The sequence below is a fragment of the Bacillus rossius genome (genome assembly GCF_032445375.1).
Source record: "Bacillus rossius redtenbacheri isolate Brsri chromosome 9 unlocalized genomic scaffold, Brsri_v3 Brsri_v3_scf9_2, whole genome shotgun sequence".
NCBI classification, from domain to species: domain Eukaryota; kingdom Metazoa; phylum Arthropoda; class Insecta; order Phasmatodea; family Bacillidae; genus Bacillus; species Bacillus rossius.
In genome coordinates, this window is record NW_026962013.1 from 4,126,665 (window position 1) to 4,415,022 (window position 288,358).

At 41.2% G+C, this 288,358-nt stretch overlaps 10 protein-coding genes across 17 annotated transcripts; 7 read left to right on the plus strand and 3 right to left on the minus strand.

Moving 5' to 3' along the window:
• Positions 1-416: 416 nt before the first annotated feature.
• On the plus strand, positions 417-48,526 carry LOC134542798 (fatty-acid amide hydrolase 2-like). 2 transcript variants are annotated; one of them, XM_063387332.1, is made up of 11 exons: positions 417-463; positions 21,150-21,330; positions 21,888-22,107; positions 27,288-27,505; positions 28,061-28,172; positions 28,933-29,090; positions 31,259-31,402; positions 34,643-34,744; positions 36,456-36,623; positions 37,980-38,162; positions 40,833-48,526. In XM_063387332.1, the coding sequence occupies exons 2-11, from the start codon at positions 21,157-21,159 to the stop codon at positions 40,920-40,922; spliced, it is 1,569 nt and encodes a 522-aa protein (XP_063243402.1). In that variant the 5' UTR covers positions 417-463; positions 21,150-21,156; the 3' UTR covers positions 40,923-48,526. The 2 variants fall into 2 exon arrangements, with proteins under 2 accessions (XP_063243402.1, XP_063243401.1); XM_063387331.1 differs by lacking the exon at positions 417-463 and adding an exon at positions 13,107-13,432.
• A 4,894-nt stretch (positions 48,527-53,420) lies between these two features.
• LOC134542813 (NKAP family protein CG6066) lies at positions 53,421-67,910 on the plus strand. Its single transcript, XM_063387358.1, has 6 exons — positions 53,421-53,886; positions 56,538-56,746; positions 58,679-58,796; positions 61,782-61,911; positions 64,463-64,694; positions 66,052-67,910. The coding sequence occupies exons 1-6, from the start codon at positions 53,665-53,667 to the stop codon at positions 66,227-66,229; spliced, it is 1,089 nt and encodes a 362-aa protein (XP_063243428.1). The 5' UTR covers positions 53,421-53,664; the 3' UTR covers positions 66,230-67,910.
• On the minus strand, positions 65,269-76,043 carry LOC134542814 (rhodanese domain-containing protein CG4456-like). 3 transcript variants are annotated; one of them, XR_010076855.1, is made up of 6 exons: positions 75,919-76,043; positions 75,165-75,368; positions 72,540-72,702; positions 71,571-71,656; positions 71,455-71,491; positions 65,269-66,202 (listed from the first exon to the last, which is right to left on the minus strand). XR_010076855.1 is itself a non-coding variant. In XM_063387359.1 (5 exons), the coding sequence occupies exons 1-4, from the start codon at positions 76,007-76,009 to the stop codon at positions 71,602-71,604; spliced, it is 513 nt and encodes a 170-aa protein (XP_063243429.1). In that variant the 5' UTR covers positions 76,010-76,043; the 3' UTR covers positions 65,269-66,202; positions 71,571-71,601. The 3 variants fall into 3 exon arrangements, 2 of the variants coding, with proteins under 2 accessions (XP_063243429.1, XP_063243430.1); XM_063387359.1 differs by lacking the exon at positions 71,455-71,491; XM_063387360.1 differs by lacking the exon at positions 65,269-66,202 and having other exon boundaries at positions 71,397-71,491.
• Positions 76,044-80,265: 4,222 nt separating this feature from the next.
• On the minus strand, positions 80,266-94,482 carry LOC134542833 (MOB kinase activator 1B). The gene is made up of 5 exons (XM_063387396.1): positions 94,147-94,482; positions 89,904-90,070; positions 88,965-89,192; positions 87,622-87,785; positions 80,266-86,581 (listed from the first exon to the last, which is right to left on the minus strand). The coding sequence occupies exons 1-5, from the start codon at positions 94,158-94,160 to the stop codon at positions 86,501-86,503; spliced, it is 654 nt and encodes a 217-aa protein (XP_063243466.1). The 5' UTR covers positions 94,161-94,482; the 3' UTR covers positions 80,266-86,500.
• Positions 94,483-97,523: 3,041 nt separating this feature from the next.
• On the plus strand, positions 97,524-120,010 carry LOC134543308 (zinc finger-containing ubiquitin peptidase 1-like). Its single transcript, XM_063388237.1, is given in 11 exon segments — positions 97,524-98,525; positions 100,755-100,989; positions 100,991-101,313; positions 101,697-101,820; positions 102,505-102,620; positions 102,945-103,113; positions 103,864-103,987; positions 105,460-105,714; positions 108,316-108,443; positions 109,685-109,908; positions 111,729-120,010. Coding segments are annotated over 11 exon segments (1,884 nt in total). The 5' UTR covers positions 97,524-98,384; the 3' UTR covers positions 111,774-120,010.
• Positions 120,011-121,124: 1,114 nt separating this feature from the next.
• LOC134543306 (zinc finger-containing ubiquitin peptidase 1-like) lies at positions 121,125-140,368 on the plus strand. 4 transcript variants are annotated; one of them, XM_063388235.1, is made up of 8 exons: positions 121,125-121,261; positions 122,209-122,303; positions 123,030-123,183; positions 126,580-126,703; positions 127,153-127,398; positions 134,592-134,719; positions 135,445-135,665; positions 140,171-140,368. In XM_063388235.1, exons 2-8 carry the CDS (start codon positions 122,289-122,291, stop codon positions 140,216-140,218), a joined length of 936 nt encoding a protein of 311 aa, XP_063244305.1. In that variant the 5' UTR covers positions 121,125-121,261; positions 122,209-122,288; the 3' UTR covers positions 140,219-140,368. The 4 variants fall into 4 exon arrangements, 3 of the variants coding, with proteins under 3 accessions (XP_063244305.1, XP_063244306.1, XP_063244304.1); XM_063388236.1 differs by having other exon boundaries at positions 121,178-121,261; positions 122,213-122,303; XR_010076905.1 differs by lacking the exons at positions 121,125-121,261; positions 122,209-122,303; positions 123,030-123,183; positions 126,580-126,703; positions 127,153-127,398 and adding an exon at positions 130,302-131,119 and having other exon boundaries at positions 135,445-139,465; positions 140,171-140,312.
• An 877-nt stretch (positions 140,369-141,245) lies between these two features.
• LOC134543305 (rootletin) lies at positions 141,246-199,068 on the minus strand. 2 transcript variants are annotated; one of them, XM_063388233.1, is made up of 30 exons: positions 198,828-199,068; positions 194,734-194,907; positions 191,478-191,614; positions 189,160-189,325; positions 187,693-187,902; positions 187,007-187,159; positions 185,013-185,194; positions 182,597-182,708; positions 181,557-181,793; positions 179,297-179,433; positions 177,827-177,987; positions 176,126-176,256; positions 175,419-175,586; positions 171,497-171,691; positions 169,799-170,080; positions 168,474-168,744; positions 164,950-165,133; positions 163,647-163,822; positions 161,939-162,124; positions 161,016-161,260; positions 160,085-160,300; positions 158,619-158,820; positions 157,654-157,775; positions 154,935-155,111; positions 152,759-152,866; positions 150,479-150,658; positions 149,771-149,983; positions 149,228-149,536; positions 148,481-148,789; positions 141,246-147,559 (listed from the first exon to the last, which is right to left on the minus strand). In XM_063388233.1, the coding sequence occupies exons 1-30, from the start codon at positions 198,828-198,830 to the stop codon at positions 147,341-147,343; spliced, it is 5,565 nt and encodes a 1,854-aa protein (XP_063244303.1). In that variant the 5' UTR covers positions 198,831-199,068; the 3' UTR covers positions 141,246-147,340. The 2 variants fall into 2 exon arrangements, with proteins under 2 accessions (XP_063244303.1, XP_063244302.1); XM_063388232.1 differs by having other exon boundaries at positions 158,583-158,820.
• Positions 199,069-220,433: 21,365 nt separating this feature from the next.
• On the plus strand, positions 220,434-233,204 carry LOC134542844 (uncharacterized). Its single transcript, XM_063387409.1, has 5 exons — positions 220,434-220,562; positions 223,183-223,339; positions 227,974-228,122; positions 231,393-231,464; positions 232,311-233,204. The coding sequence occupies exons 1-5, from the start codon at positions 220,554-220,556 to the stop codon at positions 232,677-232,679; spliced, it is 756 nt and encodes a 251-aa protein (XP_063243479.1). The 5' UTR covers positions 220,434-220,553; the 3' UTR covers positions 232,680-233,204.
• An 8,041-nt stretch (positions 233,205-241,245) lies between these two features.
• LOC134542937 (uncharacterized) lies at positions 241,246-258,669 on the plus strand. Its single transcript, XM_063387547.1, has 12 exons — positions 241,246-241,321; positions 242,993-243,182; positions 244,349-244,532; positions 246,324-246,469; positions 246,553-246,750; positions 249,208-249,416; positions 250,521-250,673; positions 253,134-253,295; positions 253,841-254,104; positions 255,858-256,154; positions 257,679-257,970; positions 258,371-258,669. The coding sequence occupies exons 1-12, from the start codon at positions 241,280-241,282 to the stop codon at positions 258,667-258,669; spliced, it is 2,436 nt and encodes an 811-aa protein (XP_063243617.1). The 5' UTR covers positions 241,246-241,279.
• A 28-nt stretch (positions 258,670-258,697) lies between these two features.
• LOC134542936 (uncharacterized) lies at positions 258,698-273,798 on the plus strand. The gene is made up of 9 exons (XM_063387546.1): positions 258,698-259,535; positions 260,097-260,429; positions 263,043-263,489; positions 266,178-266,305; positions 266,811-267,020; positions 267,686-267,912; positions 268,623-268,874; positions 271,321-271,459; positions 273,170-273,798. Exons 1-9 carry the CDS (start codon positions 258,698-258,700, stop codon positions 273,719-273,721), a joined length of 3,126 nt encoding a protein of 1,041 aa, XP_063243616.1. The 3' UTR covers positions 273,722-273,798.
• The last annotated feature ends 14,560 nt before the right edge of the window (positions 273,799-288,358 follow it).

Sequence of the window (288,358 nt, forward strand, 5' to 3'; positions counted from 1 at the left end):
GTACGTACATATAATAAATAAAAAAAACCGTTCGAAAACTATTTAAAACCATACTTTAACATTATGCATTAATAAAATACGTATTTAAAATACATTTTTTCGTGCTTTAATTCACGCTGGTTGTTGGTATTATTACATTACATAGTGGTGGTTATTCGAGAAAAAAAAAAATAAGGAAAGAGGTTCAGCCTGGGAGTGAAATCTCTCTCTACTTCTATACTCCTTGGGTTAAAACGTGTATACACTTAGAGTTTCCTCGATGGAAAGGAAAACTTGTGGCTGGTGTGGGCGTGGCAGCGTGACGCCTGGGGAACAGCCGGAGGGGGGGGTCCTTGTAGTGTGGGAGGGGGGCAGGTGATAGTTGCCGGAGGGGGCAGGGGGGATCCTCGCCTTCCGAGCAACAGTCGCCATCTGTCCCCGCGACGAGCAGCAGAGCAGAGACCCGAGCCAGCACCTGCCCCCGGTGAGTACAGCTGGCGGGGTCGTCGGGACAACTCCTCCGTGATAGCACGGACCTGCTGCGCTGTCCTGTACGTGGGTCAAGTTGGCGACCACACTTTCGAATTTCAAGGTCAAAATTTGTCAAAAATTAGTGCTCAATTTGTGCTAAACTTGATGTAAGTTTTTGGACATACGCCATTGCTAAAAACTTTTTCTGTTGAAGAAAAAATAAAAAATAAAAATAAAGAAATATATGAATAAAATCCAAAAATGGCAAAAAACACAAAATTAAGCAAAAAATTGCTGTTGTCAACAAGGATATAAACACCAATTTGGAAAATATAATATCAATTTGTGCTAATTTGTGCCGTAAAAAAGAGAATTTGTGCTGCATTACATAAAAACTTACAGCCCTTGATATGTTTGAAGCAAATTGACAGTTGGCAACCACACATTGGAATTTCAAAGTCAAAATTTGTCAAAAATTAGTGCTCAATTTGTGCTAATTTGTGCTGTAGAAAACAGAATTTTTGCGGCATTACGTAAAAGGTTATAGCATATAGTAAGTTAGTCGCCAACTTGACGTCAAGTTGGCGACCAACCAAGGAAAATATCAATTTTTTTGAACTGAATTTCATGTCACGAATTAGTGCTCAATTTGTGCTGCCAGAAGCCAAAATTTCGAGATGATCGCAACGTGAACAAAAAAGTTATGTCCTCGCTGCTGTAGCGAGCCTTGCAGAGTCCTTAGTCTCTGTCCACCGGCAACCAGGGGCAAGCGTGTTAGGTATCTGCTGTGACAACAGTCCGATAATCAGCCGAAGAAAAGGCTTGCCGTGTGTTGTGTAAAGTACAGGTAAAGTGTGGGGGCAGGAAAGCTTGTAGTTGCACCTCGGTAAAACGTGGCTGTTAACCTCGCACCAGGCTGGGGGCTAGTATCTTTGAATATATATACTGTATAGAAGTCGCGAGTGGATAGGATTTACTCTACTTTTTCAGAAGCGTATGATGAGCAGCTTGGGAACTTCACCGCTGCAGTGCGCTGCCGTAACGCCCTGTATCGTCTTAGTTGTTATTTACACGTTAGAGCGCAGCGTTGTCGCCTGCTGTCATACCCCGCACCCCTCATCCATCATTCACTGCAGCTCAAGGTCGTTCAACCCGGGGGGGGGGGGGGGGAGAAGGGGCGTTAGAAGAGTTCGACACTTGTCTGCTAGGGATCACCACAAGTCGATGCCCTAGAGATGGTGGCGATTGCGGCGGTGAATTAACTAAATACCTCAAAACCGTATTAGAAATTTTAACCTGGGCTGGCGACTTCTATACAGTATATATATTCAAAGCTAGTATCCAACCAGCAGCCAGCATTTAAGGCCCCTCATGTCTCTCGCGCGAGTGCTTGTCGGGAGTGACAAGTCGACGCATTCCTGCGGGTTTGCTGACGGACCAAGTCCTGGCCCAGGACTCGCCGAAGCAGTGCCACGCCTTAAAATTCTGTCAGAGGAAATATCAATCAAACATGGTGGAATTCACTGCAGTCATTTCTAGTCTGTACTGAATATTTGGTGGATGATATTTCACTGATATAAACCAATCTTCCAGCCTGAAAAATTATCAGTTTTACATTTCTGGTATGATTGTTCTGTCGACCGTGCTAATTTCAGCATATTACATCTCCGGTGAGCTAGGAAATCATCATTAATGACTTAAAACCTAAACTGGAGAAACTCATCTCGACGCCGCGTCAGGAGAAGGTAGAGGCACCTTGTGACCCTTCAACCAGCTCTGACGCCGTCACAGGTCTGTTGCTTACGGATCAATTTTCACGTCTAACATTGAAGTATGCGAATATATCACGACTGTCCCATATATCTAACGTCGTGAAAGTAATAACTGAATATTGTTCTACAAGTTATCCTGTCTTAGCTAATGTATTAAATTTAATGAGCCCTTTTTTCATGTTCTGGTTCATCGAGTAGAAACACAGACGTAGCTGTCTGATACAATATTTCTGTTTTATAGCTAAGATACCAAACATTATGACAACGAACGTAGCTCTATATTCTCATGGAAAACTTTATTTCAACAATTATGCAGATTTTTGAAAGAAAAATTAACATATAGTGCTTCACATTTCATAAAATGAAGTTAGCCATGTCCAAGCAGTTCCGTATAATATGTAATCTTGTGCACGGCTCGAACCACGAGGCGACCGCAGGACAAGCTAGACTGGGCCGTGTAGCGCGAGGTGGTGGGGGCTGACGGACTTGACACGGGGCTTGACACGGGCTTGACAAGGGCTTGACAAGGGCTTGACACGGGCTTGACACTAGCTTGACACTGGCTTGACACTAGCTTGACGCGGGCTTGACATTGGCTTGACACTGGCTTGACAGGGCTGAAGGGCTGGTCGATTCCGCACGAGCGGTGACCAGAGCGGCCTTGCGACGTTGGAAGCGCGCCTTGCGGACAATCTGATAAACGTAATCTCAGTTTAACGACCTCTGATTCGCAGGCGTGCCTGATCGCAACGATTAACTCATTATTCGGTAGCTCATTCGCGAGTTCAGCGATTAGTGGGGGGGAAAATCATTGATAGTCTTTATACGTAGCAGAACAATTGAAAATTCAGAATTTTTTTTTAGTTTGAAAGGTTTTAAGGGGTACGTATACGAGAACTTTATTTTACATACCTAAAATAGGATAAATAGTGCCGATACAAATAGTTTTGCAGTAAAATAAATATAATGAAATGAATTCAGCGTTTTAAATTTCTTGTTTCTTCACAAAAATAATTGTTGAGTACCACATCATTGTTATAAATAGCCTATAGGGAAAGTCGTTGGTTAAATATAAAGAAAAAATCATTTCGACGTGGTTTGGAAGAAATAGAACTCAGGTGCAGCATTTCTGAGTCTCTTTGCAAGTTAAGTTTTGCTCAATTTACTGATCGTCACAGTTGTACAAAAATCTATGTGTCCAAGACACTGTAACACTGTCAGAAAGTTTTCGATAATACATTGGTTGCGAAGTGCTTTTCTTATGTTGTGAAATTGTATCTCGGTTATGAGTATACTAATTTTATTTGAATCATTATGTTTGACATACGCCATTGCTAGTACACACTGTGTGTCGTAGAGAAAAACTGAACAACGGACAATCAAAACATGTAAAATAGCAATGGCGTATGTCCAACACACAGTGATATAGGTTGTGACCATAAACCAAACGAAATTTTGATTATTTGCTTCAAATAATTATTACTGGATCACGCAAAATTTAACTTTTTTTGAAAAACTAACGTTTCTGGGATATCAAAAAGGTATATAGCACACGAATCTTTCTGTTTTGAGTACGCACGTGAAATGCTTTGTTTTGGTGGAAATTCATTTGTTTGGGTTCTGCATTCTCGCCACTTCAAATTTAACCGTCAAATGCGACGAAATTTTACGTCATTGTTATGCGCCAAACACACGCGAAGCTCCTAAAAGAAACGGAATGATCGTAATCTGTAAACGACGTTTTGAAAACGTGAGAGAATCACGAATGGTATTCAGTTATATAGGAAACTTCCGTTCAGCGCAAAGCTGAGCCCGGGGTGTATGGAATACTGGTGCAGTTAGTTCGCGATCTGCCATTAGTTTCGCTGAGCTTTGAAGGGCCACGCCCAGGAGCCAGACTTTACTACATGACGCTGGTCCAACATAACGTTTGGACTTGATGTAAGCTTTTGGACATACGCCATTGCTAAGCACATGTATGTCTGTAGAAGAAAACTACAAAGAACCCAAAAGACAAAAACACAAATTAAGCAAAAAATTGCTGTCGTCAACATGATATAAACACCTCATAATATTCCATAACGGGAATATGGTCAACAAACAAAGAAAAACAAAGAAAAATGGACTAAGAGAACGAAAAAAAACACAAATGATGACAGCACAAAAATATTGAACACAAAAAAAATCAGCACAACAGTTGAAACGAGACAAAAACACGACAAAACGAAAAGACGAACCAAAGATAATATAACGTTTGGAATCAATCTTCCCGATTTCGTCAAGAGGCGGATTTGAATGGCGCTTTGGTGAGACGCTGGTCTTCAATTCTGGAACACCTGGGTTCAAACTCTGGTCCGACCATCCCTTATTTGAGTTCACCGAGCTTACTCGAGTCACTCCAGGTAAGTCGTTGTGGCTGTAGGTCCGCCAAGTTCTTTCTCATATTTTCCTTAGTTGCGTTGTTCTGTGTTTCAATATGTATTTGTAGACTATTTTTTAAAAAAAAACTAAAACTGGCATCAAACTTTAAAGTAATTTGTTGACACGTAAGATTTTCAGCTGGCATTTTAGTCTAATATAACATGTGAATAATTTGGTAAAATATTTTTTTTCTGACATTCCGACAAGGAATAACAGTTCAAACTTGAGAGTGCGGTGTTGATTGATATGAGAAACTGATGCTTTGTCTAATATAATGGAGTTAATAGTCCAACTTTAAAACCTGTCACAATCGCTGATAGAGGGAGATAATATTGTAGACTTTATCTCGGAGGCGCCAATCAAAGCTGTGTTGTCTTGGCCGCTCGCGGCCCGAGGCGCTAGCGTGAGAGAGAGAGAGAGTGAGTGAGACAGTGAGAGAGTGAGAGAGTGAGACAATGAGTGGCTGTGGTTGCTGAGGCGCGCTTGGGCCGACGACGACCACACAGTTGCAACGAGAACTGTGAATGTAGACAAACAAATCACCGTGAACAAAGCTGCGACGAACAGAGATGATTTCCAACCGAACACGCAATCAGGACAACACAATGACAATAACAGTGGAGCACAAGAGAACACAGCAATAAAAATAAAAATAAATCGCAGACAAACATGTTAGGCTTCAAGCAATGGCCTGGATCCATAAATAAATAAAAAGTTTTTAAATCAAATCTTTTTTCACTGCAAGAACCTTTAACGAAAAAAAAGGGGGGGGGGTTGTCTGTAAAGTCGGTTTACGGACGACAATTTTACGTGATAACGTCATAAGAAAACATTGATGAAAAATTGCATACTTTTTTAATTTTCAAATATTATTTACAGTTTTTTTTTGCAAATTTAATTTAACTAATTTGTTTAAATATAATCACGAACAATAATTAGTTAAAATAAACCCTCCTTAACGTGTTTGATAGTATAGAAGATTTATTTCCTCGCACGGTGGTTGGCCGGTTCTTGCTCGCTCGGCTCAGGCGGAACGTGACAATTTTTTTCGTGCGTGCAGCCGGTGTTCGTCGATTTATAAGACGTTATCGCGTCAAAATAAATGTCTTAATTTAATTTAAATATTTTGTTTAAATATAATCACGAACAATTAGTTGAAAAGCCCGCCTTAACCGGTTTGATATTATAAAAAGATTTTCTGGCACGGTGGTTGGCCGGTTCTTGCACGCTCGGCTCAGGCGGAACGTGCCAATTTTTCATGCGTGCAGCCGGCGTTCGTCGATTTATAAGACGTTATCGCGTCAAAAAAAAACAAGTCTGAAATGTGTGTTTCATTTTGGCAGCAACACCCGGAGTGTAGTTAAAGAACTGTCGCCGGCCGTGCGGGAGCTCTCACGCGGTGCGACCCGGTGGTCACGTGACGCAACAGGGCGAGCTGCCGCCGGCGGTGACCTTGAGCCTCGTCCCCGGGAAGAACCACGCCGCGGTCACGACTGCCATTCCTCGCCGCGGGAACTCCTGCCTCTGTGTTTCCTCTCTCTGCGGCCATCGCGGAGGAGCTGCTGTGCGCTGGATGTGCGCTGGATGTGCACGCCACCTGTGTTCCCAGGTAGGCGGGGCACCTGCAGAAACCTTGCTGCGTGAGATGCAGACAATATCGCGCAAGCTGCTAGTCTGCCAGTCTGCCAGTCTGCCAGTCTGCCAGTCTGCCAGTCTGCTGTTGGCAGTTCCTCGCGTGCGCGCTCGTCACAGACCGTGACTTGCCCCGTCGCTCGGCCGCTGTGGCACGCCAACTTTCCCGGACGCTCCGCGCGCCCCTGGCGGGGAAACTCGGAGCTACCATCCCAGAGAGAGAGAGAGAGAGAGAGAGAGAGAGAGAGAGAGAGAGAGCTTTGTGTGGTCGCGGTGTTGTCCCCGCTGTCCGGGCGGGAGATCGGGGAAGGCGTACAGCAGTGCTGATAAAGTCTCAGGGCTCAGGACACAGCCAACTGTCTGGTCAGCTGAGCGCGGTAGAGGGGCTGAGGCGGCGACTATGCTGGGTTGGTGGCCCCAGCCGCTGGTCATTGCCGAAGCCCTAATACCCTCCCGATCAAACAACTGGGAGCGATCCCTCACAGTTCTGTTTACTAAAAGCTCTGGAATGTCTAATCATAGCGAACTGGAACGCTACTCCCACCCTACCCTGATAGGTCGCATATGTGGGAGGGGAACGTGAGAATGCCGGCCGTAAGGTCGGAATGATCTGTCCGGGCGAGAATCCATCTCGCATGTACAGTCCTGTGTGATTGAACACTGAAGGGGATATATAATTAGTTAATCATCCATGTCTACAATGTTCTACTGGGTGTAAAATTAAATAATAATTCTCATTAAACCATTAATGGCGTATGTCCAAAAGCTTACATCAAGTCATGCACTCCCATTACACAAATATTTCAAAGATAATATCAATGCCCGGTATGGACCCGGTACGCATATTTCTCTGAGGAAGTCGGAAAATAAAATGATTGATCTATCACAATGTTCCAATAACTTGACTTTTCTCTGTAAATGTCGCAGTAAGGGAGTCATTTCTGGGTGACTCACAGTCAAATCCCCGATCAACAGCAAACAGGCTCGACAGCTTGGCAATGGCGTATGTCCGAAAGCTTACATCAAGTCATGCACTCCCATTGCACAAATCTTTAAAAGATAAAACCATTAATGAAAAAATTTCCATTTGCATCGCAAGCGCAAGACTAGCAGTTATTTGTGCTGCAAGTTCCGCGCACTTTGTAGCGGCGCCCTGTGAGCTCCAATAAACTGTGAGAAATTGCACTATTACAATCGTCTAGAGTTAGATTTTTTGGGCGAACTCTTGCGTACTCCGTCTGTACTTAGTTTTATCTTCAATTATTTTTGGTGTTTAGCCTCGACGGAAACGAACCTAATTAACTGGCACTATTTTTTCCGAGTACACAGAGGACTGAAGGTCATCGTAAAGGTGAAATTTTCCAGTCCCTATTTATGGCAAACCAGTAAACAACATTAGGGTCTATCGGGCTGCGTACCTGGCAATCCTTCCCCTTTATGTTGATCGTGACATACTTTCCAGTTTTTCCAGTCATGCCAGTGGCGAGCAGTTAACGATCAGAAAGAAGTTGTGATACAATCTAACACGACACTTGCTCAATGTAGGTAATGAATTTTCAGTAATTACATTCCACTTCCTGCTCGCCTCTGCTCGGGTCGTGCTGACGTGAGACCGTGTTCTGAGTTGACTGGCGTGGCTACTGAACGGCCTGAACACGGGAGGGGCGAGCGAGGAAGTGGCTGGATGCCTGCTTGGCTACGAACCCCGCAGGACAGTTGCGAAACTACTTTCTCTCTCTCTTTCTCACTCTCTTTCTCTTGCTATTTCTTTTTCTCGCTTTCTCTCTTTCTCTTTCTATCTATTTTTCTCGCTTACTCTCTTTCTCTCTCACTTTCTTTCTATCTCTCTCGTTTTCTCTATTTTCCTCTTTTCCCCTCTTTCTCTCTCTTTCTTTTCTCTCTCTCTCTCTCTCTCTCTCGCAGCCGAGGTGCGGTCTCCACCCGACCTACGCACTATATCTTCCAGAGCCGGGGAGCTGTTGGTGAGATATAAGCTGTCGTCGCTGTCTGCCGGCATGACGTCACAGATGCCGAGAGATTCCCTTCGTCAGCAATCCTGCGTGGACATCCCTGCACTTGTTAGATGATCCTTCAGCATGATCAGACTTCGCCAACGCGCGCAGTTCATTCTAGAGATAAGCTTACTGCATTTCCTAATCACAATTGAAGGTTGTGTCTCGGAAACATTGTAGGTAGCAGCAGGAGACAGGAGTATAAAATGGCTCCCCTGAGCGATGGGGTCGAAGTGTGATAGACATCAGGGTTAGAGACCTTGAATGACGTCACGGCCAAACCGACTTCATGTCACGTCAATGTCATATTGACCGTCGACATCGGGAGCCACGCTCGGGTGCCTGAGACGAGTTCTCATTTCTCGTGTTGTGATGACGAACAGAGTTGAAGCATCCATCAGAACCCTGACATCGTGGATGTCAAAGAAGTCAAGGTGTTAGATATGCACATTCATCTTGGCTCTGAAGGTTTTTGTGCATTCGAGCCAAGGTCTCCGGGTCCAGCGATGATCGGCACACACAGTGTTTATTCCCCAGGCAAATATTAAACATTATAAAAATCGCAAAAAAAAAAATATTTTCTTCTCAACTTGACAAATATGACAGTTAAAAAATTTTAAGCTATTTACTCGTTTAGCATCTTTTAAGAAGGATGTCCACTGTAGACATTTGCCGTTTTTTTATTAACACGCGAATAGTAGTAATGTTTACACGTTCGTGTTTTCAAAATGTCTCCGTTTTTTTTTTATTGTTCACGTGGAAACTCACTCGTTGCTTCCAAGATCGTTCCAAATTGTTAGCCAATACGCGGTTCGCTCGCTGATATTCGTTTAGCTTGCTTAGATATCTGGTCACGTGAGTAGTGCATCGCGTCTGTCCCGATGTTTTATACATACGTAGTTGTATAACTTCGACTACATCGTTATTATTCGCGTTATTAAAATTAATTAATTAAGGGGAAACGTGGTTTGAATCTTTAAAAAAAAAAATTGGCAGTCTGTAAAGTCGGTTTACGGACGATAGTTTAACGTGACATCGTCATAACAAAATATTGATGAAATATTGATGAAATGATTGCATACTTTTATGAATAAAATTGAATCATTTTTATTGAATTATCACTATTTTGTATGGATACAAAGAAGGAGTGAAATGAAATCTACAATTTAATTGATAAATTTACTTTTATTTGCACTCATCAATTCAAATATGTTTCTTACTTTAACGAAGAGATTATTGTTGTATCTATAACTTTTTTTTACATGTTTGCTATTTAACTTCTTCCAATCTGTGTTATTCTGTTAAGGTTAGGACTATGATGGGAAAAGTAGGAAACGAATGGGAGTGTTTCAAGTTTAATGTGCCTCGAAAAAAGTCAAATCGATGGTTGTTCCAATCGAGTGGAAGAGAGATAGATGCGGCGCAAGCGTACAATGAGCGTAACGGGACACAGCGTAACGGGACAATGTGCGTAACGGGACACTTTTTCGTGCGTGCAGCCGGCGTTCGTCGATTTATTAAAAGTTGTCACGTAAAAAAAAAAATACACGTCCGGAGCATGTAGGCGACAGCCGCTCACTTCCACGGACCACGACGAGGCGCTAACGAGTCTGTCTGCGCAGACGAGAGCCGCGCAGACGGCACTGCGCATGTGCGAACCGGCGCCAACGGGCGTGCAAACACATCAGCCGGCCAGGGTGCCAATTGTCACACCTAGCCCGCTCGCGGAGACCACGCAACGCCTCACTCGGGTCGCCAAATATTACAACTGTCTTCTCTTCAGGGAGACCAAACACAATATTGATTTTTTTTTCTGATGAAAGAAATTCGGAATAAAAATTAACCAATGTTTGCCAGGTTTAATGACTGAACAAACATTTAGTATCACTTAACGATTTCGATAACCAGTGTTAACTAAGTTTAGCTGTATATCTTTCAATCTTCAGATTTTTTGTTTTGAGAAAAATGCCTGCCCCTTGTTAATACCGAGTGGTACAAACACACAAGAATATAACAGATGGTTATCTGCAACCCGGTAACATTAAAATTTAAAAACCCGCTTGAAAACAGATCCAAAATCTTTGCAATCCAGCGAGTTTGATCAGTTATCGCCCAGGCATCACAACCAACCGCCAAATGCGGACTAAATATTAACATCTTGCAAAACATCAGTTGCTTGTTTGTGTTTTCGGCCCACGGCAGTCGCCGCTCTAGGGCGAAACTGCCATACAATGACGTCACCGCAGTCACAGATGAATTCCCCGCCGAGTGAAGCGAGACGCCCGCTTTGGAGGCCGGTGTTCGACTCTCTGCGCCGACAGCTGCTCGTTCCGTCCACTCGCTCCTTCCACTCGCTCCGTCCACTCGCTCCTTCCACTCGCTCCGTCCACTCGCTCCGTCCACTCGCTCCTTCCACTCGCTCCTTCCACTCGCTCCGTCCACTCGCTCCTTCCACTCGCTCCGTCCACTCGCTCCTTCCACTCGCTCCTTCCACTCGCTCCGTCCACTCGCTCCGTCCACTCGCTCCGTCCACACATCTCCGGAAAAAAACAGAAGTCCGTGCTGCCTATGGCCGAGGCGTCTTAACATCCGAGATATTTTAGTAACCCGTACCATGAGCAAAATATTTCATGGAAACTCGAGTCATCCAACTTGTCAAAACGAACATGGCCGTCCTGCTTTACTCGACAAAGCACGTCGGCAGGTGTCGGAAGCAAAGAGCTGACGGACGGCGTGGCGGGAAGCAGCGGATGGGCGCGGGGTCCCCGCACTGCGAGCTGTGGTCGTGCACACAGGTAACTGTCTGGGCAGCTGAGCGGCGACCATGCCCTGGCATCTAGTCGGCGCCGAAGCCCTAATACTACCCTCCCGATCAACAACAAGGAGCGATCCCTCACAGTTCTGTATATTGGTTGTCTGTAAAGTCGGTTACGGACGATAGTTTAACGTGACAACGCCATAACAAAACATTGATGAAATTATTGCATACTTTTATGAATAAAATTGAATCATTTTTATTTTAATAATAAAAGAATAAATACTTGAAATTATACTAGTAATCAGATTTTTTAAAATGCAAGAATAATTAACATTTATTACCGAAATTTTTGTTGAAATAAGCAATGAAAACCATATTAACTTTTCACTTCACTTTATAAAAAATAGTCGACGAAACAGTTCACGTGTAGATATAAGTTGTGTGCTGCCGATGTCTTTCTTCTCCTCGGACGCATAGGCCAATCGAGTGGAAGAGAGATAGATGCGGCGCAATCGTACAATGAGCGTAACGTGACAATGTGCGTAGCGGGACCCTTTTTCGTGCGTGCAGCCCGCGTTCATCGATTTATTAGACGTTGTCACGTCAAAAAAAAACTCTGGAATGATTAAAAAACTGAACTGGAAGTTACTACCACACTACCCTTCAAGGGCGCATATTGGGAGGGGAACGTTGAGAAATGCCGGCCGCAAGGTCGGAGTATATCTGTGGTCGTCGCCTCGCAGGACTCTGCCCTCCGCAGTTCTTGGGGGGGGGGGGGGGGGGCGCGAGCTGTTTCTGTCTGCTGGTCGTGCGTCGCAGATAGTGGCGTCGTGTGTCGTCGAGCTATCGCCGCGCTGTCCACAACCGCGGAAATCACTCGCAACTAACTCCGCGTGCGTCATCAAGCACGACGTCGACTGCGCAGGTCCTGGCTTGTTCCTGCTCGTCGAGGTCTGGGGGATCTCACTTTCCAGTTGGCATCCCTGCTGTTGCTACGAGTGTGTGGCGTTGGTACTCATTTCTCGTGCACTTTCCAACGACAACTTTTTTTTTTCTGCTGTCGCCACAGAATATTTGTTAAAACAAAAACCTATCTGCCAGGTGATATGTGATGGTGACGATAATTATTTTTTTCGAAGTTGTTCTATAGGCGCGTTACGGAAAAATGATGAGAGTGAATTTTTAAGATGCGCGCGCACCATGCAACGAAATTTTCACAGGAAGATGGTGGAACTTACCTGTATGAACATAAACACACTTATATAATATAGTCACTTTCATAAAAAAATAGGGGGCATGCCAATTGTATTGTTGTGACAAATGGAACTTTAAGATAGTGAAACTGCCCTAGAAAATATTTGGTAAAATAAAAAAAGTTAAAGTAAAAAGTAATTTAAAATTGGGAAAACGTAAGGATAGTTTTATACAACAACTTATATATTAACTCGACTGTGGATTTTGTTTTAACTTTTTAAATTACGTATTACTGGATTACACAAATCGTGCTTTAAGAAAACAAATATATAAGCTGACAGTTTGAGTCACCACTGTTTGACATAAAGGCATAGAGCGTGTTCGCAACAATCGGGTGGTTTCCTTAAATCAATCTTTAAAAATTATTATAGAGCTTAAATTCCGGATGAGTATTCGTGTTTACTGTATAGTATAGAAACTAGTTTGTAAGATAAAGAATTTTAAAAACTTCTTAAATTATGGGTGACGTATTAAGGGAGTGAATTTTTCCTAAGTCGGCCACGGAAACTGTAATGATACTTGACGCAATATCTCCACATTCTGGAAAGTCAGGGAATTTACTTGAAATCACGGGAAAAAAAGTCTATGGAAATTCCACAATGCGGGAAAAAATTCGTCCTCGAGTCTACCACCATCCACACCGTGAACGTATTTTTTTAAAAGATAGTGTACTATGTATTGCATAGTCATACCCACTATCAAATGACATGCAAGATTCTGTTTGAATTTTTTTTTTTTTTTTTTTTTTTTTTTTTTTGCATTTACAATTCTAGGTCAGCTTTGGAGATGGGGTAGGCTGGTTTTTCTGTAATTCTTTTCGACTCAAGGACATTTTGAAATTCTGGTCGTGGAAAGTCCGGGATTCGTGTGGAAAACCTGTTTTTTCTAAGAGGATCTCAGCTTCGCGGTATCGAGACGTCACGTGGCCTGCCAGCGCTGACGTGTGTCGGCCAATGGGCGGCCAGCCAGGGCGTGACGCAAGCGCGCTGGTCGGCGAGTGGGCCAGTAGCACAGCTTCTCTCTCCCTGTGTGTCGCCAGTGCCGAGGCGGGAGTCGGTGAAGGCTGACCGAGTGTCAGCCTCTGTAGCGCCCGCGGCGTCTCAACTGCAAGCCCGCGCGTGTTGCTGACAGCCGTGAGTGTCCTTCCGCTCATTCCTGCGGGCAGCCTTCTTTTCACAGACGAGACAGCCGAAACCCGAAGTTCCCCGAAGTTCGTGCTTTTTTCCCGTATCTTTAACGTAGCTATCCTAACCAAATCAACCGTCCACAATGTTTTAAAGTATTTATAATGTAGCTAACCTAACTTAATTGACCATTACTATCCTTTTATCAACACCGCCATATTTATTTACAATGAAACAAAAAAAAACCGAAGATGCACGATCGGCCGTTTGGCTCTCTCGTCTGTGAAAAGAAGGCTTCCCCATTCTCGCGTTGGGGGACATTTGATTGGGAAAAGGCGTGTGTACTACTTATGTACGCGCGCAAGACGTTTACTTCGTTTTGATTTTAGATACTGAACTATTTTGAAAAAACAATTAATTAAATAAATACTCAGGATTCAATATTAATATATAAAATTAACTATTCAATTTTGTAAAATAATATATATAAATTTTAATCCATTTTAAAATAATGTAATGATTTATAAATTATACATACGGGAACCTATATAAATAACTTGTAAACAGTTTATAAACACACAATGCGTATAATAAATAATAATAAATAATAATAAAATATAAAATAAATAATACATATAAACAATGTTCATCACAAATATTCCCCATAAATAAAGGTTATCAATTACACGGACCAGTACTCAATAAAGATCACTAAGTTTCTGAACGCAACACACACATAGGTCCACACCCACCGCTAGAATTCGCTACCGGAGCAGCTACGTCGACTATCGAATCATTCGATTTGCAGAACGAAAGGTTAAACTATAAAATGAAACGTATTTTTATTAAAAACAAAAAAATGACTTGAAAAAAATAATCAAATCAGGATTGGACTTGATTATTTGACAAGGAGTATTCATTAAAATACTGCCTAACTTGTTAAAATTCATTAAAAATATAATAGGCCTACATTATAGTGTCCGCACACGTTATATGACTATAAATTATTTAGTTTTGAATGATAGCTTACTCTTACTGATAAAGAATTTACCTGTAGTGAAGCTAGTAGGGAATGCTACCAAGGACCTAAGCTCCATAAAATCTTAAGTTTTGGTGAAAGGTTTATTTGTAGACACAAAAGGCTGACTGGTCATGCACATTTAAAAACAAAACAACAGTCAATACTTTAACCCATAAAATTTTTATAAAAGCTATTTCATATATTTCTTTTTCGTAAATATATTATTATTCCTTAACCATGATAGCATTAAACAATATTTAACCTGCAGTAGCTTTGTTACAGAGTATTATAAATTCATTTCTTTGAGTCTAACATTTTTAAGAAAACCTTTAAAACTCATATTTTACTTGTTTATGATCATTTGGGACCCATAAAGTTAACCTTTACATTTAGTTGATAATTAATGCATTATCTGTAAATATAAAACTTTTTTTTATTTATCTAACTAACGTAAATAATTTCGAGGTTGCAGTCTGACGGTGAACAAAATAAAATTTAGGTCACATGACGAAAGATTCTTTTGCTGTGTTTTGCCGAAGTGAATTTCACATGACAGAAATATTAGAGAAGAAAGCTCTCTTGAAACGATGAGTTTACCCCCATGGCTGCTGGGAAGATGGGAAGTCTTCTTTTCACAGACGAGAGAGCCAAACGCCCAATCGTGCATCTTCGAGTTTTTTTTTGTTCATTGTAACTCATGATAACTAATGGTCAATTAGGTTAGGTTAGCTACATTATAAATACTTTAAAACATTGTGGACGGTTGATTTGGTTAGGATAGCTTCATTAAAGATACTGTGAAATCATGTAAACAGTTTCCTAGCCCAGGATAGCTACATATTAAAAAGTTATTTGCTAAGCAACCATAAAATGATTTTAGAGTATTTTTAATTTATCTATACTTACCTAATATGACCAACCATCCACAATGTTTTAAAGTATTTATAATGTAGCTAACCTATCCTAATTGACCGCAAAATTGAATGCCACGCCGGTCTATACATTGAGATAGAACGGGGGAAAAAAAGCGAGCACGAACTTCGGGGAACTTCGGGTGTGGCTTTCTCGTCTGTGAGATGAATACTTTCCTGGGAAGATGAGGAAACTCCTCATGCTCCAGACAGCTGACAGTTATTCACTTAGTGAACCACGTGGCCGGTAACAGAAACAGAATACAACCACACGGATAACATCCGGGTGGGGGGGGGGGGGGGGTTGTTGGTCTGTAAAGTCGGTTTACGGACGATAATTTATACGTGATAACGTCATAAGAAAACATTGATGAAAAATTGCATACTTTTTAATTTTCATATATTATTTACAGTTTTTGCAAAATATAATTTAAATAATTTGTTTAAATATAATCACGAACAATTAGTTAAAAAGCCCACCTTAACCTGTTTGATATTACAGAAGATTTTCTCGCACGGTGGTTGGCCGGCTCTTGCACGCTCGGCTCAGGCGGAACGTGACAATTTTCCGTGCGTGCAGCCGGCGTTCATCGATTTATAAGACGTTTATCACGTCAAAACAAAAAAATAAATACGTCGATAGCTTACCACTTGCGGCGGTAAAACAAAAGGAGGTGGTCGTTCTGACCTTTGGCATGAAGCCAACGTCATGGATAATAGCTCAGGAAGACTGTACCTACATCGCTAGACACTTCTGCACTTGGAGTAAAGAAACAATCATCTAGTTGTTTTCTTAACATTAGCACATTTTGTAAAGTTCTTTGTCCATAAGAGTTCCCGGGGGTATATTAAAATAATTCGAAGATAATATGCAAATAACAAAAATTAGCTACGCTGATGTTGCAGTGAAGTTACAATAACTGTATAGTTTCATCACACTGCTATTAAATACAAGGTTAAAACATGCAAATTTAAGACATAAAAATTGCAATAAATACATTTAACTAACATTTTAAATGTCGAGACCAGTTCGCAATAAAATAAATTTAAAAAGATAAACGAAGTCGAGAATATGCCACACAACAGCTGTACAGTTGCACACTATCAGTATTATAGATTTTTATTTTTATTACATATGCAAATTCTTGGAAAATAATTTCTTAACAAACGTAATAATTTAATATTACTTTATGTATAGAGGATCTAGGTCCATATATTATGAAATAATTATGTGGACAGAGCTATATAATTAATATTTTAACAATACTAAACACTAAAAAAAGTAGTCATATATTTGTGTAAGGGCTATTTGTATAATTTAGTAATAGTTAATTTAACAAAAGTTAAAAGAATTTCTACAGCTACGGTTTTAAACCACTTTCCTTTAGCTTATCAGCCGAACGCTATAATCATTACACTACTAACTACTAAGCCTACAAGGAAAGGTGTATAACGACGACAGCAGAGATGAACACAGCAGGGGAGTCAGGCACCAGTTAGCCGCGAGAATCGAGGGTTATGGCCCCAGTGAACATGAGAATAAAGAAAAAATTTGGAAAGTAAATTTCCAAATTTTTGACGTGACAACGTCTAATAAATCGATGAACGCCCGCTGCACGCACGAAAAAAGGATGACTCATTGTCCCGTTACGCACATTTTCCAGTTACGTTGTGTCCCGTTACGCTCATTGTACGCTTGCGCCGCATCTATCTCTCTTCCACTCGATTGGAACAACCAATCGATTTGACTTTTTCGAGGCACATTAAACTTGAAACACTCCCATTCGTGTCCTACTTTTCCTATCATCGTCCTATCCTTAACAGAATAACACATATTGGAAGAAGTTAAATAGCAAACATGTATAAAAGTTATAGTTAAAATAATCTCTTCGTTAAAGTAATAAACATATTTGAATTAATGAGTGTAAATAAATGTAAATTTATCAATAAAATTGTAGATTTCATTTCACTCCTTCTTTGTATCCATACAAAATAGTGATAATTCAATAAAAATGATTCAATTTTATTCATAAAAGTATGCAATCATTTCATCAATGTTTTGTTATGACGTCACGTTAAACTATCGTCCGTAAACCGACTTCACAGACAACCAATTTTTTTTTTAGACAATTCAAAATATCTTATCATCTTTAACACAGGGGAGGAGGCTTGGAAAAGGTAGTGGATGGTTGAGGGTGGGGGGGGGGGGGGTTGTTTTATCAATCGAATGAGAGCCATATTTACCTTGCCAGCGAGTCACTACAATGTTCCAGGCATGACTGTACTGTCCCTAAAGCCTTCTCTCGTCCCTCCTCAAACACAGCCTCCCCCTGTGTTGCCCGGGACTGAGGGACAAGCCAAACCGCAAAGCGAGAGGACAGAGAGCAGAGACAACAGAGCTCGTGATCACTACTTGCACAAGGAGTCAGCCTCGCATTGACGAGTCCACCGCAGATTCCGCGCAGGGCAGCCCCCTGATCGGACTTCATGTCATCAATGTACGAAATTCAAACGAACACCAAAAATACGTGGTTTTTTCCAAATGAAAATTATGTAAAAATTGTGAAACGACACTCCTTTACGCCGAAAAGGACCGTTGTCACAAGATGAGAAGTACTTTGATAACACTAAAGTGCACACATTTTTTCCAAAGAAAACTCTTTCTGTTCATAAGTTAACTAAAACAAAACACTATTAATTATAATTTACTATTTTCCTAAATACATGGCTGGGATAAATGGACACACAGTTCTTCACAGCATTTTTAAAAAAATCTTTCATTGCTCTAATTATTTATAAAACAAAAATCTCATCACTTTATGATAAGGCAGTTGCTTGTAAGTATTATTTTACTTTTGTAAAGTACTAGGCCTACTTTTGATAGCAGGGCCTAATGCTCATTTATTTATAGGAAAACCTAATCATTTTCTAATGTGGTTTTTACTTGCCGTTTTCTTGTGCTTCTAAAACATATATTTCATATTTTTATGCGACGTTTTATATCAGGTGTCATGCATTCTGACTAGAAAAACGTCACCTTTGCTAAAAAAATTGTTCAGCTTAAAAATTCTTAAGACGAAAACGTAATTGCTGATGTAGGCCACGAAATCGCAATTCTTCTTGGGACAATTATATATGACGATAGCGGCAAACGCGGAATCTATTTACATGTAAAAATAAGTAGGGGAAATAATGACGTCACACGAGTAGGCCACTGAGGTTGGAAACAAGTATTATTTCATGTGTTGGTAACAGTGGAGTCGACAATGTTGATGTGTGGTTATTTCTTTGTTAAGGAAGTAGTTATCTTCGTATTATAAGTGTATTTGAAACCTCATTACCGAGGTTGGGAGTTAATCATCACTGGCGAGTACTGGAAGTTTGTCTCATATTTTATATATTTGCGTGTTCGCTGTCGTTGGGGAAAATTACACGTCTTCCTTATTTGTAAGATATTTGAAGTTACATCCGCGCGTGATGTGTAATTTTAATAGGAAATGTCGGCAACGAATACGTGAAAATTGTTAATAAACTATTTTAGGATTGGTTGGAGGGAAAAAAAATGGGTAGTATCGTTACACTACTGTAGATTTTTTTTTTTTTGTGAAACGTCTTTTGCGGACCATCAGGTATAAATTAAGAGGAAAGAAATGAAACTACCTTTTTTATGAATGTATTTGTTTGTATTTTTTTTTCAGTTAATCTCAAAATAATATATTTTACATTTTCATCAAGTGTAAATAAATATTTACTTTGCATTCAGTACATTTAAAACGGGGTAGTGAAATGAGAAATGCGACACATTTTGCATATATTTATCACACTCTGCATTACTTTAAAGAATACTACTTTAAATTTCGTGACGAAGTTTCGTATTAAAAGTGTTTTTGCAAAATGAGAACACATGAATTTACTCGTTACCGAGATTAGATATTACACACCTGTAGCGTGTACTAAAAACACACGCTCACAGGCTTTTTTAAATTCCTAACGTAGGTACATGATTGCTTCGCAAATAAACTGCCAGAAGTAAGCACCTGTTAGTGACAGACTAGACTAGAGTAAATAGCCTTGGAGCTAAAAAGACTGCAGGTTGCCGTTCTACTTTTTGGCTCTGGAGAAGAGGGACTGACTTGTGACTTGTAGGACCCGGGTTCGCGCCCCGGCTCCTCCAAGGCGGATTGTCTCAGGCAGATTGGCGGCATTTGTCTGATAGGAATACAATCCCTGTAAGTCAGGCTACCAAAGAGGCGGTGGGTGGAAACCAAAATTTAAAAAAAATGGTTGTCTGTAAAGTCGGTTTACGGACGATAGTTTAACGTGACAACGTCATTACAAAACATTGATGAAATGATTGCATACTTTTTGAATAAAATTGAACCATTTTTATTGAATTATCACTATTTTGTATGGATACAAAGGAGGAGTGAAATGAAATCTACAATTTAATTGATAAATTTACTTTTATTTGCACTCATTCATTCAAATATGTTTATTACTTTAACGAAGAGATAATTTTAACTATAACTTTTATACATGTTTGCTATTTAACTTCTTCCAATCTGTGTTATTCTGTTAAGGATAGGACGATGATAGGAAAAGTAGGAAACGAATGGGAGTGTTTCAAGTTTAATGTGCCTCGGAAAAAGTCAAATCGATGGTTGTTCCAATCGAGTGGAAGAGAGATAGATGCGGCGCAAGCGTACAATGAGCGTAACGGGACACTTATTCGTGCGTGCAGCCGGCGTTCATCGATTTATTAGACGTTGCCACGTCAAAAATCCTTCTAAGATGGCTTCCAAATTGGGGAGCCCGTTTGTTTGCAACTCCTCGAGCGGATCAAGGGATGTCCGTGTTGTCTGAGGGGTCCCAGGGATGTGGTTGGTTCGGAAGGCATCCACTGGAGGGGACAGCCAGTGGTTGTTGAACGGTGGTGTCGACACTGAGACGGGTTTTTCTCGGCCCCTCGTCATGGCCAAACACCAAATACCTTTGAACCACGCAGAAGCGGCATGTCCATCTCGCCACATGAAGACCACGCCGAGTCAGTCCTGCCCATTCAGGCTGCACGTGCTGGTCCCGCAAGTGCAATAGATCGTGCACGTGATGGATAGAGACCGGAAAAATTCGCGGATTCATTTCGTGATAGGCTTAAATTCAAACATGTGTACAATTCTGCTTGGTTCTGCTATTGGCTCGCGGTTTAACTGGAGCTCTCTGGGCCAAAGAGAGACCATCGACCAAAGAAGCGTCGAATCACAAGCTACCCAGTGGAGACGACTCACAATTTAGTACCCAATGAACACGTGTGTTTACTTGAGAAGTGCAGAGGATAATGGAGGCTGTCCTAGAGCAGGGCCGGTGCAAGGTAAATTGGCGCCCTAGGCGACAAACCTTAATGCCCCCCCCCCCCTGGGCCAGTCACCCAAAAAAAAATGTCCTTGCCTCAAAATACATCACGTAAGCCTAAGATTTTGTCAACAATCAAATGTGAGCAGGCTTGTGTTTTTTTTACTTTTTTACTTATTACAAATCATAAAGAGGTCACCGTGGACTTTAAATAATTACTTATATCAATATAAACATTCAAAACTGTTACAAAAACCCATTTTCATCTAGTTTCAATAATCGTTAAACATATTATATGAGCTGTTATGTGTCGTGCTGCGCCGCCCCCAGCTACTTGGCGCCCTAGGCGGTTGCCTGGTTCGCCTGTATGGACGCGCCGGCCCTGTCCTAGAGGTCATTGAATCTGCGAATTTCCCCGGTCCCTAGTGCTGGATCCTTGTTGCAGCGCGGACATGGAGGTGGCGCTGAGGCTGTTCGGCGCCGTGCAGCTGCTGCTGTACTGGCTCACGCTGCCCGTGTACTGGCTGTGGCGGCGCTGGTACCCCGGCACCCGGGCTCCGCCCCCCACGGACCCCATGCTGCTCCTCAGCGCCTCCAGGCTCGCCGAGGGCATACGGTCGCAGCAGGTACGCCACATGTCGTCTGTGCAGGTCTTTACCGGTTACATTCACAGAAGAAACTTGGAAAACAACGGTGGAATAGTTGGATTTGTGTATTGGGGGTGTTAAGAAGCATGCCCCCCCCCCCCCCCGTATAAAAGCGGGGGGTACGGGATTCCTCCCCCGGGAAAATAAAATTTGGATTTTAAGGTGTAAAATAGTGCTATTTTGGCAGTTTTCGATTCTTAAATTTAAATATTGTAATGGTAAAAATTTTATTAATTTTAATATGAAATTTGTTTGAGTGATGAATAAGAAATTAATAAAAGATTTGGTGCTGAGGGGGGGGGGGGGTTGAACAACTAACCCCCCCCCCCCCTTGGCTACACCCCTGGCTGTAACACGCCTGCCAATCGCACACAACTAATCAGTCCCGAATGCACTGTTTGAGTTAGTACCGATCCAGTCCTGGCAGTGTAGTCTGGGCGGAGCTGTGAGGGAATAATGGCTGTAGACATCTTCTGTGATCTGATGACAACCCGAATGTGAGGAGTTGTGAGTGATTGTTGTCGCGGTTGTTGCAGCTGAGCAGCGAGCAGGTGGTGCGCGCCTACGTGTCACGTCTGAGGGAAGTGGACGCCGTGGTCCACGCAGTCACCGACCACCGCTTCCAGGAGGCCCTCGCCGAGGCCCGGGCCGTCGACCAGCTGGTGGCCTCGGGGGCCAGCACCCAGGAGGAGCTGCGGCGAGACTCCCCGCTGCTGGGCGTGCCCTTCACCGTCAAGGAGAGCTGCTCTCTGCAAGGTGGGCCTTCCTCCGCCTTCCTCCGCCTTCCGCCGCCTTCCGCCGCCTTCCTCCGCCTTCCTCCGCCTTCCTCCGCCTTCCGCCGCCTTCCTCCGCCTTCCTCCGCCTTCCTCCGCCTTCCGCCGCCTTCCTCCGCCTTCCTCCGCCTTCCTCCGCCCTTCCTCCGCCTTCCTCCGCCTTCCGCCGCCTTCCGCCGCCTTCCTCCGCCTTCCTCCGCCTTCCGCCGCCTTCCTCCGCCTTCCTCCGCCTTCCTCCGCCTTCCTCCGCCCTTCCTCCGCCCTTCCTCCGCCCTTCCTCCGCCTTCCTCCGCCTTCCTCCGCCTTCCTCCGCCCTTCCTCCGCCTTCCTCCGCCCTTCCGCCGCCTTCCGCCGCCTTCCGCCGCCTTCCTCCGCCTTCCTCCGCCTTCCTCCGCCTTCCTCCGCCTTCCTCCGCCTTCCTCCGCCTTCCTCCGCCTTCCTCCGCCTTCCTCCGCCCTTCCTCCGCCCTTCCTCCGCCTTCCTCCGCCTTCCTCCGCCCTTCCGCCGCCTTCCTCCGCCTTCCTCCGCCTTCCTCCGCCTTCCTCCGCCCTTCCTCCGCCCTTCCCTCCGTCCTTCCCTCCGCCTTCCCTCCTCCTTACCCCCTATAGTGTCACCCTCCATGTCTGACAGTTGTCGCGTCGGTAGAACAGGCATGCTGTGTACTAAGGTGCACCCTGTTTTGTGTTAATTGTAAGGTGTGCTGTAATTTTTTTAAAACCCCAACAAGTTTTCATAATTATTTAACGGGGTAACCAGTGGGGATGAATATGCTTTAGTATTCTTATGTGGAAGATTTCACTGGCTATTTGAGTTTTTTTAGTTTAAATCCTAGTTTTCTATTTGGTGTTTCAACTGGCACCAATATTTTTGTGTGGAGTTACATCCCACACACATGTTTATTTTCTTGGCAATGTCATAGAAAAATAATTAGTTTCGCAAAAAATAATAAACAGTATATTTTAAATCATCATGCTATAGGAAAAAATTGTAATTATATCCATGGTGGAAAAAAAACAGGTTTTGTTCAAAGTTTGAAAATTTAAATATTTGCTATATGCAAAAAAATACATTTGTTTAGTTAAGAGTGTTATCGGTTCTGAAATTTTTGTAAATGAGTATTATTGGATATCTCTAATTAAAAGGAGGCTTACATTCGCTTCAAAGTAATTCAGAGTGTTTAATGAAACCAAATAAAATTACTCTCTGACACAGACTAAACTGTCATCCAGATGTCCTGGCTTCCATCTTCGCTGAATTATAGTCCGGAATATCAATTTCTATATTATCATGGGTGTTGCCATCAGATGATGGAATTACGTGTATCTGTGTGTTGTTTCTCCTGTCATTCCTCCCTAGGATATAGTGTAATGTCACATTATGAATAGAGAGCGCCCATAAGAAAGTCCCACAGCATAAACCCTCCAATTGTATTCGTGTAATGAGCAGGTTAGGATAGTAGAATGCACTTAATACTCTATACGCTTCTGTTGTGCACCCTCTATGTAACCTGCACAGAAGCGAGCGTGCAGTCATTGTACACAGGTCGTTTCCTCGAACCGGTTTTAGAGATGTTTTCCGGGATAGCTTTTCCACGAAGTTGAGCTTGAAATATTTCCTTCTACCGGTTTATCCAAGTCTGAGAACTGTCGTTAAAATGTACGCTCGTAATGATACCTTCACTAACTTGTTTACAGAGACTGAACGATACATCGTAATGCATTGTTTCGTAACAACCTCAGTACCAACACACACTTCATAGACTATTATATACATGTACATATTACCTAAATGTTGCTTTATTACCTCAGAAAGCTGCATATAATGTTGATAAAAAAATTTGTACTAAAGCTCATTTCTTTTGGTTTAGGAAGACCATCTTTAGCATACGGTGTTAATCTTGATTGATACAATCACTTTAACTCTTTGTGATATTTTCTAATTGTTATAATACCGTATTTCTATAAAAGAATGCTCCAATTATAAATTTTAATAGTATCAACTGTAAGTTTTGTAGAGTTTTTTGTTCAAGATCACAATTAAAGAGTAACTCAAAACCGTTTTACATAAACGCACGCGCGAGTACTGCTTTGTTGTTTTCTCGCTTCCAGCGCCACCTGCGATAAATGGCGTGTTCTGAGCGTAAAGCGTTTTAGTTCTACAATTTTCACAATTTTTGTTCAACGTGTGTTTCGTTTATATTTTGTGATCCCCCATGTGGCAAAAAACATCCGCATATGGTACAGGCAATTTGAGACGACAAAAATAAATCTGTTCGGAAATCAAGCCTTGTAGTTCATTTGCTACAGTTGCTACATGTTTTAAAGCCAGATGACTTTGGTGTACGTTATAACTTCTCACTCCATGTTAGTTTAACTTCAATTTGATTTATGATTTGTTGTAAACTGGCACATTCTTTTATGGCCAAACAGGATAATAAAGTTATTCTGTTACAAAATTTACTACCTGGTAAAAGCCACAAATAAATGAAATGCAGTTGTTGTTTCCTGCTCAAGTCGGTCAAGGTGGATAGGACGGGTATAGACTAGTGTCAGTGTGATACACGGGCAGTGGAAGGAATGAGGGTGAATCAGCGATGAGGTAAAGATGAGGTGGAGGAGGAGGAAGTCTCCCACCACATTTCAGTGGAAGAACCCACCTTCAGTTTCCCCAGGCTGCTCGGGCCTTGTCTTCCGATTGGTCACGCTGTAAAGCCAGTTTTCCTTTTTTTCCGTGTGCTAATCGAACCTTGTATAATAAAACAAACTTTAAAATCCAATGTGCGTTACCTTAATATTGACATGAAGTATTTTTAACTTAATAAAACTCCCAAATTATCACTTTCAAACATGATAAATTAAATTTTATTTTCATGTATACACTTCTTGGAATGTTGCACACTTTCTGAATATCGGCTAAACGAAGAAGACAATAGTGATGTGTGATAGAAAATGTTATATCTGCTGCAAATAATCCCATTCGACGGTAGGAAATTTTGAGGAATATACCTTAATTTTATATGTAGTTTCTGAAGTCCAAACAACATTTAAATGCGTTTATTTAATCTTCCGTCGTTATATTAGGTGAATAGGATGTTACAAGACCCCAAAAATACATTAAGTTCTGCTACTCCACATGCTAATGGAAAAATTCTTTGCTTTCACATACATATTTGATACACTTAATTTATTTATTGCATACCTACAGATATAAAATTTACACATATTATTTGTTAATTGGCAAAACTGCTGTCATGTATGTCAAGTTTGCGATCTTGTAAGGCGACTACGAAAAAAGAAATTTGCAAATGTTCAATAACAATAAGTGTCAACTCTGTTCTGGCACTTTTATTTGCTGTATGCTTGGCAACTCCACGGTGGCAGGTAAGTGAGGATCAAGCTGTTAGAGTAGGCGGCAAGATTATCAAACAACCAATGAACCAACTTATCCGCCTTCCCAACAAGTATATTAACTTCATTTCCTCATATCGATTTCATCGACGAATGTTAGCATTCCAGTGTCTTTACTTTTATGGAGCGCGTTAGTCGGCCAAGTGATGGCTTGAGCCCGAGCTTCGGTATGACTCATGATTAGAGACCGGAAAAATTCATGAATTCATTTCGCGATACGCTAAAATACAAATAGTTATACCTCAGTGCTGCCTCTGCTATTGGCTAACAACTCACCTGGATGACTCTGGTCCAATGAGAAACACGCAACCAAAGTTTTATCGAATCACAGGCTGCTACGATGAGACGTCTCACAATACAACAGCCAATGAGTGGGTGACATTTAACCGAGTGTACGTAGAACTATGGAGTTCATCCTGCAGGTCATTGAACCCGCGAATTTTTCCGGTCCCTACTCATGATTTATAAGCACCAGGTCATTGCCCAAGTATTTTATAGCCAATTATTAAATGTTAACCTAACTTCACGTGGTCTATGTAGTATATTACGTGTCCGGGCTCAAATACCATAATCATTTTTAATCATGTAAGAAAGAACAGCAGCTGTAATTTTGGAGAAACCAATACTTAAAGCGTATAAGATTGTGTAGCTTCATGCGCCTCCTACACCACAGGTACGAAGGTATCTTAATAATAATTTGTTAACCCCCTGTTTCACTTTTATGAACTTAACTTATCAGTAGAGACCGGAAAAATTCGCGGGTTCATTTCGTGATAGGCTAGACTCCAAACTCGTACATCTTTATGCTGAGTCAGCGATCGGACCACCGTTTATCTGAAGGACTCTTAAGCCAATGAAAAACCTTCAACAAAAGACGTATCAAATCACAAGCATCCCAGTTGACGCGTGTCACGAGTCAGTATCCAATGAGCAGGTGCAATTTGTCCCAGAAAACATAGAGTATCATGGGAGTTTATCCTAGAGGTCATTGAAACCGCGAATTTTTCTGGTCTCTACTTATCAGTAGAGACCGGAAAAATTCGCGGATTCATTTCGTGATAGGCTGAAATTCAAACATGTGTACAATTCTGCTGGTTCTGCTATTGGCTCGCGGTTTAACTGGAGCTCTCTGGGCCAATGAGAGACTATCGACCAAAGAAGCGTCGAATCACAAGCTACCCAGTGGAGACGCCTCACAATTTAGTAACCAATGAACACGCGTGTTAACTTGAGAAATGCAGAGGATAATGGAGGCTATCCTAGAGGTCATTGAATCCGAGAATTTTTCCGGTCCCTAAGTATAATACACTTAATACTCGATACGCTTCGGTTATGCACGCTCTATGTAACCTGCACAGAAGCGAGCGATAGGCTAAAAATCAAATAGTTATACCTCAGTGCTGCCTCGGCTATTGGCTCACAACTCATCTGGATGACTCTGGGCCATTGAGAAACACGCAACCAAAGCTTTTTCAAATCACAGGATGCTACGTTGGGACGTCTCACAAGACAGCAGCCAATGAGTTGGTGACATTTGTCCGAGTGTACGTAGAACTATGGAGATCATCCTTAAGGTCATTGAACCCACGAATTTTTCCGGTCCCTAGGTCTCTACTATCAGCTCTGAGTTAAAGTGTTTAAGTGAGGTGTTGACTGCAAGTGTGTGTGGGTACTGGCGGCGAGGCGGAGCTGGGCTGGTGGTCCAGCGGGGAGGAGAAGTGCGACCAGGGGTCCACCAGGGGCTGGCGTGCCGCAGGGATGAGCTTCGCCGTGGGGTCGCTGCCCCGCGCGGGGGTGAAGGCCGCCGCGGACGGAGTGGCGGTCAGCTGCGTGCGGCGAGCCGGGGGCATCCCCCTGTGCGTGACCAACACCCCGGAGCTGTGCCTCAGCTTCGAGACCGACAACCTGGTGTCGGGCCGCACGCTCAACCCCTACGACACGCTGCGCACCCCGGGCGGCTCCTCCGGCGGCGAGGTGGGTCTCCCGTTCCCTTCTCTGTACTCGCATTCCCTTCTCTGTGCTCTCATTCCCTTCTCTGTGCTCTCATTCCCTTCTCTGTCCTCTCTGTATCGTCCTCTATCTCCACACCTCATCCCTTCTCACTTATTTCCTTCTCTTCTCTCTACTTATTTCCTTTCTTTCTCTCTCTTTTTCTCTCCACCTTTATCTCCTAGCTTTCCTCCTTATTCTCTCTCTCCCCAACTCCTCCCTTCTCTTGTCTCTCTCTCTCCACCTTTGTTAGCTCTCCTCTCTCTTGTGTCTCACCCTTATCTTATTTCCCTTCTCTCTCTTTGTTTCCATTACCTTTTCTTTCTCCAAACTCTCCTGTCTCTTTTTACTCTCCCCTCTCCTTTCTCTCGTCTCTCTCTTGGTTTTCTCCACTCTCATTTCCTCTCTCTTTTTTTACTCTTCCCTCCGCTCTCTCCTGTTCTCTTGCCAGTACCAGCACCCAGTCTGCTGTTGCACGGAGGTACTGGGAGAGGCGTGTGTGTGGTGAGGGTGGTCGTGCTTAAGGGCCAGTGCTTGCAGGCGGCGCTGGTGGGCGGCGGTGCCTCCGTGGTCGGCGTCGGCTCCGACATCGCCGGCTCCATCCGCCTGCCCGCCATGTTCTGCGGCGTGTTCGGCCACAAGCCCACCCCAGGTCAGCCACGAGCCCACCCCAGGTCAGCCACGAGCCCACCCCAGGTCAGCCACAAGCCCACCCCAGGTCAGCCACAAGCCCACCCCAGGTCAGCCACAAGCCCACCCCAGGTCAGCCACGAGCCCACCCCAGGTCAGCCACAAGCCCACCCCAGGTCAGCCACAAGCCCACCCCAGGTCAGCCACGAGCCCACCCCAGGTCAGCCACGAGCCCACCCCAGGTCAGCCACAAGCCCACCCCAGGTCAGCCACAAGCCCACCCCAGGTCAGCCACAAGCCCACCCCAGGTCAGCCACAAGCCCACCCCAGGTCAGTCACTAGCCCACCCCAGGTCAGCCCGCCCGTTACCCCCGCACGAAGTACGCTTCAATGTGACTTTAAAGTTGTCTACGTTAAATCGTGTGTTTGCTTAGGTGTTTCTGCATTACCTTCCAGTAGTTTGTTTGTTACCAGTGAAATGATACAAATTAAAACTGCCGGTAACCTTCGACAAGTATGACCTAACATCACTACTTCTCCCCTCCCTCATCTCCATCCCACAACGCGCGGTGGTCGATTGTGCTGGACGGGAGGGTGTGAGTTGGGTTACCCTCGGGTGGAGGATACTTGTGTAACTTGCTCCTGGACTCGGATAGACCATGGTTGGTAGATTGTTTTGCTTGCTTGGTGCAAAGACTGATGAGTATCTGGTAACTGGACGCCCCGTGCAAGGGCGCGAGACACTGGTCTGCTCGTCTGACGTGGACCTGGTTGTGCCCCAGGCTTCGTGTCCACGGAGGGCCACTTACCGCACTCGCCCGACCCCAACTTCAAGACGTTCCTGACGGTGGGCCCCATCACCAGGTACGCCGAGGACCTGCGGCCCATGCTGCGAGCCATGGCCGGGGACTCCGCCCCCCAGCTGCGCCTCGACGAGCCGGTCAGTGGCAGGTCCTTGCTCCACCTCCGCCTCCAGGTGGTCTCCTGCTCCGCTGTCCATCATATCACTCACTGCTCAACTCTTCTCCGCCTCCACCTATAGTTTGTATCCTCTGCTGTCCAACACCATTCTCTTCCATCAGATCACCTGCAGCTCAACTCTTCCAGTTGGCCTCCTGTACTGTCCCCCACCATTCTCCTCCATCAGATCACCTGCAGCTCAACTCTTCCAGTTGACCTCCTGTACTGACTTCCACCATTCTCCTCCATCAGATCACTTACAGCTCTACCTTTAGAGTTTAAAGCCATGATCTGCATCGTTTTTTTACCATCTGATTTTTTTTATGTTTAAGTGGACACTCAATGCTATTGTATCCCCATGTATTTTGTAATAATTGTGCAACAAATCAAATATGGTTTTGTCACTCTATTTTTTTAATTCACAAAAAAAACTGGTTACAAGACTATGAATGATGTGTGTTATTCCTAAACAATATATAAATGCTATCCTTCTACGTAGTTATTCAAGAAATGATCGAAATGTGTACAAAATTGGTAAGCGAAAACCAGGTACATTATTGTTAGCATGTGACGTAGTACCCCTGCATTTTTTTTCCTAGGGCTTTGTAACATTTTGTCTAGCTGATATAACAATTTTATATTGAAGGAAAGCATATCGATGTGATTTAGTCTTATATCTATCCTTGAAGCCCAGCACACACAGTACATATCAAATTCACGCATATTTCTCGATAATTCCCATCACCGGATGAGAACCCTTGGAGCTAGCACGCCGGTCACTTTTACCACGCCATGCTGTCTTCTTAGTTTTGCCAAATTCCACACGTGAGGTCAGTGGCGGATCCAAGGGGGGGGTGGGCACCATGGGCAAGTGCCGCCCCCCCCCCCCCCCCCCCGAAAAACCAGTTGTCTGTTACATTAATATTGCCGACAAAAATTCTGAAACCAATAAAATATTTTAATATAATTAATGAATTTCTTGTAGAATCATAAAATCTGGTGGTTGGATGTTATGTGTAGTGTGAGAAGATTAAATTCAAATTTAGTAATTTTAAGACATTCTTTTCTCTGGCTGCTCTGAAAACCTCTGGATCCGCCACTGCGTGTGGTCGGGATTCTTTCTTTCAGCCGGTTTTTTTTTTTCCGCACTGTTGACAGTAACTGCGGCTGTTCGTCCAAAGTTTGTTACTGAATAATGTTTGCAGGCTTTCACGGCCAATGTCTGGAGTAGCTCGGCTTCTGGGTTGTAGCCGCGAGTCCTTGGCGAGTAAAATCACCGACGTTTCGGTTGACGTTACAGTCGCCATCATCAGGGAGCAGTAGGTAACTGCTCCCTGATGATGGCGACTGCAACGTCGACCGAAACGTCGGTGAATTTATTCGCCAAGGACTCGCGGCTACAACCCAGAAGCCAAGTTACATGTGATACTGAATGTTTGTCCAGGTTGATCTCGGCAAGATGAGGCTGTTCTTCATGGAAGACGGCTACAATCCAGAAGCCAAGTTACTTGTGATACTGAATGTTTGTCCAGGTTGATCTCGGCAAGACGAGGCTGTTCTTCATAGAAGACGGCTACAATCCAGAAGCCAAGTTACTTGTGATACTGAATGTTTGTCCAGGTTGATCTCGGCAAGACGAGGCTGTTCTTCATGGAAGACGGCTACAATCCAGAAGCCAAGTTACTTGTGATACTGAATGTTTGCCCAGGTTGATCTCGGCAAGACGAGGCTGTTCTTCATGGAAGACGGCTACAATCCAGAAGCCAAGTTACTTGTGATACTGAATGTTTGTCCGGGTTGATCTCGGCAAGACGAGGCTGTTCTTCATGGAAGACGGCTACAATCCAGAAGCCAAGTTACTTGTGATACTGAATGTTTGTCCAGGTTGATCTCGGCAAGACGAGGCTGTTCTTCATGGAAGACGGCTACAATCCAGAAGCCAAGTTACTTGTGATACTGAATGTTTGTCCAGGTTGATCTCGGCAAGATGAGGCTGTTCTTCATGGAAGACGGCTACAATCCAAAAGCCAAGTTACTTGTGATACTGAATGTTTGTCCAGGTTGATCTCGGCAAGACGAGGCTGTTCTTCATGGAAGACGGCTACAATCCAGAAGCCAAGTTACTTGTGATACTGAATGTTTGTCCAGGTTGATCTCGGCAAGATGAGGCTTTTCTTCATGGAAGACGCCGGCTTCTCTCTCGTCGGCGTACCTGTGCAGAAGGAGATAAGAGCCTCGCTGCGCAAGGCCGTGGAATGTCTGCGCACGAAGTACGGAATGTCTGTGCAGACAGTAAGTTTTCTGAAGTGAAAACGTACCTTGGGAAGGTTTGGATAAGGGGGTAAATTCATGTAAGTCGTCAATCGACATGGTCACGTGACGTGTTACCGATAACACTATATCTGTTCAAATTGCGTTTTTGTTCAATTTTTATTTTAAATCTTAATTGTGCCATTACTGTGCAGTAAAAAAATGAGTATAAAATATATTAATATTCTCATATAGATATATAGTTTGAATAACGAAGAAAACGTAGTCTTTGTAGCAATGTAACCTAAAAATTAAGAACATCATTATATAATTTTTTAAATACCTCCAATTACTATGCAATGCGTATTTTATAGTAATTTAGGAATTATTTTACTAACGTGATAAAACAAATTTGTTGTGTGATAATATTTTTTCGTAAAAATTGCAAAGTCTCTGATTTTTATTAAAAAATATATTTATGTTACACAATTATATTTTTCAAAGTTAGTCTTTCTTATTTCAAATTATATTTGTATTTTTTTAATTATATTATTAATATTAATAGTAGTTACTTTGATTTAGAAGTTTTATTTAAGATCAAACAATTAATTTGGATTTCAAAAAATAACAACTGTTTGTTTATAGTTTTAAGTTTTCACTTTTGTCGACAGTCCTCATGACTGCTTTGAAATTTTGTTTTTTACTTTTACTATCACAAGTGTTTGAAAGGGATGTTTGTTTACATCGCCACATTGTGTCTAAGTGGGGGGGCATAGTGTGCGGCAGGACTCGAGCGAAACTAGTCCTGAGTTATGTCCCTGATCTGGTGAGGGGCTTCGACACAAGAGCAGTCGCAGATGAGTACCAGGTGGCACCACAGCTGGTAGGCGTGACCACAGCTCTGGCTGCCCACCCACTGTGACACACCTCACTTCAGCTGGCCAGAGGAGGGTAGATTTATGTCAGGGAGACACCCCTGTGAGGAGGGGCTTTTGGGTGGCAGGGATGTAGACAGGAGGAGCCTGTGCGGTCCAAATCCTCCCTTCCAGGTATTAAAAAAAAAGGTGGGGTTTGTCTGTAAAGTCGGTTTACGGACGATAACTTTACGTGATAACGTCATAAGAAAAAACTGATGAAAATTTGCATACTTTTTTAATTTTCAAATATTATTTACAGTTTTTTTGCAAATTTAATTTAAATAATTTGTTTAAATGTAATCACGAACAATTTGTTAAAAAGATCGCCTTAACCTGTTTGATATTATAAAAGATTTTCTCGCACGGTGGTTGGCCGGTTAATGCACGCTCGGCTCAGGCGGAACGTGACAATTTTTCGTGCGTGCAGCCGGCATTCATCATTTTATAAGACGTTATCACGTCAAAAAAAATCAAGCGAGGACAGAATAAAAAATTTACAGCAACTTATATACATAAGTTTACAGAGAGCTTTGTTCAGAAGAATTGTTGTAATCCTTATAGTGGGCTTTAATAAATGAATTTCCTTTCACGTCTTGCCTAACATGCGTCATAAACAGACGAGGCAGGAATTGTTAGCAAGTAGTCAATATTTAATGCCGGTTTTTAACATGTAATTTTTGTCTTTGATACAAACTTGACAATATTTTTTATGTATTAAATAACATTAATATATATACCTATGTTTATGATTTCTTTTAACTAAATATCAAACAATTGACTTAAGAAAAAAATATTTGAAACAATTAAGCAAAACCCTAAGTATAAAATATTCTGTCTTCTTTTCTCATGCAAAATAATAACTTAAATTTCTATGTGTGAACTTTGGATTTTTTTAAGTCTACTGTTCTCTGATATTTAAGCGTGACAATTTTCTTTTAGAACTTAATTAAAAAGAAACCTTACTCATAAAAAATATCCTGGCTACGGCCTGGGGGGGGGGGGATAATAGGCATCCCCCATATAAGCAAGCTCACACACTGTCCACTACGTTTCTCACTTTTCACAAATGGAAAATTATTCCCTAGGAATTCGAACCACTCTGACAGACACTTTCTGCCCTAACCCATAATACACAGGGTTATAAACACACCATAAATGAATTATTTTCGTCTGGCTGTTTAGTCTATTTGTCAGCCTCTTGTTTGATTGGTCAAATAGTTTTGACTCCTAGACTTATCGAGGATGTAAGATGGACATAAATATTTATTTTCAAAGGTAAATCGAACACTCTTGCATACCCAAGTTCCCCCAAATATTTTTTGTTAGTGTAGAAGACAGATACACAACATAAGAATGCTGAGATAAGTGCAAAGCTAATGTTTAATGTCCAGCACAGCATCAGAAGCAGACCTTCGATCGAAGTCCTAAATCGCCTTGCACCAGAACGTCTCTATTCGGGAGTCGCAAACCACCTGTCCTCTCGAGGCCTAGACAGTCAGTTGGCAGCGGGCGAATACTTCTCCCTCCAACAGTCAAGAGACTTTCAGGTGTAGCATGTTTGTTTCCAGCTAGACGTCGCGAAATTACCCAGAAGAATGCAACAACAGGATGCCATCTGCACACTCCCCTCCATAAAGTGTGCGGGTTGTGGCCGAGGAGATAAGTGTACCAACAGGATGTGTGTTTCCAACTTCATTAGGGGCGTTGTGGTCAGCAGAGTGTGAAAAGAATGTCAGGCGGGAACCCAGCAGAAAACGAGTGGGAACCACTTCCTGTGTATGATGAAGCGAGATAAGACTGGAGGTACACCTATGGCTGGACTTAGCACTACAATTTAATTTCCAGGTTCAGTTTAGTGATGTTATCCTTCGTCTCCATGGTCAGGGAAAGCAGTTGCAAACCATTGTATAGTCACACTCCCATGAGAACATCGGAGACATCACGTTGTCATGGTGCTCTGAACCAGGCAATCAGGACTCTCCCATCATTGGATATTTAATGGAAAAAGCGCGTGTGCTAATCAGACCTTAATGATGCGATGGAAAAAAAATTATGTTTAATATTCTATGGAGATGATAATACATATTATAAGAACATCACTAACAATTGAGATACTTTTTTATATCTGTCGCTCTGGTAGTCCTCATGGAACAGAGGTTTATATTTCATCTTACAGATACACAACATTTTATTTGGTCTTATTACATACAAATTTATTTATATAAAAATTATATGATTAACATTTATTACATAAACAGGCTTAAACACATCTCCAATGTGTGAGATTACAGTAGATTGTAGCTGTGGACATGTTTTTACAGTACATGAATATAAGTGACTGTTTTAACCGAAGCTATTCTTACAGCACAAGTTCAAAGAACTGGAAGAGTCGGTGGAGATAGGCTGCTCCACGCTGTTCTCTCTGAAGGGCATACCGCAGCTGCTGAGCGATGACGACAACCCCAAGGTAGTGAACTCACTCTCTTCCTGTCCAGTGACAGCTTGCACTACACCTTGCTGGCCTGCTAGCGTGTCGTCAGGGGTGTATGTGTGTCAGTGAGGCGGGATGATAAGCGCGACGCTCGCTGGTGCTTCTAGCGCGGTGTCTCCTCTGAATTGACACGCAGTCTTCTCGTCCTCACAGGTTAACTGTGAAATTTGAGCGGTGACCGTAACATTATATTGCGGAGAAATGAAGATAAAGGTGTAATGCAAGTCCCTTAAGTGCTTTCAAGAATCTGTACCGGTTTTTTTGCGCCTAAAAATTACTCTGGAAACATGCGTTTTAGGCATTTAAACTCTTCTAAAAATACCGTTTAAAAACTCAATCCAAAATCAAACGTACTTTTCGGCCCTCGGCGAACACTTAAATGCTTTTCGTAAGCAGACCCCACTCGGATATCTTGAGTAGTTTTGAAATCCCTTTCTTTTTCGTGAAGCTCTGCCCGGGTAGGCGGAACCCTTAAAAGCTCAACCTGAGTTAGGCATCTTGGAAAGATTTTTATTGCCTAGCAATTATCTTATTTTATAATATTGATTTTTAATAGGATCGTTAACTTCAATAATTTCTTCTTGATAGTGCATTGTTTGAGCTTGCGAGTATTTAAGAAAAATTATAAAGATCGCAATCTTTCTCGGCCATTGTGTGGAGTTGCTTGGCTTCCAGTGAGCGAGTTTTGAACTCCGTCCATCGAGGTTAACAAGCGCTCGCCCTCTCGCTGTGCTACCGAACCCATTGACATAATGCAAGACAAAAATATGTATTATAATCATTCTAATGCCAGAATTTTTAGGTATTCTAAAACTTGAGATTATTTTTAACTATGACTATTTTAGTTTACCAAATATATTTCGGGGTAGTTTCGCTATCATGAAGTTTCGTTCGTCACACCAATAAATTGGTTATGCACCCTAATTATCGCAAATGTGACTATATACGGGTTTATGTTGCTACACATAGGTCCACCATCTTTGTGCCATATTTCCGTTCATCGACTTCGTTCCTTTTTTACGAAATTACTCCTGTCAACTGCCGTGACCGAGAGATAAGATGTTTACACATCCAAAAAATTGTCATCACGTATATCATTCTGTGTGCATCATTAATTACTTAAAACAATAGTAACGAAAAAACCAAACGCAATAGTAAAAGAATTTGTTCAGTACACGTAGTTGCTTGAATTACTATGTTTCACTTGACTGATGCAATGTTACATCAAGCGCGGCTCCAGAATGGTGGGCGGTGGGGGCAATAGCCCCTCTCGAGACCAATTTTATTGATTAGTGTATATTTATCTTTACTTAAATATTTAATTTCATATGTTAAACTTTAATCTCATCAAAAGTTGCATGGAGCTACTAAGGTTCTGTATTTGAAACCTGTAATTTGTAAATAATATTATTCCAAGGCCAATATCTGACCACTTTCATTTTTTGCAACTACGACCTTTCTTTGTTCGATAGCCCCTCCCGAAAAGTCATCCTGAAGCCGCCATTGTGTTACATGTGCATAGGCTCAATGAATGCTTATTTCAAAGTGGTATATAAGAGTTTGCAATTTGTAAAAATATCATATTTTCAAGCCTCTTAATCGGTGAAGTCGAGATATTTATTTTGAATGCATGTCCATGTATCGCAATGACGAGTCGCGGCACTACTTCCTTCTCTCGTGCTTGCAGAAATCGAGGAACCTCGCGGTGGAGTTTTTCAAGTCGCTGTGCGGGTTCTCGACGATCTCGCTGCAGGCGCTGTGCTTCTACTTGCTCATGAAGGTCAACTCCTACACCTCGAGCAGCAGAGCGGCCAAGTACCAGGCCGACGGAGTCGCCCTCCGGAAGAAGTTCACGGTGAGTTCACGTCTCCAGGGAGGTGCACCCTGAGATAAGTCCACATTTCTCTTCGAGTTGTTTGTAAACTGTTCCGTGCATAGCTTTCCAGTATTGACTGCGCACATTAATAAACATAACGAAATAAAATAAAATAAAGTCCATTTATTGAATATTCAATTTATTATCTTTTCCGTTGTTTAAAAGAATCATGTTTGAATGAAAAGTCAATTAAAATATGAAATTGTGCCCCAATTTTCTTGAGAAATACTTGATATAAATTTTGAAAAACTTATTTCATATGTGCAATTTCTTTCTCTTGGTATTACAAACTATTTCTTGACAACCGGTTTCTAGAGGAATCTTTTTTTATCTGTATAACAGTGACATGTAGGAGTCCTCGGTGGTTGTGATGGTAGAGGCATATGATCATGTGTTAAGTCAAGGGTCTCTATCATGATAAGGTATGAATCCCCAAACCGCAATGTTCTTGCCTGCCCCATCACATGAATGCTCCAGTGCGTAATAGTGTGATGTTAACGACTAACTCTGACCTTACTGAATAGTCAAGCACAGCAAAGGAAGTTTACTCTGTGCATGATCACACACACACATCAATGGCATAGCCAGCAGGGAAGTAGGTCCGAAGACTCAGGACCTCTCTCTTCCCGGATTTAAAAACAAAATCGAAGACATAATAAAATTACAGCAATGTACAATGTACATACATAAGATTGCAGATATATTATTTTGGAAGAATATTATTCTAATCCTTGCAATAATGTATTTCCTAATCATTGTAGCCCGACGTGCCTCGTACACAGAAGCGGCAGGAATTGTTTTTCCATGTGGCCTATATTTAACTACGGTTTGCACACGTGATGTTGTAGTAAAGTATTAAAACAATTAAAAAAGGGGTTGTCTGTAAAATCGATTTACGGACGATAATTTTACGTGATAACGTCATACGAAAACATTGATGAAAAATTGCATACTTTTTAATTTTCAAATATTATTTACAGGTTTTTCAAATTTAATTTAAATAATTATGTTTAAATATAATCACGATCAATTAGTTAAAAAGCCTGCCTTAAACCTGTTTGATATTACAGAAGATTTTCTCGCATGGTAGTTGGCCCGGTTCTTGCACGCTCGGCTCAGGCGGAACATGACAATGAGTCATGACTTTTTCGTGCGTGCAGCCGGCGTTCATCGATTTATATAGACGTTATCACGTCAATAAAAGTCATAGTAAGAAATATTAAATTACCTTTTCACAAGTGAAATCATTTGTTAAGTTTCTGTGAGTAAGCGCTGGAGTTGGAAAGTCCGCTGAAGTCCTCGTAAAGAAAGCTTGGTGGCTGACGCTGGGTGCAGGAGATGCTGGGGGGTGACGCGGTGATGCTGTACCCCACGAGCCCCGTGCCGGCCTGCCACCACCTGCAGGTGTTCGTGCGCAGCGCCGCCGTGCTGTACGTGGTGCTGTTCAACGCGCTGGGGCTGCCCGCCACGCACGTCCCCACGGGGCTGGACTCCCGCCGGCTGCCCGTGGGACTGCAGGTGAGACCTCGCACCGGCACTGGTGTCCTTGCAGTCAGTCACAGTCACAGTCGGCGACCAGCTGCCTCGCAGACCTGCTGTTTGAGTAGGCACATGGGGGAAGACGTGGCTTGTGCCCCGGGCGCCGCGTCCCGGGGGGCCGCTGAACCGGCACAGTAATCATCACTGCGATACCGTAGTGAGGCCAGATGAACTGAATTATTTCTTTTGAAAGATACCTACATGTACATCGTCAAATATTTAAAAACTGGTAATTTTTTTTTCCGCGTACTGTTCAACTTGCGATGCATTATAAAATGAGATGACTGCAAATAAATCTAAGTTGAATAAAAAATAATTGTTGGAGTAGTGGAATTAATATTTGGTGGAAATACGAAGTAGAGTGGTTGATTTTAAAAAAAAAGTGGGACGGGGGGTGCCAAGATGTATTCTTGCCCCGGATGGAAACTTACCACGAGGGTTGTCTAAAAATTTAGAGACCGTTTTCGTTTAAAAATTTTGGAAGATTTTATTCCTACAAAATTTCTATATGGCATTATTCATGCATGTTTAAACTAATGTTCTATGTAATATCCGGAAAGTTTAACACACTTCTCAAGTCAGGGAACAAGATCCTTGATCCCATTTTCATACAAATCTCCCACTGTGGTCCACAACCAGCTTAATACCTACATCTTCCTGGACTTCCTCGTCGGTCGTGAAGCGTTTCCCAGCCAAAATGTTGCTTTAGATGAGGAAAGAGATGGACATCACTGGGCGCCAGGTCAAGGCTATAAGCCGGATGGCTAAGGACATCCCACTTAAAAGATTGCATGAGCGCGAGGGCTACAGCTGCTGTATGAAGGCGGACATTTTCATGCAACACACAAACGTCCTCCTTCTTCGCTTCTAAGTTTTTGTTTAGCATTTCAAATTAATGACCAACATTTTTTTGTGCTCCCTGATAGCAAAAATTCGACGAGAAGCACTCCTTTACGATCCCAAAACACACTTGCCATGTCTTTCTTGCCAGAGATTGCCTGACGAAATTTTCGGACACGAGGTGAACTGGGGTGGCACCATGTCATTGATGGCATTTTGGACTCGTATGATGGTAAGCCCATGTTTCCTCACCTGTGATTATTGAGTTCCAAAAATAATCTCCTTCCCTTTAAAAATGGTCCAAAAATTTCTGAGCAGTTTCCACACCTTTTTCCTTGTGAACATCTGTCAACATTTTCGGCACCCAACGAGCGCACACCTTCATATACCCCAATTTATCCATTAAAATGGTCTTCATCGTTGATTTTCTGATTTATGGAATAAAAATTGCGAGGTCTTGGACTGTCAGACAGCGGTCTTCGCGAAGTTTAGCCTGAATTTTCTCCAAAAATGCGTCATCAATCCAAGACCTCCTTCCTCTTCCTCTATTGTCAAGCACATTGGTTCTACCGCTCAAAAACTCAGCACACTATTTCCTTACATTACGCTGGTTAATCATATCGCCATAAATAGCTGTCAGACGCGTTAAGAAAGCGAATAACAGAGCACACTTCACATTTGGCAGGAGATGGCAGCAGAGCATCCATCTCTAAAAGCAGCCACAGTAACAGCCACACTGAATAAACTACCGACTACCGAGCTGAGCGGCCGCCTGTTGTGGAGGGGGAAGTACATGCTACAACGCTGTTGTTGCCAACTAGTGATATATTTCGTCTGTATCGCCGCAAATGACACAGTCTTTAATTCTGGAACAACCCTGGTAGTTACGTCCCTGGGTATGCATGGGAAATAAACCAAATACATATACCTACAATGGTTTGATATCCTATCATAATCGTACTATTACTTTCGCTACAGAACAAATAGCCCAGCTTGATAAACTATATTTTTAATAAAACTTCATCCGTGGCACGTATAAGGTTGACAAGGTAGACGGATTCTGCCAAAATATCTGTGTTTGCCTTCCATTATATGGTTGCTAAAATGTAACTTAATGGCCAGCTCTTAATTCTTGGAAGGGAATCCTCGGTCCCGAAATTAAACCCGGAATATTTTCCAATCAGTCGGATTCCTGTGCACTGGACCAAGAAAGAAATATATATTACAATTTTAAGCTAATTTAACTTAGGGTACCTATTTAAACATTATATTATACAATTGTAAAAGAAAATCGTTGAAATTCACTTAGTTCAAAGATTTAGTTTTATAGATGTGTTTCATAAATAGTTTAATGGTTTTACATCCCATCCTTTTTTTTTTTCGTGTTTTTTAATTTTTGGTATAAGCCCTTATTTTATAAAAAAAACTGTTTGAAATTTAAAAACAAGCTTGACACTATAATGAATATTTTGTACATTCAATTCTCCGTAATGAAAATATCTATCAGACAAAATAAACCCCATAAAATTCTGTCCAGTTGTTCAGATTCTATAATTGTTTAGATATTCTCATTATTTATGCATCATGCGACCTTCAACTTAAAGTACAATCTACAAACGCAATATATATTCTTGTAATTGGCACTAACTTAGTTTTAAATTAAAATAATTCCATTAATCTCGGCCATCAGCATTAGTAAGAACGAGGAGGATAAGGAGATATATCAGCATGAATTGAACAATGTTTGCTAGTAAGGGAGGTTTTAGATGCAGTTGGTGTGGAGTTGTCTATGAAAGGTCTCCTTCGCAGGTGATCGCAGGTCCAGGACAGGACAGGCTGTGTCTCGCCGTGGCTGAAGCCCTGGAGCGGGAATTTGGTGGCTGGGTGCCCCCATCGTAGTGCCTTGCCTTGGCTGAGGCAATCAGGCACCCAGGCACCCAGGCAGCCAGGCACCCAGGCACCAAGGCTGGAGTTCGGCATCTGGGTGCCTTCGCCATAGTACCTCGTCGTGGCTGAGGCAATCGGGCACTCGGGCACTAAGGCTGGAGTTCGGCATCTGGGTGCCTTCGCCATAGTACCTCGTCGTGGCTGAGGCAATTGGGCACTCGGGCACTAAGGCTGGAGTTCGGCATCTGGGTGCCTTCGCCATAGTACCTCGTCGTGGCTGAGGCAATCGGGCACTCGGGCACTAAGGCTGGAGTTCGGCATCTGGGTGCCTTCGCCATAGCGCCTCGCCGTGGCTGAGGCAATCGGGCACTCGGGCACTAAGGCTGGAGTTCGGCATCTGGGTGCCTTCGCCATAGTACCTCGTCGTGGCTGAGGCAATCGGGCACTCGGGCACTAAGGCTGGAGTTCGGCATCTGGGTGCCTTCGCCATAGCGCCTCGCCGTGGCTGAGGCAATCGGGCACTCGGGCACTAAGGCTGGAGTTCGGCATCTGGGTGCCTTCGCCATAGTACCTCGTCGTGGCTGAGGCAATCGGGCACTCGGGCACTAAGGCTGGAGTTCGGCATCTGGGTGCCTTCGCCATAGCGCCTCGCCGTGGCTGAGGCAATCGGGCACTCGGGCACTAAGGCTGGAGTTCGGCATCTGGGTGCCTTCGCCATAGTACCTCGTCGTGGCTGAGGCAATCGGGCACTCGGGCACTAAGGCTGGAGTTCGGCATCTGGGTGCCTTCGCCATAGCGCCTCGCCGTGGCTGAGGCAATCGGGCACTCGGGCACTAAGGCTGGAGTTCGGCATCTGGGTGCCTTCGCCATAGTACCTCGTCGTGGCTGAGGCAATCGGGCACTCGGGCACTAAGGCTGGAGTTCGGCATCTGGGTGCCTTCGCCATAGTACCTCGTCGTGGCTGAGGCAATCGGGCACTCGGGCACTAAGGCTGGAGTTCGGCATCTGGGTGCCTTCGCCATAGTACCTCGTCGTGGCTGAGGCAATCGGGCACTCGGGCACTAAGGCTGGAGTTCGGCATCTGGGTGTCTTCGCCATAGTACCTCGTCGTGGCTGAGGCAATCGGGCACTCGGGCACTAAGGCTGGAGTTCGGCATCTGGGTGCCTTCGCCATAGTACCTCGTCGTGGCTGAGGCAATTGGGCACTCGGGCACTAAGGCTGGAGTTCGGCATCTGGGTGCCTTCGCCATAGTACCTCGTCGTGGCTGAGGCAATTGGGCACTCGGGCACTAAGGCTGGAGTTCGGCATCTGGGTGCATTCGCCATAGCGCCTCGCCGTGGCTGAGACAATCGGGCACTCGAGCACTAAGCTGGAGTTCGGCATCTGGGTGTCTTCGCCATAGTGCCTCACTGTAGCTGAGGCAATAGCACTGAGACTGAAGTTAGGCCTCTCAGTACCTTTGTCGTGACTGAAGTAATGAGACTAGGAGACCACGGAGTTCAGCATCGGGTGCCTTCACCTTAGCACCTCGCGAAATATGCTCTCTAGTCCACGACAATAGTCACTGTTGCCCAAAAAGATCCAATAAATATCCATAGCAGCCTGTGAACTGCGTGCCAGGACTTGTGAAAGCTATGCTGCTGATTCTGCAGAGTTGCCTAGCCACGGCGCCATTTCCTCGCATTGACAAAAGTCATCCAAGGGATAAAAAGTTTAGTTTTACTACACAAAAATCTCAAAGAAGTTACAAGGCCACTAAGCGGTAAACTAAAAGAACAATTGTATATATTAAGTTTAATTTTCTCAAACTTTAACATAAGCCGATAATAGTTTTTTTTTAGTAGTGGACAGAACTTTAAAGCTAAAGGTATATGCTGATACTCATGAACATACATGACCTCTAGGGCAAGGGATTTACAGGATTGAGCGCAGCATACACAACAATGTAAGTTGTCCTCGGACATGAACAGTCTTCAGATTATGGACAGAAAATTAAACTATCGTGTTCATATTACATTGCACGCAACTAATCACGACAAAAGCCATAACGGCAGAAATATTAAAGAACAATGAAAGCTCTATAGTTTAAATTCTTTAAGGGAAAAGGGTAAACAATTTTAATAATAAATATGGCAAAAACGGGTAAACAGTTACGATGAAAGTTAAATGGGAGGAAAAAGTACATGAAAGATTATAATGATGCCCAATCACTCAAGGAATGTGTCAAAACAGGGCGGGGAAAAAAACTTAATCTATACAAAATTATACATCACAACATAACAAGGGCGCCCATATGATAATTTGTAGGGGGGGGCCAGACTTAGGGGTATGAAGTATTTTTAATATTTTGGAAGACTAACTGCGGCCTGTTACTAGCCATAAAATAGTTCCAGTTCTGACCCTGTTAAAATTTTTTGTCCTGTTACTAAAATAATAGACCACAGTACTCATTCGCCATAAAAAAAGCTTTATTGGCTACTTTATTAATTAAATAATAACTATTTTATTGTAACAAGTGAATTTTTAGCAACACAAATGCAGGAATACAGTCCTTATATTTTTGCAGCGTCTCGGGAACACGAATATCAAGAATACAGTCCTTCAACTCATTGCTCTCTTTACCCCTAAATAAATGTCGCGTACAAATTAAATTAAAATAATTATAAAGATTAAACGTGTTGGTCAAAAGATTTAACTTTGGGAGAGAAACGATTTAAATATGTTATCACAGTAGGAAAATAGTTGTTTTTAAATGTAACGCCTGAACTATGCTTATAATTATAGTCAATTTTTTTTCAACTGTTGTTTACCTTTACCACGGCGATATTGTATCACACAAAATATTCCCTCGTTCACAGTTAAATGAATATTAGTATGTTTTGATATAAATCATAATTGCTTATCATTTAGAATTAGCACAGATGGATTCAGTAGTCGAGGACTATAAGTTTATTTAGTGATAGTAAAGCTTCAAATTACAAATGTGAAATCTGTTTACAATATTCAAATAAGATATAAGTTACTAAAAAAGGAATTGTTTCAAATCATGTAACTTCAAACTCAATTTAATATTATCAGCTCAGATCATGTTATCAATGAGTGCCTTTAAACAGTGCTTACGGCTATTTTTGCTCAATGGTGTCAGCAAATTGGACCACTGGATATGAACTACACTTAAGGGACAAGGTAAATTCTCAAAAGTAAATTGCAAAGTTAAGTTATTAATCAAACAGCAACTTCTAATTCCATCTGATCAGACACAAAATCAACATTATAGTTAGAACAAATTAAAATTTAGTTCATACCAAAAATTATTCACAATAAAATTAAATTGAAGATGAACTTCTGGAAAATTAGTGTGATCTCAGATTATATGAAAATAAATTGATTTAGGTACTTGATAATCGATAGTTCAAGGGACTCCCGAAAATTGTTCAAATGCTATTCAATACGACGGCAACCAACCTCCGTCAGTACATGCGAAAGTATGACGACACAGATGACCCCTGGCTCTGAAACAGAGCTGTGCGTGGTCCGGGAAATATGGCTGCTCACTGCCGCTGCTTCCTTCCTCGCAGTGGGAAAGGTCTTGTTCGGTACGCACCAATGGTCGATTTCGAAGTTCTGTGTGAAACACAGCGCCCTCAACTGCTTCTATATCGCCACTGTCGGTCAATCGTTGGCCTTCCTTCCTTCCGGCTGGAGCGGTTTTGATATGAACTTGCAGAAATTATTCTCCTCAGCTCGATTCTCTTTAGCCAAAAATGTTGATCGCTGGCATTACAGCACGTTGAACAGCGTCAGGAATCAGTCTTGCAGGCTGTAAACTTAGTTGACTGGTTTCATTCGTTTCCGTCGTGAAAATTTGATAGTTCGTTTCAAAGCAAGCAATAGATCGTGAAGTAACCCTATCGTGGTTGCAGTTTATCGCCTACGATGATTAAAATTTGATGTCACAATAATTTAATTCATTAATACTACTTCTGCCACATAGCTTTATTAGTAAAAACTTGAATGTCAGTCGAAACTATAATAAAATCGTGCAAAATTGTTATGTCGTGGATAATCAAAAGTAGGTAATAACGATGTCTCTTCAAAACCGTGGTAGAACGAATACTCCTTTTTTCTAAAGAATGTACTTTTCCTTTGCTATTTAAACGACTTTCAGATGTCAAAACACAAAACATAAGCTGAATGTCCTAGCTATCGCTATTCGCTGGATATGCTAGCCAATCATTAACTTTCTTACAAGTTCATCTTCTTATAATAATTAAATTTATTGTTCAACACATGAATGTCAATGGGTTATTTATAAAATATGAACATTTTATGAAACAAGCAAAGATAAAAAAGAGGAATTTCATATCAGTGTCTAAACACAATCATAGAGGATTAACCTAATTTAAGTTAACAGAATTGTTAAGTATGAATAAAGTATAAGAATTTAAATTTCAGTATCTTATGCTTCTCTACCTTCATAATTTAATACAGAAAACAAATTAAAAATGCACACATCACACAATTTTTCACTAGTATTGACATAAAAAGCAAATTTTAAGATAAATTAATATGCATAAGTTTGATTACGGATTTGACTATAATATTTATCTGAAAAAGCAAACTGTAAATTTATTTTCTTTTTGCCGAACAAGTCAAGCACTTTGTCCTCGAAACCAGGGTTTTTCACTCTTTTCCTGTGGACACTTAGAAGGCACAAGCTGGACAGACGGTCCTCGCCAGTAGTACTTCTCAGCCACGTCTTCACTTTACGCAGTGTGCTGAAAGAACGCTCTATTGTGCAAGTTGTGGGGGTATGGTTTGGTAGAATATAAGCAGTCTCCTTAGGTACTGATGGGTAAAACATTGTTTCTGAAAGTATATCATGGAGCTTTGTTTTTTCCAAACATTCCGTATTCGTCCAGACGTCATACCATACTCTGGCTTCTGCTTCCAAGTTGTCGATTTGATAAAACTTTTGCAAACTTTTTATGTTTCTCATGAAATCTTTCGTCTCCTTTTTCATCAAATGTAGTTGAAGAATTCCACCTTTGAGAGGTATGCCTTTATCTCTTTCAAATCTTGTAGTAAGAGACATAATTATAGAATCCATGTACGGATTGTAAATTGCAACTTTGAAATAGTCTTCAGGTGATGAGCACTGGACATTCACGTTACATCTGTGGGTCTGTCTTCCAGCCAATATTGGGATTTTTATATCTATGTCAAGCTCATTACAGTCTTCTTTTACTGCCTCGAAAATGGTTTTGAATTCGTCATTGCTTTCTCTCTGCTTTTGAAATTTTTCTAGCAGGTCAGTATTGATGTATCTGTCACCACACAAAAGTTAACATGATGCAGTGCGTGGTGCAGCTGTGGTTAGTGGCTGTGAGGTCACTTTATATCACTCGTGCAATGAGGCAAGTTATGGAATGTTAAAAAAATAATAAATAAGGGGAACGCAGGGGAGGGCAGAGGGCGGACGGCAGTCATTGTTTTTACTATTTAATATTATATATATTCCGTTCAATAAATTATAACATGTATCTTCAGGGGGTGGGGTGTTTAAAATTTTATGAAGATAACGTTTTTACGAATGCAATCCAAGCGACCGTGAGCGTACGTAAAATCGGGATTCCAGTGTGAATTGCTTCCGAGTCTACTGAAGGTAGCGGAATCCTTATCCTTTTAAACACTTTTGAAGGAAAAAATAAAGTTTTCCTCTAAGTTCAAAATTCCAACATAAATTTTACGTTGTAAACTTTTCTGAACAATAATTCTTATTTGAGTAACTTTAATGGTGTAAGCTTACCTTAAAAATTATTGTGAATATTCTGAGCGGATGTGATGAATGAGGAAAACTAAGAAGCACTACATAATAACAATGGTTTTTATCTTTACACTTTTCACTTATTTATTTACAATTAAGTTATTTATACTGACTGAATACACTAAACTAAATCTAGACCAGATGCATAAAACTGTAGATCTAAAGACTATTGAAAAATCTCTGTTTTGAGATGTTATTTGTGAACATACACATTATTATGACGAAAAAGTAGCAAAACATTTCGCCGTCTGCAAGCACATGTCAATTGTCACGTCGTCTAACTCTGACTGGTCTAAATCTGTTGTGTTGTGTTATCGAGTGAGCTTGGGCAGGATTACGAAGGGGAATGACTCGCCACGGGCGTTGCGCTTGAACAGCGTTTTCTCCCTGTACACAACACCTTATATCGCAGCAGCAGAAACTAATGCTTGAACTAACAAAAAATGAAGTAGACATGTAAAAAACGATATAAAATAATAGATTCGTGTTGAACCACTTCTACATAATACCGAATTTAAATAATTTTCTTTAAAGTAAAACACCTGACTACACTATATATTTTTTCCTTCCCTGAAAGCTAGGGGGGGGCCACGGCCCCCCCCTGCCCCCGGGTATGGGCGCCCTTGCAACATAAGCCACAGCAAATAGCATTAAAGAAAATGTGTCTGTCGAAAGTTCAAGGATATCATTCCAAAAAGATCAAAGTTGTACAAATACATCCAGGAAAATCTTTGCTGAGAATCATGGCAATCATTCGCAACGGTGCATGGCCAAAAACATAAGTTATCCAAACATAATTTAGAACTGGCAACCAAAACAGATAATTTAGTATAAGAGATTAAGTTCAAACTAATATGCTCACGGTGTGGCCACTCCACACCGGCAGTGAAACACTAAGTAATTTTTTCATGACTCACCTGCAGAACCTTGCTGGGACACTCGTTGATGTGTTAAGCAAAACTAGTAGATGTCCATTGCGATTTTTTTCCTAACCTAAGTTTCAAACAAAATGTGTTTGGGAGGGGTCTAGGAAGGGAAGTCTATAAGTGTGTCTCAGGCAGAAGCCTATACACTCTAATCATTCAGGGTTTAAGCAATGTAGGAGTGATAACATGCATCATGTGCTAGAAGGGGATTGGTCAGCCATGGCAGCGATTGGCACCATGACTAACTCCCCTCACTCTTTACTCTAGACTAAAACTAGATAAGCTAGACCCAGGTAAAACCTGCATAGACACAGGGAAAACCCTGGGCTCTTTCATGCGGGGTGCAAAAATCATACGTTAAGTAAGCAGGTTAGAGGTATGGTTCTGGAAAAAGAGTTTGACAGAGTATAAAAAATCTACCATTCAGGGGTTGTCCGCATTAGTTTTGGGAGGCACTAGTTATTTCGGGTGCGGTATATCGTCGTTTTCCCACAGTTACGCCCTTATCTTTTCTACCCAATAGTCTCGCTTGAGCACACGCGCCCAACTCTGGAGAGGGGCGGTAGGAGAGGGAATAGAGGGTAAACAAGGTAAGTCGGAGTGGGGAAGAAGAGACGAAGACTGGCGTGCCACGATGTCTTCTTGGTATTGTGCATATCAATCCAAAGGAATAATAACTAGTTATTGTTAAAATATTGTGGGTAAAATACAAAGTGCCTATAAGTGCAGCATATCAATGGAAATTTTACACTAATTTTGTATTAGTAAATTACCATAGTTCACCAAATGTGCCTTCAGTATTTATGCATTCATTTAGATGTGCAAATTTGTATGATGGTTTAAATAAAATTGTTTTATTTTTTTCTGGAATTTATTTTATACTGTTACTAATAATATTTTTTATTTTCTCACGGTTTTAATTCAAACTGTGACACCAAAAGGATATAGAATGATTGTGAAATGTGTAATTTAAATTTGGGTTCTTGAAATATTGCCGAGAACATCCCAAAATGAGGCACGATTTCAGTGTGTATTTTTATATGAAATTTAAAGATTGTGTCAAATATTGCCGTCACCCGACCTCTGTAAAAGGTCCGGGGGGTACCTGACGCGCTACGGGCGTCGCGATGCTGCTGTTGTCCGGAGGGGCGCCAGGCTAGCGGGCTGCTAGGCCGTTGATGTTGGGTCGTGGGTACTCTGCTCCCGCGTGCCCCGCCAGGTACACGGCTTGAATATAACCTAAATGGTTCTCCCCTGACTGTGAAGGCCGCTCGGCCGTGTGGAGGATGGCAGACTACGGAAAATTATTGTACACGAGTTGGTGAGAATTACCTTTAATTTAGTCCGGCTACAAAAACTCTCACCAACACTTGGCGACGTCTAGCGGTTACACAATTAACACAAAAAAACACAACACTACGCGACACTAATGGTTACCGCGGCAGTCTCGCGAGACGTGGGTCGATGCTCGCTGGAGACGGCCAGCGCCGAAAGTTAACGGGTGCAGGGGGGGCTCGATGAGCGGGCTCCTAAGTTCGGAGAAACACTTACGTGAGTGCAGCCGGCAGGCATATGCACGGTGTCCTTAATTAAAAATACTTTCGCTGGAGTCGGCCAGTACCGTACGTTCCGTGATACGATATGTAGCGCGGTATCACACTGAAGACGGTCGGGATAGGCCCGGTTCCGCAAAATACGCGCCGAGTCGACGTGGGCAGCGGTGAATTAATAAAAGGATTTAAATTTGAAGATGTAGTACAAAATAAAAATAATCAATGAAACAAACTTGAATGCTGCCCACGGACACACGTCTGTTCCCGGCGCGGAGTGGTTGGAGACTGCCGAAAATGGCCGCCTCGCTAGGAAGAGAAACTTTCTCTTCTTTGCGAGTCGGCACCAAAAACTTATAATAATTTAATTGGTTATATGATGAGTAAAAAACATGCTCTAGGTGCTTGATTAAAACTTTGCATCTGGTAAATATTTACCTAAGGCTTAACAATTATTTTAATTGATTTATTAATTTAAAAAGCTGCACCAAGTTGGCGACTGTAAATTTAACTACAAATTGTCTCAATGTGCACTGTTTGGGTTTGAATTCCCCTAGTTTAGCTAGACCACTATAATAGGCCAATTAATCAAGGCCAGTAGCCGCTGTGGCTAGTAACGAGGGTTGTTTTCTGTTCCGTGCGAGCCGCGCACGCACGGAGTCTCTACGACGCACTTGCTCACTGCATGTGATTACTTAAGTTCGTCCTAATGCCTCGTTTGGGAATTGTTTTCTGTAGTCGAGCCCCCGGGGTTTCGTGTCCTATTAATTAATTCAGTTAATCGAGGTCACGCCTGGGGCACTCGCTTGACTCAATCCGGCTGGGCAAGGGGCGCGCTTTGAAAACGGGATACGATACTGGTGGTGCGGAGCACGGGCTTAACGGCCATGGTCGGTACGACGTCAATATATTATATAAAATATTTTTGCAGAGTGTTGTCAAATATCCACCTGCAAAACTCTGAGTAGTTTATTTGTCATTAATGTGTAGAAGTTGGATTAAACATCTTAGTTTAATACTCTTAAAACCAGCACATATAAATCATAATTCCAACAACACAGACCTGAGGAACCCAATAAGTTACGTAAAAATTTAAAGTAAAACAACAATATTATAATGAAATAAATGATACCTCTTTGACATAATTTATTTTATAGCCATGTAGTGATGTCTGTTCTTTAAGGTGAAGTCATACCGATCAACAATTGATTAACAAAACAAACAGTAGCTGTATAAAAGGTAATGCTCTAGATTTGATTAAAAAGCTTAAAAGAAATTTACTAGGAAGAATTGTGCAAATGCCATAATGACGAGAGTAGTGTTAACTAAATATGCTAACCAAACATCAGCAAGGAATTGGCATTAAACTTTCTTTTATATTCTACATAATTTAGATATTGCCTAGTCACAGGATGCAGCCCAGGCCTCAAGTAATCGACTCTAGTCGAATGGTGTTACAATTTTGCCCGCACAGGGCCAACTTGATTGGTGATCAGTGAGCCTCGAAAATTTCTCTCAATTAATACAGCCTAACTTTGCAGCCCACGTGGCAGTTAATTTACAGCTCATAGCCATTTACATCTTTACATGACCATGGATCTCATTGTGATGTTCTGCAACTACCTATGTGTTATTTAGGATTTGTTCGTTAAAGCATAATGATTCTGTGTGAGTGATAGCCACCATGCTCTAATATTTTTTTTTTTCTTCATGTATGTTCAACCAAGCCATGTATCATTGTTGTAGCCGATGTGCTGTATGGTTATCTGTGTTCCATGTTATAATGCAATGCAGCACATCGCGATGACTGTTCTTTTTTGCACCCAAACAAATAATAACCTAAGGGCATATGGTCCATAATCACATATCATCAATCCACACTATAAGTTCCGAAATTATTTGTCTTTGTCACCATCTCATGACATCACATACGTGCCAAGACTAGCCTAGGCTCCAGGACCAGGAAATACCATGTCCATGTAATATTTCCTTTAAAAAAAATTAAATTCAAAGCTCACATAATTCCAAAACTGTTTATAGACTGGTCAAAATTGTGTTGCCTAGAGTAATTAATTCATATTCTTAGCATAAAGTCTGTGGTATTTAAGCATGATTACATTGTACTAATGACATTTCTTTTAAATTAATAAAATTTCTGTTCAATTTACTAAAGAAGAGAGCCAACATAATTTATTTTTGTTAAGAATGAATTATTTTCATAACTATATATCCAGATCATAAAATTTAAAAAAAAGGAGTATTGCAATAAAGCTATAATGCATAATACTATATGTATAGTACAATTTATTATTGGATGGAGAATGTTCATGTTCTCTAACCTTAAAAAGGAAAACAACGCCTGCTTATGGTGCACAAAAATCACAACAGAAAACAAAGTACCTCAAAACCCTACAAGCATCACTGCTACAACAATTACACCCTAAATTCTACCAACCAAACTGTGAGCAATTCTTTCAGTGTAATATATTTTTCATGTGCAGTATGCCGTAAATGTAGGGGCATACTCATGTGCTCGAACCAGTTAGCAGTGTTCTCCATCTCCTGCCACCATTTTTGTGTGAAGACATTCTCCAGTGGCAGAATGGGCAGAACGATCTATGCGCCCGCCTCCACTAAATGGGTTTCTGTTTAACAAGACTGGTGCTGGGCAAGCTGAAAAGCGACTACCTTCCTACTGTTGACGTCCACCACGTCTCCACTAGAGTTAGAGATGTATCTAAGACAGCTAAATGCTGTGGTTATTGAATATTCTATGCTTTTAGGAAGACAAATACTTTCTGAAGATAAAAACTATTTTATGGTATAAAAATAATTGAAACCAATATGGTGCATTTTAGTAATGAATATTTTTCTTTTAAATTATGTACGAATTTTAGGCAACGACTGGCTATAATTGTAAATACATATTAACAAAATTACTTTATTCAAAATTTCATGAGATGTACATGGGATTATCATTGCCATTTGTAACCTGATACTTAAGTTACTCATTTTCCTAAAAATCAAAATACATTGAACATTAAATATCATAGAAGTAGATGACAACCAGCAGACGATTTGTCCTCGCAACTCTTTCTCAAGAGGAGGAGATGCGAGAGAAGAGTCTAGCGACAGCAATGCTACCTTACTGCAACTGCCGCACCGCTTACGCTCGTTCCGGGGCCGGCGGCACGACAATATATGTCATCTGAAACTTTCAATCATCAAATATGGCCTCGTGGCTGAGCGCTCAGCGGCACCAGCATTTAAACGTAAGGTTAACGGTTTGAATCCCGGCAGGTACGAACTTTTTTTTGTACTTGTAAAAATAAATACGATCACGTAACATTTCAAAAGTAATAAATATATTTGAATAATGAATGCAAATAAAAGTATATTTATTAATTAAATTGTAATTTTCAGGTAAGGACATGATAACTAATGGTCAATTAGGTTAGGTTAGCTACATTATAAATACTTTAAAACTTTGTGGACGGTTGATTTGGTTAGGATAGCTACATTAAAGATAGGTACTGTGAAATCATGTAAACTGTTTCCTAGCGCTGGATAGCTACATATTAAAAAGTTATTTGCTAAGCAACCATAAAATGATTTTACAGTAATTTTAATGTAGTTATACTTACCTAATATAACCAACCATCCACTAAACAGTCTATGTGGCATTTTTATACTGGAGAGAAAAAACGCGCGCTTAAAAATAAAAAACATCCAGGGGGTAGGCGCTCCCGATCGGCTAACTTCGGAAAGGATCGGCATTTGCGGCCATTTGCAGGAGGGTAGCATTGCTGTCGCTAGACTCTTGTAGATGCGAGGGCATGGCCTGAGAGCATCTTGCTCCCTCGAGTAAAACGGCCATCCGAAATACTGTTGCTGGTAAGTAAAACGTGCAAGGATGCTCCGAGAGTTTAAAAGTCAAAAAGAGACTTCGAGTAAAACAGACCTGGTATCTGGCTTCTATTTCCAAGAGGATGTGCGATTGTAATGGTTATCATAACAAAATTTTACCATCTGGTTGTTGTAGTAAGCCGGTTACTATACAAAACCTCCAGCAATCGATATCTCTCCATTAACTAGTTTCGGATAAATTGAGCATAAAAGAGGAGAAAGCTGAAAGAGGTATAATCGTCATTAGAATCTCTAGTATTGTAATCAGGCCTCTGGCTAACTGTTAGTAGTCAAAGCCATTAGAATTTACCATAATATGAGAAAAATCATATGGTTGTTGTGCTTTGTTTAATGTGTATTGTGATAGTGGTTTGACCTAGATAATCGTGGTTTATGTAATAATTAGTAATTATTTGTATATATTTTCTCGTTTTATCAAACTTCCGGCCTATGATCATAATTTTTGAAGCGATTGATCTCCCTGGGCACCGCGGCGAAGTGACATCGCTCAGGGAGGCATGACGCGTGGGTGGTGAGTCTCGCCATGGCCGCGGGGAGCAGGTCGGTGTCGCGCAGCCCCCGGAGGCGGCGCGACGCCTCGCCGCCGCCGGGCCACAAGGGGCGGCTCCGTTCGCCGGCGGGGGGCGGCAGGAGGGACGAGGCGCCGCGACGCCAGGCGTCCGTCCGCCGGACCGTGGACCGCGAGGCGCGGCAGTCGGCGGTGCGGGGGCGCCCGGACGACAAGCCCAGCCGCGCCCACTCGCAGGTACCGCACCCCTACAGTGTGTGTTAGTAGGGGGATGTGGTCGGGCCGGAACCACGGACAGAGGAGAACAGGTTTTCTCTCAAAAAGTTGGACAGACGGAGGGGGTTAGATTCATGAGGAAGAGGAAGGAAATTAGGGAAGTGAATGGCTCGAAGGAGGCTGATTCTGCAAAATAACCTGGGGGTAATATTCTCACAGCGAGGCTTTTCCATGAAGTAATAATAAAATTCTGAAAATACTTTTTTCCGAACTCTGGACACATTCCTATATTTAACATCGAAAACAGTGTTTCTGTTTTTCTACTGTTTTCTTAGAATTCACTGATGATAGATTACATTGCAATAACTGTGCACTGACGTGACCGCCGCCATTTATTCCTTTCCTGTTTGGGTCTGTGTGTGTGTATGTGATTTGGAGAATTTTAGTTAAATTGTGAAAATGGTCAGTTACGTTAAGTTAGCTAGGTTGGCTAGTAATTCTACATAAAAAATACTGTGATATAATGTGAACAGTTGGTTAGGTCAGGATGCTTACGTCTTTAATTGGTAATTCCTAAGCTACCATTAAAAATATATTGTACAGTATTTTTAATGTAGCTATTCTAATCCAACCAACCATCCTCAATGATTCAAAGAATTTGTAACGTAGCTTACCTAACGTAATCGACCATACTCACGATTTAACTCAAGTTCTCCAAATCATACGCGCACACAGATCCACACGGGAAAGCGAAAAATGGCGGCAGCCATGCCAGCGCACATGCATAGTAAGTTAAGTTATAAACTGTGTTTTCTCGGAAACCAGTAGGAATTCAGAAACGCTGTTTTCAGGGTAAATTGAGAAACATATTTAGTTGGATTTTTTTTCCTTCAGAATTTTATTATTACTTCACGGAAAAGCCTCGCTGTGAGAATATTGCCAATGATATGATCATGTGGAACAATGGACAGTCTCTGAATGTTGGAAAGACGAAGGTGGTTAGATTCACGGGGAAGAGGAAGGTTATGAGAGAAGCAGCAGGAGATAAAGGAGGCCACCAGAATCATCTGGGATGGGCAGAACAGGTTCAGCGGGTGGTGAGTAAGGGTAGGAGGGTGCTGGGGTCACTGGCAGGACCCTGCAGGGGGCAGGGAGGAGGGGAAGGGAGAAGGCATACTCCAAGTTTGTTGGGCCAATGAAGGATGAGATGCCCACCTAGCGACCGAGGCAAGGGAGCTGGAGAAGGTGCAGTGTAGAGCAGTGAGGGGGGGTCAAGGGAAGGTCAAGAGGGGGGAATGCATAGTCGATCTGTGATGATCAAAGAGTTGGCTGGGAGGCATTACAGGGGAGGAGAAAGGTGGAAATGCTAGTCAGACTGTATCCCTACTTAATACTATAAATATGAAAGTGTGTTTGTTTGTCCTTTTTTCACACAGCAACAGAGCAACGAATCAACATGATTTTTGACTTGATGTAAGTTGATTTTTTGCACATATATAACTTACTAGCTGCAGTACCCGGCGTTGCCCGGGCTAACCACGTGGAGCTTTATTGTCTGCGAGTTAAAGCAAACTGGATAGCACTATATGACAGTGTGTTGGACATAGAGAAATGTCACACAATTACTGTTTGTATGTTTATGACATGATTTTTTGTTTACCCATGGTCATCGGTTATTTATTATTTATTATTTATTATTAATTATTAAGACCATTAATTGAAATAAAAACTATCCTATCTCTCAAGTTGGAAAAAATTACACATAAATGCCAATTTTCATTGATATTGGTTGACTTGGTGAAGAGTTCGCTGGAAACAAACATCAGGACACTGGATTTATATATATTAAGTTGTGCCTGAGAGTGACATAGACTACATATATTTTTGAAATTCATTTCCTATGGGAGTGAAAAAAGGATGAATTTATTTTCATTCCTCTATGTCCGCCACACAGTCATATGGTAAGGTCTGGCAACTTCCTATCCTTCTCCTTCTTGAAACCCATCAGCTTAGAGAAGCTCGCGGCTGCTAGCGAACTATAGGCGCTAATAACAGTTTAGTTTAGAACTTTGTCAATAGATGGTGTTGCTTTGAATTTGTAATGCGCTATCGTTTGGTGCGTCCAACAAGTCTTGCCTAGAGGTTACCTGCCTTCCCACAAAAAAAGCTGAAGATTGACGTCCCAGTTTTGCTTATTCGTGGCCTTGTTGCACCGAGATTGTGCAATCAATGGGACTTTAAAATAAAAAATTTCCCGTTTTTCAAGTGTGTGTCGTACGGACTTGAAACTCGAAAGTTGTGTTATGTTCCTCACATTGTGATGTGTTCAGCCCGGGCAAGGCGGGGTGCTTCAGCTAGTGAGGGGCTGAAGAGACTGGGAACTGGGGTGCACGGGGCTAGTTAAAGAGGACGGTGAGATCACGAGTGGTAGCTCCAGAGGGGAATGGAAAGAGAAAGGCGTGCTTTCCTTGTTAGCACTGGGGGGGGAGTGGAATGGGCATGAGGAAGGAATGCTGGGAGTGAGAGTGGATGGGATCTGAAGAGATGCCTAAAGGGGATGGGGAATCCTACAGATGTGCGACCCTTGCCAACATTCCTTGACATTTCTGCCTCCTCAGTCTGTGGCATGCCAGGAGCCTGGAGTGTGCGAGGTGTCTGCCACCGTGCGGCAGGCGCGGTCGGTGCGGGGGGAGGACCCGGACCGCTGGCCCCACGACAGGTTCCTGGAGAGCCTGGGCGCCGGCCGCGGGGCGCCCCAGCACCACCGCCACCGCCGCCTGCCAGAGGATGACTTCATGGACCAGCGCCGCCAGGAGCGGGAGCGCATCGGGCTGCTGGGGGCGGCGCAGCTGTGGGGCAAGACCCCGCCCCGCTGCGACGAGTGAGAGTCCCTGCGCTTTCCCTACCTCTTCCCCCCGTTACCGCCCCGTCAGAACACATTCCTTACTAGTTACATATTACATGTTCACATATTCAACATAATGCATAAGTTCTTTTCAAACTGCCTGTTCCAATAACGTACCAATCGAATATATATTTATTCCTCTGTTGCATAGATGATTCAAATATCATTTTGAAATGTCTATGAATGTCAAGTACAAAGTGACAGAATTTATTTTTCACTAAAATACTTCGTTGCACATTTTTAAAATAATCAAATCAAGTCCTTTTCATTATGATTTCAAAAATAAATTATTAATTAATTTTTTTACATTCTATATCTGTGGGAGCATTAATAAACTTCATTTTCTGTACAAGCAGAATGAATCTGTTTTGTGTGCAGAAGCGTATGCAGTTATTTGTAGACAACTGTAACACAGTGTGGCTGACCTTCGCCACTGCCTCTTTAGTTCAAATTTTTTTAATGTATGTATCAAATATATAATCATAAAAATTGCACGTTTAGTTCAACAAACAATGAAATAACTTAGCAGAAGTGGAAATTTTTTTCTCTTTCGTGTGTAAATGTTATTATTTCATACAGTCTCCATTTGTTTCAAATTTGGGATTTTAAAAAATTAAAATTATCCACAGTAGTTGGTGAGGGATTTCTGTTTTGAGATAAACCATTATACTCTTAGATAATGGTGAATAGTTACAAAAAAATCAGAAAGAATGAATCACCTAAAAATAAATTTTTCATTGGGCACATTTTTAATGTCAACTGACTACAGTGAAATTTGTAACTTATGTAGAAGATAAAAAAAAAAAAAAAAACCTATTCCAGAATTTTTTTTTTTTTTCCCCCCGCCTATTTTTGCACATATTTTTAAGTACTGTTAAAATTGTCTCATGATTTTCCGAAGGGCATTATAGTTTGGTATTTTGGATTTAAAAGTTTTAAAGAAAGTACCAAAAGTTACCAAGTCTTAAATTAAAATTGAAAAAAAGCTAGATAATGTGGTTTTTTAGTCTGCGGTCTGGGTTAGCAGGCTTAGTTTACTTTGATATGAGAACTTCCAGTAGTTTGCTGTGTGTCTGAGTGGGAGAATCCATGAGTATTGCTAACTTGTGATTCATGTCTGAATTGCTAAGTACCTTTTTTTATTATGACCACTGAAAAACAATTTGTGTTTTTTTTTATGTACGTGTGGCCTTAATTATTATTATTATTAATATTTTTTAGTTTTTAGTTTTATTTATAAAAGTTACACTTTTTAGGCACGTTATGAAAAAAATATGAGAGTGAATATTTACGATGTGCACACACCATGCAACAAAATTTTCTCAGGATGGAAAAAAAAAAGGCTACTTACAAATAAAACTTATATAGGCAATGTGCTTTTAAATCTTATAATTAAGTGATTGATATTGAATATTGGGCCATGTAATTAAAAACATAATACTAAGTATTGTGAATATTAGTAACAGTGGTTGTGAACCTTTTCAAGTTTATTTATATAATTGAGGTTATATTCCAGTATGTAAAATTTATTTTCTTTGTAAATTATTACATTATTATTTAAATAAATAATTCAAATTAATAATTGGAATAAACAATAAGCATATTTTTTTTATATTAGTTAAAATTTATCTCATTTATTTTACTAAATTAAATAATTAATTTTATAAACAATATGTTAATATTGAATACTGAGTATTTATTTAATTTTTTTAAATTTGATTGAATTTATACTTTACCAACTGTAGTTATAATACCACTCCAGTCCTTGTATTATTTTATTTCTATTAATTATGTACATGCAAAATTAAAGTTTTTTTACTACACCAAGTAAGTAGAACTTATAACGCGCGTACTTAAGAATACGCATCCAATTTTTTTATTTGCACTTGCATGTCTGTATGTTTCCAGTTCGGATGAAATAGACGCGGCTGCCGGTGAGGCGTTGAAGAGACGAGATGCCGACGCCATGTCCGTGGAAACAGGCAAGAAGAAGAAGAAGAAGAAACTCAAGTCCCACAAGAAGAAGGTAGGTCTCTCTGTGTATTGCCGACTAGCTCGGTCGGTTTGCTTCCCGCCAGTGTTTCAGCGGCAGTGCCCTCCGAAGGAAACATGAAATTCAGCAAACCAGAGGTCATTTTTAAAAACCCACTCTCTTGCTTGAAGCTATTTTGCAACAGGTGTGGTGCAGATGTTGTGTGCTCACGATGCATTGTATGTATTTTCGCAGTGCCAGAAGCGCATGAAAAGGCCCGAAGACAGCATTTTTTGGTCATTATTGGTTGAGAGAGGGCGGAGGGGAAGGGGAGTGGAAGAGAGAGGGAGAGAGCATGCATCTGTGTGCATTTTAGTTCGTGCTTTATGACTTAGTGGATGGCATATCCATCTCACTAGACATAACATCCATGCCATTATCACCTATTGATGTGTAAACACCTTAGCTCTCTGTGTACAGCATTTGGCTGGAGTAATTTTTTTGAATGGAACAGAAATTTATAATCACGGTGCTGCCATTTGTGGCGGATGGAGAGAACCAGCATTCATAGAGAAAAAGGAAAACTTTCTAGTGTTAACTGTTCAATGAATTTTAACAAGATAAGACGTATTTTAATAAAATTTCTTGTCGAAAATCAGGTCCAAATTTAGTGTACAGTATTTTTTTTTGAGTGATTTTTGCTTTAATTTGAGCAGTTTTTTCATTATTTAGTTTAATGTTTTGCACTGCAAAACAAATTATTTGATAGTTGACGTAGCTGCCGTGGCAGCGAATTCTCGCGGTGGGTGCGGAAACTACGTGTGTTTCTAGTGATGGCCCGATATTTGATATTCAATATCAGAGATTGTAATATCGGCACATTTTTCAATATCGGACATCGGTAAATACTTGCGATATTTTGATAACCGATGTTCGCTCTCGCCAATAATACTTCTCACATAACCTTAACCGTAATTCCAATCTTATTTTCCGCGGGCGTAATTTATCTTTCTTCACGTCACCATATTACCTAGTAATTCGAAGCATATTTTCTACTGAAACAATTTCAAGCCTATTTCTTCTTTCTGATACTGCAATGCATCCCGACGGTACAATTCTTCCATGTGTAGACAAATCCCAGTCATTAGTGCATATTTATTCGTTTCAGATATTCGCAAAAGTTTTCGCTTGATGAATTTTCGAAGTTTACTAAGTGTACATAAATTGAAAACATAAACGAAAATAATTATGATATGAAATTTAATAAGAGGTGTAGCCGTAAGTAAACACAAAGAAGAATAAAGTTGTTGCTTGATATAACAGGCATTTTCTTTCCGTGTTGTTTCATGGTCGCCAACTACTGTTCTATACAAAGACGTTACGTAAGTTTTACAAAATCTAAAATATGAAACGTGTTTAAGTAGGGCAAGTTGCAGCAAAGGTATTGTGTTGGCTATATTGAGTGCATTGCCAACAACATAAATAAAGATGTGTGGTTTTATAAACTCTGCAGTACGTTTCAAAGTTGTATTGAAATTACTTTTCACGTATTTTTAACGTGTTTTCGCACCAATAAATTGAGTGATACATTTGAACAATGGTCACAAAATTTGCTAATTGAAGACCTTCCTTTCTAGTGTGTCGTTTACTGTGATGAAATTTTTCAAAGGGTACAAAAGTTTGATGTTTTTCGGACGGTATTTTTCGTAGATTACAGTTGAGACACTGGACTAAGTACATGCAGTGACTCGTGAATTTAAATTTAGAGAGCTTATTTGTAGGCCATTATGATAATTTCATTATTAGCATTCATTTAATGTGAATTTACAATATTTTACAAATAATAAAAATAATATACATTCACATAAGTATGTTTTATTAATATTTAACATTTTTCATTATTGTCTCTAACAATACTCCAGAACCACAATTTTATAGAATCAGTGTTAGAAATGAAATATGCCTATTATCAGAATATCGGGTATCGGATCGGTAAATTTGGAAATATCGGAATCAGTATCGTTATCAGGTTTTTGGATATCGGGCCATCACTACGTGATTCACAACAAGAAATGTAGTTGAAAACACAATTTTCATATATTTATCAAGCTCCACATTATTTTAAAGAATTCTATGTTAAATTTTGTGTTCAAGTTTCATCTTACAAGTTTATGTGCAACATGAGAACACAGGAATTTGCTCGTTACCGAGGTTAGATGTTCACACATCGCTGGCTACTCTACTACTGAAACACTCGCTCACATTTTTTTATGTAATATTGTTAATGTGTCAATTAAAGTTTGTGAAAAATCACAATTAATGATGAGTATTGAATTTTAATATTTCTACAAATTGCTTCTAACAGTTTATGAGTTAGAACTTAAATTTTTAATGTTTTAAAGAAGAAAATAAATTAGAATATATATTATGTTAAAAAGTTGTTTTTCAAGAAGCTTAGTTATTGTTTACGTAAGTAATAGCACAAGAATACTGTACATACATCTGTACCTGATCGGGAAATAATTAGTCACAATATATGTGTGTGTGATGCTGTGGCCTGCCACAGCTAGACACCGCTGTTTGTGTTTGTTCATGCACCAGTCGTAGCTTCAGTTTTTATTGCAGGCTTCCTTTTGTTGCAACAAAAATATAGGATTTTTTTTTGACTTGATAATGTCTTATAAATCGATGAACGCCGGCTGCACGCACGAAAAAGTGTCACGTTCCGCCTGAGCCGAGCGTGCAAGAACCGGCCAACCACCGTGCAAGAAAATCTTCTATAATATCAAACAGATTAAGGCGGGCTTTTTAACTAATTGTTGGTGATTATATTTAAACAAATTATTTAAATTAAATTTGCAAAAACTGTAAATAATATTTGAAAATTAAAAAGTATGCAATTTTTCATCAATGTTTTCGTATGACGTTATCACGTAAAATTATCGTCCGTAAACCGGCTTTACAGACAACCCCCCTTTATTTTTACTTTGTTTGGTTTCGAGTGGCCCTGATTGAATTGAATGTTTGAATGGTTTGCAGAAGAGCAAGAAACACAAGAAAGAGAAGAAGAAGAGAAAGAAGCGGAGGAAGAAGGAGTCGTCCTCCAGCAGCGACTCTGCGGACTCTGCCTCGGACGAGGAGAAGGTGGAGCTGTGGGTGGAGAAGAACCGTGAGTTGATCGCAGTTTGTTAAGTTGCCTGCCCTGCACAGTCCTGCTGTTGGTCTCGCTGCTGTACTTGCAGCGTTGAGCCCGCATGTTGCATCTGTTGCAGGCCCTGTGGGTCTTTGCTTGAGACATTCAATACTTTTAAAATTATCACACACTAGCAACCCGCCCCGACTTCGCACGGGTGCAATGCTGATACTCAATATACTACAGAATGTCTTTATATACCGGCACCCCGGCCGGTACCGCCACAACCGCTATGTCCCTGCATTTTAAATCTGTAATATCTTCGAAAATATTCATTTAAATTACATGCTGTAAAGGGCCATATTGATCTATATTAAAGGCACAATGTATTTAAGGTACTTAATTGGATAAGGATTAATGCTGTATTGCTTACAATCACTTCGTAAATAAGCCATTATTTCTCGTAAAAAGTAAAGGATAAAAACTGGTTATTGTGGGTTATCCCTAAGAGATAGACATATACCATCGACCTTTTTAAGGTGTTCAATACTGTAGTACATTATTTTTGATCTATCTCGTAGGGTTCAGCCAGCGTTTGCATCGTAAGCGCAAAAAAATGTATTTACGACTTCACATTAGAAACCTTTAAAATTATCAGTGTTTCTCTACTATATTATGCATGTATTATACATATAAACCTTCCTCTTTAATCACTCTATCTATAAAAAAAAACGCATCAAAATCTGTTGCGTAGTTTTAAAGATCTAAGTATACATAGGGACAGACAGACAGGGGGAAGCGACTTTGTTTTATACTATGTAAGGATTAAGAAAAAAGGGAAAATGTGACTACATTACGAATAAATTTTTCATTGAAACACTTATTGGTTGGTTTTGCATAGTAAAATACCGTCATAATTTGGAACAGCATACAGCTTTGCCTGAAAACTACTTCTGATAGGCCCAAGTCTTTAGCAGTTACGAAAATGGTAATCTTACTTCCCCGTCCCACTGCAGTTTTGCATTGATGATGTTCAGTCAATTCAAAGCATTTCAATGACAGGCTGGAAGAGACATGAGACAGTAGAAGTTCAGTTTAAACACTATTGAAAGAAGTTTTTTTTTTTTTAAATGAGAGTTTTGTAAATGAGAAGCACCAAAGCAGGTAAGTATTAGTAAGAAAAAATGGAATTAAAGTTATTCTGTATGTACACGATGCTTTTTTGTCGGCTTAAATTTACTGCTTAATGTGTTCACGTGTTCAAACTTCAAAGTAAAGTATTCATGAAGTGTTTTTTATTATTATGTTGCTTAAGGCTGGATTTATAAACTATGCAAGAACACAAGAAGCCAAGAGACAATAAGTTCAAAAACGACATTTTAAAATTCCCTGTTTGTTAAACTGCGCAAAACATTAAATTACTGTACCTGCATGTACCATTTTTCATCTCCTTGCATTTAGACTTGTATGTCTGACAATTTTTGAAGATAAGTGTTCCTAAATATTTTGAAAGATGCAGACTTTATGTAAACTTTCATACATCAAAAGAAAATGTATTTTTTAAATCAAACTATTGGATAATTATTTTGGGATGGTGCTGTCTTGTGCCTTGTGTGCTTTATAACAACCATTATCTTTTGTTGGTTCTTAGCATGGTTTATAAACTTAGCCTAAGTTTGCACTTAATCTCTAATTAAAGAAATCAATCCAATGTTTGTGATAATTTATTATGCCACTATTTAATGAAATATGTATATCACTTTAGTCTGACTCAACAATAACACTCTATTGATGGCCTTGCCCATGCATCACTGCCCCAAAAACTCTTTCACCAACTTCTCATTCGCATGGTGTGTCACTAATGCTGCCTCAGGTCTTCCTCTGTTCAGCTGCGAAGCCTCCGCAGTCTTCTCGTCATCTCCTTGGGAGGTGTTGGGGGGTTCATGCACTTGTAAAGCCCGCGGAACTGGCCGAGGAAGAATCTTGTTGCTTTCCGACTGTGCTGTAAGCATGTGTAAACGACCAGAGAATGTGTCCAAGGTCATTAGCGTTGTTCGGAGCGCCCAGGCGATAACAGAGATCTACGTGGAGAAAGGGCAGGGATTGACGTTTGTCAGTACATAGTTGCTTGCGTGACGAGCGTCATGATTTAGCAGGGTTTTTTTTTCTTTTTAATTGTTTGACTGTTTGCATTACCTGCCAACATTTTTTTTTTTTTATGAATGGGAGACCCACATGTGTTACTGTACATATGTCAATCAAAAGAATTTTTTTTCTTATAGTGTAGCTAGTTTTATAAAGGCCTACTGTGTGATACATTGTCATTTACAAGTACCTACTGGTACCTAGTCAAAGAGCATTCAAGTGTTATCTATGTCTCAACCTAAAACATTTTACCAATCTCTGCTGAAAACACACACACATGGAAACACACAGCGCTATCAGTCCGGCAGGAGAGAGAGGTATAAAGAATGGAAAACCCTGAGCGGAGTGACCGGCGAAGATGCAGGCACTGACGGACTGGAAGCAGTCGAGGATGAGGATGATGGTTGCGGAAGGAGTGCGGGAGAGGGGGGCGTGAGCGCAGGGGCGGAGGGCTCCGGCTCGGAGGACGAGGACGGCATGGTGGGGCCGGTGCAGAAGCAGCACGTCACGCTGTCCCAGAAGGACTTCGGCAAGGCGCTGCTCCCCGGGGAGGGCGCCGCCATGGCCGCCTACGTCGCGGAGGGCAAGAGGATCCCGCGCCGGGGGGAGATCGGCCTCACCTCCGACCAGATCGCTTCCTTCGAGTCGGTCGGCTACGTCATGAGCGGCAGCAGGTTCGTGCGTCACCGCGCGGCGCTGTCATCCCTCACATTTTCTCTTTCAAACTGTTTGGTTTTTCAGTGTACATATTTCGCACTGTCAAATAGAGCCATATCTCAAAAATTGTGAAATTGAGTTAAGATCGCCAATGGAAACAACATCTGCTAATCTTACCAATGTAATAAGGCCATGCCTGAATTTTGAAAAAATAACGGTCAAAACACGATGTTGCGATGGACGCAAGTCTGAAATTTAACCATGCTATTGCAATAATATAGCTTCTTGTTTAATTGTGTTAAAAGTTTCTACTTTTGACATGTGGCCGTGTTACTTTGACAGTACGATTAGTCCATTATTTTTGACCAGTCAAAACATTTTCTCAAAAAATTAATGTGAACAGTAAAAAAAAAATGTTTAATATATTAGGCACTTAGCTTTTTTTTAAAAAAAAAATGAAATTGTTGTATTATGTTTTTTGTTAGTGTCAACATCAGTTGTATAATTTTTAGAGTGAAAATGCCTGTATTTTTTTAATATTTACTTAGGATTAAATTATAAACTACACAAGTCACAATAATGCAACACAAGTATTGTTCAACTTCCAACTTTATTGTGTTTCGGCTTGTGTTTCCGACAGCCCATTTTTGAAGTTAAATGTTTCCGAAAACTTTTAAAGACCCATAAGTTATGCCCATGATGTTCTTTTTATCATCATCACTTAATAAACATTCACATACTTGAAGAAATTAACATATTAAACTCTATTTATCATGTATTTTGTTTTCATGATAAACTTGAATCATTAAAAGAAACCTGGGGTAGAAGTTTGGTTTCTACTGTTTTACAATTTTAAGTTAAAGGGTTTGGTGATGTCTTGTAACTTGCGTGCTTTATAAACAGCTATGAATTTCTTGCGTTGGTTACATATTGTGCTATAGATTTGTTTCGTTTCTTGTAGTTTATAAACCCAGCCTTAGTCAGCTAAATAAATTTGATTCACAAAAGTATATTTTGCTTCTTCATCTCATCATACTATGTGAACCACGCAGCTTAGACGATAAGATCTCCCATAGTTGAGCGGGCTCCAGACCACTGGGATATTGACTTGGTGCTGGGGGTTGGGATTGAACCAAGCAGAAGAGTGGTTCGAATCCCGGTGTAGCCATCCTGATTTCTCCCTCTCTCGTGCTGATGTGATTTCATGGTGCATTCCTTCTCCAGTAGATATCCCTGCACTCTCTCTCTCTGCGTGTATTGGCGTTGCAGTCGAGACGTTTTCGCCCAGACAAAATAAACAACTGACTGGTAGTAAATTCAGTGTACAACTGTTTGCTGTCGACAATCTCGTTGAGACGCTGTTGTGCGGCACAGGCACCGGCGAATGGAGGCGGTGCGTATCCGCAAGGAGAACCAGATCTACTCGGCGGACGAGAAGCGGGCGCTGGCCATGTTCAGCAAGGAAGAGCGGCAGAAGAGGGAGAACAGGATCCTCAGCCAGTTCAAGGAGATGGTCAAGAACAAGCTGTCGACAGAGAACGGCAGTGAGTAGTAGGGCTGCATCTGGCTCACCTGCTCCGGTGTAAGATTACCAACTTGTAGCTGTCCACCAATATCTTACCTGTCATCATTGGCATTTTTTTTTTTCTTTTTTGTTTGCAGTATTTTTTCCTTGTGATCAAAAATCTAGTATTTACAGACAAGATTTTATGGTTTTGTTTTTAGACCAATTTTGTTTCTAAAACATGATATTTCTGGGTTATTGTTATTATTATTTTATGAATCATGCTTATTCATAAAGATAACGCATTATTCCACAAATATGACACTTAAATTTTTATTGATACTTGTTTCAACAAACCCAGTCATTTTGACTGATGCTTGATGCACTTTTACATTAATTACAATATAATATAATAGTTTGTATAGAGCATGTTTAATTTATCGGAACAGTAAAAATAAATCTGCAAATATTTGTACCAATTTTGCAATGTAAAATTGAGTTTTAATGTAGCCATAGTAAATTTAAAAAAATCATCCATTCATGCAAAATGAATTACATTGAATTCAATAGACCGTATTTACTCGCAAATGAGTTGCGCCTTTGTATGGGTTGCACCCTTAATTTTGGGCCAAAAAATCTAACTTTTTCACGGTAAGAATTACCCTCGAATATGAGTTGTGCCATAAATGTCTCCAGTATAATACAAGTTAAGTCTTTATGGTCAGTGCCTCAGCTCACACATTCACGTACTTCCTTTCTCTCTTTTCAATAGGTGACAGACTTGGCTTAATGACATAGTTCATGATGCTTTACACTCACTGCTGAGATAGTTTAATTAAACAATTTATGTTTACTCGTGATACATTTATTAAAAACAAACACAGGCTAGTTATTTAAGCATATAGTCAACCATGACAGTGCAATGTTATTTCTTTTTACCCGAAATGGAAAATTTGCATATTGACGCAGTACATTTGTTAAAAAAATCGGCATAAAATCTGTGACCCATAAGCAGGTAAATACGGTACTAAAAGATGTTATTGCAATTTAAACTAGTGTTTTTATTTTCAAATGTTGATATTTTATGATTTTAGTTGCATTTCAGTGCTTTGTGATGTGTTACCTAACTTAAAATGTTTGTGGTATATGGTACAGTGATATTTCTTTTCGGTATTATTTTGGTTTTATCGCTATTCACCATATAATCTTGTCCATACTATTATTTATATATTTTCTCTCTTCAATTTAATTTAAAATAGAATTGAAATGATAACTGACCTGTCAGTAAAGAAAGGTATTGAGTGTGCTGTTCTGCTGTAAAATATTGTGTATAAAGTTCTATTGTCTCTTAGTTTTTGGTAAATGCTGATTATGTAACCCACCAACTGTTATAACCAAAGTAAAAATTAAGTGTTCTTATTTCATAGAATGCATTTATTTATAGGTTGAGGAGTACATGCAAGTATAAAGGTATTCATAAAAATGGTTTGTTATTGATAATACTATTCCTAAATCAAAAATTTCAACTCAGCATGTTGAATGCAAGTGTTTAAATATCAATAAGAAACTAAGAGGAATGGTTTCACTGCTCTATGAATGTTATAAGTTATTCTTATAAACTATCATAATTAGTAACTTTGTTTCATATATGTACATAATACTTAATTTTGGAAATATTGCTGGTTTTGTAATTGATGTTTTGATTAAAGTGCAGTTTGTTGTCAACTTACTTTCAAATGTTTTATTAAAATTTGTCAAGTAGAGTTTTAAAAAATGTTTGAATATGTCTTTATTTAATTCTATCAATAATTAGGTAATTTATTAAATATTCCATTATTCATTAGAAATACTGTTATTGAATTATATTAATTTACTTAGGTTACAGGTTATTTGTTCAATAATTAATGCATCATTCCTTCAGTAATTATGTACATTTTTGACTTCCATTTGGATTGAACTGTTTTTTAATCATGTCCATCTGTCCAGATTTATGTTCTTCATTAATATCTAAATTAATTACCTACTCCAAAAATAATGGCAAATCATCCTTCCCCCCCCCTCCCCAAATAACCACCAGTAATTGTTTAAAGGGATTACCTTATCAAAGCCCATGAACCTCTCTCTCCTCTCTGCCAGACACTATATCTGCCTCAATATCGAGCTGACCCCTACATACTGATCTCCCTCCACCGAAAAAACAAAATGTATGTTTCTTCTTCCTCTATGTCAGAATCATTTTCACCCACTTTGAAGCTCAACCATTCTTCTTGCAGAGCTTATAGGTGTTGTACCGTTTTTCAGCATTTAGCTGGGCGTACAATAGTTTTTGTTTAACTTAGTTTGTGTACTATTTTTTTTTTTTGTTTTGGCAAACTGAATGCTGGTTTATTTTTAATATTTTCTGTTATGGGGGTAATTTATTTGTAATTTTTGTCTTTAAGTGAAGGTATGTTTTGTTTAAACCATTTGTATTGTAATTTATTATCACATAATAATGATCTAATTTAAATGCATCAAGAATCAAAGAAAAGAACTCTAAACAACTTTTATTCTTTTAAAGTTTAATTAATTATATTTTGGTCAAGGCAGTATGCTATTCTGTTTTTGGAATTATTCTTTAATTGTGCATTTGTGACAATGTTTTGTTAACTGTGTAATGCCATCTATGGTGACTTCCTTCTTCTTGGCGACCATCATGTGAATAACAGTGGTGTTATTTTCTCTAATTTATCTACCGCATCCATGCGTTAATTTCAAGTTTGGTTAGCTGCCAATTGGGTGAGTTTTCGCAGATTTCTCTGGAAATCATGCTGAACATTTATTCTTAAATCTTTCATCATGTAATTAGTCTTTGAACTGTTTTTATAGCGGCCCATGAGTCATGGATCAGGAGAAATTTTCCTATGCCGGCCATGCTATGAACAGCTTGTAAGCCTTGTTCGGAATGGAGGATGTTCTGCTCCACCTTTTCTGGGGGCTACGGTAAGCACTCACTCATGAGTTCAGGAAAGTGATTCTTCATTTTTCATACTTCGCATAAAGCATGTTGTTTTCGTCTGAACATGTGGACAACCCACCAAAATTTATTTTATAATATTTTTTATTCATTTGATTTTATTTATTTTTTTTTGCTAACATATAAATTTATGAATTAAAGTACCATTTATTAATTTTAATGTTTTGGGGCCCCACCTTTGAAAATTAGGTAACAAATGTAACAAGTAACTCAAGATACTCTATTTATTTAATCTATATGGAGATTTATAAATAATTATGTAATACTGTAATACAAATTTTGTTTTTCATATTAAATATAAATGGTGGTCTGAAAATGTGTTATTTAAGTATAAAAAAAATAGAAACTATTACCCTCTAGTTAACCTTAAAATTTATTTCTTTTGTTTAATTTTGTGAGCTGGTTGTTCAGTCGGCCTACCTTTGTACCTAACTACTTTTCCACCTTAAGGTAGGACACCATTGAGCATAAGGTTCAGGGAAACTTACACTGCAGGCCTTTTTCGGAATGGTTTATCCTAACCAGGCTGGGAAAGGTTGGTAGAAAGTTCTGGTAGCATGCTGGGCCCATAAGCCAGAGGTCCGTTGATCGTAACCAAACTCTGCTACCAAACTTTCTACCAACCTTTCCCAGCCTGGTTAGGATAAACCATTCCGAGAAAGGCCTGCAGTGTAAGTTTCCCTGAATCTTAGGCTCAATGGTGTCCTACCTTAAGGTGGAAAAGTAGTTAGGTACAAAGGTAGGCCGACTAACAACCAGCTCACAAAATTAAACAAAATAAATAAATTTTAAGGTTAACTAGAAGGTAATAGTTTTTATTTTTCCTATACTTAAATAACACATTTTCAGACCACCATTTACATTTAATATGAAAAACAAAATTTGTATTACAGTATTACATAATTATTTATAAATCTCCATATACATTAAATAAATAGAGTATCTTGAGTTACTTGTTACATTTGTTACCTAATTTTAAAAGGTGGGGCCCCAAAACATTAAAATTAATAAACGATACTTTAATTCATAAATTTATATGTTAGCAAAAAAAATAATAAAAACAAACAATGAAAATATTATAAAATAAATTTTGGTGGGTTGTCCACATGTTCAGCCGAAAACAACATGATTTATGCGAAGTATGAAAAATGAAGAATCACTTTCCTGAACTCATGAGTGAGTGCTTACCGTAGCTTCCAGAAAAGGTGGAGCAAAACATCCTCCATTCCGAACAAGGCTTACAAGCTGTTCATAGCATGGCCGGCATAGGAAAATTTCTCCTGATCCATGACTCATGGGCCGCTATAAAAACAGTTCAAAGACTAATTACATGATTTAAGAATAAATGTTCAGCATGATTTCCAGAGAAATCTGCGAAAACTCACCCAATCTTTAAATTACTGCATGGATGCGGTAGATAAATTAGAGAAAATAACACCACTGTTATTCACATGATGGTCGCCAAAAAGAAGGAAATCACCATAGATGGCATTACACAGTTAACAAAACATTGTCACAAATGCACAATTAAAGAATAATTCCAAAAACAGAATAGCATACTGCCTTGACCAAAATATAATTAATTAAAATTACCCCCAAAACAGAAAATATTAAAAATAAACCAACGTTAATTTTGCCGTAACAAAAACTAGTGTACGCCCAGCTAAATGCTGAAAAACGGTACAGTGTTGTTGCACAGTTTTGCATCTGTTTGGCATAGTAATTACAGAAAGTTGTATACTATCATAAAAAGGGGTGGAGGCCCCTTGAAGGCAAGTTATAAATACGTGTGTGGGTCGCCCGCAGTACAATGGCTGTGTTTCACCTGTAAAGGTTTTGCTTTCCGTGGAGTCAGGTTTATATTCCCGGGTTCTAGTGCCGCAATATAATTGAGAACCGGGACCGACGTTGCTGTTTTAATTCGAGGCATGGCAGTGGCAGATCCACAAATTGCAATTGTGATGGACCAACGAGATGGATTGCAATCCAGCCTTCCCTGTACCTGTCTATACTATCACATGAATACCTTATTGGTTAAATAAATTAGAATTTTAAATTAAAAAATTACATAGATGGATCTTAAAATTAACTTGGATACCTTTCAGTAGGGCCTAGGGGAAAATAATTTTGTACGGTGGTTTACTTCGTACAGATTTCGGAAATAAAATGCTTGGGTAAGGGTAATTATATAAACACTGATAAAATTTAATAACTATAATTTGAAAAAAAAAAAAAAAAAAAAAGACTTCTTCCTTACACATTTTCACGAAACCATAGAAGTTGAATAAGGAGACCTGCAACAAAATGTGAATTACAAGCAGCTGGTATTTATCACGAGTATGATTTTCAACCGCCAACCACACTGATGTTCACCTGCTCTCTCCGGTTGGTTCCGGCAGTGACGCTACTTCCTGGACCGTTCTGCCCACTCAGTCCAGCTGCCCTTGTAGTTGAAGACACTGAGAACACGTGACGTGTGATGTTAGTCCCCCTCCCCTCATGCAAGGCAACTGAGGGGGGGAGCATTAGAGCACACACTAACACTTCGGGCCACTAGGGCAACTAAACAAGTAGGGAAAGGATTGTCAGGGAATATTTAATTATAATTGAAACACTAAGATTATGTTTATAACAAATTAAATTCTATTATTAAACTACATATCAACATTATTACACACATGTATTTGAATTCAAGAAGTTAATCTGACTGATGCGTTACTTATTTTACGTACTAAAATCCATATGAAATAAATTATTTACCAATCTTTCTGCATCTACTAGAGAGGTACAACTGTGTTCAAAAACTGTTCACATTTTTTTAATTGGCTCAGTATTTTAATATCCAATCATGAAACATGTTTATAATGCAACAATAAAGTTATTGTGGTAGTGTTCGCAGTGTGGTAGTGTTCGCAGACAAGAAACTAACACAAAAGAGAAGATTTAAAACTAAATAACAGCGAATAAGAGGAGACAAATTGTTTGATTATGTTATGTTTAATTTATTATTCATCAAAACACTAACAAGCATTGAAATAGCTATAAGTCTCCAAAAATGAACCACAAAATTGTAAGTGAATCACTACTAAATACAGAGAAAAGAGGAGAGAAGTCGGTATTAAAAAAAGAAATGAAGAGCATTATTATTTTGCCAAAGAATTTACAAAATCATAAGGGACAAAAATAAAACGGCAGTGAATTTCTCTCTCGCTTCTAATGGAAAAATATGATATTTTCTTGTTTCTAAGAGCCGCCTGGAGGTTAGGAAGGGCTAAGGAAAGTGGGCATGTCCGGGTGAACCCAGGACGGAAGACAGGAACGCGGTGCCGCGCCGGGACGTACTTGCAGTAGCCGAGCGCGGCGGCGGTCTGCGTGGCCTGGGCGGCTCGCCCGCCCAGGCGGCACGAGAACACCAGCTTGTCCGTGGGGCGCGGCTTGGCACGGCCGTACCGGGCCCGGAACTGCTCGTCCGTGAGGTCCCGCAGAGCGTGCTCCAGTTCGCCCACTGCCAGCAGACAAGTTCCCGTCACACTACCCGGCTCGCTGGCAGTCAAGTGTTTCAAACTCTCGCCTTGTGCAGGGCAGATAATCATAACAATTTCCAATTATCATCAACTTTACCATTTGTTGGTTTTTCTTAGACCATAAAAGTGTCTTTTGACAGTATACAAGCTTAAAAAAATCAATTCTAAACACCAATTTTTATTTCACAGAAGAAACTATTTGTAACAGCCAAAATTTTTAGTATTAAATGATAAAATTATGAAAAAAAAATTATTTTTGAAACCGAAATGGTGTCTTCCAGTTAAATTTTCTTAAAAATAAAAATTGGCTATGTATTATCAAATGATGCTCTTGATGAAACAAAATAAGAAAACGTGTGTCCAAAATTCTCGTCCCAAATTTCCCTTTTCAAAACTAAATTTTTTTTTCATGCATTTGAAAATTTTTACGTCATATTATGAAGTTGTCTAATACATACTTTCAAGCTCTTTTTTGTTCATCTGGCAACAGACCACGACGACAGTGCTAGCAGCAGATACTGTGCATTGGGGAGAGAGAGTGAACACCCACTAAAATGCACACTGCAGTCTAAGGAAGAGACACAGTAAAGCATGGCCCACTCCTGCACACAGTTCACCAAGCAATGCAATCCTACAACCTAACACCTAACTGAAACAGAAATGTTCAAATACTTTAACAGCTTAAATTTGTTTCCTTTATACACTTCACTGTCTCAGGAAGTAGCACACCTGTGACTCGGAGAGAACATGTCGCAGTAGCACAATGCTCGTAGGTGACACTAGGTGCATGACAGCATTTGACTTCGTGGCAGGCACGGGGGAGAAAAAAAATTTTTTCAAAAGTTATCATTAACTTTCAAGCAATAACCTAACATGGAAACAAGCACGAATAAAATCCTAAAAAATAGTGATTTTTTTTTATTTCGGTTATTTTTGTGGCCAAAATTAGTTAAATTAATAATGATGGGTTTATTAAATCATGCGAAAATATGATAAAAACCGAACTGTTTGTTAAAACATCACGTAACACAAATATGCTGCTTATTAATTAAATAAAATAAAATTTTAACAGAATTTTTTCAAATCAATTTAAGTGTATACATTAAAAATACAAAATTTAATTATTATTTTGTATATAATTAAAAACAAAATATAATTACTCAAACTACCCAACTGATAATGGGCCTCCTTTTACCTTATTTCTGTCTAAAAGTTTATATTATTTAATTTAAACAAAAATTCTTGCTAATTGATTTTTTTGTTCTGAGTAACATGTGGCTTTTACAGTGTCTCTCGCCTGCCAGACATTTTCTATGTTTTTTAGCAACAGCCTGTTTATACAATCCATAACATGTTCGTTTTATTAAATGCTCAAAGGCTCAACTTTTTTTGCTTCTTATAAAAAAGAATTAAATATTATCAAGTACAGTATATGTTTACGTGTTTAAATTTAAACAAAACTAGGTAAAAGGAAATTTTCAAAAGAAATCATTCTGTAGAAAAAACATCACAACTGACCCTAGAAACAATGTGTATGCCTAATTGCCTCTGAAACTGCATTTCATTTCATCAAGGTGTGGCTTCTGCAAGGAAGGCATTGTAACAAACTATACACCCCCTCCCAATTCCACTTCTTTTTCCCCCAAAATCCCCAAAAACCATATATATGTGATTAAAATTGTAGTTTTATATATATATATATATATATATATATATATATATATATAAACTACAATTTTAAACACATAAGTATGAATAAACACACTGGAAAGACAGTGTCACAGAAGAAGAGGGAAGACAGTGCAAGTCGGTTCCTTAAGGAGTCCAAACTGAGCCAATGGAACAGACGACCGCGGCTCACAGTAAACAAACAATTCAATAAAGGAAATAATATAAGTTATTAAACAAATTTAAAAAAAAAAATTCTTCAGATGTCTATGGCGTATCTTAACAGCATTTTCCAGGGTGATTTAAAGAAACGCTGGAAAACCTAAATCAAAATAGCTGGGGCCAATCATCCACACCTCTTTTGGTCCTAAATACATGAACGTTGGACAGCTGTGCACATAGTATTTGTAAAAAAAAATCAAATTGGCTATTTTAAACATTTACCATTCAAATAATTGAAGGTGCATCAGTGGCGTAGCTAAGGTGACTGGCGCCCCTGGCCAGACTTGAAAATGGTGCCCCCTCTTGGATTAAAACAGGGGGGGAGCGTTTAGTAACCGCGAAACCGTCGCGGCGGCGGCGGCGGTGGCGGCCCCCCCCCCCCCCCCCCCCCCCGGCTTCGGCGCCCCTGGCGTGGTACATCCCTGCCACCCACCTGCTACGCCACTGAGGTGCATTGGCTTTTTAAAGTCTTTTCATACCACTCCCTGTCAGAATTTGCCATGAAATTAATTAATCCATTGAACTCCCCCTGCTGCGTGCTGCCGAGACGTACGAGGGACGTTGACGCTGGTGGGGATGGCCCCCTCCCGCAGCTCCTCGGGGTTACGCACGTCCACGATGAGGGCGGACTTGTCCTCGATGAAGCCCCGGACCTGCTCGTACGTGACCACCCTCACCGCCCGCTCGGGGCACGCCGGGGTCGCCATCGAGCTGTACGGCTGCGCTGGCGGCGCTCTGGGGCTAGCTGTCCGCTGGGCTGCAAGGGGACACGTCAGTCACGAGCTCCTCACCCAGAGAACACTTAAGCTATTTACGTGTGTTTTGTCGCGAGACAACTTTGTAGGCAGGTAACAAAGTGTTCTGTAGTTCAGTTAACAAGCAGTTTGAATATATTTTTTTATATTTTCGATTTTTAAATTAAAAAAAATTTCACGTTGATGGTCAATTTGTTTCAATATGAAGAATATTACATAATTTATCCATAAATTATATGGATGAATTATGTAATATTCTTTATAAACCCACCATTAAGTCATAAAAAGTTTACTTCTGACTTGTTTCTAGACCACAGAGCAGGCTCTTATTATCTGCATACCATTGACTGAATTTTATACCCATTCTGGGAATTTTTAACTTAAAAGCTTTCTCCCTTGAAGCCTAGATATGTACCGGTACTGTATATTTGGCTGACGACAAAGTTACATGAAATTAATGCACACAAAATCATTACAAAATAAGAATTGAACATAACCTGCACAAAGTAACTGTATTTGCTACTATATTATCAAAACAATAATATACTATACTTTTCAACAGCAAGCATTCGGGTACTTTCTTCAAATCATACAAATTCCAACGAACTGATAACAAAATTAATTTATTGCAATTTCGCCACATTATTTCGTATTTCAGCTGTCAAACCCGCTCTCAGAACTCTTCCGAAACCATTAAAATACATACAATATTCCTGACCATATTACTGGCTATTTTTCAATTAGAGTCTATTTGTATAGTTTTTATTTTGGTAAGTCTGGCGGGCGTACTGACTGGCTCAGAAAAAAGCTTCTTGACGATAAACCAAAATTCCCAGGTTAGATTCTCCGCCAGGTCAGGGTTTTCTTATTTACATGGAATGATCAAACACAATTTTAACATTGTTTTGGGCGTAACAATATGACGACGGTGAGGTAAGAACTTCCACTACGTCAGAGCATTTCATCTTCTGACAATTTCTAACTCCATGGCTAAAGTCAAGCTTATTTTTAAATAAATTAGTTTTAAATCTAGTGCCATACCGCCCTGGGTAGTTTTAGAAGCTGGGGATCCAGCCTGGCCAGTAAGATAAAGTGCTGAGCACTGAGAAAGCCCGCCCACACCATGGCTACCACGCTGATTGTATTATTACAATATAAAAACTAAAAGTGATCGTTTGTTGCAGATTAGCATTAATTGGCCAGCACTCCTTCACTCTATAATACCGTTTTTTAAATGTTCTGTTTATTTTAAGGACATATGATTCTTTTTATTTTAAATGTGTACCACGATTTCACTTCCCATCGTTGAGCCTGGTGCGATAATCACGAGTTCCTGTTACAGCCATAGCAGTCCAATCACATGGAGAGCATTCAATTATTGTTCCAACTGATTTATACAGTACATTAATTTATGTTAAGAATGGTTTCTTCTCTACATCCACGAGCCTACTAGCTTTTTTTTTTAAATAGGCTATTTCTAGTTTCATTTTGGTTAGTTAAACTGTCTATGCTTTTGGCAGTGTCACCTACGTTTCGGACTGGCTTTGCCTGTAATCTAAATTTCCCAGCTTATTGTTTCACCTATTTCACACTATTGCAGTGTTACAGTTAAATTGCTGGAAGCTTGACATTCCACATATAACCCATTTATCCAAGAGGCTATCTTGCCAAATAACACAGTGGACGAGGCAGGGTTTTCTCAGGATATCCTTAAACAATTGCAAATAATGCCTACACCATTATCTACAATCACCACTTGGGCTGAACAGGCCACGACTATGCCCCCTCTATGAGGCGATGTTTAACACTGAGGTTGCCCCGGGCATCTATCAACTTAACCACCAGTTCCTTGATCGGCGACATCTGTGATGGAATCAGACTCAATGTGTTTATTAAAAAACATTACCTAGATTTTTAACAATTAAATGTATACATTAATCTACTAGGAAAAACTCATAGTCACAAATTGCACAAAATGTTGTACACCAGTAACCTTGACATCTACTGCCTACTATGGGGTTGTTTGGGTTGAGAGATCTTGCAGGTAATTTCAGGTAACAAGACATGTCGACCTCGGGGCATGATTGTCACCACGTCGCAGTGACCCACCCCAGGACAGCAGTCTTCCGGGACACTGCCCAAGTTATTCAAGAAAATGCGAGTATTGCTAACAAAAATGGTTCTATAGTACATACAATGGTTTGGGACAGTGGCATGTTCTAACACGGAACCATAGTTTGTCAGTACAAGTGTTATTTGCACGAGCAACTTTAGTGTTAGTATACGAGCGTGTTACATCAATCATACGTCGCTCTTCAAGGACTGACGTGACAATTGCGATCAGTGCACTGGAACTAAGGCATTTCTAAATTAGTCCGAGTTAAGATTACCGACATTGCAATTCAGTTGTGTTAAAATTTTTAATTTTTTCCACCATTCCTTAATTATAATTTAATTCATAATGTGCACACGTTTATTGTTGCAGCAAGGGAAGTGGAGCAAAGGTTTGATTCTCCCCAGTTCAGCTGCATTCTGACTTCTAGCATGAGCTGAAAAAGTGAAGCTAACAGAGCTCCAAGTCTTAACTTGAGAAACAGACAGATTATTTTCGCAATGTCCATTTAGCTATTGCCGACCACTAGATGGCACTGCAGCGCAAATTCTTAACCGTTCAACAACTCACCATGGGTATATCTACCACACTGTCATACAGTGCTATCCATTTCACTTTAACTTGAAAACAATATATCATCCTGTGTTCAGCCCGGGCAACACCAGGTACTGCAGCTAGTATATATACTCTTAATATTTGCTTTTGACGTCGTCCGACCGACGACCATCCCTAAGCCCGACCTGCAACCGCCAGTATACTCTCCCGCTAACGGAACGCACCCCTGGCCGTGGCCCACCCGAGTCGAGCGAGCCACCGAGCCGAACGGCCAAACCAGACATTATTATTATAAAGCACACTAAATCCGTGTGGACTAGAGACGAACCACACCCATTCCCCCTCAAACAATTAATTACGAATTTTGCGACCTTAAAGTCTCTTCCAGACGCAGTCATTTAGTTTTTAACGTAATGAGGTCAAGCTTGGCGCGGCAGGGGCCGACGCGCCACCGGACGCCATGCCAGTTCCGCAGTTCTACTCGACTCGCGGACCGGGACGGACCTACGTCCCACGGAGGGACCACAACCATTGTCTTCATCGCAAGTAACGTCCAGTAAATATAGTCATTTAGCATAAACCAAACCTTTTTCTATTCACCTCTCCGTGCGTGCCCGGTCCGTTTTTTACGGTTCAGGACCTAATCCGACCGCGTAAACGTAAAGACGCCCCGCACCACACCTGGTGCGCAGGGTCGCTCTTCAGCATACGGCACGGGCCGTCTCCCGCAAACCACAGAACTTTTCTTAAGGCCACGCGCCTTCGCGCTGACCACAAACCCGCAAGGAAAACTTCGCCAAGTTTAGTGGCGGTGCGTGTACCACCCCAGTGGGCACGGCACCAGCGTAGAAACAATCGCTTACGGGACTGGCCGACTCCAGTCACCCACAAACTCTGTGTGCCACGTCAATTGTGCGCGCCTAATTTTCATTAAGTGTACTTTGTTAACGTAACTTTGCGCCACGTCATTTGTGCGCACCTAATTTTCATTAAGTGTACTTGTTAACGTAACTTTGCGCCACGTCATTTGTGCGCGCCTAATTTTCATTAAGTGTACTTTGTTAACGTAACTTTGCGCCACGTCATTTGTGTGCGCCTAATTTTCATTAAGTGTACTTTGTTAACGTAACTTTGCGCAACGTCATTTGTGCGCGCCTAATTTTCATTAAGTGTACTTTGTTAATGTAACTTTGCGCCACGTCATCTGTGCGCGCCTCTCTTGCATCAAGTGTACTTGGCCTGCATACTGTTACCCGAGAAACCAGTGCCACGAAACATTGAACATGTACCGGCCTGCACCCCGCAACGGACAAGTAGCCCTCAGGGGCATGTCTGTACTCAGTAATTGTATGGTGTGACGTCAATCCCTTGAATAAAGGCACGTCGCTACTACGGCAATCCCACGCATTCTTCTTTAACGTAAATTCCCAGGCAAGACCGCCGACGGTTCTAGCGGACCACGCTGGGGCAACGAACCACGAACCCTCATTGGTTAGACACCGAGCTAGCCTGGCGCCCTCCCGGAACATAAAACGTTAGTCAGACCAGCCATCCCGCTAGAACTCGCGCCCGGACTCGAACACGAGACCGCGGACGACGGCACTTTCATATGTGCATGCATTAAAATTTTTTTAGAAAATTTTCTTTAGGCATTTATTTCTACAATGTCCTTCAAAATTAAAATACTGTAGCAATATTAAGCATAACATGTTAATCATCTAAAAATAGATTTGACACAAAATATATCCCATGCCAAACACACAATCTTAAACCTACCATAATTGAAATCGCAACTGTGTACAATGAGCTAGAGGGATAAAATAAAATAAAAACTTCTTTAGATAATTCATAAAATACTGTAAAAACACAATTTACTTTTCAATTTGGGCTCACTTCTGTAGTCTCACAACCATGTCTTTGACTTAGGCTCAAAACAAACTACTACCTCTTTAATGCTCAGACATTTCACAAACACGAAAGTAAGTTTTGAAGAACACGCTACAGTAGTAGCAAGAGGCTAGGTGATAAAACTAAGCATCCATAAACCCACACATTCATTTGGCTTGGGTTTCCATCCGTGATGTACTCGTACTCACCAAAACTGCTCAGCTGCCTTGTGAGAGTCGAAACTGACAAGCCACAGCAAGAGCTCAGAAGTGCATGAAAGCCGTCCAACACGATAAGGGACTTAACATGTGTTAGCAACGTCAAAAAAATAAAAACATAACATCTTGGTAATAAACTTTTTCTTTAAACTTTCAGTTACACAAATAATTTTTTCTGGTTACAGCAATTAAATAAGTAATACACAACACTAGCATGATAAACACTATCAGAAGAGCAACAAAAAGTTCTCGGTTTTCGACTAACTCGCCTGGCAGGAAGCGACCCACTGCACTCAAGGTCACGTTTTCCCCATCACTCAGTAAAACCAAGTGCAATAAGAACTGATCCAAGCTGCTTTGAATTTCTGTTTCTTCATTTAACATTTCATTACATCACTATGAATGTACCCAACATTTTATCACTTGAGGGCACAAAAAGCTGATACAGGAATAACTCTGCAATCCCAGGCAACAGCAGTGCAGGGATTGGAGATTATGCTAGATTATTGAGCTTTGATACAGCCTTAATGGAAACACAAAAGTAAAATAAATAAACAGTGCAATGAAATATAAAACATGTCTTAATTAGCTGCTCTGTAACAAGAAAATAGACACAAAAGCATTGGTGTTGGAAAAAAGTCTCACACTAATGTATAACATTATGTCTGTCAAAATATCATAAAATAAACAATTGAGCGAAATTCAAGAAGTCTGGCGGTCAAGGTCAACGATTGCCCGAATCCCCTCTACTAAAAACCTAAATGAGAACAGCATGATCGGTGCCGGATTAAAGAATGCGGAATGTTATACTTATTTAGCAGTAAAACAGCTCGAGTGTGAATTTGACAAACTTCGGCTCCGCATTCATAAGGACAAAATAAGTTTAAAACATAATACAACTTACGGTCTAAATTTCTTCACAAGGCTGGTATACATCTTGAAGACTGAGCTGAACAACATTTTTATTGTAAATAATGGAGAAAGTGTTTAAGATTGTGGATTATGTTTATTTGAACAAAGTTCTACAACCACCATGAATGTTGTGGCTGTCGAAAATTATTTCATTAAAATAACTGGGGGTAGCAACACATCACAAAATATTCCGAAAATAAAGGTGTGACTCCCAACTGTTTAAATGAAATAATTTATTTAGTCATACGTTTAGTTTTTTATTTTCATGATGAACACGCAGCTGAAGTTTGTCAGACGTATCCTGTACATTCATGGCCAAATCAATCCACAAACTCCCTACAGGTATGACGGTTCTTGCATTATGTGCATTATGTCACTCATATTAAGACTAAGCCAATATAAATTTTCCTCATTTAACTACATATTACGAGGCACATGTACATAACATTTTTTCCAACAAACATAGAGTGTAAAAACAGCATTTAGTAGCTGTATTAAGGAGTCAAATTTTAATTATGATAAACACTGAACAAGGCATTTGATAAAATGAACAATCTTTACTGTAAAATAGGTCCATTAAAAACCCTGCAACATGTGTTTCAAATTTAACCATGAATATTCCAAACTAATCAGAAAAATTTATTATTTTATCATGGAATAAGGAACCTAACTTAAATTTGTTTAAATAATTTAGTTCTATTGTTTACTATATATTATATTAAAATGTGGAAAACAGCACTTTACTAAAATAATTTCTCCCCCACCCTAAAATAAAGTTATAAAAAGCATGGGAGAGCTGTCTGTACCAACTTTGAGTAACCCACATGTTTTTTCAATGCCAGCCAATACGTATAGCTTATTTCATTTTTCACACATTGGATGACAACCGGCAATTTGAGTTAATACGTCAATAAATAAATTGTTCTTCAGGCTTTATCAAAAAATATGTCACTCCAAAACAGCAAGTAACAATTCACATCAGTACATCGCATATATAAAATGTGTCACCTAGTTACTACATATAACCTACACTTCTTCCAAACAGTGTTTGGCTCGTGAGTGATAAATACTTGTGTACAGTTGAGATTCTTTGGAATTGGAAAATACCCAAGTTTAGAGTAACCTGCACAATCGAAGGCCACACACAACACCCCAGGTGACTGAACGGTCAGGTGAAGAGTCTCCTGCTATAAATGAAAGCACATACTTCAAAGCAGTAACACCTCAACGCCTATGGAATATGTTAGCTAGTTTGCTTTTGAATATGGATTTAAAGTATATTACTCTGCAATTACTGTACACAATATACTGTCTTTTAACTCAAAATTATTTCTCACTAAAACAATCCAGTAGAGTCCTGCTAATCCAAAACTCACTAATCTGAAAATATGGCTAGTACAAACAAGTGGTGGAAAGTATTTTTTTTTAAATATTGAATATTTTCGTTGAAACCTTGACAGTAAACATGTTTAGTAAGTTTGTGCTTTTTATAGCGTTATAGACTGTGTTACATGATACATTTTTGTAGGGATGTATTTTACTACACACTGTTGTGTTACGGCAATTATTCGGCTGATCCGAAAACATGATAATCAGAGCTCAAATCAGCAGGACTCCACTGTCAGCAGCAAGATATGAGCTTGCATCATTCTCATTGAGATTCACAATCCCATCTACTTATGTACAAACAGCAACTGGATTCAAAAAGCAAGCAGAAACACGCATGAGCCGAGACAACGTTCACGCGGTTGAGTCGGACAGCTATGCTACTTCACCTGACCAATCCAGTGACTGATGGACTCCTTTAAGCCCCCATATGTGCTGCACAGTAAATACCCTGACTAGAACAGAAAAGAATACAATGCAGGCAAGTTAACCAATGATAACGAGACTTGTGGAAAAATCTCAAGTGATGAATTAAAAAAAGGGAAAGAAAAAACTAAATAACTTTCGACCTTCCGGATGGTTCACACACCAATCCTTCATACAGCCATGTCTGAATCTAGCGTAATATGGAATGATAAGCTCTAGAGATGGACGAGTTTGCAAATTTCACAGTTAAAATCTAATTCTGCATTACTGCTAAGTCGAGACTTTATATTTTTTCATTAGCATCCTTAAAAATGTATTTAGGCTTCAAAAGTTATAGATGATTTACTTTGGGGTGTAATATGTTTTTTAAATTCATTATTCAAAAAAATATTACAAAATTTTAATTTCAAAAAAATTCGAAAAAAACATTTTTAATGTTTTCATTAACTATTGAAATAACCCACTAAGATTTACTTTTAATGCCATTCAATAGACGTGTTAAAAATAACTGCTCATAAACTACAAAATAACCAAAATGAAAAATGTTTACAACCAGGAGAAATATTACCTCCACAATATTCCACTATTTCTGGTTAAAAACTATTTTCTCTACATCAAAAATCATGATACTTATGATTTGCCCTCAGAACTGTCAAAGTCATCTGACGTCAACGAAGTCATGTGAATTTAACATAAAGCTCTGTGCAGCAAAGGAGCACTGTCTGTATCCGTATTTAGTTAATGCTTAATGAGTCTTAAGGAACAAAAACCAAGCCGTGAATAGATAATTAAATTTGAATAATTAATTTGGACATATGCCATTGCTAGTTTCAACTGTATGTCATAGAGGAAACACACCAAAAAAAAACCGACATAGAAAAATGAATACACACACACAGAAAAGAACCAAAATTAGCCAATGACAAATGTTAACTGTAAAGACAGAAGAGAATATAGTGGAAGGAATTAGAGCAATATCACTGCACCGATGAGCACAGTGGACTGAGAACGATGAGGAAATTGCAGCACAAAAAACAGTAAAAACAAACAACAAAGCGAAAGACAGCAACCTAACGATGATAAACAGATATGAAATATGGAGGGGGGAAAAAAAACAGATATATCATCTATTTATTATCACTGTTTGGCTAGTCTGCCTGTTGCTTGTTGTCAAAAGTTGTTAGTCTGTTTTTATCCTACAGCTGTCTCATCATTAAGTCCAATTTGTCTGTGCTGTGATATTGATATTACTAATTCCAATCCTTCCACAGAATTGTACGTGCTGTCCTTACATTTAACATTTGATATTGGCCAATCTTTAAGCTTATTTTCTGTGTGTCTGTTTTACAGGCTTCCTCTATTGCATACAATTAAAACTATGGCGTGTGTTCAACATGATATTCAAATTAATCTTCCCCATTGGAAGTCATTCAAAGAGCGCAGATAATCAAAGATATGAAAACAAAAGATGTATCACTTTTGTGTTGCTACGCTTGTGCCAAACATAGATACTACCAACTGACACTATAATAGAAAAAAGGTATAATTTTCTTATTGAACTTTAAAATTTGTTTGCTTGATTTCAAATCCATGATGTAACACCAGCCTTTCATTCCAAAATAGTGTCCATTTACATTGTTTTGAAACGTAAATAAAAAGAACATATTTCAGAAAGTGTACGTAATTATGTATAATAAAAAGTACTTCTAAAAAAAGCTGTGCAAATTGCAGGAAAACGTAAGTATAAGGGAGGTTTCACTGTTAAGCATTTGCAAAATAGTGGGACGCGATGAACACAAGTGTGAAGCAAAATCGAGCTAAGTTACTAGCATGACTCGGCTCAAGTTGTCAACTCTCTGTCCATCTCTAGCAAACTGCAAATCACAGACATTAATGTACTAACTAGGAAATAAAAGAAAAAAAGGAATAATGAGATAAGGGCTAAAACAAGCAAAATTTTATAATGTTCTTTTGATTGAGAACCCTAAAATAAAGAACGATGCAGGCTGACAATGCACTAAGAGAGACATGCAAAATTTACATTACGTTACAATCTCGCATAGTTCTGCTATGCTTCTTTATTACATTACCAATCCTGAAGAAGTACAAGGGCACCAAGACAGAAGTCTATGAACTTTTTAAGGTGCTGCTCGAATTTTATGTATGTGTGAGATAATTCTTAAATACAAATTCTAAAAGCTATATCAAGACAAACTAATAATCAGCTATCAGAAACAGTAGTGATTTTAAAATCACTATTGAATGTTTAGTTTTTTAGTCGAGTGCCTTATACAAACCCTTGTTTTAACTGGATTGACATGTGAGACTCCCCAACTAAAACAAAGATTATATGTTATTGTTATTGGTCGCGCAGTCTCTCACCCCTGAGCCAATAACAACAATCTTCACAAGAATGTGACCAACTAAACAATGTCCCTAACTGCTCATACTCCAACAGCTACTAAAAATTGTGATAAGTTCAGCTCTAATTTGAAAAATAGCATAAACATTATTCTCAAATACTACCTAATCAATTCCACTCTACAATAACGGAGCTCGGAAAAATGTTTTAAGGGTGAAAATTGGAACTCACCCATAATCATTAGCATATTTTACCTGTCCCCTAACTCTAGATGACATTACCTACTTACACATGGTTAAACATGTCTAATTTCCATTTTAACCTGTAAAATAATTATGTTTGACTTTTATACTATGGATATACATTTTAGATGAAAATTCATTGTAAACATGTAAAATCTTTGTGCCTCTGCCTCTCCAAGAATTTACAGAACTATGAAGTCTAACTTAGTACCAGGTAATAACGTACATTTTGCACATCTCTATGCCTTAAGACAAATCAAAACAAGGATAACTTACAGAAGACATAGGCAAGAATAGTTAATGGAGATGCTTAATTCATCCACAACAAACTATTGGGCTTATTACAGTAAAACTATACATGTGTTTCAGTTACAGCATGAATGTTTCAATGATAGCGAGACGAGTACTAACAGACCACTTGCAGATGAGATATAAAACAACGTGAAACGGGACATTTGTAATGTGAATGCGTGCTGGGATATTCTCCAGCCTGCCAGCTTCTCTGGGGGACAGGAGCTGGTTACGTGCACAAACACAACAAAGTCGCAAGTGCACCTGCCAGCCGCGGACTGCAAGTACTTGGCTACCGGCTTCCTGGGTATTCCAGTCACATGTCACAATCACAATGGACTGCCCCCACCTCCCTGAACTCGTAACTCTCGACGGAGACGCGCTCGTCCCGACGGATGGTTGCACTCACGTCCACACGACGGTCGAGACGGCCCACGTGGCCAAGCGGCAGTCTGCATCGAGTGCGAGTGCTAAGTACACAACGCTGGTCGGAGGAGGGTGTAGAACGCTAAACACGCAGTGCCACCAACACAAATAGAAAATGCAAAGCTTAGGAAACTAAAAAAAAGAGGAACCACCAACACAACAACACACGCCGACAAGTCCCGTCTCTCGCACCGACTCTCCTCTCTCTTCGCAGGATCAACACCTCCGTGCCACAAAATAAATTGTTACATCTTCTGCATCAAAGTGTGTGTATAGGCGCGTAGATATCACAGCATCACGACGACGGCGGCAGTATTCATCGGCAGTCCTTGGCCGTCAGCTTCTCTATCAGCTCCTGCAGGGGTGCCAACTCACGCCGGTCTATCAGGTTGAACTCCTGCAATCACGCAGAGACAGTACTTCAGTGACCCGAAAATATGACAGGCTTTAGCTTGTTCACTAACTGAGAAGTTTTGAAGGCCCTGTTCTATTCTTTACTTTAGCTTTTCCATTCGATGCAATGCAAGTGTAGTAGAGCTGCGCTAATTATAATTATTCTATAATAATAATAATAATAATAATAATAATAATAATAATAATAATCACAATATTGGATAATGATGGATGATGATGGATGGATGATGAGGGATGATGATGGATGATGATGATGGATGATGATGATGGATGATGATGATGATGATGATGGATGATGAGGGATGATGAGGGATGATGATGGATGATGATGATGGATGATGATGGATGATGATGATGGATGATGAGGGATGATGATGATGGATGATGATGATGATGATGGATGATGATGATGGATGATGATGATGATGGATGATGAGGGATGATGAGGGATGATGATGGATGATGATGATGGATGATGATGGATGATGATGATGGATGATGAGGGATGATGATGATGGATGATGAGGGATGATGATGATGATGGATGAGGGATGATGAGGGATGATGATGATGGATGATGAGGGATGATGATGGATGATGAGGGATGATGATGGATGATGATGATGGATGATGATGGATGATGATGATGGATGATGATGATGATGATGGATGATGATGGATGATGATGGATGATGAGGGATGATGATGGATGATGATGATGGATGATGATGATGGATGATGATGATGGATGATGATGGATGATGATGATGATGATGGATGATGATGGATGATGATGATGGATGATGATGGATGATGATGGATGATGATGATGATGATGATGATGGATGATGACGGATGATGATGATGATGATGATGACGATAATAACCTGCTTATAAATGTAATCAAGATGTCAAATAACGAACTATAGAAGGTTCCTTGGTTCCTCCCACGCAACCTTGCCAAAGAGAGGAATGTATTTGAGAACGGTACGGTGAAAGGCAGGAGAGGTTGCAAGCACGTGCCTGCACGAAGAAGATGAAGTGCTTGAAGGAGGTGTTGAGGTGAGCCTCCTCGCCCAGGTGCACCACCTCCTGGAAGTGCTGGTGGTAGATGTGCGCGTACACCCGGAACAGTCGCTTCAGGATCGTCTTCGCTATCGACAGGAAGTTCTTCGGGAAGGGCACGCCTGCCGCACACACACACACATCACCCTCGTCACAACCTGCACCACGGCTCCTGAACAGCACACAAACATCTGCTGTTCCAAAACAAGCTTCCTTTATAAAGTTTTCCCGAGTTACCCCTGTTTATTCCTCTGTTTCATCAATCAATCTTGCAAGATAACATACACACAGTAATTTTCAGATTTTTTTGGAAATTAATTATATTAAACTAAAACAACCACTTTCGAACAATCGTTTGCATTTAGGAAATAAAAATTTACAAAAATTTTTGTTGAAATTCAGTGTTGCCAAACACCTTACCAAAACATTCCTACCGCAGTACAAACGAGCATCGTCATACACGGGCGAAGACGCCATCAATTTACAGGAATCAGTTATGTTAAAACATATCCAAACACAATTCGACTACACACGCCATGTCAAACTTACCATAGAAATCTTTTCCCCACAGTATGCAGTGTTATCATTTCCATAAATGTTATGCAACCAACACTGCAAAGTTGCAATATTAAACCACTAAATTTGATCCAACATTGAAACAAAACATTATTGATTGTGAGTACGTGAATGAATATCAACATTTTATCATGCTTAAAATCATTAAATCAATATACAATTGATTGACTGAAACAATTAAATTAATAATGAAAACAAATGGGTTTTCAACTACACATTAATTAAGTACAGACAGGTTTTAAATCATAAAAGTAACACACTAGCATTGAAACATTACTGATCCAGTTTGATACATAATTAAAATTTTGTCAATTTCACTGGTTTTTTTCCAGATTTTGATTATACCTTTTAAATTTCCCGAGTTTCCCGGTCTGCGGCATTGAGCTCCAACCAACATCTTAGCAAAAAAAAAATTATGGAAGTCACATTTTGCAAACAAAATTATCATCAAGTCCAAAAATTAAGAAATATAAGCAGTTTGAAGCATATTCTGCTAACCAGACACTTTATAACAAATCTTGGGACTGTAAGTTATACCTAATTATGGAATAAATTATTAAACTGACATTATTTTTAATGTAAAATGCATTCAAAATATGTTTGAAAAATCAGTTGCATCGCTCACAAACCTCGTACGGCCGTACGAGACACTATACGTAGGGGACAAAAGGCAGATTGCGCCGATGAAACACCGGCTGCCGCGACGCGGGCGGGCCGAGGCTCACCGATCTTGGACGGGAAGAGGGTCTCGTCGTCCAACTGGTCCTGCACCCAGGTCATGAGGTAGTCGATGTACTTGGGGGCAGAGCACTTGATGGGCTTCTTGACCGTGTGGCCGTCCGCCCAGTGGTACTCGTACTTGGGCCCCGCCGACATGATGGAGCACTTCTCCTCGGTGCAGAACTCCGTGATGGTGCCGTACAGCATGTTGATCTGGTTGAAGAAGTCCACCGCTGCACACGCAGCAAGCGCACGTCACTCCACCAATCAGCCTCAAGCACCAGTTAGCATTTCATTACATGCACGTGTTAGGAATATACTAACATCTGAATTCGGGTAAAATAGCACCAGCACAAAATGTGCATCGGTTAAATGATTACCAATTAGAAGATACAAGTTATAAAAATCACTATGAATCAGGGAACAGGAAAAAAAATATATATAAAGAAGTTCAAAATTTCCAGTAATTTTTAGACTAATTTTTGCATTATGCAACTAAACCCCATCCTCAAAAGGCTAGCTTGCAACTTGAAACCAATGTTCGAAGCAGGATCATCTATATAACCTAATAAAAACACAACACAATCTGATTTGTTTTTGAAGAGTAAATATCTGTGATGTAGTGAACAGATACCTAAATGATAACACACTAAAAAAAAAAACAATACAACAAACAGCAAAACAATTAAAACACTAATCTATACCATATGGTGGCCTTTTATCACAACTCAAAACTGCGGTAAGCTGTGTGTACAGTATCCTCTGTACACCTGAACTATTTCCCCGAGGTTTTTGTTTGCTTCAATTTTCCGCACGGCAGTATGCGGCCCAAGCTGCACTCTGTTGTAACAGTCACTATTACTAGTAATAACAAGGCATTATGTAAGTATTTCCAATGCTGAAAAAACTACAAACGACGGCATCGGACGAGGGTCTGCTCTTACTGTTGACGGCGACCCACTCGTTGAGGTCTTCTCCCTCCGGCAACATGACCGCCAGCCGCAGGTTGCCCGATCCGAGCGTGGCCGCGGCATGCTTCATCAGGTCATACTGGTGCGTGCCCTCCGGGATGTTCTTCTTCGGCTTGAAGGTCTTGGATGACCGGCTCCCACTGCAACCAACACGACACTCCCTTACTCACTTACTCACCACCGTGCCGGTTCACGTGTTGCCCCACCTGCTTTACATTCGGCAGGGTATTAGGTTTACAAAAAACATCTTGCCCACTTAAAACAAAATGTGACTCGTACTGGCTGCAATAAAGTCTATTTGACGCAGTTAATAATTTGGTTGAAGAATAGAGATGTTGAGAAGGTATTGCCAATTGTCACCGGCTGCACTAAAGCAATTGTGGGGGACAATTTAGTTTTGACAGGATTTTAAAGCCTACCAGAAATATTTAATCTGCCCACCCAACATAGGCACTATGTGTAAAAACCTTTACTTTGTATAATAACACGACTGGCATTGTCAAGGCTGCCAATCACACTCTATACACACTGTAAAGTATCTTCTTTTCAGAGGTACTGGATATGTTTAAGATTATTATTTTTAGCATAATATAGTATATAACAGCGAACCTACCAAAACCATAAAAAGAAGTAAATTAACTGTTAACTAACTGAAACGTTGAAATGCCACTTTACGGATCTGCTAAATATTGGGGACAGGTGCCGAAACAAAGGCAAACAAAATTTTGAAAATGTTTTTTTTTATAAACTTACCTTCTTACTAGCAACTATGAAATACAGCGCTGCAATACTCCAAGTATTTTAGCACAAATGACCATTTTAACGGTTGTGTTAGGTACAAGAAATTTCTAGGGGCATGGCTTTTCCATAAAAAAAAAAAGTAATCAAATTACGAAATTTGTGTTTTTCAATACTAGTATGACCTTTTAAACCGGATTCCGAGAAACTCACGGTTTATTGGCAAAGTTGTGCATTGACGTCAGTATAACATTACAGCCACGTGTGTAGGTATCTACTTGTGTGAACTATGAAATCAACATGTATTTGCCAGCCAGAGACAGGGTCTACATTGACTCTCGCAGGAGCCGCCCGCCCTGCCCGGAGAATGCGAGAAGGGGGACAGACGGGGTGCGAGGAAGCGACAGAATGAACTGATGGGAGAAATGAGAACACTCGAGCGAACACGCAGGACACGGCAACATCCACCAAATTTCCCACTTATGAAAATCAGAGTTCGCCAGTACCGGGAATCGAACCCCGGGTCACCTTGGTAGGAGGCGATTGTTCTAGCCACTTGGCCACCGCCCTCCACTCGTGTGGAGTGTGAACTTGTATTCATAAAGGAAATAGTCCTTACGTAATACTGTTTGGTACTATTTGTATCAAGGGTGGGTTTTTATCGAGAAGTAAAATAGTTTGTACATAATCTAACACTATAAAGACAAAGTAATTAAGGATACCATGTAGTAGAGTGGTCGCTGCCAATGCTTGCTATAGCGATATAAATTTATGTTGAGATATAATCACGCAGCCGAGACAGTTTTCCATGAGAGATTGCCCTAATCAACTGTCCACACTATATTAAAAGTATTTTTAATGTATATGACCTAACACAACCAACCGTTCTTATTATAATTACTATAGTAGGTATACAGGGACTAACCTAACAGCTTGTCAAAACTGTTAACTACTGGTAAACTACTGAAGTTACAAAAATGTTCCCTTTAAAAATTATTTGAAAACATGTGAACATAAAATCGTAGATATTTTTCTTGGAAAAATTGGCCTTCTTCAAAAATCAAAATTACTCTATATCCTGAATCCCCCAATCTTTTCTCACCACTCACTGCCTCATACATACACCCAACTAACTTAGATAAGCTAATGGTAGAGCCAAGATTTTATGGTGCTACAAAAAAAGACAATTTCATCATTAAAAATAAACTTTTATCACCATTAAAAATTAAAACACATGTAATAAGTACATAAGCACAATTACATTGATCGCTTCAACAATTTGTGGTAAGTCACTTAAAATATTAACATAATACTACATATACTGATGAGGAAAGTTCAACAAAAAACTGCAAATAAAACATGCAATAATCAAAAAAATCAGTATGCAATGTTAAAAGACCAAATTCATTATACTTATATTCATTAACTTATGTTTTCTCTACAGGCATTTACCCATGTCTGTATGGTATCAGCAATAGACTGCTCTCATTTACTTAAAAAAATATATATAAAATAATAAACTAAATAAGGTATTTATGAAATGAATTATATATTTTAATGATACAGAATGAGGTAATGAGGTGTTACTGACTTTCATTTCAGTGTTTGGAGGTGTATTGACTTTCATTTCGATATTTAGTGATGCATTGACTTAATTATGCTGAATTTTGATTTTATTTATATTCACCATGTAATCTTGCATCTAACTAATGGTACGGTTAAGGCCCATCTACAATAGCCCAAACCTGTGGGCTGTCTGTGTCCTTATCCCAATGTGAATGACATTTATTGTCGCATGGGAAAAGTGCCGTGTCTACATTTGCAATGTCTGAATCCACTGATTTCTAAAATAGTTACTAGAGTGCAGTAAATATAGAGCACCAAAATAATTGTTTTTCAATTGTTTTTGTCTATTTTTGCATGCATTGTAAATGAGTATGCAGCTTAGTTTTGAATATTAGGTTTGTTTGACTCGAGGTCTCTCGTGCTCCTCGGGAGTTGAAAGAGTTGGGAGCAAGTTGACCTGAGGGCAAAAAGAGTCGGTAACTTTTAATACACGAAGAAAACGCTATTTGTTGCAAAACAATGATGGCGGAAAATATAGCAGACATTGTGAGGAATTTGTTTGGAAATGAAGATTCATATGAAGATTTACCATATATTGGACTCAGGGGCGCAACATCAGGGGGGGGGGGGGCAAGGGTATTTTGCCACCCCCCCCCCCCCCTCTGAAACCTTGATGTGGGAGCAAACGGGGGCAAATAAAGTGCTGTGTAATCAATTTTTAGATAATAAAACTGCTTAAATAGCACCATTTTCCACCTTGAAATACAAATTTTCCCGGGGGAGGACCCCCGGACCCCCCGCTTCAATAGGGGGGATCGATGATTCTTTATAAAAAGGTATATTGCCTCCCTTTGGAAATTTAGTTGTTGCGCCCCTGATTGGACTACAAATTATGAGAGAGCTTGATGACGGTAAAAAATATAAATATTGGTTTTCGACTTTAAACCGTCTGTGGTATGCTTAAGCTAACCTGTACTAGGAAACGACAGCAAATCTTGTGATTGTTAAATAAAGGACGCCAAATAAGTTATATTGAAAAGTTTTTCCGCTTCAATGTCGTCATCTATTAAAATATTACCGTCATCACCAAATGTAGCTTGATAACATATTGACTCCATCGTCAAAGTCGCGCCAAAACAACCAGCAGACGACTTGCCCTCGCAACTCTTCCTCGAGAGGAGGAGCATATCGAGAGCATGACCTGAGTGACCTGAGAGCAACTTGCCCCCGCGAGTAAAACGACCATCCGCCATACTGCTTCCGGAAAAGGGCGCCCCGAGAGTTGACAGGTCAAAAAGAGACCTCGAGTCAAACAAACCTATTAATTTAACTTGTGGAATTTGTAAGATTTCCATAATATTTTGATTCGGTAAGGCAAAAGGAAATGCTAATGAATTAATTCTAATCACACTGCCTAAAAAAAATTTGTGTTTTCAGACTTTGAGATGTGCTTGTGCAAACAGACAGCACTAAGCAATATTTTGTCTTGTTCTTCTTGGCTTCTTGATCCTACCTCATCATTCATTATTAAGTTGACCAATGTATTCAGATCAGAGAGATCCAGACCATTCACCCATGACGTCAGAGGGTCACATGAGCCAATCAGCAATCAGTGTCCGTTGGACACAATTTAGGACATTGCAATTGTAGACGGGCCTTTAACCTCGCCTACTTATCTCTTACACAATGCTCTGATTCCCTCTATTGGTTGTTCTTCTAGCTATGAAAGTGTTTCTGATTCTGAACAAAATTTCTGAATCTGTGACTTAAACAAAAAAAAAAAAAATAGTACTTTTTATCGTACTAAAATATTAACTACAGAACTCACAACTGTCAGGTGTACATAATCGTGATTTTTAAAATTGTCCACTGTCAAACAGACCTAGACAACAAAAAAAGTAGTAACACTTACAACAGGAAGCTCATAGTAGTATCAGCTCCTCTTCAGGACGCTGTTATTCAAATCTATCCGTTAATAAAATGCAAAAGTAAGTTATTGACAAAATCTTTACATTACTTATAGGAAGCAAAGAACATGGCCGACTGATTCAAAAATTGACTTAACGAGCTTGATTTTATATAAAAACAAATTACACTTCGTATTTATTCATTTAATTAGACCAGTATTAATCCTAGTCTTCGTAACATAAAAGTTTATCCTAAAGCTGATGATTCACTATTCAAACACTGACAAGAAAAATAAAAAAAAAGTCCCGTTTTGTTTGTTTTTTTAACATTTCTCTTTTATGAATACTATGCATTTGTTCGGAAAATACAGCAACGGACAAACCAAATTTTAAAAACGTGCCACTAATATAAATATAATTAGAATTGGTCACAAATAAAACTTTATAAAAAAATGAACATAAACATATTAATGTATTAAAAACTGTTTTTTTAGTTCTGTAAAGCATGAGATAATCGAAAAAAATTCACTTATTACTTAAATATGTTCAAAAAAAGTTGTAATTTATTTTGATCAATTTCCATCCCAAATTATGTGTTCGTTAATATCCCGGCTAGCAATGTTCGCATAATTGTTAACTAATATGGAACATATCATCTACTTTCTAATAACCTTGTCATGTCACTACCATCAGAAATGAGAAAGTAGGGCAAAAAGAGAGAGAACGGTAATGATAAATATTAAGTGCCAGCTGATGTGAGAGGGAAAAGGTGACGGTGCATTAGCTCATGGTAGAACATGAGAGGAATAAAGGTCAGGGAGTGAGGCTTAAATGTGGCAGAGGGCTTTGTTGTGATGTACATATGCAAATTAGGTCAAAATCCCAGATGTCGGCCACCGGGAATGCCTGAAAGAAAATGACACTGGGGGATAGCTTGAATGTGGGCTGCCAAACACACCAGATTAATAAACCATCTGGTAAGACATGTTCTTATTTAATGCCGATAACAGTTCTTTACCAAAGGAGCCTGCGTCGCTACCCATGGTGGTACTCCTACATTCCTGCGAGACCAGGGAACACGAGAGATGTGAAACTGGCCGAACAACACATCTTTTCTTTAGCTCAACCAGCCTGTAACTAAGGAGCAAGGCCACCCTCTCCTTTGGATTCATACAGAGGGCGCGCCAAAACCTACTACCGACTTCGAAAGTGACACTTTTATACAAAACAACGGCACTAGTGTTCAAAACCTCATTTGGCCCTATTTTTACTTTTTGTAAAATTTCCCCTTCGTTTAAGGATTTTTTTTATATCTCGTCATTTCTAATGTAATCCCATTTTCTGAAGTTCGCGTTATTTGCCCGTAAAAGAAAAGTATTATCCAAGAAGAAAATATTTTTTAAGGGATATTTGCTAAGTAGCTACTATTTTGTATTTCAAGGATTGGTTGCACATGTTAGAATCGACTAGTTCTATGTGTGCTGTTTAGTCGTCTGCTTCATAGTTGGTGTCATTTTAAAATCCGTTTGTAAGGTAAAGTAAAATACTTGAAGCTTTGAGGTCACTTTAAATATAATAATATGAATTTTATTATTGCCAGTAAAAGTATGTTTAAGTATTTTATTTTTTTATTATTTAGTGATTCAGGCTGTTAACGTGGAGACTTGTGTAAATGCTGAGTTGTTCAGGCAGAATACTGTTATCATGCTGTTTAACAAAAAACAAACTACTTTAGGTGCTACCTCTTCATAAGTTTATACACAACTGTACCAGAGGACAATGTTTAAATGGATGTTCGAAACTGCCACCTTTAAATTGGGATTTAAACTTTCTCGCAGTCGGTTCCACGTAGATACAATTAGGTATTATAAATCTCCTCCTAAACTTCCGCATCTTTTTCGTCTCTACCACCTTTCCTTCAATTTCGTTCTGCTCCATACCATGTATCGCCAGGAAACAGGGCCTGTCTCTTTCTGTGCTGCTCCAAACACTTATATAGCATGTTAACCAGCTAGCTGGCCTTTCCTACCTACCCCCTGTCCACCCTGAACAGACTCCCAGCCTTTAATATCCACTTTCTATCCTGCGGCATGCGCACCTAACTTCTGCAAGCATTCCTCACGCCCGGTCATCTCCTTTCTCTATCCCCACACATGCATCTCCCGTTGTGTGGCCTTCCACTGTACTTCCTCCAACCTAATGCCCCTCTGTGGTCAGGCTGGTCTCTTGGTAATTGTTCTGCAGTGGCAGCCCCAGACTCGGGGGGGCCCTGGGCCATGTACGTCTACAGGGTCCTAATACTGTGGAGAAGGGCCTTGCAGGTGGGCCTGGGGATGTGGAATAGCCCTGTGATGAAAAGGCCGGAACATTTTCAAAATAAATTGTCTAAAACAATGTTTTTAAGTCAGCCTGGAACTGAAATTGGACCATTATTTTTCTTTTTTTTTTTTTTTCTTAAAAAATTTTGATGATGTTCCTAGGAAAAATTATACTCGGATAGGTTTTTATTTATGCTAATAATCAAATTCTGTTGAACTATGAGGCATTAAATTTTCTGAGTGTTTTTATTATATGAAATAATAAAAACTCAATTGAAATTGAAAGGTATTGGTTAGCACTTCAAATTAGATGCTAATAAATTTATTTTTTTTGTTTTTCCAGCAATTTTCTCATTTTTCACAGATAAACTAAACAAACAAGGATCATAATAAAATAAAATCGCTAGGGCGAGGCTTGGGATACCCCTGTTCATGTTTCCAAGCTCTGGAACACCGAGTGATAGAGCTCTGTGGCCCTGTATTCGTAACGCAGTGCGTGTGTGCTTCGCTGAGCGCATTTATTATTACTTTTGATACTTAAAGATTATATAGAGTGTTTAGTCAAAAAAAAACTGTGAGGAGGGGGTTTTTCATCCCTGAACTCAAACCGGTCCCAAGTTGTGCCCCAACAGATGAGGCACCACTTTTGAAAATTAATTCTGTTACAGCTCAACATATATTGGTAGTTCACTATAGGCCTACATTTACGAATCAAATCGTGAAGTAAGGTTGTGAGCACTTAAGTGCTCTGGGAAATATTTTAAATACAGTTTACATCATTTTCTGTCACATGTCATGTTTCCTTATTTGATGGTGCTTTGTTTTTGGTTTGTCATAAATTCTCACTTCTTGACTTCAGAGAAATTAAGGCTTTAGAGCTCCTTCACGTGAATCGTAAGGATGAAAGAGTTCTTCCAAGTCTGCAAATTTTACAGTAAACTGCTACATCCAGTAGTAACATGTAATACAAGTCCAATGTAGAACTCATGATGCATAATATATTATAAACATAACACACCAAGAATCCGAGACAGTATTTGTGTGTGGGGGGGGGGGGGGGGGGGGGGAAATAAAACCCTACATCTATTATATCAAATCCTGGGTGCCATTTTTTGATTAGTTCCATCTCGTGTACCAATTTCTAACACAAATCTGTTATGAGTATTTTGTACTTATAATTTGATTGCCTATTTTCCTCTTTTGTTATTGACGTGACAACGTCTAATAAATCGATGAACGCCGGCTGCACGCACGAAAAAGTGTCCCATTACGCACATTGTCCCATTACGCTGTGCCCTGTTACGCTCATTGTACGCTTGCGCCGCATCTATCTCTCTTCCGCTCGATTGGAACAACCATCGATTTGACTTTTTCGAGGCACATTAAACTTGAAACACTTCCATTTATTTCCTACTTTTCCTATCATCGTCCTATCCTTAACAGAATAACACAGATTGGAAGAAGTTAAATAGCAAACATGTATAAAAGTTATAGTTAAAATAATCTGTTCGTTAAAGTAATAAACATATTTGAATTAATGGGTTCAAATAAAAGTAAATTTATCAATTAAATTGTAGATTTCATTTCACTCCTTCTTTGTATCCATACAAAATAGCGATAATTAAATAAAAATGATTCAATTTTATTCATAAAAGTATGCAATCATTTCATCAATGTTTTGTTAGGTATGACGTCACGTTAAACTATCGTCCGTAAACCGACTTTACAGACAACGAATTTTTTTTATGTAATGTTTAATGTACAGAAAAATTATATTTAGTAGAAAACTAGCATGATCATGTGATTCACATGGAGATTTTGCATCGGTAGATGTTGTTTTCGGCACTGTGCAAGTGAGGGAGCTCTGGGGCCGTGCGCCCGTGACGGAGTGCGTGCGTGCGTACGTGCGTGCCGGCAGGCGCGGGATGGCGGCCAAGATGCCGGAGCTGAGCTACTCGTGTGAGATCTGTGGCCTGGAGGGGCTCAACGACGAGGAGATGCGCTCCCACATGGTGGTGCTGCACCTGGAGGGGGCCGCCTCCTGCCCCTTCTGCGACCTCGCTGATGTGAGCCCTCTCTCCACCCGCCTGCCGGCTGTGGGGCACTCGGTCCCTCGGCTGATCACGTCCTCACGGCGCGGCTTGCCCGTCGAGTGACGACAGACTTCTGAAAATACTAGAGACGTTCCTATGTTTACCCTGAGAACACAGGTTCTATATTCCTACTCGTTTCTGAGAAATCACAGTCAATAGATTACTTTGCAATACCTGTGCAGGGATGCGTCTGCCGCAATTTTCTTCCTTTTCCCGTTTCGGTCTGCATGCGTGTGTGTGTGTGTGTGTGATTTTGAGAACTTTAGTTAAATTGTGGAAATGTCCAATTGCATCAGGTTAGCTGATTTAAAAAAAAAAAAAAAGTCAACACAATGTGGTTAGTATATAGCCACATAAAATGAATACTGTGAAGTCATGTGAACAGTTTGGTTGGGTCGGGATAGCTACATACGAATTGGTAATTCCTAAGAAACTATAAAAAAATTATTTTACAGTATTTTTAATGTAGCTGACTTAACCCAACCAACCATCCATACATCCACAAGGTTCTCAAGTATTTTTTAATTTAGCTAACCTAACGTATTCGATCATTCTCACACGCAGACGCACGCTCGAAAGCGAAAAATGGTGGCGGCCACGTCAATGCACACCCATCGTAAGTTGTGTTATTATAAACTGTGATTTCTCAGAAACCAGTAGGAATTCAGAAATGCTGTTTTTGGGGAGAATTCAGAAACGTCTCTAGTGTTTGAAAAAAGTATTTTCGGAAAAAGATTATTACTTCTCGGAAAAGCTGCACTGTAATAATATTACCTAGCGTAGATCATTGGTGTGTACCTGCACAAACTACGGCAGGATAGTGTGCGTAGTTTCCAGAGCCACATGAGACCGCGTGTGCTGTACTATGCGTCACTTCAGCATTATGTTAGGCTTTAGGCTAATTATTTACGACAATTTTGTAATAATTACTGTGGTCAATCTGAAGTCGTTAAGTAATATTCAAACTTACAAAACTTTTTTTTTTTTTTTTTTTTTCAAAATATTTTTTACCTAGCTGTTCTCACAAAAAGTAACTAAAGAGGTTATTTTGCAAAATTCTAAAAATGCTATAAAATTTGTTTTTGTCATCATATTATTAAGAAAAACAAAGATTTGTAATATTGTGATGCAATGTTGTTTTGTAGTATATAATAATATTGAGAAAAGGGTATTTTGTTTTGAGGAGTACAAAGCATATTAATAATGGTAATTTTTAAATATTTGTAACGTAAACCTGTAGTGCGTAACTGCATGTGGGAGCGGCAGTGACACTCTCTGTGGAGCGTGTTCTGTGCCAGCGTAACTTCTTGGCACAGCACTGCATTGTCTTTTTGAGCACAGTTGAACTCTCGTTTATGGCAGATGTATCATATTAGTATTTTGGAAACATATTTATCATAAGTTCTTATAATGCATTTTGAGGTGGAACGTTTCTTTTGTTTTGAGTTTCAGATGAGGGTTTCATGCGTAACTTATATATCTATATTATTATATCATCTAATATAGTGGATACCTCAAAATGTGGTGTTTTGCTACAATAGTTTTGCACACACACTTCTTTAATTTGGTCAAATTTTAACGTTGGATTTGCACATAGTTTAATAAAAGTTGTATTCATTTCTTTGAAAAATAAAAAAAAAATTTTTGCTAGGTGACACTGTAGCATTTTTGTAATCTAGACTTACAGGTACAAGTGTTTAGTTAGGCTCTGTAGTTTGAAGAAAGGACAGACTCATTTCAGGGATAAGCTGGCAGTTTTAAGTGAGAGAGTACCATACTGTCCTCGCTAATTAGTTATATCGCTGGTGTTGATAGTGGAGCAGTAATCGCTAGGGACCGGAAAAATTCGCGGATTCAATGACCTCTAGGATAGCCTCCATTATCCTCTGCACTTCTCAAGTAAACACGCGTGTTCATTGCTTACTACATTGTGAGTCGTCTCTACGGGGTAGCTTGTGATTCGACGCTTCTTTGGTCCGTAGTCTCTCATTGGCCCAGAGAACTCCAGTTAAACCGAGAGAGCCAACAGCAGAACCAGCAGAATTGTACACATGTTAGAATTTCAGCCCATCGCGAAATGAATCCGCGATTTTTTCCCGGTCTCTAGTAATCGCCGTTTCCACGTGGTCATGAAGCACCCCGGTGGGAATCGGTCTCGGCGGCTGGAGTGTGGGATGAGCAACGGAGGGCTCATTGCGGCAGGTGTCGAACGAGGAGATGCAGACTCACGTGAACGCGGCGCACCTGGACTACCTCACGCCGGAGCGGGAGCTGCTGGCCTTCATCGACGATGAGGACATGTTCGACTGCGAGCGGCCGAAGCCGGACGGCCGCGCGCCGCCGCCGCCGCAGCAGCACAACGGCTGGGCCGCAGACAACGGCAACAACAACAACAACGACTGCGACGACGCGGACGACTCCGGCAAGGAAGGGCGGAGGACGGGGGGGCCGGGCGGCAGCGGCGGGGGGGGCGGGCCACGGCTCCCCGCTGCGCTCGGGCCTCGCGCTGGACCTGCAGGCGAGCGCCGCGCGCGCGCCCCGGAGGCAGCAGTGCCTGCTGTGCGCCTACCGCACGGACTGCCCCCTGCAGCTGGAGGAGCACATCAACCGCCAGCACTTCGACCTGACTAGCCCCTCGTTCCCCCCCTCGCCGCGCGACGCCGTGTACCACTGCCCGCTGTGCGTGCGCCACTTCCAGAACGCGGCCGACCTGGAGCTTCACGTCAACATCGAGCACAAGGACGTGCTCAGCCCGGCCAAGGTGCTGAGCCGCGGAATATCGCTGGTTCTGAAGGAGAAGGGTCTAGCGGTTCTCATTCCACCGTGAATCCAACCTGTGACGGTTTATTCCAAAGCTATCCAAGTCATAATAATTACAGATACAGATACCCTGAGAAAGTACTTGTAACTTAAGAGCTAGTGTACGAAGTACAATTTTGTTTAGAATTCCGACCATCATCTTCCGGACCAGCATGTTTTGAAATTTAATAACTATTAATCTTCCATAATTGGGATTCTGCTTTGTAAACCACGTTAGTTAAGCACAGTGTTCGTTTCACATCCCACGTGTGCAAGTGTCGGTGTGGTTGGCACTCTCGCTAGCGGTGTCGTCGGCACTGGGGAAGCCGTGACGTGTTGTTGCAGCCCAACCACGTCCCGGCGAGCAACGCCGACGCCTGGACCGAGAGTTGCCCCGTGTGCTGTACGTCCAGCTTCAAGTCCGCCCAGGAGCTGGTGTCCCACATAGAGGACCACTTCAACCATAAAGGTGCGTCCACTACACGCCGGTCCTTACCGGGCACACCTGCCTGGTTGTGGTGAAGTAGTGAACCTTTGGACACAGTCAAACCCTCTCAAGAAAATTTCCTGCATAATATATAAATTCATATAATTAACGGTTGTGTTGGATCATATTTACAACTCTTGTTTTTCTTAACACACACTTTATTTTGGTCTCTTGCAATGTCACTGCCTTTTGAATTTACCTGGTTTATCTTGTTTTTTTCCCCCCCTTCAACCTTTTGTTGTGATTTTGCGACTTACAAAAATTTTTTTTGTGTCAACCTTTAACAGTCCATTTTTTTATTTTTAATATTATGTTTTATTTGCACACACATATTGATATATGTTTTGCTCATCTTGTACTCGCAGCTTACTTGTAGTGACCAAGATCGGGCTCCCCACTTACCATATAGTGTTCTGATCTGACAGTGCTGCGTGGGAGCATAGATATTTATTTGTGTTTATGTATATATATAAATATTTTAATTCATTTTAGGAAAATGCAGTTTCTGACAGAATTTTAAATTCATACTCACTTAAAATCATTTTTATTAAATAGCAACACTTTATTTAAGAAAGCTTTACTTGCGAAAGCTGCAGTCCTTGAATGCCGAGGACTGCAGGTACGGACGGGTGGTCGTGGTGACGCCGGCGCCCCGTGTGCCCCCAGGAGTGTCCCCCGTCACGCCGGACGTGTCGTCCGACCGCCTGCTGGCCCGCGAGATCGAGAAGCGCGAGCGGGAGGTGAGGCGGCAGCGGGAGCAGCACGAGTTCGAGATGCTGCGGGTACGTACGCCCTTTGTCGTCCGCACCTCGGGCCTCGGCTCTGGGAACTCTCGAGAGTGGGCCGTGCGCTTCGGATGCCCCGTGCGTTTTTTGAGTCGATGCGTTCCAGGTTCCGTGGTCGGGGTCGCACGCCTGCCACGGATGCGTCAACGGGTTTGATTCCCGGTGGGGCGGACTCTTGATTTTTTTGCTAGAGGGAAAGGTGTTGGACTTTGCAGTGGGGTCTCACGTCCCCACCACCCACTCACTGTCGGTGCTCCTCGTTCACGTCACCGCTCATCCCGTCGGATGACCCCGGCGTCTGACTCGGGACCGTGTGTGCAGGCGCAGTACGGCATGGACAACCAGGGCAACTTCCGGGAGCAGAGCCTCACGAACATGCAGAAGGCGGTGTACGCGGGCGAGATGTCGGTGGCGGACTACTACGAGCGGCAGATAGAGCTGCGAGCGGCCGAGAGCAGCGGCGTGGACGACGGCAGCTCCTGCACCAAGGGTGAGCGTCGCAGTGCGCTCACTGACACACGGCGATAGTGACCGAGCGGTGCTACAGCCGTGCCATAACAGCAGTGGTCGGTTACAGTGCTGTAAAATCGTTATTCAGGGTTGTATGTGTGTTGATGAGGCAGAACGATAAGTTCAAAGCGCACTGGTGCTTCTTGCACGGTATCACCTCTAAGGCCAACTGTGTGATTTGAGCGATGACCATAGATAACTGAAAATAAATGTGTAATGCAAACCCCGTGAGTGCTTTCAAGTATCTCTAATGGGAGTTGTCAAAAACGTATTCACATTTTAGCCATTTTCACTTATATTAAAATACAATCTGAAAACTAAGTACGCAAACAGAACTACTAAACCCCCCCCTCAGCTATTCTTAAATGCTTTTCTTAAATAGACACCACTCAGGTGACCATTTTTCAAATTGTTTTTTTTTTTTTTCTGTACACCAGGTAGGCGAGTGCCCTTAAGTTATTTTCACTTGTTAGTGCATGGTTTCAAATCACTGCAAGAGGTTATATGTCTAGTAACTATTTACCCCAGAGTACTTTTATTATTAACTACGTAATGATGTGCTTTAAAACAAGATTTTATGTATCGATAAGAATTTTACGAAAAGGAACATAAAATTACACATTTAATTGTTTACAGTTTAGAATAAGGAATCGCAGTTCAGTTGTAGTGACTGCGCCGTACGTCGGTGTGGACCGGTCGGTGATGCATGTGTGTGAATGTCCTGGTGCAGACGTGGTGTCAAAGATATGCGCGGTGAGCGCGCTGTCCGCCAACGTGGTGGCCACGCTGATGTGCACCACGGCCGACCACTACGCGTCCACGTACGGGGACAAGGGCTGGGGCTGCGGCTACAGGTGAGTCGTCTCGAGAACCAGGGTCCGCCGGGTGCGGAGTGCCTCCGAGCCCTCAGACTGTCAGGGAAGTTACTGTAAAGTCAAGAACTTGCCATGTACAATAGAAACCTGTAAGTTTTTCTGCATATAGCATCATTTTTTTAATGTCCCGACATTTTCCCCACAAGGATATTGTATCTATTTCCTGCATATGTTTTTTTTTTCTTATCCTCCCTTGAAAAATGTTGTAACACAGTTCTACAGAATTTTTTTTTTACTTTAGTTTGCTGCTCTTAACTGAAACTTCTTTATCACCTTAAAAGATGACAAATTATTTTATAAGGTTTGAATGTTGATGTGACGTATTGACGGCAGGGGCTGACACAGGACTGACATCTGGGAGGACACAGGAAGTCTTAATACCCCCTCCCCAATGAAATTGGGGGGAACGAGACTTAATATGTAGACACTAATAATAACCAAGTCTAGATATTATTAATGGTTATACATTCGTAAATGATAAGTATTTAATTTTAAAAAATTGTTCCAAATGTACTTCAGAAATATTTTTATCCATTTCATCTTTTACCCTTCTTGGGGCAGGGGTGTTTGGTTTGTAAAGGGGGGGGGGGGGGGGCGGGGTTATGTCCCCCTATTCTCACCCTTCTGGATCTGCCTCTGATTGATGGAGTTTTCTTTTTACTATGTTTCACATTTTAAAATAGGCTTGGTGTAAAAAAAAGATTGTTCTTTTTAAAGGGCAATATAAAATCAATGGCAGATATTTGCAATGTTGATTGTGTCATTTTAAGTGTAATTATGTAGGTTAAGCAAATTCGAGCATAGATTTTACACATGAGTGGTTTTAACATTAAGTTTGTTTACATAACTTAATGAGTCTATTGGTAAAAATTTAAAACACTGATAAGTACTAAATTAATATTTCCTGCTTATACAGTAGAGTCCCGCTAATCCGAACCCCGCTAATCCGAAAATCCACCTAATCCGAACAGGGCTGGGATAAAAAAAAATTTATATCATTTAAGAACTAAGAAAAGTAAAGAAAAACAAGTTTTTTCAAGTAATGTATGTTTATTAATATGTACATAAGAAACTTATAATTTATCTATCTATGTGAGTAATTAAAAATATTATGACACTAAATATGTACGCTAAATAATAAAGGTGTATTTTTCGTCTGACCTTCGTTACATATTTTATACATCAGACACTAAATACGCCTCAAAAAGACAGTACTGTATATGGCATTATATGACAAAATTCCGCCTAATCCGAATTTTCGCTAATCCGAACAGGGTTCGGTCCCAATTAGTTCGGATTAGCGGGATTCTACTGTAATTTTTTTTTTCTTATGCTCCCTTGAAAAATGCTATAACAAGAGTGCAACTGTATTTTTTACGTGAATGTGCTACTATCTTCATCATCGTGAAAGATGACGGATAGTGTGAATGGTATGATTGTTGGTTGTGCAGGAACATGCAGATGCTGCTGTCGTCGCTGCTGCACCACACGGGCTACAACGAGCAGCTGTACAAGCCGGCCCTGGGCTGGCACGCCAGCCGCAGCGCCGTGCCGTCCATCTCGCGCGTGCAGCAGATGGTGGAGTGGGCGTGGCGCCAGGGCTTCGACGCGCAGGGCTGCGACCAGCTGGGCGGCAAGCTCTTCAACACCCGCAAGTGGATCGGGGCCACGGAGGTCGTCACCGTGCTCTCGTCCCTCCGCATACGGTCGGTGGCTCCTCACCTGGGGAATAGTGCCCTGATTTTGACGTGACAACGTCTGATAAATCGATGAACGCCGGCTGCACGCACGAAAAAGTGTCCCGTTAAGCACATTGTCCCGTTACGATGTGTCCCGTTACAATGTGTCCCATTACGCTGTGTCCCATTACGCTGTGTCCTGTTACACACATTGTCCTGTTACACACATGGTCCCGTTACGCTGTGTCCCGTTACGCTCATTGTACGCTTGCGCCGTATCTATCTCTCTTCCACTCGACTGTTTATAAAGTGAAGTGACAAGTTAATGTGGTTTTCATTGCTTATTACAACAACAATAATTTCGGCAATAAAGCATTGATTATTCTTGCATTTTAAAAATCTGATTACTAGTAATTATAATTTCAAGTATTTATTCTTTTATTATTAAAATAAAAATGATTCAATTTTATTCATAAAAGTATGCAATCAATGTTTTATCATGACGTCACGTTAAACTGTCGTCCGTGAACCGACTTTACAGACAACCAATTTTTTTTTCCTGAATTTTTAAATCACATGATAATGGCCAGCTCCTGTCTTGCCATGGGAAACAGCTCAGTTGAAAAAAACTACACGCCCGGCCTGTAAACTGTGTCACTTGTGCCGCTCTAGCCCGGAGCTTCCTGAACCGCTGCACGGGCGTGACAGGCGAGGGAGGATGACACGTGGGATACGGGATGAGGGAGAGGGTTCCTTCCATTTCCTCTTGCACCCTCCCAGGCGACCACTGGTCATCTCTGCGTTCAGTGCTTTTCCAATGACCCACTACTTTCGAACAATAGCTGTAAAAAAAATTCCCTACTGCCGCTTGTTATTTCAAACGAGGCAGGGTAAATCTATCTACTGATGAAAGTGGCATTAGAAAAGCTCTAATATCTATGGAATAAACATGTACTAATTTAAATAATTTTCAAGTTCTTTGTGCTTGAATTGTGATTTCCACTCCATATAGTCTTTTCATGCAATTTATAGTCGTTAGTAATAAGTAATTATATGTTTTATGTGTCTGTTCATATTATTTTGATATTATATTGTGTTTATATTTATTTTCTATATGTGTGTTTGTTTGTGTTTGTGTTTGTGTTTGTTGTGGTCACTGCCAGCGTGTGGCACTCTGGTCCTCGAGTGTTGTCTGCATGCGTGCAGTGGTACCGACGAGGGTGTGGAGTCCACACGTTGGCAGTGGCAACTGTGCACTTGTGTCTGTATGTGTCGTGCCCATCACAACTGTTGGTGGGCAGGTAACAAATTATAAATAAATAAATAATCAGAAAGATTGGGATTGCATTATTTTCAGCTGAATACGGTGCATTATGTTATGAAGTATACGTGATCAGATTTCTGGTCCAATGTCTTGCTTTCGTGTGTAGTGTAAACGAACTGTACTGATTCACAAAATTTTGCCTATATGCCGATACAACTTTTGCCGATTCACCGATTCTAAACTGATACAGGAAAGAAAAAAAACACATTTTGGTTAAAAAAATTTTTATTAAATTTACTTAATTACCCAAATAACTCATTCTAAGTAAAGCATGCAATGCAAATGTACATGCATTTTAATTTATAAATGGAACATAACCTTTTTTTTTTTTAATTTATTATTTTTAGCTAATTTTCATTTTTTTTATGACCTGTTAGTTGCTTATTGTAATATGCATTTACTATTGGAGGATGGAAAATTTAATAATTATTTAATCAGTATTGATATAAAATAATATTTAATAACAGGTAACTATGAAATATATTGATTCAAAAAACACAAATTTCAAAAAATGAATTTTAAATGTGCAAAATTGGAAGACTTTGTACATATTTACGATTCAAGAATGGCAATTCTAATACCAAACTAACGCGTTTACAGGCGAAAATTCACAGTACCTACATTTATATGGAAATGCGTTACATGTGAACTCTTTGCACAAGAAACAGTAAAAGTAATGACGTTATGTGAAGCCATATTATTATTGTGTTATTCTTTAAATTAAATTTTAAAAAATTGACTTAAGTTAACTAAAAAATGACTCCGTTAAATATTACGAATATTTCTTTGCAGTTTAAGCAATTGGTGTTTTCCTTTATAGTGTAAAGTGAGTTTTTGTTCTTATCCAACTTTACGGTGCTGGTGATATATTTATTTAAGATGTATTAGATTAAAGAAAGTTATTAAAACATAGGATGTTTAAGTTATTTTATGTATGGTTGGCAAATACAGCTAAGAAATAATGCGAGTTCAAAGCATATCGTAGTATGAAAAGTGGAAAGGGCACCGATGGATATCGGCTAAAAATTTACAAGCTTATCAGCCGATTCAACTAAATGTCGGGGAAGTCTGCTTCTGCTGATTCGTATCGGCATGGCTCCAGAGTAAACTTCTTATAACGATGCAGTTACGAATTGGGTTCTTTGTGGTTTTGGTGTACGTCGTCAGTATTACTAAGGTGTGTTGACCTCGGCCAAATGGGCGTGGTGTACCTGTGTTCGCTGTGGTTTTGGTGCTGCAGTTGTGCCAACGCTGTGCAATGTTTGCCTTGGCGCGGTGCGGTGACGTGTTGTGGCGGCTTGTAGCTGCCAGCTGGTGGACTTCCACTGCCCCACGAGTCCCGACGGCAGCCACCCCGAGCTGTTCAACTGGGTGCTGGAGTACTTCCAGGGCAAGGACGAGTTCAAGCCCCCGCTCTACCTCCAGCACCAAGGTGGGTCCTGCCCGCCCGTCAGAGGGGAGACTGTTGCAGTTCCGGTGCTCTTCAATTCATTTGTGACAGGATGTGCAGTCAGTAGGGACATGGAATTGCGATAAAACCTAAATAAACACATTAAAGCGTGTCAAAATACCGCATAACACCAAAAAGCAAGTTAATGTACCGCATAGCATTGAAATGGAATTCAACAAAAACTTAATTCAAATCATAAAAAAAAAAATAATCTTGGAATTTGAAGATCAAGAAATGTCGTTAACAGAAAAAAAGGTTTCTACTAAAATGTGTAGATCAGAATAATCAATTTAATTAGTTTTATTGTGCTACTCTCATTGAATCACTTCAAAACTACAATCGCTCTCTAATTTATTTTTATTATCCTGAATGTATCTCAGACCAATTCATCACAAATATTTTAAATATTTTTATCATAAAAATGCAGGCTATTAATTTTATCACTATTTTGGTAGAGTAAGTATTACAAAATATTTTTTTATAAAAATAAAAACTATAGCACCGAAATATTTTTTTTTTAATAACGTAATTGGACTAAAAATTACACCATAAAACCTTGTCTCTAGCAATGGGTCGGAGTGTGAGGTGCAATGATCAGTGCCTCGTGATTAGTTGCTGAGAAGGCAGTGGAAGGCTTCTCAGGTCCGTTGCCAGACGACCCACAGATGGACTCGGGGGAACCAGGGAAAGACACGTCACGTCCAGAGACCTGCAAAATTCGCTGATTCATTCGGTGATGGGCTAGAATTCAAACACGTGTACCTCTTGGATAATTTTGCTATTTGCTTACTGTTCACCTGGACGAATCTCAACCGGTTGTAAACCCTCTACCGAAGAAGGATCGAATCGCGGACAAACCAGCCGAGGCGACTCACAAGTCGGCAGCCGACGAACTTGCGTTATTTTGCCCCGAGTGTGCAGGGGTATGTGCAGTCCATCCTGAGGGCCATCGAAACCCGCGAGTCTCGCAGGTCCCTGGTCGAGTCGCACGCGACGGGACCCGGCCACCCCCCTGCTGTTACAAATAAACTCTTACAAATGACACCATAAAATCTTGTCTCTAGCAATCGGTCGCCATGTGCGGAGGGAGCATCAATCAGTGCCTCGTGACCAGTTACCGAGGAGGCAGTGGAAGGCTACGGACGACCCACAGGTAGACTCGGGGGAACCGCAAGCAGAGGTGTGACGGGACCCCGGCCACCCCCCTTCCTGGTGGTTCGCAGGCCACAGCCGCACCGTCGTGGGCGTGGAGGCGCTGAGGGACGGCGGGCTGTGCCTGCTGGTGCTGGACCCCAGCCACTCGCCGGCGCAGATGCTGCAGTTCGCCAACACGAGCACGGCTCCTGCCGCCATGCGCCTCATCAGGAAGTCCCTGGCCGCCATGAAGGCGCGCCAGTACCAGGTGGTGGCCGTGTGCGGGATCATGGACACGGAGCACGAGTACCAGGTACCTCTACCGGCCCGCCCCTCACACCTTTCAAAAATGGATCAGAATTGGTCACCGATGGTTCCAAATTGAAATCGTCGTCCTGGTTTTAAAGTTACGGGCATTTTTTTGACGTGATGACGTCCTGTAAATCGACGAACGCCGGGCTACACGCACGAAAAATTGTCACGTTCCGCCCGAGCCGAGCGTGCAAGAACCGGCCGCCCGCCGTGCGAGAAAATCTTCTATAATATCAAACAGGTTAAGGCGGGCTTTTTAACTAATTGTTCGTGATTATATTTAAACAAATTATTTAAATTAAATTTGCAAAAACTGTAAATAATATTTGTAAATTAAAAAGTACTTTTTCATCAGTGTTTTCTAACGACGTTATCACGTAAAATTATCGTCCGTAAACCGACTTTACGGACAACCCCCCGTTTTTGTGTGTGAAAACGTATCTCTTGGACCATCAGGTATAATTTAAGAGGAAAGAAATGAAGCGCCCCTTTTTATGGAATGTAATTTGTTTATAATTTTTTTTTACCGGTTAATCTCAAAATATTTTAAATTTTTTTCCCAAATGTTTTAAAATCTCTACCCTTCACAAAATTCCATATTACAATTGATATTTTTTTTTTTGCTATCTTTAAGTTGGTAACAATTCAAAATATAACTATCAATGCAATACTTTCGAGAAAAATATTTCTTTGCTTGGCTTTTATGAGGCAAACATTTATAGTTTGTTTGCTTTTACTTTTCATACTGTAAAAAAAAAAATGTACCTTGCTAACTTGGCAAGTTATTTTAAAAGATGCTCATTTAAGTAAGCTTAAAAATTTTAGAAAATGATAAAACAGTGACCACTAATTAATACACACACGTGCACACGCACCATATAACCTAAACTAGGTACTTCATATTGAGTGTTTTTACATTCAAAGTCATCTTATAATCAAGATTGACGTATATATTTTGTATATCGAATGTATTCCTGGTGTTCCATGAACAGTTGAAATTTGTTTTATTATTATTATTATTACTTTTTTTAGGTTTTCACACATTTATATGTCGTCTTATATTCTAAGTCGTAATGCATTTGATTTCGTAATTCATTTGAGTTAGTAATATGCGTTCCAGGTTGTATTACACTTGAAGTCTTATACATATGAGGTTGTCGTAACATGAGTTCTATTTATATTTTATTTATTTATTTAATCTATTCAATTTTACTTTTTATTTGAAGTGATCCCATATGCACAATGCATAATATTAAAAAATTGTTATAAATAGTCTAAATTTTTTAATATTTATTAGAGAGATAAATAATGGACAAAAACTATAATACAATATTTTCAATTTTAACTAACTGGACATTAGTTCGAAGCTAAAGTTTACATTTTTACTTGAAAATTAGTGTTTTTTTAATCCATTATGAGAATTTTGTATCAAAATTTAAATCAAATGTTTCAAACATTTTGATGTACATAATTTTTATTATAATTGTACTACCGAATATTTGCACAAGCATTCATCTTTCGTTACTGATCATCTGAGCATGTCTTATATGATGTGACGTCTCATAAGAAAGAAACTACGTCACTTGTATTTTCTAATAAGGTTAAGGGAATTTTATTTTCAATTTTTTTTTTGGCTCATTAAATTTTATACTTTTCACATTCTTTAATTTTTGCTGATATTTTCGTAGTTCGGTTAAAAGAAGTGTAGAAGTGGGAGTGTTCCTGTGTTTCTGTGTTTCTCCAAGCGGCACCCGATGTCGATGCATGTGCTGCGTAGTGACCACCGCAACCCTCACCGTGTTGTGTGTGCGTGTGTTCCAGCAAAGCAAGATGCTGCGCAGCGTTCGTGTGCCCCAGGACCGGTGATAGCGCGGCACGGCTAGCCACTGCTGCCTTTACCTAGAACTGTCTGTTTTACTGCCTTAACGTCTAGTCATTTTTTTGTTTCCACACCGATGCGTCGGGGCGGCCGTGAAGCACGGCATTATCACCCCCCCCCCCCCCCCCCCCCCCCCTTCTCGCTTGCCATCGCAGGCACGGCACCGCGCGTCTGCGCTCCGCTGAACACTTGTGGCAGCCCTGTTCCAAACATGCCTCCAGCGTGTATTTCCTTCTGCAAGTACGTGTTTACAATTCTAGAGATTCCACACTCATTCATATCAATAATTTCAAAAAAAAAAAATAATAATAATAATAATAAAACATTTAGATGTATATGTAAATATTTTGTTACGATTAATTATTCAGAACATTTTTCCTACTGGATGTATGTCCTTAAATGCTCATATGTTTAGTTAAATGGACGTAAGAATATTTGGCTAATAGACAAAAATTGGTCTTTCTTATTGGTTGGTTTTTCTATCTATATTAGTGTGAAATCATTATCTATTCAAATGAGTATGAATAAAAATAAAGCTTAGCTTGGTGGCTGCCGTCACGTGTCATGTCGTTCGAAGTCGGTGCAGCTACGAACTGGCTTTCAGAAGTGTTCTGATGAGCGCGGACGCACTCTAGCGAGTGTGTGTGTGTGGCCCTGTTCATAAATTTTGTAATTTTCTTACCTATTCGTTGACCTGTAGAGTTCTAGTGTAACACAGTAATGCAATAGGTGGCAAGTCATATTTGCTAATAATCAGTGTTTTATTTTAGTAAGTCCTCATTTAAGGCAGTTCGAATTTAGTGAACTTTAAAATGTAAAAATCAAAAAATTTCACAATGTATTAGCAAAATAGTTGATGCTGTAAGCGAAACTTGTACTTAATTTTTCTGTGCAGGTAGTACTAGAGTGCATTTTGTGTTTGCTAATTTGTTTGCATTGCTGCAATTTTATCGAGAGATGAATTTTTTATGCTGCTATTTGTAGCCTGATCACATTTTATGTATAGTTTTTGTGTTGCCAAGTCTTGTAAGTGGGTATTTGAAACTGGTCATGTAAGTTTTTTTTAGAGCAAGTATTGAGTTGGGTACCGCATGTTAGTTAAAGATATTGTGAATATTTTTGTGTGTATAAAAGTGTTTTATATGAGATGATTTTAAAAAAAAATCCAAAGATTATTTTATAAGTTCTTTTCCTGCATTATTTGTTTCTTGGTTGAGCTAGCGTGATAATTGAAAATGCACCAATGTGGTGATGGTGCAACCAGCTATTGAGGCATGGCTTTTTTTCATCTGGGGTCCTAATGGACACATTCCCAATCAAGTGTTAACTTTAAAAATAAATTCAAACCTTGTATATTTCTTAGAGTGGAAACGGTGTAATGTAGTTAGGTTTCTTTAAAATAAAAATATTTCTCTTTGGCTGATGTATAAAATCACAACCATACACATCTAGCCAAGTTACAGACAAAGTAAACATTAGATATTTCATTAGGGGAGTTAAAGGTGTTTGTCTGCTGAAGTTGAAGTTGTTAAGAAGTTCAATATTCTCACGTCCCTATAATGTTTTAGTGTTATGTTCTCCAGCGCTGTGCTGTGGAAGCCAAATTTTATGCTTCACAAATATAGATTTATAACTATGTATGTTTGTGCATTACCAATTTTATTAGGTTTCTCATGATAGAGTTTCATGTGTTAAGTTTAAGGAATCATTGACAAAAGGACCAAATGGTTAATGTAAAGTTATGAACTTTATAGCCCCAATAAAAGTATTATTTACTAATAATTTTTTTATGATAGAGGATTACGAAAACTTAATTTTCTGTTCAGAGGATCGAAGGATGAAACTAAAAGAATCAAAATATGAGAGACACTTCGCAAGGTTGAACTGCACAAGGAAAAAGAGTCCTGTAGTTGGATACCATCCAAAAAGAAAAAAATTTGAGTTTTTCACAGATCTATTCTGCAGCTATAACTGAAGATTCTATTTTCATTGTGTTCAATCAGCGAGCTGAGCTCTATTGCAGTATCGTCCGTCACTTTGCACGGAGCCCTTAGGGTCTAACTGAGCTGATTGTTCTTAGGAACATTTAAATATATGTTTTGCTAATGTGATTTTTTTTATATATTTTTGCTTGGATTCATCATTTTAAAAGCCTTTTTTTTCTTCTTAAACTACAAAATATGGTTACAATACAAATAATTTTTATTAAAAAAAATACGTTTTTAAAACTTATTACGTAATATAAAAAATCAGGTCACAAGCAGTAACATAAACCTGGCAATTCTTCATCCTACTTGGAAATTTCTACCTTATAAGGTATTTAATCAGTAGCGTACTCTTTTGTTTTCATCTGAGGCCATCGTAGTCAAGGTTACTTTCCCGCAGCAGAAGCTGCGACTGTGTGGCGTACTTCATCCACTGAACATGCAAGTATTCAAAGTATATTTTTTTTTGTTCAGAGGTTCTTTTTAAAAATATCAATAAAATTTCAAACCTGGTTTAGAACATGTTTACAAGCATTCTAAAGTTCAGATCTGTTGATTGTTTAGGAATTTTAAATTTCATTATCCTCTTTTTATTTTTTTTTCACTTAATGAAGTGTCCTGGTCTTGGCAGAGGCAAGATTGTAACGTGTAGAAGGGGCCTATTTACATCACAAGTTGAGTTTTCTTTATTTTTTGCTGGGCAATTGATTATGAAATAAGTTGTTTTTTTTGGTTGTGTAAACATGTAATTTTTTAATATACAGTGAAACCTAATTAAAAAAAACATGTTTTAGAAAACTCATTAATAAAAAATGTTTTCTCATTCCCTAGAAATTACTTATGATTTATAGTGCTAAGTAATTTGTTTAATACACTAGTATGGTTATTATGTAACACAAAGTTATCATTGTTCTAATCTCAGAATAATGTGAAGTTTCAACTAAAATAATCCTGCTGCCATTGCTTTGGTTCATTGTAGGTTGGGGAAAAACCTTGGAAATGTTATTCTTCCAAATTGTTGGCTATTTCTTATTGTAGGTAATAATCTAGACCTTTGCTTTATTGCTCTGTTGAATATGAACGAGAAAGGTGTTTTATTTTCCAACCATTTTGCAGCTGTATTAACGGTATTTTTAATTTTTGCCTTGGTAATGTAACCATATTTTGTTTAAAACATTCCATTATTTTGCTGCCACACAATTTGAGCTAAACCATGTTACATTCCTTTGGTTGCAAAAGTAGTGTCTCCCAGTTTTGTTGTACGGTCATTACATGGTTTGTGAAACATGGCGTCACCGATACACATGCCAATCACTGTACACAAGATTTCATGGATTTATTTTTAGTCCAATATCTTTTTTTTTAAATATAGGATTTCAGTGTTATTTATATTTTTATAAAAGCTTTTTTTTTAATACGTACTCCACCAAATTAGTGGTAAAATTTATATGATGCAATTTTATGATAAAATAATTTGTGTTAAATTGGTTTAAAACAGATCCATTCAGAACAATAAAAATAAATTAGCAAGAATTTGTGGTTTGAAAGTGATTTCAATAAGAGATGCATAGTAAAACAAATCAAATTGATTTTTCTGATCGATGCACTTTGATACAATTTTTTGTCAAGAAATAATGACATTCCTTGAATTTAAAAATAATTAAAGATTATTTTTTTAATGATTTTAATTTAGTTTTGTTTAAAGTCTACTTAATTACATGATATAACTTGGATTTCAGTGCTGCATGATGCATTAACTTGGCATTTCATTTGTTATGAGGTGTTATGACACGCTTTTGGGTATTATTTTGGTTTTATCGCTATTCACCATATAATCTTGTCCATAACAATCACAGAACTTTGTTTTGTTTTGCAAGGAATCCCGCATTTTACTTCACACACAAACGGGTAACAGGCCAGCACTTTAGCTATTGACATACGTGTGTGAGGTCTCGAGTTACCACTTGCTTGTCTCTAAGTGTGAGACAGGTTCTATCCTAGCAATATGACATTTTCAAAACAAAGCAACATCTTTAAGAATGCTGTTGCATGTTTTATAAGAGAGTATGTTTATTTGATATGGGTGTAATTTATTTCTAAAGAGCATTTTGATCATTGTTAATAATTATAAAAAAAATAGGGAAAGGTTAAGTTTTTCTCAATGAAATGCATTTCATGATAACCAAAAAGAGACTGTAACGCAGACAAGTAAAACTTGGGTATAATCCGACAGACTTCCTTGTTTCTTCAACTATAACTTCGTGAGTGTATATAACTGTAAAAAGTGCATTTCACGTAACCAGTAAATTGTGACTGTTCCCTAGAGAAATGGTGCACGACTATGCGTGTATCCTTCCACCTCGGCATTGGGCAGTGAAGCTCCCGGTAGCTGTGCTTCTCCGTGCATTTCTCGCCTCCTGCGGTGGTTCTTTCGCGGAGTCTCGCGGCTCTCGGAACACGTGCGCTCAAAGTGTTCCTTTGTTTACCTTCCGTCATCCCAAACATCCCAATAAAAAAACCACATGACTTGTATCACTATTTGGGGCCTTGCAAACCTAAACTTCCGACAGTTTTGGTCTTGTGGGAAAAAAGAAATAAAATATATAAATAAACTGTATTTGAGTCTGAATGTGTGGTTGCCGGGAGGAATAGCGTGTGGTGTGTTGTCTGGTCTGAAGTGCAACTGAAGTTGGTGGAAATTCCGGGGACAGCTTCAGCGTGAATGGCATACGCCTCACGTAGCTACTGTGTAGATCTTCATGTGTGTTCTGGTTTGAAGCTGCCTAAATTGTTTCAAAGATCTGTTGTTGACTGTTCATGTTGTTGACTGATGAGAATGTATTTATTGCACGTAAGCTACGTTAGAATAGGGTTTATTTTAGATGTTTGTACCTTTCCGTCCCGAAACTTGCCGTAACTTTTGTAACTTGAATCTTTTATCATGTGAGTGTTGCATTCTTGGTGTTTTCTGTGTTTCCTGTACTTGGTATTGCCTGTCATGTTCTGTTAAGTAATGTAAATATGTATGTAGTATGTGCATAGTAATTAGAGGCAAGATTTTATGTTTTTATTTTCATAAAAGCTGTTTTGTAATACTTATTCCACCAAAATAGTGGTAAAGCTAACATGCTGAATTTTTACGATAAAATAATTTGTAATAAATTGATCTAAAAGAGAAACATTCAGAATAAAAAAAATAAATTGGAGAGCATTTGTGGTTTGAAAATGATTCAATAAGAGATGCACAGTAAAACAAATTAATTTTTTTGGTTCATGCACTTAAGTACATTTTTTTTTTCTTCTGAAAATGACATTCCTTGTATTTCAGACATTGAAAGAGTACTTTTTTTTTATCATTTGAATTAAGTTTTTGTTAAATGCTACTTAATTCCATTATATAACTTGTATTTCAATGCTGTATGGTGTATTAAGTTGCATTATGGTGTTATGCGGTGTTTATAGACATGCTTCACAATGTTATTTCGGTTTTATCACAATATCGCCATATAATCTTGTCCATAATAATAATAATAATAATAATAAAGAATGTAAATATATGATTTATTTCAAATTTAATTGTAAAATTCAAAGTAGTGGTTTACCAATGTAATTTTTTTAGTACTGGTATCGGCTGAAAGTCCCAATTTTATGGATATTCTATATGATTTCCAAACGATACCCATGGAAAAAGTGCAATTAATATTTCATCCATTCAGGTGTCCCCCTTATTTTCTATTTAGCTCTTTATAGGTCTGTATCTGTATGCATCTGTTACTCCAATTTTTCTGTAATTAAGGCTATACTTGAATGTTTGTTAATTTTGTAAAGGCATAATTTATATTGTGCTATGCATACATTTTATACTGTAGAATCCTCTTTTTTTTGTCATCTGCGAATAACCCTCATAATAATTAATACTATGAATATACTGGCTTATTACTTAAAAATATTGAATTTCTGAAGTCTTGGACTGTGAGTACATATTTACAAAATGTATTGAATCTGTTTTGTATCGCTGCTTGTGTGCTGTTAAGTAGTGACTCCTGATCAGAAATTGGTAGACTGGTTAACTAGATGCATACACTCTCACTACTTCAGAACCGTGCGATCAAGTTCACTAGAACCTCTACTTCACAAACCCCGGATTTAATGAAGCAGTGACTTTACAAATACCGTGTTTTGTCGCATAAAGTTTTCGCACATTTTGTACCAAAATCAAATATGAAAAGTAGGCTGCGATTTTTACGCGATAAAAGCATTTTTGTTGAAGTAAAGTTATTCATAAAAACCAAAACTATTCATGGAAAGTACTTTTATTCAAAAAGTAGCATATACAAAAGCACGCCCAAAATTTTAATTAATAAGTTATGCAACAAAAACATATTTTGTTCAATTTTAAATAGAAAAACCAAAACAGTGACCCGAATGAGAGTCGGAACCCTGACAGCAATTTGAAAACCGATTGCTGTTGTACGGTGCTTTATCATGTCATCTTTACTACCTACAAAAAGCGCTCGGACAGCGGGGCCAAAAAGAACGTGCAATTTTTATGTAAGAATTGTTTTTTTCTTCCTCCAAAATTTTTAAGCTTGAAAATAACGATGTGATGAATATGCAATAAAACATGGTACATTTTCAGGAACTGTCAAAAATCTGAAATTTCTACACCAAAATATAAATAACTAGAAAAAAAATTTAAAAAATCACTATGAAAGCTTCTAAAAATGTTTTATTTTTTAAATCACTGCATTTTGTGTGGGCTTTAATACTCTCGATCATGCTCCTGTAAGAACACAAAAAAAATGGGACATTCCGTTTAAAAATGCAGCGGCTGTAACATTTACGACGTTGGTGGGCGCGGTTGACTCTCGTCTGGCCGGCGCGTACCGGCATCGTGACGTCGTACGGCTTACCTCTCCCTCCCCTGGTTTACATTCTTCATCCCTCCCAGAAATACAAACCATCTTTTTCTTCCCCTCTCTTTAACAGTCCAACATTCCCTCCCCTATGTACAACCTTCTGCATGAGAAACTGTCAACATCCACACCCCCCCCCCCCCCCCCCCTTCTTTTCATTCAACACCGTGTGCGACAAAAGCTAGAACAACACACACTGTTTTGTACATTCCATTCACGGTATATTTTAAGGCCTGCTTGACAGCCTTTTACCATTAGTAAATACTTTAAAAGTTATTATGGCATTGGACATTAAATTTAAAAAAAAACTTGGACTATGTATACTTTGTTGATTAGTCACAAAAGTATTTCTGCTGGAAAATTTCAAACTTCGAAATTTCTTGGATGGATAAAATTTAGCAGTGTCGTAAAAAAAATTTCCTGTCAGGAAATCACTGGAAAAGAGACCTGTGCGAATATATTTTTTGAATGGAATTTGAATGCAAATATCAAAATATTTTCAAATGCAAATGTAGAATTCAAATGTCAGGGAATATTTTTTTTTCTTAAAAATATTTCATAACTGTTATAAAGTCATATTATAACAAAGACTTATACATAGGTTTTTGCAATGGCAACACATATTTCACGTTGATGATTACAACTGCCTAAACACAGTATACTTTTGAATTTTTGGGAATTCTTTTTGGTAGTGGTTGCAGACTGTTCGCTTATTTTTAACGTATCAAAAAAATGTTTTGTCAGATGCCTTTTTTTTTATTTAATAATTATGGAAATCAGGTGTGCTATGTATAGGTACAGGTTTTTTTTTTGCTTCAGGAAAATATTTTGTATTGGTACTAATTAGCAAGACTTCAAATTTAAGATGGCAAGAGAATAAATATTATTAATGTAATAAATATTAATGTGTATGTTGAATGGATTTATTTTTATAAAAAGTTTAGCCTGTTAAAATTAAGAACTGCAAGGGAGTTTTCCTTTAACTTGAGATTATTTTTCCAGCAATGTTTTGAAAATGTCAGACGTTACCATGGGCTGGAAGATGTGCTAATACATGATTGGGCTGCTTCAAGCAGCTTGTCATTTGTTGTTCACTGTTACGTTAAAGCTGCTGCTTTTGTATGATTGGTGATTGTAATTATCTGTACAATGTATTCATCATGTGGTCTAGTCACACATTAAAAGCACAACCATATTTTGTCTTGTCTTTTGTGCATTTTGATATTTGTTCCAGTAGTTGTTTTGAATTTTGAACACATTTGTTCAAGGCTAGTGTTCATTAATTATTAATACAGTTAATAAATCTGTTATATTGTCGTAAAACTAAAGTGGTATTGATTTCATTTAAATTACCTCCTTTGTTTCCATTTAATTTTTAAAAGGTTTCTTTTGACTTGACTGGCACAATCCAGGCAAGTGTCTTCGTTTGTTCGGGGATGCAAAGTAAGTATGCAATGTGGAATGAGGAAGGGACAAGGATCATAAATAAGACATATTAGAGGAGACTGGATTGAATAGCTTGGTATTATGGCTGTGGCCCGATTAGTAGAGACAAGATTATTAGAGACAAGTAGAGACCAGCAGTGAACCAGTAGTGGTTAGGTCTCATGCAACTCTACTCTTGATACACATTCACGAAAGTCCACACTGAGTCGATCTCTTCTTTTGCCTTCTCTCTCTCTCTCTCTCTCTCTCTTTCTCTTTCATACACAATTGCATACTTTTTAATTTTCAAATATTATTTACCTACAGTTTTTGCAAATTTAATTTAAATAATTTGTTTAAATATAATCACGAACAATTAGTTAAAAAGCCCACCTTAACCTGTTTGATATTACAGAAGATTTTCTCGCACGGTGGTTGGCCGGTTCTTGAACGCTCGGCTCAGGCGGAAAGTGACAATTTTTTGTGGGTGTAGCCGGCGTTCTTCGATTTATAAGACGTCACGTCAAAAGTTATATATTATTTTTTTTTTTGCACTGCTGATAGAGTTCAACATTTTGTTAGACCTGAAGCCTGGTAGTTCTTGTATACAAGACATCTGACACACTGTGTTTCAGCACACACTGCATTTCCAGTTCACTCAACAAAAGATTAAAAGTTTGAATGTGACTAAGTATATATACTTTGTTCATGAGTTTTTATCATGGCTAAGCATGTTAGTAAAAAAAAAATTATTAGTTTTTTCACCAACTGCTGAAAATATTTGTAAAATCATTCAAGTTCAGGTCTGTTATGCCCTTCCCTCCTTTTCACAGGTTTTGCCCATTGAAGTTGTTTCTTGTCACTTGCATTTGTTTCATTGAAGTTTATGTTTCAACTCTGCTAAGAGGTTTGAAAATTAAACTTATTTTTTTTTTTACCACCAAAGTTTGGTTGATAAAATAACAGTATTTTATCTTAATGTGGAACTCCTGAAAACTTTGTTTCAAACATTGGCTATGTGTTTATGTTGACGGTCTGACCATTACCCAATAATCTTTGCTCTCTAAATTATGTGTCTATTCTCTTACAGGGTTCAAGGATGGAAGCCTGCTGAGATACATGAAACTAAATTTTTTTCCTGAACTTGCTGTAAGTAACTTAAGTATAAAGAGCATTAAAAAGTAAGTTGTATTTTTTTTTAAATTGCTTTCATGTGATTCAGTGGTTTTTTTATTTCTTAATGTGAGAAATGGTCTACTTAAAAGCATCATCAGTGAGTTATACATTTCCATTGTGTTGAAATGGATGTTTGCTTGCTCTTTGACTCTGAAAGCATTGAGACGTAGTTCAACAAGTACAAGCTTGTACTTCCTCAAGCTACACTGGGCCACTGCCAGAATCTTTTGAAGGAGAGCATCCAGTATATATAACTATTTTATAATTTTTTTACGAGTGAATGTTCTTTATAATAGAATTTTTGGAATTAAAAAAAAATTGTTCGTCACAATAAAATCTCAGGGAATAGTAGTATACTTTAAGTACTTCAATGTTTACACATAGAATTTTTAAGTGATGACTGTGCTTGAAAAAATATAAACTGAACATTTTGTATTTTGTTTATTTTTATTCAATTGTTTTAATGCTTTGTTCTTAAGTCAGTCGTTTGCTTTTGTTAAGACAAGCCTTAAATACACGTGTGTTAATGTTAATAAAAACATGAAACACACATGTCAAGTTTGCATGAAAGACATACTGACACATGTGTAAACTGGCATGAAGTACAGACTGTACTAGGACACGCAATTCCTGCCATTTCTGTGTATGAGGGCTGTAGTATGGCGTAAATACACTGATGTGGTCCACTAAGGACTGAAATAATATTTCCAAAATTATATTTTTGTAACCTTGTGTAGCTAAATTGCTGTTGTTTTATAATTCTGCAGATTTTTTCTTTTAAATTGCAGGGTTTGAAAAGTTTTCTTAGTTTTTCTGGACTGCCCTGGGTAACATATGAAATTAAGTTTTTTCAGTTGCTTGTATTAATGAGCTTTCATATAAGAAAATCTTAATCAAGCAAAACTTTTGATTGTTCGCAGGCAGGCGCCTTCCACCGGACAAAACTCAACTTGCCGTGGACCAGTAGGGACTCGAGAGTGCGACACAGCCGGAGCCGAACATGACGAGCCTTCAGGTGCGTGGACGCGCTCCTTTCTGGAGACTGCAACGCCTGCACCAGTTCGCCAGAAACAGGCAGACACGTCCGTGTGGCACCGCCTGAAATAGAGGCTCCCACAACACTGTAACCAACATTTCGACTCTTCAATTGCCAAATAATTTTTTTTTATAACCCCAAATTTTCATATTTTGCTGTGGTATTACAATATAGTCTGATAGCTGGAACGAAACAAATTAAATTTAAAAAAAGGGGGATTGTCTGTAAAGTCGGTTTACGGACGATAATTTTACGTGATAACGTCATAGGAAAACGTTGATGTAAAATTGCATACTTTTTAATTTTCAAATATTATTTAAAGTTTTTGCAAATTTAATTTAAATAATTTGTTTGAATATAATCACGAACAATTAGTTAAAAAGCCCGCCTTAACCTTTTTGATATTATAGAAATTTTTCTTCCGCGGTGTTTGGATCGGTTCTTGCACGCTCGGCTCAGGCGGAACGTGACAATTTTTTGTGAGTGCAGCCGGCGTTCATCGATTTATAAGACTTTATCACGTAAAAATTAATTGATTGGAAAGAAGACCAAGAATTTATCATCATGGGTAGTATATTAAAAATTTGAAAAAATATTTCTTGATTACCAAATTGATGATACTGCAGGTTAGGTGGGCCAGCGAAGGCCCTGGGAGACGCGGTGGGCCCTGGGGCTGCTGGTTCAGACTCGGGCACGCTGTTGCAGGGGCGGCAGGGTGACTTCCGCCGGCAGACGCTCGCCAACATGGGGCAGGCGCTGCGGGAGGGCGAGCTCACCGTGCTGGACTACTACCGCCGGCTGCTGACGCTGAGGGCCGCGGAGAACCTGGGCGTGGACGACGGCTCCACTCGCACCCCGGGTTAGTAGGTCAGTGCGCGTGGAGTCATTCCGCAGCGAGAGTTCAGCTGTTCCGCGTTCCAACAGTAATGCTCGAGCGATGACTCATGCCGATATGTGTTGATATAGCTCTGGAATGTTTAGTTTCTCTAAGCTAAAAATAATGCATAAAAAAATTGGTTGTCTGTAAAGTCGGTTTACGGACGATATTTTAACGTGACGTCATAACAAAACATTGATGAAATGATTGCATACTTTTATGAATAAAATTGAATCATTTTTATTCTAATAATAAAAGAAACACTTGAAATTATACTAGTAATCAGATTTTTAAAATGCAAGAACAATTAACCTTTATTGCCGAAATTGTTGTTGTAATAAGCAATGAAAACCACATTAACTTTTCACTTCACTTTATAAACAGTCGTCGAAACAGAAGTGTGGATGACTTTAATTAATTTTAAAAACTGACATTTAGCTATAAAGTTTAAATATAATTATGAACAAGTTTTCATATAAATAAACTGTAATCAAATATCTATCATGAATTATATGAATCACCATAATTTTTTTGTCAATTTTAACATAACCTATTATTACCACACTTGCCGACAGTGTAACAAAACTCAGCTTAACGGAACTCAGCGTAACGGAACAATGAGTGTAACGGGACACAGCGTAATGGAACAATGAGCGTAAGGAGACACAGCGTAATAGAACAATGTGCGTAACGGGACACTTTTTCGTGCGTTAAGCCGGCGTTCATCGATTTATTAGACGTCATGTCAAAAACTTGAAAATAATGGTTTATTGCTAAATTAAGAAAACTGTAATGATACCTGAAACAATAATACTGCTAGGTTGTATGAGAATCTCTTATTTTAATATCTGCAAGTAATTATGGTAACAAATCGAATCTTTAGTGTGTTCCCTACTCTCAGATTTTGGAATGTACTGCTGACAGTAATCTTTGCAAAAACTACATAAAATTGAACACATTTACATACACTGTTTTACTCCCACTCCAACTTATAACATATTAGGACATAAAGTTTGATATTTTAATGCCACCTTAACTGAAAGAATGCACTTGGCAAGCTAAAATGCTACAGTACATGTAACACCATTACGGTTCATTTGGTTACCTTACATGAGTGCACTGTACGTACATGAATGAAGTTCTAGGTATAAGCCAGGCCAGAAACATGTGTATGACCTAAATCAGTCATCTTGTAGCTGTTTGTGCTTCAGTTGAGAGTGGTCTGAGCATAAATAATAATGTGCGTATTGCTGGTGGAAAATTGTCGACTTAATGTAATAAATTGTCAAAGATTAACTTATTATTGAATCCACTAGTTTCTAAGACGCACTTTTTTTTGTGACTTCTGGAGCTCAGAAAAAAAAAGTATGTGCCTTACAATTTATGATGTCTTTCATTCACAGCCTCTATTCGATTTTAAGACAATTTTTTTTTATCAAGTTCTTGGTTCAGGTTACAGCTGTGATGACTACTTACAGTTGCAGGCAAACTCATCACAATTTGTCCAAGTATAAATCGAGCTAATAATTCAGGAAGTGGTACATAAAACAAGGGCAGAAATCCAGTTGTTACATTATGAATTATGATTATATACTGACAACCACAGGTGCACTGCTGATTGAGAGATGCTCCTTTTTATTTCAGAAAGACACAGAGTACTTTACATGGCAAATAACCTCATCCTATTTATTTAGAGCCACTAAATAAATGAAAGATTGGCCATTACAACCTGTACACACTATCTGCTGGGTAGCTCTATGATGTTAGTAAACCACTGTAAGCATAAATTCACCATAGTTAACATTCACATTTACAAATAAAATGTGTAAGTTAAATTCAAGTATATATTTGCAGGTAAATGTTACCTTTTAGAAAAATTTAATGTACAATGAAATCTTATTACAATGTACCTGGAAAAAAACCACTTTTAGTAGGTACTTTATATTGAACTGTTACTTAAAGTAAAAAAATCTTGCTGGGACTTGAAAATATATACTTTAAAGTGAGAACTCATTTATAGTGAGGTACTTTATAATGAGGTTTCACTGCATGTGTCTTATAATCAGTGGCGTTTTAGATTTGAACGAATATAATTGGTGAAAACAATATGGGAAAGTAAACTTATAGATGAGGCCCAAAAAGTAGGGTAAACTAGTTAACAGTAGCAGTGCAAACATGTGAGGGGTGATCAAAAAATACTGTGAATGAATTGTTAAAGCAGAAACTGCTGATGCTACATAAGCCCGATAGCTTGATCCATTGAGATAGTCAGTGTCAGGTCTGAACAAGTTGTCACTCGTCAGTCTGCTTCTGGAGCCAGAAGAGTGAGGTTGTGTTTTTCCATGTCTGTCGCGCATCATGAATTTCGAACAACATGTTAACATTAAGTTTTGTTTTAAGTTGCAAAAAAGTGCAAAATCAGCTTATGAAACTGCAAACCATTTTAACAGATAATTTGTAAATTAGACAAGTGAGTCCAAATTTATTTTTTCCCAAACTTTTGACTGAAAGAGCAGAATAAATATTGTGTGTCAGTTTGCACAGAATTGAAAGATCATCTTGATGCAGATCCGGACTTCATGGCCAAAATTATGACTGGAGATGAAAGTTGGGTGTATGGCTATTATCCTGAGACGATAATTCAGAAGTTCCCAATGGAATATGAGTAGCTCTCCTCATCCTAAGAAGGCACGTCAGTCAAAGTCGAACGTCAAGGTAATGCTCCTTGTTTTTTTGTTTTTTTTCGATAGTGAAGGCATAGTGTGATCAGTGTTTGTTCCAGGGGGAACAACTGTAAACTCAAAATATTACAAGGGCATACTGCAGCGTTTGTGAAACAATGTACAGGTAGAGAGACCAGAAAAATGGGTCAATGGCTTCTTCCTCATCACGACAATGTGTTGTGCCACACCTTGCTTCTGATCTGCTAGTTTTTGGCTGAACAAAAGATTTCTTTCTGTTCACATCTGCGATTTGCTCTCTGGATTTAGCACCATGGGAATTCTGGCTCTTCCCAAAAATAAAAATCATGCTAAAAGGAAAACGTTTCGACACCATTCTCGAGATTGAGAGGGCCACGACGGAACAGCTGAAGGCCCTTCCGATAGAAACTTTCTAGAAATGCTTCCAATCAGTAAATCAACTTCGGGATAAGTGCATTGTTAGCCAAGGAGAATATTTTGAAGGCGATTAGTTCAAATTTGATGTAAGTTTATTACTTTATTTGTAATAAACGTATTCGCCGTATTATTTGGTCACACCTCGTATTTGCGTAAACGTAGCAGGGCGACTCCTGTGGGATGGTGCGGGGCGTGCCGGAGCCTTGCATTGTCGCACAAAGGTGCGCAGGCGTGTGATGCAGACTGCGGTGTGGCGCAGCTGTGATGCAGCTGATAGCCACCGCGAGCCAGGCCGACCCCGGTGTGGCATACCACTTCCTCAGCTCGTCCGTGGACCACTTCGCCACGGACTTCGGCGACCGAGGCTGGGGGTGCGGCTACAGGTGCGCTCAGTTCGGCGTTCCCTTGGCAATGTCGCAAAGTCTTGCAGTACGTACAACATTCGCTTGTACAAAGCACTTATGCCTTATCGCAACTAATGTTGAATATAATCTGAGCTACGGCAAGTCTCTTACGGAAAAATTGCATACCACAACATATTTTGAAATTCGGTCAACTCTTGTGCTGCACGCTTGTGTCTTCGTTCATATACGAGTCCAAATTCGGAGTTGAGACTCAGCAAATCTCTGAAGGGAAAATTGAATATCAAAACATATTTTGAAATTCGGTCAACTCTTGTGCTGTACGCTTGTGTCTTAGTTCACAAACGAGTCCAAATTCGGAGTCGAGGCTCAGTTTTGGTTGCGCGTGTCGTGTAGTTCATGAGCCCGGCGTGTGTGTGTCTGAGCACGGCGGTGCGATGTGGAGGCGACGCGGCGCGCACTTGTGGCAGGAACTGCCAGATGCTGCTGTCGTCCATGTGCTGGGACGAGCGGCTGGCGCGGCAGCTGGCCGGCTACTGGCAGGTGTCGTACGGCCACATGCCCTCGGTGACGCACCTGCAGCGCCTGGTGGAGACGGCATGGGAGCTGGGCTTCGACCCGGAGGGGCGCCACGCGCTGGGGGGCCGCGTCGTCAACACCTGCGCCTGGATCGGCCCCGACGAGATCGCCAGCATGCTGGGCTCCATCTACGTGCGGTCAGTGGCTCCTCATGCAATCCAGTAACAGTCATTGGTTATAAATTTTCTTTTGTTGTAAAATTTCAGGTTAGGTTTTCAAATAATGTAAAGTGGTTTCTTTTTCGAAGTTATTGTGAACGTATTTCTCCGGGTTTATTGTTTATTTTTAAAATTCATAAGTTTATTTTTTTTTTGCGGTCTTCTTTGTGTGGGAAGGCGTGCTGACTTAATTTTCCTTCGTTTTTCCACGACCGAGGCTTTGTTTCACACGCTAGGCGTGCGAGTCACGGTCACAGGAGTGTGAGAAAGAGACAAAATCGCTGCGTCGTGGGAACCAACGAGGTGGGAACAGAAGTAAGCATTTCGTCTGCAACTGGCTGCAAATGCCGAGCCTTTCAGAAGTTGGCCGATCGGGAGCGCCTACCCCAGAGATAAGTAAATGGACCAGATGGAACATAAACTCATTGTTTAGGTGAGGGGTTTGAAGTCATGAGGGGAAAGGTGAGGGGGAAAGTCCGCCATATTGCTTAGTGAATAACATTGTTGATTTCGCCGTTTGATTACATTGCGAGTAGTTGAAAGTTTGTTAATTTATGTATCGTTAATTTGGTTTTTGAGTGTTGTAGGTGAATCTGTTGTAATTTCTCAAACATTTGGTTGTTTTAGAAGTAGAATGTGTGATTTTTAACCAGTGTGACAATCTATAAAGCATGATATATTAATATATTATGGCATCGTGTGTTGCGTATGGTTGTGTGAACAGAAGTTCTAGGAAAACTGAGAGCCAGTTACTGAAGGAAAAGCATAAGAAGATAATCTTTCATAGGTAAATCGTGTTTGATTATTTTAGTGAAATATACTATTTTTATCGGCTCTATTAGTTGCTATCTATATGATATTTAAGATGCAATAGACTGACGCCACTCCCGCTGCCTGTCTTAGTTTTTTAAGGAATTATTAATGTTGTAAATGATCTCAGGGATTTTTAACGGGGGTTCGGCCTCGTGGCTGCAGGCAGGAGCGCGTCGCGGTTCGAAACCTACCCGGGCTGTTCAGGCCACCCAGGACGCCTTATAAATAACTGGTAAATGAATTGACACGACACTGCACTTTATTCAGAACCGATACACTTATTGGTCCAGGTACTGGCCGCGTCTGTTGTCTGACCGCTGCGACACGCGTATCTCTCTGCGTAAACGGTACGCGCGACCAGGATAGGTTGCAAAGTGGTGTACACGGACTTATACAGTGGGCAATTATAAATGTGAAAGGTGTGGCGGATAGTCACAGATCTCCTGTGCTGCAAGAGCTTCTACAGGCAGTTACGTTAACATGGAAAACAGCACATACAAACGGACGTTCCAAAGTTATTTGCGATCTAACCTGTGGCAAAATATTGAGGTCCCGAAAAGTTCGTAACCCGATACGTTGGAAACATACACGTTACAGTCACTTATTAATCAGAAATTACTCGGTTAGATTGCACGTTACAAGTTACACATTTACAGACGATGAAAGTTAAAAGGGTTAAGTTAACGAGTAAGAATTCGACACACGTTGCTAAGAGTCTTCGACGATAACAATTAATTGGCTTTGAAGCCGAAACTGCGTAACTCAATTACGCTGTCCTTAATCTCCGGACATGAAATTACGTAAAAAATGCAAAGCTCCCTGTTGGGATAAAATTAATTAGTTAATGAGTCGCACGAAATATCGTGCGACTGAGTGGGGTCGGCGCAGAGCTGGTTAAAAAGGATTTTAAGAACTTACACTATTGCTGAGACTTGGTTGTAGCGCGAAAGTTGATGGCTCTGCGTTCGCGGAGCGTCCGACCCCTGTGAGCTCCTGACGGTAACTCAACTCGAGACCGCCCTGCGGCCTCGCGCCTAAACACGTGGAGCGCGGGAAAACAGATCCGGCCAGTTTTGGGCTTAAAAGACATGTTACACAATATATGATTATAAAACAATTAGATATAATTTCCTTTGGACTAGTTATCTTTTAATTGTTATTATTTAGTTGTTTTTGATTTAAAAGAATAATTGCATATTTAATTCGGCGCATTGCCACACCTGGTTGGATGCTGTCGTCCTTTTGGTGTTCGTTGCGGCGCACTTTTATACATTTGGCGGACATCACGCTCGGGCGTGTTCGATGCACTTAAGAGTAAGTGTTGTGACATAACGGCCTGTGCGAACCAGAGGGAGCACCGGCGGTCGGCGTCAAGACAATGTCACAATTCCATTGGACCAAATGTAATCAGACGGTAAGTATTGAAAAAGCAGTGTTACGCATCAAATGATAATAACTGTTGGTTGGATTCATTGTTTTATTTATTGCTATTCTGTGTAGTTAGGTAAGTGTTATCCGGCATACTTTCCAATTATGCTAACGGTTTTTGAATTTAGTGTAACAACAAATTATACTTGATTTGCAGCTTGTTTTTATTAATATTATTACGATGCTTAAATCACGACGTTTCTGTATTCTTGTAGCTGTAGGTAGGTAGCTAGCTAGCTAGACATTTCTTGTTTGCGAGTATCAAATGTTTTTTTTCTTGTAATTGGAGAATGTTGTCATGTGAACGTGAGCCAATAGGTGATTATGTATTCATTAATTAAAAACGGCTGCGTGTATGCATGTTTTGGACAACTTATATTTAAAAAGGTCAATTGACTACATTATAAATACTTTAAAACACTGCGGCCGGTTGGTTAGGTTAGTATAGCTACATTAAAAATACTGTCATCATTTAATAGTTGTTTAGGAATGTAACAAACCATTCACACACAATCTCCCAATTTTTTTTAATGTAACTATACTAACCTAATTAACCGTCCAAAATCATTATTTTAATGATTTTAGAGGTATAACAACACGTGTGTGTTTTTTTTTTTTAAACCGCTGTTCTTGTAAACAATTTCTCAGCTACATAGGCGCCATATTGCTTAGTGAATGCCAGCTTCAAGAAGTATCGGTTATGTTCCATCTGGTCCATTTACTTATCTCTGGCCTACCCCCTGGTTGTTTGTTTATTACTTTTACGCGCGCGTTTTTTCTCTCCAGTATAAAAAAGCCACGCAGACTGTTTAGTGTGCGTGCTTTTTACTAAATGTTTCATCATGTACCCAAATGATGTACCTTTGTTTGTTTTCAGTTGTTACAGTGAGTGTTAAGCTATGAGTAACTGTAAGCAATGTTTATGTGAAGAATGTGGACAAGGGTATGATTATAAGAAAAATCTTCGCCAACACGTGCGGACGAAACATCCCGGGAAAGTTGACTTATCTTTTTTAGAGAACAAGAAAAAAAATTGTAAATTTAAGTGCAACAGTTGCGATAAAAAGTTTAGTCATTTCCGAAATCTAAGCTTCCATGAACGGAAATATCACACAAATCTTCAGCCACACGAACTGACGAAAAATCCCGGTAAAATTGATGACGTAGCTTCTAACCGGAAAAAAAAAAATTTGGAATTCAAGTGCAAAAGTTGCAATAGGCAATATAATCTTTTTCGAAATTTAAGATACCATGAACGGAAATTTCACAGTACGGAAATTGTTTCCAAAAACAGTTTCAAGTGCTCGTTATGTGAGTTCAGACTTAATACGAAAACGTCATTTCTGAATCATCTGGAGTCGGAACACAGTGCTGGCGTCAAGTCCCAAGATCTCGAGTTTTCCTCTTTCGAAGATTTTGTGAAATGGAAGCAAAATGTTGAAAAGGAAACATTTTCCAGGTATGTGAAAGAACGTGGTACAATACGGTGTGCTGACAATTCTACTAGGCATTATTTTGTATGCCATCGTTCAGGCTATTACACGTGTCAAAGTACAGGCCAGAGGCACCTTAAAACTCAGGGCAGTAATAAAATCAATGGGACATGTCCTGCAAGCATACGAGTAATAGAATCTGAAGGTGGAATGTGTAAAATTAGTTACATTTCAACACATGTAGGTCATCAAAATGATATAGGCCATCAACAGAAAAAAAAACACAAAACAACTGCATCCAAAAATGTTCAAGCCAGTGCTTCCACTAGCGATGGCAATTTATGTATTCATTTAGAAAATGAACTAGAATTTACTGAAAAGGAAGATATAGTTGCTGAACTCATCAAAACAGAATGTAGTACTTTCTTTAATATAAGTGATGAACAAGTCAAACTTGAAGAAGAGATGCACGAGATAATTAAAGGCATCTCCACTCAAAGCGAGGTTGAGGTAATCAGACGGTACACTGCAGCCATTAAAGCAACTTTAGCTGCAGTTCGTTCGCAGAATGGATGCCTTTCAAACAGTCAGTAGGCCGTTCCGGGAAGAGAACTCAAACGAAATATAGTGCCACAGAGAGGACTGCTTTCTACAAAACAAAGAAAAGTGAGTCATCGCGCTGGAATTGTGAAACCAAATGAAACAGAAATTCAAGACATTGCAATATCATTACTGCACAACAACTTATTTATATTTCATTTGAAGTGTCAAACTTAACTTTACAGTTAAATAATTGTAATATGTTCAGTGGTATGTTAGTATTTCTCATATTATTTATTCACTTTGTTAAGCATTTACAGTGAATTAATCTTATTCAGTATTATGTGTATTATTTGAAGGACGAAATATCGCAAATTATAACTATCCATTTGTTTAGGATAACCAGTAAGCTTCATTTTGGTGCACATAGTTGAATAATATTTTGCTTATGATTGAAGCCACATGTTTAGTGGGTGGCATTTACATGTATAACTATTATTATATATAGGTATAATACTTGAAATTTTTATTTTTATATTTCATTAATTTTACAATTGTTTTTGATTTATTTTGTGCTTATAAGTGACAAAATAGGTTTAAAGTTTTTTGTAAATAATTTGTTTTTTGTTAGGGTGTAAAGTCTGTGTTAATTGGTGCAAATAACATTACATAATTATGCAAGTCATTCTCAGTATGGTTTAAAGTTTAAACTTTCTTTTAAAGTGATGTAAATATTGTTTAATTTTTAGAAAACAATATACTTTATAACTTTTTTCACTACACTGGTCAGTGTTTGACGAACCTAAGTAAACTAAATTGAAAAGACTACGGTAATAACATTTCATATGCAAGTTGTTCTCAGTATTGTTTAAAGTTTCAACTTTCTTTCAAAGTAATTTTTTTAAATATTATTCAATTTATTGAAATAAAACTTTAGAAAACAATATGCTTTATAAGGTTTTTTTCACCGCACTGGTTGGTGTTTGAGGAATCTTAGGGCGCGGTTACACGGGACCCTGAACTACTTCAGGTGAACATGTTTAAGTAAACACGTTTACAAACGCAAAAGTGTACGGTTACACTGTAGTTGCTTAAAAGTGTGTTCATCTCTAAAACCGATTGTCTACTGTCAACGAATGACTGTTGTTGATCTTCTCTATTTTGTATCCAGAAAAAGCGGGACTTGTTTATAAAGTATTATCAGCAGAAATGGAATGTGTTTTCATATTGCTCAATATTTTTTTACAAATTGGGAATTCAAACAACATGCACGGTAAAATTGTTTAAATTTATTTTTTTATTATTTTTGAGCGAGAGTACCTATCTCCGTTTTAAGAAAATTAAGGTCAGGATCAATTAAAAAATATATATATATAATTACCTGTTGATTTTTTTTGTTGCATTCGGTAAAATATTACTCAAACTGTACAGTTAAGTTAATTTTTTTTTGTGTGCTCTGTTGTACGGAATATGGTGTGATTTTTCCATGAATAATTAAAACCAGGTAATACATCGAACATTTGTGTATAAGTTTCTTCTTTCTTCGTGACCTGCAACCTTGTATGTTCCACTCATCACCTAATTTGAGCTAGCCGTAGGTGGTGGGTGGTGGCAAGGCTCTCAGCCGATTGTGCTTCATCTCGTATCGTCCTGGATGCAACAGATGTGGAAGGATGGTGCACTATTATAAAAAAAGTTAAATTGCTGTAAGCTTAGGAGTTTTCTTCTTAATGTAGGCCTTCTATGTAGATTTGCAATAAACTGTCATAATGCTTACCCAACTGATATTTTTTTTGTGTTAGCAAAATGCAATCCTGAAGCATTTTATAATTATTCAGCTAAAAGAACTATGAATAATGAAAGTTAAGCCCAGTAACTTGTCTTGCCATTTGTTCTTGCAGTGTTACAAACTGCATAGCAAATTCTGGTGCATTCCTAGAGAAAAAAACCTGAATGACAGCAGTCCCATGTTAGCCTAGTTTATTTCTCATAAATCAACTTTTACAAAATGTTACAGAAAAAGGTTTGGTCATTATTTGTATGAAACTGCACTTCTATAATGTTTTAAATTGCAGACGTAAGTAAATAATTGGATCACTTATTTTTCTTATTTATTGTGGATTTTAAGTGCCATTTCAATAGTTGGTAGGATGTTAGATTGGCTGTTACTGTACATTAAAAAAAGTATATCAAATACAGTAGTAAAATTTGACGTAGTTAATTCCTGTGAAGAAGTTTCTCAAGTTTTTCATAAAATTTATTGAAAGGGAAATTTACCTATATAGTAGGTATATTAAAACTGAATAGGTCAGGTGCACCATTTTTAAACTTATTGTGCAGGACATATTTTTGAGTGGGATTATCTTAAAGGGCCTGCCTACCTCGGCACAAACTCTTTGCAGAGCTTCAGAAAAAAACCATGAAAACTGATCAAGATATCAAGATATACGAAAAGAATTTAAAAATGAGCTGAGGGTGGATAAGTAGTTCTGTTTCTGTATTTCGTTTTTTTAACTGCATTTTTAAGAGAGAAAAAAACTGCTAATGTGTGTGTTTTCAGAATTAATTGCAGACTTGAAACACCCAGTAAAGAGTCTTGAAAGCATCTAAGGGCCTTACATTGCACTTTTGTCTTCATGTCGCCACCATATAATGTAATGGTTATTGCTCAGATTTCGTAGTTGTCCTATGCATTACAAGAGGACTGCGCATTAGTTCAGAGAAGATACTACACTAGAAGCGAGAGCCGCACTTATCATTCCGCCTGACTAGCACAGATAAACCCCTGACTAGGCAGGTCCCGTAAGAGAATTTTACAGTATTCTATTCAAAATTAAATTTTACATTTAAAAAACAGTATTTGCAGAGGTGTAATGTACAGGCAGCCACAGTACAAAGCGACGCAGGCGCGCGGTGCTGCGGCGAGGTGAGGAGGCAGGGTGTGATCGGCTGTCGCAGGACCAAGAAGCAGGACTTCATGATCGCCGGCACGGGGCCGCGCCGACACTACACCATGTTCGACTGGGTGCTGGACTACTTTGGGCGTGCCGAGGGACTCGCTCACCCGCTCTACCTGCAGCACCAAGGTACTCCTGCCTGTGCGCCCGCCGTCCTCAAGATCCCGAGATGAGGCCTGTTGCCTGCTCAGAACGTGTGTTGTAATACAGACTGGCCAGATGGAAGCTGCAAACATCTCCTTGGAGTTTATCTGAACATTGACTACTACAGCGTCACGATAACCATGTTTTTCATTCTGGCTCATAACAGTATTATTTCTCCATCTCACCTCTTTCTCCAGAAAACCAAAAATGTTGTGCGTACAAAATCATAAAGCAAGCCTTCGAATTGTAAACTTGTGCACTAATTTTGCATAGGTATGACAGTCACCACAGTCACCAAACTAAGTGGTCTATTAGTAACATTGCAAATTACCTGGTCTATAAATAACATTGACAGTTATCAGCAAGCAGGATATTATGTCACTCTTAATATTGAACCTAATAATTTTATAAAAAAAAAGTTCTTCAAATTATAGGTTTTTATTTTATTTTCCAAAAAGTGTGTCTTAATTGTTTGAGATAATACATTGTAATGTTTTACATAAAAATACTTGTAATTTATTATGTATATTAAGTTATAGGCAGAAAAATCATTCAAATAAAATGTGTAGAGGTATTGAAATTTTACTTGCTTATTAGTTACAAGTTCATGTTTCTAAAAAAAAATTTTTAGTGGAGAACTTGTGTGATGACAAGGTTATAAAACAGTGCTTGCATAAGCAGAGAGGGTGCAAACACAGCCGTGCGCGTAGGTCACAGCCGCACGATCGTGGGCGTGGAGGTACTTTACGGGGAGAGGCTCAACCTGCTGGTGCTGGACCCCATCCACCGGCCGCACCAGATGAGCCAGCTGTACGACCCGGACACAGCAGGCGAAGCCATGGAGCTCCTTCGCCTGTCTCTGGACGACTTCAGGCAGCCGTACTACCAGGTGCTGGCCGTGAGCGGTGTCATGGGCGAGCGTGAGCACCAGGTGAGCTTCCTCGCTACCAGACTGTCGCTGGACGACTTCAGGCAGCCGTACTACCAGGAGCTGGCCGTGAGCGGTGTCATGGGCGAGCGTGAGCACCAGGTGAGCTCCCTCGCTACCAGGACTGTGGCTGGACGACTTCAGGCAGCCGTACTACCAGGTGCTGGCCCTGAGCGGTGACATGGGCGAGCGTGAGCACCAGGTGAGCTCCCTCGCTACCAGGACTGTGGCTGGACGACTTCAGGCAGCCGTACTACCAGGTGCTGGCCCTGAGCGGTGACATGGGCGAGCGTGAGCACCAGGTGAGCTCCCTCGCTACCAGGACTGTGGCTGGACGACTTCAGGCAGCCGTACTACCAGGTGCTGGCCCTGAGCGGTGACATGGGCGAGCGTGAGCACCAGGTGAGCTCCCTCGCTACCAGGACTGTGGCTGGACGACTTCAGGCAGCCGTACTACCAGGTGCTGGCCCTGAGCGGTGACATGGGCGAGCGTGAGCACCAGGTGAGCTCCCTCGCTACCAGGACTGTGGCTGGACGACTTCAGGCAGCCGTACTACCAGGTGCTGGCCCTGAGCGGTGACATGGGCGAGCGTGAATACCAGGTGAGCTCCCTCGCTACCAGGACTGTGGCTGGACGACTTCAGGCAGCCGTACTACCAGGTGCTGGCCCTGAGCGGTGACATGGGCGAGCGTGAGCACCAGTTGAGCTCCCTCGCTACCAGGACTGTGGCTGGACGACTTCAGGCAGCCGTACTACCAGGTGCTGGCCCTGAGCGGTGACATGGGCGAGCGTGAGCACCAGTTGAGCTCCCTCGCTACCAGGACTGTGGCTGGACGACTTCAGGCAGCCGTACTACCAGGTGCTAGCCGTGAGCGGTGTCATGGGTGAGCGTGAGCACCAGTTGAGCTCCCTCGCTACCAGGACTGTGGCTGGACGACTTCAGGCAGCCGTACTACCAGGTGCTGGCCCTGAGCGGTGACATGGGCGAGCGTGAGCACCAGTTGAGCTCCCTCGCTACCATGACTGTGGCTGGACGACTTCAGGCAGCCGTACTACCAGGTGCTGGCCGTGAGCGGTGTCATGGGTGAGCGTGAGCACCAGTTGAGCTCCCTCGCTACCAGGACTGTGGCTGGACGACTTCAGGCAGCCGTACTACCAGGTGCTGGCCCTGAGCGGTGACATGGGTGAGCGTGAGCACCAGGTGAGCTCCCTCGCTACCAGGACTGTGGCTGGACGACTTCAGGCAGCCGTACTACCAGGTGCTGGCCGTGAGCGGTGTCATGGGTGAGCGTGAGCACCAGTTGAGCTCCCTCGCTACCAGGACTGTGGCTGGACGACTTCAGGCAGCCGTACTACCAGGTGCTGGCCGTGAGCGGTGTGATGGGCGAGCGTGAGCACCAGGTGAGCTCCCTCGCTACCAGGACTGTGGCTGGACGACTTCAGGCAGCCGTACTACCAGGTGCTGGCCCTGAGCGGTGTCATGGGTGAGCGTGAGCACCAGGTGAGCTCCCTCGCTACCAGGACTGTGGCTGGACGACTTCAGGCAGCCGTACTACCAGGTGCTGGCCCTGAGCGGTGACATGGGCGAGCGTGAGCACCAGGTGAGCTCCCTCGCTACCAGGACTGTGGCTGGACGACTTCAGGCAGCCGTACTACCAGGTGCTGGCCGTGAGCGGTGTCATGGGTGAGCGTGAGCACCAGTTGAGCTCCCTCGCTACCAGGACTGTGGCTGGACGACTTCAGGCAGCCGTACTACCAGGTGCTGGCCCTGAGCGGTGACATGGGCGAGCGTGAGCACCAGGTGAGCTCCCTCGCTACCAGGACTGTGGCTGGACGACTTCAGGCAGCCGTACTACCAGGTGCTGGCCGTGAGCGGTGTCATGGGCAAGCGTGAGCACCAGGTGAGCTCCCTCGCTACCAGGACTGACTGGACGACTTCAGGCAGCCGTACTACCAGGTGCTGGCCGTGAGAGGTGTCATGGGCGTGCGTGAGCACCAGGTGAGCTCCCTCGCTACCAGGACTGTGGCTGGACGACTTCAGGCAGCCGTACTACCAGGTGCTGTCCATGAGCGGTGTCATGGGCGAGCGTGAGTACCAGGTGAGCTCCCTCGCTACCAGAAATTGTGGCTGGACGACTTCAGGCAGCCGTACTACCAGGTGCTGGCCGTGAGCGGTGTCATGGGCGAGCGTGAGCACCAGGTGAGCTCCCTCGCTACCAGGACTGTGGCTGGACGACTTCAGGCAGCCGTACTACCAGGTGCTGGCCCTGAGCGGTGACATGGGCGAGCGTGAGCACCAGTTGAGCTCCCTCGCTACCAGGACTGTGGCTGGACGACTTCAGGCAGCCGTACTACCAGGTGCTGGCCCTGAGCGGTGACATGGGCGAGCGTGAGCACCAGTTGAGCTCCCTCGCTACCAGGACTGTGGCTGGACGACTTCAGGCAGCCGTACTACCAGGTGCTGGCCCTGAGCGGTGACATGGGCGAGCGTGAGCACCAGTTGAGCTCCCTCGCTACCAGGACTGTGGCTGGACGACTTCAGGCAGCCGTACTACCAGGTGCTGGCCCTGAGCGGTGACATGGGCGAGCGTGAGCACCAGTTGAGCTCCCTCGCTACCAGGACTGTGGCTGGACGACTTCAGGCAGCCGTACTACCAGGTGCTGGCCGTGAGCGGTGTCATGGGCGAGCGTGAGCACCAGGTGAGCTCCCTCGCTACCAGGACTGTGGCTGGACGACTTCAGGCAGCCGTACTACCAGGTGCTGGCCCTGAGCGGTGACATGGGCGAGCGTGAGCACCAGTTGAGCTCCCTCGCTACCAGGACTGTGGCTGGACGACTTCAGGCAGCCGTACTACCAGGTGCTGGCCGTGAGCGGTGTCATGGGCGAGCGTGAGCACCAGGTGAGCTCCCTCGCTACCAGGACTGTGGCTGGACGACTTCAGGCAGCCGTACTACCAGGTGCTGGCCGTGAGCGGTGTCATGGGCGAGCGTGAGCACAAGGTGAGCTCCCTCGCTACCAGGACTGTGGCTGGACGACTTCAGGCAGCCGTACTACCAGGTGCTGGCCCTGAGCGGTGTCATGGGTGAGCGTGAGCACCAGGTGAGCTCCCTCGCTACCAGGACTGTGGCTGGACGACTTCAGGCAGCCGTACTACCAGGTGCTGGCCGTGAGCGGTGTCATGGGCGAGCGTGAGCACCAGGTGAGCTCCCTCGCTACCAGGACTATGGCTGGACGACTTCAGGCAGCCGTACTACCAGGTGCTGGCCGTGAGCGGTGTCATGGGCGAGCGTGAGCACCAGGTGAGCTCCCTCGCTACCAGGACTGTGGCTGGACGACTTCAGGCAGCCGTACTACCAGGTGCTGGCCGTGAGCGGTGTCATGGGCGAGCGTGAGCACCAGGTGAGCTCCCTCGCTACCAGGACTGTGGCTGGACGACTTCAGGCAGCCGTACTACCAGGTGCTGGCCCTGAGCGGTGACATGGGCGAGCGTGAGCACCAGTTGAGCTCCCTCGCTACCAGGACTGTGGCTGGACGACTTCAGGCAGCCGTACTACCAGGTGCTGGCCGTGAGCGGTGTCATGGGCGAGCGTGAGCACCAGGTGAGCTCCCTCGCTACCAGGACTGTGGCTGGACGACTTCAGGCAGCCGTACTACCAGGTGCTGGCCGTGAGCGGTGTCATGGGCGAGCGTGAGCACCAGGTGAGCTCCCTCGCTACCAGGACTGTGGCTGGACGACTTCAGGCAGCCGTACTACTACGGGAGCTGGCCGTGAGCGGTGTCATGGGCGAGCGTGAGCACCAGGTGAGCTCCCTCGCTACCAGGACTGTGGCTGGACGACTTCAGGCATTCGTACTACCAGGTGCTGGCCGTGAGCGGTGTCATGGCGAGCGTGAGCACCGGGCCACCTCATAATTGAAAATGTTAAAAATAGCTTTAAAAAATTAGGTTTAGTTTTCATTTTAATCTTAAAAAAATTTTACCTGTATTTTAAGTTTATCATATAATAAAAATTCCCAACATTTCCCTTATAAGAACAATGTATTTATATCCTGTGTATAACTTTTAAAGAATGGTGCATTTTCTGCTGGCTAACGTGGTGTTCGATATATCAGAGGTACATAACATTCACAGTTTTTTCTGTGTTGGCACCCTGGTTTTAGAAAATATATAACAAATCCTTACTTTCTTGGCCGTTCTGTTTGCCAACTATCCTGTGATGGTTAAAAAAAAAAGCATTTTATATTGCAGATAGAGTTGAGTTTATTTCATTCATTGCGAGGAATTGGACATAGGTATTTCCACACTAAACGTCGTCATCACAACTCATGTGCCAACTTCAGACTAAAATCACCAAAATTTATGGCTCGCCGATTGAGTCTCTTCCTGGAAAGAATTACAAATCAAATAAAGTCAATATAAAGTGAAATAAAAATTACGGAAAGGCTTGGCAAGTGGAGTTACGTCACTGAGGAATCACGACAGCCGGCTGGTTGGTGTCTGTCGCAGCGAAGCAGAGGCGTGCTGGCTCCGGGAGGGCATTACGGCCTCTACTGAGGCTCGCCTGCCGAGCCGTGCAGCATCCCTGGTCCACAAGCAACTCCGCCCCTCTCCATCGACATTATTTATTAAACATCTCACTTACATATTCAATATAATGGACTGGTTTGTGGACTATTTCAATTAAAAAAATTCTGAACATTTTCATTTGGAGAAATTTGAAACCTCGATTTTCATCTGCAAATAATGTAAAACTAAATAAGGTAATACTAAGCGTGGCTACACATTTGTGTACGGCCAAATCAGGCCTCAAATTAGCTTTTAATTTTTTTATTTCCTATCCACACACTAAAATCCATAATTTTTCTTGATAACAGAATATAATTTTTTTGCATTTGCTGTTTTTCACTTTTTTTCCCCCCCCCCCCCCCCCCCCCCCAAACCAAGCACCCAATAGTCCAGCTTTTAAAATGTTGAGTTTCAAAAAGAAATGTTATGTTCAATTGTTTAGGGTAACATGACACACAGCTAGCTGGTTAGTTTTAAAGTTATTTATCATAGAAAATTTACATGTTCTGTGTGAATAATTGTGATTGGTAGAATGAACATAAGAAAACTGCTCAGCTCTGAACTCCCGTGGCCAACATCCGTTGTGCCTACGATCATGTGACTCGTTTGCGTGACCAATGCCGAAAAAAAGAAAACGGTGGGAAACTGAATTTTACTTCATGCAAACACAATAGCAACAAAATTCAACCTGTGCATTACAACAGCTTTCAAATGTATTAATTCATCACCAGAACAGATATCTACAATCACCTGACATCATATAAACTGTACACACCCTCATTATTGGGCTTGAAATCAGCCACCATGTGTGTATATAAAAAGGGGTGGGGGAGTTTGCCTACACAGTGACATATCTTGACACAGAATGCATTAGTATTACCCAACCCAACCTATATATTATTCACTTTACAGTCAGGATGGAGTTGCTGTGATTGGCAGGTTTCATCCAGGAAAATGAGCATGGACATCTTAATTTTTTTTTTGTGGATTTCAACAATAAAAGGCTATGTTTTAACAACACTCTTTTATTCACATATGAAAACATTAACACGGGAACATTTATTTATCTTCCACTGTGTGGCATCTACTGACTTCACGACACACAGTGATGCAAACTATATAGAAGGTAGCCCTTGCGAAACCACTGCCCTACATGTGAAACAATGCAGTGAAATACATTCGGCAGTCTACAGTTTTGACGAATAGCTACTTGGAGGTGGGTAACCAGACGCTACACCGCTATCCTACAATGCTGCGTCGCTGAGCAGCATTTACTACTCTTGCCACGTGTGTTGACAACGCACTAGCCCCCCTGCTCGCTGCGATAAGGCTACATTAGCTCAACAATTTGCATCGCTGCTTCACTTGGGTCGCACAGATAACATGTACACAGCGTATTTAAAGCACACACAAAAAAATCAACAGTAAAAGTAACAATACTACAAAATGGTACAAACAGTATAAAACAAAATTTATATACAAGTGATTAAAAAATAATTTGTACATTTAACTGGAAAACACAGTCTGAGCTACATGAGATCCTTATTAATACTGTACATATGTACTTTAGGAATGAGAAACATCATTCATGGCAAAAGAATATATTCTCGGAACAATCCCACACCTTTCAGCAGACACAATACAACAATGTCTTATTAAATTTTATATGGAAGATTTTAAATTAATGGTTGAAGTGTAGCACAAAGGGTTTGCAAGATGCAAGTAAAACAAACATGATAAAGTATAGCTAACACCCTTTAAGCATCATCGGACAGTGCCAATGAGAAGAATTTCTCAGTTAAATTTATCATTTTTTTATATTGTGTAGTCAGTTATAATATGACATTTTCTGCAACCAGTAAAAATAATGTAAAAATTGCTATGTCTGTAGGGTCTGCTTTTAAGCAATACTTTACTTTAAAAAACTGTTTATAGAAACTTTTTTTTAAATGTTATTAAAGTTTTAAATAAAAAGCTAAACTAAAAATATATGAAATTAATTCTATGTTTTAATAGACTAAATTATGTAATTTACGATATTGATGTGAATATCGTGGCATTTCGGTAGTTGCCATTTGGTTGTGTATTAGTATTGACTTCAATTTTACTAATATGTATTTCGATCTTATCGTTATGTATTTAAGTCTTATTAATATTAACCATATGATCTTGTCTTAAGTGATACAATTTAAATGTGAAATTTTACCAATTCTTTATTGTACACCTTATTGTATGTAGTCTTTAATTTTTTTTTAAAGTATAGGACAATTTAATTTTCAGCACACTATAAACTGCAAGTTATTGTACAAAACAAGTTCAGAACAATCTGGAAATTATTTTCCCTGAAACTTGTTGGTTTCAATAAATGAGTTTCTTGAGTTGTACAGCTTCTTTAACAATATCTGTGCGTGACTGACTGTGAGATTCCAATAAACATAAACTACAGCATCATAAAAGTTAAAACAAGCAATGATAGTCTTAGTCGTTGGTTATGCACAAAAGGCTTAACGGGAGAGAGCAATTACATGGGTAGCAATGCACCATGATTGCGATGCCTTTGAGAACCTCCTTCATGTAAGATATGCACAGCTTGATAGAACCGTCATACTGTGTGTTACGAATACGTTTATGTCAGAAAACCAATAGTGAGCTTAACAAAGGACGTAAAATTGAGCGCTGCCTCTTCATTGGACTGTATGAAGGCTGGAAAAATGGACTACAGAAACACCCACCCTCAAGTTTTAATAATTAACACCGCAAGAATTCTGTGTGCAAGTTTAAGACTGGCTTTACTGCTTCATATGCAATTCTAATGTATGTACAGTGCATTCTAAGATGGCTGCTATTTTAACTGTGTCTGCACATTGTCGCAAGTTGTAGTGCACTGTCAACGCAACTAAGTAGTTAATTACTGGTATGTGTGGCTGGCAAGATTATAATTTTTGCTAAAGTTCAGTGACATACCCTCTTCATCATACCAATTACATACACAATTCACTAGCACAATCTTATAAGTGCATGACTAGAATATATTCAATTGATTTTAGCAACACAAAAAAAAAGTCAACCATGTTAGTCAGAGACTCGCGCACATGCAACACTTATTTCACGCCATGTTGATTTTTCATTTTCTCATCATTACTATTAGTTAACTGCTATTTCTGTAAATTCGACACCACACCTTTCACAAATATTTTAACAGATATTTACCAAGTGTAATATCTGTTGAAAATATTTCCAACAAAAGAAAAAAATGCAAGACGGGTATCATGTTATAATTAACAAAAATAGCACTTAAAACAAAGTACATGTAATGTTATAAAAAATAATATTATTAACTTTCAATGTGAGACCGAAACTTAAAAGCAATTCCTGAGATTGCACTTTCTGATAACACTGACGCAAAAATTGTCTAGTTCAAGGTAATGGGAGCTTATCTAGTTATAGATTAGGTGACGATGTACAATATGCCGCAGTATTTCATTACCAAAAACAATGCTCGCAAAAATTTTTGGCATGATATATATATAGTGCATACATCGCTATGATCCTATGTTTGGTTTTATTATTATGCACTAGTATTTTTCAACTTGAAGGATATCCCTTGACACATTCTCACACCACACAACATTTTTTTTTAAAATTTCTTCAAACGCACAATAATTTGTCTAGGCACATATTTCTCTGAACTTGAACTAACAAGTGATCGGTTGTGATGAGCACTACTCACAGGTATGAAGGCACGTTTGTACGGAGAACCAGCCTGGCACAACACTCAATAGCAATAGTTCACCGGCATGCAGCTAGGGGGTGCTACACGGTCACTCTTGGAAACCCTCGAGAGCGCAGACGTTCCCTTCACTACACTACAGTGCCGTGGTGAGTCTGTGTTACACCTGGCGTGGTGGAGCGCAGAAGGCTCGCATCATCCGGGCCTCCAAAACCACTTGTAGCACTCCCTAGGAAACTAGTGATGGAGCACAGCAATGCCACAGTTGGGTGCGAAAACTATGACTGCTAACTAACCTTGCTCATCATACTAGCGAGCCCAGCTATTACAACTATGTACCTCGATGTTAATTAAGTGCGCACTGTAGTGAAAATTCCATTCCACTGAATGGGCGAAACCAAGCCAATCCACGCTGATCACTATGTCTCATGCCATGTGTATTAATGTCTACTGTCAAATTGTCAAGTTGAATCCAGCGATAAAGACCTGACTTATCTTTTATGGCATGAGTATGTTGGAATATTGTATACACCTCAATTCAAGATTGTACATAGTCAGGAGTGGTCAGCTTGAAATTTAAATACAAGTAATGTTAAGACATAAAACTTAAAAAATGCTTGTGGCCTTTTCCTCTCATAGCAGCAGTTAAGTAAATTGATGAAAAATTAATTTTTATTAAATTTGTGATTTCACTGTGAGGGTGAGTACGGTCAACGTGGGTACGACGCGAGGCAAGCCAGAGGAAGCGTGAGGAGTCCTGTACGCATGACTGCAGTTCTTCGACAAGAGGAGGAATGAAGTGAGAGCACCCAGAGCAAACCCCTACCGGTGCACTGTCTACAGTGTCTTGCACAAGTGTACACTCTGACTGGATCAGCAGTTAACACAGAAACAACAGCAGTTCACGTACTACAGAAGCCCTCCTCGATGCACTAACAAACCCACTCGCAAAACTTCCCCAAGTTCCAAAGCCATGAAAACCACTGTAAGCTGGTTTGAAAACCATTTTCATTGTCATTACGCCCATTACTACTGAACTGTGTCAAAACTACTACAAACCGACAGCAGTTACGCTACACTCCACATACTAACTGTGCAGTGCCACAAACATTTAGCATCATCGTACAGTACAACTGAAAACCTACCCTTCTTTTAAAAATCTTTATAAAGTTTCAAAAACCAATCAGCACTCTCCTAACTTACACGCACACACACATCCACTATGCGTGCTCACATAAATACACTCGCACAGTTTGCTACTGAACAAATCAACAAATGGACAACTTCGAAGCTGCGCACATTATACGGTATGTATAAATTTCACAATGCACAGGTTCTTAGTACAAAACTTTGTCTGCACTACAGACAAGCGTGTATAGACACCTCTTCAATATTATACACTACAACCTCAATTCGCTCGCTAAACCCAATATTTCATGTGAAACATTTGCAAAATTTTTGAGCCTGTCATATTACTTCTGCTTGTAAATATTAAAATACAAATATCAAAGTTGGGTTTCCTCGTGTTAAATATTTCAAAAATGTTGATACAAACAATACAGCACTTGTTGAACACACCTATTGAATAAGATTAACATATTGTGTTAATTTCTTTTGATTCTTGAGCTGTTCGTATAAAAATTAAAAATAAAAGAAATGATCTGGAGCTACTGTAGGGATTCTGCAGTATTTGTGAACAAATGAGGGCCATTCGCTACATGGTCACAAAGGTGAGCTACTTGCGGTGGTCGGCGAGAGACTCCACCAACAATGCGTTCACGCCAAACTGAACACTTTTGAAACTAATTCGAAACCTTTATGCGGAAAACTTGCTGCATGTACGTAGCTGAATAACGTCTACGTAAAGCACTGCTTGGCTCATTCATGTGCAGTTGAGTCGACGGCAAAAATGACAAATTTGTAGTATATTAAAGCGTTGCAAACATAGGAGACCCTTTTTTTTTTCAGGTACAATTTTACATTTTAGCAATAATGATTCATAGATTTTCTTTTATTAATCATGCATAAAAGTGAAATACAACTTCCAATCAAGCTATCATGTGACAAAGTTAGGAGAAATTTTTTTTTAATACATATTACAGGTAGAGTTACGATAACTGAAACTGGGCGAGAATTAATACGAATGTAAAGTAAATATTGTACTTTTGTCGTCGTACTGCCCTCTTCGAACCCCATCCAGCATCAGCCCAGGATGCAGGGACGTCGGAACTTTTTCATGAGTGGGGGGGCGAAAAGATGTATCACACTTACCTCAGTCCTAGAGTGGGGGGTCCGGGGGTCCTCCCCCGGAAAAATTTGGAATTTTAGATGCGAAATTGCAAAATATTAAATATACCATTCCAAGAATTTGATGATGTAGTATGTATTAAATATGGATTAAAATATCTGGTTCAGAAAAATACTACTAGGACCAAATATTTATTCTGGGAAAAGGAGGGGGGCGAAATGCTACTCTCGCCCCCCCATGCATAACAGCACGGGAACGACTCGCCTCTGCTGCCCCCCCTGTTCCAATGTCCCTGCCAGGATGTATGAGGCCACCCCTGCGTCGAGGCCCGGGGCAACAGCCCCTTTGTTCGCAGTCTTCGCTCCTCTCCGGCGAGAGGAGGTTATGTCCCGCTGCGTGTCTGGGACGTTGAGCGTGTGCATAAAGCACTAATAGCGCTCTGCGTCATGAAGTACCTCGGCGTGTGTGAACCACGGCCTGTCGACGGAGACCGAGGGGCCATGCTGGCAAGAACGTATCACTCCCGAGGCTTGCCGGTACCCATCGTTGATCATCCCTACCCCAGCCCCAACCGGGCCTGGAAGCCAGGACTACGACAGTACATGACATTTAAGCACTTTGCTGTGCAACACTTGTCGAAGAAGTAGAGCGTCCCTCTACCCCACCAGCACAAGCTGCCTCCGCGTCGGGGTGACATGTTCACCTTCTCGCATTTAGAAAACACCCCCATCAGCCCAACAGCACGTAATGGGACATAAGCCAGTGGCAAACAGGGCTTTCAAAAGTATTCAGTTTGACCGTGAAACAACACAAACTATCACGAACTATCTCGTGAAACTAGAGGTCCTCCTGCAAAAAAAACCTGTTGACCTCTACTCCACCAGCAACAACTGACCATATCACAGGAGCGTATCTTGAAACGTTATTTCAGGGAGGAAGGGTGGAATGTCAAATATACAACAATATTACCATTGCATTGATATGCAGGTACGTGCTACAGATAGTCCTCCTACGCCCTGGTGTCTGAGGAGGTGCTGAGGCAGGTATAAAACGAGTACAAAAGTGAGGGTGGTCAGGAAGGCAGAGGGTGGCAGTGTTGGGAGGGGGGTCCGAGCCGCGGGGAGGGGGCCGCTCAGGCGGGGTGGGAGGCCGAGGCTAGGCTGCTGTCCAGCTTGCGCGCCTCGTGCTCCAGCAGCAGCGCGTCCAGGGACGGGTCCTGGGCGACCGTGCGCAGCGAGTCGCCGAGCGTCTGGCGCAGCTGCTGCATCTCGCGGCCCGCGCGCGCGCTGCGCAGCACGTACAGCTGCCGCCGCTTCACCTCCTGGTTCAGCTGCTCGCGCAGTTGCTGCACCTGCACACCACCCGGTCCCCCTCTGGTCTGGTCCCCTCTAGTTCCCTCTAGTCCCCTCTCTGGTCCCTTCTAGTCCCCTCTAGTCCCTTCTAGTCCCCTCTAGTCCCCTCTGGTTCCTTCTAGTCCCCTCTGGTTCCTTCTAGTCCACTCTGGTCCCTTCTAGTCCCCTCTGGTCCCTCTAGTCCCCTCTAGTCCCCTCTAGGGACTGGCTCAGGTCTGACACTGCGAGTGAAGGCTCGATGTCTTTAGGCCAGCGTTTTACTGCCCAGCACATCCTGTGATTCAACATCTATCGAGCCAATCGCATCCAGGGCTGATGACCACTGCAACCACGTTCGCATTACTACGCTGCCAGCATTTTCAGTTCCCTCAGAGCTTATTATCGCAGCCAGTTCTAACATCAGTATAGTGTTTCTTGTTTCCTAGCAGGTTACACTCCACATTTCACCTTTTTCACGGAGGGTACATACTCACATTAAGACCAGTAAACTGACATTAGATAATCTGGCATGGCTCTCATAAAAACTTTTTCATTGTGATAGTTTGAGCTGGAATGCTGTTATTGACATTTATGCCAGAAGTTGGACAGAATGAAATAAAGGTAATAAAATTAAAAACATTTCCTTCGATACCCCATCATAGTTGATGGAAAGATAAAATGCTGTTGCTGTTTCAGGTTATTTTAAATAACAGTAATGAATGGCACACAACACATTGAGATTGATTGAATTTATAGTATTTTAATTGAATCGAATTTCAATGATTAAATGCTTGAATCGTAACGAAATGAATCAAAAGGAAAGAACTGACAAAATGATATGTGTGTGACAATGTTACCTAATCGTACACATCAATGTGAAATAACGGAAGTAACCTGCAAGGACGCGAGTGGAGCGGGGACAGGTGGCACACGAAGCGTACCTGGTTCTCGAGACGCAGCACCTGCTGGCGGTGGCTCTGCTCGCGCGCCTCCAGCAGCCGCTCGGCCTGCAGCTGCGCGGCCCTCAGCCGCTCCGTCTCGGCGCCGCGCTCCGGCCCGGCCTGCGCCCTGAGGCGCGACAGCTCGGCCTCCTTCTCGCCGAGCTGCGCCTCGAGCCGCCGCACCCGCGCCTTCAGCTCGCGCACCTCCCGCTCCAGGCGGCCGTCCTCCTCCGCGCACGCGCCCTTCTCCGGCCGCTCCTGGCCCTTGCCGCGCTCCAGGCTGCGCTTCTCCGCCTCCAGCTGCCGCACCTGCGGGCGGGCAGCTTAGCTCAGCACGGCTGCGCTCTCAGTCACAGCATCACCTTCATCACTGCTCAAGCTGATTTGTAATATACCATCTCCTGCAATGAATACTGTATGCAATTGGAATCAGTGTCCAACACCATGAAAAAACAAAAAAAAAATTATTATTGTTGTGATCACTGGTATATTTGTAGAATGAGGCATACCGAGGAACTCATTTTATTATGGTAAAAAGTTAATGATGTAGTCTGGCAGTAGTTGTGAGTCGGTACTATTTCCCCCCCCCCCCCCCCCCCAGTTTTCAGTGAGTGATTCTCAGCTGAACATGTAAAGTGATACATACAGAGGAACTCATTTTATGAAAGTAAAAAGTAAATGATGTTGTCTGGCAGTTTCCAGCGAGTGATTCTCGGCTGGAGCTGCTTGGGGCGGAGGGAGACGTGCCTTGTCGGCGAGGGACTCGAGGCGGGCGCGCATGTCCGCGCGCTCGCGCTGCAGGGAGTGCAGCTGGCGCGCCAGCTCCTGGTCGTGGCCCGGCTCTGCGCCCTCGGGCGGCCAGCTGGCCAGCCGCAGCTGGGCCTCGAGGCCCGAGCGCTGCACCTCGCTGTTGGCCAGCTCCTGCTGCATGCGCTGCACCTGCTCTGCGAGGTGCTGGTTGGCGCGCCTCAGCTCCCCCAGCGCGCCCTGCGCCGCCTCCAGCCGCTCCACCGCCACGCGCCGCTCGTTCTCGCTGTTGCTCAGGGACTTCTGCAGCTGCGCGCCCCACCACACCGTCATCACCACGCCGTCAACCACAGTGTTGTCTCACCAACAACACTTACACCATTGTATCACCAACACACACCATCATCCCAACAACAACATTATTCCATCAACAGAGTTCTCTCACCAAAAATATTATGACACCAATGAAAAAAAATTTCCACGTGTCACAGTCCAATTAATCAGCATAAAAACGTGTGAGCCGTGCGCGGGTGAACGCGGTACCTGCTTGAGCTTGTCGCAGCCGGCCTGCGCGGAGGAGCTGGCGTCGGCGAGCGCACGCTGCAGGCTCTGCACGTCGCAGCGCAGGTCGGCCTCGCACACGGCCGCGCGCTCCAGCGCCGCCTTCAGCTGCTCCACGGTCGTCTTTAGCGAGGAGCACCGCTCCTCCAGGCTCGCGACGGAGCGCTGCTGCGCCTCCCCCCGCTCCTGCAGCTTCTGCGAGCACGAGGCATGCACAAACCCCGCGTGTCAACAAATAGTATATGAGGTCTAAGTTTTTATAAAAAAATCCTCAATTTTTTTTTAAAATGTACCAAAATAACTTTTGGAAGACATGATATGAACACTTGAAAAATAACATTTCGTTTACTCACACAGTCTATCTGATTGTTTAACTCTCTCCAATAACAAACGTCAACCACTTCACAAACCACCAATAACGTCATAGGCTTCATTCATGTTTGCGTAGGTGTTCCTCTAGTTAGCATTAAGGTTGGTAAACTTGAGTATTGCTGCTGTATGTGTCGGGAGATGACGGGAGGCAGGACATACACAGCAGGCGTGTAGTGAGATGCAAGAGGAAGGACGCAAGTGGCACGATGCAATAGGCAGAAAACGGGAGGCAGGAGACGCGCGGCAGGCAAGAGGCAGGAGGCAAGTGGCACAATGCAAGAGGCAGGAGACGCGCGGCAGGCGAGAGGCGGGACACACCTGCACGTGGGCGTCCTTCTCCTGCAGCATGAGCTGCAGGCGGTGCAGGTCGCCCTCGAGCGCCATGCGCTGCAGCTCCAGCTTGGTGGAGCGCGACTCGCAGTGAGACAACTCCTCCTGGAGCGCGCACTTGTCAGCCTCGAGGCGCGCCACCGCCTGCCGCAGACGCTCCGCCTGCTCCTGCACACCAACGCAAGAAGTTCGAAGTCCCTTGAAATCTTGAAAGTCCTGTCGTGGTTTTCGTCTTCATCATCAATAGCTGTTTCCGAATGCATAAGGCTGCGTCCATAGCGCTCACATAACTACTTTCCTTAGCAAATGCAGACACAATGAAAATGACGTATAATACCTTTACTGACAACACTACCTACTGACTGTTGGTTGTACTAAAGTGCACGTAGACATCTTGAATCGTGATGTCTACAGAGAGTCAGCGAAACGTAAACAAAAACGGATATTTATAAAAATAAATAGTTCCGATAATTTTAAATTATTTGCGATTTAAATAAAAATCTATTTATTAATACCGAAATATTAACATTACTTGTAATGAGCAATAAATACACTAGTGTATAAGTTAAAGTTCGCCTATCTTTAATACTTTTATTTTTTTTGTCTCTTATCTAGTTATAACTTTCGCTATTAGCGTTTTCAAACTAGCTTGTGCACGCACCCCTCGCCTTACCCCATCTGTGCGGTCCACACATCCGAACAAGCCCAACTCAACTTCCTAAACCACACACACACATATCCTCCCAGCTCTACTGAACACATGATCCTACACTGAACCACACACATACTCTACTGAACACATGTATTATGTAAAATAAATACACAAAACCTCAGTACAGAGCCTTCATTTATTTATTTTATTTATTACAGTTGTGTCATGCACATCAATACCTCACAAAGAGGGTACTAGGATGTGCACGGGGATATAAAAAAAGACCAAAACAATGAAGAAAAAAAACCAAATCACAATAAACTAGCATAACATGTAAAAAGATACAAACAAAAACAAAATGCAAAGGACAAAATAAACAATGGATACGGACGCAATAAACAATTGATTAATGATACAATAATTCCCTACAGGAAGAGATGAAGTAAAAAAAATTTAGAAAAAGTCAAAATCAAAAAGTTAAGTTCACACAGATGTGGATGAAATTTATATTGTCTCTATTAATACATAATTTTTATTTATGGTTAATTATTTATTTTATTTATTTAACACTTGAAAATCTAAGGATGAGCAGAAGAAAAAACGTTTTTAATGAATATTCTATTATTTGTTGTCTTTAAGAATTTCTCATATTTATTGTAATTGAAACCATTCAAGAATAAATATATAGTAAAAACATAAAAAATTGCCAAATACATTTATAAAACCCAAGAAGAAACTCCAGAAAAGCTGTGAAGCAAAATCTGTCACATGAACAAAGACAGCCAAAATTTTGACCAAATAAAGTAGCAATGAATACTTGCACCACTTATAAGTAATTTTATGGCATACTTAAATTTTTTGTTTCACAAAGAATAATTTTACTGATTTGTAATTTTAAATGAGAATTTAATATATTATTACTATTATTTAATTTTTTAAGCCTATCAGTTTGAAGAGTTACGTAGGTTGCAAATCTAGCACCCAGCTTCCTGTTGGTAGCTACCTAGCTCATTTTTGCATTTTATCAGTACTTTTCTTAGCACATCCTGTGATGCAAATCAGTAAGATGCCATATTTACTGCATTGCACCTGCACTTGGCTTACCACATTTTTTTTTTTTTGCCAAAAATTGAAATGGTAGGATTATGCAATGAAATAAAAAAAAAATTCTTCACATGCTGCTCTCCAGCTGTCTGCTCACATAGGCCACACTGTAACGCGTGGCTGGACAGCTACCGCGCTGAGGCAGATGTTGCCACTTTGGGAGGTCACAACCCAGGACTTGTAAAGGGCAGTGCTGAAATGTTTTTCCTTATGGACACCTAGGACTTGAGAAACACAACACTGGGCTGTCGTCACTCCTTAAACCTGTCAACCGTCTGTTCACAAGCATGAAGGAAGACGTTCCAGGTTAAAGTTTCAGAAGATACTTCCTACTGGACGCACATTCTGATAAGGATGGTGGTATCACTAGATTTTCTTTCAGGGATACTCTAGTGTGAGGACTTTCAAAACACAAGGGTGCGGACGTTACACGATGAAGACAGGGCTCAAGCAACTGAAAAAGACGAGTTGTCGTGGTGAGATGAGAGAAGGTGGAGGAGCGAGGTACACACCTCCCAGTGGCCCTTCTCCTCGGAGCCACTGTGCAGCTGCAGCTCCAGCTGAGTCACCTTCTCGCTCAGCATCTGCAGCTCCTGGGTCTTCAGCTGCAGCGCCTCGCCCTGCCGACAATACGTCTCTCAGCTGCGCACCTTCGCTATCGCAGCGTCCTCGAAGCCCTTCTGGGGGCCTCGGTGGTCGAGAGGTCACAAGGCAATCCCAGGTCTCGTCCCCGGCGGGGTCACCCTGGACTCCCCGCAAGTGGGAGGAGCGGGTATTCACGGGACACCCTCTTTTCCCCTGCTCATTCAGTCTGTCGCTGCTCCGTCCATTATCTCCTCGCATCTCGTCATTTCTAGTGATCCCAACAACCACAAGGTGTTAAGCCATATTGCATGCATTCATGCATCAATTCATTAATTCATTCATTCATTCATTCTAGTGCACGGTTGCATTTAACCGCTGACCCTTGCACATAAGCAAGATGCCCCAGCTATCACGCCCACCAAAAAACAACATACATTAAAGATCTTTTATCATCAAAATTGTGGTTTAATCCAGATAGATTAAAAAAAATCATATCAGGTTACTGGTTAACGTATTTTTTAGCTTGATAAACTTCAAAGATCCTGCACCTGATTAAAAAAACTTTCACATCATACATTATTTCTAGTAAATAACAAGATATTTTTTCACCTGTCCAAAAATAAAATCAAGAAAGTTAACTTTTTCCAAAGCTTAGGTTAACACCTGTCTGAATGCTTTATACACACCAAGAGAAAAAATAACATTGATACCTTGGCTTGTATAAATTAGAAATGTACTAATCAAACTCCAGCACAATAAGGTTAAACAAGTTCCTCTCTCTATATTAGCATCTACACATTTTACATGCACTTATAGAACACTATACATATATATATATATATGTAGATGAATAATTTGTTTAACCCCTCTTGGTGTTAGCCTTACCATGGTGTCTTATGTCGTATTAGAAGTGCTTTGACAAAGGGTACCTTTTAAGACATGGCGGTAGGGAGTTCGCTAACTGATAAAGTGTTTCAGACTCTAAGCCTTACACCTGAACATTTATTGGTGCCCACCTCAACCAACACATCACTCTGGGACCTCTCAGTCAGCCAGAGAATGTGTGTTCTGGATTATACGGTCTGTCCATAAAAGAATATCCCAGTTATATAATTTAACAGTATCAACTGTAAGCATTGTAGAGTGTTGGTTCAAGGTCACAATTAAAAAGTAACTCAAACAGTTTTGGATAAGCACATGTACAAATACTGCTTTGTTGTTTTCTTGCTTGCAGTGCAAAAGAATTACTCTTTCCCCAATTAATACAGGATGAACCTGTAAACTTTTATTTTGCAACAGGATGGAGCCCCTCTCCATTGAAATCTCTCTGTACGAGAGTGGTTGAACGTCGAAGTCCTTGGCTGTTAGATTGGTCGTAATGGTTGATATCATGACTGGGCTCTTTTTTCACTGGCCTCCATGTTCACTTGACATAACTCCATGCAATTTATTTTTTTCCCAATGGGGCTTTATGAAAGACTGTGTCTACATCCCTCTGCTACCTAATGATTTGCCAGAGCTGAGATGCAGAATTGAATAGACTATTGCTTCCAGTACTCCAGACATGTTAACCAAAATGGGGGATAAATTGGACTTTAGGTTGGATGTGCGCCGCATAACTAAAGGTGAACATATTGAACATATGTAAAGAAAAAAATTGGGGTTGTCTGCAAAGTCGGTTTACGGAACGAAAATTTTACGTGATAACGTCATAAGAAAACATTGATGAAAATTTGCATACTTTTTAATTTTCAATGATTATTTACAGTTTTTTTGCAAATTTGATTTAAATAATTGGTTTGAATATAATCACGAACAATTAGTTAAAAAAGCCCGCCTTAACCTGTTTTGATATTATGGAAGATTTTCTCGCATGGTGGTTGGCTGGTTCTTGCGCGCTCGGCTCGAGCGGAACGTGACAATTTTTCGTGCGTGCAGCCGGCGTTCGTCGATTGATAAGACGTTGTCACGTCAAAAATTAGGTTAGTTTATCTTCAGTTTGACGTACGATTTGTTGTAAATAGTTGAAATATACCGTTGAAACCGGGGCACTCTTCTCTGTACGAACGGACGCGCGGCACAGGGGGGGAGAGGAGCGCGCACCTGAGCCTGCAGCGCAGCCTGCCGGCTGCTCAGGTCGGCCTCCAGCGCGGCGCGCTCCTCCTGCGCGGCGCGCAGGTTGCTCAGCGCCACGCTCAGCTTGCCGTCCACCTGGCCATGCACGTCCTGGGCCTCCTGCAGCTGCTTCTTCAGGCCGCCCACCTGCGTGCGCAGGTCGTCCTGCCGACACACACACGGTCCGTGCCTGGCGCGGGCCACCTCCTCCTCTCACGAAACCCAGCTACATTCCCCATTTACTCGATTCTAACAACCCCCCCCCCCTCCCCCCGATTCTATGAACCCAGCAACATCTAAACAATATATCCCCATTTACTCGATTCTAATACACCCCCGATTCTACGAACCCAGCAACATCTTCACATACAACCAATACTTCCCCAATAGTCGATTCTAACACACACCCCTATTCTACGAACCCAGCAACATCTTTACATACAACCAATACTTCCCCATTTACTCGATTCTAACATACCCCGCGATTCTACGAACCCAGCAACATTCACATACAACCAATACTTCCCCATTTACTCAATTCTAACACACACCCCTATTCTACGAACCCAGCAACATCTTTACATAAAACCAATATTTCCCCATTTACTCGATTCTAACACACCCCGCGATTCTACGAACCCAGCAACATCTTCACATACAACCAACATTCCTCATTTACTCGATTCTAAACCACACCACCGTTTCTAAGGTGCATCCCCATAGTTATTCTCAGGCCAGACGTGATATGACGCAAAGGTAAGCATTTCTCCATTTGATTAACCAGTGTAAGTTTTCACTAAAGCTGACCTCAGTTTGTCTGGAAGAAAAAAAAAGGTTTACCTGCAGTATAAGATGCACTTTAATTCACCTTACATGTTTAGGTATTTGTTTAACAGATGAATGGTAGCACCGGTGCCTTTAAGCATTTTACTCTCTCCACAATGCCGCAAAGCAAGTTTTGTGCAAAAGTTGTTCCATGCATTTATTTGGTTGCTTCAAATTTAATAAGGAGAGGTTCTCCTTTGACTATGTGATGCTTGATTAGCTGTCCCTGTTTCTTGTGCCACATACTTACTGCCAAATTACTAAATAATGTGATTACATATTTAATATTGAAAATGTTGGTTCTGTTTGAGCATAGCACATAATTTAATAGAATGTCCTATTGTTATATATAGATACAGACTAATAAAAATAGTTCCCCTTTGAAATTATAATTGGTGTTTAGCTTTAAATTATTAATTTCTTTTTTTTTTTTTTCAGAATGACTACAACTATAATAATACTGTCAATAGACACTGTTTTTTTTTATATTTGAAAAATCAACAAATAGTACAATTAAAACAAAAAAAACTTAATATAATTTTTTTGTTACTGTATATAGAATACAGCAAATAAAATTTTTTGTTACTGTATATAGAACACAGCAAATATAATTTTTTGTTATTGTATATGTAGAATACAGCATCAGAGTTTACTGTTACAGTTTCCCCTTTGAAATAAAATTTGCACTGAAAAATTAGAAAAATCATTAAATAGGAAAATTTTACAAAAAAATACTTATTATAATGTGTTTAGACATATTAAAAATGTTGATAAGTTTGCCTGCAAGTGTAACACGTATTTAATATATTAAGCCATACCCCATATTCTAATCTCAAAAACTCTTTAGATTGTCTTAAAATCGAATAATGTGGCATACATAAGAGGCCATCGATTATTAGACACACCCAATTTACTGAGCTCGATAATTTAAAGAAAAAATGTGAAGTGTAAAATGAAGTATTCCAAAATTTTAATGAATTTAAATCTAGAGCAACTTGCTTAATTTACTGATTAATATGAGTGAAAAATAAGTTATTAAAACTGAAAAACTTCATTAACAAGATAAAACAATTTAATTAAAAGGAAATATTAAAAAAAAATATATATTCAAAGTAAAATTTGTTGAAATGCTCCAGCTGCTACAGTGAAAGTTAAGTATTCCAACAGCAATTATGTCAAGAAGTAAATCAGAATGTTAACAAACTATCTTTTGAGCTTGAATATCAGCTACGCTGCTGACACCAATCCACCGCCTTTTACAACTACGTATTTTGATGTGCGATTAGTAGGGCCATGCATATTTCGCAAAAAGATTCCGAGACTAGTTATAAGTTAAAAGCATCGTCTGTGTTTCATGATTGGGCGAATTTCTTTCAGGCGCGTGTCGGTTGTTACGACACCAATCACGGCGACTCATTGCGGAGGTAAACGCGCGTCCCGAGTGGCTCGGTCAAACGAGGCCTCGACTCCCTCTCACGGACGGCCGCCAAATCGCAAGGGAGAAACCGCTGGTGCCGGTATACATTGTTGCAGCCTGATAGGCGTTCAGATTTATATCCGCGAAAAATGCCTGCCGAATAGCGATTGGTGTTTTATCTGTAGCTTCGCATCGCGGAAACGCGGAGAGGAGGAAACGAACTGACATTTTGGGGGAGCCCGCGCGACATCACACCCGAGCGTTGCGTAGGGAGACACGACACTGGAGATTAGTTTAGGTTAGGTTAGGTTAGGTTAGGTTAGGTTAGGTAAGGTAAGGTAAGGTAAGGTAAGGTAAGGTAAGGTAAGGTAAGGTAAGGTTAGGTAAGGTTAGGTTAGGTTAGGTTAGGTTAGGTTAGGTTAGAGCACGCGACACTGGAGAGAGAGAGCGTGCAGGGGCACTGACCCGCTCGCGCTCTATCTGCGCGACCTGCTGCATGAGGTTGCGCACGCCCTTGCGCACGACGTCCGGGTCCAGGTCCGTGGCCCCCGTGCCGCCGTCACGCCCGTCGCCGTGTTCCTGCCCCACTGCAAGCAGCACACCACGTCGCCACGTCAGCCTCCCTCCTCCTCTGCGCACTACCTTCTCCCTTTCTAACTTTCCACACATACATTCTCTCTGACAGGCGGCTACCGCCGTACCAGTGGCGGATCCTGGGGTTCACCTCGGAGGGGTTGCACTCTAGGATTTCAGAGCAGCCAAAGAAAAAAAATGTCTTAAAATTACTAAATTTGAATCTAATCTGCTCACACTACACACAACATCCAACCACCAGATTTTTATGATTCTACAAGATATTCATTAATTATGTATTTAAATATGTTATTGGTTTCAGAAACAATCATTTTTGTCTGCAACATTAATGTAGCAGACAACTGGTTCTTCGGGTGATTGGGGGGGGGGGGGGATTTCCCCTAGTGCCCCCCCTTGGATCCGCCACTGCCGCCGTATCAGCAGATAGTAGGGACCAGCTACACTGATAACCTTACAATGACATGACCTGCAATCTAATATTATTATTAAATGCCTGAATATTCAACCTGCCAGCTAGAAAAAAAAAATGTAAAATAACACATCATTTTGACGCTAATAATTGATAAGATCTAAAGAACTGAAAAAAGAGACTACTTTCTCTCAAAACAGGAATATTTTTTATTTTATTTCAGGTGCTCCTTCATTTTCTCACAGTATAAGTATAAAAGGATAGTCGATAGCAGCATTAATTAATGGTTTGGCACCAACTAAGTCTCTCTCCTGACCTCCTGCCTTCCCGATGCACCCCACCCTCCCTTTATTTCAGGTGCAGGAAGACTCGGGAGGTAACGTGACGCTACCGAACGCCAGGAGAGGAGGCGCGCGGCCGCTCGTACGTTTGGCCGGGCTCCAGCGCCGGGACGGGCTCAGCAGGCGGAAGGGCAGGTTCACGCTGCCGTCCAGCTGGATGCCGGCAATGCGGCGCAGCGTGGAGCCAACGCTGCTCAGCCTCTGCTCCACCTCCTTCTTGGCCGCCTCCAGCTGCTGCAGCTGCGCGTCCAGCGCGCGCACGCGTCCCTCCGAGCCGCCCAGGCGCGCCTGCACACCCGCGCGACCATCGCATCCTCCCCCTCAGCGGCTGTCCTCCGCGGGAGCGATCGCTCCACCCGCCACCCTCCACCAATAACCCACGTAGCTGAATAAGTGGACGCGACACCGTTAAAGTGTAAAATATTTTTTTTCCCCTCCCTCCAAAATATCTGACTGTATTTAAGGGCATATTTCCTGTTACAGGTAATTATTTAATAAAAGTGAAAAATAGTTCTTTCCCCTCCCTCCAAAATTTCTGACTGTATTTAAGGGCACATTTCCTGTTACAGGTCATTATATTTAATATTTATATTCCGCACTGCTCCACCCTCCACCAAAAGCCCGCATAGCTGAATATGTTGACATGACACTATAAAAGTGTAAAATAACTTTTTCCTCACTCCCTTCTGACATGCATTTAAGGGTAATATGTCCTGTTACAGATCATTATTTAATATTTACGTTCCACACAGTTGAACTTGGGGACTTTTCCAGTGGCTGAAATTTCACAAAATAAAAAAAATGTACATATATCGCATACTTTTCGCGTGATTAGCTGGTGAAGCTGCATTTTTTTAACGTTTCAGTGCAAGTCTACTAGTTTAACCGTTAATAAACGTTAAAATGAAATAGTGACCTAGAATTAAATTTCATAACCGATCATCCACAGCTCCCAATTACCAAAGCTGCATCCCCCGCTGACGTTAAACTAGGCTTTCAAGGGACTGTTATTTTTCAACATTTCGGGATCCCTGCTCAGCGGGCAGGTGTCAGCGATACACCCAGAAGCCACCACTCCTCAGCTGAATAAGTGGACGTGACACCGTAAAAGTGTAAAATAATTTCCCCCCCCCCCTCCAAAATTTCTGACTGTACTTAAGGGTAATATATCCTGTTACAGCTCATTATTTAATATTTAAAATCCACACAGTTAAACTTGTGGACTTTTCCAGTGGCTGAAATTTCACAAAATAAATAAATACATATATACATACATATATATAGCCACGCACACACATATACTGCATACATTTTGCATAATAATCTGGTAAAGCTGCATTTTTTAACGTTTCTGTGCAAGTCTACATGCAAGTTTAACCGTATTAAACGTAAAAAAATGAAAGAATGACAGAGAATCGGACATACACCCTTATTAGGGAGGATATCAAAACCGGTCATCCACCCCTCCCAATGACCAAAGCTGCATCCCCCACTGACTGTTATTTCTTGACATGTCGGGATCCCCGCTCGGCGGGCAGGTGTCAGCGGTCACCTTGAGCTCCTGCAGCTGCTGCGTGGCGTCGGCCAGGCACACCTCCAGGTTGTGGCGCTGGTCCTCCAGCTTGCGCTCGCGGGCGCGCGCGTCCTCCAGCCGCGCCACCAGCTCCTGCTCGCGTGCGTGCCAGCGCTCCGCCTGCTCGTCCCCGCGCGCCCGCGCCCGGCACATCTCCTGCCGCGCCGCCTCCAGGCTGTTCTCCAGCTCCGCCACCTGCGCGGGCCGCGCACTGGCATCACAACCCCGCGCTGCCCGGCTCGTTCAGACGTTCTCTGACATTCCACCAGTTACGCGTTTCCCCCAATCAGACGTCGGCTGTACAGGGGCAGCTGAAAGTGCGTGTCAGCGGGGCCAGATCTGGCGGTGGCTTGTGTGTTGGGTACAATGAACAATCTTGGCTGGCAATTGTCCCAATGGAGTCACTTACCGACTGAAAACTTGGGCATGTTCTGGCGGGGATGGGGGGAGAAAACCCCTGCCACATTGTCTCGCCACTCATGGGGCCTCCTGCCTCCACCCTTGTGGAGAGGTGACCAGTGGAACGCAGACGAGCATCTCGACCCCTCGACCCCGAGGAAGGGGCAGCTCCAGAGTTAAAGGGGCCAGCATCCCGGAAGGGCACGCATCTCTCAAAGACAGCAAAAGGCTACTGAAAATTAAAGTTTCATGACTTCCAGTCTATTTCGGTACTTTTTCGTTACTTTTGTGATGATGACCAGTCTTTCAGTTTCCTTACTTTTTGTGACATTTGTGACCTGTACATATACATAAATAAAATATGTCAGCGTTGTACATTTAATTCTTTCATTTTAAGTTGCAAAACTCTAAATTTACGGCCATATTATGTGAATGCATTAAGATATTTTTCGAAGAGGCCGGACGATGTGATGTAACATGATAGAGCCGAGGCAAGCAGCGGTGAACTCGCCTGCTTGCGCAGCTGGTGGGAGTCCTGCTGCGCGCGCTCGCGCTCCTCCGTCTCGGTGGCCAGGCGCGCCTGCAGCTCGCGCTCCTCGCCCTGCGCGGCTGCGCCGGCCGCCTGCGCCCGCTGCAGCTCCTCCCGCGCGCTCGCCAGCTGGTGCCCCAGCGTCAGCTGCTGCTTCTCCAGGTCCCGCACTGCGCCCTGGAGCCGCGCGCGCTCGCCCTCCAGGCCCGCGCGCGCCTCGTCCAGCCCTGCACAGCGCACGCACACCTCCGTCTACTTCATTTTGAAAAACAATACATAGAATATAACTTCGTATATAACCTTATAGGTTTTTAAATATAAACCTAAGATAAAGATTTATGAAATGAATTAGCTATAATGAGGTAAATGAGGTGAATTTTGATGCAAGTCGGTGTTAATAGACTACCATTTTGATGTTTGGCGGTGTATTGACTTAATTCAGCTGTTATTTCAGTTTTATCGCTATTCTATTCACTATATCACACTGTCAAAGTAATAGAGCCATATCTCAAAAAATGTGAAATTGAGTTAAGATCGCCAATGGAAACAACATCTGCCAATCTTACCAATGTAATAAGGCCATACCTGAATTTTGAAAAATAACGGTCATAACATGATGTTGCGATGAACGCAAGTCTGAAATTTGACCATGTTATTGCAATAATATAGCCTCTTGTTTAATTGTGTTAAAAGTTTCTACTTTTGACATGTGGTCGTATTACTTTGACAGTAAGATTATAATCTTGCCTCTACCCATGGGTATTGCTTTTGAAGTACATAGTTAGAGAATTTTAAACTGTAAAAGTAAATACTCCGCCAATGCGGTGTGAAATCCCACAACTCGAGTGACAGCAGTCCAGGACCTCGCGGAGTTTCCACCCCTGGCCGCAGGGCGGACCAGTCACCTGCGAGCTTCTGCAGCGTCTCGTCGAGCGAGCGGGCCTGCTCGCGCTTCTCCCCCTCCAGGCGCTTGATGAGCTCTCGCAGCTCCTTGTTAGTGGCGTGGTACTTGTCCTTCTCGTAGCTGGTGTCGGTGAGCTGGCGGCGCACGTCCGTCAGCTCCTTGCGCAGCGTCTCGCAGCTCGTCTCCACTGCGCATGCCACGCTCGCCACACTCGCCACACTCACCGCGAAACCACCACCGACTTCCCCTGTCTTTCACATCACTTTCCCCGACCTAAATCTCAAATCTCCCTGACTAATTTTTGAAGCGAAACCTCTTTGGGCATGATGAGAGTAAAATTTCAAGGCCATGTTTTAATGAAACATTGTTATGAAAACATTTCCGATGCGAAAAGCACAGAAAACAGACACTTGGCCAAAGAGATATAAAGAGAGCACTATGCTATACACGTTGCTAGGCTCCTTATTGTTCTCTTTGTGCAATGATTCGTTTTCCAACCAAAAAAAAAATATCCGAGAGAGATAGATGAACATAAAAATAAGGCACAGAGAGAGTGTGATTGTGCTTGTTTCGGAAAATAGATATAGGTGTCCTATACAGTCAGCTGTGAATGACTTGAATTTTATATTTGCTACCAGCGCGCTCACGTTCCTCCTTGTTCAACCAGCAGCATGGAGAGCGCTGTTGAGACAGTCCCTGCATTTCCTGCATAGATATAGCTACCTGTTATGAATTTCATATTTCGTTCATAAAAAATTTAAAATTGGCCTTGAAATTTTACTCTTATCATGCCCATGGAAACTATATTTGTTATGTGGATTAAATAAAGTACCCTACATTTTATATTTAGAATTTTTTTTTAATCCGGTATCCTGTCGGATAGTAAATATAGGTCGGATAGGCCGGATACCGGATAGTTACCGGATATTCATTTCATCACTAATATATACACACATGTTGCTGTCCTTTTTAATATTAATCTCTGCTTTGTGCTATTTACAGACACTACGTAATTGCTTTAAACATTTTCTTTGGTGCACATTTTTTTTTTTTTAAATTTATAGCAGTTATATTTCCCTAGAAATATATTTCATGATTATAAAAAATTGTGCAAATGTTATAAGCTATGCATCGTTAAAACAAAATTTGTATGTTTCATATTTTGTTAATTTAAATACTTTTTTTTTAAATATATTTAATCAAATCTTTTCCACTATTAAAACAGTAAAAATTTTCTGCTCTGGCGATGTGACCATGCAGATCTGCTGCAACGTTTCCACGTCTTTCACATGACTTTCCCCAACCGAAATTTCAAATCTCCCTGACTAATTTTTGAAGCGAAACAGCTTTGGGCATGATGAGAGTAAAATTTCAAGGCCATGTTTTAATGAAACATTGTTATGAAACATTTCTGATGCAAAAACGACCAGAGAACAGATATTTGGCCAAAGAGATATAAGGAGAGCACTTTGCTATACACGTTGCTAGGCTCGTTTTTGTTCTCTTTGTGCGATGATTCGTTTCCCATTCAAAAATAAAAATATATAACCGAGAGAGATAGATGAACATAAAAAAAATAAGACAGAGAGATTGCATTTGTGCTTGTTTCAGAAAATAGATATAGGTACGTATCCCATACAGTCAGCTGTGAACGACTTGAATGGTTATATTTGGTACCAGCAAGGACCCCGTGCCCCGAGCACTCTCACCCTCCTTGATCCTGCGGCCGGTGTCGTGCAGCTGCTTGGTGAGCGAGTCGACGCGGTCCTCCGACACCTGCAGCTGTACGCGCAGCTCGTCACACTCCTGCTGCGCGCTGTCTCGCTCCTTGCGCACCTCCGACATGCTGCCCTCCAGGCGCGCCCGGTCGTCCTCGCACTTGCTCCTGGGCACACCAGCTCGCCGTGCGGACACCACACACCTCACCGTGCGCACACCACACACCTCGCCGTGCGCACACCACACACACTGCTGTGTGCACACCACACCCCTCGCTGTGCGCACACCACACACCTCGCCGTGCGCACACCACCACACCTCGCCATGCGCACACCACACACCCCGCCGTGCGCACACCACACACCCCACTGTGCGCACACCACCACGCTTCGCAAGTCGCTGCTCAGTTCTGCTCTGCGAGGTACGTGCTGGCTGCAGTGTGCTCGCTAGTGCAAAAAAGGGAAACAGGCTGCTAGAAAATTATAGTGTTGTGTGAATGCCGCTATCCTTTATCCAAACTAATTTATATAATTTTAATTGGAATTTTATGAAAATGAAATTAAAAAAACAACAATTCCTAGAGGGTTTTTTAGAATATATAAAATAAAAAACTTTTAGTGAAAAATATGTTTGGGTGGATATATTGTAGCAATAAGGCAATGCATAAAGAAAATCATTCCGCGTTACAGTTTCAGCTTTCAACGCTTTTAAGGACGCTAATCCTACCACCATATACAACACTGCAGCATGGCAGCTCATGGTGAAACATTTGCTCTTAGGGATGAATGGAAGAGAGAATGGTTTTCAAACAAAACAGTCAACATTTCGGGCACAAGTGAATTTTTTTTGTTTTCGAAATTGGCTAACTGTTGTTGTATTGAATTCGTACAGTAAGATTCTACCTATTTATACCATCATAATTCTAAGAGCAGAAAATGTATTATCTTAAAGTCTCTGAAACATAATTGGACGTAGTTATGCAAAAAGGAACCAACCTACATGAAACCTATCCTGAGTATTTTGAAGTTGAAGTTAATTATAAATTGTAATTCTCGTATTGATAACATAATGTGGGTATAATTTTAATGGTCTATTATAAATACTGATATAATAATAGCAACGACGGTACGATCAACCTTGTACTATTTAAATTTATTTTCAAATAAAATATGACAAAATTGTGGGTTGGTTCCTTTTTACATAACTACGTCCAATTATAAGAAGATTTTCCAGTTCCATATGAGTACTTTCCTAACTTATTACAAGCTGAAAGTCGCCCGCAGCGCTGCACACCTGCACTCGTCCAGCCGTGTCTTGAGGCGCGCCAGCTCGTCGCGCAGCTGGTTGCTGGCGCAGCGGTCCTGCTCCGCGCGCGACACGGCTTCCCTCTTCACGCGGTCCAGCATGCCCCTGGCCTCGTCGAGCTCTCGCTGCACCGCGTCGAGCTTCTGCTGCAGCACCTGCTGGTCGCGCTGGGCTGCGTACCCGCGCACGCACGCCCGTCAGACACCCCGCCGCGCCGCGCGGTGCACAGTGCCGACACAGAGTGGCACATTGCTACAGCATGCTACCAAGATACTACTATTAGTAGAGACCGGAAAATTTTGCGGATTCATTTCGTGATAGGCTGAAATTCAAACATATGTATAATTCTGCTGGTTCTGCTATTGGCTCGCGGTTTAACTGGAGCTCTCTGGGCCAATGAGAGACTATTGACCAAAGAAGCGTCGAATCACAAGCTACCCAGTGGAGACGACTCACAATTTAGTAACCAATGAACACGCGTGTTTACTTGAGAAGTGCAGAGGATAATGGAGGCTATCCTAGAGGTCATTGAATACGCGAATTTTTCCGGTCCCTAACTATTAGCCCTGTGGGCTAAACCTGAACATTTAGAAGTATCACGGGTTTCGGGCCCCGTACGTGCAAGAGTTTGCTGATCTAGAGATGGGCAGTAAAATTACAACCTGTGAATTAGGCACTCACAGTCTGTGAATTAGGCACTCACAGTCTGTGATTCATCGCACCAAAGTATGTGTGATAAGAGAAGCAACATCGTCGGTCGATCGAGCTCAGTTTTATAAGTAGCAGTGACGCGACTAATGCTCCAGCTGATATGACAGTTACATTTTTTTACACTGTAAACAAAACTCGTTGGCATACAAGCACCTAACAGAAGAACTAAATTGCAACAGTTCAGAACTCGCAGATAGAGCGCAGTTATGTTTTCCACACTGCACTAAATATAGATTTTCAATAATGAGATATGTATATATATTAGGGCTGGGCCGATGCCGATTCCGATTCTTAAGTATCGGCCGATATTCAGAGTATCGGCATCGGCAGCATCTGTAAAATATTTTCCGATACTTCGCGCCGATACCTCAGTCCAAAAGTTCTTAAACTGTGTTATATTGTTTTTGTTAGAAAAAAATCACTAAAGAATAGTATTTCACGCAACTGGTTTTTTTGTAAGTCAAAACTAATTTTAAAATAATTTCCTAGTTTTGCAATTTATGCACTATTACCCTAAGTTTCCCTCCCACAGCGCTACTGTTTTAAAGAAAACCAGTCGTGTTGATTGTTTTAAAAATACAATGGAGCCCGAGAACCATAGAGACGTGCATACTATAAATGTATATATATCCTAAACTTGAGTTTATACCATTTCTTATGTACCAATGTACTCTATAATGTTTTATAATTGTACTTATGCAGTATGTATGTATATATGTATTATCTGTATAATCTGTAAAAATTGACTTGACTTGTTCTATATCCCAGAGCCCTTAACTCCATATGGGATCCACTGAACAAAAACTGAATACATAAATAAAAAAATATTTATTGCCAACTGTGGAGCAAAGACAGCCTCACGTTACGTTTACCAGTGCTCGCGATAAAGTAAATTGCACTCGCGATCACGTTTACAGCACTCGCGATCATAGAAACAGTTGCTGAAGAACGTCTGAGTAGCTTTCCCCATCTTCATGTTATTTATATATCTATGGCTTTACTGATGTTATGTTGTTGTGTTTGTTTACAATTTAGTATTTACGTTAGCTTTAATTGTTGAAATCTCAACCTAAAGTGATATTTTAAAGATTTTTCTGAGTGTGATGATATGGCTGGGAAGAGAAGTGAAGTTTGGAAATACTTCACTCTTCAATCAAATGAAGATACAAGGCTACATGCACTTTCTGCCATGTAAAAATATCATGAGGTGGGGCAATGCTTAAACATGTTGGCTGAAAAAAAAGTATTTGTGTGTGTTTTATTATTATTGTAAGATGCATGTTAGTGTTTTGACCGTTTGATGGTACTCTGTCATTATAATATGAAATTAAAAAATACTTTATTAGTAAAATATCCTTTCATAATACAAACATTTCTTTGATTAGTATCGGCATCGAGTATCGGCAGTATCGGCCCATAAGAATCGCTATCGGTGGAATCGGTGAAAAGTGGTATCGGCCCAGCCCTAATATATATCTTCTTTTATGTTTAATATTCATTCACGAAGATAATAATTTTTTGAGAGCAAATGTTTTGCATTATATAGCTACAATATTCTTAGTGATTGCACAATCACGGTGCATCAAGGCTACGCATCAGCAAAACCGGGTCACCAAACTTCAGCTTCATTTTGTGGGAAGGCAGGTAACCCCTAAGCAAGATGTGACGGATGCACCAAACAACAGCGTGTTACAAATTCAAGGCCACACCATCTATTGACAAAGTTTCAAAACTAAACTGTTATTGGCACCTTTAGTTTACTAGCGGCCGTAAGCTTCACTAAGCGGATGGGTTTCCCCATGGAGTAGGATAGGAATTTGCCAGACCTTACTAGATGACCATGTGGCGGACATAGAGAAATGATACAAACTCACTGTTTGTGTATCTATGTCCTACCTCCTATGATTTTTTATTACAAAACTGAAATCACCCCTTTTCCACTCCCTTAGAGATGGAATTTCATAATTATATGTAGTCTACATCACTTTCTGGTTCATAAACTATTTATGTGCAAAAAATCATGTCGATCCGTTGCTCCGTTGCTGCGTGAAAGAAGGACAAACATACTTTCTCATTTATAATATTTGTAGGGATTAACAGCAGACTTTCTTTTTGCAGAATACTTTAATTATAATACTTATTATTACAGTTATTAATGGTCTTTTTTTTTACATATTATTAAACGACTCCAAGGTGTAACAGCAACAGCACATTTCGTGCTACTAAAACAGACTGCAACTGTAATGGGACAACGGATACATTCCGACCTTGCAGCCGGCATTTCTCAACGTTCCCCTCCCAATGTGCGCCCTTGAAGGGTAGTGTGGAGGAGTATCTTCCTGTTCTGTTTTAAAATCATTACAGAGCTTTTTAAATATACAGAACTGTTAGGGATCCCTCCCTGTTGTTTGATCGGGAGGGCGTTGGAGCTTCGGCAGCGACCAGATGCCGGGGCCACCAACCCAGCGTGGTCGCCGCCTCAGCTGAAATGGGATAACAGTTGAAATCACAGATACAGAACAAGAGCAACTACTGCTTGTATTCCATCTTCAAATGCGATAGACAAATTGAAAAGCCCGTTGTTCTGGCGCAGTATTTATATTATAGTGACATTCACAGCCGAGCTCTGTGATCGGTCCCTGTGTGGGGGGGGGGGAGCAATGATGTAGAGGATTGTCCGGCTAGTCGGGACGGCTGCAACAAAGCTTGTCGAAACATCGGGCACTATCATCATGTCCACAAGCGTGGCTTCAAACCAAAACCAAGCAAGCGGCAGGCACCCGGGCGGCAGGCTCACTCACCCAGCAGCAGCGACTGCTGCTTGTCGTTCTCGGCGCGCAGCAGGACCTCCTCGTGCTGCGCGCACACGCCCTCCACGTGCTGCTGCATGGCCTCCAGCCGCTCCTGCAGCGCCTGGATCTCGCGGTCCTTCTCGCCGCCCAGCTGCGCGGTCGCCTGCTGCAGCTTCCTCTCCAGCGCCGCGCGCACCTGCTCCCGCTCCTCCTGCAGCTTGCGGGCCGTCTCCTCGGCCTGCCGCCGCACGCTGCCCAGCGTCTGCTGGAACTCTGCTTCCTGCCGGCACCACCGCCCCCGCGCACGCTCCTTCAGACAACCTTGTTCTGCAAGGTCTTTTACACAGCGCCCCAGCAGGGAATGCGCATGCGCACAAAGCTTAAGGGAGAGTAAAGACCAGCAAAAATGTAAGGAGAGGAGGAATATGACATCTCTAAGGGGAACGGAGGGGAAAGTGGGAGGGAAGGGTGACACCCACGCCGCGGCAAATTATGAACTCGTGATGACGAAGTCATTACAATGCCACACCTTTGATTCATTGCAATGTCACCACCGCTCCACTCGTATTTCAAAACGGTAAGCACTAGCCACATTACAACACAAGGAATACCCAGAAATACATAAAAAAGTATCAAATATATTTTATTTCAAAAATCCGGCTTCCTTTACAATAAAAATTACACTTTCCGTGAAAATAACATAAAGGCAAATTTGATCTACTTTTAAGTTTATCAACATACCATTATTGCAAAGAAAAAAAGACCTTTTGCAAAAATTAAAAACCAATAACTCCAACTTCCGTTTTAAAATTTTAATTAAGTTGAATAAACTCTTTGTCTCTAATACCGATGATATTGTACTGAGTCTCTCTTCAATGATTTATTTTCCAAGTTGATGACATCTCGGGTATTTATTTGTTTTCACGTCTCATGTCTTTTGTTGGAATTATCCTCGACGGTGAACCGGGGGTTTGTGAGATGTGAAATATGACGTGTCAACTGGTGTCGAGACAGATTGATGTTGAACCAGGGATTGTGAGAAGTGAAATATGACGTGCCAACTGGTGTCGAGACAGATTGAGGGTGAACCAGGGATTGTGAGAAGTGAAATATGACGTGCCAACTGGTGCCGAGATAGATTGAGGGTGAACCAGGGATTGTGAGAAATGAAATATGACGTGCCAACTGGTGTCGAGATAGATTGAGGGTGAACCAGGGATTGTGAGATGTGAAATATGACGTGTCAACTGGTGTCGAGACAGATTGATGGTGAGCCAGGGATTGTGAGATGTGAAATATGACGTGCCAACTGGTGTCGAGAAGGATCAGGTTACCTGCGCGCTGGCCTGGCGGGTGAGCGTCTCCTTCATGTCACGGGCGCGCCTCTCCGACGTCTCCAGCTCGCGCGTGAGGCGCGCGACCTGGCCGCGCAGCGACTCCTGCTTCACCAGGAGGTCCTGCGCGGCCTGGTCGAGCGCCGCGCGCTTGGTCTCCGTGGCCTCCAGCGTGGTCTGCGTGTCGAACAGCACGCCCTCCAGCGCCTCCTTCTCGCTGCGCAGGGCGGCCAACTGCTGCTGCGCGCGCTGGAACTCCTTCTCGCTGTTCTCGAGCATCACCTGCACAGCCGGAGGGAGCTCGAGTCCACGGTTCTTTATCTTTCACGCGCGGCAACCCCTTTCATTCTGCTGGCCGTGAAACGACGACCTCTATACTTCACATTTATTTATTTATTTATTCATTTAATATTTGTTGCATGCCTACCTACAGCTTATGGCCTTGGGTGGTAGGCACGATACAAACAACACAGATACATGTACACAGAACAAAACAATACAAAATACAAGACAACAAAACAAAAACAATACATACAACATGCAACATTTAACAATTAGTAAATAATTTCTTTACAAATTTATAATATAGGAAATAAGAATAACAAAAAACAAAACTAACTTGAAACAATATGATTATTAACCACAAAAAAAATTAAGTTAGCTATAGTTGTATTTTTTAAATTTTATTTTGCTATCTAATACATGTCGTCAGCCATTGAATGACGCAACTGGATGTTATGGTAATTTAGCAGTGACTAGTTGGTCAATGTTACAACATTCCTTTATAAAAGAGACGGTCACATAACCCAACCTACCAAACACAGAACAGCACCACAATTCGAGGCCAGATTCACAAGGCTGGTAAACACAAGCAATGTTCCATGATGTTATGTAGCACACAATAGTGTTTCCCGATTGGTCAAAAAAATAATTCTGCACCATAGCGTGCATACAGTACCTACAGGAATTTCCAGATGACAAAATTCTAATAACCGCGAGAAACTAACAAAAATAGCATTGGACAAAAACATAACTGCAACCACTGCCTACCCACCTGTGGGCTTTACAAACATTACTGTGACTAAAGAATAAGGTTGAAAATTCGTTCAGAGACAAGCAAAATGTAGAATACCATAAAAATTATTAAATGTTGTAGAAAAAATGCAAAAAAAAATAGGTAGAACAAAAAATTATAAGATATTTTAGAATGAACAAACAAATGAATATGCATGATAGATGTAACATGAAAATCCAAATAAATTATATAATAAAATGATTCCAACAACAACCTAGCATACAGCTGTTAACATGATCATTTAAACTTTTGACAGTGAAGGGTAAATTTGGCTTGTTATATGTAGGGACACCTGTATTTTGTGAATACATTTTGTGTCAAGGTATTTCACAAAATACTGTAGCTTTTATCCTGTGGTTATTGGCCGAGGTCGGTGAGAGGTGTCGTCCCGCTCTTGACGGGGCCAATGAGAATGTGGTCACCGTACTGCTGCACCCACACAATATGCCATGACTCTTAGAAAAAGCTAAAGTATTTTGTGAAATACCTTGACACTAAATGTATTCGCGAAATACAGGTGTCCCTAGTTATTTGTAAACCCAAACTGCTCTTAATAATGAAGGAGTGTCTGCACTAACGAGGGTTTAAGAGCGAATGTCACGTGAGCGATGCAGTGCGATCACCTGCTTCTCCTCCTTGTCCTTGACCAGGTCCTCCAGGTCCCGGTTGAGGCGGGCGTTGGTCTCGCTGGACTGCTCCAGCCGCTGCCGCAGCCGCACCAACTCCTCGTTCAGGGCGTCCTTGCTGCGAGCGAGCGCCGACAGCTGGTTGCTCAGATCCCCTCTCTCTCTGGACGCTTGGCCCAGCTCCAGCTCCACCTGCGGCACCCCCCTCGCGTCGCCGACACCCGACAACAGCTCCCTGGGCAGCGCCCCTCGCAACACAGGTGAGACCCCCATACACTCAGGCGTACCCACAGAGACAGACATATAGGGTGAGTATGAATACGGCGTCGCCGACAGGGTGAGTATGAATACAGCGTCGCCGACACCCGACAACAGCTCCCTGGGCAGCGCCCCTCGCAACACAGGTGAGACCCCCATACACTCAGGCGTACCCACAGAGACAGACATATAGGGTGAGTATGAATACGGCGTCGCCGACAGGGTGAGTATGAATACAGCGTCGCCGACACCCGACAACAGCTCCCTGGGCAGCGCCCCTCGCAACACAGGTGAGACCCCCATACACACAGGCGTACCCACAGAGACAGACATATAGGGTGAGTATGAATACGGCGTCGCCGACAGGGTGAGTATGAATACGGCGTCGCCGACAGGGTGAGTATGAATACAGCGTCGCCGACAGGGTGAGTATGAATACAGCGTCGCCGACACCCGACAACAGCTCCCTGGGCAGCGCCCCTCGCAACACAGGTGAGACCCCCAAACACACAGGTGTACCCACAGAGACAGACATATAGGGTGAGTATGAATACGGCGTCGCCGACAGGGTGAGTATGAATACAGCGTCGCCGACACCCGACAACAGCTCCCTGGGCAGCGCCCCTCGCAACACAGGTGAGACCCCCAAACACACAGGTGTACCCACAGAGACAGACATATAGGGTGAGTATGAATACGGCGTCGCCGACAGGGTGAGTATGAATACAGCGTCGCCGACACCCGACAACAGCTCCCTGGGCAGCGCCCCTCGCAACACAGGTGAGACCCCCATACACTCAGGCGTACCCACAGAGACAGACATATAGGGTGAGTATGAATACGGCGTCGCCGACAGGGTGAGTATGAATACAGCGTCGCCGACACCCGACAACAGCTCCCTGGGCAGCGCCCCTCGCAACACAGGTGAGACCCCCATACACACAGGCGTACCCACAGAGACAGACATATAGGGTGAGTATGAATACGGCGTCGCCGACAGGGTGAGTATGAATACGGCGTCGCCGACAGGGTGAGTATGAATACGGCGTCGCCGACAGGGTGAGTATGAATACAGCGTCGCCGACACCCGACAACAGCTCCCTGGGCAGCGCCCCTCGCATACACATGTCTGAATACAGCCGTAAAATTTCGGCTGCCGGTTCATCACAACAAAATAAGTTGAAAACGTATCACAACTAATGGTCTAAAGTGCTTCCCAAGGGTGGTAACATCTCTGAAATTAATGCTGAACAGCATTTTTTAATGTGAATAGTAATTAAAATATTTAAAATTGATTACTGGGCACCTGAATTATGTTTAATTGAATGAAGTTCTACAACCACCGTGAATTTTGTCACTGTAACAAAATTATTTATTGATATAATCGGCAAATAAAGGTGTCAACCCCTATTATTTGAATGAAATAATTTATTGACAATAAGAAAATATACTGCTGTTGTAGAACTTCATTCCACTATACATAATCTAGATGCTCAGTGTTTAATGTGTTTAATCTTAGATACTTTCTCCATTATTTACAATACTAGAATAAAAATGTTGTTTAGTTCCATCTTCAAAGACGTATACCAGATTTGGGAAGCACTAAAGAGCATAAATCGTAATTTGTTTTGAACTTTTTTTGTCATGTATCTACACACAGGTCAGCAAACAAATTCCTACAGAAAGACATGCAGAAACAGACACACAAAGAAACAAACAATATATACCAAATACACAGAAACAGATACACAAAGAAAAACAACCAGATTCACACAAAAACAGATACACACACATATAAACTAATACACTCAGAAATGGACAGACCCACATTTAAGAAACAGAAACATGCAAATACAGAAACCCACACAGTCAAAGGTATAAATACACACTGACAATCAGACATAATCACAAAACCAAAAACAGCATGCTTAGCCAAATACAGTAAAAGTCCATTATAACGTAAATTTATAACGGCGCCAAAAGTTTATGTTATAGCGAATTTTCGTTATAGACGAAATTTAAAAAAAAAAATCTTATTTTTGTAGCATTTTTAAAATATATTTTCTCGCTTGTTTTTACTATGGAAATTCACAACAAAAGTAAAGGAAATATACATAAAACTTACTAAAATAACATTTTTAAGCTATATCAGCACTTGCCGACTGCAAAATATGAGACAGCGTGGCCGTGATTAGGCCGTCACGCATCGTGGCTAAGCGCACAGCTGTTTGTTTACATGGACGGGCGGGCGGGGTCACGCAAGGTCATGCCGGCCGCTTCCTGTCGCTTTGACCGCAGCTGGTTTGCTGGAGACATGTGCACTAAGCTGATGATATCGGGTGCATATTTGCGGAGTTTTGAATACAAAAAAAAATTTAAAAAATCTCTAATTACGTTGGACAACCATACAAATTATATAAAATAATTTTTCCGACAATTGGTCAGTAACACAAAAATAATCACTCGTACAGACCCTTGAAAAATAACACAAAATTAAAAATCACTTTTTAAAAAACGAATCAATTTTCGTTTGCCTTGATTTCACTAGACTTTTGGACAAAATTAAACGACTGGACCTCTTGGAAGTTCATAAAATCTTTCGTCGTAGCATTTGTATGCTGATAAAAACGACTGATTGTGTCAAGTGCCTCCATCATTGACATTTTCGACGGAACAGATACGTCACTTGGTTCGTCGTCATTATTGTCATCATCTTCAGACGCCGCTTCGTTTTGATTAGAAAAGACGAGCTTGACAAGTTCCGTGTTCGTCAACTCCCCGCACGCTTACGATGCAAGTGTGAGACGAGTTATGCTCATTTACGGGCTACAATCGGGGAAGCCTACAACTCACATAGTTTCGGTTCCCTGCAAGAATTTCCGAATATTTCCGAAGTTTTGCGTTTTGGTATTAACGCCACTTCAGCCGCTAAATCAGAAGTTTCCAATGAAAAAAAGCATGTTGTGACTGACCTAACCTAACCCTTCGATTTTTTTTAATTTCAATTTTTGAGAGAAATCCGAAGTTGCACGAACGTGGTAGGGAACCGAAACTATGTGAGTTGTAGGCTTCCCCTACAATCGGCGTGATTCTAAATAAGTAATGCTCGCAGCGGGTCCCTGTCTTGCTTTCGTCGCGTCGCCGCGAGGCAAGCTATGCTCGCTGTGGGGCCCCACCTTGTGCGGTGTTGCCAAGACGGCCACATCATGCGCATTGTTTCGTTTGCCGGACGCGTGGAATTGTGCGAAGCTGTTTTTCATTTATTAAGGAAATTGTAGATGTTTTCTCATTGTTTTAGAGCAAAATTACAGGTGTGTAATCTATCGCTATAGCGAAAATGAGCCCAAGCTGCATTCGTTATTTCCGAAATTTTTATCCTATGCAGCATATGCAAAACTGACGGTGCCAATGGCAATTATCATTATAGCGGACTTTACGTTATAGACCGTATTCGTTACAACGGACTTTCACTGTACCTACCTACAGTGTACGTTAACTCATAATGTTTATGGTAACCACTATATTAATCACTATTTGTGAATGCCGCTGTTGTGAATTATCCTTTGTTTGTTGACTCATAAAAAAGAATAGGGTAACATTAATATTAAAAAAAAAGCGAAACCTGCAAAGGTTGAGCAGAACTGCAGGAACTCTCACTTACTTTCTCTTTCTCAATCTCCAGGAACTTTACTTTTTCCAGGAGGGAGACTTTGTCTGACTCCAGGTCGAGGCGTGTCTGCTCCGCCTGGAGGATTTCTTTCCGCAGGGATGCTAAGTCATTTTGCTGATCCGCACACTGGCTCTGAAGACTGCCCTTCTCTTCCATCAACTGCGACACAACCAACACACATGCAAAACATACACACTAATTGACACTTTCTCGTAGGGTACCTAATTATGTTACAAGTGGTTCCTTTCAAAAAGGACTTCATATGGGTTAAAACTTTAGGACTGCTTATAATGTCTTTTGAGTAAAATAACATTAAATTTGAGGGGAAAAAAAATTAATTTATATTCAAACATTCAAAATTGTTTAAATGTTAGTTTTACTTGCTTAGAAATTTGTCATAAAAATGAAGTTACTTTATATTTGAGGCCATATATTCGAGGTATTCTATTAGAAGTCTTCTCACACGTGAGGTCGTCTTATGTTTTGAGGTCTGTTAACCGTAGTTCATGTTATTAAACGAGAAATCTGCATGAAACGGGCGGACCCATAGGTGAGTAAATATGGTAATATTTTAATTTTATTTTTTAATGTTGATGTAACTGTAGGGAGGTAACTGTGCTCATCGCAGTCGGACGAACAAGAGGCTGGACCGGGGACGGCCAGGATCGCGGGCAGGCAGACAGACGGAGGGGCGGCACCTTGGCGAGGTCTGCTTGTAGCCTCTTCTTGTCCTGCTCCAGAGCGACGCACACGGCCTCCATCTTGGCCAGCGCCTCCTGCACGTCCGACTTCTCCAGCATCACTCTCTCCAGGTCCAGCTCCACGTCACCTGCGTTAACCAAACCACACACACGCCCGCTCCAGCACGTGATTGCTCCAAGCTTCAACTTCCCAGGCCTCACCCAGCTTCGGGCTGTATTTTCTGCGTGATTCCGGGCAGATCACAATTATCCTACGTCTGTTATGTGACACTTTGTTCTACCAAGGGGAAAAAAAAAACAATTAAATTTGATTAACATGTATCATTGGTACTGTTAGGAGTTAGGAGTTTGTAAATAAGTTAGTTTAGAAAATTTTTTGAGTTGGGTGCCCTCAAAATATTCAGAAAATTATGTATCGTCGTAAGGTAATAGTTAAAATAGTATAGTATGTGGTTAGCCGGGAAGTAACAAAATAAGAAATCACGTCCTCGGCGAAATAAAACAAAAAAAAAATGGTCAGCTTGGTTACTTGTTTTTAAATACAGTAGACTCCCGATTATCCGGGGTAATAACTGGCAAGGGGCCCACGGATAATCGAAAAACACGGTTAAAGCGATGACGATAGAAAAAATGATTTAATTAATTTTTTTTAATCCCGACTGTCGATACAAACACTGTAACACCCGCCCCTCATAGCAACGTCCAAATTCGTTTCAGTAAAACATTGCACTAATAATAAAACAGCGATTAAACAACGTATATTTAAATTACAAAACAGTATTGAACAGTCTAAATTTAAAATTAAAAAAATCACGAAACGCCTTGTTTACATAATACGGCTAGGCATTCCTAAGTAGGCGCTAAAAACATTTCAGTTACAAAATAATAATGCTTTTAATATACAAGATACATTTGATTTCTAATAGGATTTCAAAATAACATAAAAACTTGAGTGTGTTGTATTATAACACAAAATTATTTAACCTGTTAACGTAATTCCCGACTCTGTTTACAAAGTGCGTTACTGCTTTGATAAGCCACTAGCGCAGCCTGTTTTAATGTTGAGTACCACTCGTTTGCGTTTATTAGACATTACTGTCAAAATATTCCTACAGAAAACAATACCACACAAAGCAAATGCTGACTCAAATCTACACGAGCCAGTATCAGTCGCGTGAGTCACGCAGCAGCGGCGCCGCGTCGGCGCTAACCTGAGCCCGGTTCACAGGTCGCGGTTAACAGGGGTGCGTTTATGATTGCTCCTGCTGTTTTGAAGTTCATGACGCATATTAATACTAACCAACTATGCATGTACCATGTTTGGCAGCATTATTCGTCGAGAATCACAGCATAAAATGCTCAGTCACGTCAATAGATTACAAATATAAAAAAAAAAGTAAAAAAATTATTTTCGTTTTTATGGTTTATGGAAGTGAAATATGGCACGGTTAATCCGCAAACCGGATAATCCGCACCCTGATAATCGGGAGTCTACTGTATAAGTCCTTATATATACATATAGCCAACTATATAAGACAGCACTTTTTTTGGCTGCGGACAAAACATGCGTTATTAAAAACAATGTAGCTGCATCAGTTGTCTCAGATGTGAATGTCTTGGGAGTGTTTTGCTACAGTGTTGGCGTCAGGACACAGCACGGACGAGACGGGAGGTTGGTAAAGGAAGTGACGAGAGAACCTCTGCTCTTCTCCAGCTGGCTGAGCACGGCGTCCGTCTCGAGCTTGTGCTGCTCCAGCAGGTCGCGCGCAAGGTTGGCACGGCTCATCTCCTCGCGCAGCGTCAGGAGCTCCTCGCGCAGCCGGCTGCAGCGCTCCTCCTCCGCCCGCAGGCTGCTCTCCCTGCGGCACACGGCACATGGCACACGGCTCCCCCGTGCTGCTCCCGACACGCCGGCTCGTGGTTCCGCGCCCACCCCTTCCCGCAGTCGCGACACCCGACACAAGGTTAGTCTCCTGGCTTTCAAGGCCGCTCTTGTGTGTCCGGGAATGAAAATATTGCGTGCGTGATTTACGATAAAGTGGCAGTAAAACGGGAATCTGGCAGGAGTGAATGCCTCTGCGTGCGGTTCGAGACTTGGACAATTTTTCGTTCCCAATGCCTGTGATACAGGTCCCATGATATCAAGCCTGCTTATAGGTTTTTGAAAAATGTATGTTCGTGGTTGTTTGTAAACAACTGTGATTTGGGACTCTGACCCCTTAACTATGATCATGTACTCGGAGATAGCTCCTCCTGTTTTAGTTAAAATCTGATCTTTTGGGAATGTTTGTCTTCCCCTCGATATGGCCGTTTTGAGCATAGCAGAGGGACATGTGATTGGTGAAAATGTGAAATATTTGCAATATGAAACGAATGTGTACAGTGATGAAAATGGAGTGAGCCTTGACACATCCCCTCAGGTTACGTGCCGGGCATGGTAACAACAAGCTTCGCACTACTCAAGAGTGGATGCAAGTAGCTATGCGCTATGGGTAGAGGCAAGATTGCATAGTGAATAGCGATGAAACCGAAATTACAGCTAAAATGAAGTCATTACACCGCCAAACACAGAACACACAACATGACATCAGAATGCAAAGTAGAACACAAAATTCACCTCGATTACATCATTTTGTCTGTTAAAATATAGGATCAATTTCATAAATCATTAGTTTTGGCCCAATTTTTTTTTAATGATACATACAGACATGGCTAAAGGCCTAAGGAGAAACATGTGATTTTGGGTTATTAACAGTGTTTTATTTTAATTCGTATTATTTATTATTAGTACATACTGAATTAATAAAAACAGTGACAAAAAGTAAAATTTAAAACTGAAAATATTTCTCATGAACTAAGAAAACATTAAAACATTGAATGATTTGATTCCCGGTTTTTTTTTTTGTGTAACTTACTCTTATCAATACATGTAGTTACTGTTTTATGTACACATTATAAGCATTTTACCACAAATTTTTGTAGCAGTTGATCAACATTATTGTGCTTCATATGTACTTATTATCACACATGTTTAATTCTTAATGACGACAAAGCCAAAATTCACTATTTTTAATGACGAAAGTTGCATTTTATATAACACCGTGAAATCTTGGTTTTACGTTTTGTTTTTGAGGGTTCACGCATGCCTGAGAAAAGTTCCAAGCGTACCTGACGTCGGCGTCCTTCATCAGCCGGTCCACCTCGCTCTGCAGGAACGCCTTCTCGTCCTCACAGCTGTCGCACTGCTTCTGCAGGCGCGAGTGGCTCTTCTGCAGGCGCTCGTGTTCTGCGCCCAGGGCCTCCAACTGCAAAACAACACACGCGTCCGTCCGGTCTCGTCGCACCCCCTTTCACACGCGATTCAGTGTTCGAAATTAAAAATGTATTCATTTCAATGGGAGATTCTGTATAGTAATGCAAATTCACTCAACATCACAATCTACATCTTCATTTATTCTGGCCTCTACACTGCCTTCCTCTAGACCTATATGATAACTGGGAAAAAACTTTGAAGAAAAAACTTGGGAGAAAAGTTTTTTAAGACAAGTAATTTTGAAGACTGAAAGATTTTATTTTTAAAATGTGTGTCATTTCTCTTGATTCATCGAGTAAATAACTACATTTAAACTGGTGTGATCCAACGGTATAGTGGTGTCTCATTTAAATTATGGAACAATAAAATTAATTTACTTGCAATACTTAACATGACAATCATTTCGGTTAAAAACAATTCCCATGTGTTTCTGTACACTACCATATGAGCTAGTGACAACATTAGAGAAACCAATGACGTGTGCTGCAAGCCATTAGCTCTGTCTGATGAAAATGGATTAGCATAGAGAGAGACTGTAAAAGACGAGTTTTGTTTTAAGGCAACGTGTTGTGTATAAACACTATAAAATAGGTTTAAAATGGTGTGTGTAAACACTATAAACTAGGTTGAAAATGATGTTTGTGACCAAAATAAAATTTTGAGTTGTTGGTGACACCAACCCTTTGAAAGATACCATTACCGGGCGCCATTGTGGAAAATGAGTTTTTTTTTTTTGTTTTGTTTTTATGAGTTGGTTATGTATGGAATATGGTGTGAGCAGGTAACGAGCTTGTGAAGGACAATGGGTGTATCCTGAACATATATTCTGGCTGCGAGATAAAGGACTATTATGGTGATTCGTGTGTGGACAGTCACGTGGATATGATTTATTACATCACAAGTGAATGTGTGGTCCTCCGGTCAAAATGAGAATGCTTCCTCCGAACAAAGAACAGTGTGTGCAATGGTGCGTGCGATGGGCCCTTAACCACTATGCGCAGTGTTTATGGCCATGGAGAGAGCTGTTGGCTAAATGCACCAGCAGTTGCAAGGCCTGAGTGTAAGTCATCATTGTTCTTTGAGCACTTGCATTTGCAGTCAAAGACGTGCGTACAAACACACAAAACTCTTCTCTAGAAGCCGAGTTCAAGCGTTACTGTTACCTGAAAACTGTTACTAAATTTTAGCCAGTGAGTGAGATCATTGCAAAGGGCTAGTTTCGGATGTGGGTCGCACAATTAAAATTTTTTAAACAAATACAAACCATTAAAATTGCAATTGTGGTTACCTCATTTAAATTTTTTTTAATTTATGCTTCTGATAAAAATGAAACATACATGCATTGTTCTCTTCAAATAAAATCTAATTTCAATAAAAAAAAATTGTCATGCTCACGTTTCAGCAGGAAGTATGCAGTATCTTTCATAAAAAGGTTCGATCACAGGATTCATAGCTATTTTACAACATTTCATAAATACACTATGTTCCAATATGTGCAAGACAACTCTTTAACAAATTTAACATTGAATTTCGAGTTATTTCTAAAAAAAATTTTTTATTCCATAAAAGTTTTTATATTATCATTTAACTGTCATAAAAAAAAATACGCGTACTTGTTTCCCACAAATGTAATCGTGAGTTGACCCATCAGGGGCGTAGCCAGGATTTCTTTTCGGGGGGTGTTTACTTACACCCTGCCCCCGTACTAGGGATGGGGGTCCGGGGGCGCTCCCCCAGAAAAATTTTGATTTTAATGTGCAATTTAGTGCTATTTAAGCACTTTCGTAATTAAAATATTGGATTTAAATAACATAAATTTGTGCCCCGACTTTATGATATTTTTAACGAGACACTGTTGAAAACTCATTGCTGAATATTAAGGGTTATCGGCTCAAGGGTTCTTTCTTAGTTTCATCTAAGTGCTAGACAAGCGTAAATTTTGTCATAAGTACATATATATATATTTTTTTTTAATATTTCGGGGGGTGTTTGGACACCCAAAACACCCCCCCCTCTTCCCCCCTGGCTAAGCCCCTGCGACCCACCCATGTTGACGCACAAGACAACGCAAGCACGGCACCGTGTCGCCGGACACTCCGAATGACGCCGACCCACCTTGGAGATCATCTCCAGCCGGCTCCTGTCGAGCGCCTGCTTGTCCGCGCGCAGGCCGTCCAGGTTCTTGTGCAGCGAGCCCTTCTCCGCCAGCAGCTGCGCGCACTGGGCGCGGCACGCGTCCAGCTGCACGGTCAGCTCGCCGGCGCGGGCCTCCTGGGCGCGCTGGCCCTCCTCCGCGCCCTCGCACTGCCGACGCGCCAGCTGAAGCTGCTCCCGTGCCGACTGCAGCTTCGTCTGGGGGGCACCACACGCCAGCGCGTCACAAGGGTGGCAGTACTCGCGTCAGCTGCGGCAATCCGGGCCCACGGAAGCCAGACACACATGCTCGTGACCAGGGGCGCAAAAACTAAATTTCCAAAAGGGGGGGCAATATAGCTTTTTATAAAGAATCATCGATCCCCCCTATTGAAGCGGGGGGTCCGGGGGTCCTCCCTCGGGAAAATTTGTATCTCAAGGTGGAAAATGGTGCTATTTAAGCAGTTTTATTATCTAATAATTGATTACACAGCACTTTCTTTGCCCCCGTTTGCCCCCACTTCAAACTTAAATAGTATCCCTCTGACTGTGAAATTACCAGGAATGGAATTATGTAACTGTACACCTTACAAGTTGTACAATATGCGCACGGTCATGGTAACACTTTAATGTTTACAGTCTTTTGAAGAGAAGAATGTTTTTTTTAAAAAAAGGGGGGGGGTTGTCCGTAAAAGTCGGTTTACGGACGATAAATTTTACGTGATAACGTCATATAAATTTTTTTTTTTTAAATTGCTGCTTTTAAAAAGCCCGCCTTAACCTGTCTGATATTACAGAAGATTTTCCTCGCACGGTGGTTGGCCGGTTCTTGCACGCTCGGCTCAGGCGGAACATGACCACGAGTCATGCTTTTTCGTGCGTGCAGCCGGCTTTCATCGATTTATAAGACGTTGTCACGTCAAGAACGAGGTTTGAAAAATATTTAGTGATGAACAGAGGGCCCCCCGGGGCCTTGAGTCTCTCCCGACGGCCCTGGTCGACAGGCGGGAGCGAAGCCTCACCTGCAGGTCGTGTATCTGCAGCTGGTACTTGTGCAGCGCGGCTTGCACGGCCGAGATGGTGCTCTCCGTGAACGCCGGCGAGGTGGGCGTCCGCTGGCTGCGCTTGGGCGACCTGTCGAGGGCTCAACTCTTACCACCTCCTCCACCACCACGTGCAGGGCCACAACTAGGGGGAGGCAAGCGGGGCATACGCCCCGGGCGCAAAGCTGTGGGGGGCGCCGAAATCGCTTGCATTGTAATTCCCACTACAACCGGTAACTGGTGAAAGGTTTTTTGCATGGAAGTTACAGTAGCACAGAAACTGTTACATGTAGGTATGGAAAATGCTTAAGTAGCACCATTTCTTTTCGTGGGAGGGCCTCCGGACATCCGCTTTTTTTGGTGTGGAATGTGCAAAAAAAAAAGGGGAGGGCCGCATGAATCCATTCATGCCCCGGTTGCCAGAGGCTCTAGTTGCGGCCCTGACCACGTGTACAGGCACATGAAGTCTCTGATCTACCTCAACATCCGAGACCACTTCAAAAAACAAAACGGAGATACAGTATACGAGCTGTGTGGCAAATGGAATCTCTGTCAAAAGTCTCGTACCGTGAATCAAAAATATATACAGCTGTTGTGCATATTGAACATTAACAGAAAAATTTTTCCTTGTCAAGTTCGAGTGTTATCAAAAATTATCTTAATTTGTCAACTTTAACAAACCCCCACATCTTCATACTCTATTTAAAAAATACTACATTAGGGTGTCCACGCAAATCTGTAGAAAAATTTCCCTGGCCTATCCATGACTTTCTGTGACAAAAATTTCAAATACCCCTAATTAAATTTTTAATATTGTTTACATTCTTTGCAATTTTCTGAAAGAAATAAAGACCTTCCATCCTCAGCTATCCCTATAGCTGTACTAGTTCAAACAGAAATTCGCATATGCCATTTTACAGTGTGTGTGACTATGAACAAAAACACCATCTGGGGAAAAAAACAGTGTTCAAAGTCTGGGTGATGGCATACCAGAGCATCACATTTTCCCCTCAAATTACTATCACTGAGGAATTTCCTTGACTTTCCCTGACCAATTTCAACTTCCCTGAATTTTCCCTGACTTTTTAGAATAGGGACATACTGTGTATGCTGGATAACAATAGCCTAAATGCCTGAATGGAAGGCAAAATACATTTATGTACTCTTTTCCATGTACAAAAAAACAGTAAAAAAATGGCAGCTACATAAAACATAAAAGAACAATACTGGTTAAAAGCAATAGATTATAAGAGAACCATGATTATGAGACAACCTGGATTATAAGATTATCTCAACTATAAGACTATCTCAAATATAACTAATATTGTATCTATTATACTACCTCAAATAAAATAAAAATTCTAATATAATACTGTTTAAAATATGGGTTGACTGCAAACCACAACCACCTCAAATGCAACATACTTTAGCTTTACAATAGTGAATAATGAGGATTATCAAAACAAAAAGATCTTTATAATACTGAATATAAGGCAATGAAGGTGAAAAAACCTCAAAAACCAATAGACACAGAAAATAAAAAGGCCCTTGCATGGACAGCCTCTGAGAGCTCTATCAGTTAATAACACACAATGGCAAATTAGAGACTGCTGATAAACTTCCGTTAACTCTTTTTTTTTTAGATTAAAAAAACTGACATATTTTGATGTGAAGATAAATATGTAAAATAAAACAAAATAGCATTTTGATAACTTATAATGGTTGGCAAGATGACGTGCTGAAATAAGGATGAAAGTTTTCTTTGAAAATTACTTTTGCAATTTTTAATGGACTATGGCTATGCTTACATTTAATTGATAACGATTGACAACAGCACAAAACTTTTTATTCCAATGTGTTTTTTTTATCACTGATAGTTGGTGCAGGAGAATAGATCTGTGCGCGGGTGAAGGGACATGCGTGCTGTGACTGGCACGAATTGTGCCATTCTGTGCACGCTGAGCATCACCTGTTGGGGACAAAACCAGCGGGTGTGTGTTTGGTCACTGACAGTGGCGTAGCCAAGATTTGTGTATGGGGGGTGTTAAGAAGCATGTCCCCCCCCCCCCGTATTAAAGCGGGGGGTCCGGGGGTCCTCCCCCGGGAAAATTTGGATTTTAAGATGTAAAATAGTGCTATTTTAGCAGTTTTGAGTACTTAAATTTAAATATTTTAATGGTAAAAATTTTATTAATTTTAATATGAAATTTGTTTGACTGATCAATAAGAAATTAATAAAAGATTTGGTGTTAAGGGGGGGGGGGGGGGGTTTAACCCCTAAAACCCGTCCCCCTGGCTACGCCCCTGGTCAATGATAGCTGGTGCAGCAGACCAGATCCGCGCGAGGGTGTAAGGGCCACGCGTGCCGTGCCGTGCCGTGCTCGCCGAGCGTCACCTGTGCGGGACGGGCCCGGAGGGTGTGAGGTGGAGGTGCGGGGCGAGGTCGGCGTCGCGCCCCTCCGCGTCCTGGATGACGGCGTGCGCTATGTCGCGCAGCGCGTTCTGCAGCAGCTCTATCTCCTCCTGCAGCCGCGCCGCCTGGCCCGCGCCGTGCTCCGCCTCCCCGCACTTCTCCTCCTGCGCGCACACACCGTGTCAGCACCAGCGCCCGGCACCGCCTTGCCCGGAGGCAGCTGATCAACTTAGTCATTCCAGTCACAAACAGAATACAAGCTGTGCAAATTTCCTACTTCTTCACTTTCATGTACAGTGCAGTCTTGCTAATCCAAACTAATTGGGGTCGAGTACAGTGGCGGATCCAGAGGTTCACCTCGGAGGGGTTGCACTCTAGGATTCCAGAGTAGCCAGAGAAAAAATGTCTTAAAATTACTAAATTTGAATTTAATTTGAATTTAATTTACTCACACTACACATAACATCCAACCACCAGATATTATGATTCTACAATTCATTAACTATATTAAAATATTTTATTGGTTTCAGAAACAATCATTTTTGTCGGCAATATTAATGTAGCAGACAACTGGTTTTTCGGGGGGGAAGGGGGGGGGAGAGAATTGCCCCTGGTGTCTCCCCCCCCCCCCCCCCCCGCCTTGGATCCGCCACTGGGTCGAGAACTGTTCGGATTACCATATTTTCAGATAAGCCAAATAATGGTCGTAATGCAACAGCATGTAGTAAAAAATATCATCTCAAAGTTTTTCGTTATCACTACCACAAATTAAATATTTTTAAAATCTAAAAATCACTAAACATGTTGATATTTAGGCCTAATCTTCAAAAATTAAATTTAATATGATTTTTTGTTTAAATATTTATTTCTACTATAAACATGTTTGGATTAGCCGGATTTTTGGATTAGTGGAGTTCAGATTAGCAGGAATACAATGTATAAGCAAACTTTCAAAAAATAAAATAAAACTTTTACAGAGTCCTTGTAAAATGTTGAACGGAGTTTAAATTCCTTTAGTAACCAAAATTTTGTCATCTGATGTGTAGTGCTTTAATTTTGGTTTGGCAATTGATTATCTGTGCATCTCGAATCCTTCCTGCTAATGCTATTGTCACTAAAAGGGAAGCCTGCCATTCACACAGCCTTTTCAACTGAACCGGATATTTACCTTCATGTAACTAGGATTTCTGTCCATTCCTTGGTCCAAACAGTTCCAAAGTTAACTAAATTTGCCATTCGCTTGAGCAACTTCAGTATTTTTTGGGATAAAAACACCCAGGAAAGATGTACAAGTCTAGGTTGTCTTTCAAGGGTTTTAGTGACTGAGAAATTACGGAATTGTCAAGCTATAAAAGAGTGGACGGCTGGTTAGGTCAACTAAAATAAAAACACTATGAAATCAAGTGAATAGTTGGTTAATTTAGGTACGCTACAATACAAATACTAAAAAATATCAAGGGCAATAGATTAATTAAGTTAGCTATATTTTTAATTTGCAATTCCTAACCACAACATTCTAAATACTATACCTAACCTAACCATCAGTTTAAAGTATTTTAAATGTAACTAACCTAACTCCATGTTTAAAACTATTAATGAAGCTATCTAACCTAACCAACAATCCACAATATATAAACATTTTTAATATAGCTAACCTAACCAACCGACCATTCTCACGATAGCACTAATTTGTAATATTCACAACCAAACCACATTTTAAAATGACTTTTCCATCAGCATTGCCAATGTTTTAACCAAACAACATAAAAATCCCCAACAAAAAAAGGGCAAATCCATTTTAGAACAACAAAAAATGGGAAAAAAAAAAAGAAAAAAAAAGAGGAAAAAATACATGCACGAACGTAGCCTGATTTGACACGAAGGCGATAATTCGGACATGTTACAAATGGAAGTGAGGATCGAAGGTTCCCCTCGCTGACACAAAGTCGCCAGGAAGGCGACGAGTGCGGGCTCACCATGGCGCGCAGGTCGGCCAGCAGCTGCTGCGCGCGCTGCTCCCGCTCACGTGCGTCGGCGAGCGTGGCGTCGTGCTCCGCCCGCAGGGCCGACAGCTGCGCCCGCAGCTGCACCGCCTCCTGCTCCAGCTGCTGGTGCTGCTGCTGCTGGAACTGTCGCCCACCCCCCCTCAGTGCCGTCACTCTCCAGGCCCCTACTTGTCCCTACCGTGCCCGGCATTCACTCCCCCAGCCTCTACACGTCCCCACCGTGAGTGGCAGTCACTCTCCCGGCCCCTACACGTCCCAACCGCGCGTGGAAGTCATTCTCCCGGCCCCTACACGTCCCCACCATGCATGGCAGTCACTTTACCGGCCCCTACACGTCCCCACCCTGCATGGCAGTCACTCTCCTGGCCCCTAAACGTCCCCACCGTGCATGGCAGGCACTCTCCCGGCCCCTACACGTCCCCACCGTGCATGGCAGTCACTCTCCCGGCCCCTACACGTCCCCACCCTGCATGGCAGTCACTCTCCCGGCCCCTACATGTCCCCACTGTGCATGGCAGTCACTCTCCCGGCCCCTACACGTCCCCACCGTGCATGGCAGTAACTCTCCTGGCCCCTACATGTCCCCACTGTGCATGGCAGTCACTCTCCCGGCCCGTACACGTCTCCACCGTGCATGGGACCGGGACGGGGCTCACCCGGGCGAGCGGAGCGGTGCGCAGCGAGCTCAGCATGGAGCCGCAACACGAGGCCACATCGCAGGTGGCGGCTGACATGTCCGACTGCAGGCGCGTGAGGTCGCGCTGCGTCGACGCCTTCACCTCGGCGAACACGCGCTTCACGGCCACCACGTCGCGCCACACGTTCAGCAGCCGGTTGTGCTCCATCGTGTAGTAGTCGTTGAACGCCTGCGCATGCCACCACGCGCGTTCCCCGACCTTGTGGTGACCTTCACGTCCATTTAATCATGCGTAAACTGACACTAGCGAACAGTGGCGTAGCAAGCGGGTGGCAGGGATGGCCCCCGCCAGGTGCGCCGAAGTAGGGGGGGGGGGGGGGGGTGGCGCCGCCGCGATGGTTTCGTGGTTACTGAACCCTCCCCCCACTCTCTTGTAATCCAAGAGGGGGCGCCATTTTCAGTTCTGGCCAGGAGCGCCAGTCACCTTAGCTACGCCACTGCTAGCGAAGCAAGTATTTGCCACCCAGGATATATGCAGCGGATGGGATGGATGGAATGATCTAGCCCCTAATGAAATCCTAAAAAAAAATACATCATTACCACTAACAAACGGTAAGAATTTGAATGCAAACAACGGACAAAGTGGTTTTATCGACCCACGCCCCCCCCTTTTCTTTCGAAAATAAATTCCTGCGTGTGCTCCTGTTTGCCACTGATTTTATATACATAGTCCCCAGGCAAAACAACTGAAGTATTTTCACCAAAGCCTATTTTTAAATGTGGTTTCTGTAGAATGCAATTCCGTAAGGTTGGCAGGAAAAACAGATGAAGGTGTGCAGGAGAGAGTCAAATGTGTAAAAAAAGAAAGAGAATAAAGGAGGGCTGTGTGCAAGTAAATGAGATAGTTGTTTTATTACCGAGTGAATAACTTGTTAAAATTAATAGTTTCACCATGCCTTTTTTTTTTAAATGTGGAGTGCAGTAAACAAAAAAATTTAACCTTTAACAATTTTTTGTCTATCAATAGAGAGCATCAAAGTCGTTGAAACACTGTCGACCTTGCCAGCGACCCTTGCTACAATGTGGGGCCCGGCCGAGCGGGGGGACGGATGAAAGGATCTAGCCCCATGAAATCCTAAAAAATATACATCATTACCGCTAACAAACGGTAAGGATTTGAATGCAAACGATGCACAGAGTGGTTCTTTCGAACCCCTTTTCCTTACGAAAAATAAATTCCGCGTATGCTCCTGTTTGCCACTGATTTTATATAGTCCCCAGGCAAAACAGCTGAAGTATTTTCACCAAAGCCTATTTTCAAATGTGGTTTCACCATGCCTTTTTTTTAAAATGTGGAGTGCAGTAAATAAACAATTAAACCTTTAACAATTTTTTTGTCTCTCAATGAAGAGCATTGAAGTCGTTGAAACACTGTCGACCCTTGCGACGGCAGCGGGGACGGGAGGGGGGGGCGGGAGGCACTGACCCGCTCCTCCTCGCGCCACTCGTCCTCCTTGAGGATCATCTCCTCGCGCAGCTGCTCCCACTCGGCGGTGAGCTTCTGCAGGTCGGCGGTGAGCGCCTCGTTGCTGGCGTGGCAGTCCTCCAGCTGCTCCCTCAGCGCGCCGTTCAGCTGCGCCAGCCGCTCCGCCCTGCGCCACCACCACCTCCCTTCGTTTCAACTTCAAACACACTGCAATACTTGTTTCGCTTTCTCAACACTGTTCAAGTGAAATCACGGCGACGGGGCCAAACGTACGTCAAACGCATTGCAACACAGTGTAGTGTCGGAAAATATCAGGTTTTATTTAAAAAAAAAAAAAAAAAACCTAGCTTGTATTTTTGGTTTGGACCAGGTTGTTTTTTTTTTGTTTAAACCAGTAGTTTTTTTTATTAAGTTTGTTATTTCGGTTTTCAGCATGTTCAAATGAAGTCACGGCAATGGGGCTAAACGTACGTTAAACACACTGTAACATAGTAACGGAAAATATCAGGTTTTTTTTTTTTTTAAAATTTAGCTTATATTAATTTTTTTTGTTAAAAAACTTTTTTATTACATTTGTTATTTTAGTTTTAAGCATGTAACACAGTGTTGGAAAATATTAGGTTTTTTTTGTTGTTTTAAAAAAAACTAATTTATATTTTTGGCTTGGACCAGCTTTTTTTTATTAAGTTTGTTATTTTGGTTCTCAGCATGTTCAAACGAGAGCCATAATAACATCCCGCTTTCTGCCACTCAAGTTGAACCAGAAAATCTGTAACATCAAAGTACTGAAGTCCGGAAAATCTGCACATCTGACTGGGACTTAACCAAAGAAAGGGAATTTCCCCACAGGTTGTTGGATTCTCCACAGATTGGATGCTTACCGCAGATTGGGGATTTAAAAACAGTCGAAGATTTCCCACAGAAACTTTAGATGAATGATTAGTTGGGTACAATTTACAACTTATTCAAGCAAATTAAATGATAAGATCTTGAATACTATGACTTTTTTTTTTTTCCTGAAAATCACGAGAAATATAATGACCGAACTTTTGTTGTTATTAGAAAGGAATAAGACATTTAGTTAAAAGGGAAAAAACTAAGATATTCTATTTAAAAATAAATTAATTTAAAATTTTTTTTTTTATAAAAACCACTTGATTTTAAAGTACAATGTTTTAAACCATTGTGGTTTAACTCAGCCAACCCTGGTCGCGCTGCAGTGATGCTCCATGGCCAGTCCCACGCGACAGTTCTACATCGCTACAGAGCCTGCCAACTCAAGTTTCATTCTCGAAATGTCAATATTGATCCCCTTACAAATAACTGCCTGTAGCTGATACAAATTGCAGTGAAATCTCATTTCAACATAACTGAAACAACCCCTCAATTATGGTACATGCTAATGACAGTACTAGTAATGGTTCAGATACAGTTTTCCTAAAAATTCTGTCTAATTTTGATTTTTAAATATGAGCCTAGAATCAAAATCAAGAGTTATAAATAAAACAATATACGAGTAAAAAAAAAACACAGAAATTTATGTTAAGAAGAAACTTTCAAACAATTTAACTTTTTATTTTTATTTTTTTAATAAAAAAATATAAATAATTTCAGACGTCCATAACAAACATTCCCAGAGGATTTCTTCTATAGCTTCTGTAGCGATTAATAATGAAGTCCCTGTCAACCAAAGATGTTAAGCCTGTGTTTGAATTTATTAAATTTCTTTTCTTCAGAAAATTTTTCTACACATCTTTTTCCTTGGGGTATTTAATGTTTCGAATACTAAAGATTTTACGGTATTTGGGGACTTTATAGACCCACCCCTTGGTGAGTACTTTACGCGGAACCAGGGGCGTAGCCAGGGGGGGGGGTTTAGGGGTTCAACCCCCCCCCCCTCCCCCCTTAGCACCAAATCTTTAATTAAATTTCTTATTCATAACTCAAACAAATTTCATATTAAAAATTAATAAAAAATTTTACCATTACAATATTTAATTTTAAGTACAGAAAACTGCTAAAATAGCACTATTTTACACATTAAAATCCAAATTTTCCCGGGGGAGGACCCCCGGACCCCCCGCTTTAATACGGGAGGGGGGGGGCGCCATGCTTCTTAACACCCCCCATACACAAATCCTGGCTACGCCACTGCGTGGAACTGTTATTAAATGGTAGGATGTCTTGCAGGAGTATGCAAGATACGTAGATGTGATAAAGCGGGGTGCTTGGCGGTGGAGAAAGCGTGGGAAGATGCTAACTACAGACGGAAATGAGAACGACGGGGGGGGGGGGGGGGGGAAAGGGGCAGCACCCACTTGTTGCGCTCGTCGTCCAGCCTGCGCAGGGCGGAGTCCAGGTCCCCCGCGGGTGGCGCGAGCGCGATGGAGGGGATGGCGGGGGGCTCCAGCACCTGTCCCTCCAGCTGCGAGCAGCGCTGCTTGTACTGCAGCACCTGCGAGCACGCAAGCACCCCCCACAACATAGCATAGCCATATTTGCACAGGCACCAAAAAAACACATTTCTCTGAGAAAAAAAAATGCTTTTTATAAAAAAAATAGTAACATATTTGTAGCTGTGATATATTTTTTTTTTCCTCTGCCTCCAGGAAGGAGATTTAATTTTTCTGTCATAAAGGCAATCGCGTCTTCGTGAGGAAATGTTCTCGAAAATGCTACTCTGCACATGCCGACGGTCGGAGAAGAGAAAAAAATTTTTTTCGAAAATCCAAAACGCATGTTGTTGTCACTTCCCAGGTTCGCGTCACGCTAGAAAGAAAGCTGCAGAAAATCTTCACAAGATTGTCACCGGGGAGGCTTCCCTCTCCGCAAATTTTTTTTTTTTTGACCCCTGTTGGTCTCTTCAGTCATATCCTGCTATATCTCCGCCCGAGCTGAAAGATAAATATGTATTGGGGGAGAGAGATTTTCCCTGGTGGCTTGGTTTGAGCGGAGTGGGGGAATCTCCTCACTTACACACGCACGTCACAAGTTATACTTCTTCTTGTTTCGAGACACTGAACTATTCCGAAATTTACTGTAGCGAAAATAAAATACAAATTAGTATTTATCAAATAATAATTTATAATGCACGTAAATTATACATACGGGAACATAAACTCGCTCATATACATATCTTTGAAAATACACTTGAAAAAAATTTATAAACACATTTTATGTCACTAACGTTCACAATAAATAAATGTTTTTAGTTTTACGGACCAGTATTCAATATCAATCAATAATTTTTTTTAATGTGACTACACACCCACCACAGCTACATTGACTATAAAATCATTTGATCCGCAGAGCAAAAGGTTAAACTATGTAATGATACTTTGCCGATAAAAGTGAAAAAGACTTGAAAATAAAATAACAAAACCGAGCTTGGACCTGATTTTCGAATAGGAATTTCATTAAACTGCCCAACTGTATAAAATTCATTAAAAATTAATACTTTGTAGTTTCTGCACAACTTTTTTTAAGGTAACAAACACCTACTAGTAATGAAAATTACAATACTTAAAAAAAAATTTTTACTGTATAGTTATTATCTTTTTTATTATTTTTATTGGACATATTTCAATTGGAAATTTACATATTTATATATGTGTGTGTCTATATATATGCATTTTAGACAAAATATATTCTATTCAGGAATTAAAATTATTGGGAATGAACTTCGGCCAGTGCTTAGGTAGAGGGGGGTGAGTCATTGCACCCTCCATCCTTGGATCCAAGTCTCTTCAACCAGTAAATTGCCATGTATGTGCTATTGAAATGTGTTCCCATACAGTAATCCCACACATTTACAAATTCTCTAACATTACGGGCTACCTTAAGCCTTACGACTTTGTTCGTTTGATATACAAGTTGGTTGTAGCCCATTGGTTTTTCTCATGCATTTGCCCAGAGTGGCTGCATTATATTTCAAAATAATAATAATAATTTTTGAGCATTGGATTGTCGCAAGCAGGCAACCTATATGTAGTTAGCCATGGACAAATCAGGGAGAGTTTAAAATTCATCACCACTTTCAAAATGTCCTCATGTGAAAATTCTTACTTAAATGGGAGCTAAAGTTTATTTATTTTTATTTAAAAAGGACACAATTATTGGATAGAAGCTAGTCAGTAATTATTGTACTTTTATTTTTCATATACATTATCATCTAACTTACTAATGATTAACTTCAAATACATATCTTTTATCATAAAACCACCCCTATGAGGGTCCAATTAGGTAATGACATATAACCTAAGAGTTGGTCCAGTATATGGGCTACTTCTGTATCACATTTTATCCAAACTGGTTCAGCAGTTGAGTTGAGAATGAGAAACAAACATCCAAACTTTCACATTTGAAATACTAGTAGGATAAAGGAAATGCAGTATGAATTTTTTTTTTTAATTAAGTAAAAGACATGGGTGTCTCTGGCACAAAAGGTTTTGGGGGAAAGACATAAAAGAAATTTATTTAATTAAATGCTAGTACCTCCGTCGAGTTAAGTATAAAATGTCTGTTTATTTTCAAACTATGCTTTGTATGTAATTTTTATTTGACACCTGATCTACTACTATATGTCATCACTGTAAATACATGTATTTTATAAACATGAAAATATCATAAATAAAACCACTGGATGTACTTGAAAATATTGGGGAGATGCCCGTGAGTAAAGATGAAGTTTAGTTGAAAAGCTACGTCCTAGCTAGAAGTTGGTATTACATGTTTTCCGGCACTTCTGTCCAGCTAGCCCACCACCTCCCCTCGTGTACACTTCACTCCTAAAGGAAGGACTGGGAGTTGACTTACAGAGGCCACTTTTCATGCCACGACAATGTGAAAAGTGCTTAGGGGCCCCGCCCACCCGGGCACACACGTGGTGCGCAGAGCTTCCGGAAGAACCACACAATTTGAAAACTACTCAAGATATCCGAGTGGGGTCTGCTTACGAAAAGCATTTAAGAGTTCGCCGAGAACCAATAAGTAGTTTTGTTCCCGGATTAGGTTTTTGACGTGATAACGTCTTATAAATCGATAAACGCCGGCTTCACGCACGAAACAATTGTCACGTTTCGCCTGAGCCGAGCGTGCAAGACCCGGCCAACCACCATGCGAGAAAATCTTCTACAATATCAAACAGGTTAAGGCGGGCTTTTTAGCTAATTGTACATGATTATACTTAAACAAATTATTTAATTTAAATTTGCAAAAAACTGTAAATAATATTTGAAAATTAAAAAAAGTATGCAAATTTTCATCAATGTTTTCTTATGACGTTATCACGTGAAATTATCGTCCGTAAACCGACTTTACAGACAACCCCCCTTTTAAACTGTATTTTTAGAAGAGTTAAAATGGCTGGAAAAAAAATGTGTTTTCAGGGTAATGTTTTTGGCATGAAAAAACTCGTACAGATTGTTGAATGTTCTTAAGGAACTTGCATTACATATAAGAGGACTGCGCGCCAGCGCAGAGCCTCGCAACTAGAAGCACCAGCGAGCGTCGCGGTTGTCATCCCGCCTCGCCGGCACAGATGCGCCTCCAGGAGCGCGGGAGGCGACGGCGTACCTTGGCCTGCAGCCGGCTGACGAGCGTGGCCTGGTGCTGCTGGGCGGTGCGGTACGTCTCCAGCCGGCGCCGGTAGTTGGCGGCCTCGTCCTCCAGCCGGCGCCGCAGCTCCTGGTTCTGGCGCACCAGCAGCTCTGGCGCCGCGCCGGCGTCCTGCAGCGCGCCGGCCTCCATCTGCGCCCACACGCACGCTCTCGCAGCAGGGGGCCCGCCCCACCGCCATCCAGGGTGGGGCAGAGAGGGGGGGAACCTAATCCCTGAGGCCTGAGGGGCCCGGTTCAGTCTCGAGACATTTTTCATGCCCTCTGCGCCCACACACACCCACTACCGCCGTCCGCAATCTCCCGCAGCAGGGAGCTGGCACCACAACAGTCTGAAGGCAGTATATCACTAAACGATACGACCCCAACGCCGTCAACGATGGGGCAGAACAGGGGGGGAACAAAATCCCTGAGGCCTGGGCGGCCCAGTTCAGTCTCGAGACATTTTTTATACCCTTGAATGTAGGGCATTAATTACAAGTCTTGTGCTAATATATAAGTATAGAAAAGATTTTATGGTTTTATTTTTAGTCCAATTTCATTCTTAAATCAGAAGATTGCCGTGTTATTGTTTTTATTTTTATAAAAAAGTTATTTTGTAATTCTCACTCCACCAAAGTAGTTGTGGTAAAAATTAATATATGTTGCACTTTTACAATAAATATTATTTGTATTAAATTAATCTAAAACAGATACATTTAAAATAATGAAAATAATTTAGAGAGCATGCACCATAAAACAAATAAAAATTTTAATTTTTCTGATCCATGCACTTTAGTACAATTTTTTTTTTTTTTTTTTTTTTGGAAATTACATACCTTCAATTTCAAACATTAAAAGATTACTTCTTTTTATGATTTGAATTCAGTTTTGGTTAAATGTTACTTAATTCTATTATATAACTTGCATTCCAATGCTATATGGTGAATTAACTTGCATTTCAATGCTACGCAGTGTTATTTCGGTTTTATCTTTAATCACAATTCACTGTATAATCTTGTTCCTATTAATATAATTCATTGGAAAACTTACAAGTTATACAATATGCATAGATCACATCTAAAGTTATCCCCAGTAACTTTTGCAGTCTTTAGGATTTTTTTGTTTTCAAATTGTAGGTTTTGAACATTTGTACATTAAGTAATGGGGAGGGTACCTGACAAAAATTATTTTCCCCCGAGCCCTTAGTCTCTCTCGACAGCCCTGCCCCCCACCAATGCAATCCAGGGTTATATTCCCAGCAGGGCGATATCTATACTTTTATACTGCAAATAAAATGGCAAGAGTAGTTGGCAGATGGGTTTTCTCAGAGTACTCCAGTTCCCCCACCTGTGCATTCCATCGCTGCTGTATCTTAGGGTCTCATTTCATATACCTAAGGATGAGAAAGATATCAGACAAGTCAAAGTACAATGATGCAATGACAACAAATTTAATAAACAAATATTTCTTTATATCTTTTATTTTCTTGATACTGTCCGTGTCCAGGGGCTACGCCCCTCTAGAAGATCGAGGAAACTCCTCGACTCAACGCTCGACTCAACGTGACTCTTTTCTTTCTGACCACCTGCAAGTGCATATGATGCGTGAGCGAGCTGAGATTCGAACATCATGCCAGCAACCCGCTGAAGGAGACCTTATAAGTCTGTGCAACATACCCCTGACCAACATTACATGACATTGTAAATTATTTAATCTTTACATCACCACGGTTTTCAGCAGACTCTGAAAAAACATCAAAACTTATTTCAAGTACATGAATGTAAATGCAGCAACAACGCACATGAACATACGCCATGATAGCCGGGGACACGCGAAGCCACATTCTGGTTAATGGAATATATTTGATTTTATTAATTTAAAGTGAATGTGTAATTGAATTATTATGTCACGTGATTTACTGATTGCAATAATGCTTCAATTTATTATCACTTGCTGCACAATTGTAAACTAGCACCGGAGGTGGTGATGGTGTGATGTGAGTAGCACCAGCTTCGTGCCATAGAGCGCTGACCTCAACCCAGTCTCTTCGGATACCAACCAAGGTAAGATGAAACCAACATGCCGAGGACTTCAACTCGCTACTCATGATAGTATTCATTCCGGTAATCTTTCTGGTAAACTTTTCGCTAATCCTTGGGCCTACAACAAAAAATTATCTTTGTAACACGCACACCAGAATTTTGTCACGGACACGACCAGACTTTATCCGACCACACAGGTAGATTGGATTACACTTAAAATCATTCCGTACCACAGAGCCTATTATTTTGTACCTACTAATGTGTGTGTAACATCAATGTATGTCAATAACTGGGCTCAAGGGAGTCACCAGCCGATGGCCTAGGGGGGGGGGGGGGGTGCAAGTTGTGGGAAAAGTATGTATTTTTTTGCATTTGGCTACATTTTTTTGAATCTCTAGGGCTCTAGGGGGGGGGGAGCCATCTCCCCCCCACCCACCCCCCCACCCTACCACCCCCCCTCCTGGCGACGCCCTTGACTGGGTTCCTCCAAAACCACGTGTTTGTAGGTACTCAACCACGAAGGAGTGTGTTCACGGAGCGAGGCGAGTAGACCCCTAGAGCCTAAGTGTTCTTAAATAACAAACCATGCCCCATGGTAAGAGCATGCCAGAGCTTTGAAGGGGTTCAATTCTCGTTTCCCTACACGGGCGACGTCATGCTCTAAGAGTTTCACGCCGGGTCTTTCACGAGCAGTTGATGCATTCTCAACGCACACCCTGCTGTAACTCCCTGAACGAGGGGCAAAAGGTTATTGGAGCAGGCTCCTACTTACAACCACCACTGACTTTGGAGTGTGCCTAGCTGGTCAGCAGATCAACTGAACACTAAACTTACAAATACATGTGTTAATTGATTAAATATCATAAACAATAGAAAGAATAGGAAATCAAGAAGTCTTCTATTTGTTTTACACTGTGTGAAATTTTTAGAACTTGTGGTTTCTATTATATTGAGTGTCCTTGCTCCAATAAAAACCAATCAACCAAAAGCTAGGTTCAATAAAAATTTTCCACTGTTCTAAAGCATCAATTCTGCCCCATCAGACCCTTAGTGGAAGATGAGTGGGTAATTTACTACTACGTTGTAGGTGTACTATGTATGAGTGACTCTATGGCTAACTTAAGCAGTGCCTAGTGTAACTGCATAGTCCTTGCAAAAATTACAGACTAAAAGGCTACCTTGGGTTAAATAGTCATAATTTAACATGGTTAGCCAAATAATTTAGACTGATGGAAAAAATTTGAAAACAAAAAAAAATTATTTCTTCATAGAACGTGAAATAATGCTACTTACACTAATATAACAGGAATATTCCTACAATATATTTTTCAATGAAATAGACTTTAATGTACACATGAGTTTGTTGTGTGTGTTAAGTGTTTATAAAGCTGTAAATGTGTTTGAAGCATTTTTTTTCTAATATAAGGATAACATTTTTCAATGCTCTGTGTTGTTCCATTACAACTGGCCCAGCTAGCTTACCTACACTATTACTATGATCTAATCTTAGATTCTATCAGATAATTATTTTATTAATTAATTGAGAATATATTATCTTTAATTATCTTATATTTTTCCTCAAATTCTCTTTTTAACCTGGATACGCTCTGGTTCCAATTGTACTTATAGTAAAATTACATTAAAAATACCATTCATGAAATAATATGTATCACAATGTATCACTGTCAAGAAATATCCAATTCATTCCAAGCATTCTACATTTCAGGGAATTCCAGTATGTTAGTACAAAATAATTTACGAGCAAACAAACTTCCGTAATAGGGTATAAATAACGTAGCGGAGGCAATACCAGCGTACCCACTCCTGTTCGTATCACGTGTACAACAATGTGGCAAATGTACTGCACAACTGACCACTCTATTTCTATTCTATTCCGGCTTGCTATCGGCCTACAGCCCGAAAGTAAAAAAGCATTCTGAAACATCACAGCTTTGTGCATGCTACAATATTATTTTACGGCTCTATTTAAAACAACAGTCCATTATAGATACGGTGAACAAAAAGTTACCATGATTCCTTATTTTCCCTCTAAAGATGAACAGCTATGCATCATACGGGAGCAAAACCATTTTTTTTTTCCCAAGACCCGCCCGTTAGAAAAGGCGTAAACGCGTAAGAATTAGATTGTATGGGCGGCTGACAAACGTAAAAAACCCCACAGTCACTCGGCCTAACGTCCCCCCCACGGAGTTGCCCGTGCTGCGATCAATAACGCGGCGGTCGGTCTTCGGTTTAAAAACAAAGAGCGCTATCCGTCACAGCAAAAAAAAAATTGATATTTAAACATGCCTTTAGTCGCAAACAATCTTAACGAATTCGAATTCTTTTTTTCAACGCATTCTAGCGGACCTTTCGCAACCACCAATAACATGTTTATGAAACAAATCCCAGAGATAGCAGCACCATCGCACAAAAACAACAAAATTTGAACTGCATGAATACATAAAGGTGGGTTTATGATTGAAAAATCTTTAGAATTATAAACTTAACCTGTATACCGACAAACACATGGTTAAGTAATATCCTGTTTATAATTTAATTAGTGATAGTTAATTCCAGCCAATACAAACAGGCGAGAAAGCAGCCATGTTAATTAAGTTAAATTTTTGTATTCGTGGTTATTGTCTGCATTTTTAAATGTATACATGTTTATAATCGTTGTTGATTAATAATTTGTTCAGCGTAACATTTTTAATCATGGTGAAATTGGTTATGCGTAGAGTGGGAAAAATTCGCGGTTTCATTTCGCGATAGGCTAGAATCCAAACTAGTTCAACTTCATGCTGCTCCAGTGATTGGACTACAGTTTACCTGAATGACCCTAAGCTAATGAATAATCCTCAACAAAAAAAGGGGGCTGTCTGTAAAGTCGGTTTACGGACGATAAATTTACGTGATAACGTCATTAGAAAACATTGATGAAAAATTGCATACTTTTCTAATTTTCAAATATTATTTACAGTTTTTGCAAATTTAATTTAAATAATTTCTTTAAATATAATAACGAACAATTAGTTAAAAAGCCCGCCTTAACCTGTTTGATATTATAGAAGATTTTCTCGCACATAGAGTCTATCCTAGAGGTCAATGAAACCGTGAATTGTTCCAGTCCCTAGTTATTCACATTTGTACTTGAATTACCAGACACATTGATATGATTGAACCTAAAAAATTGCAACATTTCAAATATTCTACTCTCATCTCAATGCTGACAGTAAGAAAAATAAATGACCAAGCTTACCAAAGGCTTATCTGTTCTCCCAGGAGAACACTATTTACTCTCAAGTCGAGGATATCCCAGGAAAACACCTTTTGGTATGGTGAGCCAGTCCATCTTTGTTATTAATGTGAAATAGTTGTTAACTAGTTGTACTCCTAGCTACTAAACTACCTACAATCAAAAACATTAATGTTTTTATGTATTGATTAATAGGCTATATTATGTTTTTGACTTGAAAATGATTTATGATAAAAAATTTAATAGGTAGTACATACAATTTTTATTTAATCAAAAATAAATATTTGGTACATTCTAATTATATAGATTAATTTTTGAGTTTTGAATAGGCAAAAAAAAAAAAAAAAAACCTGACCAAAATACTCCAATTTGAATGGAAAAAAAGTGGTGCAGTGTGGGTACAGCACAATTGAACAGTTGACACGCATGGCAGTGCCCTGGTGCAGACACGAGAACATGGCCAGAATCGAGCATGGTTACCTCGGGGCGCTGTCTGACTGGCGGCCTCAGGAAAGGAGGCCTCCTCCGGTCCATCTCGCTCTGTGTCAGGCCTTCACCTCCCTCGCCAATATCCTGCAACAAGTCACAGAGCAAGCTACATACACATATCGGTAAATGGAGGGGCTCGGCAATTTAGCTGGCATAAACTTCTCACTGAAAGATTAATAAGTGTAAGAATAATATGTAACCCACGAGCACTCAAAATGAGGGTCAATTAACATTTACCAAATTCACGTTGGTTTAAAAACTAGAAGTCTTCAAAGCCCAATTTATTGTCAGTGAGTACTTTATAACTATCTGCAAACCCTCAAAAGCACTAAATAAATTCTTCTGTCTTTTCGAAATGTAACACACTTCAGTTCTTTTACTTAGAAAATCCTAGAGTTGTCCTTTGGAGATCATCAGGGTAGGAAAAAAGTTTCATTCTTGCCATGCTCTCGGATTCAGCACTCTAGACATATGTTGTTGCCTTTGGAACCATGTGCTAATGGTTATAAATAAGAGACTACGCAGGGAGTTTTCACTTAAGGCTGCTGGCGAATTGTACGCAGATTCACTTCTATCGGGCATTCCATAGCTTATGGTGGAATTTCTGAGACATGTCATGTTTGCTGTCGTCGGGATACATCCCCAAGTGTTGCCTTGTGAGATGGAACTTTGTTGGACGGTAGTTTCCACCGCCGTCAGCGGGGATCCCCGACGCCGCCTCTCCAGCGGGGCGGCTGTTACCTGCGGGGCGGCGGGTCTCGGAGCCGTGTGGTCGCCATGGAGCCTCCCCCGACACTGGTGGCTCCTCGGCACATCCTGGTACAATCGATACCGCCCCCCAGCCCCACAGCCCCCAGGCCCTCGTCGCCAGCAGCCGGTTCACACAGAGCAGCCACACGCCACGCCACACAGTCACAGGGGAGGAAGGACTCGGCGAGGAAATATCTTGGACATTACTCGGGTCTGGAGCTAAATATAACGATAGTAGAGACATCAGAGTATTCAGTTTTGAACAGCGCATCGGCTTATCTGTAGTTTTTGTAAACGAATTTTGACAACAGTCAATCCTTTCAATAAATACACAAAATTCCACTTAAACATAAGCCATTATAAACCTGTTCCAAATAACAGAATATTAGGTAAATGATTCAATATTTTTAATATGGTAAAAATTCCTTAGTTGGAAGGAAACAATAAGCGATATTTTAATAGTATTCATTAGAGGGAACACACTCACATTGTGAAAGCGTCGTGCTTTGTCTGGACGACAGGCAACCTTTCTTGATTGTCAATAGAGTCAATAAAAGTTTACTTTCGCAAAATTCCATGTTAACCACCTATAATATAAGTCTTGAATAAGTTGACTTCGCTTATTAATCACTTTAGCTGGTAAAAACCACTAACACTAAAGCCTCGTATCGTAATCCCCTCTTCATTGATTTAGACGCTAGATGATGGAATGGATGTCAACCGATAAAATGTTGTTTGGCTTGTCAGTCACAACCACTACACCTTTAAACTTTCGTGGTACCCTAGAATAATGTTATCTTTAAAAGATTTGTGCAATGGGAGTGCATGACTTGATGTAAGTTTTTGGACATACGCCATTGCTAAGAACTTTTTCTGTTGAAGAAAAACTAATAAATAAAATAAATAAATAAAAATAAAAATACTCAAAAAAATATACAAAAAACACACAAAATTAAGCAAACAATTGCTGTTGTCAACAAGGATATGAACACCACAAAATATTCCGAAACAGGAATATGGTCAGCAAACAAAGAAAAAACAAAGAAAAATGTACTAAGAGAACGAAAAAATCCCCACAAATGATGACAACACAAAAATATTGAAACCCAAAATAATTCAGCACAACAGTTGAAGCGAGACAAAAAACATGACAAAACGAAAAAACAAACAAATACAATAGTTTTACCTAAACAGAAACAAGCGACGTTTCGGGAACTGCTATCTGCTCCCGTCCTCAGGCAGAGACGCACATGGCACGGAAACACAGTCGCACCTGTGTTTCCGTGCCATGTGCGTCTCTGCCTGAGGACGGGAGCAGATAGCAGTTCCCGAAACGTCGCTTGTTTCTGTTTAGGTAAAACTATTGTATTTGTTTGTTTTTTCGTTTTGTCATGTTTTTTGTCTCGCTTCAACTGTTGTGCTGAATTATTTTGGGTTTCAATATTTTTGTGTTGTCATCATTTGTGGGGATTTTTTCGTTCTCTTAGTACATTTTTCTTTGTTTTTTCTTTGTTTGCTGACCATATTCCTGTTTCGGAATATTTTGTGGTGTTCATATCCTTGTTGACAACAGCAATTGTTTGCTTAATTTTGTGTGTTTTTTGTATATTTTTTTGAGTATTTTTATTTTTATTTATTTATTTTATTTATTAGTTTTTCTTCAACAGAAAAAGTTCTTAGCAATGGCGTATGTCCAAAAACTTACATCAAGTCACCCTAGAATAATACGGTACACAAATAGGGTAGCATTGCAGAAACTCGCTGGTGGTACTGTAAGACAACACTTCTGAGCGAAGTTTTGAACAACCACCGAGTTCTTCGTGTCACTGTGCTCCATCCAATCCTGGCCTTGCTGCTCTTGTGACATCTGAGCACAACACTCGACCTGTATGCCAGGCACGGAACAAGAGTCGTCAACTCATCGAGACATTCCTCCTGAACGAAATATTCTGGCATCTACCATGCCGGTACCTCACTTTTACTATCGTGGCATACTTACAATCTATCTAGCCTACTTTAACTTCTAAAGTTAGAGAAAAGTACCTTGTTACCTCTTGTAGACTACACTTGAAACACTGGATAGATAGGAAATTCCAGAGATAATTGTCGCTGATCGTTTATTGCGACTATCACTAATGCCTAAAATATTTATTTCATGGTCAATGGTCCCAACGGATTCGTCCCGCTCTGAATTCGCGATGACATGGAAACTGTGGTGAAAAAGGGCATTGTGATGAGCGCATAGCAGGTCTTATCGACCAACTACGTCAGCATTTGTGATTGACGGTAAAAAGCACGTTTGCGGCAATTAAATTTTCGACGAACCTCTTTACCAAACTTCGAATTCTACCAAAGTTCTCCGGCGTACATACCTAATTTGGGATTTAATGATCCTCATTACAGGTGGCCGCCGACATTCAATTAAGATTGAGGAATACTTAAAACACTTGCTTCCTTCAGAGGCTAATCGTCTGAGTGTGTTGCGTGATTCCCCATTATTTAAAGAGCGAGTGCTATAGAAGCACCATCCTTGTCCCATCTTTCCGCTGCATGTACTTGGCTACAGCGCGGTTTCGAGACTCTGAAAAGCAGCTCAGCTTCTTGCTTCATTCTGGCAATGGATAGCCCTCCCCACATATCACAAACAATGATGCGTCAATTATTTTCTGTGGAAATAGCCTGTTCTTATCTCGATAGTGGTAATACTAAAGGTAGGTCCAATAGATAATATTTTACAGACAACTTCAGAAACATTGCCTATGCTGTGACTAGAGTAATCGTATTCTTGTTAACGCCTATTTCCAGGTGATATTTTGCATTTACTCTTAAATATGTTTGTACAAGCTGAAGCACCCGGCATTGCCCGGGCTAAACACATCATAATATAAGTAACATCACCTCCGAGTTTCAAGTCTGTAGGACATAGGTACATCACTTGAAAAACTGGGAATTTTGTTTTTAAAGTCCCAAAGATTACACAGTATCGGTTCATCAAGGCCGCGCATCAGAAAAACCGGGACGTCAATCTTCAGCTTCATTTTGTAGGAAGGCAGGTAACCCCTAGGCAAGACGTGATGGACGCGCCAAAAAATAGCGCGTTACAAATTAAAGGCAACACCATATATTGACGAAGTTATAATTTAAACTGTTATTAGCGCCGTTAGTTCGCTAACAGCCGCGAGCTTCACTAGGCGGATGGGTTTCGCCAAGGAGAAGAACAGGAAGTTGACAGTCCTTACTATATGACCATGTGGCGGACATAGAGCAATGATACAATCTAACTGTTTGTGTACCTATGTCCTACCACCTATTATGTTCTATTGTAAAACTGAATTTACCCCTGTTTCACTTCCTTGGGGATGGAATTTCATAATTATATATAGTCTAGGTCACACTCCGAATGTGCAAAAAAAAAAATCATGTCGATCCGTTGCTGCGTGAAAGAAGGACAAACAGACTAACACACTATTGCATTTATAATATTAGTATGATAACAAACAGTAATCTGACAAACTATGTGTTATTTAAAATTATTATGATCAAGTTTCCTTTATGACTTATAAGTATAGTAAAAGCTAAATAAAGCAAAAAAATATTAGTTCCTCTTTTCTTGTATATTACGTAATGTTCCGTCAGAAGTCAAAATTTACACTGTAGTAGTCATTCACTGAGAGAAGGCAGTACGAGCAAAAATACTTTCTTATATTACATCAATAATTTAACAAAATATGATCATTCCTCAAAATAATTTTTTCCTTCCATAAAAAAATTCTGATTGAGTTAAAAATATATTAAGAAATTTTAAAAAAAATTAAATTTTTAACTTAAATATATGATGAACTGGCAATCGTAAAATTCAATTACCACTGTCCAAAAAAAAATTGCTACTCACAAAATTGTTTCGTTATAAGTAAAGGTAACAAACTGTGAAGTATAATATCACAGAACGACCCACCGGTTTTCGCTCCATTATACACACAACCCACAAATGAGGAGATTTTTAGCTTTACATTTTAAATACCTACTTAAGACACGGAATTACTTTCGTTAGTTCGCTGACGACATTTTTGTCTGGCAATATTTTGTAATGCAATTTTTTTTTTCGAATGCATTCGTGACCAGAGGTTTGAGGTAACATCTTGGTAACTTGTAGTGGGGGAAGCCTTCATTTCACAGACGAGAGAGCCACACCCAAAGTTCCCCGAAGTTCGTGCTCGCTTTTTTTTCCCCGTTCTATCTCATTGTATAGACCGGCGTGGCATTAAATTTTGCGGTCGATTAGGATAGGTTAGCTACATTATAAATACTTTAAAACATTGTGGATGGTTTGGTTACATTAGGTAAGTATAGCTACATTAAAAATACTGTAAAATCATTTTATGGTTGCTTAGCAAATAACTTTTTAATGTGTAGCTATCTAGGACTAGGAAACCGTTTACATGATTTCACAGTATCTTTAATGTAGCTATCCTAACCAAATTAACCGTCCACGATGTTTTAAAGTATTTATAATGTAGCTAACCTAACCTAATTGACCATTTGTTACAATGAACAAAAAAAAATTGGTTGTCTGTAAAGTCGGTTTACGGACGATAGTTTAACGTGACGTCATAACAAAACATTGATGAAATTATTGCATACTTTTATGAATAAAATTGAATAATTTTTATTTTAATAATAAAAGAATTAATACTTGAAATTATACTAGTTATCAGATTTTTTAAATGCAAGAATAATTAACCTATATTACTGAAATTGTTGTTGTAATAAGCAATGAAAACCACATTAACTTTTCACTTCACTTTATAAACAGTCGACGAAACAGTTCACGTGTAGATGACTTGTAGTTAATTTAAAAAACTGGCGTTTAGCTATAAACATTAAATATAATTATGAACAAGTTTTCATATAAATATACTTTAATCAAATATCTATCATCAATTATATGAATCAACATAATTTTTTAGTCAATTGTAACATAACCTATTAATACAGCGTAACGGAACACAGCGTAACGGGACACAGTGTAACAGAACCATGAGCGTAACGGGACAATGTGCGTAACGGGACACTTTTTCGTGCGTGCAGTCGGCGTTCATCGATTTATTAGACGTTGTCACGTCAAAAAAAAACCGACGATGCACGATCGGACGTTTGGCTCTCTCGTCTGTGAAAAGAAGGCTTCCCTTGGGTGTGAGTGTACCAGAAGCACGTCACCAGAGTGGTGGGGAGGGACTCTCACCTCAGCGAGGCGCCGGGCGGACGACCGGTCGCGGCCGCATGCCTTAAGGGCGCGTGGCCCCGGCTGACTCACCGGTCCGGCCGCCAGGGGCGCTGGCGGGCAGGCTGCGTCCCCGGAGCCCAGCCACAGCTCGACTGCGGCTCCCGCGGGCAGCGGCCGGCGCGACCTCGCGGCCCGGTACGCCACGTCTCGTGACTCCTCCATGCCGCCCCTCCTGCCCCCCGCCGCCCCCCGGAACAAAAACACAAACGTCCTCATTTATGGCCCACCCCTCGAACTCTCCTTCTGCCCCCCTTTCCCCCCAATCTACCCATCCCCCAAACCGACCAACCCGATTGTCATTTTCTTCGCCGGTTAGTTATAAGCTTTTCCCCGGTCACGCGACTTCCACATCTCTTCCTTCCGTTATTATTCCTTTCCTTGAAACTGCCCGCGTGGGCAGCTTCAACTTCCTCGGCGGTAGAAATCCTTCCGGGGTATTTTTTTTATTTATTTTATCTTCCACGATACTGCACTGTTAAACTATTTTTTTTCTTCTGCCGTGCTAAAAGAGTCTTTCCGTCATCTTTAAGTTATTATAGTCAAAGTTTAAACTTCTAGTGGAGGATAAAAACTCTGTGATAAGTTCCCTGTTAAAAGAAGTAACCAAATTAAGTCACTGCAGTATCGAGACAAAAACCTCTGGTAATTATTTTAACCTAATTCTCTGTAATGAAGTATTTATGAAAATAGTGAATAATAATGATAATGGCGAATAACTTATTACACAAGTGACTTGCTGCTAAATTATTTAATGGCTCATATTTGATGCTTCTCAATTCGATTTGCATAGAGTAATAAATAACCTTTTGACTGCATACTCATTTCTATCGTAGTTCCTTTTGCATGATCGCAAAGTTGTGTAAAGAGAAATTCATTATTACATGACATACACGTGACATTCTAGCTAACTTTAAGATAATATGTTCCCAAATCCTCATTATTTAACAGGAAATGCTCAGACATAAAGTGGTGAAGACGTCACTACAGTCACAGTCATATCATCTTAAATTTTTCTGTGCATAAGAATTTAGCATGTTGTCTAAACTTTCCACAAAAAAATAATTGGTGACTTTATAGAAATACGTGGAGGGTAATATAAACGTGCAGTGTAAGTGACATCACGGGCGTCTCTGGCAGAGGAGACGTGGGGGACATGTCCCCCCAATATTTTCCAGTACATCCAGTAGTTTTAATAATACTATTTTCATGTTTATAAAATACATGTATTTACAGTGATGACCTATAGTAGTAGATCAGGTGTCAAATAAAAATTACTACAAAGCATAGTTTGAAAATAAACAGACATTTTATACTTAACTTAATGGCTGTACTAGCATTCAAATAAATTAATTTATTTTATGTCCCCCCCCCCCGAAACTTTATGTGCCAGAGACGCCCATGAGTGACGTGATTGTAACCTCGAAGTTGGGTCGAGGTTCGGTGTCAACGGTTCACGGAGATGTCACGGAGATGTCGTCGGGGGTTCGAGGTTGCCGGAACTCCTCAGCCCACGCACGTCGAGTCACCGCTCCGGACTCCTGGCAGCGACTGTGCGCTCTGAGCGGACAGCAGCAGCTCCCCTACGGCGAGCGAGGCCCCAGCAGACCAGGGGCGGAGACTGGACTGCGGCCCGGCCACTCGCCGCGCACCGCGGGTCCGCGGGTTGCCCGCCCACCAGGCGTCATGGCCTTCCCGAGGGGGCGTGGCCTGCACGGCTGTCACGCCCACCGGTCACCACCGCGCGCTCCGGCGCACCTGTCGCGAACTAGTGGGCAACGCCGGGTCTTAAGGTTACCGAGTGCGACGCTCGCTGGTTCTGAACTGGCGCGCAGTCTTCTCGTCGTTCATAGCGCAATTGGATGCTTTGAAGAATCTGTACCGGGAGTTTCACGCCCAAATATCATTTTAAAAACACTTTTTTTTTGTTTTTTTTTTTCCAAGCAATTTTCGCCATTCTAAAAATACAGTTTTAAAACGAAATACGGAAAGAAAACTACTCTAACGCCATCATTTCATCAACAGATCCCACTCGGATATCGCGGGCAATTTCAGAGGTTCTTTACATGTATGCAAAATTGCAGCACATTCAGACGTCGAAAAGTAAGTAAAAAATTGAATGGAAAGAGGAGTTTCACTTCGGTAACTTGGTTCAAACTGCTAAGATATTCGGCGTGTGTTCAACGAGGGAACATTCCTCAGATGGCGCCGAGAGAACTGGGAGAGAGAGAGAGAGAGAGAGAGAGAGAGAGAGAGAGAGTAGCTGCTACTTACTTCCCTTCCCCCCTTCCCGACCCATAAAAGGCTTAACTGCCAGTGGCGCACGCGACGGGATGGGCGAAGTTAATCACAGACCTCACCCCGCGCGCCCATTTCAACTTGGGACAATAATTTCCTTAACTAGTTATTATAAAAATAATGGAAACATTCGCATTTGAATTTCCTTGTGGGTTTCCAGGGCAGCGGACATTCCCAGAGCTCACGACAATCGCCGCTACTCCGGATGAACTGTGGGCGGCTGCATAAGCGACAGTGGGGTCCGCCAGCAAGCGCGAGCCATTCTCGCCCTTAAGAGGCTGCCTCCCATTTCAGGTCAAGATTTTATATTTACAGTAATTACAGATTAACTTGTAGACTTATTAAATTGTTTAACTTTCCAAAATGATAAATATATTCAGCGCATACTTTTTGCACAATTAGCTACCAAAGTTACATTTTTTACGTTTTTGGGTTGTACAAATAAGGAGAATTTAATTTATTTCAGAACTGAAACTTTTTAGGTTTAACTGCAATGCCACTGGCCAATTCAAGAAATGGTTTGAATTTCTTTCAGGAAATATTAATTGATTTTACCTGGCATTTCAAAATTCTCAAATTTGTTAAGATTTTGACAACCAAGAAACATAAAATGAGTTTTTTTTGATAGAAATTCGAACCATATCATGAAGTAGCCAGTGGCATTGCAGTAAAACCTAAAAAGTTTCATTTCTGCAATAAATTAAATTCTTTTTATTTGTACGACCCAAAAATGTTAAAAATGTAACTTTGGCAGCTAATTATGCAAAAAGTATGCCCTGTATATATATATTTTTCATTTCGTGAATGTTAAACGATTGAAAAAGTCTAAAAGTTGATCAGTGATTAATATAAATATAAAATCATGACCTGAAATGGGAGGCACCCTCTTAATTCCCGCGCGCTTCTAGACCTCCAGGGCTACGTCTGCCGCGCTCTCGACTTTGTTGTCTTGTCACAGATACTTCTTAACTGCTGTAACAAAAAAAAAATTGGTTATCTGTAAAGTCGGTTTACGGACGATAGTTTAACGTGACAACGTCATAACAAAACATTGATGAAATGATTGCATACTTTTATGAATAAAATTGAATCATTTTTATTTTAATAATAAAAGAATAAATACTTGAAATTATACTAGTTATCAGATTTTTAAAATGCAAGAATAATTAACCTTTATTGCCGAAATTGTTGTTGTAATAAGCAATGAAAACCACATTAACTTTTCACTTCACTTTATAAACAGTCGACGAAACAGTTCACGTGTAGATGACTTGTAAATAATTTTTAAAACTGGCGCGTAGCTATAAAGTTTAAATATAATTATGAACAAGTTTTCATATAAATAAACAGTGATCAAATATCTATCATCAAGTATATGAATCAACATAATTCTGTAGTCAATTGTAACATAACCTATTATTACTGCACTCGCCGACAGCGTTACGGAACAATGAGCGTATCGGGACACAGCGTAACGGAACAATGAGCGTAACGATACACAGCGTAACGGAACAATGTGCGAAACGGGACACTTTTTCGTGCGTGCAGCCGGCGTTCATCGATTTATTAGACGTTGTCACGTCAAAAAAATAGTCGAGCAAGTGATGACAAATGCAAAACTCTCGTGCGAGTCTTTACACCTCGCTGTAAAGTGCTTCGTAAACATCTGTTGGAAAATATTTGAGACAGAACAACAAATGCATGAGAGAGACACCGTTAAATATATATATATATATAAAGAACCAGTAATGACGAGACAATGAAAAAGAAATCAACATGGCTTGATCCCCCGTTTAGCCATCATTCATTCGTTCATTTTTCCCATAACTATTTCGCGAAATTAAATTTACACGAATTCCATCATCCACAATCCACAAGTGGTTGAAGCAAAAAAAATTGACAAAAGTCGATCCACACACAACATATTGCGGGAATTTTTACAACACCCAGTGGACACTGAAGTATATAAGTTACATCATAACGCCAAACCTACTATTTATGGTTATAAAGTAAAACAATAATAATTTTATTACATTTTAAAGAGCCCAAAAATTTGAAGGGCAGAAGTTATTACGTAAAAATTTACAAATTTGCAAAAACATATAAAAAAAACCTTATCTTACTTTTTTTTAGTAAGAAATGTCCTTTATTCTCAAAGTTTTCCTAAAGGTAGGGTATATTATGTCCCCCGTCAACCAACAAATGTTTCGGTATGCTATGTAGCCAGATATACGCAAAGAGTACACTTTTCGATGCAAATTAATATTGAATATTCACGACTTGAAGTGGGGTGTGGCATGTGGGATCACAGAGCGTGTGTACTGCATGCGCGCACAAGCCTGCTCCGCGCACGATATGAAGTGGGGTGTGACTTGTGGAATCACAGAGCGTGTGTACTGCATGCGCGCGAAACGAAGTGGGGTGTGGCTTGTGGGATCACAATGTGACGTGGTATAGTATAATCGCAGTAAAGGTCACGTGACTGGCGCGGCCAGCGAGCACCCTGGTGTTCCGGGCGTGGGTGTGTAATTAGCACCTGCCCCGAGCAACAGGTGCAGAGGCGCCGAACACGCGACACTCTGACTGGGGAAGCCTAAGATGTAAATCAAGATCTGTCCCTGCCCGAACACGCCTGAATATTTACCTTCGGCCAACCTCGGGTTTATTTATATATATATTAATATTTCTCTGTTTATTTTAATGTAGCTACACTAACCTAACTAACCGTCCATAGTGTTTTAAAGTGTTTTAATGTAGCTAACCTAACCGACCATTTTAATATTTGAATTCATTTCTCCTGCGCAAAAATAAAACAAATCCCGAGGTTGGACGAAGGTGAATATTCGGGCGTGTTCGGGCAGGGACAGAACTTGATGGACATCTTAGGCTTCTCCTCTGGCTGGCTCTCGCCTGTCGCTTGCAGCACGTCACCAAACACCTGGTGGCAAGACGTGTTTTATTGTATTACATATGGTGTCAAACGTGCTTAAATTCAATGGCTTAGCTGCATAATAAATTTTCACCCTCAGCTCTAGAGAACTACAACCTAAAAAAAAAAAAAAAAAAAAAGTCGTCAATGATAATTCCGGTCTAGGGGAAATATCACTTACATGCGTCAGTACAACCATATTGTTAAACATAATTACAGATAGGTTTTTTGACGTGATAACGTCTTATAAATCGATGAACGCCGGCTGCACGCACGAAAAATAGTCACGTTCCGCCTGATCCGAGTGTGCAAGAACCGGCCAACCACCGTGCGAGAAAATCTTCTATAATATCAAACAGGTTAAGGCGGGATATTTAACTAATTGTTCGTGATTATATTTAAACAAATTATTTAAATTAAATCTGCACAAACTGTGAATAATATTTGAAATTAATAAGTATGCAATCTTTCATCAATGTTTTCTTATGACGATTTCTCGTAAAATTATCATCCGTAAACCGACTTTACAGACAAACCCCCCCCCCCTCTTTTTTTTAAGAATTCTACATCACATTACAAAAATTAACAAATAATTTTTGCAAAACTCCGTTCCCCCGGAGAAACCCCCGGAATGGCCACCGCATGGGGAGCCCAAGAAAAGAAACGGGCTCCCCATTTGGAAGCCACCTGGCAGGTTTTTTTCTGTTCCACCCACCGTTTCTTTGGTAGCCTGACTTGTTACAAGGGATTGTATTCCTACCAGAGAAAATGCCGCCATTTTGTCTGGGCAATCCGCCTTGGAGGAGCCGGGGCGCGAACCCGGGTCCTACAAGTCACAAGGCAGGCGCTCTACCCCAGAACCAGAGTGGTAGAACGGATACTTGCAGTCTTCTTAACACTGACATGATGTTATTAGCACGCGTTTACTGCAGTTTGGTTTGTCATTAACTCGTGCTTACTTCTGGCAGTTGATTTAGCTACCATTAGTGATACGTGGCAACGTGAGTACGCGATCAAATGCTGTCTAGTTCCGTTGACCCTGATATTGAAAGTTTGATAATGTACCAACAACAACAAGTTTCTCAATAAAAAATTTTTTTTTTTATTTGAACCTTGAGTTTAGGACTCAATTTGAAATAATTGTCTAAAATTGTTTGAATTAATGTCAATAATTGTTTGTTTTCAGAGTTATGTGTTATAACTGCTATTTTGCAATAGTAATTATATAAAAATAAATAAATACATAAAAATGAAAGATTTAGTAGGCGGAGTGCCTATTGGTACACCAACGTTTCTAAATATGTCAAGTTGTACGATGTTGTTAAAACGTACTAAATTCAGAAGATAACCGAAATCAGCGAGACAAAACACATGCTTCAATCAACGAAACAATCAAGCTAACACAAAGTTAATTAAGGTATTTTTGATGTGTACTCGGTATACGACATCCGCTAGGAGTAACTTCGTGAATTGGGAAGGGAAATCTGAGGCGGATGAAGTTCACACAGCGTTATAGTATTAATTGTTTAGTGAGTTTTAAAATGGTAGGCACGACCTCAATAAAAAAATATACTTGTCGAGAATCATGGTCCAAAGCAGATGTTTAGTATTTTTTCAAGTCTTTTTTGCTGGGAAGCCTTTTTTCACAGACGAGAGAGCCAAGCGCCCGATCGTGCATCTTCGGTTTTTTTTTTGTTCATTGTAATTCATGATTACTAACGGTCAATTAGATTAGGTTAGCTACATTATAAATACTTTAAAACATTGTGGACGGTTGATTTGGTTTGGATAGCTACATTAAAGATACTCTGAAATCAAGTAAACGGTTTCCTATCCCTGGATAGCTACATTAAAAAGTTATTTGCTAAGCAACCATAAAATGATTTTACTCACCTAATATAACCAATCATTCACAATGTTTTAAAGTATTTATAATGTAGCTAACCTATCCTAATCGACCGCAAAATTTAATGCCACACCGGTTTATACAATGAGATAGAACGGGGGGAAAAAAAGCGAGCATGAACTTCGGGGAAATTCGGGTGTGGCTCTCTCGTCTGTGAAATGAAGGCTTCCCGCGGAAAGTACGTGTGATTTGCTTCAAGAAACTTAGTTGAATATCGGCATTATTTTAGAAATTTATATTAAATTTTGTGTCCGAGGCTTGAGATTCGTATTAAAAGTGTACTTATTTGCAACATGAGAGCACATTCATCCTTAACTATTCTAATGCACAGTTTAAAAAATAACTTCTCATTTAGGTGTATTAATACTTTGATTCGACAATATGTAATATTGTTTAAAACTATACGATTAAAGAAAACACATGTACATGAGTTACCAGAAAATAGTAAACCCTATTTAAATATTAGAGTAAGCCTATCATCCAACCAATAATTGATATAATTGGTATCTGACATTTTGTAAATGTTTATGTGTGCGGTCTAATGAATTATTATTTCCGGTTGCATTAATACAGTTACACAGCTCATGTATGAAACTTGTTTAAATTATTTTCAACTCAAATGTAAAATGTATTTGCTTTTACGGGAAATATTTCAAGTGTTGAGAATAGCGTGAGTGTATAACTAAAGTTATAACTTTAAAAAAAGTTTTTTTTTGACGTGACAACGTCTAATAAATCGATGAACGCCGGCTGCACGCACGAAAAAGTGTCCCGTTACGCAAATTGTTCCGTTACGCTGTGTTCCGTTACGCTATCGGCGAGTGCAGTAATAATAGGTTATGTTACAATTGTCTAAAAAATTATGGTGATTCATGATATATATTCGATTACAGTTTATTTATATGAAAACTTGTTCATAATTATATTTAAACTTTATAGCTAAACGCCAGTTTTTAAAATTAATTACAAGTCATCTACACGTGAACTGTTTCGTCGACTTTTTATAAAGTGAAGTGAAAATTTAATATGGTTTTCATTGCTTATTACAACAACAATTTCGGCAATAAGGGTTAATTGTTCTTGCATTTTAAAAATCTGATTACTAGTATAATTACAAGTATTAATTCTTTTATTATTATAAAATAAAAATGATTCATTTTTATTCATAAAAGTATGCATTCATTTCATCAATGTTTTGTTTTGACGTTGTCACGTTAAACTATCGTCCGTAAACTAACTTTACAGACAACCAATTTTTTTTTTTGCCGTCAAGGACTCATAACGATGATCTGTGATGGTAAGAAGCAAACTCGATGGAATAATCAGCTAAGTAAATGCCAACCACCAATAAACAAAATTTTCTAATAATATTAAGCTCGAGGACAGTCGAGACGGGAGAGCGACAAAGTCACTGCGGGAAAAGGCTGGCTTACACTAGGCCAGTAACTTAGTCAAGCGGCCAGTAACTTGCCGTGTGCGAACAGGGGAAGCCTTCATTTCCCAGACGAGAGAGCCACACCCGAATTTCCCCGAAGTTCATGCTCGCTTTTTTTTCCCCCCGTTCTATCTCATTGTATAAACCGGTGTGGCATTAAATTTTGCGATCGATTAGGATAGGTTAGCTACATTATAAATACTTTAAAACATTTTGCATGGTTGGTTATATTAGGTAAGTATAGCTATATTAAAAATACTGGAAAATCATTTTATGGTTGCTTAGCAAATAACTTTTTAATATGTAGCTATCCAGGGCTAGGAAACCGTTTACATGACTTCACAGTATCTTTAATGTAGCTATCCTTACCAAACAACCGTCCACAATGTGTTAAATTATTTATAATGTAGCTAACCTAACCCAATTGACCATTAGTTATCATGAGTTACAATGAACAAAAAAAACAACCGAAGATGCACGATCGGGCGTTTGGTTCTCTCGTCTGTGAAAAGAAGGCCTCCCGTGTGAACAGAACTGTTGATGTGCAACAGCTCAGCTCTCGGTATACGACATTTTTGTCGGAGTAACGTCGAGAGTGGAACAGTGCTGTCATCTGTGGCAGATGGTGTCAACCAAAGTTCACAAAGCCAAAGGAAAATATCAAAGCATTAACTCTTTAATGATATTCTACAAGATGGGCAGTATTTTAACAACATTACGTGTCGTAAATCGGTATAGTATTTTTTAAAAGGCTTTTTTCGCTTTTATCAAAGCCGTTATCATTACATTGTTTAAAATTTCGAACTGCAGATCGAATGATTCGATAGTCGACGTAGCTGCTCCGGCAGCGAATTCTAGCGGCGGGTGCGGTAACTTCATGTGATTAGCGTCCAGAAATGCAGTTGAAAACACAATAATCATCAAGCTCGGTATTATGTTAAAGAATTATACGTTAATTTTCGTGCCCGAGTTTCGTATTGTAACACAAGAACACATGAATTCGCTCTTTGCCGAGTTTAGATGTTTACACATCTCTGGCGAGGACTGAAAGACTTGCTAACGTGTTTGTTTGACGTGACGTCTAATAAATCTATGAACGCCGGCTGCACGCACTAACAAGGATGACTCATTGTCCCGTTACGCTCATTGTCCCGTTACGCTCATTGTCCCAGTACGCTTTGTCCCGTTACGCTCATTGTACGCTTGCGCCGCATCTGTCTCTCTTCCACTCGATTGGAACAACCATCGATTTGACTTTTTCTAGGCACATTAAACTTGAAACACTCCCATTCGTTTCCTACTTTCCTATCATCGTCCCATCCTTAACAGAATAACACAGATTGGAAGAAGTTAAATAGCAAACATGTATAAAAGTTATAGTTAAAATAATCTGTTCGTTAAAGTAATAAACATATTTGAATTAATGAGTGCAAATAAAAGTAAATTTATCAATTAAATTGTAGATTTCATTTCATTCTTTTGTAACCATACAAAATAGTGAAAATTCAATAAAAATTATTCAATTTTATTCATAAAAGTATGCAATCATTTCATCAATGTTTTGTTATGACGTTGTCACGTTAAACTATCGTCCGTAAACCGACTTTACAGACAACCATTTTTTTTTGTTTGTTAGGGTTACTGCATGTTATGTGCACCACTTTGAGGGCAATTTGAGGACGTGTATATATTTATAATAAGGGCAAAAACATGCTTGAAATTAATTGTTAAAAAATACCTAAACTCACTTAAGGGGAGGGAGGAGAGAGTAAATCATCCCCGAGTGAAAGAGGTGAGACGGAACATAAGTATGGACTCCCGAGTGCGAATTAAGAGTAAATACAATGGAACTATTTCTATGCACATAAGTATTTTTATAAAATAAAATAAAGGTCTGAAAAATTAATTTCCAAAATTCTCTTTCCATATTTTACTTTACCAAATACAATGTTTCAGATACTTTTTTTTAAAAAAAGGGGGTGTCTGTAAAGTCGGTTTACGGATGATAATTTTACGTGATAACGTCATATTGATGAAAAATTCCATACTTTTTTAATTTTTAAATTTTATTTACAGTTTTTGCAAATTAAATTTAAATAATTTGTTTAAATATAATCACGAATAATTAGTTAAAAAGCCCGCCTTAACATGTTTGATATTATCGAATACTAGCTGCAGTACCCAGCGTTGCCCGGGCTGAACACAGGGTGAAGGAGAATTGTTTAGAGATCAGATGTAGTTAGTAATTGTCTTCTTAATTTGAATGTCAAGTGTGGAAAATAATTTACATCACTTTCAGATCCCGACAGACGTTGATCTGCCAGTTTATAGTTATTTACCTGGTCTCTATAAAGTTATATATAAAAAAATGAAAAATAAGGGAATACTAATATTGAAAAAAATTCCATTATCTAGCTAATGCTCGGCATGCATTGCAATGCCTCATTCAGTTTTGTTTTGTAATATGTTTGAAGTAGCTACACATATACAAATAATCTATCCATGTCTCTAAATATATATTTATCTCTATCGACATCTATAGTCCTATATATCTATGTATCTCTCTATCTGTATTTATCTCTTTATATCTACATATATACCTCACACTATCTCTATGTATTCTATATGAGGGTACTGATTGCTTCGTTGTTAATATCACACGGGTGTTTTTTACTTGTGTGGGAAAATTAAGAATTATAAGGCATCTAGTGCGTGGCAACAATGTTAATAGGCAATAAGAAATAAACTTCTAGCGCCTGCGGCATTGTCAACACACACTTCGTTTGTGTACTGCATGTTGTATCTAACCCCCTCCAACGCATTTGATACTAAATTGGACTTTTAGTAAGGATCCCTAATGTTATTGATAATATAATATAGCCTATAGCCTTCCTCGATAAATGTACTATCCAACACTGATAGAATTTTTTCAAATCGGACCAGTGTTTCCTGAGATTAGCGCGTTCAAACAAACAAACAAACTCTTCAGCTTTATAATATTAGTATAGATTTTCTCGCACGGTGGTTGGCCGGTTCTTGCACGCTCGGCTCAGGCGGGACGTGACAATGAGTCATGCTTTTTTCCTGCGTGCAGCCGGCGTTCATCGATTTATAAGACGTTTTCAAGCAAACAATTATTATATTACGAAGTTGTGTCTGAAACTTGTTTTGCTCTTTGGGTACATCTGGCAACAGCGCGCCGTGCAAAGAGATGGCAAATCAAGGATGAGACAGCTTGTAGGCTGTGACTCGTGCTGCAGGAGGCTCGGGAGTTGCCTACGGACTCGGGGGCAGGAGGTTTGTGACCCCCCACTTCCACAACTCCTCCTACCGTTGGGAAAGGGGTTAATAAAAATGAGGGGGGGGGGGCGGATAGCCCGGCCAGGGACGCGTGCCGACTGACACGGCATCGATTTATCCGCGCGATGTTACCAGCCTGCACCCCCATCGTACCTCCGCCAAGCCCGCACGCATTTCACACGGCGCTCCCGCGCCCTTATCGACTCGCATCGCGGACCGACGACCATCGATCAATCGCTCTCGGCAGAAGATCGACGGCCGGAACCCTGTCACAATGCCGCCTGGCACAGCCGCTGCCTGGAGACCGTGTCAAGCACACTGTAGTCTAACAGCGGAACACACAGCTCCATGGAAACCTGGCGTTGTTGCCACGTCGTCAGACCTGATGTTAAGGAAATACACAGATACATGGGGGGTTGAAGCCAAAAGGGTGAGGGGGATTTCAATGTACCAATATGGCTGCCGTTTGTTTACAAACCAATCAGCCGTGCCTGTATTGGAGGTTATATTGGAGATAAATGTCAAATCATATCATTACATTTGTATTATGAAGATTCGTTTTGGATTTTTAATACATGTAGACATAGTAACCAGTAATATTTTGATCTAATTTTTTCCGAAAGCTTAACTACAGACGTTTATTTATAAAAAAAAAAACAGGCTGGAACAGCTTATACAAATGTAAACAAACGTATTGGTATGTGAAAATCAGAAAACAGGCGGGACTATGGCTTCACATCTGATGGCTAATCAGTCCGATAGATGGCAAACTTTTTTTTAAAAGAGGGGGACTGACCTTCAGCATGGGGAAGCATTCTTTTCACAGACGAGAGAGCTAAATCCCCGATCGTGCATAATTTTTTTTTTTTGTTCATTGTAACTCATGATAACTAATGGTCAATTAGGTTAGGTTAGCTACATTATAAATACTTTAACACATTGTGGACGGTTGATTTGGTTAGGATAGCTACATTAAAGATATTGTGAAATCATGTAAACGGTTTCCTAGCCCTGGATAGCTACATATTAAAAAGTTATTTGCTAAGTAACCATAAAATGATTTTACAGTATTTTTAATGTAGCTATACTTACCTAATATAACCAACCATCCACAATGTTTTTAAATATTTATAATGTAGCTAACCTATCCTAATCGACAGCAAAATTTAATGCCACACCGGTTTATACAATGAGATAGAACGGGGAAAAAAATCGAGCATGAACTTCGGGGAACTTCGGGTGTGGCTCTTTCGTCTGTGAAATTGAGGCTTCCCTTCAGCACGAAGCCCACGGCCATAGGGTCATTATCCTCTTTCGCAATCTCAATCGCATTTCTCATTTTTAACGTGAAATCTGCATTTAAATGTTACATCCATACCTTACCCGGGACTCGAACCCAGAACGTCCTCGCACCGTAAGCCGGTGTGCATCCGACTACGCTACGAAGTTCGGCAGATTACAAACTGTATGCCCAGTACGAACAATGTATTTGTTTTTGTGCTATGCATATCAGTGTTAAAATAATAATAATTTGCAAACATGTATCTGCGCAATTTCAAAAACTAATATCCTTGGATGCTAAAGTGAACTATTCCTTCCCTAATAAAATTTCTACGGATAACTTCAACGATCAGAAATGATGGGTTACATGCCACTAGTGAATTGTTATTTAAACTAATTCTCATCTCTTAAGTGTTTCTCAGTTTTACACCAATACCGGTTTTTTTTTTATTTGTAAAAGACTATCTGAAACTTTTATTTTAGTTATTTCTGTGCTAGTTGGTTTTAAAAAATATATTATGTAATGTAAAGATGTGATTTTATTGTGTTTCTGGCTGTATGATATAGTCACGAGGCCATGTGCATCCCGAGTGAAAATTATCCTACATTTAAATATATATTATATATGAAGGTGAGACGTGTAAATAATTATTTTGAAAATACGACAATTAATTACAAATTTATGTAGAAAATAGGTAGCTTTTTTTTTTGTACCAAGAATATTTATTCGGCCACAGTTGTGTCTAGTGCAGCAGTCGGTGGCGTCACTGAGTTGCTGACAGTTGTGGAAGAAGTGTCAGTTGAACCAGGGAGTTAGAAGGGTCATCATGTTTTCGGTGAGTAATTGAAATTACGTGGCGTGCGCGTAGGCAGTGTACTGGCTTGGCTTCGAAGCGGTCGTATTCGAATTTCTGTAGAAGGTTTCGTAGAAATTTTAGAAATAATTGGATGTGTGTCACTAGTGTTGAAAACGGTATTTAATTCCGGAAGGATTGAAGTATTGATTATTGATTGGAAACGCGGCGAGAGTGTTGACTGTTGAAGCAGTTGCAGTATTGTGCCATAATTATGGGAAACGTCCATGTCTCTATACAGTACAGGAAAAGTATTAACTGTCATAACAAAACCATTCGCACAACCTAGGCCTACGTCAGTCACAATTTTACGTGAGATAGTTTCTTTCATAGAAACATCCATACGCGATGCCATGGAGGCAGTTATGCTGGAAGCTGCTAGCAGAACCTTTATGGAACTTTTCATCGTGTGATGCAGACTTAGTGTGGGATGTGATGTGACAATTTATACAGCGTTAAAACTGCCAAATGGTGTTTTTATTGACAAATTAACATTTTCATTTCAAAAATAATTGTTAGCGATGTACTAAAGATATCTCGTGTTAAAGATGTAATGAAGTTTGTAAACGTTTTAATCACACCGCATGTGTGAAGTCAAATCCTCCAAATATTGGAATGATTTTGTACTTATCTCCATTTGACTACAGTCTGAAAACTTTACGGAGTTAAGACATGCGCAAAGAATACTAGACTATAACAGGGCCAAAAACCATCACATTGAATCTTATGTAGAAAATTTCTGGATTTTTTAAAGATTGCAATCTATTTGACTTTCCGAGGTGGACTTTTCGTCCAACGACTCAGTTGACGGATTAAGTCTTATGTACTTACAAAGTTGAAACTTACTTAGAGAGTATTCGTGTAAAGTACGTCTCTGATATGGCATTCATTTTCCTGAAATTCATTCTGTCAAAAAACTCATCATTGGGCGAGTTGACTGAAGGAATTAGGACCTTACATGCCAAAACGCTTTATCAGAATAGCGATGTTGAACCAGAGCGTAGCTGTCGTTAAATTTTAATAATTCTAATTGGCGTGATAAACAAAATGTGTACGTAAAACAATACTTTTGTATATTGGTAAAAGTAAGCTAAAGTGCAATCAAAATATTTAATATTATTCTGTAATGTTTCTTAGTTCACGAGAAAGTTCAACATATTTAATGTCATCTTGTTTCAGTAATATTTATAAGAATAAAAATACTTAATGTTGAAAATCCATAATCACACGTTTCACTGAAGGCCTTCAGACACATCTGTATCAGCAATAGACTGATTAAAGTTTACTTTACTTCAGAAATACAGTACATAGGAACTGAATATGTTTTTACTTGGTAGATAATATTTAATGTTTTTTTATAATAGCCTCAAATAAGATTTATGAAACCGATTATATATTATAACAAACAAAATAACGTAATTAGGCCATTTTCACTGCATTTTGTGTTGTATTGACGTAAATTTCATTATTTCTGTTTTATCGTTCTTCACCATAAAATATTGCCTCTAACAATAGAAGAGTTCAGTAGATACTAGAGTAAGTTAACCGGGGCGAGGGGGGGGGGAAATAATACTTTGTAACGGTGTTATTGAAAACATTGTTTAATCAAGTGACTAAGATATTAAAGAATTTGTATGGTGAAAACAAAAATAAAAACTCTTCAAATAGTTTATGAAGTGCTGTTGGTTGGCTGATAGTTATATTCTTAGGACTATAGCTAGAAATAGACCTAAATCTATAAATTTTAAATATTGGTTTGCCACCAAAATGTGATAAGACGTTGTCTTAACAGTTAAAGCCTTAATTTGTTCGTATTTATATTACTGAATTAAAAATAATAAGTAAACACCCGTATGTTTGCATAAACTCTGTTTAAAATAAAATCATTATTTTAACAATCATATAGGCCTATTCGTCACTGTTGGCTCAATTATTTTGTCGAGATGTTAATTTGTGTCCACGGAACAAAATGACAGCGCTGAATCATTGTATTGGATAAATTTATAGTTCAGTGGCTTTTGCGAAGGAAAAAAAATAACTCCCCTAATAATTATTTTAGAAATACTGACCTTTGTTTTGATTGATTTGAGGCAGGAGAGAAAGTTTGTTAGATTTAAATTATTTTCATAACATTAATATTTTTACAAGTGGGAATACAGGTTCTACAAATATTGTATGTTAGTTAAATACAGTTTTATTCATTAACTACTATTTACACTATTAAATTACAACACTTAACTTCTAAAATAAAATACACGGTTTAATCACCCCACTGAGCTCGCAACAATGTGTAGGTGATGTGTATTCACGTCAGTACATCATAAGCGTTTGGTAATCAGATTAAGCGTGTAGCGGTGGTGGACCGCTTGCCTCGCCTCTAGTATACTCGCAACAATGTGTAGGTGAAGTGGTGTATCCACGTCAATACATCATAAGCGTCATGTATCTCTGTTTGGGTAATAGGATTATGCTTGTAGCGGTGATGGGACCGCTCGCCCCGCCTCTAATATACTCCTAACAATGTGTAGGTGAATTGGCGTGTCCGCATCGCGTGTTTCTGTTTTTCGGTGCTACCTGTCGAGTGTAGAGGGTGTTGTTGCAGATGCTGGGAGAGTTCAACATGGTGCAGGGTCTCGCCCGGGCAGTTGCGGGCCGCTTCGCCCACTCGCTGCCTCTGGGTCTGGCCGCCGAGCTGGCTCAGCCGGTGCTGGAGCTGGTGTGGCGCTACTACTGCCTCTACCGGGACGGCGACGGCGACGGTGAGCTACCGTCCGGCCACTAGACGTGTCGAAGTAACGAGGGAAAAAAATTGGTTGTCTGTAAAGTCGGTTTACGGACGATAGTTAAACGTGGCAACGTCATAACAAAACTTTGATGAAATGATTGCATACTTTTATGAAAAAAATCGAATAATTTTTATTGAATTATCACTATTTTGTATAGATACAAAGGAGGAGTGAAATGAAATAAGTATACAATTTAATTGATAACTTTACTTTTATTTGCACTCATTAATTCAAATATGTTTATTACTTTAACGAAGAGATTATTTTAACTATAACTTTTATACATGTTCGCTATTTAACTTCTTCCAATCTGTGTTATTCTGTTAAGGATAGGACGATGATAGGAAAAGTAGGAAACGAATGGGAGTGTTTCAAGTTTAATGTGCCTCGAAAAAGTCAAATGGATGGTTGTTCCAATCGAGTGGAAGAGAGATAGACGCGGCGCAAGCGTACAATGAGCGTAACGGGACAATATGCGTAACGGGATACTTTTTCGTGCGTGCAGCCGGCGTTCATCGATTTATTAGACGTTGTTACGTCAAAAATAAGCGTTCCCGTATGTATTCGTTACTATCGTATCGTTACGTTACTCGTTACTTCTGACACCTAATAACATGTGCTATGTTATAGCAACCAATTCGAGTCGTATTGCGTACGCGTACAGTATGACGTCGCGGCGTCGCAACATTCGTGATTTGTAGAAAACATACTTATACATAATTACGTACCAAACTGCGTAAGGTGCATTTTTTTTCTTTTCATTTTTCCGTATTTTGAACCAGACTTGTTTGTCATTCTAAATTTAATTTGATTTTATAGGTAAAGTGTAGAACTACAAGTGAACTGTTCCATACTATTAAAAAAAATGCGAGTACCGAAATGCATTCGTGTGTAACGTTTCGTTGCTTGGTAATAGATGGCGCACCCGATATTCAGTACCGAATACATACGGTTTGCTACACCGTTCTAACGGCTATTCCGCTGGACAGTGCCCGTTTTTGTTTTGTTTTTTTCCACCAAGGCACACAGTTGTTTTAAATCAGTAACCACCCTGAACGAAATTATTACAAAGAGGGGCGGTGGGGTTCGCTTTTCGCCGTACAAATATTTTAACATTTGTCACATGTTTAAACAATGTTTACATGATCACCGTTACAAAGTATTATTTTCTCCCCCCCCCCCTCCATCCCCCAGGGTAACTTACGTCTAGTAGCTAGTTTACTCTCCTATTGTTACAGACAATATTTTATGGTAAAACATGATAAAACTCGAAATAAATTCCATTAAGTCGATACAACACCCAAGTTAACGGATTTAGGACTATTGGTAGCTATGGTCCTAAGAATATAAACTTATCAGCCAACCAACTGCACTTCATAAACTATTTGAAGCTGGTGCCAAATGTAGAAGAGGATTTCAGTGTATGAAGTACATGTACCAAATATGACGTCCGTTTGTTTACAAAAGTATCAGCTGTACTTTTTATTGGAGGTTAAATTGGAGAAAATAGTCAACTAATCATTACATTTGTATTATAAATATATATATTTTTTGGGAATTTTAATAAATATTAACATATCAACCGGTAATATTTTTTTTATAATTATTTTTCTTCCCAACAGCTTAACTACAATCGTTAATAAATGCAGACTAGAACAGCTGACACGAATATAAACATACGTCCGCCATGAAAAATGTGATTAAACAGTTTCGAGTCTGACGGCTAATGATCCAACTGTATCCTTTTCTAATATTTTGGAAGATAGTCTCAACTCAAATATTATAACTAGTGCTCTTTATTTCCTTTGGAAATCACCCAACAACCTAAAATATGTTAACTTTCCTCAAATGTTGGCAACCGTGATTTTGTTTTGTCGTTCGTTTCGGGGAATATTAAACAGATAGGCCTAATGTTTAGGATTATTTATTTTGCAATACGCAACAATCAAAACACTATGCTATATTTTTTTTTCAACAATTAAAAAAACTGCATAGCTGCCGAGTATGAGTGTTAAAAATTATTAATACCTCTGTTTCAGTTGCAAAAACACAGGTTCAACATTGTTAAAAATTATTCCAAAATATAATAATTTGCCATTCTTCAATACGCCATTTTGAACTAGAAAGATTTGTAAAATTACGTAAGTTATTATGTTTAAGAAATCTTAGTTAAATATAAGGCAAATTTCAATGTTTTTATTGGCATTACTCAACCACACAGCTTTTTTTTTTAGTGGTTATATTCCTCGGGTTCAGTTGCGGCCTCCAGAGCTACCCTGGCGTGAAGTACTTCGCTGTATTTAGATTGCACACTGGTCCCAATATGATCGTTCAAGGTAACTTGTTCCTAACAACTTCGAACAAATCATAATTCCACTTTGGGAGTTACACACGTGGCAATTTGTCCCAGTATACCTGGAAACGAGGTTTGCTGGTTTAATATTCTCGGAACGGTGAGTATGGTCCTTGTTGTAGAGACATGGCGTAGATGGCAGAGCCGGCGCGTCCATATAGGCGAACTAGGCAACCGCCTAGGGCGCCAAGTAGCTGGGGGCGGCGCAGCACGACACATAACAGCTCATATAATATGTTTAACGATTATTGAAACTAGATGAAAATGGATTTTTGTAACAGTTTGGAATGTTTATATTGATATAGGTAATTTTTTAAAGTCCACGGTGACCTGTTTATGATTTGTAATAAGTAAAAAAACACAAGCCTGCTTACATTTGATTGTTGACAAAATATTAGGCTTACGTGATGTATTTTGAGGCAAGGACAATTTTTTTTGGGTGTCCGGCCGGGAGGGGGGGGTGTGTATTAAGGTTTTTCGCCTAGGGCGCCAATTTACCTTCCACCGGCCCTGCGTAGATGCACGGAAATTGGCTAAACTTTAGCTTGTCTCCCATCTTAAGACATGGGAACGTGTCTGTCCTAGTGTTTGGGAAAGCCCCGACATGTTTGCGCGTATTTGGGGGTTCATATACGACTAGTATCATTATCAATTGGCTAGCCTTTTTTTGTTTTCTCTGACCGCCCCCAAAAGAGCTCTGGTGTGTGAACCACGGTCATATAGACAGGTCTGGCAACTTGGCTTCATTCTGTCGGCTTAGTGAATTTCGCGGTGACCTGCGAACTTGTGGCGCTAGTAGTAGTAGTTAAACCAATCATTAACATTGTGTTAAATGATTTTTCATATAATAGATTATTCCTAATTCCGTCTCGATATTTCAATTTTTTTTACCAAATTACTATTTGTTTTTTCCTTTCGTTTGGGTACTTGGTAAATGCCTTATCTGTACCAGTGCCTTAATTTTTTTTTTAATTTCGGTATTTTGGTAGTTGAAGTGGTTTTACAAAAATGTATTAAATTTTTGTCAAGTCAGGCGCCTGGCTTACTGGTCAAGCGCATGGCCTGGAAATCTGTCGGCTCGGGTTCGAAACCCCTTGATACTTTTATTTTACATTAACATTTTTAATTTATTAAAATACTAAGCTATTAATCAGATGGTTTAAATATTTTTAAAACGTCAAATCACAATCTTGTTGAGTTTTGAAAAAATAACATATCATGCTTGGCAGTAAATACAATTAGAAACTTTATCATTTAAACCATTCCTCTTTAAATATTTTAACTAATTTGCAGTAAACGTTACTATCACTATACTATGATATTATAAAGCTGAAGAGTTTGAACGCGCTAATCTCGGGAACCGGTGTCCGATTTGAAAAATTCTTTCAGTGTTTGATAGTACATTTATCGAGGAAGGCTATAGGTTATATTATATTATCAATAACATTAGGGATCCTTACTAAAAGTCCAATTTAGAATCAAATGCGTTGGAGGGGGTTAGATACAACATGCAGTACACGTACGAAGTGTGTGTTGACGATGCCGCAGGCGCTAGAAGTTAACGACTATTTCATTGTTAGTGCAGTCCTCATCACCGTTGAAATATTGCGGGTCCTATAAATATCGAAAATTGCCCCTTTTTTTCATATATATATATATATATATATATATATATATTACAGACTTGAAACTTCACAGTTATGTTCCTTATGTTACGCAGGATGACATTTTCCGAAAATTAAATCCCATGGGGGCTAAAACCAGGCAACAGTGGGTAATTTGTCTGCATGAGAACAGGATTTTGCATTGTTCATGCCTTCTGCGTCTCCATGGCTACGGGCATCGCGCGGCAGTGGCGTACCCACAAGGAGGGGCATGTATAATGAGCGGCGCAAAAGTGATCTGCCTGTAGACTGCCGTAGCTAAGTACGGGTACATCAGTTGTACGTTGCGTGCACGAGCCGGGAAACCATCGGTGCTATTCATTTTCTCTCCGGTACATTATACAGCATTGTAATAAATTTTCACTGAATTTTTTTTATTTACCATTACTGTAAATGGGAGATGTGACTTAATTTTATTCCATTAGTATAGCCGTGCGAAGCCGGGTCGGGCAGCTAGTATTAAATAAATTTCATGTAAATGTATCTTGATTTTTCGTTCCATTTATTTTCCCTTGAGACGGGAGTGCAAGACTGTAACGGCGCATGTCCAGAATCCCAGGGGCATGGCACGAGTGTTGTGTTGTGTTCAGGCCCCGGGGGCGATGCAGACGTGGTGCTGAGCCGCAGCCCTCAGGAGCCGTGGCTGGCGGCGGTGGTGGCGTCCATCAGGAGGCGCCTGAGCCGCGGGGGGGACGGCGTCTACCTGCTCTCCAGAGACACGGCGCTGCGCGTCAGGGGCGTGAGTGTCTACCTCTCTACCACCCTCCCTCTCGCACCTTCTCCCCTCCCTCTCGCACCTTCTCCCCTCCCTCTCGCACCTTCTCCCATCCCTCTCGCACCTTCTCCCATCCCTCTCGCACCTTCTCCCCTCCCTCTCGCACCTTCTCCCCTCCCTCTCGCACCTTCTCCCCTCCCTCTCGCACCTTCTCCCCTCCCTCTCGCACCTTCTCCCCTCCCTCTCGCACCTTCTCCCCTCCCTCTCGCACCTTCTCCCCTCCCTCTCGCACCTTCTCCCCTCCCTCTCGCACCTTCTCCCCTCCCTCTCGCACCTTCTCCCCTCCCTCTCGCACCTTCTCCCCTCCCTCTCGCACCTTCTCCCCTCCCTCTCGCACCTTCTCCCCTCCCTCTCGCACCTTCTCCCCTCCCTCTCGCACCTTCTCCCCTCCCTCTCGCACCTTCTCCCCTCCCTCTCGCACCTTCTCCCCTCCCTCTCGCACCTTCTCCCCTCCCTCTCGCACCTTCTCCCCTCCCTCTCGCACCTTCTCCCCTCCCTCTCGCACCTTCTCCCCTCCCTCTCGCACCTTCTCCCCTCCCCCTCGCACCTTCTCCCCTCCCTCTCGCACCTTCTCCCCTCCCCCTCGCACCTTCTCCCCTCCCCCTCGCACCTTCTCCCCTCCCCCTCGCACCTTCTCCCCTCCCCCTCGCACCTTCTCCCCTCCCCCTCGCACCTTCTTTCCTCCCTCTCGCACCTTCTTTCCTCCCTCTCGCACCTTCTTTCCTCCCTCTCGCATCTTCTTTCCTCCCTCTCGCACCTTCTTTCCTCCCTCTCGCACCTTCTTTCCTCCCTCTCGCACCTTCTTTCCTCCCTCTCGCACCTTCTTTCCTCCCTCTCGCACCTTCTTTCCTCCCTCTCGCACCTTCTTTCCTCCCTCTCGCACCTTCTTTCCTCCCTCTCGCACCTTCTTTCCTCCCTCTCGCACCTTTTCCCCTCCCTCTCGCACCTTCTCCCCTCCCTCTCGCACCTTCTCCCCTCCCTCTCGCACCTTCTCCCCTCCCTCTCGCACCTTCTCCCCTCCCTCTCGCACCTTCTCCCCTCCCTCTCGCACCTTCTCCCCTCCCTCTCGCACCTTCTCCCCTCCCTCTCGCACCTTCTCCCCTCCCTCTCGCACCTTCTCCCCTCCCTCTCGCACCTTCTCCCCTCCCTCTCGCACCTTCTCCCCTCCCTCTCGCACCTTCTCCCCTCCCTCTCGCACCTTCTCCCCTCCCTCTCGCACCTTCTCCCCTCCCTCTCGCACCTTCTCCCCTCCCTCTCGCACCTTCTCCCCTCCCTCTCGCACCTTCTCCCCTCCCTCTCGCACCTTCTCCCCTCCCTCTCGCACCTTCTCCCCTCCCTCTCGCACCTTCTCCCCTCCCTCTCGCACCTTCTCCCCTCCCTCTCGCACCTTCTCCCCTCCCTCTCGCACCTTCTCCCCTCCCTCTCGCACCTTCTCCCCTCCCTCTCGCACCTTCTCCCCTCCCTCTCGCACCTTCTCCCCTCCCTCTCGCACCTTCTCCCCTCCCTCTCGCACCTTCTCCCCTCCCTCTCGCACCTTCTCCCCTCCCTCTCGCACCTTCTCCCCTCCCTCTCGCACCTTCTCCCCTCCCTCTCGCACCTTCTCCCCTCCCTCTCGCACCTTCTCCCCTCCCTCTCGCACCTTCTCCCCTCCCTCTCGCACCTTCTCCCCTCCCTCTCGCACCTTCTCCCCTCCCTCTCGCACCTTCTCCCCTCCCTCTCGCACCTTCTCCCCTCCCTCTCGCACCTTCTCCCCTCCCTCTCGCACCTTCTCCCCTCCCTCTCGCACCTTCTCCCCTCCCTCTCGCACCTTCTCCCCTCCCTCTCGCACCTTCTCCCCTCCCTCTCGCACCTTCTCCCCTCCCTCTCGCACCTTCTCCCCTCCCTCTCGCATCTTCTCCCCTCCCTCTCGCACCTTCTCCCCTCCCTCTCGCACCTTCTCCCCTCCCTCTCGCATCTTCTCCCCTCCCTCTCGCATCTTCTCCCCTCCCTCTCGCATCTTCTCCCCTCCCTCTCGCACCTTCTCTCCTCCCTCTCGCACCTTCTCTCCTCCCTCTCGCACCTTCTCTCCTCCCTCTGGCACCTTCTTTCCTCCCTCTGGCACCTTCTTTCCTCCCTCTGGCACCTTCTTTCCTCCCTCTCGCATCTTCTCCCCTCCCTCTCGCATCTTCTCCCCTCCCTCTCCACCTTCTCTCCTCCCTCTCGCACCTTTTCTCCTCCCTCTCGCACCTTCTTTCCTCCCTCTGGCACCTTCTTTCCTCCCTCTGGCACCTTCTCCCCTCCCTCTCGCATCTTCTCCCCTCCCTCTCGCACCTTCTCTCCTCCCTCTCGCACCTTCTCTCCTCCCTCTCGCACCTTCTTTCCTCCCTCTGGCACCTTCTTTCCTCCCTCTGGCACCTTCTTTCCTCCCTCTGGCACCTTCTTTCCTCCCTCTGGCACCTTCTTTCCTCCCTCTCGCACCTTCTTTCCTCCCTCTCGCACCTTCTTTCCTCCCTCTCGCACCTTCTTTCCTCCCTCTCGCACCTTCTTTCCTCCCTCTCGCACCTTCTTTCCTCCCTCTCGCACCTTCTTTCCTCCCTCTCGCACCTTCTCCCCTCCCTCTCGCACCTTCTTTCCTCCCTCTCGCACCTTCTTTCCTCCCTCTCGCACCTTCTTTCCTCCCTCTCGCACCTTCTTTCCTCCCTCTCGCACCTTCTTTCCTCCCTCTCGCACCTTCTCCCTCACCGTTAAGTTCATCAAACATATGAAATTAGTTATATTTTGCATTGTTTTTCTCTAAAAGTGATTTAATATTTAATGTAAGTGTTGAATGGTGCACATTCATTTGGTTCCCAATATATTTGAAACTTCAGTCTCCTACCAGAGCGTTAGATGTTGTCACCTAACACACTAGTAATAAAAATTAAATGCAAACATTAGCATTAGACACCTTGGCAATTTGCAAGTCAAAAAAATTGTTTGGTTTGTGTATTTTAAATATAATTATGAGCAAATAACTCTGTTTGCAGGTTGTTTTTTGAGCCATTTGTGTTCCTTAAGTGGTGTTACTGGAACATGGTGTTTTGTCAGTTTATCATTTTTATTTTAAACTATTGGATTTTTCAGGAGTGTAAAAGAACGGATCATAGGCTAAAAGTTACATATGTAGTTTCTAATTTTAATACCTCTATTATATATGGGTAGTACATTATTACTTGAATATTGTAGCTAATAATTGTTCAATTGTGCTTGTTTCAGGAACTCGTGTTAAACTATCTTAGGCCAGACTTCACATTGCGAAGATTACAAAATGGCGATTTAGAAGTTATGGTTTGTATCGTAATCGTTGTATATACTTTGTCGAAGATTTTCTCAGTGTTATAATAAACATTCTTATTTTTACTTCAGAGTTCACAGATTATCTCACCGGTACAGTATGTTGCCCCCTGCTGAATTGCTGAAACTATCTTGTTTGTTTGAAATTATTTTTATTGAAATGATAGCAGCGGAACTTAAGTTATTTAATCTTTTCATTAGTATACGGTAAGAATTTTACTTTTTTTTTTTACAGAACTGGTGGAGCCAGATATTTTAAAATCCATATTCTGGTAAAGAAAATGTAATGGTTGTGGGTTCTGTTTTAAATACTAACTCAAAGAAATGAAAGTACAGTTTATAGTAATTCTGGATCTGGCATTACAGTGTAGGCACTCACATCGAATACAATATGCTAGGTGTGGAAACTTGAGCCTAACTTAAAATAGTTAAATTTCATAGTTATATAATTTATTAATGTTCCGTGCTGAATTATTATTTCGTAACCAGTAACAATAGCAGTGTTTTTGAGCATGACTGACAACTGAGACTGTTCTGTTGGCACATCCTGTAGGACATGGGCAGTGCTGCCACATCTCCGGTGTGGCAGAATGGCGACGGGCGGTGTTGCCACAGCTCTGGTGTGGTAGAATGGCGACGGGCGGTGTTGCCACAGCTCTGGTGTGGTAGAATGGCGACGGGCGGTGTTGCCACAGCTCTGGTGTGGTAGAATGGCGACGGGCGGTGTTGCCACAGCTCTGGCTTGCCTGAATGGCTACGGGCGGTGTTGCCACAGCTCTGGCTTGCCTGAATGGCGACGGGCGGTGTTGCCACTGCCCTGGTGTCCCGGTGTTGTCGCAGGTGCGCGGGCGCCCGGTGGGGGTGATGGAGCGCCTGGACAGCGGCCCGCGCCGCCGCAGGAGCGGCCAGAAGCCCTCGGTGATCCTGGACGCCTCGGGCTGCCCTGGCGAGGTGCGGGCCGCCTACGTGTACCCGCAGAGCAGGGCGCGGCTCCAGAAGCAGGCGCGGCTCCAGAAGCAGGCGCGCTCCTCCACCCGGCTGTCCTCCAGCGACGACTCCGTGATGTACGTGTGCTCGGCGCGCGCCCGCAGCATGGTGGCCATGTCCGGCCCGCTGTCCGAGCTGTCCGAGCTGTCCGAGCTGTCCGAGCTGTCCGAGCTGTCCGAGCTGTCCGAGCTGTCCGAGCTGTCCCCCGTGTCGCGGCGCTGAGCCTCGTCGGCCTACCTGCAACCCGCTCCCAGTAGCCTGTGGACATTCATTCAAAATTATAACTTGAACTAATATAGCATAATTGTGAGAAGAATGGATTGTTAGCCTGTGGACATTAGTTTAAAATTATAACTGGACCTAATATAGCATAATTGTGAATAGAATGGATTGTTAGCCTGTGAACATTAATTTAAAATTATAACTCGAACTAATATAGCATAATTGTGAGGAGAATAGATTGTTAGCCTGTGGACATTAGTTTAAAATTATAACTGGACCTAATATAACATAATTGTGAATAGAATGGATTGTTAGCCTGTGAACATTAATTTAAAATTATAACTTGAACTAAATATAGCATAAGTAATTGTGAGAAGAATGGGATTGTTATGGATGTTATTTAAAGATTAATTTTATACCAAAATAACAAATTACCTTAATTTTATATTTATATTGTAAACTTTTCATTTATATTGTAAATTTTATTAAAGTTTTAACGAAATGTTTTAAGAACTTAAATTACAATTGTTGTGTTATTATTTTAACAGTGTATCAAAAACCTTTACAATCCTTGGATTTTATTTCTATATTGTTCCACATTCAACATACGTATATTAATAGTTTATAGCTTAATAAGTAAAATATAACAAGGTGCCTTTTAACTGTTAGATATTTATTTTAAAGTATTGTTGATGGTTTAAATAAACTGTTGGTAAATTACAATTTTATTTATATAATGTACCCAATATTACAATTGGGAAGTTAAAAATATTTGCTTGAAATATTCACTAAAAATCAGATTCAATTAATTTCTAAATAAAAAAGCGATACATATTTCATAAAATGAGCATGTAACACAACATTTATAATAAATGCTAGGTAATTTATGTGAAGCTGTAGCTTGAAATGTCGGGAGTCGGGAGTCGAGAGTCGAGTCCCCTTGTGCTCACAACGCGTCTGCTTGCTCGCCGCGCCTCAGGCTTCCTGGTTCCTGCAGCAGGCTGAGGAAATCTGCTGGTGATATCCACATAAGTGAAATATTTCTTAGTTTGTAACTTAACTGTGAACACTTCCACTGCTGGCATCTGTGTTCAAACTGAGTTCTATTACCCCATATATACATAGTAAGGGGTAAAACTTTATCATACCCTTCTCTGATTCCGAGATGAGGTACCAACTTGCTTCTCGCCTTGGCTAGTACCGTCATGTTGACTTCCATCACTATCCATAAAAGGCTCCACATGGAATTTCGGCAAGATTTTTAAATGTCCTAAAGAGCCAACGTACCGGCAACCTATTATGTACAGATTTTACAACTGTTCGATTTTATTCATAGCCTAGTGCTTAGGTGCAATTAGGCAGTGAGTAAACCTTGAATATCGGTCGCTTGAGCGAACCCGTAATCGTGCTAACTGTCAAAACTCTCACGCCCATTTTTACCAGGTTACTCCTCAACTAACCGCTACTGCAGAGGCAGGAACTTGTCACCCTTTGAAAGACCATGACACATGGTTCAACTTGTTTCGAGTCGGTCTATTTCTTCTTCTGCTGCTGCTGCTGCTGCTGCTGCTGCTGCTGCTGCTGCTGCTGCTGCTGCTGCTGCTGCTGCTGCAGCTGCAGTGTGTAGAGAGCTAGTCAGTATCCAATGTTTCAGTCTACCTGCTTGGCAGGAATGTTGGCTAAGTTTCCTAGATAGGGAGGGGTAATAAGCATAGTCTTTATTTTCTCAATCAATTGTAATTGTGCGATATTTATATACAGTTGGACTCATTACAGGTGCTTTTCAATCCCATAATAGGTTTACATTTTTAAGAATAAATGTACATTGTATGTATAAGCCTACAACACTAGTTCTGGTTTTATCCCAACATGACACATTTTTATAATGTTTAGTGTGAAAAACGAATTACGGTATATGTAAACTATGTAACAGTACTTATCAAAAACACAATTAAATATTTCATATCAAATTTCTATATCTCGAATATTTAAATATTATTTATGTACATTAGTTAAATAAGTAACAAATAATTGCAGAAATAGCTTTCGTTAATATTTAAGAAATTGTTTGACATTGCCATTCGCAGAAAACAAATGTAGGTAATATTCTTACACTTTAAATTGTAGTTCAATTACAAGTTATATCTCACGAATACCCGAATTTGAAAGTTTGAATGGCACTCTTGTTGCAATTTTTAAATGCAGTAAATTTTACATATTCTTAAACCCATCGCAATTAGTTTAAATAAATAATATATATTTTTGTTTCTTTATATAAATAATATATATTTTTGTTTCTTTATATAAATAATATATATTTTTGTTTCTTATAGGATCGAGTTAAATTTCAATCAAATAACCTACAATTAGGTGATAGGCGTACCTACAGTGTCACACTGTGTATTTTTATCTGAATATACATAAATCACATAATATAACGAGGTGAATAAGTTATTGCTGGTTTTAAATGTAGCTAGCGTAATATAGCTAGCCATCAGCACTATTTTATATTTGATGTAGCCAACCTAACTTAACCCACCAACCACATGATTTAAAAATATTTCAGAACCACAACAGAGACTCCATTTTCAACAAATCGTAGTTCCAAAGAACAACAAACCCTCAAATTATTGGCGAAATCGTGATTCCTCCAGCAAAAGAGGTGGTGGAATAATTGCGACACTTGTGACAATCCGAAAGATAATCCCACTAGAGAGTGTTCAAGAATAGGATTTAGCTAATCTCTATCGGATTTCAGTCATTCCTCTGACGTCGTCCGGCCGAAGGCCACCCCAAAGCCCGACCTGCAACCGCCAGTATCGACCCCGCTAACGGAATGCACCCCTAGCAATGGCCCACCCGAGTCAGGCGAGCCCCTGAGGACACAGGTAGAACCAAAGCCCATGACCTAATTAGCCATCCACCTCGATCCCAGTTAATGATAAATCAGACACAATTTAATAGTAACGTCACTTTTTATTAAAAACCCAGTAAGAAGAAAGTGCGACGTAGGGGTGCCCGGGTCACTCACGTGTGAATTTACGTCAATGCATTTGTGAGTGTTCCCCTTGCGGCCTTCTGCCTAAATTAATTAGGGTATTGTGTAACGTAAATATGACCTCCCCGTTTTTTGTGTATCATTTGCCACCGGAGTAGTCAACAAGTGACTAACAGTCTCCGGTGTGACTCGTATTATTTAAATTGATGTAAATTTAAATATGTAAATGTAAATTTAAAATTTATTTAAATTTATGTAATTATGTTAAATCTAATTATTAGAAAGTATCTGCAAACTAGGTTAATTTTTATTATTTAATGTATAAATTTAGAGCCACTTTCAATCTCTTGTTACTTTAATAATTTCCGAATAACGGAACTTTAGAAACTTTAGCGCGAGAGAACGCTGAGCCCTTTTCTCGCGCCAAGGGCAAACGCCAGTACCGAGCGACTCGCGGACCGGGGCGGACGTGCGTCCCACAGGGAGTCTGCATCCTTTGTCTCCACTGAAATTCACTACTGGTAACTATAGTTATAATTCATATCCTTTTCGTTTATTAAATTCCCCGTGTGTACACAGTCCTTTTTACTGTGTAGGGCCTAACCCAGCCGCTTAAATATAAACTCCCCGCACAAAGCATTTCGCGGGGCAGTTCAGCATATGGTATGGGCCAACTCCCGCCACCAATGACTTTTGGATAATCGTCGAGTACACAGGCGTCGGCAACAACGACGTTTAAGACTTGTAATTAATTTAATAACGGACCGCAGGCCACACAGGTGGACCCGGGTACCGCCGCTTTTGCAATTTTCGGGATTGGCCGCCTCCAATCGACCTCCCCCTCAACCTCGACTGGCGTGAGGATTTAATATTAGTGACAGCGCATCAGAGCGCCCAGTGTCAACTTAGTGTAAGTTTCGTAGGGTAATTCAATGTGCATCGTGTAACTGTAAACCAATTAAACGTTCACTCCGCACACTCAGTGCGCGACATGTTTACGACAGTGTAAAATCAAACTCGTGTATGTTATTGTGTGAACTTCCCTAACCCAGCCAGGAATCAGCGTGTTATGCTGCGCAGGGCCCGTAATGTGTCAATAGCCAGGGATCCCTCCAACCACGACCACCGCCGATGGTCCTAGCGGGCCACGCAGGGGCATTCGCACCCAACGACCCAACTCTCTGTTAGACACAGAGCTAGCCTGGCGCCCTCCTGGATACACTTTCATTAAACACCAGCCTTCCCGCTAGGAACCACGCCGGGTCTCGAACACGAGAACCCGTACGACGGCACCTCTAACGGAATTATTCCGACGTCAAGAATATGGCCCCAGTTCCAGGTGTAGTGCTCGTGTCCAAAGACACATGAACAGGTAGAGATATGCCTTTGTACCTTCATTCCCCGGATCTTAGCCAAGACAGTCTAAAATGGGCCAGCATAGTCTACGCCAGTTTTGGCAAAATGGTTTCACTTGATTGACAAGTACTGCAGGAATGTCATTAATTGGCCGGACTACAGGGATTGGTTGAGAACGAAAACGATAGCACTGTCTTCAGCATTGTCGAATGGCTTGCTTGTCAGTCAATATCCAGTAATTTTGCCAGAAAATATTCTGTAGAGCTTGCAGACTACAGTGTTGGTTCAATGCGTGAAAATGGAGAAATATAACTTTTGTTAGACAGTGCTTCTTGGGTAAAACAGTACTTATCCACTTTATTATACGCTTAAATAACCTCTGAGTCCAGAATAAGGTACTGACATGCTTCTCAGCTAGTCTAGTACCACCATGTTTTTTTATCACTGTTCAAAAAAGGCTACCTACAGTATCTTGCAGGAATTTCAAACGACCAAAAGATAGAACAACTGTTGCAAGTTTTCCAAGTATATAAGAGCTCTTGTGTACAATGAAAAAATGTGATCGGTGAAACATTGTGGTGCTTGGTAAATATTCAAGAGATGAGCAGTTTAATAAGCTCCTAGAAGTATTGTATCACCATCGACCCAGCTTTAGGTCCTCAGGAGAGTGCAGCGACTAGTTGAGGCTGTCTGGTAACTGGAACTGCAGCAGCATCAGAACGTAGGACATTGCGGACTCTACCACGGACATTTGTAACCTCGACAACTACCCGGGGCTGTCCGTAGCTTGACCTAATGCACCAGCACATAAGGCATGTTGGGCTATACCACAGACAACAGCAGCTACAGAGACTACTAATGGCTGTTCAGCGGCTGGAACTGCAGCAGTACCAGCACATAGGACATGGCGGACTCTATCACAGACAACAGCAGTGGTAGCTCAAGATTGAAGAAGCCAGCACCAGTGAAGGCCAGTTCTGTGCCATGAATCTGGTCCAAGAACTCGGTCATCTGCTCCCATACCTCCCAGTCCGTGGCCGGGTCTAGGAGTAGATCCTGCACCACGTCGCCTGTTTGCGCCGCCGCCCTGAGCATGGTGCTGCTGGCGCAGACGATGGCTATGGCCTGGCCGAAGTAGGTCAGGGCCCACAGCGAGCCAAACATCATGCCCAACCTGCACTTAGAGCCATGTGGTAGCAGCTCGTCGAACCCGCCTACCACGGTCATATACACACAGAAAACCGTGTGCACGAACACCGCCACGATGATGAAAAGAATAAGAGTTCCATAGGCCTGGTTGATCAGCGATACTATTTTGCTGAGTTCGCCATAAGCTCTCCTCAGAGAAAAGATTTTCCTCGCGTAATTTAAATCCCCAGAAAGAAGTGTGAGTTTCCTCACGCCAGGGTCGTTTCCAGATGAGGTGGTCTGACTCCGGCACATCCCAGGAACATGTCTTCGGAATGCCCTTGCGCACACAACACGTCTTCTTGCTCGCCGCGCCTCGCAGACTTCCTGCAGCAGGCTGCTAAGAAAGAGGAACCGTTGACGAACCAGGAGGACGATGTTCACGTAGTTTGCTGCGATGGTCAGAACCACCAGGTCCCGGATGTACCCGAACAAGCTCACTACACCCAGGATTGTCGTTTTCCAAAAGAACAACAGGCTCAAGGTGAAACAGGTGGTAGCCGCTATGTAAACACATACAAGACCCTTCCAGGCGGATCTCGCCCACTTGCTGTAGCACCCTCCATCATTTCGCACAACGAGCTTGTCCACGGTCCAGAGCATGTTGATAATGTCGCATCTGACCTTGACGTTCGTCGCCATCCCAACCAGGCCCACCAGGCTGGCGATGCAGTTGGTGACCATTGGGGTGTAGAATGCGAGTCGCTGCACGAGGCGGTGATTGTCGCTGTATGCCTCATGCGCGTACATGTGGACCAATGTCGCTGACACGATGACGGCGCCAACAATGAGAGTGTGCGCCGATGCTTTGACGGATCTGTTGAAGACAGCCCTGCGGTTACCGCCATCGTCCACCTCAACTGTCACTCTATACATCTGCAGGCCCAAGATACTCGAAACCATCCAAGTAGGCTTGAAGCAAGTACTCATGTCGGCCTCTTGTGCCGTCATGGCTCCTGCCGAGTCTGAAACAGAGAAACACATACTAGCTCTGTCCCATAAAAGCCCTTACTCACTATCAGTCCAAACTGTCAGTTCTGACTTACAGTCGTAACTGCCATGTGTGAACAAGGGCAGTGGACTAGTCAGTCGGAACTAATGAACTGACGAACTGATGGATTCCCATCAAATCACACTGTGAGCTCGATAGCCATCAGTCCGAATTATCATATGTGAGAACAGCATCTCAGTCCAATGAACAAAACAATCAATCCATCAGTTTATCAGCTGAGTGTAGTTCATACTCTTTGGTTGCTCTGATCATGTGTACTAGTGCATGGTAGTCCGCTAGTTAGCACTGTGGACAAACGCATCGACAGAACTTCAGCAAGGGCAGGTGATATGATGGAAACATGATCATAATTTTGAACACTTATGTAGCCATTGACCATTATTAGATAACATTCAGTAGCTTTAATATCTGTTGAGAAAATTTGAGACGAAATATAAATTGAAAGAGACCTGTGCTGAAAAATGTATACAATAAAAAAATCCTTTATAATAATAGTAATGGCAAGAGAATGAAACAACCATCATAATACTGAACATTAAAGAAGTAACTTTCCGTTTAAATAGGTTTTTTTTTACATTATACAGTTATGCAAGGAGGATCGGTGGTGGAACTTCCAAGACTGTAGTGGACATAGCATTTGAAGCATTGAAGCATTTGCATATCAGCTCTGTGCTCATAAAATAAGTTAAGACTGTAATTTTGTTCGAGCTGTCCATCCTAGCCACATAAAGCATTATCTCACTGCATCCACAGGCAGAAAATTATACCCCCTTTTTTATACCTTTTATTGATTACATTATTTGCATGTTCATATTGCAGATTTTAAAAAATGTCTGTGTTAATCATGACGAGAGTGCAAAACATAATCAACATTACCATTTTATTTATTTTTACCAAAGGTTCTATGATAGCAATTGACCTACAATAAGTTCTGGATCCCACTGTCTGGTTGAAGGACGTGTTCCTGCAAGAGACAAGATGATCTCGTATGGCGACAGTAGAGCCCGTGCAAGTGAAATAACACTAAGGTCAAAGTCTAGCCACGCACTGTCTTCTCAACCAGGTAATGGAAGAGTGTTCCTTCTTCAACTGGCCACCCCAGCACTTTTCATATGACAGCGACATTTTCCTCGTCAACCTGTGGACTACGGACACGCCCCCTGCTGCGACTTGGAGTGCTATTGATTCAGCTCTGTGCATATTTTATCGGAGAGCATTAATGTAACAGTAATGAATCAATAGCCTAGGTATTTCTAACGAAAGTTTGTAGAAGTTAAAATCTGCATAAGGCCTTTATTGTATAAATATTGTTTATTTATCTTGGGTATTTTATCGATAAACATGCAGACTTTGATAAAGTTAATTAAGCAATTTCATAGCAGCGAATAACTGACAGAATAAGATTTTTTTTCATTTTGTAGGTACCGTACCTGTTATATAGGATACATTGGAGAAATATGCTCTACCTGTGGACTAGCTCACACAGTATCCACAATTAAAAGCTAGCTGGCATCATCTATTACCATTACATCAACTCGTAGAAGATGGCAGTTCGATGGAATGTTAACTAATCAGTTAATGCAAGCCAATTTTGGGAGCACCATGAAACTATTCCTGACCCCCTGGTGAGCCTCACAGGACTGGACCAAGAGTTACAAGGCTGCAGAACCCTGACCAGCCGGCTGCTAGGCAAGAGCCTTACCAAAGGCTGGCTCGCCTGGCGCGACGGAAAATGTACCAGTGTAAAACGTTTGTATAAAACTTTAACCGCCATTTTCGCGAAAACTAAGGCGCATTGAATAAAAACCTTTTAGCTTAGCACTCTGGGGGCCAACCTTCACAATATATATATAAGACCTATTAAAATCCGTTTGTACCATATTTGGTGGTCCCCTTGTAAGAAAAGGCATCTAGTGCCAACATATAGCGTCATGTGTTTGTCAAAACATGGCTTCAGTTTTCATTGTAAGAATCACGCTTCTATATCACCACACTATCGTTGTTCTATGAAATAATAACATTGTTTACACATTTGAATTAGAGGTTATGGTACATATACAAAGCAATAATTGTGTGTACGATGTAAAGGTAAGGAAAGTAAACTTTATTTTATTAATTTTTAGGCGTTAATATTTAAAACAACTTTTTTTTAGAAATCGGTAAAGTACACAAGCCATTTTTTTGCCGTTGCTTAATGAAACAATCCGCGTGCTTTCCTACCTCTGCTCTGTAATTACCAACAGTCGCGGATTATTCGAAAGTTGATTTTAAATGTTATTTTTTTTAAAGTCCACTAATGTTGTCTGATCAACCCACCATACGAATTTTCACAATTCCTACTCTATTATTTAATGTACACAATTTGGGTTTAAAAGTTCTTGACTTAAACTAACCACGCTTTCGCACCTTTTTTACATTTTTTTGAATGCCTCTGTTTTGACTTAACTAATCATTATCTTTTAAAATTATTCCATACAGGAACGAAAATCTGTAGGTCCTCGCCCCTGTAACGTTCTCCACAGTATTAATAGGTTAAGCTATGTTTCATCCAGATGTGCGCATAATTATGATGTGAAAGACATAACTCGGCCAACAGTAGCTCATGTCAACTCTTAAGAAAATTACTTCAAAAGTAATTAGTTTGTAATGTTAGGTGAGTTTTTTTTTAAACTCACTATCCAATATTTCAGAATCTAGAAGAGGTTTTAAAACGCAGTTTTTTCAGAATTGTCAAGGAACATAAATGGGTTTGAAAAAATAGTATTTCCTGTTTTTTGTCCCCTTTGAATAAGTTGCAACATAATGAAATCACCATACGAGACTTATACTGCTGTTACTCTTGAGTAGCCAGTGGTGAGTACAGGGGCACACTAGCAGGGGGAATGTATGGGCTCTGAGTCAACCCCAGCCATCTTGTCTACGAACGGCTCCCACAACCATCCAACCCACGTTAGTCTGTGCAGTGTAGGAATTTAAATTTCCTCATGAATGGATTTCTCATTGCATGTTGTAAAGTATTATTTCTTATTTTTTTAGTTTTCAAAGTATTCTAAGATGTTGCTAGATATTATTTTTTACATGTAGATTGAACTTGAATGCCCATCATCTGTGATGCTCTGTTGCACCACCACACTGATGGAAGTCATATTTACAGTAGGAACATTAGAACTCAAGATGTCACAACTTCAGTTTATCTTTTTGAAGTGAAAACATCTTAAGCCACGTTAAGCGATTTTTGGTAGGGGCAAAACTTATGGATTCGCGTCACCGACATGCTAGTGACGTGTTGCGCCAGACTGGCGAATCGCACAGGCCTGTGTAAATGTATACGCATATGTACACTAATGCATTGTATATACTCGACTGTATCATGTGCGTGTTGGACTCTTTTTTGGATGGGTAAAATCTTGTGAGTTCGCATCACCGACATGCTGTAGTAGCAGTAAGTGAAGTTAATTTGTCCACGTGAATACATGACCTAGGTCTGACATCATTGGTCATAGCATAGCTAGGTAATTAATTTTTTCATAATTATTACTTACCACTGACATCTGTTGTGACTAAAAAATTATGTAAGGGTAAATGATATCATGCTGACATCGTACTGATATAATACCAAAATCATTTTCTTACGTACATTTTTTTTGTATCTGGATATTTTAGCAACATTAAAGTGAACAGTGTTGTTACATCCGCCCTCAGTTGGCGGTTATTGGCGTGTCGGTATTTGTCGTAACGCAAACTAACATGTGTCTGCAGGCAGAGATGCAGGACCAGGTCACAATGAAGGCAAAGAAGGACAAGAAGGGGAAGAAGAGGAAAGCAGAAGGAGGGGATGAGGTCAAGAACGACGGCGTTGCTGCTTCAGAAGACTCGCCTGCAGCCAAAAGGACTAAGAAGTTCTCCATGAAATTATATCATGAGCACATGAAGAAAAACCCAATTACTGGTAGTTTAGACCTCATTGGCTTTATGTCGATACATTAAAAAGTCTATTAATTTTAAGGTTTATGTATACAGTGGCGGATCCAGGATTTTTGTTTGGGAGGGGCTTGACCCAGCTGAGGCTAGGCTTTATCAAAGCAAACACATAGTGGACCCAGATGCTTTTGGAGGAGGCTTGAGCCCCTTAGCCGCCCCCCCCCCCTCCCCCACCCCCCCCCTCTGGACCCGCTAGTGTATGTATATAAAACTTGTCATATAGGATGCAACACACACATTTACGCAAAAAAATGTTGGTTTAGATTACTTATACCTGCATTACAAAATAATAGGTTGAAATGATAAATATTCAACCCAACTGAATAAATCTTTAGAATAAACTGTACGGTATACTGTACATGATAAGATAGCTCAGCCAACAAAAACTTAAGCAAGGTAAAATAATTGGCTGCTATAGTGATAGAATGAAAGACCTGTGCTTACAAAGTAGCTTCAAGGTTTTTAGGCAGTGACTGATACAGTGAAATATTTTATTCTACCTTAAAAAATAACTTTTCTGTGCTCTAAGCAGTAGTTCTATAATTTTTTTTAGTAATATATTATAAATCTATTTTTTGTTAGACATATATAGTACTGTAGATACTAACTGTTCAAGTAAGTGATAAACATACAAGATGCAAATTTTTGTGTTATTGCCACGTACCAGCATAGTATTATCTATAATAGGCCCTAGATTTAGTATGTAGGTATTATTATGTGTAAAATTTCGTTAATAAGTTTCCCGAAGGAAAAAAAACTTATTACTTAAAAGGGTAAAAAATTGTTTATGTAAGTATGTATAGCAGTAGCATATGCGTAGGGGTGGAAAGGGGGTAAGAATGGAAGAAATATATAAGGAATATAGGTAGCCCCTCTTCCCCTCAAATCCTAAAAAAAATTGATCATTTCCATCAAAAAATTGAAAGAATTAAAAAAAAAAAAAACAGCAGGCTAAGTGGTTCTATCACCAACTCTCCCCTCACGAAATTAAATTTTATGTGCACTCCTGATTTACAGGTCCGATATCTCATCATGCAGTAATCATGTGTAAAGTGTTATTTCCTTGAGAGGGCATTTCTGTGCTGTGCAACGAGAGCGCAGGTTGTGGGACGGGCGTGGGCGCGGTGTTGGCAGCGCTGATGGAGTTCGTGTCGGCGTGCGACGCCGGCGAGAGCGACCGCCGGGACGTGGTGAGGCAGTTCCTGTCCGGCGGCGGCAAGCCGGGCGAAGTGGTGAAGCTGCTGCACTCTGCCGGCGACAGCGAGAAGGAGGCGCTGGTGTTCCCCGTCTTCTCCGCCCTCAAGCACCTGCTCACCTGGTGCGCTCTCGCCCGGAGACCCTAGTTCCCTCGGGAGACCGTTTGTAACGTTGCAAGACCCTGCCCTCCCCAGCCTTTATGAGTAATTTTTGGCTTGACAACGTCTAATAAATCAATGAACGCCGGCAGCACGCACGAAAAAGTGTCCCATTACACACATTGTCCCGTTACACACATTGTCCCGTTGCACTCGTACGCTTGCGCCGCATCTATTTATCTTCCACTTTATTGGAACAACCATCAATTTGACTTTTTCGAGGCACATTAAACTTGGAACACTCCCTTTCGTTTCCTACTTTTCCTATCATCGTCCTATCCTTAACAGAATAACACAAATTGGAAGAAGTTAAATAGCGAACATGTATAAAAGTTAAAGTTAAAATAATCTCTTCGTTAAAGTAATAAACATATTTGAATTAATGAGTGCAAATAAAAGTAATTTTATCAATTAAATTGTAGATTTCATTTCACTCAATCTTTGTATCCATACAAAATAGTGATAATTCAATAAAAATGATTCAATGTTATTCATAAAAGTATGCAATCATTTCATCAATGTTTTGTTATGACGTAGTCACATTAAACTATCGTCCGTAAACCGACTTTACAGATAATCAATTTTTTTAGAGGAATAACTAGTAAATATTTATGTTTTGTCATTAATTGATTTCAGCTGGTTATTTCAGATCAAGGAGTGTTTTACTTTGCAACAAAATGCACAGTAGAGGTGAAAGCAAGACGACCTCCTGCAAATATGTGTAGATTCATGGTTTAGTGAATGGTGGTCAGTGACAGATGGTTTAATCTCAAACCCTTGTAGTATTGAATCGTAACTAGCTTACAGCGTGGGTGCTGATTTTTGGCTCCCGCGAAGTATTTTGAATATTATGTTGGCTTGATGGCGTAGCTGTCGTGGCCACGAAAGACCACGTGCAGGCGAAGAAACATCAGGGTTGCTACAGGTATAGCAGTCAGGGAAAATAGGGAAAAGTCAAGGAGATTAATATATTCAGGAAATACCTGGAAAAGTCAATGAAATCACCAAATATTTCTCTAAATGTTTTCTTGTGACAGCAAGATTAAACAGAAAATACCATTTCCGCCAATGTTCAGGCTTCTCAAAAACTGCTCAGACATAAACTAATCACGAAATTTTGTTGATATGCCTTTTCCTGAAACCCTGGTCTTTTTAATGTAAACACAAAGGGGGTAAACTAATTTCCATATATGTACTTACATACAAGTTTGATAGCATACTTTCTGTAGTTTTGGGTGAATCTACAGCAATTGTATACAAACACATATATCCATCTAAAATGGCATTAATTTTGCTAAGGTGACACATTAGAAAGCAACATCAAGTGAGCTGCAGGATAGTTTGTGTCTGGAAAGTCAGGGATATTTTTTGATTATCATCCGGAAAAGCTGTAAGCGTCGGGGAATTTTGGAATTTTCAAGCTTTGAGCGATCCAAAAAATTTTATTAGTGCGAGATCCAACATCCGTTAGATAATTGATTATTGATGGTCACAGAAAGCCATGACAAACGGTTCAGCGTATGGGAGTTGGAAAACTTGTCACGGTGGGTCAGGGGACTCACGTGTTCGAGATCCTGCTGTCCTCTCCGCCATTTTCCCTTGCCACGCGGGCCGCACCACCGCTATCCCTCTTCACGTTCTACCAACCACTGTCGTGTGTCCCGGCTTTCCCTAGTCTTCACCGACTGAAGGGAAGTTTTGCGGTGACAGACCCCATCTGTGCGAGACAAGCAGTGTGTGTCGTGGGTGCGCAGCTACATGGTCGTGGAGCCGGCCCACCAGGAGTCCCTGGAGAAGGCCAGCTGGCAGGTCCTCTCCGCCCACTCGGCCGTCGTGCAGCAGGCGCTGGCCGCCACGCGCCGCGCCGACGCCTGCAAGGCCGTGCTCACCGTGCTGGCAGGTGCGTTGCCTCCGGCCCACGTCGCGCCGCGCCGCTCGCCCCGCGCGTCCTCCGCCGTGACTGAAGTGTCGTGTGTGTGCCAGCGATGGCGACCATCAGCCCGAGGCTGGCGAAGGAGGTGCTGACGCGTGTCGGCTTCACGCCGAAGCTCGCCGCCGCCCTGGCCAAGCCGCCGCCCGCCGGGAACACTTCGAGCGTGCGGAGCTGCTTCGTCCAGTTGCTGGTGGCGTTCCTCATCACGGACGACGCCAGCGTCATCGGCCAGCTGTGCAGCAGGAAAGGTGACCGCGTACACCTGCAGATGGTAGGAGAGACGTGATGGCACTGTGACCAATGATGGTACCATCACGTCTCCCCTACTATCTGCAGGTGTATTTGGATGGCTGGGGACATCGGCTCTGTTACATCCTTCATACTTTGCTCCTGTGTTAATGTTAAGTAGTAGGGAGAGGAATAGGAATGAAAAGGAGGTTAAATAGTGGCTATACGAATGCTTTTTCTAATTAAATTTTTTTCCAATATATAAGAGCAAGTGTATGTATTTGAAGAAGTAACATTTATTTAGGTATTATAATTATGAATAAATTAGAATATTTTATTTTAGAAAAAATAATTTTATATCAGAACATAAAATTATTTAATTCAATTAAGCAATAATAGCATACTGCACAAACTTGTTTATGTATCGGACAAAAATAAATTGCAGAAAACTATATTTTAAGCTAACAAGGCCCAAGAATATATAGTTTCAAAAATATTAAATTTGAAGCTAATAACTCCTAGTATAACCTACTAGCTGCCCGACCCGGCTTCGTACGGCTATACTAATGGAAAAAAATTAAGCCACATCTCCTATTTACAGTAATGGTAAATAAATAAAAAATTCAGGGAAAATTTATTACAATGCTGTATAATGTACCGGAGAGAAAATGAATAGCACCGATGGTTTCCCGACTCGTGCACGCAACGTACAACTGATGTACCCGTACTTCGCTACGGCAGTCTATCGGCAGATCCTCTTGCGCCGCTCATTATACATGCCCCTCCTTGTGGGTACGCCACTGCCGCGCGATGCCCGTTGCCATGGAGACGCAGAAGGCATGAACAATGCAAAATCCTGTTTTCATGCAAAGTACCCACTGTTACCTGGTTTTAACCACCCATGGGATCTAATTTTCGGAAAATGTCATCCTGCGTAACATAAGGAACATTACTGTGAAGTTTCAAGTCTGTAATATATATATATATATATATATATAATATATATATATATATATATATTTGAAAAAAAGGGCAATTTTTGATATTTAAAGTACCCGCAAAATTTCAACGGTGATGAGGACTGCACTAACAATGAAATAGTCGTTGCCATAAAAACGAATCAAGCATCAACAAAGCAACAGCCGTTGCCATGGTGATTTCCTACCAAAAACTGGAAATTTTGATATATTACGCCCCCGAAACTCCCCTTGGGATCGGATTTCCGCAGAATCCGTTCTTAGTGAGCGTCTACATCACAAAATGAGTAACTATGCTAAATTTCAAGTCAATTGGGTGTATAGTTTTAGATATATCGTGATGACTGAGTCAGAGAGTGGTATTTCGCTTTTATATATATATATATATATATATATATATATATATATATAAAAAATATTTCTAGTGCCTGCGGCGTTGTCAACACACACTTCGTACGTGTACTGCATGTTGTATCTAACCCCCTCCAATGCATTTGATTCTAAATTGGACTTTTAGTAAGGATCCCTAATGTTATTGATAATATAATATAGCCTATAGTATTCCTCGATAAATGTACTATCCAACACTGAAAGAATTTTTCAAATCGGACCAGTGGTTCCTGAGATTAGCACGTTCAAACAAACAAACAAACAAACAAACTCTTCAGCTTTATAATATTAGTATAGATATTGAGTTCAGGTCTAGGTGGCTGGAATAAATATATCTATCCGTGTGTGTATGTGTGTAGGGGGGGTGTCTGTGTGTGCATGTGGGGGTGGGAGTGCATGTGTGTGTGTGTTGCTCACGCACGTTGCACGCGGTGTGTTTTGTGTTATGTGTGCATTTTTTTTACGTATGTGCTTTGGAAACATCTAATATGGAGTTAGTAACATATTGACAACAAAGATGTTGCATTTTTTTAAATTCATAACGTAGTTAAAATAATGCAAGTTTAGCTGTCATATTTTTGGTACACAGTACATTATTAAATATTAAAGAAAAATAATGGTGTAAGCAATATCGGAGAGAGTTAAAGTAAAAATTACATACGTATATACAGTGGCTTAGCCAGGATTTGTGTATGGGGAGTGTTAAGAAGCATGGCCCCCCCCCCCCTCCCTCCCCCCCCCCCCCGCTCCGTGTATTAAAGCGGGGGGGTCCGGGGGTCCTTCCCCGGGAAAATTTGGATTTTAAGGTGTAAAATAGATGCTATTTTAGCAGTTTTCGGTACTTAAATGTAAATATTGTAATGGTAAAAATTTTATTAATTTCTATATGAAATTTGTTTGAGTGATGAATAAGAAATAATTAAAGATTTGGTGCTAAGGGGGGTTTTGAACCCCTAAACCCCCCCCCCCCCCCGGGCTACACCCCTGTGTATATATACTTGGTAACAAGAGAGTCAACTACTTCACGTGGCCACCACACTGTACGGGAAGTGTTGAGAGAGAGCTCGCCGGCAGAGCCGTGCCGTGACGTGGGAGAGGGGCGTGTCGCAGACCTGCTGGCCAGCGTGGTGCCGGACCTGGCCAGCGACCCGGCAGACACCGTGCTGCTGCTCGTCACCTCGCTGCGCTGCCGCCTGGTGGAGAGCAAGGCGGTCTCCAAGAGCGTCAAGATGGCCGTGTTCAAGACTGCCACCTTGCACGGCCTGCTGGCGCTCTACCGCTGGGTCGGCCCCCGGGCCCGCGGTGCCCCCGACGCGGAGGTGAGAGCACCCTGTCACGCTAACGGCAGATGAAATAGTTCACAGTGATTACGTGCTCGTCGAACCCGCCTACCACGGTCATATACACACAGGAAACCGTGTGCACGAACACCGCCACGATGATGAAAAGAATAAGAGTTCCATAGGCATGGTTGATCAGCGATACTATTTTGCTGAGTTCGCCATAAGCTCTCCTCAGAGAAAAGATTTTCCTCGCGTAATTTAAATCCCCGGAAAGAAGTGTGAGTTTCCTCGCACCAGGGTCGTTTCCAGATGAGGTGGTCTGACGGCGATAAAATAATTAGGGTATAATTTTTTTTTTTTTAGAAGATATGGTTTGGAAACCTTATTGCGTAGGGCAAAATCACGCTTCCTCAATTATTTTTTTGACATGATAACGTCTTATAAAGCGATGGAACGCCGGCTGCATGCACAAAAAATTAAAATTGTCACGCGTTCCGCCTGAGCCGAGCGTGCAAGAACCTGCCAATTACCGTGCGAGAAAATCTTCTATAATATCGAACAGGTTAAGGCTGGTTTTTTAACTAATTGTTCGTGACTATATTTAAACAAATTATTTAAATTAAAATTGCAAAAACTGTAAATAGAATTTGAAAATTAAAAAGTATGCAATTTTTCATCATTGTTTTCTTTATGACGTTATCACGTAAAATTATCGTCTGTAAACCGACTTTAATGACCAAAACCCCCCCCCCCCCCCCTTTTTTTTTTTTTTTTTAAATTTTAAATAGAGATGGAACCATGCATAATTTTGGAATCCACGTGCGACAGAAGTTAAACTTCTTGCTTATTATATTATCAGGTATAGGAAACACAGATCTTTGTGGCTGAGGTCTTATAACAATAACAATGAGGTTAAATTATGCTATTGCGCAAGTATGCGAGTAAAAGTATGCAAGTATGCGAGTGTGTAAGTATGCTGTGTCATTTCTACCTCCTCCCACTGTCTTCCCCCCCCCCCCCCCAAACACGCACGCAACCATTCCCCTCATGCAATAGGAATTTTCGTAACACTGAAAAATTGTAGCCCCCTCAGCAAAGAATATTCACAGTTGCTGCATCCGCGCGTGTCCGTGCGCGCAGGTGGACGAGGAGACACGACAGCGCGTGGCGCTCGCGGCGCACGGCCTGCTGCTGGTCCTGTGCACGTCGCACAGGCTGGGCGTGCTGTTCCCGTGCCGGGGCAAGTCGCCCGCGTCCGGGAACCACAACAAGCTGGTGGCCACGCTGTTCCAGGTCTCTTCACCTGCTGTTGCCCCTCCGGGTCGCGCCAGCTGTGACTAGAGACAAGACTTTATGGTTTTATGTTTAAACCACTCTTATTATTAAAACAGAATTTTCGGATTTATTGTTTTTATTTTTCCAAGGTCAGTTTTTTAAGATAGTGTAATGTTTATATGTTGCATTTTAACGAAAAAATAATTTTTAGTAAATTTTCTTTTATGGTTTTATTTTTAAACCACTTTAATTATTAAAACAGAATTTTCGGACTTATTGTTTTTATGTTTACAGAGTCAGTTTTTTTAGATAGTGTAATGTAGTAAATTTGCCTGAAATAGCTGCAGTCAGAACAGTAAAAATAAATTAGCGAGCGTTTGTAGTTTGAAAGTAATCCAGCAAGGGATGCACGATCAAAGAAATTAAATAATTTTCCTGGTCCATGCACGTTGGTACAAATTTTGACCGGAAATAACGACATTCCTTGAATTACAAACATTTAATGCAGCTTTAGTTCCATTAAATAATTTGCATGTTGGTGCTGTATGATGTAAACTTACATTTCAGTGTTAAACGGTGTATTCACATCCTCTTCGGTGGTATTTAAGTTTAATCGCAATTCACCATGTAATCTTGTCTCTAGTTACTGGTGATGGGACCAATTTTTTATCATCTCATATTGTTATAATGATTTAAGTTTTGGTTTAGATGTAGTTTCAGTCATTCAACGCGTCGTCGCCATTATTTTGTTTTCGATAACCTGTAATACAGAAACTATAGTTTAACTCCTTTGTAAATGCTATAGTACTCAAAAAATTTCAGAATTTTTCCCAGTAACAACTATTTCTTAAAAGGTGCTACTAATATGCTCCTGCTTCATCGTCACCAATATCATCATCATCATCATCATCATCATCATCATCATCATCATCATTATCATCATCAGCTGCTTCGAGCCTGCTCTTGGTTATTCCAGGTGAAATATCTCGGACATCCTCTGTTCCTTCACATTTCCTCTTCCTTCCAAATGAACATTATTTGTACCATGCATCATAAAAAGGGCAAGAAATTTACAAAATAAATGTCTTGTTACATACCTTATTGCCTAGTTGAAAACCTTGATGTGCGTGATAAGTGAAAACAAATGAACAGCTAGTGATGAATGAACTCAGATGAAGTGCCATATTCACTGTAAATGCCTGATATGTGTTTAGACATAGTCACTGTAAATGCCTGATAATACATCCAGCATGTTAGATTTTATAGTACTGCTTCTCGATGCACTAAGCATAAACCCAATATTTGTGTAAATAAACTCTGAATTTTATTGTACTAGGTATGTAAGCTGTAGTTTCAGAGTGGACAGTGATAAACTTTAATATATTTAAATAATGCCTAAAGTTATTTTGTAAGGAAAATTCCATAGGCTAATTTACATAATAATTTATACTGTTAATTAAATATTAAATGTTTTTTTTTTTTTTTTTAAATCTAAAGAATTTTGGTATTTACACAATTGGTAATATGATAGTTCTTAAAAATATTTTGGCCTTATAAGTACTTTGTACTAAGTACTTTTGTGCCTCTATTTCCTGTTAGTTGAGCAGTAAAGTAAAATGTAAAAAAAAAAAAAAAAAAAAAATTTGAAGTTGTTGTGACTGCTCATCTTGGATATGCTCAGTTTTATGTACAAATCAACTCTACATAAAAATATGCTACTTGTTCAATCTTAAATGCAACACAAATAAATATATATATATATATTTTTAAGTGATATGTGACACTGACACTTGCCAACCCTCTGGGTTTGCTGGCGTGCTGTTTGATTGGGTGGGTCGCGCATACGTGCCTTCGCACAGTGGGGTTCGAAGAAAGAATATAGTGGGGGGGTGGGAAGAGAGAGGGAAAGAAAGGATGTACCACATCGTGATCTTACAAGGGGTGCAGCTACTGGTAGATGTAACATCTTAAGGTTGACAATGCCCCCCCCACACACGATCAGTCCAGACTGTCAGTTCGGACTTACGAGTCGGAACTGACTTGTAGTGTGTGAGCAAGGACGGTGTACTGATCAGTCGGAACTGACGGCTTCACGTCAGACCGGACCGCGGGCTCGAGAACCCTCGGTCCGAACCGCCGTGTGTGAGAACGGCGTCTCGCCAGTCCAAACCGTCTGTCCATACGATCGGTCCATCAGTTGAATATCGTGGCAGACATATTCATTTATACTCTTTGGGTGCTTTGGTTTTTTTTTTCTTTCCTTTTTTATTACCTAATTGCAACTCTGATTACATCATCCAAAGTGTCTTTCATATTTTACCCGTATGATGAAATGATATATCCGACAGCAACAGCAACCGGACTGAGTGTGAGCGATAAAGTCTCGAGTTCAGTCTCTGTCCGGCGGCTGTGCGGCTGCAGCGTCGAGGAGGAGGTGAGGGGTATCCCGGGCGGCGGGCGGTCGTGTCGTGTCGGCAGAAGCTGGAGGAGCCGTGGCAGCACGAGCTGCAGCGGGAGCTGGCGCTGAAGACCCTGGTGGCGTGCCCCCACCTGGTGCACGGCTTCCTGCCGCGCCTCCGGGACTCCCTGCGGCCCGCCGACAGTCTCCGCTGGCACCGGGCCTGTGCCTTCTACCAGCAGGTGTGGCCTCCAGCAACACCGTGTTCGGATCCTGTCTGGTCGTCAGCACTTAGCTGCTGGGTTCAAATATATATATATATATATATATATATATATATATATATATATATATATATATATATATATATATATATATATATTAAATGTCAGTACATACTTCATTTTTTTACAATTCATTACTTAAAGTAAGGTATGATGCCTGTTGATACAACTTTTTTTTACTAGTGCATTTGCTTGTCCTATTCATTGTTAAAATTAATTCACCCAAGTGCTGAAATGGAATACTTGAACCGGTTCGTGTTGGTTTTTACTAAGAATTCTCCTTAGTACATATATAATCTGTTTTGAGCACAAAGATCAGCTTATAGCATACTACCTAAAATATTGATAGTTATTTCCTGTCTGTTAGTAGGGAAATCGGTAGACTGAAAGCAAACTAACGGTGTTCAAGCAGGAAACTAAAGGGAAGGTTAGCTCGTGGCACGCCCCGCTAATTGTGTGCCAGTTCCTCCTTGCTTCATGGGAGGCCGTGTGCGCGTGCGCAGCTGGTGGAGTCGCTGGACCCCGAGCCGTGCGTGCAGTCGGACGACGTGCTGCGCTCCGTGGTGACGCTGATGGCGCCGCCCGCCGTGCTGGGGGTGGTGGGCGGGCAGGGCCTGCTGCACGGCCGGTCGTCCGTGCGACACCGGCTGGCGGCGCTGCTGTGCTCCATGCTGCGCGCCGCGGAGCGCCTCCTGGCCTGCGCGGAGGCCCGGCGGCCGGGCGACGCCCCCGCGCTGCGCAGCCAGCTGGCAGCTCACCTCGCCCAGGTACCGACGCTTCGCCCCGCAGACTAAATACTTGTTCATTTCTGTACCTCAGAGGTGTAGGACTGTAGGACACCGTGCCACAAGGTTGTAACTTCTCAGGGTGGCAAGTATTTGGTTTCTTCGAATGTTTCAAGGTTTCAACTTATTTTTAATTTCCTTCGCCAGTGATAGAAATTGTTTTTTGATACTTCAAAACATTTTTTTCTGAATTTTTTTTTGTAGACAAAAATTTTATTTAAAATATATATATATATATATATATATATATATATATATATATATATATATATGATTTCTTATTATAAAAAATAATTCGACTTCAAATATTATGGCATGAGTGATCCATGACAATACATAGAGAGAGAGAAAAAATGTAAATAATGGACATAGTGCCAACTATGTATATTCAATTTAAAAAATGGACATGGTGTCCTATACTTCCAGTGTAAAATTATTGAAATTTTTATTATAAAACTGTTGTAAGAGTATATTTTAAAATAATTTAGAAAAGCAACATTTGTTCATCCCAGCAAGTGAGTTCAGGCAGAGTAGCAAGAGTGGCAAAGTTTATTGCCACTGGAGAGCTTAGAAGGAATGACTTTCAAATAATAAAGCAAAAATATTTAGCAAATTTCAGGGGCTGGCCAGTTGAGAGAGGCTAGTGTGACATTGTCTTCAGAGAACTTTGCTCAATAATATGCAGCTACCAGTAGAGTTTGGTGTTGAGCCTTTAAAGTTATATTTATTTTTAGTTGAATATCTGTGGACTTAAATAGTAATTTAACGAGGCAATGAAAAGACAAAATGGATTTTCGGTAAAAGGATAAATGGGCACGTAAACAATCATTTCTCAGAATTTTTTGATTTTTTCATTCACATATTATTGTAAAGAGTTTTAGCTTTGATGGTTTATACTTAAGTGATGGGTCATATCCTAATTAGCGATGGGTCGAATCCCAATCATCTCAAATCCCAATCTCGAATCCGATTCTCGAAGAGTGCCTTCGATCCTCCCCTCGAATCTGAATCTAGGTTTCAAAATTGAAAAATATAATAATGTACAAGAAATAAAAAATTTCAACAAACATAACATGCTTCTTCATAGTACATGTTTGTTTCTGGGATTGTTAGCATACTTATTATAGCATTTGTTTTAATTTTTAAGGACAGATTTTTAATCTTGGCTGTATTAACTAATTTTAAGGGCTCCGCCTACCCGGGCACACATACGGTATGCAGAGCTTCAGGGAAAAACAATGTGATTTCCAAACTACTCAAGATATCCGAGTCGGGTCTGTTTACGAAAAGCATTTAAGAGTTCGCTGAAGGCCGAAAAGTACTTTTGATTTCGGATTAAGTTTCTAAACAGTATTTGTAGAAGAGTTAAAATGGCTAAAACACATGTTTTCAGAGCAATTTTCAGGCGTTAACTACCGGTTCAGATTCCTGAAAGCACTTAAGGAACTTGCATTACACCTTTATCCTCATTTCTCGGCCATATAATGTTCCGGTCACCGCTCAAGTATCACAGTTGTCCTGTGCACGACGAGAAGACTGCGCGCCAGCTCAGAGGAGACACCGCGCTAGAAGCACCAGCGAGCGTCGCGCTTATCATCCCGCCTCACTGACACACATACACCCCGGACGAGGCGGGCCCCTTAAGGACCTGTATCACGTCATGGGATTGTGAGCGTGCCGCTCTGTGCCGTGCCTGTGTTAGTGGAGTGAAAGCCGGTCGTGCGACGCTGTGCAGCACCTGCCCAGCGGGGGCATGCTGGCGCGGGCGTGGGCGCTGGCGCTGGCCGCGCCCGAGGATGAGGAGGATGAGATTGACGCCGTGCGCGAGCCGTCGCCGCAGGAGCACCTAGCCGTGCTGCTGGACCTGCTGGAGGCGTGCGGGCGGGCGTGTCCGGCGCTGCTGTCCGGCACCGCGCTTCAGCCGCGCGCGCTGCTGGCCGACGTGCACGCGCTCTGCGCGGACGGCCGCCTTGTGGCCAAGGCCCTCGCCGTGCTGTTCTCGCTTGACCCCGCCGGCTTCTCCCAGGACACGGTGGGTCGCTCGCTCGCTCTGGCTCACAGGTTTCCCTGTCGGTAGGAACCAGGCTGCTGCAGTGAATTTCATTTTTCCCCAATTTGAACTGAATATCTAATCAATAGAGACAAGGCTTTACAGTTTTATTTTAAAACAGAATATTTATGCTTTTGTTTTTTATTTTAATAAGAGCCTATTTTAATAGTTCATTATCTAAAATAATGTAAAAATTTCTATGCTTCATTTTTACGATAAAATAATTTGTAATAAAGATTGCATGCTTTCGCGGCCATCAAAATAACACTGAGAAGCATGTGAAAACACCGCATAACTCCAAAAATGCAATTTAATACACCATGTAGCACTAAAATGAAAGTTATATCATGGAATTAAGCAGCACTTAAAGGAAAACTAAACTCAGTTCATTATAAAAAGTTTGTAAAAGTTATCTTTTAATGTTTGAACTTTGAGGAATGTAATTTCCAGACAAAAAATTATACCAAACTGCATGGATGAGAAAAATAATTTCAATTTTTTTTAACTTGCATCTCTTATTGAAATTATTTTTAAATCACAAATGTTGAATAGTTTATTTTACGTATTTGTTGTGAATGCATCTGGTTTAGAGTATTTTTGTAGAAAATTTTTTATCTTAAAATTGCAGGGTATAAATATTTCCACTATTTTGGTGGGGTAATAAATTATTACAATAGAGCTTTAATAAAAATTAAAACAACACCAAAATATTCTGTTGTAAAAATGAAAATGGATTAAAAAATAAAACCATAAAATCTTTTCTCTAGCTATCATTAATCAATACTTTTACACTATTGTACATTATCAGAAGAAAAAAAAAACAACAGTTTACTTTCAACGGCACTATTGGTGCTGCATGTATAAATGGCAGTGATAGGCAAGTCTTCACAGGCCATCGTGTCGTGTGCAGAAGTTCTGCAAGACCACACGTGGTGCCCTTTTGTAATCGGTAATTTGCATGCACTGACAGCAGGAACTGAGATTTAGTTTCACGCGCAAGTAAACCATAAATGTTTGCTGTTTAGTATGCGACCTCAAGTTCGATTTGTGTATGGTACCTTTATTAGGTACTATAGAAATCTTGAGTTAGTGATTGATGAGTCCTTGCGTGTGAAGTTGCCGAGCTGTCATGCTGATCTGCAGTCTTATGTATAGAGACCCGAAAAATTCGCGGGTTGATTTCATGTTATGCTAAAATTCAAATAATTATACCTTGGTGCTGCTTCTGTCATTGGTCCACTGTTAATCTGGAGTAATGAGGGCCAATTAGAGACCCTCGCTCGTAGAAGTGTCGAATCACAGGCCACCCAGTCGAGACGACTCACAGGTCAGCAGCCATATGGACAGTTGGCATTTGCCCGAGTGTGTAGAGGATATTGGAGTCTGTCCTGGAGGTTGTTGAACCCGCGAATTTGTCGGGTCTCTACTTATGTATCACTGCCTGCCGCGCGGGCGGCACGGGAACAGAGGCCGGTGTGTGACGTGCCGCGCGCGGGCCTGTGACAGGAGCTTCTCCGCACGGCGGTCGGCCTGCTGCTTGGCCTGGCGGCGGGCACGGACCCCGACGCCGCGCGGCCCGTGCTGCTGCAGCTGCTGGGGCGCACCGGCCTGTTCGCCGCGCACGGCCGCGAGCCGCAGGCGTGGCTGCGCTGCTACCTGGACGCGCGGCCGGAGGCGCGGCCCGGCGCGGCACGCCTGCTCGCCGACGCCCTCGCGCTGGTCGCCGGCGACCCTCGCCTGTGCTGGCGCGCGCTGGCCGGCACTGCGCCCGCCCGCCGCCTCGACGCCGTGTTCCGAGGTGAGTGGCCATGGTCGCCGGGATAAGATTGGAAAATGTTTACTTGCTTTTAATCTTGCAACTGTTATTAGTTAACTCATTTCTTACATTACAACATTAGTACATTTTCCAAACACAAAAATAGTTAACAGTTTATTTTATTTGTTTCGAATAGTTAGACATGCTTATTGCAAATCGTAATATTGTAAAAATTCATCATGTAACAGTCAAAGTGTCACTGTTTTCGAGAAATAAGGTTCGTGGAGCATTCAAGTGTCATATTTGTTCAGTAGTATAATAAACAGATTTCATAAAAAAAAAATTACAACAAATAACACAGAAATCTCTGGTTTTAAAAATTTAATTTCCTGGAAATAAAAGCTTAAAATCTTGTCTCTATCAGTTCATGTGACTGTGGCAGAGCTGCTGGACGGTGCGGACGCTCCCACTGACGAGACGCTGGCCCTCGGCTTCTCGCTGAGCCCACTGCTGCCGGGCGTCCTGCAGTTGGCCGAGGGCAGTTCCGACACAGACCCCGAAGTGGTGGCCTTCATCTCGCGCGCAGTGGTACACCTGCTGCACAGCCAGGCGTCTGCAGACGTCGTGTGGCACCTGCTGAAGGGGAGGGAGCATCTGGTGCTGCCGGCCGTGCTGAAGTACGTGCGCGGCTGGTTGCCCGACTCTGTCCCGAAGCCTCTCAGGAAACCGTTCGGCGCGTGAAAGCTTGGAGAGGAGACTCAGCCGGTGCATGCTGCGGCCGGACGAGGCGTCCGTCGAGCATGTGTTCGGTGACGCGTCGTCGCTGGCTTCGGACAACCAAGATGTACAATTAACAGACGAAGAGCTGGAGACGTTGCCGGTGAAGGATTCCCATCACGCAATGCTGCTGTTGAGGCTCTCGTTGTTCCACGTTGGTCAGCTGATAGACAGAGGCGAGCTCTCGGAGCAGTCCTGCACGAACTACCAGCGTTCCACGTCGTGCCTTCTCGGTATACTGAGGGCTCTTGCCGCCTCGCCGAGCGAGAGGGACGAGCTGGTGGGCGACTACTTCAAGTGCGCGGTTTCGCACCCGTCGTTTCTGGAGGCCTTGGCCCCCGGCGGAGGGCGGCTGGTGGCGGGCTTGTTCGCGGGCACCGTCGAGGCGGCGGCGAAGGCGGTCCCGCGCCGGGAGTTGGCGCCCCTGCGACGGAGGCTGCTGCTCCAGGCCCGCGCGTTGCTGGCCGGCGGTCTCGAGGGCTGCCCCGAGCTACTGCGCGTGCTGGGGTTGTTCCAGTTCGACGTGCAGGAGGCGGGAGGGCTCCTGCGGCAGGCGGCGGCCTCGCCGACGGAGCTGCTCTGGCTGCCCGGCGACCCCGCGCGGCTGTCTCCCGTCGGCTTGCTGCTCGCCCTCCTGCTGAGGAAGGTGTTCCTGGAGCCGTGCCGGGGAGCCCTGGAGCGCGGCGCCGTGCTGCAGGGCGTGGTCGAGGGAGCGGCGCGCCACGTCGTCTCGCTCCAGGACGCACGCCTCGAGGACGTGTCCCAGCTGGAGGGAGGGCTCTTGCAGTTCCTGAAGAAGTACCCTCACTACCTGGAGCACGTGCCTGAAGGTGAGCACTGCCTGTATCGCGTGCGTGATGACTAGAGACAAGATTATAAGGTTTTATTTTTAGTCTATTTTTTTTTTTAGCAAAAGATTTGTATAAAAGATGTTTTTAATGGTTAAATCGTCAAAACAGTAATAAAAATTTATACGCATCATTTTTACGATAAAATATTATGTAATAATTTGGTTTAAAACAGATGCATTCAGAACAATAAAAAATAAATTAGTGAGCAGTTGTGTTTTTAAAGTGATTCAATGACAGATGTACAATAAAACAAATCAAACTAATTTTTCTGAACCATGCACTTTGTCAGGAAACTACATTTCTGGAATTTCAAGCATTAAAAGTTTACTTTTTCTTATGATTTGAATTAAGGTTTTTGGTTAAATGCTAGTAAATCCCATGACTTAACATGCATTTCAGAGCTATGTGGTGTAGTAACTGGCATTTCGGTTTTATCGCAATTCACCGTGTAATCTTGTCCCTAGACATTGGACATAAGAGACATCAGTTGCAGTTGGTGATGTTTGGTGAGCGTGGTCAGGGACGTGCCGTGGTGCGCAGAGCTGCTGAGGGGCCTGCTGGGGAACCCGGACCGCTCCGGCACGGCGGCGAAGCTGTGCGTGCTGCTGGTGGGGAGGAGTGCGCGGCTGGCGGCCGTGTTTTCCGAGCTGGCGCTGGAGCGCGCGCACGTGCTGGAGTCGGCCATGTGCTTGTTCGCCGTGCTGTCGGCCGCCCTCGCGCACGGCCCCGGAGCCGTGGACGCCGCGCTGCTGCGGCGCGTGTACGAGCGCTACCGCGGCCCCATCTGCCGTGCGGTGGTCCAGTCCGAGGACGTGCCAGCCTGGGTGACGAGACACGTGGACGCCGTCGTCGCGCTCATCGACACCTGCATGGGTCGGTGGCCTCCGCCGTCGCCGACATTTCCCGTCCACTGCCAGAGTAGTAGTTCTCATACACAGTGCACAGCGACTGGGACTTCATAAAACCTACAGAAACTAGACACTTGTTCTAGAAGATTCTAAAATACCCTTTTTATTTTCTTTTCTTAAAACTTCCCCTTTTACACTATTCATGGGTGGAGTTTTGCAACATGGAAAAAAATAAAAGTTTTGGTGTGGTACCAATATCTTTTCTTATGCTTGATTGGATGTGGAAATATGATTAATAGTCTTAAAATTATATTTACCTCCTTTTCACCCCCTAAAGAGTGAAATATTTGAAATTACATATAGAGTTAGTTATTTTTATTTGTTTGTTTTGTAGCGCATCAAATGAAAATTTGAGATATCATATGTGCACTGAAAATATCTATTCGGCAGTTTTCCTCAGAAAAATGTTTACAAGATGTTTAAAAGAGATTATCAGTAATTATTTTTGTATGGAACCCTATTTTTACATACTTTTTATGACTAATTTTTAGTTGGTTAAAATTTAAAACTATAAAAACTAATGATTATCAGACTTGTTTGAGATTATGTGAATACCGTATTTAACTACAGAATGGTCGCCCCTTCGCATGGGTCGCACCCTTAATTTTGGGTAAAAAAAAATGTTAACATTTTCACAGGTTGAAAAATTAAGTCTAAAACCTTTATCGTGGATGTGTACCGTATTTACTCACATAATGTCCGCAGTAATTTGGCTACATTTTTGACCAAAAAAAATGAGGTGCGGACATTATGAGGTGAAGTCCGAAAAAAAATTTTTTTCCTCAAAATTTTACATGTTTTGTGTAGAGTAAAAAAATTGTTCTCTCATAATTAGTTTACTAGTACCCTGATTTTACGTAAGCTCACGGTTCCGCGGATTGCACCAGTAAAATCGCTGCTTCGTAAAATTGGCAGCCTTCCCTCGGCCCAGTTGAAAAATATTAACGGTGCCGGCGGCACACTACTTCGCAGAGCGCTGGTGACTGGTGACCCTCCGCAGCGGACATGAGAAATGTGACAGGTGTCGAGATAATTGGGTGCCGGCAATTAGTGGAAGACGCCACTCATTTTTTTTTCTTCTCTCGCTCGCGTGTGCGCTCTTACGTTCAGAAGCCGCAGTCAGCCTACACAAAATAAACGCTTTGCGTGAAAAGATATTTTTTTAAACTTTCATTGTGATGGCCGCTAACGGCACGGGGCAGATGTCAAATGTCTGCATTAGCCGGCGCCGGCGAGCCTCCCTCCCTGTCCCTTGCCCACTGTGTGTATATAAAAAGTTACCGGCAGACGTTTGTGCATGCGAGTCCCCTCCTGTCCTGCTTGACTGAAGCGGGGGAAGGAGTGCAGAGCGTGGGAAAGGCTGAGCAGGAACTTTTAACAAAAACAAAGCTGAGCCTTGTCTTCCTGACATGTAAGAATTTATGTATGTCCATTCTGTTACAGCTGGCGTTTTCTTTACGTTGCGTATCATATCTCACATGAAAACAAAATTAAAGCCTCTCAACAAACGCGATGTTACGTGTACTGGCTTGTGCTATATAAAGCCCATCACCTTGCAACTCGCGTGACGTCGCAGGCAGCTGCGCAGTGGAGTGCGAGTATCTGAGTCCGGACGGTTTCACCACGCTGCAAAACCCTCTCAGCGACCGCTCCGGAGAAATGAACAACTCAAGGTCAAAGCATTGTTGACAGCGTCGGTAATTTTCCATCCCGTTACTGTGCCTTTCAGGGGTGGCCAATGTTGCTTTGTCTGGTGCGGACTTTATGCGGAATTCCATTTCAAGTATTTAAAAAGAAATGTGCGGACATTATGCGATGGTGGACATGATGCGATTAAACACGGTATTTATTTTGAACCTTAAGAGCGTATGTCCCATTCCAGGTCATGATTTTAGATTTATATTAATCACTGATCAAATTTTAGACATTTTCAATAGTTTAACTTTCACAAAATGAAAAATATATATAGTTGCATACTTTTTGCATAATTAGTTGCCAAAGTTACATTTTTAACCTTTTTGGGTTGTACAAATAAGGAGAATTTAATTTATTGCAGAACTGAAACTTTTTAGGATTAACTGCAATGCCACTGGCTACTTCAAGAAATGGTTTGCATTTCTTTCAGAAAATATTTATTAATTTTACCTGACATTTCAAAATTCTCAAAATTTTATGATCTTGACAGCCAAGAAACATGAAATGAGTTTTTGTGATAGAAATGCAAACCATTTCTTGAAGTAGCCAGTGGCATTGCAGTTAATCCAAAAAAGTTTCAGTTCTGCAATAAATTAAATTCTCCTTATTTGTACAACCCAAAAAGGTTAAAAATGTAACTTTGGCAGCTAATTATGTAAAAAGTATGCAACTATATATATTTTTCATTTCGTGAAAGTTAAAAGATTGAAAATGTCTAAAAGTTGATCAGTGATTAATATAAATCTAAAATCATGACCTAGAACGGGACATACACCCTTAAAGAAAAAGTGCAATAAGGTGGTCGCTGGCGTGAGACCACGGCGTGCCTGTCCCTGGTGTGGTGTGGTGTGGTGTGTCGGCACGGCGCCGTGTGTGCCCGCAGGCGCGGAGACGTGCCGGGAGCTGTGCGCACGGGTGGCGGAGGAGGGCGCGGTGCGCGACACGACCCACCAGCGCCTCCTGCACGCGGTGTTCGCGCGCTCCGGCCGGGAGGGGGACGCGTGGTGCGCCGTGCTGCTGGGGGCGTGCCGGGACGAGACCGTGCTGCACCGCCTGGACCAGCTGGTCCTGGGGCTGCAGAAGGGCGCCGCGCTGGCCGGGACCCGCAGCCTCGCGGCCGTGCGGGAGGACGGGCGCTGGTGGGAGTTGGCGCGGCTGGCGCTGGCCCGGGGCATGCAGGGGTCGCCCCGGCTGCTCGCCGCGCTGGCGGAGCTGTGCGGCGTGCTGTACGAGGACGGCAGCGACCACCCGCGCGCCACGGAGCTCTTCAGCGCGCTGGCGGCGCACCCTGGCTTCCTGCCCTCCCTCATGGGCACGGCCGCGGGGAAGAGTGAGTTCCCTGGATCCTCCTGAATACATTTTGCAAGTCCTGACATAGAGCAAGCCCTTAGTTAATCTTAATAAAAAAAAATCTTAAAAAAAAAAAAAACAGTCCTATTTCTTAACTGAATCCTAAATCTATTAATTAGGGCTATCCCACTTCTGACACCAAAATGTTACAATTTTCCTGCTGGTTCGTAAAGGATAGCCCAATTAAAGATTTTTTAATTAATTAATTAATATTGCTTTTACTTTTATTAGCTCTATAAGTATAACATATATATGTGTATATAAACATCTGCGTGTGTTTGTGTGTGTGTGTGTATATGTACAGTAAAACCTCGTATTTACGTTCTCGTTATTTACGTTTTCCCGCAAATAACGTCATTTTATGTAGGTCCGTTTTATTGTACATTAACTTTCGTGTTGCATTTTCCCTGAAATTACACCGCTACGTAACAAAAAAACCCGGAATGTACGTTTCAAAACACGGTAAAAATGTAAATACTCGTCACGTTAGTCATAGATGTGAAAAGTTTGAAGTAGTTCGCCTATTGTCTGTAACCTTTCGTTTTGATGTATCAACAAGTTCTATGGTGCCTCTCCTCTACTAACGTTTTAATCTTTGCTGCCATAGAGAACTTTCGTAGCAGAACCACAAACGGTTTTATTTATGGTGTCATAGAGCACTCTCGTAGCAGAGCATAGTCCGAAGCGCTGAGCTATCGATACTACCGGAAAGCGCTCATACACAGTACGTATATTTAGTAGTGCTGCATTATGTACAGTACATATCTATGATGGCTTTCATTGTTTACATTAGTCAACGTCCGTTTTGGTTAGCACGTGTTTTTTTATCGTTCACAATATTATTTATGGCAAGATTTTGATTGAAGATGGATAGGTATAAAGTTCCACGAAATACTTTATCTTTTGAAGATAAAATTAAAATTATTGAGAAGTTTGACAAGCATGTGGGTACCCGAGTGGTTTTGGCCAAGGAACTGAATATTCCTGTTAGTACTTTAAACACAATAATTAAAAATAGGTAAATGCTGATACATTTTTTTAAGCTAAAATTTAGCATTAACTGCCAATAAAAGTGCTTTCCCACAATTTACACTTTCCCGCAATTTACACTTTTTCCTTGGGGTTCCTTGAAAAGTGCAAATAAGGGGTTTTACTGTATATAAAAATTTTGAACATTATTTAATGCTATTGTCAACAGGCAAGGTAGCACTGGGGATTGTCACGTTAGACCATTAGCTCAGTATGGCTTAAACATGGATTTGACTGCGCATTACTTAAACACTTGCACCGGTGCAGGAACGCCGTCTGCTCTTGTCTCTGTTTCGGCGAGGATCACGGACATTCGGCGGCGACGCTTCGTGTAACTTCCTCTGTGTTCCTCCCGTTGCTCCTCCGTCGACCCCTTTTCCTTGAGCACCAGGTGGCTCTGTGCGTGGTTCGAGTTGAACTTCCAGTTAGCAGGGACAAGATTTTGTGGCGGATTGCGATAAAAACCGAAATGCTAATGCAACATATCACACCGAAATGCAAGTTAATGCATCATCAAGCTTTGAAACGCAACTTACTAAATCATGAAATTAATCAGCGTAGTTAATGAAAACTTAACTCCAATCATAAAAACATTAACTTTTAATATATATTAAATTCAATGAATGTAATTTATTTAGCATCACTATTGCACCAAAATGTATGTACTAAATATATTGTAAAAAGAATATAGTTTTTATTTTCGATCTTGCATTTTGTCATTAGTACCTAACTAATTTTAATTTTAATACTTGCCGTTTAACTTTCATAGTTCGGAGTAAATCTGTACTGGATACTATTATTACAGTTATTATATTGTAAAAAAGCATTATGTATCAGTCAACGTGATATTGTTTTGGAAAAATAAGTATCATGAAACATTTATGTTATATTTGTTCTATAATATGTTATCTTTATTAATAAAAAAAAATTCATAACAAATGAAAACAAATAACACCAAAATCTCCGGTTTAAAAAAAAAAAATTAAATGGGCCTGAAAATAAAAAAATAAAATCTTGTCAATTAAAACCGTCGCATTCGTTGCCTCCCTCACGTTATTGTTGGTTTTGAATTGAGTTAATTTTTTTTTGGAATGACGTGATTTTTTTCAGTCATATTACAGTATGAGAATAAAGTATTAGATTAATAAAATATCCAACCTTTCGTTAACATAAAATAATGAGAAGCCTAAGATGTACATCAAGTTCTGTCCCTGCCCGAACTCGCCCGAATATTCACCTTCGGCCAACCTCGGGATTTGTTTTATTTTCGCGCAGGAAAAATGAATTCAAATATTAAAAGTGGTCGGTAAGGTTAGCTACATTAAAACACTTTAAAACACTATGGACGGTTAGTTAGGTTAGTATAGCTGCATTAAAATAAACAGAGAAATATAAATAGTATATGTAAATAAACCCGAGGTTGGCCGAAGGTGAATATTCGGGCGTGTTCGGGCAGGGACAGAGCTTGATGTACATCTTAGGCTTCCCTAAAATAATAGCGAATTGCTCGAGTTTTTCTTGCTGAAATGAGGCAGGAGTCCTAGAAACGCGACAAGACTTAACAGGTGTGGGTGTAATTGTACCGTGGCAAGCAGGAAAGCCAGAGGCTGTGCGACGTCCGCGTGACTGTTCTGTTCAGGGCCGGTGCTGGAGCTGTGGCTGGCGCTGACGAAGAAGGCCCCAGCGGTAATGAGCCCCGCCCACGTGCCGACGCTACTGGGCGCGTACGGGGCGTCTCTGTCCCTCGCCGACCAACTCGTCCTATTGGTGAGTCCCGGCGTCCTTGCTCGCCCCTCAGCGACTAGACCTTCACTGCCTCCGGGTCTTAACGCTGACTACGCGGTGGATTGCAATAAAACCAAAATAACACCGAAATGCAAGTTACAATATAGCACTGAAAAACACGCTATATCATGGAGTTTAGTAACATTAAAAACAAGATTTAATTCAAACTATAAGAAAAAATTAGTTGTCTGTGAAGTCGGTTTACGGACGATAGTTTAACGTGACAACGTCATAACAAAACATTGATGAAATAATTGATCAAGAAGAAAATGAAATATCATATTCGGCCTGAGACTGAGCCGTAATAGGTTTTTGCAACCAATCCATTTAGGCATTAAAAGTAAACTTTTTAATGTTTCAAATTCCGGGCACGACGTGGCTTTTTCACGCAGTAACATACTGTCTTCACTGATATTTTTCGATAACTCGGAAGAGGGAGGTGGTAAACCCCGGTGTGGAGAGAGCCAGATTGCGGACCGTGTCGCAGCTGCTGCGGCGGTACGAGGGCGGCGGGGTGAGCCTGGAGGGGTGCCGGCCCTACCTGTGGGGGCACGCAGCGGCCGCCCACTACGGGGCGCGCCCCCCGCTGGCCGCGGCCCTGTGGCAGCAGCCCAGTGTCGCCCAGGTGCTGGAGCTGCTCTCCGAGGACAAGGTCACCAGCACGCTGCAGCGCTTCCCGCTGGACCGGCCCCTCCACGTGAGTGTCGTTTCACTCTACCTGAATTAATTATGATTGTGATAATAGATATTACGTATCAGGATCATTGATGCATTGGTTGAATCATGAAGTTGGCCTAGAAGTATTTACAAGAAAATTTTTTTTTTTTTTTTTTTTAATATTACCACCGGGGTGACGGGTATTTACGACGCACATTGAAAGTTGGTCCGAGGAGACGTGGACCTGGAGAAATGGCCAAGTCCAGCAGGGGCTTAGCCTGGAAAGGGGGGGGGGGTGGTTTATGGGTTCAACCCCCCCCACCCCCCCCCCCCTTTTTGCACCAAATCTTTAATTAATTTCTTATTCATCACTCAAACAAATTTCATAATAAAATTAGTAAAAATTTTTACCATTACAATATTTAAAATTTAAGTACCGGAAACTGCTAAAATAGCACTATTTTACATCTTAAAAATCCAAATTTTCCTGGGGGAGGAACCTTCCGGACCACCCGCATTAATACGCCGGGGGGGGGGGGGGGGGGGGGGGGGGGGGCATGCTTCTTCACAGCCCCCATACAAATCCTGGCTACGCCACTGGCCGAGTCGCATCTCGGAGGACCGCAGTCACCTACACTTCCCCGAAAGGGTCCTCTGAGGGACTGGTCCGTGGCGCTTGTTGAGCCCGTGTGGTCCGTGGCGCAGGTGGAGGGGCAGCCGCACGCCGACCAGCCGCGCGTGTACGACCCGGCGTTCTTCCTGCCGCTGCTGAGCCACCTGCTGAGCCCGGAGAACGAGGTGCGCGTCAGCAAGGTGCACGGCAGCGGCGCGCTGGCCCTCTGCATCGCCGCGCTGTCCAGCGACCACCGCCGCCGTGCGCCATGCCGCCTGCCACGCCTCGCGCGCTTCTACTGCCATGTGGAGGCCAGCTGGTACGCACCCCTGCTGCGGTTTTACCGTGACTAAAGGAGCGTTGCAAAGCAATTGGCTGTGACTTGTGTTGAGGAAGCATCTCGGCATTTATTTTACCTGAAATGATTTTTTTTTTGGGAGTCAAAAAAAAAATTCAGACAGTATCACTGCTTTTGGATTCGAACCACGTACTCAAAATGCTGGAGCAGAATTTTTTTTTTACACCTATGTGTCTTTTGCTGGGTTCTGTGAAATACAATAAATAGACTTGTAAGAAGTCACCAGCAAAAAAAAAGTCTTCCTGCATTATAAGTTAAAGATTTTGTTTTGGTGTGTATTAACACATTTGAATTTAGTTTTTTTCTTCCTAGTGTGTCTACAATCATGTCCCTCGAGAGACTTATTAACAGTTTTACAGTACCGTAAAACGGGGTGAATAGAAACAGCGGGGTGAATGGAAACAGTCCTGCTGAGAAGGTATTTATGAATAAAACCATTAATTTTTTAATCTTCATATTATTTAAGGTAATTCGCCAACATTGTTAAGAATGATTTTTTCATTGAAGATTTAGTTTTTTCTGAATCTTTAAATGGACAGTTTCTATTCAACCCCGCTGTTTCTATTCACCCCGATTTACAGTACGTTCTGAGCATGGTCCTTGCTGTGCGCCATGCGGTCACGAAGTGAAGTGTGCAAGTGTTCAGCGTGTCCGTGCGTGCCGTGTGGCAGGCAGAGCAAGGAGAAGCAGCTGTGGCTGCACGTGGTGGACGCGCTGCGCCGCGCCGCGCCGGGCGGCCCCGAGGTGCCGCAGCTGCCCTCTGTGGTGACGCTGCACCTCGCGCACGCCACGCGCCTCATCTCGAACCCCAGCAGCCCGCTGGGCGCGGCGCTGCACAACTACGTGTGCCTGCGTCCCGCGCTGCGCCTGGACGACGTGCCAGACTTCCTGCGGCTCTTCCACAGCCGCGACGTGCACCACCGGTGAGCACGGCTCTCGTCCCTTCTGCGCGCAGACTCTACCAGTGGCATGGCCAGGATTTGTGTACGGGGGGTGTTGAGAAGCATGCGCCCCCCCCCCCTCCCCCCCCCCCCCCCGTATTAAAGTGGAAGCCCTGCAGCCAATGAACTGGCGTTGTTTTTTTTTTTTTGGCCGGGTTATGCAGAGGGCAGTTTTCATGAGTCTGCCATACGGAGGTCATTTGGAACCGCAAATTATTATTATTTTTTTCTGGTGGGTAGGAGCCCGGGAAGAATTCTCGCATACACGTCGGTTGCGGTTCCGGAACACGCAGCGCGCCGACGAACCGTCAGCTGCGCGAACAGAAGTCCCGCCCCCTAGCCCCGTCCGCCAAGCGCACCTCGCTGCCAGTGGCGTAGCCAGGATTTGTGTATGGGGGGGGTTAAGAATCTTGCCTGCCCCCCCGTATTAAAACGGGGGGTCCGGGGGTCCTCCCCCGGGAAAATTTGGATTTTAAGGTGTAAAATTGATGCTACTTAAGCAGTTTCCGGTACTTAAATTTAAATATTGTAATGGTAAAAATTTTTTAGCAATTTTAATATGAAATTTGTTTGAGTGATGATTAAGAAATTATTTAAAGATTTGGCGCTAAAGGGGGGGGGGGGGGGGGTTTGAACCCCTAAAATTCCTACCCTGGCTACGCCCCTGGACTCTACAGTTGTGTTACGTTTGGGACCGTAGCCGTACCACGTTGTCAAACATCGTTGTAGTTTTAGCGAGAATACCAAATAATATTACAAAAGTTTTTAAATCGTGTGTGAAATAAAGAGAAGCAAGATTTCATGGTTTTTATTTTCAGGCCAATTTTTTTGATGAAATCTGTTTATTTAAAAAGATATTGGAAAAAATATCATACTTAAATATTCCATGATACTAGTTTCTCCAAAACAGTGTTATTTTGATTGATACATGATGCACTTTTTAAGTATAATGATTTGTAATGGGCATGTCTTAACTTTTTGGAACAAATAAAATAAATATGCTAAGTATTTCTGTGTTTGAAAATTGTTCTAACGACATAATGTAAAATTGAGTAAGTAATAACAGTTGCAAGATTGGAAAAGTAAACTTTTTTCAGTTTTTTTTAAATAAAAATTTGATAAAAATGTCATAAGTAAATTACTTTTACTGAATTTAATACATTAAATATAAGATATTTGTAATTAGAGTTAAGTTTTGATTGAAAATGCTAATTTTTCATGATTTTAATTGCATTTAGTTGCTCTGTGGTGTATTAACGTGGATTTCGGTGTTACATTATTTATAGACATGCTTTGCTGTGTTTATTTCTGTTTTATCACAATTCACCAAATAATGTTGTCGCTAATAATAAGCTGTTCTACAGAAAAAAATAACATCTGAGGGTTAATATTTAAAAAAATCACTACGGAAACATACCCGTGAGACCCTCTAGAAAATGTGGAAAAATTGTACTGAAATGAAAACAAATGGTAATGATAAACTCTTAAAGTGACCTTCAAAAGCCGGCACCGTAGTGATGCCACCTGGTAGCCAAAGTCAAGTGTGGGAATGCAAGCAGGTCCATTGGTGCCAGATTACAGAATGCCAAATTAAGAACTATCTTTGTAGTTCTCTGCCTACAAAAATGTTCAGTGCTTTTTTTCAAGATACGTAGCCACTTAAAAAAAAGTACAACTTACCTACTTGAAATTGTAGCTACGTGATAGCACAATGTATTCCAGTATGTATATACTTGTTTAAATTTTCTTTTTGAATAGCTGCATTCACCAAGTTCAAAAATGTATTCTATATATGATAGTAATTAACCCTATTAGTAGGAGTAAGACTATATGGTGGATTGGGATAAAGCTGAATTAACACGGAACAGCATATAAAAAATAATAATAATAAGCAGATTTAATTAAACCTCTTTTTAGATTACAAAATCTTTAATTAATATTCATTGATTTTAATATAATGAAATACTTTAGAATGGACTTAGTACCAAAATGAATGTGCCAAATAGATAGGGAAAAGTTTTGCTTTTTTTTAATATTGCAACTGTTTTAGTGACTAATTTTTACGTTACGCCTTTGGTAGATTACTTGCTGATTTATTTATATTATTCCCAGTAGTTAGACATGTGTATTATATTGCGAAAGTGCATCATGTATCAAAATGACACTGTTTTGATGAAGCAAGTATTATTGAACAAGTGTCGTATTTGTTGAATAAATGAAGTTCATAAAAAAATTAAAACAATAACACAGAAATCTCTTGTTTTAGAAGTGAAACTGGCCTAAATATAAAACCAGCAAATCTTGTCTCTGCCGTGTGGAGAATGTCGCGGACACAGGCACCAGAAGCCACGTGGCGCTAGTGATTGTGTGTGCGCCGTGCGGACGAGAGGCCGGGCAGTGGCGAGAGACGTGCGCGGGCGTGCTGCAGGGAGCACCGCCGGTTCATCCTCGAGTTGCTGCAGCACGGGATCCGGCGCGAAGCGGACTTCCACCTCATGCGCAACGCCTTCGTCTACAAGATGCTGATGACCTTCTATTCCTCCGTGCTGGCGGACGACAGTTGCAAGGTAACTCTACTCAAGGGACGGTTGGTATCAAGCATCATTGCTGCCTTTTGGTTTGGCCCTATCACTGTGACTGTAAGTATGACCACCTAAAGGCAGCACGTTGGTGGAGATTTGGCATAATAATTATGACTGATTCACCATTATTAGGGTCAAAAATTGTAGGGTGGATTGCGATAAAGCCGGAAAAACACTGAAATGTAGGTCTTTGTGAATATTCGAATACGAATACGAATAATAAACTATTCGTATTAGATTTAACCTCAAATACTAACACTTCGAAAGAATGAATATTCGTTTGCTTACGAATATTTGACATAGAATTCCTCGTGACTTTGTCATATACCAACGTTCACTGTTGAGTTTAAGTTGTTTGTGCGATGTTAATACCCTTATTTGAGGTTTTAGTGGCACTTCATAATCAAAAACATGAACAATAAGCGTCATTTTAAACATGCAACTAGTATTGAAATTTTTTTTTCTCTACTGTTTCACTAAACAGTAACGGAAAAATCACGTGGACGATTCATAAAAGTCATATTTGTCATTCCAAACTTGAAAACATTATATTATATATTATTTGTATTAATTTTGTTGTTCCAAATGTACAAACATCAACAACCATGGCCTACAACACCACAAAACATGGAGTCTAAATTGCGGTGGCCATTAAAAGAAGTAAACATCATTGTTTCAATGGCACATATCTATAGATATAACTTATCTAACACCATATGACACAGTAGCAGCTTCCTTGCTGTATACTTCTATGACAAAACAGACATTGTGACTCAAGAACCTGTAATAATAATAAAAAGTAAGTAATGTTTTAGAGAAACTGGCCTAAAAATAAAATCTCAAAATCTTGTGGCTAACTATTATTTATCTAAGAGAAAACTTCTCTAAGAGGTTAAAAGGTATTCGGCACGAAAAGGGATCCCAATAAGTTCCAAGTCCTGCCGAGGAGACAGCAGGAGAACAGTAGGACGAGGCGAGTAACCCAATGCTAAACAAGGGAGCAGAGATGCGAGGTCCGTGTGAAGTCAAGCCTTAAAGATAGCAATACGAAAATGCCAACAATTTTTAATGTAACACGTGGTTTCAAAGCAACAAGTGAAAAAAATGCTTACAAGGCCTAAAAAACTAAATATTTGCATAGAGCATCATTTCTTTCTTTACGTCACATACTTCAGAACAGAAGAGAAGAATTTATTTCAGGTACATGTATAGACTTAAGTTTAATGACAAAGTTAAAAATATTTAAAGTTGATAAACACCTAAACAAGAGTAGGTACGACAGGGCGCATGCTGTCCAATAGGGTGAATCACACTAGGTAGTATATGTAACGAGCACTCAGTTGAAGAGGGCAAGAGGGATGGACAAAACATTTTTGTTATTCCTTTGTATGCAGAGAGAAACCCCCAAGGAGATGACAAGTTGCCTTGCAAGGTTAAGTGCATAGGTCGCATGGAATCATGGCAAAAATTTACAAACGAGCTGCTAGACGTCACCTGGTCTGCTGCTCTCTGAAACAGGTGCTGGAGTCAGTGCAGAGCCGATAGACGTCACCTGGTCTGCTGCTCTCTGAAACAGGTGCTGGAGTCAGTGCAGAGCCGATAGACGTCACCTGGTCTGCTGCTCTCTGCGACAGGTGCTGGTGGAGTCAGTGCAGAGCAGCTAGACGTCACCTGGTCTGCTGCTCTCTGCGACAGGTGCTGATCCTGCAAGTGCTGCAGTCCACCGCGCAGCTTCCCGCGGCCGCGGCCGCGCTGGTATCTAGCCACGGCCTACTGCCGTGGCTGGACGGCGTGGTGGCGCGGCTGGATAGCAGGCACACGCGCGCCAGCTATGCCGTGCTGCGCCTGCTCTGCCGGCTGTGGGCCTCGCTGGCCGCGCGGCCGGGCAGCGCCGCGGGCCCGCTGCTGCGCTTGCTGCTGCGCGTGCTGCCAGGCCTGCAGCCCGAGCTGCCCGCGCACGCGCTCGCCGAGTACACGGCCGCACTGTCAGGTGCCGCGGCCTCGAGCCCCCCGGGGGTCCTGGCGTACGAGGACGTCGCCGCGGTGCTCCGCTACTGCCGGCCCGCCCTCGGGCCCCTCGCCGACCTGCACGCGCTGCTGGCGTTCGGGGGCCGCTTCGTGAAGTACAAGCCGTGCAGAGTTGCGAGCACGAAGAAGGGCTTCGCTCGTTCGAACCTGATCCAGGCCCACCTGCACCTGCGCTCCTTCGTGCTCGCCTGGCTCGAGCGGACGCCACATCCTGACTAGACGCTTGCAAGTCGCTTGCACCAAAGCTGTGTATTTTGTTTTTTTTAATATTGTTAAAATAAATGTGTAAGATCTCAGTTTTGTTAATTTCTCCTGTCTTGTAGGATCGCTAAGGCATCTTGCTCATGTGAATGTGGCCAGGCAAGGTTCACGTGGGCCAGTACGAACACTCAGTGTGCTATTTGAGAGCGTTGATTTCAAGAACTGGGTTGCATGCAGAGTGGTTTGCCAATCAAGTAGATCATGTACAGTGAAAGGTTCTGTAATTTAGCATTCTATGGTCATGCACATACTGCAATCTGGCACCAATCAAGCTGCTTGCATTCAGAATTTTTCATCTTAAGTTAGAACCCTATTAAATAATGGTTAAGTTGACTGTCTAATTGTTTTAATAACTTTGATAGTATAATTTAAAATATCAATGCATAGTAAATCAATAAAGTGTAAGAAATAAATTTCTGACAGGTTGTCTTCAAAACATAAAATGGAGGCCTAAATATAACAGACATTTACAATGCCTAAGTAGAGTTTTGTCTTTTTTTTTTCCTTTTAATATTTGTTGTTTGTTGTCAGTGTCTACATTTTGAGTTCATTTATAAGCGTATATCAATATCATATAATTTTCTAAATCAAGCAACATATACGGTAAAACCCTGTGTAAACTTTTTCAAGGTGGCAGAAGGAAAAAAACATAAGCAGGAAATATTAATTTAGTACTTGTCAGAAGATGAACTATATACCACTTTCGGGGGTTGAGGGGGGGGGGGGGGGGGGGGGGGTGAACAGAGAGTTTTGCACATAGGGTTAAATGACACGACGTTTCTGGATATGGTGCTTGTATGATGTATGCTGCTTATATTTTGGCCTAGATGCATGCAGTATGCAAAAACTTTAAAATATACAGAATGTTTTCTGTAAGACATAGATTTGACATTAAACCCATTACAGTCAGGCTTTTGCAAGTGCAGGCTGCCCCTCCCCCTCCCCCCCCCCCCCCACCCTTTGTGAGGGGTTTCTTAATTCCATGGGGGACCGGCCCCACTATCCGCCCCGGATCTATGCCCATGTTGGGAACAATTATATTTGGAGACAAGCTTTATCAAGGCGGGGGTGTGTGTGGGATAGAACCCTGCACAGAACAAACTCTAAATCAATGTTTTAAGACCAACCCTTAACATCGACTCTAGTTTTGATAATTGATTAAGATGTTTAAAATACAACGAATATATATGAATTTTAGCATTATTAAAATTAGGAAAACATGTTTACGTTATATAACGAATAGATTCCACCATTGAATGACATAGTATATTTTGCGTGACAGATGCGTCGGTAATAAAGGGCCCTGGGTGATTGCCTGGGCCTGGAGTCACCGTTCGTTCACTGTAAAAAAATTTTTTGTTCTTTCACGAGGATAGTCCTTGGAAACTCAGTTGCCAATGATGTCTCTTGTAAAATGTAAACATTGTAATGTTTTTTTGACGTGACAGCGCCTCATAAATCGATGAACGCCGGCTGCACGCACGAAAAATTGTCACGTTCCGCCTGAGCCGGGCGTGCAAGAACCGGCCAACCACCGTGTGAGAAAATCTTCTATAATATCAAACAGGTAAGGCAGGCTTTTTTTACTAATCGTTCGTGATTATATTTAAACAAATTATTTAAATTAAATTTGCAAAAACTGTAAATAATATTTAGAAAAATAAAAAGTATGCAATTTTTCATGAATGTTTTCTTCTTATGATGTTATCACGTAAAATAATCGTCCGTAAACCGACTTTACAGACAAACCCCCCCCCCCTTTTTTTTTTCCACAGAGTTGGCACACAGCTGAAGATGTGCACACTGACGCCCAGCTGTCGCGAACACAGCTTTGCGGACATGGTGTGTGCGTAAAAGGGGAGGGGAACTGAGGCTGCTGATAGCGCTATCTGCGCACAGGTGGCGAGAAGTAGCCGGCTAATGCCGTACTGGTGTCGCGCGCGGCCGCAAGATGGCAGCACGGAGTAGCGGCCATCTGCCGCCTACACGCTTCCTTCATTAGCAGTCATTAGCCGCTGATTGCGAGGCCGGCGCTGATAACAGCAGGCAACCGTCACGGGGTGGGGAGCGCGCCGACACCTCCCGATAGCAAACATCCCACGTCATCACAGGCTTTAAATTTAATCGCATTTCCTGGTACCTAATCAAGTCTGACGACACTTTCTTGTTCGCACGTGATCCATTCAGTTGTTGAAGTTATATACCTATTCAAGCGCATTGAGGGTGGAATTTTGGGCCGGGTTATAAACTATTCTAGAAAGACGCAACTTGCATGCTCGTAAAAGATCGTGATTTTTCTTGCATCGGTTGCGTTTTCTGCGTCGTTGCAGTTCCTTGCGTAGTTTATAAACCTTGCCTTGCCTTTATTGTATTTTGGCTTGCGTTTATGACGGCAATATTGGAAGTGAAGTGTTACGAAAACTTATAAAGACGCAGACGTTATGTGGATAGAAGTCCACGATGTTGCAATTATTATAATCACGAGGTTTTCGCGTATTAAACTTTCTTACGAGGAAAGAAAACAGCCCTTTTAAATCATATAATTGAAATTTTTCATATGTTCTGATGATAAAAATGTTGAACAAAAAAAAGCCCGGGGAAGAAATTAGTTTTCAGCTGTTTTGCAATTTCGAGTTGTCGGGTTGGTGACGTTTTGCGACTACTTGCATGCTCGTAAAAGATCGTGATTTTTCTTGCATCGATTGCGTTTTCTGCGTCGTTGCAGTTCCTTGCGTAGTTTATAAACCTTGCCTTAGTCTGCAACTCAAATGCAACGAAACGGGCCTCGCATCACACAACGGAAATTTTTTACAGGGTTGAAATTTCAGTGCGCATGCGCGTTCCTGCATTGCGCCCATGGCCACGAGTCGAAGTCGTCAAGATGGCGGACCGGCGAGTGGAGAACAACATGCACCCTTATGTACTCACCTTCGTTATTACCGAAGCACGCAATTAGCGTTTTAGTTTGCCAAAAGAAATTTATGATAGTGAAACTATCCTTGAATACACTTTGGGAACTTTGATAGCCAAAACAAGGCATAACCGTAATATTGGAAAAAAAAATTGGTTGTCTGTAAAGTCGGTTTACGGATGATAGTTTAACGTGACGTCATAATCATAACAAAACATTGATGAAATGATTGCATACTTTTATGAATAAAATTGAATCATTTTTATTGAATTATCACTATTTTGTATGGATACAAAGAAAGAGTGAAATGAAATCTACAATTTAATTGATAAATCTACTTTTATGTACATTCTTTAATTCAAATATATTTATTACTTTTGTAGTATCGCGCGCGCCGTATTTATTTTTACAAGCACAAAAATGAATTTATCGCAGTGGCCGGTATTAGATCCGTCAACCTTTGGATTGATAGTCAGCGATGCTAACCGCACGGCCACGAGGCCATATTGAAAACAATTGTTTCAGATGGTATATATACACAGTATAAAAATTTTGTTTTGTATTGTGGAAGTTTTAAAAACGTTTGTAGTCCGCCATGTTTATTTCTTATAGTGGTAGGCGGGAAATTAATAACCGTACCGATTGTGCTGAAAATCGGTGGACGATCATTAAATTACATAATATTAATAATTCAAACGACGAAATTATGATTGAAAAATCAAATCGATGGTTGTTCCAATCGAGTGGAGAGAGATGCCACGCATGCATACAATGAGCATAACAAGACACATCCGTAGTGGGACAATGTGCGTTACGGGACACTTTTTCGTGCGTGCAGCCGGCGTTCAACGATTTATTAGACGTCACGTCAAAAAAAAAAAAGAATCGGCATATCCTCCTGGGCCCGCGGCGCACTCTCTCGTCCCGCCTCGAGCGCCGTCCATGTTTCCGCGTGTTTAGTTTCCAGATACACGTAACAATGTATTTTTTTTTTAACGTACCTGAAACGTATTTTGTAAAATTAAATTCTGGAATGAGTATTTAGCGAATACGTTTTCCTGCACGCCGTCATGGATTCAAACAATTTTTTGTCAAAAATATATTTTTTTTATCTTTTATTATTATTATTATTTGTTCTTTTGTGCATAATAGAACATCGAGGAATGCCTTGTTATTAACAGTGAACTACTAATACTAATATTTTCTGTTTGTGAAATAATAATTGGGGGTAAATATTGAAATTTGTTGTCTGAATTATTACAACTGTAATAAAGACACTATTTTATAGTAATAAAGACATCAACGTATAGTTGAATTAAGAGGTAGTAGAACTCATTGTTAGAGACCGTAAAAATTCGCGATTTCAATGACCTGTAGGATATACTGCATAATCCTCTATGCACGCGGGAAAATTACATTTGCTCATTGGCTACTGACTCGTGACACCTGTTGACTGGGACGCTAGTGATTCGGTACTTCTTTTGTTAAAGGTTTTTCATTGGCCGAGTATCGTTCAGATAAACTGTGGCCCAATCACTGATGCAGCAGAAGGGCAAAAGTTATCGGATTCTAGACTATCACGAAATGAATCCGCGAATTTTTCCGGTCTCTACTCATTGTAACCAAAGACAATGATTGTGAAGTTGGGAAGCCGGGCGGGGCGAATGTGGCAGCACTGAATGCGAGCGTGAGACCGCGGGAAAGGTCGACGTCGCGGGTTCGAGGCCGCCGCATGCAAATGCCCTACCCGCGCACGAGCGCTAACGAACCCGCTCTCTCGCGGCACCGGCCTCAATTAGCCGCCGACAGCTTCGTTAACTAATAATTTGTGGCGCGGCGGCCCCTGAGAGACCACGACACGCAACCCGCAGCGCGCGGGCGTCGCGCGGGCGGCAGGCGGTCGAGGCGACACGGCGCGACTGCGCCTCTGCGCGAGTGGCTGTTCTGTGTCCCGGGCGCCGCGCGGTCAGCGCACTCGGCGAGAGCATCCCTGAGCTGCAGCGTGAATTCATTGTTTTAGAACAAGCTTTTATCAAACTATAGAGGTCCACTAGCCACTAAGAGGTCCACTAGCCACTAAGAGGTCCACTACCCGCGAAGAGGTCCACTGCCTACGAAGAGGTCCACTGCCCGCGAAGAGGTCCACTAGCCACTAAGAGGTCCACTACCCGCGAAGAGGTCCACTAGCCACTAAGAGGTCCACTAGCCACTAAGAGGTCCACTAGCCACTAAGAGGTCCACTACCCACCAAGAGGTTCACTAACCACCAAGAGGTCCACTAGCCACTAAGAGGTCCACTAGCCACTAAGATGTCCACTAGCCACTAAGAGGTCCACTAGCCACTAAGAGGTCCACTAGCCACCAAGAGGTCCACTAGCCACCAAGAGGTCCACTAGCCACCAAGAGGTCCACTAGCCACCAAGATGTCCACTAGCCACCAAGAGGTCCACTAGCCACCAAGATGTCCACTAGCCACCAAGAGGTCCACTAGCCACCAAAAGGTCCACTAGCCACTAAGAGGTCCACTACCCACTAAGAGGTCCACTACCCACTAAGAGGTCCACACCAGGTCCCACCCGGCAGGGGCGCTGCCTTCAGAAGGCCTCATACCACGAGGCGGCGGTCCCCACACGCACCTCAGGCATCGCGCCGCGCGATCATCAGAAATAACATCGACAATCGGAGAAACGCAATCGACCCGAGACAAAGAGAGCAGATCGAGAGCGGAAAGGAAGTTTGTGTGGGCAATTGTTTATTTTCCCCTCCGACGTCAATGTTGTTGCACCTGGCAGCATGCGAGCCGCGTATAATATATACAGGCCGTGCAGGGGAAAGCTATTAAGAGCAAGGAGTAGATGAGGATGAAGAGAGATGGCGATAGCTTTTTTTGGCGGGGGAGGGGGGTTGGGTTGATGAGGCTGGCGGGTAATAACAAGGACAAAGAATCCTATACACTCGATCCCTTTACGCTGAGAATAAAAAAAAAGGACGAAGCTTCGCAGGGCTGCACAAAATGTCGCTGTTGGTCGACTGCTCGCCTCGGTACTCCTTGTGTCGTTCCTTGCATGAAGAAAACGGCGTGCCGTATGACTATACATCCATATATTAAACATTTGTAAGTAAAATAAGGTTCGCTTACCTTTAATTTGATGTATGATTTGTTGCAACTAGTCTAAATTAAACTTTTATAATATACCACTGAAACTGTGGGTTTTTTTTAAGGACACACTATATAACATAAACGTCATTTATTCGAATATCAATCACGCTAAAGAATAAATTTACTTATTTCTTGTTGTAATTTTGACATCTAAATAAATTATGTTTGGTTATAAATGGCAATATGTTCTTATTTCTCTATAGTAATTTATACTAATTCTTTGGTTAATACATAATAACATAGTACAGTAAATGTAAACGATCCGACATGTCTTAAACTTTCATGTGTTATAGTGTCTTTGGGTAACGTTCAATGCCACACATTAAGGTTAAAATATATGTCACAGTTGAAATTTAAGTTCAAGGTTGGCTTGAAAAATGTTGTTTCAAAGAGTTTATTTATTTTGTGTAGGGTACTACGCACTATCCTCCAGACCCTTTGATGAGGCTCGCCTCCAGATACAATGGCCCGTAAAGAACAAATGAAAGGCAAGTTCAGGACCGCCGCACCTGGCATGCTTTGATCTTTGCCCGCGACATCCTTCAATTCCGCTGACCTCTTCGGAAGTTCTTCCTGAAACCCACAGACACTCTTAAGGGACCATCCCCACTGTACGCTGTCTGCATTTAAGGCCTGTAATGCCCAGTTGCTTCACATCCTTCCCAGTCCCAATCAGTCAGTAGGTAGTTCCGTCCTGTTTTGACAGAAGGTGAACAGATGGTTGGCGGGTTTGTTTGGGAGTGGAGAACGTAACAGTGGAAAACCATCAATAACCCCCCACCCCCTTCCACCACTGGTACATTCAGTCGTGAAATATACATTTTGACGTGACAACGTCTAATAAATCGATGAACAACGGCTGCACGCACGAAAAAGTGTCCCGTTACGCTCATTGTCCCGTTACACTGTGTCCCGTTACGCTCATTGTCCCGTTACACTGTGTCCCGTTACGCTAATTGTACGCTTGCGCTGCATCTATCTCTCTTCCACTCGATTGGAACAACCATCGATTTGACTTTTTCGAGGCACATTAAACTTAAAACACTCCCATTCGTTTCCTACTTTTCCTATCATCGTCCTATCCTTAACAGAATAACACAGATTGGAAGAAGTTAAATAGCAAACATGTATAAAAGATATAGTTAAAATAATCTGTTCGTTAAAGTAATAAACATATTTGAATTAATGGGTGCAAATAAAAGTGAGTTTATAAATTAAATTGTAGATTTCATTTCACTCCTTCTTTGTATCCTTACAAAATAGTGATAATTCAATTTTATTCATAAAAGTATGCAATAATTTCATCAATGTTTTGTTATGACGTTGTCACGCTAAACTATCGTCCGTAAACCGACTTTACAGACAACTAATTTTTTTTTGTCACAAGAAAAGACACCTACCCAGCAGGCCATGCGATTGACCACTGCGCCAGGCCACGTACGAGGCATCATGTTAAAACGAATGCCTGAAACATCACTTCAACATAACTAACAAAGAAGGGGAAAAAAATTTCAAGGCATTTTTGGTACAGATTAGGCATTTGCCGAACACCCAAACGAATGAAAACATAGTAATGTGGGAAAAAAAAAATTTCAGAAATTGATACGGAATTAAGAATAATAACATATTTCAAACCAAACTCTCATTTAACACAGTGTTTAATGATGGGTTCAACTACTGCTAGCGCCGTTAGTTTCTCAGGCCGCCGCGAGCTTCACTGAGCCAAGGCGCAGGTTAGCTACGTGACGGTGGCCCGGGTTGGGAAGCCTTCATTTCACAGACGAGAGAGCCACACCCGAAGTTCCCCGAAGTTCATGCTAGCTTTCTTTTTCCCCTGTTCTATCTCATTGTATAAACCGGTGTGGCATTAAATTTTGCGGTCGATTAGGATAGGTTAGCTACATTATAGATACTTTAAAACATTGTGGATGGTTGGTTATATTAGGTAAGTATATCTACATTAATAATACTGTAAAACCATTTTATGGTTGCTTAGCAAATAACTTTTAATATGTAGCTATACAGGGCTAGGAAACCGTTTACATGATTCCACAGTATCTTTAATGTAGCTATCCTAACCAAATCAACCGTCCACAATGTTTTAAAGTATTTATAATGTAGCTAACCTAACCTTTTACTTAGAACAAAAAAAAATGGTTGTCTGTAAAGTCAGTTTATGAACGATAGTTTAACGTGACGTCATAACAAAACATTTATGAAATGATTGCATACTTTTATGAATAAAATTGAATCATTTTTATTTTAATAATGAAATTATATATACTTGAAATTATACTAGTAATCAGATTTTTAAAATGCAAGAATAATTAACCTTTATTGCCGAAATTGTTGTTGAAATAAGCAATGAAAATCACATTAACTTTTTACTTCACTTTATAAACAGTCGACGAAACAGTTCACGTGTAGATAACTTGTAATTAATTTTAAAAACTAGCGTTTAGCTATAAAGTTTAAATATAATTATGAACAAGTTTTCATATAAATAAACTGTAATCAATATCTATCATCAATTATATGAATCACCATAATTTTTTAGTCAATTGTAACATAACCTATTATTACTGCACTCGCCGACAGCGTAACGGAACAATGAGCGCAACGGGACACTGTGCGTAACGGGACACTTTTTTCGTGCGTGCAGCCGGCGTTCATCGATTTATTAGACGTTGTCACGTCAAAACCCCGAAGATGCAGGATCGGGCTATTGGCTGTCTCGTCTGTGAAAAGAAGGCTTCCCTGCCCGGGCTAGAGGCGGAGGTCTGGACACCCCTCGCACAGCTCCTGTGGCCCGGGGCTGTCGCGGCGTCCCTTCCCCCCTCTCCTTGTCCTCACTGCTCACTTCCCCCTCTACACCAGTGCGGGGCCTCGCGGTAACACAGTTCTGAGTTCTCCTGCCACACGGGCACCGCCTATTACTTCTCGTCATATGTGTTCCTGCCACTTGCAAAAAGTCCCAGGACTCAGCGTTAAAAAAAAAAGGGGGTTGTCTGTAAAGTCGGTTTACGGACGATAATTTTACGTGATAACGTCATAAGAAAACATTGATGAACAATTGCGTACGTACTTTTTAATTTTCAAATATCATTTACATTTTTTTTTGCAAATTTAATTTAAATAATTTGTTTAAATATATCATCACGAACAATTTTAGTTTAAAAAAAAAGCCCGCCTTAACCTGTTTGATATTATAGAAGATTTTCTCGCACGGTTGTTGGCCGGTTCTTGCACGCTCGGCTCAGCCGGAACGTGACAATTTTTTCGTGCATGCAGCCGGCGTTCATCGATTTATAAGACGTTATCACGTCAAAAATTGGAAAATCGTCCTAGCTCTTAGTCATGGGCATTTTTCAAAACCTTAAAAAAAAAAAAAAAAAAAAAAAAAAATACATTCTTGTTACACAGTCATGAAAATCTGCCTCATTTAAGTAAATAACAACATCCTCAGATAGTATATTTTTTTTTTTACAGTATGAATAGTCAAAAGTTACTTGGTTAAAAATTTTGCCGCATAAGTCATGCAAAAGGTTTTCCTTCGAAGTTTAACATGTTTGATTTCGAATAATTGTTATCAATATTATGGTTATTCGTAGTTGCGATAAAAAAAAATTTGGAATTACAGTATCTAATTAATTGGTGCATTGTGATGAAATAACGAAAAATAAGTATTTTAAAAACAGGGTTTACAAAAAATTTAAATATAACTATCATCGAAAAAATATATATTGTACATAAATAAAAAATAATATTTTTTTAAAGTATTTCTGTATGCAAACACTGTCGGTTGTATACCACACACATGGTTATCGAGACGGTTAATATTAGTATACCTACTTCCTCTCTCTCTTTCTTTCTATCTTCTTTTATCATCTTTAATCTCTTTCTCTATCTTCTCTCATATATTTCTCTAAATATATTTACTTCTCTTCCTACAGCATATTTGTTGTAAGATTCTTCACGCGGGTCACGTGCCGAATAGGGCCGCCAGTTGGCTACCACTGCTCTAGAAGATTGCCAAGTTGATAATCTGATGATTAGAGACCGGATAAATTCGCGGATTCAATGACCTCTAGGATAGCCTCCATTATCCTCTGCACTTCTCAAGTAAACACGCGTGTTCATTGGGTACTAAATTGTGAGGCGTCTCCACTTGGTGGCTTGTGATTCGACGCTTCTTTGGTCGATATAGTCTCTCATTGGCCCAGAGAGCTCCAGTTAAACCGCGAGCCAATAGCAGAACCAGCAGAATTGTGCACATGTTTGAATTTCAGCCTATCACGAAGTGAATCCGCGAATTTTTCCGGTCTCTACTGATGATGAAACTGCCCCAGAGACGTGGCACCAGGGTGTTCGCCCCGCCCGGCCCGGAGACAGGAAGGACCACCGGCGGCACAGCTGCCGTGGTGCGTGTGTTCGGCCACCTGCCCACCCGCCCACCCGCCCACCCGCCGGCCACCGGCCCTGCAATCTCTGGCGCCAGTGAGATACTGCAGGGAACCCACGGGTGTTGGGTCGGGCTTTCCCGGTCAAACCCACGTGGCTGATTTCGATGTTAAATATACACAAAAGTTCAATTGCTCCAATGCTCCAACAGCGTTGGAGCACTTGGTGCATTGCAGCTGTCGGAGTACTTGGAGCTATTGGAGCACTGGTGCAACTGAAGCATTGGAGCACTTGGAGAAATTGGCGCTGTTGGAACGATGGGAGCATTGGAGCTGTTGGAGCACTTGGTGTTGTTGGATCATTGGAGCATTGAAACATTGAAGCTGTTGGAGCATTTGGAACTTGGGTGCTGTTGGAGCAGTTGGAGCACTTTCGTTAGGTGTGTAGTCAGGTCGATTGGCCCCGTGGTTCGGTGACGTCTGGTCTATATACGTTGGACGTCTTACATGACCTGTTTGAAAGGTATGATATGTATAGAAAATAAGGCATTTTGGCTACTGACTTTTATATACCTAACCACCGACAGTATGTGCCTGGTTATTCGACTGTCTGTGTAGAACTGACCTGATAACACATGGAAAGGACTCACTTCACCTTCTAAGAATACCGTAGAAAAAACAATTTTTTAATTGCATTTTTTTCTATCGAACCTGTCTGGTTTTGGTAAATTTATGAAATATATAATCAAATTATACTTTTTTGCATCAGTCTAGGATCTAACTGAGGACGGATATCGATCGAAGTAATCATTATCTTAATAAATTATTTATTCTATGAATTTTGGAATTTTTTTCCGAATTTCCAGCTTAATAATTACATAATTTCAATGTGGCAGTCTATGTCATCATTGGCTTACTGGAGGCTAGTAGACGAGATATTTAAGCCAATTTTAGGATTTTGACAATGTTTTATTAAATAAGTGATTCTTACTTAGAATAAACAGTTTTGCATCGATCAGTGATCGAACCGAGGACAGGAATCGATCATATTGAATAAATAAATAAATTAGTTTTTTTTTAAGTTTTCCCGAATTGTTAGCTTAATAAATACGGATTTTCAATATGGCGGGTAAGACAGCAGACAAGATGGCGGAAGGTTCTCGAATCCAAGTTGCGGGTGTGATGTAAGCAAGATTTTTATTAAAATTTATTGAAATTGTAATGAAGAATTTTTAAAAAATATATTAATAAATTACATGTATACTCTCTCCGGGAATCGAACAAAGGACTGAAATGGATTAAGTAATTAAACATTTGAATTAAACAATATTTTTTATATATTTTGGATTTTGTTTTAATTTTTCTGTCCAAAATTAAGAATTTCAAGTTTACGGTCAGGGTCAAGGTCATGACCTCGGCGGCTTAAGGCGGTTTTATTTTAGGAGTCCTAATCCGCTTTTTAGGACATTTGGTTCGTTCAAAGGCAAAATCTTTGAGGAATTTTGAATTTTTAAATTTATGAAGTATTATAAAATGGGAATTTTTCCCTCGAAATATGGAAATTTAGAGGGATTTTGAGTCATGTTTCAGGAATTTTGATTCCAAGATGGCCACCGTATTGTCACAATCCAAAATGGCTCACATCGGTTCCAGCTCCAGCTATCTGCGCCAGGATCCACCAATATACACTACTTACCACATTTCATTTTATTTTATTTAAGGTATCTATAATTGATATTCATGTGAAAAAGAGTTAGTGATTTGTGCAATTAACTTTATAAGTATCATTCATTTTTACGCAAATAATGTGATTGAAAATGTAAAAAAAAAAAAAAGTTTAGACTTGAAAGAGGTTAGCTTTATAAGAGTGTAATTTATTTTTGTTACGTGAACACTGTGATAAGTACTTAAAGACTCAGGAGATAAGACTTTGTAAGTGTAATTTATGTTCGATTGGAGTTTTTTTGTTCCTTTCATTTTATTCATCTTGAAATTGTGATTCAACATAAAGCCCGAAAATAATTAAAACAAAAAAAAAGGCAGAATCAGGTAAGACGTATTATCAAGACAACGTGGGAAATAAAACTCCAAAGAGGCGCCAAAACGTTCCAGGGAACAGATGCGAGAGTACAGGTTGCGGGGGAAAAGGTATATATATATTTTTTTATATTTGGGATCATACCCGCATCTTTACTACTCACAATATTATTATCTCTTGTTCAATAATAAACACCAGTAACTTATCTCTATCTGTACTCAATAAGCAAGAAGTTTCACAACTCCCACGCGTGGACTCAACAGAGCACACTTTTTGTTATTATTTACAATTTTTTTTCGACGTGACGTCTTATAAATCGATGAACGCCGGCTGCACGCACGGAAAAAGCATGACTCATTGTCACGTTCCGCCTGAGCCGAGCGTGCAACGAACCGGCCAACCACACCGTGCGAGAAAATCTTCTATAATATCAAAACAGGTTAAGGCGGGCTTTTTTAACTAATATTGTTCGTGATTATATTTAAACAAAATTATTTAAAATTAAATTTTGCAAAAAAACTGTAAATAATATTTTGAAAATTAAAAAAGTATGCACTTGTTCATCAATGTTTTCTTATGACGTTATCACGTAAAATTATCGTCCGTAAACCGACTTTTTATGATTGGTGAATTCAAAATGTTAGGTTTCGCAAGATAATTTCAGAGCTGAGTTGTTTTGTTCCGCTAACCCGCCCGGGCCAGAGACTCGCTTCGGGAGACACCGGGGGCGGCCAGCCGGAACCAGGCGCGCGGCGGCCGGAAGTGCGCGATCAGCGCCGACAGCTGCGCGCGCAGCCAGTAGCCGGCCGGGCCGGAAGCGGCGCTCGGCGCGCCCCCGCCGGCTCCCGGGCTTGCCACTGCACTGCTGCCAACCTCCGCAACCCCGCCAGCTGTCGGCGTCGGTCAGCGTTAGTCTTAGGAACGCACCCTTGCGAAGTAAAATATAGATGCTCGCCACAGTAAAAAAATAAATAAATGGGTGCGTGTACTTTTATGCACGCGCGTAAGAATGTTTACTTACTTGGCGTAATAAAAAATACTAACTTTAATATTGCATGCTAATAATTAGTATAAATAACATATTACAAGGACTGGAGTAATATGATAAATACTGTTGATAAAGTTTAAATTCAATCAATTAAAAAAAAGTATTGATACTTAGTATTCAATTTTAATATAAAACGTGTAAGTATAAAATGAATTATTTAATTTAGTAAAATATTCTTAATGAATTCTAATCTTAATGAGAAATTTTATAAATATTAATGATAAATAAATTATAATGCTAAACATTGATTATAATTTATTAATTGTAATTATTTATTTTAAAACAATTATGTATTGCAAATAAATATACACACGGGAACATAACCTCACTTATATAAATACACTTCAAAAAGTTTATAATAACAATATTTATCATTTATATTCACAAAAAATAACTGTTTTTTCAGTTATGTCAATCGCTAACGTATAAGATTGAAAAGCACTTACATAATTTTTTATTTGAATGTAGCCTTTTTCATTTTTTTTGTTGCATGCTGCGCGTGCATCGTAAACTTCACTTTGATCATTTTCTCACAAGGCGCCTAAAAAGGGGGTTGTCTGTAAAGTCGGTTTACGGACGATAATTTTACGTGATAACGTCATAAGAAAACATTGATGAAAAATTGCATACTTTTTAATTTTCAAATATTATTTACAGTTTTTGCAAATTTAATTTAAATAATTTGTTTAAATATAATCACGCACAATTATTAGTTAAAAAGCCCGCCTTAACCTGTTTGATATTATAGAAGTTTTTCTCGCACGGTGGTTGGCCGGTTCTTGCACGCTCGGCTCAGTCCTGAACGTGACAATTTTTCGTGGGTGCAGCCGGCGTTCATCGATTTACAAGACGTTATCACTTCAAAAAAGGTATAACCTAACCTCACTTACGGATGTCCAGGGCCGCAATTGGTCGGCCCGTGGTCCAACCAGGAGCGGCGTCGGGCTGGCTCCTGACAGCGACTTCCGGTGGAAGGGAAGCCTTCTTTTCACAGACGAGAGAGCCAAACGTCCGATCGTGCATCTTCGGTTTTTTTTG

What these genes read in the sequence shown, in the direction of transcription:
- LOC134542937 (XM_063387547.1), top strand. Translation starts at nt 241,280, where the DNA reads ATGGTACATATACAAAGCAATAATTGTGTGTACGATGTAAAG. An exon ending in ATTGTGTGTACGATGTAAAG is followed by an intron (nt 241,322 to 242,992) that starts GTAAGGAAAGTA and finishes ATGTGTCTGCAG; the next exon opens with GCAGAGATGCAGGACCAGGT. An exon ending in TGGTGGCCACGCTGTTCCAG is followed by an intron (nt 250,674 to 253,133) that starts GTCTCTTCACCT and finishes TCGTGTCGGCAG; the next exon opens with AAGCTGGAGGAGCCGTGGCA.
- LOC134542813 (XM_063387358.1), top strand. Translation starts at nt 53,665, where the DNA reads ATGGCCGCGGGGAGCAGGTCGGTGTCGCGCAGCCCCCGGAGGCGGCGC. An exon ending in GCTGTGGGTGGAGAAGAACC is followed by an intron (nt 61,912 to 64,462) that starts GTGAGTTGATCG and finishes GCGTGAGCGCAG; the next exon opens with GGGCGGAGGGCTCCGGCTCG. An exon ending in TACGTCATGAGCGGCAGCAG is followed by an intron (nt 64,695 to 66,051) that starts GTTCGTGCGTCA and finishes TGTGCGGCACAG; the next exon opens with GCACCGGCGAATGGAGGCGG.
- LOC134542936 (XM_063387546.1), top strand. Translation starts at nt 258,698, where the DNA reads ATGCTGCGGCCGGACGAGGCGTCCGTCGAGCATGTGTTCGGTGACGCG. An exon ending in CGCTGGACCGGCCCCTCCAC is followed by an intron (nt 267,021 to 267,685) that starts GTGAGTGTCGTT and finishes TCCGTGGCGCAG; the next exon opens with GTGGAGGGGCAGCCGCACGC. An exon ending in TGGCGGACGACAGTTGCAAG is followed by an intron (nt 271,460 to 273,169) that starts GTAACTCTACTC and finishes TCTCTGCGACAG; the next exon opens with GTGCTGATCCTGCAAGTGCT.
- LOC134542833 (XM_063387396.1), bottom strand. An exon ending in CGAGTGGGTCGCCGTCAACA is followed by an intron (nt 89,193 to 89,903) that starts GTAAGAGCAGAC and finishes CTGCGTGTGCAG; the next exon opens with CGGTGGACTTCTTCAACCAG. An exon ending in CCTCTTCCCGTCCAAGATCG is followed by an intron (nt 87,786 to 88,964) that starts GTGAGCCTCGGC and finishes TGTGTGCGGCAG; the next exon opens with GCGTGCCCTTCCCGAAGAAC.
- LOC134543306 (XM_063388234.1), top strand. Translation starts at nt 130,560, where the DNA reads ATGAGTAACTGTAAGCAATGTTTATGTGAAGAATGTGGACAAGGGTAT. An exon ending in GAAAAGGAAACATTTTCCAG is followed by an intron (nt 131,120 to 134,591) that starts GTATGTGAAAGA and finishes CGGCTGTCGCAG; the next exon opens with GACCAAGAAGCAGGACTTCA. An exon ending in TGGGCGAGCGTGAGCACCAG is followed by an intron (nt 135,666 to 140,170) that starts GTGAGCTTCCTC and finishes TGTCTGTCGCAG; the next exon opens with CGAAGCAGAGGCGTGCTGGC.
- LOC134542814 (XM_063387359.1), bottom strand. Translation starts at nt 76,009, where the DNA reads ATGTGGCGAAATTGCAATAAATTAATTTTGTTATCAGTTCGTTGGAAT. An exon ending in CGAATGCTTGCTGTTGAAAA is followed by an intron (nt 75,369 to 75,918) that starts GTATAGTATATT and finishes GTCCCCTTGCAG; the next exon opens with CCCAGCGGACAGCTAGCCCC. An exon ending in GCCGCGCTCGGCTACTGCAA is followed by an intron (nt 71,657 to 72,539) that starts GTACGTCCCGGC and finishes ACGTGTTCTCAG; the next exon opens with TGTCTTCAACTACAAGGGCA.
- LOC134542844 (XM_063387409.1), top strand. An exon ending in CGGCGCTGCGCGTCAGGGGC is followed by an intron (nt 228,123 to 231,392) that starts GTGAGTGTCTAC and finishes TGCTTGTTTCAG; the next exon opens with GAACTCGTGTTAAACTATCT. An exon ending in ATGGCGATTTAGAAGTTATG is followed by an intron (nt 231,465 to 232,310) that starts GTTTGTATCGTA and finishes GTGTTGTCGCAG; the next exon opens with GTGCGCGGGCGCCCGGTGGG.
- LOC134543305 (XM_063388232.1), bottom strand. An exon ending in TACAAGCAGACCTCGCCAAG is followed by an intron (nt 175,587 to 176,125) that starts GTGCCGCCCCTC and finishes GTTGTGTCGCAG; the next exon opens with TTGATGGAAGAGAAGGGCAG. An exon ending in AGAAGGACGCCCACGTGCAG is followed by an intron (nt 149,984 to 150,478) that starts GTGTGTCCCGCC and finishes TCGTGCTCGCAG; the next exon opens with AAGCTGCAGGAGCGGGGGGA.
- LOC134542798 (XM_063387332.1), top strand. Translation starts at nt 21,157, where the DNA reads ATGGAGGTGGCGCTGAGGCTGTTCGGCGCCGTGCAGCTGCTGCTGTAC. An exon ending in AGGGCATACGGTCGCAGCAG is followed by an intron (nt 21,331 to 21,887) that starts GTACGCCACATG and finishes CGGTTGTTGCAG; the next exon opens with CTGAGCAGCGAGCAGGTGGT. An exon ending in GGCTGCCCGTGGGACTGCAG is followed by an intron (nt 38,163 to 40,832) that starts GTGAGACCTCGC and finishes TCTCCTTCGCAG; the next exon opens with GTGATCGCAGGTCCAGGACA.